The 223,980-nt window shown below is 41.2% G+C and overlaps 1 protein-coding gene across 4 annotated transcripts; it reads right to left on the bottom strand.

The window, feature by feature from the left end:
• Positions 1–29,193: 29,193 nt before the first annotated feature.
• DOCK11 (dedicator of cytokinesis 11) lies at positions 29,194–223,520 on the bottom strand. 4 transcript variants are annotated; one of them, XM_049704672.1, is made up of 54 exons: positions 223,290–223,506; positions 182,693–182,809; positions 182,520–182,609; positions 181,630–181,712; positions 180,550–180,619; positions 179,606–179,701; positions 168,359–168,493; positions 165,895–166,072; positions 165,402–165,481; positions 163,828–163,911; positions 159,159–159,299; positions 157,753–157,965; positions 152,330–152,452; positions 150,742–150,824; positions 147,225–147,347; positions 146,952–147,028; positions 144,148–144,332; positions 143,994–144,059; positions 141,589–141,681; positions 139,448–139,571; positions 128,396–128,517; positions 127,696–127,782; positions 126,245–126,334; positions 119,852–119,970; positions 117,745–117,814; positions 117,538–117,663; positions 116,525–116,596; positions 115,481–115,627; positions 112,060–112,143; positions 108,374–108,485; positions 107,832–107,870; positions 105,995–106,173; positions 101,650–101,766; positions 99,862–99,937; positions 99,180–99,289; positions 97,272–97,383; positions 92,104–92,170; positions 90,699–90,746; positions 89,227–89,369; positions 87,855–87,970; positions 85,532–85,669; positions 74,324–74,506; positions 71,989–72,102; positions 68,961–69,176; positions 68,816–68,873; positions 60,323–60,429; positions 52,490–52,612; positions 48,998–49,111; positions 48,324–48,470; positions 40,665–40,875; positions 40,104–40,294; positions 39,559–39,659; positions 37,936–38,074; positions 29,194–33,446 (listed from the first exon to the last, which is right to left on the bottom strand). In XM_049704672.1, the coding sequence occupies exons 1-54, from the start codon at positions 223,389–223,391 to the stop codon at positions 33,324–33,326; spliced, it is 6,264 nt and encodes a 2,087-aa protein (XP_049560629.1). In that variant the 5' UTR covers positions 223,392–223,506; the 3' UTR covers positions 29,194–33,323. The 4 variants fall into 4 exon arrangements, with proteins under 4 accessions (XP_049560629.1, XP_049560630.1, XP_049560631.1 ...); XM_049704673.1 differs by having other exon boundaries at positions 127,696–127,779; XM_049704674.1 differs by lacking the exon at positions 107,832–107,870 and having other exon boundaries at positions 223,290–223,520.
• Positions 223,521–223,980: the final 460 nt, after the last annotated feature.

Here is a 223,980-nt window from a genome sequence, read left to right as displayed (position 1 = left end):
AGTAAACCCAGGCCTGACCTCACAGGGAGGACTTGGAAGACCAAGGAGGGGACTTGGCGGGAGTGTGCTTTGTCAACGGGACAAAAGGTATATTTGAAAGCTGGTGAGACATAATGTTGAGTCGAAGAAAAAAAGAAAAATTCTAAATATGAGGGACAGTGCCATACTATGTACTTCGATTTTTCAAAGCTCACAAAGAACTTTCTTCATCTTTCTTTTTGATAGATATATATTGAGAGACGGAAGGTGAGCGGGAAGGATACACATTGAATATGTTCAAAGTGGGTGACTATGAAGATTAATGACGCTGAGGGTGGAGGAAAACGGGAACCCTTCAGTTTCCTGTGCCTGCTGTAACAAATTACCACAAATTTAGTGACTTAAAACAACCCAGCTGTATTATATTAGAGTTCTGGAAGTCAGAAGTCTCCCTGGGCTAATATCTAGGTGTAGGCAGAGCTGCGTTCCTTCTGGAGGTTCTAAGGGAGAATCTATTCCTCGCCTTTTCCAGCTTCTAGAGACTGCCTACATTCCCTGGCTCGTTCCTGTACCGCTCAGACCTCTGCTTCCCTCGTCACATACTCTGACCTTCCTGCCTTCCTTTTACATTTATAAAAACCCTATGATTTGATTGGACCTACCAGATATAGAGAAGGAACTAGTGGTTGGAGGGGCCATACAGGGGTGGGGGAGTGGGAGGTACAAACTACTGGGTGTAGATAGGCTATAAGGATGTATTCTACAACACGGGGAGTATAGCCAATATTCTGTAATAGCTGTAAACGGAGTGTAACCTTTTTAAATTGTGTACAAATTTTTAAAAATTGGGGGGTGGGGGATTTCCCTGGTGGTCCGATGGTAAAGAGTCCGCCTTCCAGTGCAGGGGACGCAAGTTCGATCCCTGGTCGGGGAACTAAGATCCCACATGCCTGCGGGGCAACTAAGGCTGCGCGCCACAACTACTGAGTTCAAGCACCTCAACTAGAGAGAAGCCCGCGTGCGTGGCGAAGATCCCTCATGCCGCAACTAAGACCTGATGCAGCGAAAAATAAATTAAAAAAAAATTTTTTTAAGGAAAAAAATAGATTTGGACCTACCAGATAATCCATGATAATCTCCCTATCTCAAAATCCTTGATTAATAACTAATAAGAACCTACTGTATAGCACAGGGAACTCTACTCAATACTCTGTAATGACCTATATGGGAAAAGAATCTTAAAAAGAGTGGATATACGTATATGTATAACTGATTCACTTTGCTGTACACCTGGAACTAACACAACATTGTAAATCAACTGTACTCCAATAAAAATGAATTTTGAAAAATCCTTGATTTAATCATACCTACAACGTCACTTGTGCCATATAAGGTAACAAACATATTCACAGTTGTCTGGGATTAGGTCACGTACACCATTGGGGGGGGATTATTCTGGCACTATCCCCCCAAAAAAGTGTCATGTCTGGATGGATGATGAGACCCACTAACTAGGGTGTATTTGAGTTGAATTAAGCCAATGGACACACCTGAAATCTTTTGCAAAAAATATAGCAATAAAATTGCAGATAATACACCTAGTCTAGACCCTACTCAAAGAGCCTGGGGATGTTTAACCTATCCGAAACAAAGGCCTCACTCTTGGAATTAAGGCCCTCAAGTTCAATAAATATTATTGTCCTTCTAGAAACTGCAGTAGACACTCATTAAAAGCAGGCCCTGCCAACAAAGAGCTGCAGCCAGTGTGAGGGGCGATCATAAGGTCAAGAACAGGGAACTGTGGGCCACAAAGAAGGGACAACCTATGGGAGGGCAGAGGCAGGAGAGGCTTCCAGAGGGCAGGCCTGCCCGAGCTGAATTTTGAGATATTGAGTCTTGCACTCCAAAGTTCAGAATGAATCCTTGCCTGTGTATATTACCGAACAAAATAATGTTTATGAAAACACTGTGTAAACTATTGAATCCAGCAGAACTGAGAGATTACTATTATTTCTAAGTCGCCCCACAAATAGACTAGCCACTCTCTAACCTAAGACCTCCCCTTCCCCATCACCACACACATACACTTGTTGACATTTGCTATAAACATTATATAATAAGTTTATAATGATGTTTCCAAAATGATTATGTCATCTGCCTTTTAAGAAGTCTCCAGTTGGAACAGGAGCCCCTGGGGACTGGCTGAGTGCCATCGTGGGCACCGCCTGGCATAGACTGAGCAAGTCCTTAATGAAATGAACAGTAATGGCTGCAAACGATTAGAAAAATAAGGGTCATGACTTGTCATTAGCCTTCAGAAAAGGCCCTGAAAGTGTGCACATTGTGAGGGAAAAAAACCAAGCGTGGTGGCATGGCCTCGACAGTCCTGGCCTGCTGTCATGGGTAAGACTCTTTTTTTTTTTTTTTTTGTTTTGTTTTGTTTTGTTTTGTTTTTTTGGGTAAGACTCTTATAGTCAGTTCCATTTCCTGTAGACCCTAAACGTCATGCAACATTTGAAAAAAAGAATTTTTTTTGTAGGGCTAGGCGAGGGTTAGGAATGCTGTTTCTTCAACATCAAGCTTTTATTTGTAATCTCTGTGTACTTTTACTCAAAGAACATCTTGATTGAGTTAGACCACTGCCCCCGCATACAAGAAGATGAAGACAGATGCAAGGCTTTCCAGGAACTGCAATAAACAAAGAACTCTCATTTTGGCTTTGTGTAATCAAAGTCCTGATGAGTCAACATCAAGTTTAGGTTTAACCTTTAATCCATTGAGCCCTGATGACTTGGGTGTGAGATTCCCAGTTGCAGTTCTTTTCACTTTGGCTGGTCGTGGCTTGAGTTCTGGGCTGACTGGTGCATCCAGTTGGCTTTCTTGATCTTTACCCTTCTCACTAAGGCTTTCTTCTTTTCTGTAAATGGAGTTAGAAAGGGGCACAAACAAGAAAGTATCTGGGGGGAGAGAATGATGTCCCCCTTTCCAAAGTCAGATCTCCTTCCAGCCAGCGAGAGGCCCCCTGCTGAGTTCATAAAGGACACAGACCCGGGCTTCCCTCATGGTGCAGTGGTTAAGAATCCGCCTGCCAATGCAGGGGACACGGGTTCAAGCCCTGGTCTGGGAAGATCCCACATGCCGCGGAACAACTAAGCCCGTGCGCCACAACTACTGAGCCTGCGCTCTAGAGCCCGCGAGCCACAACTACTGAGCCCACGTGCTACAACTACCGAAGCCCGCATGCCTAGAGCCCGTGCTCCGCAACAAGAGAAGCCACCACAGTGAGAAGCCAGCGCACTGCAATGAAGAGTAGCCCCCGCTCGCCGCAACTAGAGAAAGCCCGTGCGCAGCAATGAAGTCCCAATGCAGCCAAAAATAAATTAAATTAAAAAACAAAAGGACACAGACCCCAACACAGACCAAGGGCTTAGTCAAGAATTCTGGCTCCTTAGGAAAAAATCTCACAAAAGGTCTTCTACCTTTTACTAAGCGAAACCAGAACAGACCCTCAGCGCCACTGCAATGCAAAGAAAAAAGGGAAGTAGCAAACAGGGAATTTCCCTCCTGACACTAGAGATGGTTCCCAAACAGGGGCGATTTTGCCTCTGCGGGGGAAGCAAAGTCTGGAGATATTTTTGGCGATCACAACTTGAGGGATCTAGTGGGTAGAGGCCAAGGATGCTGCAAAACATCCAACAATGCACAGGATGATCCCCCAGAACAGACTTCCCCGGCACAAAATGACAATAATTGAGAAATTCTGAGCTAGCGTACTTTGTTCTCTTTTGTACTTTATCCCTACCCAGCCACTGTCCTCATGCCCACCAAAAATCAGTGAGAGGTTAATGCTAAAACTTATCCTTGACACCTCCCTTCCCTGTATCTAGTGTACATAGTCTGCCCACCCCATCAATTAGCCATGAGGTCACTTAGCCGGGAAAACATCTCTCAGATCTACCCTTTCCCCCTCCTCACCTCCACTTTTCTGTTCAGGTCCTTATCGTCTTGCCCTTATAGATCACAATGGTCTTCAAATCCACCCTCCAGGAGACAGACCTTCCCAGTGTGAAAATCTGACCATTTCACTCCCAGCTTAAGCTTCTTCAGTGACACCCCCTCCCCTCAAATGCCACAAAAGGCAGTCCCAACTCCTTTGCCTGCAGGCTTGTTTCTTCGTGACTGATTCCCCAAACTCTTCCCAGCTTTATGTCCAGCCAGACTCCCCAGGTCACTGGGAGCTCTAGCCCTCCTAGCTGCTGGCCACCTTCAGGCTGAATGTCCCTTGCAGGCAATTTTGTTTGGTTCACAACATGTTTGTATTTATTTAGATGTAGATGCCAGAAATGAAGAAAAAAAATAAACAGGCAATTTTGCATAACACCGCAGATCTTTAGCTTCTCTTAAGAAACCAGAAGTTCTGCTAACACTGGGCCGGCGTTTCACTGTGCCAGCTGTCAGAGGGCGCTAAACAGGGCTGCCACCTCACCAAGAGGGCATGTGCCTCCTTGTCTGCACAGGCCCTAAGCTCCCTGGCCTGGCCTACTCCCCTTACTTACTACTTGTTTGTCACCTCTGGTATTTTCTCACTACAGACCTTTCCTCTTGCTGTTCTGTTGTCCAGAAAGCTTTTCCATTCTTCAAATGTCACTTATTTTTTTAGCTTCTTTAACCCCCAAATGCAAAATACTTTACTCCCTCCTATACGTGTGCCCGTAGCTCTCGACAAATTTCTCTACCATAGCAAATAATACAGAGGTTTGCGTGCAAGTCAATTTCCGTCACTGGATTTACGTTCCTGGAGGCCGGAGACTCTCTCCGGGGTGACTCCAGGATTTCCACCTAGGAGGAGCTTAGGGCCAGCAATCTGACTGGAGGCCATGCGTACAGCATGCAAGCACACTGCTCTGACTTAGGTTATAAGTTTATTTGGGGTGGCTGTAGGGAAGACAGCGCCTGGTACCACAGAGAAGATGAAGATGAATGTAACATGATCAGTCCGGATTTAATTGACTTAAAGGTTCTTGCTCTTCAGCAAGTGGTTTTCTTCTAGAAAAGGGTGCACTCAAGGAAGTGCTGTTTGCACGAGAGGCCTGTGACAGGACTGTGGCCGTTCCTCACACAGGCCAGGCGCACTCCTGCCTCAGGGCCTTTGCCCTGCCTATTTCCACTGCTACTTGCCCCACTCCCTCACCTCATTCAGATAGTGCATGGAGGCCTGCTCTGGCCGCCTCATCAAAAATTGCAAACCCCATCAACACTCCCTATCTCCCTTCCTGGGTCACTCTGTCTCTCTAACACTCGAATGTAAGCTTCAGGAGGGCAGGGAATTTTTTCTGATTTTTTCCCCCAGCTGTGTCCCCAGCACTCAGAACTGTACCTGACACATAGTACATACTCAATAAACATGTCTGAATGAATGAATAAGCGACACTTCGATAGGTGCTATGAGGGATACCAACCAACCGACCAACAAAAGACAACAGTTCTTGCTGTTGCCCTTGGGAAACTTCCAGCCTTAGTATGGAAAGGTCTATAAAACAATTAGAGGAAATGGAACAAACAAACATAAATGGCAAAAATGCTCTTTTGTGGTACAGGTTTCAGAGAAAGGCGAGACAGATCAGTATGGTTGGAATTGCTTTTGAAGGTTTCTTGGAGTAGTTGGGAGTTGAACTAGACCTTGAAGGATGACCAGAACTTAGGGAAAGGGGTGGGGGGAAAGGGAGGGAGGGGGAGGGAGGGGGAGGGAGGGACAGAGAGAGCATAAGCCAACAGCAGTCAAGCTCAAGGCTAGATCTCAGAAGTAATAAGGAGACTTTTACCAGCAAGGCAGCGACATACATAATAAAAGTGGTGTTTAGGAGATCTGGTTGTCTAAGAGGAATTATCAAGACTTCCTTAGTTCTTGCCCAGAGGGAAGAAGGCTAGGGAAAGACTATTTGAGGCTTGGCAGTCAGGGACAGGATCAGCCTCTAGGCAAACTGCGGGCTCCACCATCAGACCCCCGGGGCTGTGAGGCCAGTTCTTCCCTGGGCCAAACAACTTGGGGCGCTGCGTTGCAAAGGACATACGCCTGGGGCCTGGCACCCCTACTCTCTCTCTCCCTCTCTCCCCTTGAGAGCATTCAAGATCCCTTTCAGGGACTCCGAGGCCTCACTCCCTTCAGACCGCAGACCCTCCCTCTACGGAGCTGGCCCCGTTCTGCTTTCCGACACTTTCTGTGCCTTGTCGGGAATCCAGGGCTCCTCCTTTGGCCTCAGGTTGGGGTGCTGTCGTTGGGCCCACTACCCCAGCATCTCAGCCAGGATTCCTGCAACCTTCTCACTGTACCCTCTCCACCCTGGATGTAAGACCCTATTTAGGTCCTGGCCCCTTCCCTGGCCCAGGCAGGACCAATCTTTGCACACTGCCAAGCACAGCCTTCAACAGTCCCATCTGTGCTAGCGCCTCACCACTCAGGACTCATTCAGTTTAAAGATTCAAATGCATCACTTGCATGTTAGTTGCCTGCATCTTTTTGTCCTGAAAAGTCTCCATTGTTTGTCTTGAATGTGTAGGGTAGTTACTATTTACATTTGAACATAGAACCCTCCAGTCTCTCTTGCCTCAATCTACTGTGCCTCCCAGAGGCTAAGGAATCAGTGCTCGAATTTGCACATCCCCAGAGGTCACTTCGCCTATCTGGCTGTTGCACAGTTCCCTCTGAGGGACTGAGGCCTCACTTTTCACTTGGAAAACACCAGGCTTGGGGGAGGGCGGGGGAGCAGCAAAATCCGTTTCAAAGTCTTTTTGACTTGTGGTTTTCTCAGGGTATATGCCCAGTAGTGGGATTGCTGGGTCAGATGGTAGTTCTATTTTTAGTTTTTTAAGGAACCTCCATACTGTTCTCCATAGTGGCTGTATTAATTTACATTCCCACCAACAGGACAAGAGGGTTCCCTTTTCTCCACACCCTCTCCAGCATTTATTGTTTCTAGATTTTTTGATAATGGCCATTCTGACCAGCGTGAGGTGATACTTCATTGTAGTTTTGATTTGAATTTTTCTAATAATTAGTGATGTCGAGCATCTTTTCATGTGCCTCTTGGCCATCTCTATGTCTTCCTTGGTGAAATGTCTATTTCGGTCTTCCACCCATTTTTTAACTGGATTGTTTGTTTTTTTGATATTGAGCTCCATGATCTGTTTGTATATTTTGGAGATTAATCCTTTGTCTATTGTTTCATTTGCAAATATTTTCTCCCATTCTGAGGGTTGTCTTTTTGTCTTGTTTATGGTTTCCTTTGCTGTGCAAAAGCTTTTAAGTTTAAGTCCCATTTTTTTATTTTTGTTTTTATTTCCGTTACTCTAGGAGGTGGGTCCAAAAGGATCTTGCTGTGGTTTATGTCAAAGAGTGTCTCTCCTATGTTTTCCTCTAAGAATTTTATAGTGTCTGGTCTTATATTTAAGTCTTTAATCCATTTGGAGTTTATTTTTTGTATGGTGTTACCTAGTGTTCTAATTTCATTCTTTTACATGTAGCTGCCCAGTTTTCCCAGCACTACTTATTGAAGAGGCTGTCTTTTCTCCACTGTATGTTCTTGCCTCCTTTGTCATAAATTAGGTTCCCATATGTGTGTGGTTTTATCACTGGGTTTTCTATCCTGTTCGACTGATCTATATTTCTATTTTTGTGCCAGTATCCTACTGTCTTGATTACTGTAGCTTTGTGGTAGAGTCTGAAGTCGGGGGGCCTGATTCCTCCAGCTCCATTTTTCTTTCTCAAGATTGCTTTGGCTATTCGGGGTCTTTTGTGTTGCCATACGAACTGTAAAATTTTTTGTTCTAATTCTGTAAAGAATGTCATTGGTAGTTTGATAGGGATTGCATTGAATCTGTAGATTGCTTTGGGTAGTAGAGTCATTTTCACAATGTTGATTCTTCCAATCCAAGAACTTGGTATATCTCTCCATCTATTTGTATCATCTTTAATTTCTTTCATCAGTGTCTTATAATTTTCTGCATACAGGTCTTTTGTCTCCTTAGGTAGGTTTATTCTTAAGTATTTTATTCTTTTTGTTGCAGTGGTAAATGGGAGTGCTTCCTTAATTTCTCTTTCTGATTTTTCGTTGTTGGTGTATACGAATGCCAGAGATTTCTCTGCATTAATTTTGTATCCTGTAACCTTACCAAATTCTTTGATTAGTTCTAGTAGTTTTCTGATGGCATCTTTAGGATTTTCTATGTATAGTATCATGTCATCTGCAAAGAGTGACAGTTTTACTTCCTCCTTTCCAATTTGTATTCCTTTTATTTCTTTTTCTTCTCTGATTGCCGTGGCTAGGACTTCCAAAACTATGTTGAATAAGAGTGGTGATGGGCTTCCCTGGTGGCGCAGTGGTTAAGAATCCGCCTGCCAATGCAGGGGACATGGGTTCAGGCCCTGCTCCAGGAAGATCCCACATGCTGCGGAGCAACTAAGCCCATGCGTCACAACTACTGAGCCTGCATGCTAGAGTCCACGAGCCACAACTACTGAGCCCGAGTGCCACAACTACTGAAGCCTGCACGCCTAGAGCCCATGCTCTGCAACAAGAGAAGCCACCCAATGAGAAGCCTGTGCACCGCAATGAAGAGTAGCCCCCGCCTGCCGCAACTAAAGAAAATCCCACACACAGCAGCAAAGACCGAAAGCAGCCAAAAATAAAAAATAAAAATAAAAAAAAATAAAAGAGTGGCGAGAGTGGACATCCTTGTCTTGTTCCTGATCTTAGTAGAAATGATTTCAGATTTTCACCATTGAGTATGATGCTTGCTGTGTGTTTGTCATATATGGCCTTTATTATGTTGAGGTAGGTTCCCTCTATGCCCATTTTCCGGAGAGTTTTTATCATAAATGGTTGTTGAATTTTGTCAAAAGTTTTTCTGCATCTATTGAGATGATCATATAGTTTTTATTCCTTAATTTGTTAATGTGGTGTATCACATTGATTGATTTGCATATATTGAAGAATCCTTGCATCCCTGGGATAAATCCCACTTGATCATGTTGTATTGTATGATCCTTTTAATGTGCTGTTGGATTCTGTTTGCTAGTATTTTGTTCAGGATTTTTGCATCTATGTTCATCAGTGGTATTGGTCTATCATTTTCTTTTTTTGTGATATCTTTTTCTGGTTTTGGTATCAGGGTGATGGTGGCTTTGTAGAATGAATTTGGGAGTGTTTCTCCCTCTGTAATTTTTTGGAAGAGTTTGAGAAGGACCAGTGTTAGCTCTTCTCTAAATATTTGATAGAATTCGCCTGTGAGGCCATGTGGTCCTGGACTTTTGTTTGTTGGAAGATTTTTAATTTCATTGCTTGTGATAGGTCTGTTTATATTTTCTAATTCTTCCTGGTTCTGCCTTGGAAAATTGTACCTTTCCAAGAATTTGTCCATTTCTTTGTGGTTGTCCATTTTATTGGCATATAATTTTTTGCATGAGTCTCTTGTAATTCTTTGTATTTCTGCAGTGTCAGTTGTGATTTCTCCTTTTTCATTTCTAATTTTATTGATTTGCGTCCTCTCCCTTTCTTTCTTGATGAGTCTGGCTAAGGGTTTATCAGTTTTATCTTCTCAAAGAGCCAGCTTTTAGTTTTATTGATCTTTGCTATTGTTTTCTTCATTTCTATTTCATTTATTTCTGCTCTGATCTTTATGTTTTCTTTCCTTCTACCGACTTTGGATTTTCTTTGTTCTTCTTTCTCTAGGTGTTTTAAGTGTAGGGTTTGATTATTTGATATTTTTCTTGTTTCTTGAGGTGAGATTGAATTGCTATAAACTTCCCTCTTAGAACTGCTTTTGCTGTATCCCATAGGTTTGGGGTCATCATGTTTTCACTGTCATTTGTTTCTTTGTATTTTTTTATTTCTTCTTTGATTTCTTCAGCCATCTCTTGGTTATTTAGTAGTGCACTGTTTAGCCTCCATGTATTTGAGGTTTTTACAGTTTTTTTTCCTGTAATTGATTTCCAATCTCATAGCGTTGTTGTCAGAACATCTTGGGTCACAAATCAAGCCTCAGAAAATTTAAGAAAATTGGAATCATATCAGTCTTGTCTTTTAACTGTACAGTTTAGTTCTAGTATGTTTATACTTATTTCTACCATCTGATTTTGTGCTTTCTGTGTGTCCCTTTTTTTTCTGTTCCTTTTTATCCTCTCCTCTTTTGACTTCTTTTAAATGTTGTGTGTGTATGTGGGGGGTTGTTTTTTCATTGCAAGAGCATGTTTTATTTTTCATAAAATATTCATAATAATACTGCCTGCCACAGGTTTTGTTGTAAGGATTAAATGAGATGAAGAAACTCACATAAAATATTTATCCAGTGCCTAACACATAATAAGCACTACTAAATGGGAACCATTATTAGAAGTTGTAGTACTCTTTCATATTTAGGGTTCCCTTGTCTCTCACGGTTCCGCTTCTGTTGTTCTCCTTTCTGCTGACAATATTCCATTTGTTCTCAGTCCCTTTTCTTTCATTTCTCCTTTCCTGCCATTTGATTTCCTGTTTCTGCTCACCCTTTCATCCCCAAGCCAGCTCCATGTGCAAGCTGCAGTGGTGAAGCCCCTTGGGGAAGAGAGTCAGCGTGGAGGGGCTCTGTGGCGCAGCAGGGGCAGGAGGAGAGACAGTGGTGCCTTGTCCACTGATTCCCGTTTCACAAGGTGAAAAAGGTACTGCCCAACACGCGGCCGAATTTGTGTGTCACTCTTGGCTGACCACGGTGAAACTGGATCAGCTGCGATCATCAGTTTCTGTGAAATGGGTATAAGGCCAGAGAACTCACCAGCTAGGATACAGTTTAATTCCTTTGCACCTGTGCCTAGGGAGGATGGTCGGATCCTCACTGTCTGCTGTCAAGAAGGAGTCCTGCTGTGGGACAGTGGGTGTCACCTCACTAGGAATTTGCATATGTACTAACCACAGCCTGGAAAGAGGAAGCATTTTTACTCAAACACATTGTGGTCAGAGGAAAATTTTGTCACCATTGTTGTGACAGAACTGCAACTAAATTTAGCAAGCTAATTGCTTTGTGTGTGTGTGCGTGTGATGCTTGGAGAAAGCAACACATTATGTTTCCAAATAGCAAAAACTCCCCAGACCAAAAAGAAAGCCCTCTTCTCATCTCGTATTTGATTGTCATGATGATTCCTTACTCCACCTACTTCAGATCTTTACTTTTTCTGTGTCCATGACATTCTTCCAAGAGAGATTATGTCACCAGAGGCACATTGGAACTTGGTTGAGTTTTGGGTAGTTTTTGGTTCTCTGGTGGTTTCTGTACTTGGATTGAAATAAGCAGCGGTGTTGTTCATCCATATTTTGAATGGGCCTCATGGAAATATGAGAGTCGAATCTTTTGACGGCGATTCAGCATATACTTTTATTCTTCACAATAAACTTTAAATAGATGCTGTTGGTATTTTTGGAAATTTCTTTATTACAAAAGTGTAATTTCAACTTACAATGTAAATGAAATGCAGTACACCCCTGTCAGCATACACAATAAGAAAATGCCTCTCTGTGATTCAGAAGGTCTAAAAAAACAAACTATATATAATGTATTGTATTTATCTTCATCAAAGAGAATGCTACTGCCCGCATGGAAACAGGAGCAGTTTAATTTCTTGCAATCCACAGAAAAGGTCTGGAGGAGAAGGTGAGATAAACATATGCTGGAGACAGGGATGCAGAGTGAAACACATCAAGGGGGGTGAGAGAGTTTTAGGATAAAGTGGGAAAAGGAATGAAGGTCAGAGAGAGAGAGAGACAGAGAGAGAGAGAGACAGACAGATTGGAAATGGGAGAGAGAGTCTTCCAATTTTAGTAGTCAGGTAAATATTTGATTGATTGATTCATTGATTTTTTGAATTTAATTTATTTTTTTAATAAGCAGGTTCTTATTAGTTATCAATTTCATACATATTAGTGTATATGTGTCAATTCCAATCTCCCAATTCAACCCACCCCCTGCTTTCCTCTCCTTGGTGTCCACACGTTTGTTCTCTACATCTGTGTCTCTGTTTCTGCCCTGCAAACCGGTTCATCTCTACCATTTTTCCAGATTCCACATATATGCGTTAATATACGATATTTGTTTTTCTCTTTCTGACTTGCTTCACTCTGTACGACAGTCTCTAGGTCCATCCACGTCTCTACAAATGACCCAATTCTGTTCCTTTTTTATGGTTGATATTTGATTTAAAGTGACTCTGAGGGGGTTTTACCTCACTTAGTATGCTCTAGACTGTGGATCTCAAATTTTTTGATCTCAGGACCCCTTTAAACTCTTAAAAATTATCGAGGACCCCTCTCCCACAGCTGTTCATCCCAAGGGCACTCCTTACTTAACAGCCTGTACTCTGAACTGTCTCAGAGTTCACTTCCTGGGGGAACTTAACCTGTGAAAAGTGTCCAGCACAGGACCTACCATATTTATGCTTAAAGTATTGCAGCAATTAGTTTCCTCAGCTACATGTGGGGATTATTCATTTTGTAAAGAGGTTTTTAAAATCTCTTAAGGTATTTCTTGGATAATAGGATTTACGAAAAATACGGTATAATCATTAGGGAAATGCAAATTAAAACCACAGTGAGGTACCACATGACACCCATTAGGATGGCTATTATTAGAAAAAGAAAGAAAAGAAACAAGCTTTGGCAAGGATGTGGAGAAGTTGGAATGCTTGTGCATTGCTGGTAGGAATATAAAATTGTGCAGCTGCTGTGGAAGACTGTGTAGCAGTTCCTCAAAAAGTTAAACATAGAGTTATCATATGATCCAACAATTTTACTTCTAGGTATATATCCAAAAGAACTGAGAGGAGTGACGTGAACAGATTTTTGTACATCCATGTTTATAGCAGCATTATTCACAATAGCTGAAACATGGAAGCAACCCAGATATCCACAGACAGATGAACGGAAGCAAAATATGGTGTGTTCATACGGTAGAATATTATTCAGTCTTAAAAAGGAAGGAAATTCTGAGACATGCTACAACAGTGATGAACATTGAAGACGTCATGCTAAGTGAAATAAGCCAGTAACAAATGAACAAATACTGTATTATTCCTCTTATATGAGGTATCTAGAAGAGTCAGATTGATAGAAAGTACAGTGGTAGTTGCCAGAGGCTGGGGGGAGGGGAGAATGGGGTGCTATTGCTTAATGCATACAGCATTTCAGTTTGGGATGATGAAAAAGTTCTGGAGGTGGATAGTAGTGATGGTGGTACGATAATGTGAATATACTTAATGTCTCTGATTTGTACACTTAAAAATGGTTAAAATGGAAATGTTTATGTTATGAATATTTCACCACAAAAAGTTTTTTAAAAATTAAGTATAAGGGGCTTCCCTGGTGGCGCAGTGGTTGAGAGTCCGCCTGCTGATGCAGGGGACACGGGTTCGTGCCCCGGTCCGGGAAGATCCTGCATGCCGCGGAGTGGCTGGGCCCGTGAGCCATGGCCGCTGAGCCTGCGCGTCCGGAGCCTGTGCTCCGCAACGGGTGAGGCCACAACAGTGAGAGGCCCGCGTACCGCAAAAAATAAAAATAAAAAAATTAAGTATAAGTATGTTTGAAATCTTGCAATACATTGGTTGCATAAAATAGTTAATGAGTCATTCCTTTTTATTGTCAAATAATAGTTCATTGTAGGGATATACCACCTTGAAAACATTATGCTAAGTGAGAGAAGCCAGTCACAGAAGACCACGTATTGTAGGATTCATTTCTGTGAGAGGTCTGGAAGAGGCAAGTCCATAGGGACAGAAACTGGTTTAGTGGCTGCCTCGGGCTAGGAGGAGACATGGGATGAAAAGAGGAAAGGCTGCTAATGGTGTTAATGGACACAGGGTGTTTTGAGGCGGAAAGATGATTATGTTTTAAATTGACTGTGGTGATGGTCATACAACTCAGTGGCTATACTGAAAATCACTAAATTCACTTTAAATGAGTGAGTTATATCTCAATAAAGCTTTCGTTAACAAAAAGGTTAATGAAAACCAAAATGGTAGAAAAGACTCTTGAGGAATATCTTTCCTGATTGACCTAGGAAATTAAACTCTTATGCCTCCGTGTGGAAATGTTCATGGGTTTTCTTGTATTTCCCTTCAGTCATTCAGTAAGTATTTATTGAAATTTTTCTGTGGGAAAATAACACTATTGAAGGTACATATTGATCAACAACAAAAAATATTGTCTTAAACCACGGTGTCTGCCTTTCAGAAGCTTGCTCTCTGATTAAGGAGACAAGCCATACACACATGAAATGAGATTAATTAAGACAATGCCATGTTGGAGTTCAATTATCAACTCATGTCCACTTGCCACACACAACTAACCGAAAGCATTATTATTGTAAAATTAGTGATACTGAAAATAAGATTTCACCATGGTTAAGAGCAAGGGCTCTGGAGTCAGACTGGTCTGAATCCTGGCTCCATCGTTTACTAGCTGTGTGACCTTGTGCAAGTTACTTAACTTCTCTGTGCCTCAGCATCCTCCTGTTGAAAATGGGGATGATTATGATAATAATGGCACCTACTTCAGAGAGTTGTTGTGAGGATTAGATGTGTTAATACACGTAAAGTGCTCAGAACAGATCCTGGCACATAGTAAACACTCAATGAAAGTATCAGTTACTGTTATTTCCAGAAAACTGTGGGTAATCCCTTTGATGAATATTGAATATTTGTCCAGTGAAAAAACTTAAACATACATTTTAAAGACACTTCTTAACAGAGCTGTAACCCTTTTGCTGGAGATTTTGGCAGCACATATAGCAGGAATGTCACAGTCTTATTGGCCCCAGGTATCTAGAATGTCCAGTATCCTGATTGGGCACAAAGTAGGGGCTCAGTAAGTATTAGAATTCGGTGAAAAAGTTTAGATTAAAATGTTAACATTTTTGGATGATACAATTATGTAAGTTTTAAGCCAGTTTCTAATTTTTTTCTCAAAATGACTGGATTACTTTTATTTGTTTATATAATTTTATTGTTAATATTTCAAGCCTACAGAAATGTATAGAGACCCACATGGTGAACACACGTATACCCATTACTTAGCTTTATTAAACTGTAACCCCATGCCCTATTTACCTGAGTTTCCTTTAAGAATTAAAACATTACAGAGTTGACACCCTGTCTCTCCAACACCACCTCTCCCTAGAAGTGTCATTGTCTTGAATATTTTTATACTACTACAATGAGGGTATTCATAAATAATATAGGGGTTTTTGCATATTTTAAAACTCTATACAAATGGTAATCTGTACATGTATCATTCTGAAACAATCTTTTTCATTCAGTACTTTGTGAGACTCATTCATGTCGATACATGTAGCTCTAGTTCATTCATTTTCCTTGTAGAGAGCTCCAGAGTGTGTGTGTTCACTTATCCATTCTCCTGAAAGAGGACATTTATATCGTTTCCATGTTTTCGCTGTTACAAATGGGGTTGCTCTGAAAATTCTTGGGCATATATACAGATTTCTCTAAACGTCCATCTAGAAGTGATATTTGTATCTTCCACTTGACTAGATATTGCCAAATTGCCTTGTAAAGTACTTGTACTCTCACCAGCCATGCCTGGAAGTTTCCATTGCTTCACATCCTCGCCAGAAGTTGTTATTTGTTGTGCTTTTAAAAGTTTTGCCAGTTTGATGGATATGAAATGGTTTCTTATGTAAAGCCTTTAGAATGTTGCCTGGCACATAGTAGGGTCTCAGTAAGGATGAGTTATTATTTTAATTACCATTTCCATAATCAATATGGGTTGGGCACCTTTTCATTTGTTTGCTGGTCATTAAAAGTTTCCTGTTCTGAAAAACAAATACTGTATGCTAACACATATATATGGAATCTAAAAAAAAAAAAAAAAGGTTCTAAAGAACCTAGGGGCAGGACAGGAATAAAGACGCAGACATAGAGAATGAACTTGAGGACATGGGGAGGGGGAAGGGTAAGCTGGGACGAAGCGAGAGAGTGGCATGGACATATATACACTACCAAACATAAAATAGATAGCTAGTGGGAAGCAGCCGCATAGCACAGGGAGATCAGCTCAGTGCTTTGTGACCGCCTGGAGGGGTGGGATCGGGAGGGTGGGAGGGAGATGCAAGAGGGAGGAGATATAGGGATATATGTATACATATAGCTGATTCACTTTGTTATACAGCAGAAACTAACACAACATTGTAAAGCAATTATACTCCCATAAAGATGTTAAAAAAAAAGTTTCCTCTTCTGTGAATTACCTCTTCATGTCCCTTCCCCATTGTTCTTCTACTAGGTTGTCTTTTTCTTATTGATTTATAGAAGTCTTTATATTTTCTTGCACTAATCCTTTGTTGCTTATGTATTCTGTGGCCTGTCTTTAACTTCATTTATGGTGTATTTTGTCATTCAGAATTATATTTTTTTATTTTAATATACTCAGGGCTTCCCTGGTGGCACAGTGGTTGAGAGTCCGCCTGCTGATGCAGGGGACACGGGTTCGTGCCCCAGTCCGGGAAGATCCCACATGCCGCGGAGCGGCTGGGCCCGTGAGCCATGGCCGCTGAGCCTGCGCGTCCGGAGCCTGTGCTCCACAACGGGAGAGGCCACAACAGTGAGAGGCCCGCGTACTGCAAAAATAAATAAATAAATAAAATAATAATAATAATATACTCAGATTTATCATTTCCCCCTTTGGGTTGTGCTTTTTATTGTTTAAAAAATCTTACCCTATTAGTGGTTATGAATTCTCAAAGGAACTCTATTTTTCTGTCCAGAACCCAGGCCTAGGTAGGCAATCTTTCATTTAGTCTCCTCTGCCAGTGGACAGGTTTTTTCCTAATTTGCCATTTCACTGAGGGGATAACTAATTGATGGTCCAACACTAATATAAGGTTCTTGGTTCCAAAGCCTTGGCTCCTCTCTCTGCATGTGCATTGTACTGATTAGTACTAGGTTCAGCTGAGAGCAACAGAGCTCCAAAATAATAGAGGTATAAGTGAGAGAAAAGTTGTCTCATATAACAGTCCAGAGTAAGGCAGGCCACGCCGGCATGGAGTGTTTGTCCCTACCATGTTCTCAGGTACCCAGGCTCTTTCTATATTGTTCTTCCAGTCCATGTGGTCTCTGTATCTCAGGTCACCTCATGGTCCAAGATGGCTGCTCCAGCTCTAGCCTTCGCTTGTACATTCCAGCCAGCAGAAAAGAGTAAGAGGTCAAGAAGAAGGGACATGGCAGCTGTCTTTTAAGGAAGATCCTCAGTAGCTTCCAAATAACATTTTCTTTCATATCCCATTGGTCAGAACTTAGTCATGGTAGTCTTTATTCTGTGTGACTGTGTCCAACTAAAAATTAGGAGTTCTGTTATAGATACAGAGGAGAATGGATATTAGGGGATGACAGTCTTGGCCACAGTGGTCAAATCTCAAGTCATTAGATGACAAGTTACCCATATACCACTATAGTTTTTAGTTCTCTCATCCTTTCTGCCACCTTATTTTCTTGTACTCTCAACTGTGCCTTTCAGACAGTCATTCAATAAATATTTATTGAGCATCTACTATGGAACCAGGAACTGTTTTCAGGAGTTACACCAGTGAACAAGGCAAAAGCCCCGCCCTCATGAAGCTTACATTCTAATTGAAGGAGGCAGACCACAAACAAACCAGAAAATACAATACTATAATGTCAGAGGGTATGAATTGGGATGGAGAAAAGTAAAGCATGTTTACTAAGGGGATGGGGAGTGCTGGGAGTGGAGGGAGCAGTTATTATCTCAGGGAAAACCGACATTTGGGTAGAAACCTAAATGAGATGAGGAAGAAAGCTACGACGTTATTTTGGGTGAGAGCATTTCAGGCAGAGGTAAGAGCCAGTGCAAATGCCCTGAGGTGGAAGTGGACATGGTATGTTCAAGGAAGAGCAAGGAGGCCTGTGTGACTGGAGCATGGCTGGAAAGTGGAGAGAGAGAGAGCAGCAGTACACCAGAGGTCCCAAAGTGCCAGATCAGCCAGAGCTTCGAAGGATTTTGCTTTTATTGGAGTGAGAAGAGAGGCCATTGGAAGGTTGTTTTTCTTTTTTTAATATAATTTAATTTTTAAAAAAATTTTATTCATTCATTTATTTATTTACTGGCTGTGTTGGGTCTTCTTTGCTGTGTGCAGGCTTTCTCTAGATGCGGCGAGCGGGGGCTGCTCTTCGTTGCGGTGCGTGGGCTTCTCATTGCGGTGGCTTCTCTTGTTGTGCAGCATGGGCTCTAGGTGCACAGGCTTCAGTAGTTGTGGCATGCGGGCTCAGTAGTTGTGGCACACGGGCTCAGTAGTTGTGGCACGCGGGCTCTAGAGCGCAGGCTCAGTAGTTGTGGCGCACGGGCTTAGTTGCTCCGCAGCATGTGGGATCTTCCCTAACCAGGCCTCGAACCCGTGTTCCCCGCATTGGCAGGCGGATTCTTAACCACTGCACCACCAGGGAAGCCCAGAACATTCTCTTCTTATTCCTTTTTTTTTCAGTGAAATCAGTAGAAAAATCATTTGCTAACAGTGACACGGTAGAGAGAAAACTGGAGGTTTGAGGAGAGGGGAGACGGTGTGAAAAATCTTTTTTTTAAATACAGTATATTATGCAACATTATGCAAAGTAGGATTATAAGGTAGAATCAAGGAACAGACAGTGAAGATGCTGCTTTATTTTTTTTAAATAAATTTTTATTTGTTTATTTTTGGCTGCGTTGGCTCTTTGCACGCTGGCTTTCTCTAGTTGTGGTGAGCAGGGGCTGCTCTTCATTGTGGTATGTGGGCTTCTCATTGCAGTGGCTTCTCTTTGTTGCGGAGCGCGGGCTCTAGGCGTGCAGGCTCAGTAGTTGTGGTGCACGGGCTTAGTTGCTCCGTGGCATGTGGGATCTTCCCGGACCAGGGCTCAAACCCATGTCCCCTGCACTGGCAGGCAGATTCTTAACCACTGCACCACCAGGGAAGTCCTGAAATATCTACTTGTGATGTTATATTTTGTACAACATTTCTAGGTGTTCGTTGTGGGAGGGATTTTTGCGTCATCCAATGAGCAGTTTGCTGTTGTAGCTCACTTTTATGATGAGGGAAAAAGGTCATTTTAAATTAAAAGACTTGTAGGTACTTACAATCATCCTATCCAAAATAAGCCAAAAGATGCTTTACTTAAGAAACTGACATATTAGACAACATAGAAAAAAGAAACAATCAAAAATCTAAAATGTTTCTTACAGACTCACAGACATAGAGAACAGACTTGTGGTTGCCAAGGGGAAGGGGGGTGGGGGAGGGAAGGACTGGGAGTTTGGGATTAGCAGATGCAAACTATTATATAGAGAATGGATAAACAAGAAGGTCCTACTCTATAGCACAAGGAACTATTTTCAGTATCCTGCAATAAACCATAGTGGAAAAGAATATGAAAAAAAAATGTATGTTAAGTATAACTGAATCACTTTGCTGTACAGCAGAAATTAACCCAACATTGTAAATCAACTCTACTTCAATGAAATTTTTTAAAAAATCTAAAATGTTTCTTAAATTCCAGAAAGTGAATGAAATGAATTCTTGTATGCAAAGCACTTATAACAGTGCCAGGCACATATTTAAGTACTGTCTGAGTTACTATTTATGTCATCATTCCCTTCCACATCCTTTTTTCTCCTTTCCTCATTGTTTACTGTCCTGCAATGATCCCACTTGGATTACTGCCTAGGCTTGAGTTTCCTTTCATGAGTGCTGCGGTTGTTGTGTATTTATTCAATGTGGAACCTCACAGAGGTGAATCCTCACGTGAATCAGTCAATTCCAGGTGTCGGTCACCTTGGTAAGATGCCTGCCTCTCAAACCAAAAACAAACAACCGACTTGTCCTGGGCAGGAGAACTTTCATTGGCATATCTATTGGGACACTGACTCTCCATCTTCCCCAGGAAGATGTCACAGTGTCTAGGAGGGACCTCCCGGGCTGAGAAGTAGGCTGTGGGTGGTGAGAAGCAGGGAGAAAAAGCGAGGACCCCAGGTTAAGATGTCACTGAAGTTGTGCCAGTCTTTTTTAAGGCTAGATGTCTCAGATGTTTACTTCCTTTTTGTTCCTCCTTAGAGTTTAATAAAGATGTCCTTCCTTCCTCCTGTGACTGTCATTGTTTTAATTTACATTTCTTTAATAAGAAAGTTGAACATTTGTTCATATATTTATAAACCATTTGTGTTTTCCCTCCTGAAAATTGCCTATTCATGTTCTTTACCCATTTTCCTATTAGAAAATTCATCTTATTGATTTGTAAGAATGCTTTTTATATTAAGGATGTTTATAATCTATCATAGAGCTGCAAATATTTTACTCAGTTATTTTTCTTTTGACTTTACTTATAATGTTTTTAGTTTAAAATTTTGGGGGGACTTCCCTGGCAGTCCAGCGATTAAGACTCCGCGCTCCACTGCAGGGAGCACGGGTTCGATCCCTGGTTGGGGAAGTGAGATCCCACACACTGTGGCGCGGCCAAAAAAAAATAAAATTAAAGATAAAATAAAAAATAAATACAATTTGGGGGATCGAATTTATCAGTTGCTTATTCTTTTTGACTTCTGAATTCTGAGTCTTCATTGGAAAGACCTTCCCAACCTCAAGACTGTACACATAGCAATACATGTTCAATTCTAGCTCTTTAAGGGTCTTGTTTTTTTAACTTTTAAATCTATGATCAATTTGAAATTGATTTTTTTGTAAATAGTAAGGTAGGGATCCCTTAACTTTTGTGCAGCTACTTAGCTGATTATTACAATACTATTTATTGAATAATCCCAACATGATTTATTGATTTATTTTTTGAAATTAAAGCTTTGTCCTATAGATTTTTACATATATTATTCTGTTACATCCTTCTGCCTGCCTATTTCCATATTAGTAAGTTCCCAGTTTGAAAAAAATTATTGACTTTTTCTTTTGGAGCAGTTTTAGGTTCACAGCAAAATTGAGAGGAAGGTGCAGAGATTTCCCACGTACCCCTTTCCCACAGGTGCGCGGCCTCCCCCATTACCCACAGCCCCCACCAGAGGGGTGCATTTGTTACCAAGCGTGAAGCTACACTGACACATCAGAATCACCCGAAGTCTGTAGTTTACCTTAGGGCTCACTCTTGGTGGTGTACATTCTATGGGTTTGGACAAATCTATAATGATATGTATCCATCATTATAGTATCATACAGAGTATTTTCCCTGCCCTAAAAATCCTCTGTGCTCTGCCTATTCATCTCCCTCCACCCACTTTCCAAACAGCAATCACTGATGTTTTTATTGTCTCCATAGTTTTGCCTTTTTTTTTTAAACAAGGATGTCCACCTTTTTTCCAGAATTTATTTATTTATTTTTGGGCTGCACTTTGCGTCATGCGGGATCCTAGTTCCTCGACCAGGGATTGAACCTGCGCCCCCTGCGTTGGAAGCGCGGGGTCTTAACTACTGGACCGCCAGGGAAGTCTTTCCATAGTTTTGCCTTTTCTAGAATGTCATATAGTTGGAGTCATACAGTATGTAGCGTTTTCAGACTGGCTTCTCTCACTTAGTAATATGCATTTAGGGTTCCTCCATGTCTTTTTAGGGCTTGATAGCTCATTTCTTTTTAGGGCTGAATAATATTCCATTGTCTGGACGTACCTCAGTTTATTTATCCACTCAGCTACCAAGAAGGACATCTTGGTTGCTTCCAAGTTTTGGCAGTGGTGAATAAAACTGCTATAAATATTCCTGTGCAGGTTTTTGTGTGGACATGTTATCATTTCCTTTGGGTAAATAGCTGGATCATATGATAAGAGTATTTCTAGTTTGTAGAAATCTGTCTTCCAAAGTGACTGTACCATTTTGCATCCCCATTAGCAACGAATGGAGTTCCTGCTGCTCCATATCCTTGCCAGCGTTTGGTGTTGTCAGTGTTCTAGATTTTAGCCCAGTCTCATAGATGTGTAGTGGTATCTCATTGTTTTTTGTTTGTTTGTTTGTTTTGTTTTTTTTAAATTAATTTATTTATTTATTTTTGGCTGTGTTGGGTCTTCGTTTCTGTGCGAGGGCTTTCTCTAGTTGTGGCAAGTGGGGGCCAGTCTTCATCGCGGTGCGTGGGCCTCTGACTATCGCGGCCTCTCTTGTTGAGGAGCACAGGCTCCAGACGCGCAGGCCCAGTAGTTGTGGCTCACGGGCCTAGTTGCTCCATGGCATGTGGGATCTTCCCAGACCAGGGCTCGAACCCATGTCCCCAGCATTAGCAGGCAGACTCTCAACCACTGCGCCACCAGGGAAGCCCTCATTGTTGTTTTAATTTGCATTTTCTTGATGAGATATAATGTGGAACATTTTTGTAAATACTTCTTTTTCACAACTATGTTCTCCCAGTTTGTGGCTTGTCTTCTCATTCTCTTGACATTGTCTTTCACAGAGAACAAGTTTTTAATTTTAATGAAGTCCAGCTTATTAATTAGTTGTTTCATGGACCTGTCTTTGGTGTTGTATCTAAAAAGGCATCACTATGCCCAAGGTCATCTAGGTTTTCTGCTATGTTATCTTCTGGGAGCGTTATAGTTTTGCATTTTACATTTAGATCTGTGATCCATTTTCAGTTAATTTTTGTGAAGGGTGTAAGGTCTCTGTCTAGATTTGTTCTTTTGCCTGTGGATGTCCATTTCTTCCAGTACCATGTGTTGAAAAGACTATATTTGCTCCATTGCATTGCCTTTGCTCCTCTGTCAAAGATCAATTGACTATATTTATGGGGGTCTATTTCTGGAGTCTCTATTCTGTCCCATTGATCCCTTTGTCTATTCTCTTGCTAATACCACACTGCCTTGATTATTGTAGCTTCACAGTAAGTCTGGAAGTCAGGTAACTAGTCCTCCCAATTTTGTTCTTCTGTAAATGCCCCGTTTTAATTAGGTATATTCTTCATTTTAAGGTCTGCTAGGGCAAGCCTTTGTTTCTTATTCGTCTATTTGGGGTATTCTCTTCGCTATTTTTTCATCTTTATTCTCTCTGATAAACTTGAGAATCATTTTTTCAAGTTAAAAATATCCTTTAGGGATTTTGATTAGGATGGCATTGAATTTAGATATTTAGCGGAGAAGTCACATCTTTATAATTGTGACAAGGTATGCAACGCCATTGATTCAGGACTTTATTTTTACGTCGTTCAGCAGATAGTCTTCTCGACCTAATGCTTCTTTCTTTCACGGCTAATATCGTAGAAGTCTTGGGTTTTGTTTTATTAGAGGAATTAAACTGCTTTATGGGTGGCAGCAGCAATAGAATTGGAATTGTTTGGCCAAGTTAGCGAGTTGGGAGTGTCACTAGTAGTGAGAAAGACTTCACCAGAAAGTGGAAGGGACAGCTACGGAGGTGGTGAAGCAGACCTTGAGCATCCTCAGGTTCTTGAGCAGAGCCCATCTGCAGACCAAGTGCCGAGTTAGAGATGAAGGTCAGGCGGACCCCTCCTGCCCGTGTATGCAGGCGCGCAAGCAGGCAGATAGTTGCAGCTGAGGGTAAAAAAACGTCATTAGTCGGGAGGAGAGATCTCCCAGTGGACTATTGGTAGGATGGCCAGCAGAAGGGTCCTTGAGGACAAACCAGCTGGTGGAGTAGCCTTCAAGGAGTCCAGTGAGGTAGGCAGCAGTGCAACTTGTGCCCTCCTGACATTAGGGGCCAGGTAGTTTTGTTGTAGGGGGGGCTGCCTGTGCACAGCAGCATTCCTGGTCTCTACGCGCTAGATTCCAGTATCTACCCCACCTTCCAAAACGTATGTCTTTGGCGGGGGCGGCAGGGGGCATCACTCCCAATTAAGAACCACCATTCTGAGATCTAAGGGACCAGAGAGCGAAGGAATAACCAAAGAAGTGAGCACGTGAGGCCAGCCAGCAGGGTGCTGGTGGTGACGTTTAGGGTCTAGGCAATTCAGTCTTGGCCGGTTGGCCTCCTAGAAACGGGAAGTGCAAGATAACCACCCACACTCTGCCACATCCTGGTAGATGGGGTGGGATGGTGCGGGTAGCTGACTTCCTACGGATGCCCCAACAACAGAGCAGGGGGAGGAAGCAGAGTAGGGGCAGGGACTGATTTGCTCACGGCCATCTGAAGGAAGAAATCCTTGCTGGGGAATACCTGGCAGGGAGGGAGAATGATAGTAGAGAGGTATCCATCCATGAGGAAAATTTCAGATTTGGGGTGGAGAGAGGGAAAATATAGCCAGTTCCACCTCAAGACATTTCCTTAATGCAGGTTTGTCCGATCTTGACTAAATGTCAGTTTCTCCAAGCTGCAGTGGCTGCAGAAACTTGCTGAAATGCCCTTAGGTGAGATGAGCTGGAGTTATGGGTCACAGTTGTGGAAGCTGATTCATTCAGACAGTGATCGCTGAGAAGCTAGTGTGAGGAGAGCGCACAGCATAGGAGTGTGGCAAGCTCTTGGATGAAGGAGGAAGAGGACAGGGTCTAGGAGGGGATTGGGAGGGAGGGGCCGGCGCTTCACTGCAATGCACGGGGAAAGTAGGCCTCAACTCCAAGCCCCATCACCTAAAGTGAGGATGAAATGTCTTTAAACAAGATTGGTTGGGCGAATTTGCCCCTAAAGGATTTCTATAGCTACAAAGAAATGGGTAGGAAATGGGAAAGGGAAACTGAAAACTTTTCTGATCTTTTTCATGAGAGCTGGTTATCTGTGAACATTGACAGCAGAAATCCAAATGAGAAATACAAATTAAACTCAGTTGAAGGAGGCTGTGTATTTAGAGACGCTCTATAGAGGGAATACTGAGGGAGTAAATCCCACCAGTTCAATCGCAAATCCAAAACCACTTCTGTGTAATTCTGAGAGCGGAAGGAAGCCAGAGGAGGTAAGCCGAGAGGTCCTAGAGTTCAGGGGCCTAAGGGACAGCTTGTCAATGCTCAGATGTGTGTGGAAGCTATAAAGATAAATAACCGGCTTCTGTTCAGGAAGATAGACACAGGGGCAGGGCTGATATTCATCCAGGATACACCAGTATGGCAGTGTTTGCTGCTAACGGCCAGCATCTGTGCATGTTTGTCGGCGCCCATACCACACAGGAAATAACGTCCCTGCACGGGGCACAGCTCTCCAGCACACGGTGAGATCTAGTGAGGCCAGGGGTGATCTGTGGAATATCAAGTGGTAAAAATGGCCTGACCTTGACCCACCCATTGTCCCTACCCCACTTCCACCTGGAATGGAGAGATGGGTCCAGAGACATACAGGGTGTGGTGGCTGGCAAAATTCTGCTACGCTCTGGGGGAAAGATTACATTTCTTAGCTAACACACATATAGATGTAACAATCAAACAGATGTGCCAGGTATCACTGTCTGGGCTTTACATACCTTACTTCATTGAATTTTCACAATAATCTTAGGAGGTCGGTAAAATAAATACGTCCATTTTACAGATGAGAAAATGAAGGCATAGAGGGATCAAGTAACATGCCCAAGGTCCCACAGCTTGGTAAATGACAGTTGGTTTTCAGAGTCTGTGCACTTAACCACCATATGCTATATAGAAGGAATGCCAAAACTCTCAAAATGAGAGTAATCATTGGAGGGCAGACAAAGCCCCCGGGTAGGCTAGGAGGACCCCTAACTAGTCCACCCCCTGCCAAAGGCTCATCTAGAAGCACAGGGTTATCATGAAACACCCCTGGGGGCCATCACACTGGTGGCAGTTCCAAGAGAAAGAATAATCACAAGATGGTTAAACCAACGGGGACAGAGTTGGAACTTTCCCTCCTGAAGATTCTCCTTCCACGGCTAGAACTTTAAGTTCTGTTTCCGTAACACAGGAGGAGGAAGTGGTGGTAGTGGTGGTGGCGTTACCTTATTTTCTGCGTAAATACCCCCAAATTACTTCCCTGAACATAAATTCTCTTACATGGGACCTGAATCGTCTTCAGCTGACCTTGTACCTACTTGGAGTTGCAGTGGAACAAAGTGCAGCCAAGTTTCCTTCCAGAAGTCTTTCATTTTCACCGTAGTTGTTCTGATAGGGATAACTTTGTCAACTCGGCCCTTTTCCCTCACTCGACCTCTTTCATTTCGTCTGTTTGTGTGTCTAGATTTAGTTTGGGATGTGGAGGGAGGGCATAGTACTATCATCACGATTTACAGTGGTTCTGGAAGCATCTCAAATCCTGACAAAGAAGAATTCTGAAATAATTCACTGCGTGAGCACTATAGGACCTGATCGTCTTTGCATTGAACAGAACTCCACATCAATTTTAGGTCTGCTTTTGCTTCTTAATAGTAAATGTTCAAGTACATCAGTTCCAGGCACTATTATTTATATCCCTCAAAGAGACATAAGATGTTCCTATTCAGGGATACAGAATTCAGAAGACCCAGTCCAGTTACTGACAGAAAAAGACTACCCTTGGAATAACTACTAGATTATAATTATAATCTCTCATCTGTATACCTGCCCACCGAATACTGCCTTGATCATTCATATACCTGGTTCACAATGGGAGATCAAAAAATTGTGGCGAGGGCTTCCCTGGTGGCGCAGTGGTTGGGAGTCCGCCTGCCGATGCAGGGGACGCGGGTTCGTGCCCCGGTCTGGGAGGATCCCACACGCCGCGGGGCGGCTGGGCCCGTGAGCCATGGCCGCTGGGCCTGCGTGTCCGCAGCCTGTGCTCTGCAGCGGGAGAGGCCGCAACAGTGAGAGGCCCGTGTACCGCAAAAAAAAAAAAAAAAAAAAAAAAAAAAAAAAAAAAATGTGGCGAATGGTCTACAATTCACGGATTGCAGCCCTGAACTGCTCACGTGATAGCTTCCATTGGTTTCCTATCAGAGGCACACACTCGGCATGCAGAATGAGGGGTCCAGAGCTTTTTAAGACTCTCAACTAGGAGATCTACTGAAGCAGTGATTATTACAAAATGCTACAATGCACAAAGAACAGACTTGTTGGTCAGAACTTGACTGAGGTAGGCTGAAAAAGTTTTCTAACATGGGAATGAAGCAACTAGAGCATACATTTTCTAGACAAAAAGAAAAGACTGATTTACTCAGTTTGAATCTAAGACAAAAGGATAAGGGAGTCAGAAAAACAAGATAGAGAATGTTACTTGATTTTACATGCACTCTATTATTTTTCCTTTGTATGTCCCTTGTGATACTGATTGGTTTTAATGGTCAGAGTTCACATAATAATTAAAATGAAGTTAATTTTTCAACTTCTTGTTAAAAACCCTGCCTAAGGTACTTCCTTAATGCACACACGCTAGTTCCTACCCATCCTTCAAGGCTGTGCTCCTCCACGAAGCCTTTTTTGTTCTACATCTAGAAAAGCTCTGCCTATTCAAGCACTTGCCATTACCACTGATTTGCTATTATCAGACCTCTTCATACCTTATGTGACTATGTCTTACCTTCTCAACCGCACTGTCTCTGAGGGCTGGGATATTGCCTTGATCATAATAAAAGCCCTGGAAGTATCTGCTTATCTAAACTGGTTTTATTTCCTAGAGACTGCTCAAGTACTTATTCTGTGGCAGGTACTGTTAGATTTCAGGGAAACAGAGGTGAAAAATTAGACACAGACTCTACCTTTACGGAGCTTACCTTCTTAGTAAAAAGGAAGAGAGGAAACTTTTTTGGTCTCTGTAGAAAGCTGCAGGAAGTTGCAGCAGGAGACTATAGGAAATAGTATATAATAGTTGAAAACACTGTGGACTGTGAGTTAGGATGCCTTGGTTTCATCTCTAATTTGATGTGTATCTTGAGTACATTTCTTAACCATTTCTCATCTATTTCCCTATATGTCATACACGGATCATATGATTACCAGGGGAAACTGAATTGGAAAACAGATGCAAGTCATGTTGGAGGGAACTTCCTCAACCTGATAAAAAGCATCTATGAAAAACCCACAGCTAATACCATACTTAAAGGTGAAAGACTGAAAGCTTTCTCCCAAAGATCAGTAATAAGACAAGGACGTCTTGCTCTCACCACTGCTATTTAACATTCTACTGGAAGTTCTAGCCAAGTGCCAAGTAAGAACATGAAATAAAAAGAATCAAGATTGGAAAGGAAGAAGTAAAACTATCTGTATTTTCAGATGACATGATCTTATATAGAAAACACTAAAGAACCCATAAAAAACTATTAAAGCTAATAAATGCATTCAGCAAGGTTTCGGGATACAAGGTCAATATACGAAAGTCAGTTGTATTTCTATAAACTAGCAATGAACAATCGGAAAATGAAATTAAAAAAAAACTCCCTTTACAATAGCATTAAAAAGAATAAAATACTAAGGAATAACTTTAACAAAAGAGCTGTAAGACTTCTAAACTGAAAACCACAAAATACTTTTGAAAGAAATTAAAGACAACCAAAGCAAACAGAAAAACATCCTACGTTCATGCATTGGGACACTTAATATTGTTAAGGTGGCAATATTCCCCAAATTAAGTTACAGATTCACAGCAAATTCTACCAAAATCCCAGCTACTTTTTTTTTTTTTTTTGCAAAAATTGACAATCGGAGTCTACAATTCATATGGAAATGCAAGGGACCCAGAATACCCAAAACAGTCTTGAAAAAGAATGAAGTTGGAGGACCTGCACTTCCCAATTTAAAAACTTACTACAAAGCTACAGTAATCAAGACAATGCAGTACTGGCATAGGGACAGACATATAGATCAGTGGAAAAGAACTGAGAGCCCAGAATGAACCTGTACATTTATGGTCAATAGATTTTTGAAAAGGGTGCCAAGACAATTCAATGGGGGAGAATAGTCTTTTCAACAAATGGTACGAAGACAATTGGATAGCCACATGCAAAAGAATGAATTTGAACCCCTATCTCACACCATATACAAAACCCAGCTTGAAATGGATCAAAGACCTAAAAGTAAGAGTTAAAACTCCCAAACTTGAAGAAAATGTAGGTATAAATCTCCACGACCTTGGATTAGGCAATGTCTTCTTAGGTACAATATCAAAGCACGAGCGACAAAAGAAAACATAGATAAATTGGACTTCATCAAAATTAAAAACTTTTGTTTCAAAGGACACCATTACAAAAGTGAAAAGGCAACCCACAGAAATATATGGAAATCATATATCTGATAAGGAACTTGCATCTAGAACATATAAAGAACTCTTGCAACTCAACAATAAAAAGACAAACCAATGTTTAAAAATGGGTAAAGAATCTGAATAGATTTATCTCCAAAGAACATAAAAACAGTCAACAAACACATGAAAGAATGATCAACTTCATTAGCCATTTGGGAAATGCAAACAAAAACCCCAATGAGATACCACTTCACACCCACCAGGAAGGTGATAATCAAAGAGGCAGATAATAACAAGTGTTGCTGAGAATACTGAGAAATTGGAATCCTTATTTACTGCTGCCGGCACTGTAAAGTGGTGCAGCTGCTGCGGGAAACAGTCTGGCAGTCCTTCAAAAGGCTAAACGTAGAGTTACCATATGACCCAGTAATTCAACTCCTAGGTATATGCCCAAGACAAATGAAAACATATCCACACAAAAACTTGTACGTGAGTGTTCATAGCAACATTATCAATAATAGCCCCAAAGCGAAAATAACCCAAATGTCCATCAACTGATGAACAGATTAAATGTGGTGTATCTATACAAAAGGAATATTATTCAGCCATTAAAAAGGAGTGAAATTCTGATACATGCTACAACATGGATGAGCCTTGAGAATATTATGCTAAATGAAAGAAGCCAGTTCCACAGAAGGCCACATATTGTGTGATTCTATTTATATGAAATGTCCAGAATACAGATCTATAGATACAGAAAGTTGATTACTGATTGTCAGGGGCTGGGGGCTGGTTGGTGGGCAATGGGGAGTGACTGCTAATGTGTATGCGGTTTCTTTTTGGAGTGATGAAAATTTCTAAAATTAATTGTGGTGATGGTTGCACAACTCTGAATATATTAAAAACCCTTGAATTGTGCATTTCAAATGGGTGAATTGTACGGTGTGTGAACCACAGCTCAATAAAGAGGAAAACAGAAGAGAAAAAAGCATGTTGGAAAAAGTTTTAAGATGCCATACACAGAGGCAAAATCTTTGAAGGATTTAGTCACAAGTTCAATCAGGAGTTGGATAAACATACATATACACTTTTCTTCAAGTAACCATTACGTGGTTTGGGACTAGAAAAAAAGCATTATTGTAACCGGAACCAGATGAACAAAGCACTCTTACAGGCCAAATCCCAGGACAGGGGAATAGCCTTGCTACACAAACCCACACTCCCCACCCCTTTTACTCTACTCCTTTCCCCTGTGGTTTTTTTTTCCCCCCTGTGTTTTGATAGCTGAAGTAGTATATACTGTTAGAACAAGACTGAAGGTAGCCCACCATTTTGTGGATCACAAGCCTGAGATATGTGTCTGATTATTAATATTTTCAAGAGTTTGGAAATTTCCTATTATTCCAATACATTGCTCAGGTTCTGCATTTCAGATAAACCAGTATTTATAATCAAAGGCTTGGGTTTTTATTATGCTGACCTATTTAGTTTGTTAATTAACCAGTGAGTCATCTCTAGTTCTATGATACGTTGGTCAAGGTTCCAAGGCTGTTGCTACCACTGCTGCTCTTTGTTTCATTTCTAAAAAGACGTTGACAGTATTTATTATAAGCAGTCAAATCACATGGTAACAATAACAATCCCATCTAGAGACAGGATGCCATTGGTGCACTGGTTACTTGGAAAACCTACATGGAATTGCTTACTTTCTCTACGGGTTATCACTGTAGTGATAAACTAACACTACTAATGGTGACTTTATTCACATTTTACAATATGGTCAAAGACTATCGAAACAAGAGCTTCCAGGGGAAATTGGACTCAAGCTTAACTGCAAAAATAATCAGTAGAGCAGAAACGTACTCTTTGATGTGAATTAATCTGTAGAGGCCAAATCACTTCATGAAATCATTAAACTATATAAACAGTAACACCTAATATATGCAGTGTTTCAAAACACATTTTGCTGGCTTTCTCTAGTCTAGCCCACCTTGTTCTCTGTATATAGCTTTCTGACCTCAGTCTGAAAGTTGGTGAAAAAAAATCTAGTGAAATTGTGCTATGACCCGGAGAACTCACCGGCCACAGAACACAAAATTCTCTTTAACTTTTCCTCTTTTCTCCTTAGCCATCAATAAGTCATGTCCAGTCTTTCCACGGAGTACCTCTTGTACTTGTCCTTTCTTCTCCATTCTTGTTCACATCTATGGGTTTATGGACTCATAACTAAAAATAACATTTAATCAAGTAGTCTCTCTGTTCAAAAACCTGGACTGGCTCCCTCATATTTACTGACTAAAGTCCAAATACTATTAGCCTGGTATTCAAGGCCTTCCAAAATCTAGGTCTGAACTTTCTTTCCACTACTCCCCTGAACAAAACTGGTCTCATCATCCCCTGAACTTCTGCAAATTCTTTTTGCACCTTTGCTTATGATGTTCCTCCTGCCTAGAACACCCTCTCACCTTTGAAAGCCTGTTCAAGGCTTACTTTGCCCATGAAACCATCCCTGAACATTACAACTCACAGTGGCCTCTCATTCCTTGAATGTGATATGAGCTATGGGCAATGTCCTTCATTTGTCAATGTTCATATACAACTTTTCTTGTCTTATATTGTTAATTCTTGTTTTATTTAATTTTGTGTCTATCTTGCCTCCTCAACTAGATTGCAAGTTCCTTGAGGGCAGGGGTCATTTGTTGTACTTTAAAAAATTATCCACAGGGCACAATACTTTGCTGGGGGACATGATAGGGACTAGTTATTGACAAAAGAGCACTGAAGTTTCCCCAAGATGCCTCATTCTCAGAAGGCAGCACTCTCTCTAGGTGACGGTTCTTTACATATACATGCCAAATATAATCACTTTAAAGGTGAAACTAACTCTCCAGTTACCCCAAGATATTAAGGAATTACAAACTGCCTCTGAAATTTCTGAATCCCCTATTAAATACAAAATTAACATTTCATAAATAATTTCATGCTCCCCTGAAAGCTTAAAAATGACATGTAAAGAAAAATGGCCAAGCCAGGCGCATAATCTCTAAGGTTTACTCGATCACAAAGCATTTAAAAAGCCAAGGCTCCATGCGACCCATTTATATATTTCAGTGTCTGTTTTCCCTTTTCTTTTTGGTCTGTAAAATAAGCTAAACTACATAAGAAAAATAAGTCTAGGACTTAAAGTTTACATGAAAGGCAGCCAAAATTATATGGATAATTCAAGCTAAAAAAGTTCTTCGCATCTTGGTTTCTCCTGAATTATTTAGGTAGTCTGAGGCTTCTTCATAGTTAGAGATGTAATCCCTAGCTAGCAGTTGCTAAATCTGTGGTGCTTACGTATACCCACCCAAGAAACGCTGCAACCATCAAGTTCTATCGAAATGCTTGTTAAACTTGTAAACTGATGATCATTGTAAATGATCATTACAAAATCCCTACCCTCAGAATCTGCTGCTAAAGCTTTGGAGTTGCACTGACTGCAAATCTCAGAGATGTTTTGTTTAGCTCTATAGATAGCCTCAGCTGATGAAGCTCTGGCAACGAACGTTGCTTGCTAGGCAAACCTATGCCACAAAGGAATCCCTTGTCTTGTATGTCAGAGAGACCAACTGGAGTACCTAGCATCACTGGATCAAAACTTGAAGGATCGGTAACCCTGGTATTTCTATATATATCCTTTCTGTGTGAAATTTTCCTTTTTAAATAGTGCTTTTGCTTCCCTTAGCCCAGTCTTGACCACTGGTAGGCAAGATTTCAAATCATCTCCCCAATTGGAAGTATCCATGTTTTATGGAAATTTTATCAATTTTTTTCCTCCAAGGATTAGTATGATAATAAATTTAGCTTCCTGCCAAGAAAAATGCTAAGTTCAAAGTATTATTTCCTTCACTTCTAATTACAAATAAGTTTTACCTTTTATTGTGTTCCATTATACAATTTTACACAGTACCATTATTATTTTAAGCAACAGTTGAGCAAATCGAATTAACGTTTTTGAGCTCTACTTCTCAGTATATAGATTTACCTAAAAAAGTACAAACCAAGCACAGTGGTGCAATTTTCCAGGCACTTTCAAGTTGCTTAAATATTTACAAATATGTAAGCACCCTGTTTGAAAGCATGAAAATTTTGGTGTCAGGAAGAAAACACTCCATGTATATCAAATCTTTAAATTTTAACATTTGCACAGCTCAAAATATTCCTGAGAAGGTTCGTTCTTGTTATCACTTTACATCTGCATGTCCTCATATCTCAGCAGCGTATCTTGGGGAACCATAACCTCTGTCACTCGACGTGCCACTAATCGCACAAAATACATGTAATGTGTTGCTCATCCAGGGAGAATGCATTGTGTCTTCTTGTAAGATCTGAAACGAAAGAAATCTGCATGTTTATCATGAGGTAAAGTAGCCGCTGCCCAAGAAGTATGTGTATATGAAATCGCAGGCATGTTTCAATTTATCACTGACACTTAGCTATTTAAAATGACATAAAGCAGAAAGAGCAAAGAAAAACATTACCGACTCAAGTCTTCAAAGCTGTATTACAAAGGCAGCATATCAAAAAAGCAGAAAAGATCTGGTTACTCATTAAGAAACACAGAAGGCTGTAAAATGCAAAATTCAACAGAAAGCGAGAGGTAATACAATCTTTAAAACAATTTTTTTAACCGATGGTCATAACAAGAGCCCTAAACAATGGACTCTTGGATACAAGTTTATAGATCATCTTCTAAGAGTGGTTCTCAGGATCACTGTGGGACTTTTCAAACATGCAGATACCCATGCTCCTTCCCTGGAGACTTGGGAAATAATATTAAGTGAAGAGAAAATAAGTGAACATTTCTAAATACATACTATAATTATATAAGCTAATTAATACAGAAGACTTTTCTTGGAAATAAACTTCATAAGTATAAATTTTATATCCCATAAACATATAAACATACATATTAGTATAGATGTTTTAAAAATTATCCACTTTTTTAAAAGATTTTTTTTTGATATGGACCATTTTTAAAGTCTCCATTGAATTTGTTACAGTGTTGCTTCTGTTTTATGTTTTGTTTTCTTGGCCGCGAGGCATGTGGGATCTTAGCTCCCCGACCAGGGATCAAACCCGCACCCCCTGCGTTGGAAGGTGAAGTCTTAACCCCTGGACCGCCACGGAAGTCCCCCAAATTAACTATTTTGTGTGCTCAAAAGCAACAGAGATCTCATGCGTGGATTAGATAGAAGAAAAGAATAGCGTACACATCACATCCAACCTCTTTACTATACTGTCCCAATTTAGGTCTCAAGCTTTCAATACTGGGTTCTCAAGTTAGCTCTGAAACTTCAGTATTAAGCCTGCAAATTAGTTTACAGTGGCAGCAACGCGTCATATCATTTGTGTTGCTACAAATCATGTCTTATATAAAGTCCGTAATAGAGAAATTTCCACTTACAAAAATCGTAACTCATGACACTAATCTGAAAGCACAGGAGAGGTTTAAGAGATGATTGATTATCCACAACTGTCAGATGTGACGAGAAAATAGAGCATTCATCATGAACAAAACAGACCAAACAGAACTACAATGGCCACCACCAACTCTATCTAATTAAGACCTGCAATTAATAGTTTTAAGGTGATATACATCCCTTTTAAAAAGTCAAAAGCTTGAAGAAGTTTTTAAAAGGACTTTATATTTTAGTATAGTGTAACAGATTACATTGAAAAGGGCCAAGGATATCCAGGCCGTATCTTTTTGTCAAGTAATCATTTATGGAGCTCATAGATAATTTGCAATGCACAGCTATATTTTATCTTATTTTGTATTATTATGTTCTCCTTTGGGAAATAATATGTCTCAAAGTGTATGACTAAAAAAAGGCTCTCTTTTATATGAGAATCTAATAGGAAATACTGACTTACAAAAATTCACTATAAAGTCAACATTTGCCCAAAGTAAGGCACACCTGAATATGAGGCGTTATGACAGTACAGCGTGCATAAATATAAACCAATAGAAACTAAGATTTTTCTTGGTTCGCTATCAATATATAATATCAAAGGTCTAAAATACTGGTCCCTAGAACTAAACAAAATAGCCGTGGTTCATGGAAATTAAATGAGAGAGACAGGTGGGAAATAAGACAGCAGGTTTGTAAAATCCACACTTGACGGTGTTAAAAAAGAGATGAGAGGCCCAAAATGGAGTCACTTGCGCTAAGCCCACGTCACCTGAGACTTAATACCTAACCTAATTGCAGTTTCAGCCTTTTCTAGGCAGGTAATCTTAAGCAGTCAAGAAAGTATGTGCATTACTTTCAGTCTGGAATTACCTGGTTGGCACTGGTGAGGTACTCCACCTGACAGACCCTTGCTGTGCCCCGTAGGAAGATGACCTTGCCTGAAAGAATCAGCTCTTTTCTAGAGTAACTTGCCCTGCCTCGTTCTACCTGTAAAAGTCTTCCATTTTGTAAAACTCTTCGGAGCTCCTTTCTGTCTGCTAGATGGGATGCTGCCCGACTCATGAATCACCGAATAAAGCCAAGATCTTTAAAATTTACTCAGTTGAACTTTTTCTTTTTAAACACAGGAAAAAATAACTTTATAAAACTACTACTCTAAATATCTTGATCACAGTAATAGCAGTGAATTGAACGATTTGCTTGCAAGTTGAATAAATTAGAGCTCAATGCTAGGTCATACGGTTGCATGCAAATTACATAACTGTAATATAATACACATTGGCTTAAAATGATGTAATTGTTTTATATCTTTTGTGAAGGAGGAGTTTTTGCTGTTTTTTTCCTATGGACTATGGAGAACAAAACCCCATAAACTGGACAGATTCTAGGAATAAATTATGTGGTCTTATTTGATTCAAGTATACCCCAGAACAGTGATGGTGAAGTACCCACTGTACTCAGGGGCTGAGCTTGAGATACAGACAATAAAGGAAGTGGAATGATTCCCTATCTTCCTAGCCCTGATCACCTGGCTGCTTTGGGAAGGAGGCCAAAATGGGCCTCTGAAAACTGAGCAGCAAAGGTATGCCTTGGAACAGTTTGCACTCACTCCTAAGTGGGCTAACGGAAGTAAAGATGGCGAAAAGAAGAAACAGATCACTGATTCCAGACTCCTCAGGCCAACAAAATTCCCAGCCATGAGAACGGGAGAGTAGGAGACTGGGGTGACTCGTCTCATTGAACAGATGGGACGATGAACGTCTGGCTGACTGGCTTCTCCATACTGAGAAGATGACCATGGTTAGAAAATTAGACTCCTGGTCACTCAGTGCAACCTTGGGCTAATGGTAACTAAATTTCCCCTAGTCCTTTCTAAGAGAAAGCACACATGCTAAATTCAGAGAGGTAGAGCCTGGAGTCAACTAGCTTTTGTTTTCCTCGAAACATCTCTTCTTTCACCCATCATTACACTGCAGTTCTTTGGGAACTAACCACTATTTGTAAGTCCATTTGTAAGTACACCCTTTGAGTGATGGTCTCACACAGGGGAGTGCCAAGCAATCAATGAAATGCAGATACCAGGACAGATGAGGTTCTCCTTTCTGGGACCAGTGTTAAGAACGGGTTCTCTAAAGGGTTGTAGTTATCCTTGTTTCTTTTAAGGAGCCTTAGTTTCTTAAAAAAATTGAGAGTCTGAAGAGTTTCTGAAGCAAACATTTATCTTATTGGCTGTTTTCCTTAGTAAGGAAATTAAGGAGACTTTATGATAAGCTTAACAGGCTCACGCACTGAGGGACCAGACCATCATGCTGTGACTTTTACAACTGTGTTGAAGATATTAAAATACTTGAGTGACAGTCCACGTCTAGAGTGGTTGTAAACACAGATTTCAGGACCCCAATGTAGGAATGACATTTACCAGGACAATTCAGGAGTACTCTGGTTTTAGGTAAGTAGGGATATGAAAGTCATAACTACTTAATCATGACATAATTTGGCTGTAAGTGGTGAGCAGATCTTTGCCTCTGTATTTTTCAGATTGTGTTCTACTAAGTTAGCTGCAATTGTCATTAACACTCAGTCATAAATTAAAATGCTAGGTTTTATGAAAAGAGAACTGGCTGTATGAGTATTAAGACGATTCCTGAATTTTGGAACTCACTCAGGATCTCACCTAAATGATGGTATAGTTGTCCCTTGGTAACCTTGGAGGATTAGTGCCAGGACCACTGCCCCCTGCACAGATATTAAAATCTGAGGACGCTCAAGCCCCTTACATACAACGGCGCAGTATTTGCATATAACCTATGCACACCCTCCCCGATACCTTAAATCATCTTTAGATTGTTTATAATACCTAATACAAGGTAAATGCTACGTAAATAGTTGCCTATGTGCAGCAAATTCAAGTTCTGCTTTTTGGAACTTTCTGGAATTTTGTTTTTCAAATATTTTCGATCTGCAGTTGGTTGAATCCGTGAATGTGTAACCTGCAGACAGGGAGGGCCACCTGTATCTAGTTTCTTACAGCTAAGACAGGAGTATTCATTTAGGGATTTGGCTACTGAGCCGATCATTTCACTTCTCTAGGACCCTTCTTGAGAGATTCTTATCCATGTTCATAGTAGATCAACTCAGACTCGCTCAGCTACTCGCTTCTAATGGCTCTGTGGCACAAAGAACCAAATGATTTATTATCTGAAGCACCTGCTAAAGCAACTGTCAGTAATTGCTTCCAATTTCATTTGTATTACATCATTTAAATGATTAAAGAAGATATGAGCAAATTCTAAAATAACATACTAATTTCAAGGTAACACATTTCAAACTAATAGATTTGTTAAGTAACTCTTTACGGACCCCGGATCACGTTTTCGTTTTCAACCACCCTAATACTTGCCTGCTCGTGAATAATGTCAGACAATTCTTTTACCATGTCTCTGAAATTTGACTTTAGCCCTTCATGGTACTCGATCTGATCCTCTTTAATTAGCCGCTCGTTTAGTTCCAGTGCAATGCTGCATGCTTGGATGAACTTCCTGTGGATGAAGATCAAAGATAAAGTTTTTTTTGTTTTTTTTTTTTTGCAGTACGCAGGCCTCTCACTGCTGCGGCCTCTCCCGCTGCGGAGCACAGGCTCCGGACGCCCAGGCTCGGCAGCCATGGCTCACGGGCCCAGCCGCTCCGCGGCATGTGGGATCCTCCCGGACCGGGGCACGAACCCGCGTCCCCTGCATCGGCAGGCGGACTCCCAACCACTGCGCCACCAGGGAAGCCCCCAAAGATAAAGTTTTTGTTGTTTATTCCTGGAAAGTCTCACCGACAATTTAATATTTACTTTAACCATGGCTTGCCTACAAGGAAGATTAGAATCCTGTATTTTCACTGTGCTTTTGCTAATGCCATCTCCTAAGTCTGAAATATCTTTTTCTTTCTCTTCCATCTTTCTCTTCTGCTTTCTTACCTCCTTCAAAATCCAGCTCAAAACATATACCCTCTAGGAAGCCTACTTGCTCAGTCATTTACTTGATATGCTATCAGCTCAAGTTGTGCTAACATTAGTTTACATCTGTAGATAATGTCATTCATTCAAAAATATTTTTTTGGTACTAACTATGCACCCAGTACAGTGCTGGGTGCTATAGGCATGAAGTATCTGCCCTGGGCTGGTAAGAGTTGGGACAGAGAGCTGATGAGTTATCATAAAAGCATTTTTCCATGATTTCATGTGTTTATGTTTAATGTCCATAATTAAAAGGTAAGTCTCAGGGGACAAAGTACCTCACTGCCCACTTGTTTTGTATCCCTGTCATAGCAACTAGTAGAATCTTTTCATACATGCCAGGCATTAATAATTATTGAATGAATGACTACTGGTTACTCTGTAACCTGAAACAGCTGATAACAGAGACAGGAAAAGTAAATGTTATAAGTCTGAAGCAAATGAGCGGATAAGCTATCATCTTTCTCCTTAGCCTATTTACTCAGCTGTCTCTCTTATTCTGAATGTAAACTCTTTTTCTATATGAAACAGATTTTTTTTCCAACGCAAGAGCATTCAGACATGCCCTAGCTTAGAGGGATGCTCAGTCCAGACAAGACATCACATGCCCTAGACTGGAAGAATCCAAGTGGAACTAAGGACATGGATAGAAGCAAGCTTATCTAGCCCTTCCTACCCTAAATGGTCTGAAAAGCTGTAACATAAGGTCAGTCGGGCAAAGGAGGACATCACGTAATGAATGTAGGCTTGTGTTTGTGTCACAATCTCCAAAGCAATACAGTAACTTGTCATATTTAATGTCTTGGGTCACTAGGACATTGTTAAAGTTCTGCAGCAAGAAAGAAATCACACATTTCCTTACTACTTAAAGTACCATTAGAAGGTCACTTAAATGTTGTGAAAGAGAACAGAGAATGCCCTTTTTTGGAGGGACATTATTTGGTGAATATTTTGGTTTCTTTTAAGAAGAAAATGGAGTAAAAGAATAGAGGAATAATCTGAAAACTACAAAGCACTTACCTAAACATGTCTTTCAACTCATTTACTTTCTTAGGTGGATACTTGCTAGCTTGACTGTCATTTAAGAAAGCCCTTGCATATGCTAACGGCCCTGCATTTACCTAAATTACAAAAGGAGAAAAATGAGAGAGCTGTTAGAATACAACCAAAACGTAATTTTTACAATTCTCTTTTTAAAGAAAACCAGTATGTTAAAAATCCACATCTGAGAAACATATTTACTATTCTTACTATAAATTTATTTGAAAAAGATTAACTAAAGCAAATCATCTGCAAAGGTAATATTCTAATAAGTTAGTTAATGATTTCTGCTATGTAAATATAGGGCTTGGCTATAGTCAGAGGGATTTATGTTAAAGTTCTCTGACATAACACAAAATTTATGGAAATTGAACATAATTTCTTTATTAACTTAATCAAAAATGTACAGGTTTTGCACTCAGTAAGAGTATAACAGACAATTACAATTAATGCTTGCTCTTTGCCCTTATGAAAGCAAGAGGAACGTCAAGAAACATTTAATACATGTTTAGCAACCAACATACCTGCACTGAAACACAGCCCTGCAATTTAAGTTGGAGCTGAATCATGTCCACGTCAGCAGAAGAGCAAAGCTTCTGCAGCTCTGCAGTTTTATCTTTTATTTCATCAGTAGCAACATCAATTGGCTTTAAATTAATCTGCTGTTCATAGTTTATAGGGATCCTCTTCTTCACATATGGAAACGAGTTTGAAGCTATTAAATGTTAAGGTTGAACAAATGAGTTTTTAAGATAGTAAATCAAACAGGCAAATTAAAGAAAAAAATCTATTGTGCTCAATTCTCCCCATGCTTTGTCTGGAAAATACCTTAGGGACCAGATAGGCGCCTTATTACTTCAGGATTGAGGGAGAAATTCTCTTTATGAGATGACTCAGAGCAATCATGAATTACATACGGGAAACCAATGGTTTATAACGTAGCCATGTTTGTGCAAGCTAGTGACTGAACAGCAGAACAATGAATGATTAAAATTTCAGTTACATTTTCCTGCTGACCAGCTGCTGCTTGTGTGCATCAAAAACTGACCATGTCAAACAAAGAAGTTATGCCAAGTCCCACTTACTAGTCAAGATTGTACGGCGTTTGCACTGTTCTTCTATACAGCCTTGCTTTTTGCCTGATAATGTATAAGGAGCCTCAAAAACAAATCTGTTGATATTATGGTTTCTTTCAAACTCAGTTTTTCTTTCTGTGAGTTCTTTGTCATCAAAGTAGGGCTTCACATAAGTGACTTGGATATGAGCATATTTGGGATCAAGCTCTTTGACATTTACCTGTAAGGTAAGAAAGTTTTGTTTTTTATTCAATATATAGGGAAAGGGGTACAGGTAAGCTACTAACTCCTCTGAAATCAACTGAGGACCACTGTCGCTGAATACACTGTGAGTTGAATACACACCTGGAAGAGGTCTTCGCTCTTTTTTCAAGGATTGTTTCCTTCTGATTATTAAGAAGTTACAGAAACCTATTTGGAGATTACAGAAACGTAGGCAGAAGATAGAAACTGTAATGCTACCACTCAGCAATGACCATTATTCACATTTTCATATATTTCCTTCCAATCTCTTTTCTATGCACATGTATTTACGAACCTGAGATCATGCTGAACATTGTTTTATAATCTGATTTCCTAAAAATATATTAAAGTGGCTTAACTGCACATCTGAATTCCACCTCTATAAAATATATATTACAGAGAGGATTCAGAGAAGATGGCAGAGCACCAGAAATCTATCTTCCTACAGGGACAACAGTTACACTGGCAGAATCTATCTGATGTAAGTATTTTGGAACTCTGGAGTCTATTGAAGACTTGCAACTTCCAGGGGAGGACCTGGACAGGAAATTACCTTAATTTTGATTTTAGTCTATTTTAGCTCTTGGCACAATGGCCGCTATCTGCACCTCACCCCTCAAGTACCATGGCAGGCAGCGGTGCACATGTTCTTGGACAGCTTGCGGGAGTCAGGATGAACAAGAAGGACCCTGTCTTCCAAATACTGGGGATCTGATTGCTGCTTCTGATCACAGGGGGGCAGTCAAAGAGGCTGCAGGCCATTACTGTAGCACCTCTTCCCATTGTTGCAAGGCTCTCCCCCTCTGGCTGAAGTGACTTCCAGGGTATTTAAAGGACCGGTACCTTTTCTCCCCCTCCTCCCTTCATTTTCCTCTCTTTCCCCTCTTGGGAGCCAGACACTGGAGACTAGGGCGTTCCAAAGCAACTGCATATATGAAGGAAACTAGAAAGTCACTGCACATGCTCAGGGGAAGGCACAGGCTAAGGAAAGACCTGATAAGTCCCCAGGTTTACACCTCAGGCTTATCCCTGGCACAGAGACAGCTTACAACCATTAAAAACAAAACCAAAAACCAGCAAACTCTGGGACAGAGAGAGAATCTGATTTCCAGAGTGATCATGTTATTAAATTCAAATGTCCAGTTTTCAACAAAAAAAGAATCACAAGGCATACAAAGAAACAGGAGAGTATGGCCCATTCAAACGAGAAAAATAAACCAATAGAAACTGTCCCTGAAAAAGACCTGGCAGCAGATCTCCTAGAAAAAGACTTTAAAACAACAGTCTTCATGCTAAAAGAACTAAAGGAAGTTATGGAAAAAGTCAAGAAAATGATGTATGAACAAAATGTCAATATCAATAAAGAGGTAGAAAATCTAAAAAGAAACCAAAAATTTTTTTCAGAGCTGAAAAACATAATAACTGAAATGAAAATTCACCAGAGGGATTCAAAGGCAAATTTCAGCAGGCAGAAGTAATAGTCAGTAAACTTGAAGATAGGACAATGGAAATTATCAATCAGAGTAACACAAAGGAAAAAAAAACTGAAGAAGAGCGACAGAGCCTTAAGGAACCTGTGGAACATCATCCAGCAGACGGACATACCCATTGTGGGAGTCCTTGAAGGAGAAAAGACAGAGAAAAGGACAGAGAGACTATCTGAAGAAATAATGGGTGAAAACTTCCCAAATCTGATGAAAGACAGGAAGCTCAACAAACTCCAAGAAGGGTAACTCAAAGAGACCCACACTGAGACATATTAAAATCAGAATGTCAAAAGCCAAAGAGAATTTTGAAAGAAGCAAGAGATGAACGACTTGTCACACACAAGGGATCCTCAATAAGATTATCAGATTTCTCATCAGAAACTTTGGAGGCCAGAAGGCAGTGGACTGATATTCAAAGTGCCAAAGGAAAAAAAAATCTATCAACCAAGAATCCTGTATCTGGCAAAACTGTCCTTAAAAGTGAGGGAGAGGGACGACTTCCCTGGTTGCGCGGTGGTTAAGAATCCACCTGCCAATGCAGGGAACACGGCTTCGAGCCCTGGTCCAAGAAGATCCCACATGCTGTGGAGCAACTAAGCCTGTGCACCACAACTACTGAGCCTGCACTCTACGGCCTGCGTGCCACAACTACTGAAGCCTGTGTGCCCTACAGCCCACATGCCACAAATACTAAGCCCGTGTGCTGCAACTACTGAAGCCCGTGTGCCTAGAGCCCATGCTCCGCAACAAGAGAAGCCACTGCAAGGAAAAGCCCGCACACCGCAACTAGAGAAAAGCCCGTGTACAGCAATGAAGACCCAACGCAGCCAAAAATAAATAAAATTTAGAAAGAGAGAGAGGATGTGATTTAAAAACTAAAACAAAAACCACTGCCAAAAAAATCAACTGAACACAAAAGAAGATAGTAATGCAGGAAATGAGAGACAAAAAAGCTATGAGACACATAGAAAACAGAGCAGAATGACAGCAGTAAAGTCCCTCCTTAATAATTAGTAATTAATTTAAATATAAATGGGTTAACTTCTGTAAACAAAAGACAGAGATTGGGAGAATGGAATAAAAAAAACCAAACATGATCCAACTATATGCTGTCTATAAGAGACTCACTTTAGCTCCAAAGACACACAAAGGCTGAATGTGAAAGAATGGAAAAAGATATCCCATCCAAATAGTAATCAAAAGAGAGCAGGGGTAAAGATACTAATATTGGAAAAAATAGACTTTAAATTTAAAAAGGTTACAAGAGACAAAGGAGGACGTTATATATTGATAAAAGGTTCAATACAGCAAGAAGATAAAACAATTATAAACATCTACGCACCTAATAACAGATCATCAAAATATATGACGCAAAAATCGATAGACCTGAAGGGAGAAATAATAAATAGTTCTGCAATAATAGTTGGAGACGTTAATAGCTCACTCTTATTACTGGATAGAACACCCATGCAGAAGGTAAGTAAGGAAATAGATGACTTGAATAACACAATGATCTACCTAGACCTAACGGACATATATAGAAAACTCTACCCAACAACAGAATACACATTCTTCTCAAGTGCACATGGGACATTTTCCAGGATAGACTATATGTTAAGGCACAAATAAGTCTCGATAGGTTTATAAAGACAGATATCATACAAAGTATCTTCTCTGAACACAATGGGATGAAGTTAGAACTCAGTAACAGAAGTAAAATTGGAAACTTCACAAATTGGTGGAAATTAAACAACATATTCTTTGAAGAAATCAATGGATCGAAGAAGAAATCACAAGGGAAATTAGAAAATACTTAGGTATTAATGAAAATGAAATCACCACATACCCAAACTTATGGGACACAGCAAAAGCAGTGCTACGGGGTGGGAGGGGGAATTTATAGCTCTAACATTTCACATTAAAAAACAGGAAAGGTCTCAAATCAACAACCTAATTTTACAACTTAAGGAACTAGAAAGAGAAGAACAACTAAACTCAAAGCTAGCAGAAGGAAGGAAATAATAAAGACTAGAGCACAGATAAATGAAATAGAGAATAGAAAAATAACACAGAAAATCGATGAAACCAAAAGTTGGCTCTTTGAAAAGATCAACAAGATTGACAACCCTTTAACGAAATAGAACAGAAAAAAAGAGAGAACACTCAAATTACTAAAATCAGAAATGAAAATGAGGACATTACTACCAATCCTACAGAAATAAAAAGGATTATAAGAGACTACTATGAGCGAGTATATGCCAACAAATTAGAAAACCTAGATGAAATGTGAAATGAACAAATTCCTAGAAACACAAAGCCTACCAAGACTAAAGCATGAAGAAATAGGGAAATCTGAACAGATCTTTAGTAAGGAAACTCAATCAGTAATAAAAAATCTCCTGACAGAGAGAAGCTCTGGACTTGGTATCTTCACTGGTGAAGTCTCTCAAATATTTAAAGGAGAACTAACACCAAGTGTTCTCAAAATTTTCCAAAACAGTGAAGAGAAACACTCCCTAACTTATTCTATGAGGTCAGCAATACTCTGATTACCAAAGCCAGACAAAGACAGCACAAGAAGACTACAGACCAATATCCCTTATGAACACTGATGCAAAAGCTCTCAAAAGAATACTAGCAAACTGAATTTAGCAGCATATTAAAAGGACTGTACATGATGACCAAGTGGGATTTATTCCTGGAATGCAAGGATGATTCAACATATGAAAATTGATCAATGTAATATTGATACACTGCATTAACAGAATGAAGGGGGAAAAAAAACCACATGATCATCTCAATCGACGCAGAAAAAGCATTTGACAAAATTCAACACGCTTTCATAATAAAAACACTCAATAAAGTAGGAATAGAAGGAAATGTCTACAATCTGATCAAGGGCCACTGTGAAAAACCTACAGCAAACATCACATTCAATGGTGAAAGGCTGAAAGCTTTTCCTCTAAGATGAGGAACAAGGCAAGGATGCCCATTTCACCACTTCTACCCAACATGGTGTTGGAAGCACCACTGAATCGTACACTTAAAAATGGTTAACATATAAATGTTATGTGTATTTTACCACAATAAAAAAGATAGTTATCACAGTTCTATATTATAGTCATTGGCATGACTTTTAATGGATGGATATGGATAAACATGATTTATTAGATCAGTCCCTCATTAATAGACTCAGGTTGTTTTCCAACATTTTGCTATTATAAATAATGCTCCAATGAACATCCTTGTATTTAAAACTGTGTATATTTGCTTCTGATTTATTCCTTAGGAAAAATTTTTAGATGAGAAGTTGCTTAGTTAAAAGATTTACATGGTTTTGGGAATTTTGATACATACTACCCAACTACCCTACAGAAAAGATGACAATTCGTACATCCACAAGCAGTATTTGACATTGTAAGAGTGGGTACTCTTGATCGCACTAAGCCTATTCTATGGAGGAAGGGGACCACAGGAAAGGAGAATGGTTCTATCTCAGAGATATAAAATTATAATAGTTACAGACCATTTCATAAAGAGTCTAAATTCCATGTTAAGAAGCTATGCTGCAGTGTCTCCATTAACTCCAGCTGATTCCCAGGGCCCTCTTCTTTCAGTGTTCTCCCAACTAAATTTGACTTGTGCCTTGGGTGTTGGTGGCGCTGTCAATATCCTTGCAATTTATCATAGTCAGGCCTTTTTGTGTTTAGCTTAGGAAAAATTGAAACAAACCAAAAAAACAACAAAAACCTCCCAAGAAACAGTCCCTACATCCTTTTTTTTTTCCCTCCACATATACAGGACCATAGACAAGGGAAAGTTTCTTAGCAACTTTTAAAACTTCTCCAAACCCATTCTACTTGTTATTACATAAAAATCTAAAAGCCTAAATCTAGAAATCCTTTCTTTTCTTTCCCATTAAAAAGCTAGATTTCTCCAGAGAAACTCAGGTGAGGTTAATTATCTGGCTAAGACAAGACATAGAAGGAAAATAAAAGAGAGGTCAAGACTGATTTTGACCTTATAAAATAAACTATGTATATGGTAAACATTCAAACAGTACATGAGGGTATATATGAAAAGTAAAAAAAAGTCTTTCTTCCCACATAAGACTCTAGTCTCTCTCCTCAGGGATAACCATGGTTAACAATTTTGTATGTATCATTCCAGAAATTTCCTAAGCATAAACAAGTGAGTATATGTGAATATCAATTTTCACAAATGTAATCATCCTATCCATAATGTTCTGTGCCTCACCTTTTTTCTCTCAATAATATATCTTGATAGGTATATCAATACTCATCAGTTTTTTAATGCTTAGGATACTATATCCATTATATGGGGGTAGTACCACTTCCTTAACCATGGGGATATTAGATTGTTTCCAGGTTTTTGTTATATAAACTTTGCAGCAATAAACACCTTTAAACATACATCTTTATGTGTGTATATCTAGCTACAAGATAAAATGTTAAATGTGAAATTATTGGGTCCAAGGAAAGATACATTTAAAATACTCGAAAATACTGCCCAACTGTTTTTCACATTGTTTGTGCCCTTAAGCAGATTTTGTTCTTTGGCAAGTAAAAGAGTGTTTTTAATTTTCAATTTCACACATTAAGAAAGAAATAAGGATTTTAAAAGTAGCAACTGCTTATTATATCTGTTGCCTATGAAGAATGACTAAAATATTGTGCATAAAAATACTGTCAGGAGTCCAGCTGCCTGATGGTGGTTTGTCATTAGTGCTTGTTGGCCAGGTTTTCGGAGGCAGAAGAAAGTAGGAAACCGCATGTTATTCTGCAAGCCTGGCTTTCTATTAACTTTCCATTTATTGTATCAGTAGTATGGCAGCAAGCCTAAAACTTTCTGGCTATAAGGAGATAAAATTTTCTGTTGCCTTAATTCAATAAAACAACACAAAATAGTGAAACGGATCAGAAGTAGAGAGGTTCTGCCAAATATTCATGAATTTTGAACCTATCAGCACGTCTGTTTTTAAATGTCGAAGGCATATGTGTAAGATAAAATCATCTCCATGAGATATAGGTAAGTTTACAAAGAGAAGAGATCATTTTCATAGTAGAAACTGAAGTGTCTTTACTATTGCCACGGGCTTTTCACTCCGGCAATGCTGCCTGTTAGCTATCGAGTGCTTTGCGTAGCACCATGCACGTCATAGTCACGCAGTAAATGTTTCTGGGGTCTACAGATCCTGCACTGTATAGGTCCTTCCTACCTGAAAAGTCAGCTCTCATCCTGTACATACCCATGGTAACTAAGGACAGTCAGGCATTCCTATTGTGCCTTCCCGCGATTCTGTCTATAGGGAACTATGCACTTCTAGGAAAGAGCCTCTCTTGCTGGAACCTTTCTCATCCGTGCCTTGGCAGGGCTAGTGGGATGGATAATCTTTAGATCAAGGCCCAAGGCATCTCTCCTAAACCTACATCACTGCGAATGTAACTAGTGAACTAAGGATATCTTAGAGTAAAATGTGTGTCCTAAGATGATTTTAATCATAAAGCATGAAATCGACAATCATGATGCCCAACAGCATTCACAATAATAGCTAAACTTTACTGAGCGTGCCAGCTTCTATTATTATTAGTGAATGCTTTTTTACATACCAGGAACTCTAATCACTTTCCATATATTAACTCATTTAATCCGTACAACAACTCCATGAGGAAGGCACTATTATTAACTTCATTTTACTAATGAGAACGAGGCACACAGAGGTTAAGTAACTTCCCCATGGTCACACAGCTAGCAAGTGGCAGAGAATGGAGATTTGAATCCTTCTTTCTGATTCCAAAGCCCCTGTCCTTTCTTTCACGATCTGGAAAGGCTCTATTTCCCATGCCTCTCCTCCACTAGCTAAAAAAGGAAAAAGTCAGAAGCAACGTACCACACCTGGAACCAATAAATATGTTACCTTGTCTGAATCCTGAATTATTTTGACATTCTCTGTACCAAATTTTTCACCATAAAGTTTAACAAGTCTCAGGGAAATCTCCGAGAGGCCGGTGAGCTTTGGCTCTTTATAGATGTACTCCTTCCCATCCTCTTCTTCAAAAAAAGACTATTATAAAGTTAAACATATGACAATTTATAAATAATATGAGCAAACAAAGCACTTAGAGAAAATCTACTAAATAATTAGCAATAATGTATTTGAAATAGATTTTAAATAATAGTACTAAAAGCCACATGCATATATTTTAACTGAAATAAATGAGAATTTTCAAACTCACAGTCATATGAGCATATTATTGGCCTGAAGATTTCCACACTCGATTTTTTCATCGCCTGCATACTTACCTGATTTTTATTGCAAATCTTTCAGTGCTAGATATTAAATATACATTTAAGAAGCTTAACAAAAAATGAAACTGAAGGAAACATTCAAATCTTATATGTTGTTCTCTGACCTAGTGGATTTAGATATGGGAACCAAAGTGAACTTTACACTTACAAACGAGGCTTCCTGCTGTTGTGACAGGTGCTCTATCTAGACAGAATCCTAGAACCAATAACTGCAGCTACAGTAATCATTCAAAGGTGAATGTTTAAAAAGGAAAACAACTTTATGAACTAAAGTATACTTACTTGGCCATAAAAGGCAACTCTGAAGAAAGTGCCTAAAAGTCTTTTCTTTGTGTGCATAACCTCCAAAATTTTTGTGTAAGCTCCATGAAGAGTTCTATAAACTTGAGTAAGTTTCTGAAAAATGAGAATAAACGAAACAGCTTTGTCTTTTGGTTAGTTAGTAAATGTCTAAGATAAATGCACAGGAAGAAAAAAAAGCAACACTATTTCCTTTGCAAAACGGTTTTGGTGGGGTCATTCACACTCCCCTCCCCCATGGTCATTATTAGACAAAACTCCTTAACAACTTTAGGTCATAGGGTAGAGCTTAAAATGGTCAAATAACACTGTATTTCTAAATATCATGTTTCATTTCATTCGTATCTCAATGGTAGTGTATAATTTAAAAATACTGTGTTATTGACTACTGTTTTCTTATGTCTGAATTATTTTAACTGAAAGATGAGCAAAATGCTTTGCTTGAGCTCTTAGGTGGAGAGATGAGAATAAACAATCCATGCGAACAATTTTGGAGAAGAAAATAAAATGCAGACAGAAAAATAATAGTATAAGCCTGAGTGTGGACTCCTTTTATACAAGTTCACAGACATTTTCAAAGAATATATTCTTCTACACATCCAGAAAAAGGGAGCACGCTGTGCTAAGAACATTATCAAGAATGTGAAAAGACAACCTACAGAACAGGAGAAAATATTTGTAAACCACAGATAAGTTTTCATATCCAGAAAATATAAAGAACTCTCACAATTCAACAACAAAAAGACAAAAACCTAATTTAAAAGTGAGCAAAGGACTTGAATAGACATTTCTCCAAAGAATATATATAAACGGCCAACAAGGACATGAAAAGATGTTCAAAATCACTGGTCATTAGGAAATACAAATCAAAACCACAATGTGACCCCACTTCACAGCCACTAGGATGGCTGTAATAAGAAACCAAAAATAAGTGTTGATCAGGATGTGGAATGTGTACCCTGCTGGTGGGAGTGTAAAAGGGAAAACAATCTGGTGGTTACTCAAAAGTTATAAATGGAGTTACCCTATGACCCCGCAATTCCCCTCTTAGGTATATATCCAAGATAAATGAAAACACACCCAGGGCTTCCCTGGTGGCGTAGTGGTTAAGAATCCACCTGCCAATGCAGAGGACACGGGTTCGTGCCCTGGTCCGGGAAGATCCCACATGCCGCGGAGCAACTAAGCCCCTGTGCCACAACTACTGAGCCTGCGCTCTAGAGCCCGCGAGCCACAACTACTGAGCCCACGTGCCACAACTACTGAAGCCCGCAGGCATGGAGCCCATGTTCCACAACAAGAGAAGCCACCGCAGTGAGTAGCCCGCGCACCGCAACAAAGAGTAGCCCCCGCTCGCCGCAACTAGAGAAAGCCCGCGTGCAGCAACAAAGAGCCAATGCAGCCAAAAAATAAATAAATAAAATAAATTTAGATATAAAAAAAGAAAACATACCCATACAGAAACTTATACATAACTGTTTACAACAGCACTATTCATGATAGCCAAAATGTGGAAACAACCCAAATGGATAAACAAATTGTGGTATATCCATACCATGAAATATCATTCAGCCATAAAAAGGAATGAAGTTCTGATACGTGCTACAACCTGGATGAATCTCTAAATATTATGCTAAGTGAAAGAAGCCAGAAACAAAAGGTCACATGTTGTATTAATTTTTTTTATGACACATCCAGATTAGGCAAATCCATAGACGGAAGGCAGGTTAGTGGTTTCCAGAGGGTGGGGCATAGGGTGGAGAGTGATTACTAAAGGATATGGAGTCTTTTTCTGCGGTGATAAAAATGTTTTGAAACTAGAGAGAGGTGGTGAGAGCGTAACGTTAAGAACGCACTAAATGCCACTGAATTGCACACCAGAATATGGTCAATTGTATGTTAGTGAATTTCACTTCAGTAAACAAAGGGGACCACAGAAGCAGACATTCTTTGTCTAAAATTCTTCCTATATTATTTTCTGCAGTTGAGCTCAATTTGAGGGAAGTTTTCCTTACCTTTATGGCTGCCACCTCTGACACTTTTCAGCCCATCCCATAAAGATACACTGAAAAATTACTTCATGTCATGCAGAACACTAAGGGATCTATACAGACCCTTGCACCCCTACAAGGGAATAGGAGTAGTTCCCCTATAGAACATGTTGCTTCCTTTAATGTGTAGGGAAGATCTATTTTTCTTTTTTCCCTATTAGTCAATTGAGTAGCAAAATGTTCCCTGGGTTTCTAATAACCTGATCTTCAACCTAAGAGTAAGAGAGTGGGTATTTTGAAACGTTTACAAAGGTTCTTAGGATGTAATGCTTTGAAAGAAAGCTCAATGCCAATTCTTGTCGTGTCTCATAGGCTATTCTTTGTCATCTGTATGACTTAGATTTAATTATTTAACTCTTGCTTTTTAATACAATCACTTGAACTCCGCTATGATTTTTCAGGCATGCCCCATACACACCAAAAGCACGGCAAAGAGAGAAAGACCCAGAACCTAGGAAGAAAAGGTGAGTTTGATCAGAGCCAGTTTGGAACAGAGATTAGAACACTACACAGATGATATTAAATGTATGTTTTCTCTCTTGGAAACTTCTTCAACAATGAAAGACTACTTGCTATATTTAAGGATAAACTGCTTTGCTTCAAAAAAAAAAATGGCTTGAATCCTAAATCATCCCTTCCCAGCATAGTAAGGGTATAAAATTATGATATGGACTTAGAGACTTGAATATAAAAAATTCCTGGGCTTCCCTGGTGGCGCAGTGGTTGAGAGTCCGCCTGCCGATGCAGGGGACGCGGGTTCGTGCCCCGGTCCGGGAAGATCCCGCATGCCGCGGAGCAGCTGGGCCCGTGAGCCATGGCTGCTGAGCCTGTGCGTGCGGAGCATGTGCTCCGCAACGGGAGAGGCCACAACAGTGAGAGGCCCGCGTACCGCAAAAAAAAAAAAAAAAAATCCTGTTCAGTGCTGGTGGCAACAGCTGCTCATTATACTACTATTCTTTATTAACTACCCTTTATCAACAGCTTTATCTGGCAGACTAAATTGGAAAAACTCCTCACAATAGGGTTATTACTATTACTATTACTATTATCTCCCCTACTGTCATCTGCCAGCACCTTTAGTCTCACCGTCAAATTGCAAAGAATAGAATCATGCCTATCACTCTTCCTGGGCTACATGGAAATCCAATAGCTTTTTTTAGTGAAGGTTTAGTGAAGACAACGTTGATTGTTTTCTGCCATGAGTGGAGGAGGAGAGATTGCTAGATAAAAATGTTTTGCGAACCACTGGTATAATGTAAATTTCAATTTATATCAAATGTTTGGTCCTTAATTTCATTTGGAAAATTTATGTGAATATGAGGTAGGATTGTAATTTTAGGGCCTCCTAGCATTTTTTAAGGATAGTAACTTAAGACCAAAATAAAACATATAGGCCAATGATGCAAATGTTTAAATTACCTACCTCGAATTCTCGACGTTTCTCATAAATTGGAATGATCAACTTGGAAATTTCAGAAATTACTTCATAACGTTCTGCTTTCCATAAGCCATCCACACATTGTTCTAGCAACTCCAGCAAAACTTCCTGCATTGAGAGAAAAATGCAATCAGGAATTTGAGATAGTTTTAGAGCTCTGGGCAAATATATTTTGAACCATTTCAAGTTAAGAGAGAATAGAATGTACTAAAGTTAATGAAATGCACAGAAGGAGTATAGTTGTGTGACTATATTTTTCTAAATCACATACTTGAAGTATCTGAAATGGAAACCATTCTTAAAAGTATGAAATTAATATTGACAATAGTAAACTACTGTTTACTTTGTTTATCACATAATAAAGATGTTAACTGTACTTACAAATGGTAACACATTGAGAAGAAGTATTTTTAAAAGGGGATACATTGTTCCAAACTGAGGATGTTTAAATGTCTAACAGTCTATAAATGTCCACTAAGTCTATAAATGTCCATTATTTTTCCTTTATATTGAAATTATATTTAAACACAATTAATAGAGTCTTAAGATAATTTGGCAGTTTTCAAGCTGTTGCATCAGTGACAAAGGTGTTTATTAAAATGATGTGATTTTGGTCAACAGTGCTTCCTTCCTCACTGTTGGTTCTAAAATGAGTGGGAAGGACAGTATAATACCACCTCAAGATAGAGATCTCTGACCTTGCTATAATAACAGCCGCTATAAAACAACCATCGTGTCATGTTCTCAACAATAAAAAGATGAAGCCAATTACTCATGCTATCCGTAAATCTTAACAGTTTGTTTCTATCTTAAAGAGATGAACTTCAGACCTATAAAACTGACTGCTAAAACGGCTCTTCCTGTATGTCCTCTAGACAATTTTGAATTCCTCTTCTTCCTAAACTAGCTCTTTCACTTGTGTTTCCTACCTAGCCAGGGGTCACACCCTATAAACTCTTAGCTAGAAAACTAAGGGGATTTTTGACTTTACTCCTTTGTTATGGGTTGAACTGTGCTCCTCAGAAAGATAAGTTGAAGCCCTAACTCCCAGTACCTCAGAATGTGACCTTATTTGGAAATAGGGTCATTGCAGATATGATTAGTGGAGGTGAAGTCATACTGGAGTAGGGTGAGCCCTTACTCCAATATGACAGAGATATGCAGGGAGAACACCATGTGACTACAGAGGCAGAGACTGGAGTAACGGAGCCACGAGCCAGGGAACGCCAAAGATCGACAGCTACCGCCAGAAGCTAGGAAGAGGCAAGGAAGGCTTCTACCCAGAGTCTCAGAGGGAACATGGCCCTGCTGACACCTTGATTTCAGACTTCTGGACTCTAGAACTGTGAGACAATAAAATTCTGTTGTTTTAAACCATCCAGTTTCTGTACCTTGTTATGGCAACCCTAGGAAACTAATACACTCTCTTTCTTTACTTATCCTCTAACCAGTCCATCACCAAGTTCTGCCAGTTTTACTTCCTAAATATTTCTCAAGTCTGACCCTTCTTCTCCATTTCTGCTCTCATTGCTAAGGGTCAAGACCTCATTATTGTTTTCTAACTGATCTTCCAGCCTTGGCACTTTCAAATCTATCCTCCACAAATGTGCCATAGGGTTCTGATTAAAATGCAAACCAGACCACATCCTTCTTCCCTTCTTAAAATCTCATGATGGCTCCCATCATTCGCAGAACTAAGGACAAGCTCTTTCATTTGGCACACAAGGCTTGCGGTGATCTGGCTGATACTTTTATAATATCATCATGCATCATGCTCAGCCTGGTACTTGATGCTTAAACGACGATGAGCTACTGGTAGTTCCTCTGAAGCACCATGGTGTTGCCTTAACTTTGTGCCTTTGTCCATTCTGTACCCTCTTGTCCTTTAATCCCTTTCACTTAGTTAACCCTTTAAGAAAGCTTAGGTATCACCTCTGCCAGGATTCTTCTCCTGATTAACAAAGAGTAGCAAGACACAAGACACCTTTTTTTCTTACTCTGATAATTCATTGGGTGGACATTTATCACTATACTTGTCTGTTATCTATGTATCTGACTTTCCAAATAGGCTGTGACTCTTCAAGAGTAGGGACAATGTATTATATTGGTTTCTTCAGTCACTAGTATGGCGGCAGTACATAGTAGATGTTCATTAAACGCTGCTATTTGAAAAAATAATCTATATATTAACATTTAATAGCCAAATTAAAATTTCTATCAACAGTGGGAAGGAGGAACTTTGGGGGAGTTAAAAATCTATTACAAACTAGTAATGTTTGTCCCAGGGATGTAAAGTTGGTTTACAATTAGGAATAAATCCAGTGTAAACAGAATGGACCATGTAAACGGAACAAAAGAGAAAAATGTGATCTCAAGCAATAGATGCAGAAAAAGCATTTGAAAAAACTCAACACCCCTTCATGATGTTAGAAAAGAATTCCCAGGAAACAGGGAATAGAAGAGACCTTTCTCAATCTGATAAAGAGCATCTACTAAAACCCAAAAACCTATAGGCTGAACACTCTTCTCCTAAATTTGGGAACAAGTCAAGAATGTCTGCTCTTACCACTTCTATTCAACATTATGCTGAAGGTCCTAGCCAGTGTAATAAGGCGAGACAGAGACAGAGACAGAGACAGAGACAGAGACAGAGACAGAGAGAGAGAGAGAGCGAGAGCACAGAGATTTGCAAATGTAAAACTGCCTTTCTGTGCAGATGACATGATTGTGTATGTAGAAAACCCTAAGGAATATACAAACTACTAAAACTAATAAGCAGATTTAGCAAGGTTACAGATTATAAGATCAACACACAAAATCACTGTATTTCTATATACTAGCAACAACAAATTGAAAACTAAGATCAAAAAATCAAGCAATACTACTTCCAGTAGCATCAGAACATCCATTATCTAACAATATATACCCAGGAAAAGACTTCTACCCTGAAAAATCACAAAATATTGCTGGGAGAAATTAAAGACAAACTAAATAAGACCTGACTGAAAGACTCAGTATTGTTAAGCTCTCCATTCTCCATATAGTGATATATAAATGTCACAAAATCTCTACAAAGCTTCCAGCAGGCTATTTTGAGGAAATAGAAAAAATGATTCGAAATTCTGCATGGAAATTCAAAGGATACAGAAGAGCCAAAATGACTTTGAAAAAGAATACAGTTGGAGGGCTAACACTACCCGATTCCAAGACTTATAAAGTTATAGTAATCAAGACAGTGTGATATTGTTATCAAGATGGACAAATAGATCAGTGGAACAAAACAGAGTCTAGAAACAGACCACAGACATATAAAGAACTGAAATTTGACTAAGGCGCCAAAGCAATTCAGTGGGGGTAAAAGTTTTATTTTTCCCCAAATGGTGTGGACCATGTAAAATAACTGTTTAGAAAAAAATGAACCTTGGGACTTCCCTGGTGGCTCAGTGGTTAAGAATCCGCCAGCCAATGCAGGGGACACGGGTTCGATCCCTGGTCCGGGAAGATCCCACATGCCGCGGAGCAACTAAGCCCGTGTGCCACAACTACTGAGCCTGTGCTCTAGAGCCCACAAGCCACAACTACTGAGCCCGTGTGCCACAACTACTGAAGCCCACGTGCCTAGAGCCCATGCTCCGCAACAAGAGAAGCCACCGCAGTGAGAAGCCTGCACACTCCAACGAAGAGTAGCCCCCGCTCGCTGCAACCTAGAGAAAGCCCTCGCGCAGCAACAAAGACCCAACACAGCCAAAAATAAATTAATTAATTTAAGAAAAAAAGAAAAAAATGAACCTTGACCTCTATCTCATTCCATGCTCAAAAATGAATTCTAGATAGATTATCAGCCTAAACATAGAACTCAGAAACAAAGTTTATAGAAGAAAATACAAGGCAGTATCTTCAGTCTTGAGGTAAGCAAAGATTTCTCAGACCAAACACACAACACAAAAACAAACGATCAAAAAAACGGTAAATTGAACTTCATCAAAACCAAAACTTTCTGCTCAATAAAAGACTCAATTAAGAAAATAAATAAACAAAGACTGGTAAATAAATCTGCAGCAAATATATTTGACAATGGACTTATATCCAGAATATAGAAAGAACTCCCCTAAGTCAACAAAAAAAATAATGCAATTTCTAAAAATGGGCAAAAGACTTGAACAAACATTCCACAAAAGAAGATACATGAAAGACAAAGGAGCACATAAAAAGTGCTCAACACCATTAGTCATTAGGGAAATACAAGTGAAAAACACAGCGAGGTACCAATTCATGTCTAACAGAATGGTAAAAATATAAAAAAAGGTTAGCAACATCAAATGCTGGTGAGGAAGTGAAGCAGCTGAAACTCTTATTCATTGCTGGTAGGAATATAAAATGGTCCAACCACTTTGAAAAACTCTGGATATTTTTTATGAAGTTAAATATGTAACTTCCCCAGGATCCAGCAGTTTCACTCCTAGGTATTTACCTAAGAAAAATGAAAGCATATGTCCACAAAAGGTCATAGATAAGAATGCTTAAAGCAGCCTTATATTCATAACAATCCCAAACTGGAAACAATCTAAAATCCATCAGCAGGAGAATGGATTTAAAAATCTTACATTGATATAATGGAACATTTAGCAATGAAAAAGAACTTCTGATATACTCAGCAATATGGGTGTATCTCAAAAACATTATGTTAAGCAAAAGTAGGCAGATACAGAAGGGTACATACTGAATGATTCCATTTTATGACACCAAAATATGGCAAAACTAATCTATAATGATAGAAATCAGAGAGTGGGGGTGGGGAGACTAACTGGAAATGGGCACAATGGAACTTTCTGGGGGAATGGACACGTTCTCTTTCTTGTTTCTGGTGGTAATTTATATGGGTGTGTACAACTGTGGAAATTCATCAAGCTGTCCACTTAAGATGTGTGAATTTTACTGTATGCTAATTATATCTTTAAAAACGATTGCAAATCAGAAGTCAGAAATGCAGTTTTCAAAACCAATTAAAGTATTATTGGTTTAACTAACCTATTTAAATAAGGCACTAAATGAACAACAATTTGTATTTTTCGTTTCAATAAAACTTGTAAATCGGTGGCGGTTATTTTCCATTGGCTAGAGCACGAGGAAGAAGCCCTATTACATAAACTGAAACATAAAATGGCACTACGGAGAACATGATTCTATCTGTATACATCAAATGAAAAGCATGTATAAATTATTACTGTAGAACACAAGAGTTCCAACAAATGTGTTTACATAAAAAACTGATTACAGTTCTTGACTAATAAGAAATATGACCGCTCTCCTTGAGAGTATAAAAAAGGGTCAGGTGCAAGGCCATTTTTATGACTAAGTTGAAGCTGCTGTTTGGAAAAAAGGATGTAACTTCAGTTGTGTTAAAACATTTATCTCCCACAAACTCCCGTGAATCTTTCTGCTGCTAGCCCGCACAAACTGGGGGTCTTAGATGAAAATCACTGAAGGCTAACTAAAAACCCAAAAAGTGAATTAACTTACCCAAGGCTTCACAGTCAAGCAATGAACTGGGATTAAAATTCAAGTATCTCGATTCTCTGTTATGATTAATTAATTCCACAAGGATGTTTTAAGTATCTACTCTTCTAGGTTCTGGAGGTAAAAGGAAACCTTACTATCAAGTTGGTCAGTGATAAAGTCTGACATTTATGTAGCACCTAATGACTTATAAAGAGCCTTCACATTTGTTGTGAAGTGACCAGGATAGTATTATCACCTTTATTTTATTGATGAGGAGAGAGACCCATATAGAAGTAGCAGGTAAAGCTTCTAGGCATATATCATTTTAGCTAAATGAACTAGAGCTACCTTGAGATTGCTTATATTTTCTAAAAAACAGGACTTCCCTGGTGGCGCAGTGGTTAAGAATCCACCTGCCAATGCAGGGGACACGGGTTCGAGCCCTGGTCCGGGAAGATCCCACATAACGCAGAGCAACTAAGCCCGTGCGCCACAACTACTGAGCCTGCGCTCTAGAGCCCGCGAGCCACAACTACTGAGCCTGCGTGCCACGACTACTGAAGCTTGCACGCCTAGAGCCCGTGCTCTGCAACAAGAGAAGCCGCTGCAATGAGAAGCCTGCACACTCCAAGGAAGAGTAGCCCCCACTTGCTGCAACTAGAGAAACCCCACACGCAGCGAAGAAGACCCAAAGCAGCCAAAAATAAATAAATTTTAAAAATTAAAATATTTTAAAAAACAAATCATAAAGTATAAAACATGTCTCTGCCACTTTAACCTGGCTGCTTCTTATGTTTCTTAACATAATGTTAAAAAAATTTATTTCTGTGGGGTTGCAACCCCTTAAATCTCTCCACTTTTGTTGTTTCTTTCTTTCTTTGGTCTTCACATTCCTTAATTGTAAACATCAATGTGCTTCAGTCCTTGGTTCTCTGGTCTTCGCTTGCTGTATTATCTCCCATCGTCAGTGTGCTTTGGTTCTCACACAGCTACGACTTCCAGATGTGGCTCTCCAACCCTGATCTCTCTCTTTAGATTCAGTTCTGAATTTCTAATGGCCTGATGTTATTTCCATTTCAATAACCTTCTACTCCAAATTCAACACCCATCAAAAACTGATTTCATCATCTTCCCTGTAAAATCATCCATCCATCATTTTTCTATAATATCCAAACCTGAAATCTTAGCACTACCTTTGACTCTTCTCCCCCAGCCAGCAAGTCTTCCTCTTTTCTTCACAGTGTTTCCTGAACCTGTCACTACCTGGGTTTAGACCTGGCTGCTTCACATCTGGACTCTTAGGGCAGCCCGCCCTCCAGATTCTGCCTCCAGCCCCTATCCATCTACCTCTAATACATTTCCCACATAACCGCCAAATTAACCTTTCCTCTTCCTTGCTTTCATCTTGTCATTATCCTGCTCAAAAACCTTTGACAGCAACTCAACATTCTAATCAATGAAGTCCAGACATTCAAAGTTTCCCAAAACCTGACCTCAACTACTACTCTTCTCTATGTGAACCCAATGGCTTAGCCAAAATGATCCATTCACTGTGCCCCCAAACATACCTTATACTTTCCCACCTCTTAACTTTTGTCCCCGTTATCCTCCCTCTGCTAAAATGCCTTCAGGGTGTCTTCACGCTTCAAACCTCTCTCTAAGCCTAACTGTCCTCTGTTCTACCTCAGCTCAAAGGCATCTCTCACCTTCAACTCTGCATGGAACATACTGTCTGTATTATTCAAATGGCACTGTCTTGCTTTTCTCCATTTCGAGCAGGTGTATTATCTCTTTAGGTAGACGTAAGGTCAGGGATCAGCCATATCTAATTATTTTATAGCTTCTATATCACCAAGTCCAAAGCCTTGCTCATAAGTCAGTGCTCAACAAATATTTGTTGAGTGATTGACAACCGAAGCTGTTTGCTACCCATATGAAGCTTGGAGCAGAAATTTTCCATCTTTAAAATGCTTGTAAGCATCCTCTCCTTAGCTGTTACATCGTTAGCTATATTTTTTACGGAGATTTCTCCAAAGTATGTTGACGGTGATCTGGTTACTGGGAAGGTGATCTGAGGAAGATACATGGTACATTTCTAAAACCAGACAATAAGAACAGTTCCAGAGATAGGGCTCCACATTCCACACAGGGACATCTTTTCCCTGGGCAGTTTTAATGCTTACAGTTCATCAACCCTTCGTTACCTTCTAAATTAAGTTAGCTGTGATAATTTTTTTTTAGCTGTAATAATTTTTTAATGTAAATAAATTTTAAGAAGTTAAATTTATATAACTGGCAATGCAGGCCTTGGAGTCTTACTTCACTATAATGGACGTCCATCATTCCAGCATCTTCTTTCATTGCTCCTTCTTCATCTATATTGGGAGTAATTTTCTTGAAGGCTGAACATCCACTAGGGAATAACTCTGTGTGAATAAAAACCAGTGAAGTAAATTTATTTTTAAAAAGTGTTTTGTAAATAACAGATAGCCTTACAGGGATTAGTTACCCTTAAAAATAAACACATATTTTTGTGAGGATCAAAGTCATACGTGCCATTTTCAGTTACAAAAAAAGAATTTTACAAATTATTTCCACCTACTATACATCCTACCAGTCTTTTTACCAAATGGTGAGCTCAAGTTACTTACAAATAAGTTTCATTCTCTGACTATGCATCATCTTCAATGGCTACTACAGTAAATGTTTTCCTAATGTGATCTAAAAATTGTTATTAACACTTTGATCCTGTGTACGTTTATGGTCTGTCACCTAAACAAAGAGAGCATGTACTTTTCAGGTAAACATCGAATGAGCTTTTGTAGTCATCTCTAGTTCCTCACTTCACTGGAGAATTGGAAAAGTGGGTTGTTAGCCTAGCCTAGGACTTGTAAAGAGAGGCAAGAAATAAAACAGATGCCAGGGACGAAGCATCCTTAGAGAAACAGGATGGGGCGCTGGGAGAACCAGAGCTTTTGGAGTTAGATAGACCCAGCTCTATCATTAATTGTGTGATTTCAGACATGTTTATCTCTCTAGGACTGTAAAAAGTTCCATCATCTGTAAAATAGAAACAGCAGCTACCTTATAAGAATTCAATGAAATGTAAAGTGTTTAGAACAGAAACTAACATATAACAAGTGTGCAATGAATTATTATTACCAAACAAAGCTACCAATAAATAAACTAGCTTTCTCAAGATACAATAATTGCTAGCAGCTCGTATAGTAAGTGACTGCAGCTGGACCCCTGGGAAGTAGGAAGTGAGCTCAAGCTGAGAACAGCTGCTGTAGGATTGTGGACTAAATTGTTACTGTCAAGCAAGAGTATGGGTATAGAAGGCCACGTGGTTGCCCTGCAGACTCTGGACATAGGAACATGTCCAAACACTCCTGCTCTGGCTGTGTTTACCCCTAAGGGCGCTGTCATTTTATAGTTAAGGAAATTTTGGCTTCCTTATAACCGAATCTGCTAGGCAGTGGAAAATGGCTGGTCACAAAGGGGACAGCTTTTGCAATCTATTGTTCTACAACATCTCTAATAGTGATGCTCAGAAATGATGACCTACTCACGACTAAATATTTGGTAAGCTTCCTGCTGTTAGAGGTTGGGGAAGGAAGAAGGAAGGTTTAGGAAAGCCAAACCTCACATTGAGGAGATGTCTCAGCATTCTGATGGAAAAAAGGGTCATGTATCACGGCTTGGATTTTGACAACTCTTCTCGTCTAAGTGAATGCTAACTAGACATACATCTTCTGGTAAGACGCTTGATAGAAAATGAGTTATCAAGTCAGCATCACACTTCTATGAGAGAGAGAGATGGGATTCTGGTAAGGGAAGATGGGGTTATTCTGAAGCACTTTTTCAAAAATGGAGAAACCCATAGGGAGTAGTCAGTGGATTTCTGTTAGAGAAAAAGGAGAGGCAGAAATGAAAATAAGATTTACTTTGACCCAATGGACTTTAGGACCATTTTTGTTCCAAGAAATTAGGTAATAAAAGGCACTGAAGATAGAGCATGGCATGTTTCATTTCTGAGGATAAGCATGCCTAAAATGGTCTGTTATATAAACTGCTAGGGGAATTCTATTCAAAGGGCTGGATCACAACACGATAAGGAGAATGTAAATCAATTAATCACTTCCTTCTTCAACAGTCTTTCTATAAAAAAACAAATTCAGCTGAACTAACCATCATGCTCAGTGCCGTAAGTTGATTTATATTTGGGTTAATATTCCTTATCTTGTCGTGGACCAGTAAGAAACCATTCTCAGACTGGCAGTTGCGTCCATGGGACACTCTGAGTAGCAGTGCATTAGGAGAACTTTTTGAAATTTAGGAGAAAATGTCCCACTTGATTACCTCTATGAAGTCAAGAGCTAGGCAGTTAAGGAAGAGGGCCCCAAAACTTGACTGAAGAGATAGTGTGGTCCTTAACAAAGAAAAGGGTCAATCCCTGAAGGCCTCAGGCAGCCAGGTCCACGACTGGGGGAAAAATCCTGTCTACGCTGAGGATATTATTACTTTAAGTGACTCCCAAATCTAGGGTTTCTCTAGTAGGCCGTGATTTAGGGGAGGACAAAAAGGGGCACACTCCTATGCCTGAGATCAGATGAGACTAAAGCATCTTGGGAAAGAGTCTTCCAGGGTGTACCTTAAGTAGAAGGAGGGTAAATTATGGGTCTTCTTTTGGACTTCATTGTGTGTATCATCTGGTGTAAAGACTACTACTATGGATTTTCAGCGTCAGAGTCCACTATTCTTGCTAAGTGTATTACCTTGAGTCCTATGCCTGATGACGTTACCTCTAGCTAGAAAAGCCTACATATCCCCTTGTTTGCTTAAGTTATCAACACCCACCAAACTATCCAACACCCACCAAACTATCCAATGATAAGAGGACTCTCTTGTTTGTTAGGGTCTTTAAAATGCTTAGGGAAAATTCTGATTCCCTTTAGTCTTGTTTAGTTCAGTCTTGTTTCAGATGAAACAAGTTGCTGAATCTAGGCCAGTGTATATGTCCCAACAGAGGGAGGCACGTGTGTGGGCTCTCCCGCAGCCCTCTGTGGCATTCTATAACATGGTCTTGGAGGCTCTGCTTTGAATCTTTCTGGTATGTGACCTGGATTCCTGATTTTGCCCTTCATAGCTGTAGCTTCTGTATTCCTGATTGCTGTCCAAGGGAAAGCAAGATGCAAACTGTCCAAGTAGAGACCACTATACCTCGAGAACAAATTGTCCCATGAAAAAAGCAGGGAGGAGTTTCGACGATGGGAAAGCAGTTCAACCCTTGATAAAATAAGACTGCTGGTCAGAAGAGGGATAGGAGGTAAAAGCGGAGGGCAAAAAGGGAAAAAGCTGTGATTGGGAAGCAAGTGGGTAAAGAAAAAGCTTTGCAGAACTTAAGCTATCAGAACCTGGGTATAAAGACTTGGCGAAGGGAACATTATCCTATAAGGCATGAAAAGAACAGACTCTATGGGAAATGAAATTCCTTTTCCCGGGGTGCTGGAGGAGCTCTACAGGCCTGAAGCTTTGCTGAACCTCGGATGCTATGTGGTGGTATAAGAATGCAGACTTGATTCTTGTCTTCCCTGGGGGAAAACAGTTGTGCACTCTCTCAGGAAGAGAAGAGGAAGAGGTACCTAAGTCTAGGCTCCAGAGAATGAGATCTAGAACATTTTGAGGTTTTCAGACAAAATAAAAATAAGGAAATTTAGATCTGTTTCTTATTACATATTTTTGGGAGTGGGAGTAACTAACACCTAGTATCACCACTTAGAGATAACTTAGGGAAAGGGAAGAGAATGATGACCCTTAAGATCTCTGGTACAAAGAGCAGGAACTCTGGCTGCCTGAAAGACGTCTGAGGGTGGCGGTGGGACAGGGAGAACTGCACACCTCCTCCCCCTTTCCCTTTCAGTTCAGGGCCTGAAAAATGAAAAAAAGGATCTAGAAATGGGCCCTCACTGGTGTTCTGTGGTCACCTCTGGAGGCCAGGGGCCCATTTCCTTGCTCGCTTAGGCAACCACCCAATGAGACAAACTATTTTTTTTTTCTTAAAAACTCTAAACAGGAAATCATGTGTCTCCAATGCATCAGCTATAGCATTTCATTCCATCCTGATGAAAAAAAAGCTTTATAATGACTTCAAGAGAAATGGCACAGGACTTTGAGAAAACAGAAAAATTCTGGCAATCGATACGTCAAAGATTTTGTCTTCATTAGCAAGGACACTTGATAGAAAACACAGGGCTCTACAACTGCTCAATTATTTTTGTTAAATAAGTGTGTCTTAAGTATAAATAAAACCTTTTTCTTCAGTCCTGCACTCAAACGTACTTCTATTTACTCTGTGAATATCCAGGTCTCATCTAGATCATGGATTTCTCAGACTGAATGACAGGTTAACAGATTAAGTTTTTAACTTCTGTTTTAACATCAGTGGTCTACCTGGGTATAACTATCATAGCTGAATCAGCTAATTAGCAAAATCAGGTGTTTTCGATCATTGGCACCATTGAAGCTAAGGGGGGAAATCCTGAGGATTTTACTACTGCCACCATTTTAGAATACGATTTTCTAGTTTGAGTAGAATTTTCCAGGCTTAAAAATAGATGGCACCTATAAATAAATATGTAAACCTCTCCTATATTTAACATTATTATTATTATTTTTTTTTTTTTTGCGGTACGCAGGCCTCTCACTGTTGTGGCCTCTCCCGTCGCAGAGCACAGGCTCCAGACGCGCAGGCTCAGCGGCCATGGCTCACGGGCCCAGCCGCTCCGCGGCACGTGGGATCTTCCCGGACCGGGGCACGAACCCGCGTCCCCTGCATCGGCAGGCGGACTCCCAACTACTGCGCCACCAGGGAAGCCCTTTAACATTATTTTTTGTTTAAAATGCAAAACATCATTTTTTTCCTACTCAGAGAAGGGCTCTTTGATTTCTGTGAAGGATAAATTCTAAAAAAAACCTTGAAGGTATTATGAAATAAATACTTAAATGACTAGTTAAAAGCACTGTTTCCACTTGTTGAAACATGTCACACTGTTTGATGTTCAGGCTAGCTGCCTCAAGCTACTGTCCAAAAAAAACCTACAGCAATATTTAAGTTGCTATTTTCTCCAATACTATAGTTATAATTCTAAAGCTTAAGAACTGATAATGGAGATTAATAATTCTTGATTTTTGCTTAGTTTTAAGGTCTCTGCACTTGTGAAAAAAATTCTAAGGAAGTACTTTAATACATTTAACTATTTTCAATATATAAAGGGTTTATACTCAGTAGACAAAAAACTCTTATTTCAGATTTCTACTACTGAAAAAGATGAGATTATATTAACCTGATATACCTGAAAGACACACCTAAAACTTTATTTAGTACCATGTTTAGGGCTCTCATATTTGTTAGTTTTTTGCAACTGCAGGTGTGCAATTTCAATATTTGTTTTTACTGCAATTTCTCAGGCATACCGGTGATGTAGGAAAAAAACCCTCAAACAAGGCCTGCTTCTGATAATTAATCCCATTCTCCATTTTGAAACCACTATGTACTAAAAAGAGAATACTAGCGTATACCAATTTCAAAATATGGATTGTTCAAAAGAAATTCAGTATCAAACAGAAAGTGTTAAATTTAAAATGAATCTACATTTTAGTCGTGCTATCTGGGAAGAAAGATACATAGTTAACTGTAGGAATTCTGGAATTAAAAAACAAAACAAAACAAAACATGGTAGTGCTCTCAGAGCCAAAACCGCAGCGATGTGACTCCCACAAGATGGTTTCATTCTGCCCAAATGTCATTCATTTGACTGCATTCAAGGAAATAGCTTGGCAATTATGATAGATAGCGGGAGCTTTCTTTGCAATGTCCATTGCCAATCAATTTTTAAACCTAACTCAACTGTTTTACTATTTAAGTACAACAGTCAACAATACTAATTTTGGAAAGGGACGCTTTCAGGAAGATTCCTGAATTAGACTTGCTGGATCCTGAGCCCTTCAAGACCATGACTCCTTTTTGTGGCCCCCTTCCACCCCTGCAACCAGCCCCAGCTCTATTGAGACATAATTGATATCCCACACTGCGTAAGTTTAAGGTGTATGTGCTGATTCGATACATGTATATATTGTGAAATGATTACCACAGTAGTGTTTATCACCACACATAATTACCATTTTGGGGGGAGTGAGAACATTTCAGATCTATACTCTTCGCAACTTTCAAGTATATACCACAGTACTGTTAACTATAATCACTATGTACATTAGATATCCAGAACTTACTCATCTTTTAAGTGGAAGTTTGTACCCTTTGACCAAAATTACCCCATTTCCGCTACCCCTGGCTACCACCATTCTACTTTCTGTTTCTACAAATTTGGCTTTCTAGGATTCCACGTGTAAGTGAGATCCTACAGCATTTGTCTCTCTCTGACTTATTTCACTTAGCGTAATGCCCTCAAGCTCCATCCATTTTGTCCCAAGTGGCAGGATTTCCTTCTTTCCATTGATTATATGTGCCATGTCTTCTTTATCCATTCATATGGATACATTTCATATGTTTTCATGTTATTAATAAGCATCCTTTCATTTCAGCTTGAAGAACTTTTTTCAGCATTTCTTGGAAGACAGGTCTAGTGGTGATGGACTCCCTCAGCTTTTGCCTGGGAAAGGCTTCATCCGTCCATTTCTGAAGGACAACTTTGCTGGATGGAGTATTCTTGGTTGGCAGTTGTTGTTTTTTTTCTTTCAGCACTTTGAAAATCTCATCCCACTCTCTCCTGGCCTGTAAGGTTTCTGCTGATAGTATCCCATAGATCACATACGCTTTCTTCACTCTTTTTCATTTTTCTTTTTTCTCCTCTGACTGGATAATTTCAAAAGTCCGGTCTTCTAATTCAGATTATTTCTTCTGCTTGATCCATTCTGTTGTTAATACTCTCTACTGCGGTTTTTTCACTTCATTCATTGTATTCTTCAGCTCCAGAATATGTTTGGTCCTTTTTTGTGAGATTTCTATCTCTGTTTAACTTCTCATTTTGTTCGTGTATTTTCCTGATTTTGTTGAATTTTCTGTTTTATTGTGGCTCACTGAGCTTCCTTAGAAGAGCTATTTTGAATTCTTTATTAGATAAATTGCAGATCTCCATGTCTTTGAGTTTGGTTACTACGAGACTACTGTGATCCTTTGGTGGTGTCATGTTTCCTTCATTTCTCATGTTCCTTGAAGTCTTCCATTGCTATCTTCACATTTGAAGTAGCAGTTACCTCCAACCAACTTTACTGACTGATTTTAGGAGAGAACAACTTTCCATCTGTCCTGCTGGGGACTCTGAGGCTTTCACAGCCCTGCTATGGATACACCTGCTCCACGGTTCTCGCTCCCTCTTATGACAGAATTCTTAAGCGTGTATGTCTTTTCTCCATCATGCAATACACCAGGCCAGGTGCTAACAGCCTCCCATTTGATCTCCCAAGGGTGATTCTAAAGTTCAAGCTTGTGGTCTCTCCCTGGCCCACCGATTCTGGCTGGTTTTCTGCACATGCTCACTAGCCATCTGCCTTCAGGAGCACGCACAGAGATCCAGCTACAGTATGTGGTTGAGGCGCGTGGAGCACCAGGGGTGCCTGTGGGCCAGCTGGGTGGGATCCACAGGCTAAATGTCTCCAGCAATTTGTTGGTGGGCTTTTTGATGGAGTCTGTGATGCGGTTAGTAGGATCTGTGTCCCTGTAATGCCCTCTAAGTCCGATGGGCTGCGCTCCCAGCCTCTTCCTGCCCCCCACTCATTCAGTTCATGACTCAGTACTCTCGATGGGGCAGGAGAGAAATGGGCCTCTTTGGCAACATCTGCACTGCTGGGAAAGGCAGTAACCACTCACATGCTCTCACTTTTCCCTGCAGAAGAAATCACGGTGAGAAAGTCTCTCTTGGCACTGAGCTGTGCCACCTTGGGGAAAGGGTGACACGAGTGAAATCAAACTGTTCCTCTTATCCTCTCCAGTGTATTCAAACTTGTATAATTTTTGCTCCGACAGCACGCTAGAACTTCTCCACTGGACTTCTGGACTTCCCCCAAGGCTCCCTCATCTGTGGGTGATTATCTAAAGACAGTGTTCTCCAGGGGATCCCGGACTGCAGCTGACAGGGGCTGGAGCCAGCTCATAGGCCACTGCAGGGTCCACAGACAGGACACAGATCTGTCTGCCTATTACCTGATGCATGGGTGGGTAAAATTCCTCCCAGGTCCCTTGGCATGTGGTGCTGGATCCCACAACTCCCACAAAGGCACTTACGTCCATGTAGGGATGCCAAATTGTTGTTGAGATGGGTATACAAACGAGGGACATCTTATAAGGCCATCTTGCTGATGTGCCAACTCCCTTTTAATACCAAGATATTGTTGCACTAAAGTGGCTGTAGAGATCTAATTTGTGGGCAGTTATTGGTAAAGTTGAGGCAGATAGGGGAAAATAAGTGGTGTGTATTATCCAGGGCCTCTCATAAGCCCTGAGAATTTCATTTGTGGCAGTCTTCCAGGGAGACAGTCTTGGAGAATAAACATTGGGCATCAGGCCTGGCCCTGTACTATTTAGCTTATTCTTGTACTCTTAATGAAAGCAGAAGGCAAATGAACAATCCCGTTTTCTTTTATAACAACTTCTGTTTAACAGTGAATAAGGCTAAAGGTATAAACACATTTTTCAGAGCTCAATCATATCACATTCACAGGTGCAAGCTACAAAGATAAAAAGTCTTGTGCTAACTGAAGTCCTCCCCATCTCTAAGAACAGAAATGCCTTACTTTTTCGATGAAGAAACTCTGCAACCAAACCTGCTACATGGACATAACACATTGCTGCCTGAAAAAGGATGACAAAGAAAGAACTGTCAGATTGCGCTCCAGGGTTTTGCAGGGTTGTGTTTAGAACAAAGCCATAAGTAGTCACCTCTGAAAAATCTCCATTTTTTATATGAATCTTTGCCATGCTATCAAGCCAGGTTTTCCTGAGCTCTGGGGTACTTGCATAGGACTTGGCTAAGCTATACTGGAGATCAATTAGCATTTCGGGGTCTTTCTCATGCTCCTTCATTTGAGCAGTGGCCATAAGAACAGTACGGATTCTCTTGGTCAAGTCTTTAACTTCTGTGGGAAAAGCAGTTGCCTAATATCAAAACAAACAAAAAAGACATGTTTATCAATATTACCAGTGTGCTCTAAGCCTAGGCATCCAATCCTGGGAATAACACACAACTTTTACCCCTTGTTAGAGATCTTGGTATTTGGTTCTTGGTTCTTGGCATGTAGCTTGCCTAAAGAGTTTTAAATTAATTCTTTAAAATATATCTCACTAGCTCAGGCTTCAAAAGCAATGAGTTTGAGGGCAGTATATTCATAATACATAAAAGCACGGACTTCGGAGCCAGTCTACCTGGCTTTGAACCCCAGCTCCTCCACCGTGAATTCTACAGCTATGAGTGTAATCTATATTCACTTTTATTGTGTAATTTTAGTTACAACAGTAACTAAAAATTGACAGCTTACTATGCACCAGGCAGTGGCCTAGGTGCTTTACATGTTTTAAATTTTATAACAACCTTATGAATTAAGTACTATTATAATTCATTTTACCAATGGAAAACCGAGGTACACAGCAGTTTAGTAGTTTGGCCAAAGTCTTGCAGTTGGTAAGTGGTAGAGACAGGATTTACACCCAGGCAGTTTGGCTCCAAAGCTAGTGATCTTAGTCACTCTTCCATACCGACAAGCATACTTATCCCATCTACCAACTACCATATACACTAAGGTGAAAACCATACTGCAAAAATTTCCAATTATGCAAATAAGAGTTTATGAATCACAGAACACTCTGAAGAGTTTAAAGAGATCATTAACTTCTCTCAACGTGTCTGTACCCAAAAACACGAAGTTCGAGTTTCCTCTTTATCTTGGGCACTATTAAGGAAGTCCTATTGCTTCCTATTAACCCCACTGGAGTAATCACAATTATTTGTAGGATTCAGAGAAGATGAGTAAGGGACAGGTACAGGGCTTTGGGAGCCTTTCAATGTGAAGAAAATTATTTTTAAAAGTGCCTTCTTTAAAGATGACTTTTAAAAATAATTATATATGTAATACAATGGAATATTACTCAGCCATAAAAAGAAACGAAATTGAGCTATTTGTAATGAGGTGGATAGACCTAGAGTCTGTCATACAGAGTGAAGTAAGTCAGAAAGAAAAAGACAAATACCGTATGCTAACACATATATATGGAATTTAAGAAAAAAATGTCATGAAGAACCTAGGGGTAAAGCAGGAATAAAGACGCAGACCTCTTAGAGAACGGACTTGAGGTTATGGGGAGGGGGAAGGGTGAGCTGTGACAGGGCGAGAGAGAGTTATGGGCATATACACACTAACAAACGCAGTAAGGTAGATAGCTAGTGGGAAGCAGCCGCATGGCACAGGGCTATTGGCTCGGTGCTTTGTGACAGCCTGGAGGGGTGGGATGGGGAGGGTGGGAGGGAGGGAGACGCAACAGGGAAGACATATGGGAACATATGTTTATGTATGACTGATTCACTTTGTTATAAAGCAGAAACTAACACACCATTGTAAAGCAATTATACCCCAATAAAGATGTTAAAAAAAAAAAAAGTATATATGTAAAGTCTCTTCTTATACATTAATAGAGATTCCATTTACTGGGAGAAAGCTATACTTTGTTGTACTAGAGTTTATTGGTAATGACTTCCCTACCAGGATAAAACTAAGTCATTTCAGAAATGAGTCATGAAAAAGATTTCCTATCAAGGAGGGCTAAAACAGACCCCATTTACTTTGAAAAAGTTGCTAACCCAACTTTTACGTAACATGGAATTAAGGATGGTAAGAACTGGTAAAAATAAACTCTTAGGGTATAAGTAAAAAAATCCTAAATGACATAAGCTTTTTCTGTGCTCATGGGATTAGTTGAAGCATATACTGATCTCCCGAGGAACCAGCACTGGCTGAAAAGCAAACTTTCCCAGCCTGACAATGGCTGGCACTACTCAGTGTTTTTTTCAGTTTCAGCAACATTCCTATGGGAATATTTTTTGGTACAAAGATTCGACACATCCCAAACATTAAGTATGCTGTGACTGTGGGCTTTTTTTTTTTTTTCCAGATTTTACACAAATTGTCAAATTATGCTGAAAGATGACTTTTCCCAAGAATGGGGATGATTCCTCGGGGAGGAAAAGTTCTCTACTGGCAAAGGATTCTTCTTCCCTTGTACGCATGCATCACTGAAGATCAGAACCTGCTCTCCATGCAACAAAACAAAAAATGAATTTTCACAATGTTATAGGTTTTAAGCATATAGCTTGGAAAGAGGAATGGTGGTCAGGGTCTTGGGTTTGGCCTCAGCCAGCTGGTGCCTAAGAATGACAGCCTTGGACTTGGATTTGCCAATAAGTATCTCTGGTAAGCCCCAGTTAACAGATGATTCTTTAAACTCAGAAAAGCATCAAATAATGAATCCCTTCTGTGCCAGTCCTTATCTGCTGGCAAAGGATCAGGCAGCTGTTAGCTACTCTAATAAGTGAGGTTTTGTGAAATTTCAAACTCAATGCTTAATTAACCAATCTTATAAATGGTAACCACTGTTAAGAAAGGACCCATTTCTTTTCTGAGCAAGTTTAAAAATCAAGCCCAGAAAAAAATTGGAATCCTATCATAACTATGTATACACAGTATAGCCATTGATCCATCCATTCAAATAATATTGAATATCCACTGTGTACCAGGCAGTGTTCTAGGTGCTAGAGGTGCAGTGGTGTACAAGACAAAGCTTTGACTTGTGAAGCTCACATTCTATAAACTCTACACTATATAAAAATTGTAAATCCAACACACAGTTTAACTTGAGGAGTGTAAGCTTCCCTGACAGTGAACGTAGTTCTAACTTTTTACTCGAAGTGAGAACATACCTTCATGGGTCTGTCACTATTTGCAAAATTACTGATAATGGATAAAGACTCCTGAAATCTTGATCCTCCGCTTAGTGCTACATCAGCTATCAGCTGGCTTACAGCAATGATAATCTGTGGGAAGAAGCAAACACCATTTTTTCAAATGTCTTTTGCACAAATGCTACTTATTTTCATCATTGTACAAACCTATAAGCACTCATATGAAATTCTTCTTTTGAAGATCCTACATAGTTCCATCAAAATCTATTTTCTTCATACATGAGGGGTTTAAACTCTTCTGTTGAAACAGCAACTTCAGAGGTTCCTAATTACAAATTTTATTGGGACTTTTCTTGGTTAGATGTGAAAAACCTTCCAAACTCATGGCACAGCTAGATCTAAAACTGTTTTCATAATTAGTGAACTAATACAATGGTGGTCAGGTCTCTACTTTCAATATGCCTGCTACGTAGTAGCTATGGCAAAGTTGGGAATAAATGACCTTTTTCTTGATGGTTTCTCATTTCTTTTCACTAGTCTATTTCAGTGTGCTGGACTTCCAACTCCAGCGCCTCAGCTCCCTTCTTTGTTTCTGACTAGGGCCTATCTAGTTTAGATAGCAGTATATGTTATGGCATATACATTACATAATGATAGCAGTATAATATAACATAATGGTGCTTTTTAATTTCTCAGGCTCCTTTGGTTGAATGCTTAAATGATTCAGGCTAAGGTGTTAGTGGCTGGACGCTTTACCCCTGATCTGGAGAAGCAAGATACTGTAGGAGCTGAGTGCAGGCTCTTGAGTGAAACTGCCCTAGATTCAAATCTTGACTTTATCCATTATTCACTGAGTGGGTTTGAGAAAGTTAACTACCCCTCCTGTGCCTCACTTTCCTTATTTGCAATATGGGGATGATAACAATACCTACTTTATAGAGCTGTTATGAGGATTAAAGAGATCATAATCATAATACTACTACTTAACCACTTTATTGACCACTTAGAACCTGGTTCTAAGTCTGTACATTTATTAATTCATTTATATTTGAATAAAGGACTTGAGAAAAATTGATGTTTTAACCCAGAAGAATGGACCCTACTGGGGAATTTTCAGATACACCAGAACACTAATTGCAGAAATGTTTTGGGGGAAGATGGTACTCAAGTGACACCTCTATGAAAGCAAATATTAGACACCCTAACATATAATGCTGGCCCTAGTACCCAAAAGTAACTATATAGAAGATTTTTACAGGAAGCATATACTTCTATCAGATTTTCACATCACTGACGACGTTTCTAAAAAGCTGCTTATGGCTGTTTCCTCATTTATAACCCAGTCTCCAATAAACAACTGCAACGGGCCAGACCAAGGCAGTGAAGACAGAAATATGACCAAGCATTTCCCATATTATGAAGAGGGCTACTGCCAAGAAGTCCCAATTGTTGTTTAATTCAGAGAGTTGTTTCACCAGATAAGCTAAAAAACATGGAGACGCTGAAAAACTGCCACGTACTCAGTGTCTATTATGTGCCAGGCACCATACACACTTTATTTTTAACCCTCATGATAACCCTGCAAGGTGAAACATACTTGGCCTCATTTTACAGATGAGGCAAAGAGTTAAGACAAATTGACTATCTTGCCTAGGGTCACATAAGTAAGTAAGTAGCCGAGCTATGATTTAAGCCCAGGTAGGTCCAATTCCAAAGTCCATGCTTTCTACTAAACCTTGAGACTTCTCTCATTTTTTTTACTAACTGGGCATGCTGGAACATGAAAAGTACAAGTGCTTTGTTTGTTACTTAATCATCTCATTTAATCCTCACCACAACCTTACGAGGTAGGTAGGGATATTTACCACTATTTTACATATGAGGCAACTGAGGCACCGAGAGGCTAAGGAAGCCCTTGCTAAGGTCACAGTGTGTGATAGTCCTGGAATCTGGAATCTATGCTCTTAACACCTGTGCTGTAGAGTAGTGCTGCCCAACAGAAATATGATCTGAGTCACATGTGTAATCTGAAATTGTCCAGTAGCCACATTAAAAAGTAAAAAGACACAAGTGAATTTTAATTTATTTTACTTACCCCAATATATCCAGAATATCATTTCAACATACAGTCAATATAAAACAATTGAGATATTTTACTTCTTTGTACTTAGTCTTCAAAAGCCAATGTGTATTCTATATTTACAGGAGATCTGAATTCAGACTAGCTACATTTCAAGTGCTAAATGGCCACCTGTGGCTAATAGCTATTGTACTGGATTGGGTAGCTCTAGATCTTGACATAGAGGCTAAAGATTGAATAGAAGAAAGAAGAGGAGCTTTGGTTTTCACTGACCTGCAGATGTGTCCTCAAAAAGGTTTTCCTTTTGGTATACTCAAAGTTGTTTCTCATCAGAAGATACAAAAGTGCAGAGGCTTCATTCCTGGTTGAGCTAATCTTTGATGTGCAGCACTTTAAAACCTCATAGCAAAATGCAGCACACATGTTTACCCTTCCTTTGAAAAAGGCTGAGGGAAACTAAAGAACAGGAAAAACATAAGTAAGTATCTGAAAACCCAATCATAAAAGCCAATCAACTACCAAGTGCCTACTATATTCTCACCTACAACTATGCTGGGTGCTTTGAGGATACAAAATCAACATAAGGCTAGGGCTCCGCTCTGGAGAACCCAAACTAGTTAAAAACATAAAGACCAGCATGTACTAATGACAGAACGATGCAAGTCAGTATACAAGTCTCTACAAAAATGTGAGGTACTGACTATAAGTGCTACGGATCTAAGAAAAGCTCATAATGGTCTGGCAAAGAAGATGAGTAGGTTCTCAGTAATATGTATTAAATTAATGAATGACTGAAATGATGAATGATTGATGGGTCTCAATTTGGGCCTTAAAAATGGTTAGGACAATCTGCATTACTTACTCTTTTGCTTTATATTTAAACAGTTCCTTATATTATGAACTTCCAAATGCTGAGAAAATTATACCAGGCATCTATTCAGCAAATAAAGTTGATCTTTAAACAAAATGAGGTATAGATGAAGTGTACACACACAAACATAAACATGTGCATCCTCTATTCATAAACTGTTGATCAAAATACATGTTGGCATAGAAAAAGAGTAAAAAAAGTAACTAATTCTCAAAACACGCAAGTGGCTGCTACCTTGAGAACATATTCACTCTGTTTTGTGGAAAATAAACTATACGTATAACATAGGCTTATTACAATCTTCCATGCTTACATGTCTAGGGAAGCAAGTAGTAAGCTGCCCCAGGGTACACAATGGATGTTTCTCAGGGAGTGTGAAGCTAGAGGGCCACCCTTGCAAAATTATTTCTTGGGAATATTGAATTTAAACCCATATTATAGGAACCTATCTTCGTTTTATCACCGTAACACCAAGTGCAATGCTATGCAGATAATGAAAGTTTAATAAATGTTTTCTAGTTGGCAATTGAAAGATCTCATCAATAGTCTCACCGGATTAAACCAAATCTTGTTGGGCAAGATACTCTAGTATGAAAATAAAGGAAGGGAAAGCATAGCTTTAGTGTAGTTAATCCGCTGTAAGAAGTCTTCTACCGGAACTTCCCTGGTGGTCCAGTGGTAAAGAATCCGCCTTCCAATGCAGGGGACGTGGGTTTGATCCCTGGTCGGGGAACTAGGATTCCATATGCTGCAGGGCAACTAAGCCCACGCACCACAACTACTGAGCTCGCGCGCCTCAACTAGAGAGTCCGCGTGCTGCAACTAAGACCCGACACAACCAAAAATTAACTAACTAACTAACTAAATAATTTTTTTTAAAAAGGAGACTTTAATGTGACATCTCCTGACTTTAAAAAAAAAAAAAGAAGACTTCTACCTACATCACTTCTCTGAGTGGGCAATGACCAAAATCATCAATGACCTTGTAACTGCCAATTCCCAAGGACTCCCTTTCCACCTTATCTTATTAGACCACTCTGTACTGCATAATAATGCTGAGACTCTTTTCTCCTGTGGCTTCCATGATATCCTTCTCTCCTGCCTTTTTTCCTGCTTCTGTGACCGCTCCCTCTCATCTCCTCTATAGATTCCTCTTCCATCCCCTTCTATGTTGTTTTTCTCCCTACATTCCAGCTAAACCGGGCCTTGCAGTTCCCAGAATTTCAAGCTCTATCCCAACTCCAGGCCCTTGCACATGCTTGTGCTTCTCCCTAGAATGTTCTTCCTTACGCTTTTCAAACAGCTGGCGCCTTTTCATATTTCAGGTCTCATTTTAAAAGTGACAAACCTATCTAAAGTAAGGTAACTCCCACAAATCATTATTCTCTATCTCAACACCTTGGTTCCTTCCTAGAATTTGTGACAATTACTGTTTTATTTACTTGTTTATTTTCTGCCCCACCCTCCTTACCCACTGAAAGCTTCATGAAGGCAGAGACTAGGCTTCCAGGCTACTTTTTAAAGAGATTTTCCCCCACCCGCAACAGTTTTCTTAATAAAAATCTAATTATGGTGCTTTCATGCTCCCTGATACCTAAAAGATGAAGTCTAACTCCTAAGATGAGGACATAATCATCTGGTCCCCATCGACCTCTTCAGTCTCATCTCTTGCTGAGTCCATACTAAATCCTAACTCCAGTGCTGCAGAGAAACTTTTGCTAAATTAGTGTTTCCCGTCCTTCTCCTATTCACCCTCAGTTCTCTGTATAGACTTCTTTTAGACTAATGGTATTTGTGGATGTGCATCAATGTGTGTGTGTGTTCCCCTCTCCTGGACAGTAAACCCTCGGACTGTATCCCTGAAACAATATCTGACATCAGTAAGTACCTACCCAGTAACTGTTCGTTAAATGAATTATTTCTGAATCTCTTTCCCTTAGTTTCTCGTAACACGCTTGCACTGAACTCAGTTTTCCATTTATTTCTTTATCCAAAAAACTGTATTACAGAGAGGACTGGAGTTGGCAGTGTGAACGCAGCCTGCAGGGAGTTAGTGCACCACGGCTAGCCGGGAGGGAGTCCGGGTAAAAGTCTGAACCTGCCGAAGAGGCAAGAGACTTTTTCTTCCCTCTTTGTTTCCTGGTGCGCAAGGAGAGCGGATTAAGAGCGCTGCTTAAAGGAGCTCCAGAGACGGGCGCGAGCCGCGGCTAAAAGCACGGACCCCAGAGACCGGCATGAGACGCCAAGGCTGCTGCCGCCGCCAGCAAGAAGCCTGTGTGCGAGCACAGGTCACTACTCACACCTCCCTTCCGGGGAGCCTGTGCAGCCCGCCACTGCCAGGGTCACGGGATCCAGGGACAACTCTCCCGGGAGAACGCATGGCGCGCCTCAGGCTGGTGCAATGTCATGTTGGCCTCTGCTGCCGCAGGCTCGCCCCGCACACCGTGCTCCTCCCTCCCCCCGGCCTGAGTGAGCCAGAGCCCCCGAATCAGCGGCTCCTTTAACCCCGTCCTGTCTGAGCGAAGAATAGACGCACTTCGGCGACCTACACGCAGAGGCGGGGCCAAATCCAAAGCTGAGCCCCTGGGAGCTGTGAGAACAAAGAAGAGAAAGGGAAATCTCTCCCAGCAGCCTCAGGAGCAGCGGATTAAAGCTCCACAATCAACTTGATGTACCTGCATCTGTGGAATACCTGAATAGACAACGAATCATCCCAAATTGAGGAGGTGGACTCTGAGAGGAAGATTTATGATTTTTTCCCCTTTTCCTCTTTCTGTGAGTGTGTATGTGTATGCTTCTGTGTGAGATTTTGTCCGTATAGCTTTGCTTCCACCATTTGTCCTAGGGTTCTAGCCGTCCGTTTTTTTTGTTGTTTTCTTCTTAAAAATTTTTTTTCTTAATAATTATTTTTTATTTTAATAACTTTATTTTATTTTACTTACTTTATCTTCTTTCTTTCTTTCCTTCCTCCCCTCCTCCCTCCCTCCCTCTCATAACTTTATTTTATTTTACTTACTTTATCTTCTTTCTTTCTTTCCTTCCTTCCCTCCTCCCTCCCTCCCTCTCTCTCTCTCTTTCTTTCTACTTTTTCTCCCTTTTATTCTGAGCAGTGTGGATGAAAGGCTCTTGGTGCTGCATCCAGGAGTCAGAGCTGTGCCTCTGAGGTGGGAGAGCCAACTTCAGGACACTGGTCCACAAGAGAGCTCCCAGCTCCACATAGTATCAAATGGCGAAAATCTCCCAGAGATCTCCATCTCAACACCAGCACCCAGCTTCACTCAACGACCAGCAAGCTACAGTGCTGGACACCCTATGCCAAACAACTAGCAAGACAGGAGCACAACTCCATCCATTAGCAGAGAGGCTGCCTAAAATCATAATAAGGCCACAGATACCCCAAAACACAGCACCAGACATGGACCTGCCCACCAGAAAGACAAGATACAGCCTCATCCACCAGAACACAGGCACTAGTCCCCTCCACCAGGAAGCCTACACAACCCACTGAACCGACTTTAGCCACTGGGGACAGACACCAAGAGCAACAGGAACTACGAACCTGCAGCCTGCAAAAAGGAGACCCCAAACACAGTAAGATAAGCAAAATGAGAAGACAGAAAAACACACAGCAGATGAAGGAGCAAGATAAAAACCCACCAGACCTGACAAATGAAGAGGAAATAGGCAGTCTACCTGAAAAAGAACTCAGAATAACGATAGTAAAGATGATCCAAAATCTTGGAAATAGAATAGACAAAATGCAAGAAACATTTAACAAGGACCGAGAAGAACTAAAGATGAAACAAGCAACGATGAACAACACAATAAATGAAATTAAAAATACTCTAGATGGGATCAATAGCAGAATAACTGAGGCAGAAGAACAGATAAGTGACCTGAAGATAAAATAGTGGAAATAACTACTGCAGAGCAGAAGAAAGAAAAAAGAATGAAAAGAACTGAGGACAGTCTCAGAGACCTCTGGGACAACATTAAACGCACCAACATTTGAATTATAGGGGTTCCAGAAGAAGAAGAGAAAAAGAAAGGGACTGAGAAAATATTTGAAGAGATTATAGTTGAAAACTTTGCTAATATGGGAAAGGAAATAGTTAATCAAGTCCAGGAAGCACAGAGAGTCCCATACAGGATAAATCCAAGGAGAAATACGCCAAGACACATATTAATCAAACTGTCAAAAATTAAATACAAAGAAAGCATATTAAAAGCAGCAAGGGAAAAACAACAAATAACACACAAGGGAATCCCCATAAGGTTAACAGCTGATCTTTCAGCAGAGACTGTGCAAGCCAGAAGGGACTGGCAGGACATATTTAAAATGATGAAGGAGAAAAACCTGCAACCAAGATTACTCTACCCAGCAAGGATCTCATTCACATTTGATGGAGAAATTAAAACCTTTACAGACAAGCAAAAGTTGAGAGAGTTCAGCACCACCAAACCAGCTTTACAACAAATGCTAAAGGATCTTCTCTAGGCAAGAAACACAAGAGAAGGAAAAGACCTACAATAATGAACAGAAAACAATTAAGAAAATGGGAATAGGAACATACATATCGATAATTACCTTAAATGTAAATGGACTAAATGTTCCCACCAAAAGACAAAGATTGGCTGAATGGATACAAAAACAAGACCCATATATATGCCGTCTACAAGAGACCCACTTCAGACCTAGAGAAACATACAGATTGAAAGTAAGGGGATGGAAAAAGATATTCCATGCAAATGGAAGCCAAAAGAAAGCTGGAGTAGCAATTCTCATATCAGACAAAATAGACTTTAAAATAAAGACTATTAGAAGAGACAAAGAAGGACACTACATAATGATCAAGTGATTGATCCAAGAAGATATAACAACTGTAAATATTTATGCACCCAACACAGGAGCACCTCAATACATAAGGCAAATACTAACAGCCATAAAAGGGGAAATCGACAGTAACACATTCATAGTAGGGGACTTTAACACCCCACTTTCACCAATGGACAGATCATCCAAAATGAAAATAAATAAGGAAACACAAGCTTTAAATGATACATTAGACAAGATGGACTTAATCGACATTTATAGGACATTCCATCCAAAAACAACAGAATACACATTTTTCTCAAGTGCTCATGGAACATTCTCCAAGATAGATCATATCTTGGGTCACAAATCAAGCCTTGATAAATTTAAGAAAATTGAAATTGTATCAAGTATCTTTTCCGGCCACAACGCTATGAGACTAGACATCAATTACAGGAAAAGATCTGTAAAAAATACAAACACATGGAGGCTAAATAATACACTACTTAATAACGAAGTGATCACTGAAGAAATCAAAGAGGAAATCAAAAAATACCTAGAAACAAATGACAATAGAGACATGATGACCCAAAGCCTATGGGATGCAGAAAAAGCAGTTCTAAGAGGGAAGTTTATAGCAATACAAGCCCACCTTAAGAAACAGGAAACATCTCGAATAAACAACCTAACCTTGCACCTAAAGCAATTAGAGAAAGAAGAACAAAAAAACCCCCAAAGTCAGCAGAAGGAAAGAAATCATAAAAATCAGATCAGAAATAAATGAAAAAGAAATGAAGGAAACGATAGCAAAGATCAATAAAACTAAAAGCTGGTTCTTTGAGAAGATAAACAAAATTGATAAACCATTAAAAAACGGAGAAGACTCAAATCAATAGAATTAGAAATGAAAAAGGAGAAGTAACAACGGACACTGCAGAAATACAAAAGATCATGAGAGATTACTACAAGCAACTCTATGCCAATAAAATGGACAACCTTGAAGAAATGGACAAATTCTTAGAAATGCACAACCTGCCAACACTGAATCAGGAAGAAATAGAAAATATGAACAGACCAATCACAAGCACTGAAATTGAAACTGTGATTAAAAATCTTCCAACAAACAAAAGCCCAGGACCAGATGGCTTCACAGGCGAATTCTATCAAACATTTAGAGAAGAGCTAACACCTATCCTTCTCGAACTCTTCCAAAAATAGCAGAGGGAGGAACACTCCCAAACTCTCCCAAACTCTTTCTACGAGGCCACCATCACCTTGATACCAAAACCAGACAAGGATGTCACAAAGAAAGAAAACTACAGGCCAATATCACTGATGAACAAAGATGCAAAAATCCTCAACAAGATACTAACAAACAGAATCCAACAGCACATTAAAAGGATCATACACCATGATCAAGTGGGGTTTATCCCAGGAATGCAAGGATTCTTCAATATACGCATATCAATCAACGTGATACACCATATTAACAAATTGAAGGAGAAAAACCATATGATCATCTCAATAGATGCAGAGAAAGCTTTCGACAAAATTCAACACTCATTTATGATAAAAACCCTGCAGAAGGTAGGCATAGAGGGAACTTTCCTCAACATAATAAAGGCCATATATGACAAACCCACAGCCAACATCGGCCTCAAAGGTGAAAAACTGAAAGCATTTCCACTAAGATCAGGAACAAGACAAGGCTGCCCACTCTCACCACTCTTATTCAACATAGTTTTGGACGTTTTAGCCACAGCAATCAGAGAAGAACAGGAAATAAAAGGAATCCAAACCAGATAAGAAGTAAAGCTGTCACTGTTTGCGGATGACATGATACTATACGTAGAGAATCCTAAAGATGCTACCAGAAAACTACTAGAGCTAATCAATGAATTTGGTAAAGTAGCAGGATACAAAACTAATGCACAGAAATCTCTGGCATTCCTATACACTAATGATGAAAAATCTGAAAGTGAAATCAAGAAAACACTCCCATTTACCACTGCAACAAAACGAATAAAATATCTAGGAATAAACCTACCTATGGAGACAAAAGACCTGTATGCAGAAAATTATAAGACACTGATGAAAGAAATTAAAGATGATACAAACAGATGGAGAGATATATCATGTTCTTGGATTGGAAGAATCAACATTGTGAAAATGACTCTACCACCCAAAGCAATCTATAGATTCAATGCAATCCCTATCAAACTACCACTGGCATTTTTCATAGAACTAGAACAAAAAATGTCACAATTTGTATGGAAACACAAAAGACCCCGAATAGCCAAAGCAATCCTGAGAACAAAAAATGAAGCTGGAGGAATCAGGCTCCCTGACTTCAGCCTATACTACAAAGTTACAGTACTGAAGACAGTACGGTACTGGCACAAAAACAGAAAGATAGATAAATGGAACAGGAGAGAAAGCCTAGAGATAAACCCACGCACATATGGTCACCTTATCTTTGATAAAGGAGGCAGGAATGCACAGTGGAGAAAGGACAGCCTCTTCAATAAGTGGTCCTGGGAAAACTGGACAGGTACATGTAAAAGTATGAGATTAGATCACTCCCTAATCCATACACAAAAATAAGCTCAAAATGGATTAAAGACCTAAATGTAAGGCCAGAAACTATCAAACTCTTAGAGAAAAACATAGGGAGAACACTCTATGACCTAAATCACAGCAAGATCCTTTTTGACCCACCTCCTAGAGAAATGGAAATTAAAACAAAAATAAACAAATGGGACCTAATGAAACTTCAAAGCTTTTGCACAGCAAAGGAAACCATACATAAGACCGAAAGACAACCCTCAGAATGGGAGAAAATATTTGCAAATGAAGCAACCGACAAAGGATTAATCTCCAAAATTTATAAGCAGCTCATGCAGCTCAATAACAAAAAAACAAACAACCCAATCCAAAAATGGGCTGAAGACCTAAACAGACATTTCTCCAAAGAAGATATACAGACTGCCAACAAACACATGAAAGAATGCTCAACATCATTAATCATTAGAGAAATGCAAATCAAAAGTACAATGAGATATCATCTCACACCAGTCAGAATGACCATCATCAAAAAATCTAGAAACAGTAAATGCTGGAGAGGGTGTGGAGAAAAGGGAACACTCTTGCACTGCTGGTGGGAATGTGAATTGGTACAGCCACTGTGGAGAACGGTATGGAGGTTCCTTAAAAAACTACAAATAGAACTACCATATGACCCAGCAATCCCACTACTGGGCATATACCCTGAGAAAACCATAATTCAAAAAGAGTCATGTACCAAAATGCTCATTGCAGCTCTATTTACAATAGCCCGGAGGTGGAAACAACCTAAGTGTCCATCATCGGATGAATGGATAAAGAAGATGTGGCACATATATACAATGGAATATTACTCAGCCATAAAAAGAAACGAAATTGAGCTATTTGTAATGAGGTGGATGGACCTAGAGTCTGTCATACAGAGTGAAGTAAGTCAGAAAGAGAAAGACAAATACCGTATGCTAACACATATATATGGAATTTAAGAAAAAAAATGTCATGAAGAACCTAGGGCTAAGGCAGGAATAAAGACACAGACCTACTAGAGAATGGACTTGAGGATATGGGGAGGGGGAAGGGTAAGCTGGGACAAAGCGAGAGAGTAGTATGGACATATATATACTACCAAACGTAAAACAGATAGCTAGGGGGCAGCAGCCGCTTAGTACAGGGAGATCAGCTCGGTGCTTTGTGACCACCTAGAGGGGTGGGATAAGGAGGGTGGGAGGGAGGGAGACGCAAGAGGGAAGAGATATGGGAACATATGTATATGTATAACTGATTCACTTTGTTATAAAGCAACAACTAACACACCATTGTAAAGCAATTATACCCCAATAAAGATGCTAAAAAAAAAAAGACAAATGTATAAACTCAGTCCTTAAAAGCCCCTGCAAATAAAGACTTCAGAAAACTCTTCTGAAAAAAAAAAAAAAAAAGAGTCATGTACCAAAATGCTCATTGCAGCTCTATTTACAATAGCCCGGAGATGGAAACAACCTAAGTGTCCATCATCGGATGAATGGATAAAGAAGATGTGGCACATATATACAATGGAATATTACTCAGCCATAAAAAGAAACAAAATTGAGCTATTTGTAATGAGGTGGATGGACCTAGAGTCTGTCATACAGAGTGAAGTAAGTCAGAAAGAGAAAAACAAATACCGTATGCTAACACATATATATGGAATTTAAGGAAAAAAATGTCATGAAGAACCTAGGGCTAAGGCAGGAATAAAGACACAGACCTACTAGAGAATGGACTTGAGGATATGGGGAGGGGGAAGGGTAAGCTGGGACAAAGCGAGAGCGTGGTATGGACATATATACACTACCAAACGTAAAACAGATAGCTAGGGGGCAGCAGCCGCTTAGCACAGGGAGATCAGCTCGGTGCTTTGTGACCACCTAGAGGGGTGGGATAGGGAGGGTGGGAGGGAGGGAGATGCAAGAGGGAAGAGATATGGGAACATATGTATATGTATAACTGATTCACTTTGTTATAAAGCAACAACTAACACACCATTGTCAAGCAATTATACTCCAATAAAGATGTTAAAAAAATTGTATTAAACAGTGGCAATTTAGAGCTTCCCTGGTGGCGTAGCGGTTAATAATCTTCCTCTCAGTGCAGGGGACACGGGTTCAAGCCCTGGTCCGGGAAGATTCCACATGCCGCGGAGCAACTAAGCCCCTGCACAACTACTGAGCCTGCGCTCTAGAGCCTGCGAGTCACAACTACTGAGCCCACGTGCCACAACTACTGAAGCCCGCACACATGGAGCCCATGTTCCGCAACAAGAGAAGCCACCACAATGAGTAGCCCGCGCACCGCAACAAAGAATAGCCCCCGCTCGCCGCAACTAGAGAAAGCCCGCGTGCAGCAACAAAGACCCAACGCAGCCAAAAATTAAAAAATTTAAAAAAAAAAGAACGTCAATTTAAAAATAAACCTTCAAGATCACCTAATTTTTATATCAATTAAACCCTGTAAGTTGCCATACAAATAGTGACAAAAAAGTTTTCCATGCTCAGCTATCCTATTACAAAAATTGGTTAACTGAATTTGTCTTGTTGGAGTTACACATACTAGAGCGGAGGCCTAGACTGTGCCTTTCCCTAATTTTAACTCCATCTTGGTTCCTGATGCTTTTAATTATGTTTAAAAGCTATCAAAACCAGATCAGAAATAAATCTTGCTATCTGTTTCAGTCATATTTATTCCTAAAAGCCTAGTCTGAAGTTTTAGTTTAGATGAGGTAAATGGCCTGAACATTTAGAGCCCACCGATACAATTCGCACTGAAAGGAAGGATTCATTCATCTGAACATGTATTGAGTGCCTACAATTTGCAAGACATCATACAAGGCCCTGGGGTTATAAGACTTGGTCTCTGCTTTCAAAGTCCTTATACACGAGTACCCTCACAGCTTATGTATCTTCAGCGTGACAATACTTTAAAAAGAAGCAAAAGAGAAGAAACACTGGCAGTTGGTAATTTTAAAATGATACTCTTCAGAAAGGAATGACAGGACAAAATAAAAAGCACGTGCTGATTTTAGGGAATGCCTGGTCAGGCTCTCTTTACGCATTTTGCTGTTCTAATATTTACAAAGGTAGGATTTAACGGCTTCCTTATCTGAGGTTTGGAGAGGTCTTCGCAATGATCCCTGTTCCCCTTTCCTTCTTGCTATGAAGCAAGGCCACTCGCAGCCACAAAGCTCTGCTCTTACCTTACTAATGAAAGCTCGCAGTGAGGCAAAGACATGTTTCAGCGACACTTCAGATTGCCCATTTTTAAGAAAAGCAAGATGAATATCAAATACTTTTTTCATTAACGGGTTGTGGCCATCATTATTTAAAAGTTGGCTCTACAAAACATGAAAAAAAAATTTGCAGAAATAGTTTATGCCGCTCCCCCTAGAATGAGAGAACAGGCTTTACCAACAACCTGTTTATCAAACCACTGCTTGAAAAGTAACAATAAAAAGTTTAACATAATCTAAAATCATCTGTGCCATCTTTCAACTTGGAAATCTCAAAATACTATATAAACTACATCTATACTTAATTCCATAATTTGAAATAGATGAAAAAAATCTTTTTCCAGTATAACACAGCAAATACAGAACTAGTATGGGAAGAGTATTTTCTATTAACCTAACCATATTGCTCCTCAATTCAGAAATCAGTAAATTAAAAATGGATACAAGGTAACCAGGCTTTGTATTTCTCTGACAAAGTAATGTAAGAATTAAGGAAAACATCAATTCCATTTTAAAAGTCTATTATCTAATTTGCTTTTAAATGTATGTTTAGTATAAGATATCTTTAGCCACTGGTGACAAATTAAACCCTCTATGAGTGGAGATAATAAGAGGGATCACAATTGAACAGACTACGTAAATTGTTTAAATGTTCCTTGCAAATAGAGATATAAGAGAAACAACAAATTGTAGAGAAATATCTATTGGTTTGTGAAACTTTAAAAAAAAAATGCATTGGTTAACACCTCCAGTCCTGCTCTCCTATCCCTCAAGAAACTAACTACCAGGTTACAACTTGGCCAAAAATAACAACAACGAACCAAAACAATATGCAAACCTGTAACAGATTTAATGGTAACCTTGATAGCCAGAATCCCTGAATGGTGTTTGATATTTCTGTTAGTCTACTTCTAATAAGCATGGGGTAGTGGTTAGAAGCATGGACTCTTGTGACAACTGGCCTAGATCAGAATCCTGATTCTGCTAACTAACCACCTATGTGACATTAACTTCCCTGTGAGCCTCAGTTTCCTCATTTTAAAATGGGAAAAATAACAGTATTTATATCACGAAGCTAGTGTGAGGATTAAAGGTGAGTTCACATTTGTACTTTTAAGTTTATTAAGGTATAATTTACATACCACAAAATTTACCTATTTTAAGTACATGATTCAATTATTTTTGGTAAATTTCCAGGGTTTTGCAACCATTACAACCCAATCATTCCCATCATCTCAAAAAGATCCTTGGTGCCCATTTGCAGTCCTCTTTTCCACCTCCAGACCCACGACAAAAAAGTGGGTTAATATTTCTAAAGCACTTAGGATAGTGCCTGACATCTACCAAGAGATGTATGTTAAACAAATAAGAAGTATTTGGATAGGAGGAAAGAATACAATGCAAACCTTGAGACCAAATGTCTTACTTACTGGCACAATAAAAAATGAATTTGGGTTGCATATGAATCAGAACTTAATACTTCATAAAGGGATTTTGCAGCCTATTTCTTATTAGTATCTAATTCAGTTTTCCCTGATAAGCCTCTTTGAAAAGCACAGGCCAGGTTTCCATAGTAAATCCAGAGGGCTGAAGCAATTAACTGAATTACTTAGAGAAGGGGGGAAGAAAAGAAAAAAAATCTGTATAACTCAGATGAAAAGCCAGCAAGAGTTTTCACTTTTGAGTTCTCCCACTACTGTTACCCTTCATTATAGTTATACAGTCTTTACTTTTCAAAGCACTCTCACATCCATTATCTCATTTTACACCTTCAACAACCCTGCAAGATAATTGCTTTTAATTTCTTCTTCTTCTTCTTCTTATTTTTTAATCCTAGCAATGATGATTTGTATCGAGAGGCAAGCATCTGAGAGAAACCACCAGGCACCTGACGAGGGAAGCCAGCCAGCCGGTCTGCCTGGACATCATCTGGCTTGACAAGATACCTCATCACAACGGGTGTTTGGATAAACTGACTCAATCATAATTTGGGCTAAAAATGACTGGATATTTTCATAGAAGTGTGAAAGAAAACTGTTTTTTAAACAGGAAAATAAAAGAGAAGGGAAATTCAGGGCAAATTAGTCCAATCCTCTCATTTTATGGATGTGGCACACGAGTCTCAGTGATTTCCCAAGGTCACACAGGAGCCAAACCAGGTCTGCCATCCAAGTTTCCTGACTGCTCACTGGGGGCTTTTATACTATACTAAGCTTCGTCTGACTAATTAGTTTTTGCATAATATTTTCTTTGCAATGATACCGACTGAGTTCTAACTCTTCATGTTTACCTTGAAGCACTGGGTGAAAAATGATATGGTATCTAGTACTGTTAGGGAAACTTCAGTAGCAGTATTGCCTTCAAGAAGTGCCTGATGGAAAATGTCTGCTTCAGTTGTTGCAGAACCTGGGATTTAAAAACAAAGAAAATTAAAACTGCCCAACACAGAGATTCACATAACGGTTTTGAATGACTTTCTCCTCCGAAGACTCAGAGAGAGAGACAAACACAAAGAAAGCAGGCTTTCAATACCTGCAGACTTAATGAGTTTCACTGTATTTACTCCTTAATCAAATATGGTCTGGGTTAATCAATTCCACTAATTTTTACTTCAGCTCTGTATCAACAGCTCTGCAACAAATAATTAGGTGCCCCCTTCTTTGGAGACAAGATTTCAGTGATGAACTATGGTGATGTAACCAGGAAATAACGCAGGAGGCATTTTAGGCTGTGCTGTTAATTATGTGTGCAAAAATGAGAAACTCATAGAAATGCAGCTACATTACATACAGTGGCGCCCTATGGCCAGATGTTTTCAATGATGCCAATGGTATGAGACGTTTCTAAATCAGGAGGAAAACAAAGCATCTGGGCCAACTGAAATACATAGGTTCATTATACTGATATTTTTACAAGTGACAAAGAGCAAAGCTGAAGGCTGTAAGACTTGCATTTTTTTAAAGGTCTTGACTCTATTAGCTCAGGTCCATCTGCTCAAGACATTTGCTTTTATTATTAGCCCTATCGCAAAGCCAGTTCTGCTGGCTTCCTTTTATGCAATCCCCAAAGGACTGTGTGGAAATGAACGTTTATCTCACTCTTTGACTTTTTTATTAATATTTGTTTCTCAGAGGATAGCTTCCATTTATATAACCCTGTAGCTTCCTCCTTGTCCTATTCGACTTGTCAGTACTTCAACCTGTGTGAAATACATCTTTGTCAAAATACTATTTACAGTTCTTTGATTTCTGCGGTCAGCTCAGCATGGATAATCCCTTAAGATCACTGAATGAACAATAGTAACTCTAAACAAATATTATACATACTATTATATCAAGATGCCGTTATTTGCATTAAAGTAGGAATAAAGGATATCGAATGTAAAATAATATAAGAACAATAATTCAAAGGGAAAATTAACTTCCTTGATATTGAACTAAGAAAAAAACCCATCATTACCTAAAATTGCTGAAAAATCCATGCATATCTTATCATATATTCACATATGATGAAATGACTGTTCATAAACAGAGATATGCAATTGTATCTATGTATGGGAAATGATTACCAATTGTATTGGAAATTTAAGCCAGTACTTCTTTAAGATTAAATAGTATTAATATCTGTTTCAAATGGGTACCCTACACACATTTTTCACTTACTGTGATTAAGTGTAAATGAACTTTCCAGGCTACTAAGATGCTGAAGCCGGGCCTGCATTATTCCTGATCTGTTTCGAAGAGCTGGCATGGTTTGCGATTTTCGGTCTATTCCGAAGTGTTTTGACATCCAGGCATCATGCACCCTAAAATAAATGTTAAAGTTAGGAAATGGAGCACTCTGAGAATACATCTCAACGTTAGATTTTTTAAACTAATAAATGACGAGGTTTCCACATAAACACTGTGTTATGCTCAGTATTTACTTGGCTTCAATGAGGCATCACTGGAAATTGTATGAAGCTTAATGTATATTATAATAGTTTATACTATACGAATACAAGTAAGGAATTTAGAGGGAGTTTCTTACTTCCCTTCTTCTTCTCAAAAATATCAGAGTGAAGTGGACAACACTCCAGTAAGATCCAGTCTTCTCTCAGGAGGTAAGGAAAGGCAAGAGTCAGAGAAAACAGTGAGAGGGATACTAGGAGTTGACGTAAGGTGGAAGAACTCCTGGCGTTAGATGTTTAAGAATGAGTGCCTATCTAATCTGTTTCTGGACCCAAGTTAAACTTGGAGCAGAAATTTTTACTCTATAAACATGTCTATTTGCACATTTTTCTTTGTTTTCCTTTAATTTTAAGGTTCCATTAAAAAAAATTACAACCGGGTAATACAGGAACTAAGGAAGAAAAGGAGTTTGTCTATCCTCTAATAAACATAGAGGGCGGGTCAGCAGAATCTTAGAGGTTAAGGTTCATGGTGGTAGTTACCATACTAGGTCTAAACCAGTTCCCAGTGCTGGGAAGACAGTGGAAATCATCCCTTGAATTATTAGGATGTTCCAGAGACTCAGCAATAAACCCCATCCAAACAGCCTCTTTAGTTTTTGGAAGTGCCATGGAATTTACTTAGAAAAAGAATTCTATTTGAATTCCTTTAATGACTAACTCTACCCCTGAAATATATCTTATTGAAATAAGTAATCTTTTCCTTACAGTTCCTCAAACATTTCCTTAAGTATTTATTTCACTAAGACTTACACAGCAAAAAGAAGAAATAAATAATATATAGTGCATGTCCCAATTGCTGTCGGGGATTTCTATTCACGTTAGTAACTGAGGTGAGTACTGACAGGTTGTAGATAAAAGTACAGATCTTACAGTTGTCCTCACTTTACGATTTCCTGCCTCCCCCTTGATCTAGCCCTTTCTCACATCCTTCAGAAGAGACAAGCATCTGTTCTAGGATTAGAGCAGAAACTCTGCATATCAGTCTAACGATTACCCTCTGGAAAACTTTAAAAATGTTCACATCAGATTAATTTCAACGTTGAGTTGACACGCATTAACTAAATCATGGGTATCCTAATGTCAACTCAAAATGAATCATCTAGGTTATACATGGCATAATTAAGGCTGCCCTCTGTTGGAAGAGAAGAAAAAAAGTGGAAATTGCAGTGCTATGGGAATTACCTTGCTATGTTTCTTTTCCCCATATATCTAAAGTGAAACAAACATACTCTAGAAAGAAAAACAATAGCATGTTAGTAAGATATTACCATACTTTGCATTTTAACAAGTAATATTTGAAAATTCATGTGTCACAAAGAACGACCCATTTAAAATCATATTACAATAATGTTTCGGTATACAAAAATAAATATGCAAATAACTACTTGCCATATTATATCTTTCTACATTTATCTGCTACAATTACATCAACACCAAAAAGCTCCATGTCTTCATATACAATTCTAATGACGTATTTTTTTTTAAAAACCGTCAATGCAAATCATCCCTTGTACTTTATAGTGTGTACCACACCAAAGGTCTCTAGCACAGTCAGTAACACCTAAAAAGGTTCTTAAGCAATTGGGGCAATTGCTATATTTTTTATAATGGCATTAAAATACTTTCTAGTATGGAAAATCTCAAACACATACAAAAGTAAAGAGGACAGCAAACTAAATCCCACATACCCAGCACCCACCAGCTTCAACAATTATCAGCTCATGGCCATTCTTAACTTATACCCCAAACAGGTCCCATGCTCTCCCTCCACACTCCCTACCGCCTTTATTTTTTTAAAGTAAATCCCCAACATCATATATTTTCATTAGTAAACATTTCAATATAATTAGAGTAGTTTCTTTAATCATAACTTTTATTTGCTGACATTTTCTGCAAAATTTTGAAAGACTTTACTAAGTTTTTATGCATAGATTACCCTCTTTGTGTTTTGGTAGACACACACGGTATCATATATGTGTACTATTTATTTAGAAATTTCTTACATTTCATTCTAATTTTTCTTTTAGCTTTCAATAATGACGTAAAAATAGCTCAGCATACAATATAGGACAATTTCCAACCTCCACCTAGGAAAAAGGCTAGATTTTTTTTCCCTAAGGACCTTGCAATGGAGATATATATATATATATATATGGAAATATATATATATATATGCATTTCTGAAGTGAGTAGAATTACTCAGCTCTACATAAGAGTACAAATTCTAAATTCCAACATTTAAGCTGCTCCATTAAGCCAGCATCTGCTCTAAATGAATGATTTAGGACAGCTGATGCCACTTCCAGTTTTCCAGATCACAGAAAGACTCCTGATGGTCTGCAAGGATGCACTATTATTAGCTAGAGTTTTCTATAATATCACAAGTATTTCATTTCCATGTTTTTCTTCTATCTGTGTGTTAAGAACCTGTACATCAGCCTCTAAACTATCAAAATAGTTTAACATTTCCTACATTATTAACAAATATGCTGTTGAAAACAGAAAGGGGGTAATATTTTATTATGTATAAAAATTAAGCTCCCAAAAATAAGAGGAAATTTTATGAAAATAAGTTAATATAACTTACTCTAGAAGTATAAGGATGTTTATGAGCTCCTGAGGAGATACTTTATTCCAGTAGGTTAAGAGTGTATCTGAAAATGGAATGAATAAAGTGTTACGTCTTGAGATAGCATAGATCTTACAGCAAATAGCGCAGTGAACTCCAAAGTACCAATAACTTAGTTTCAGCAACCATTAACTCACAGCCAATTCTGTCTCATCTATACCCTCTCCTCCTATCTCATCTCACTGCCCAATACCCACACTGTATTCTTTTAAATTAATCCCAAATATACCTTTTAATCTGTAATTATTTCAACTTCAACAATTATTTTTATGTATTTTATAAACGTTCTTTCGGATGGCTTCATCCCCGAAGACAGAGGAAGGGAAGTAGACCTGGGATTTTTAATAAGCTTCCTAAAATTTTATGCAAGATGGTGCGTTTAAGTACACTTTTCGGAAGGTAGGGTCAAGCACCTTCGCCTGCTACTCAAAGGGCTCTGCGAACCAAACAGTCTGAGAACTTTAAACTTTAGAGGAAGAGACTGATAACTTTCTTTTTCCTCTTTGCCTTCGGATTATCAACCTTGAAGTCCTGGCAATATACAAACATACAGACACATTAATGGAACAACTATTTCAGATATAAATGTCCCTTAAACCTATCACATATACTTCTCTTTGGAGCTGTTCCTTTTTTTTTTTTTACTTCAAAAACACTCATGGAGACGTTTTTAAAAAGAAAAATATTGCCCTCACTTAACTTTCCATTCCTTTCTTATCCTGTTCAGATATAACTAATGGTGTCAGCAGGTCCACTTCCAAATTTAAAAACCTGGTAGGGATCGCAAAAGTAGGCAATGACGGGGCTTCCCTGCTGGCGCAGTGGTTGAGGGTCCGCCTGCCGATGCAAGGGACGCGGGCTCGTGTCCCGTTCCAGGAAGATCCCACATGCCACGGAGTGGCTGGGCACGTGAGCCATGGCCGCTGAGCCTGCGCGTCCGGAGCCTGTGCTCCGCAATGGGAGAGACCACAACAGTGAGAGGCCCGCATACCACAAAAAAAAAAAAAAAAAAAAAAAAAAGTAGGCAATGACGTAATGGCCTGCCCCGCGAGAGCCTCTGAAGATAGGGATGGACCACTAGGTAATGTTGGCTAAACGGAGGGGTGACAGGGAGGGAAGAGTGTGTGGGTTTTGACTTTATTTCCCCAATTTACTCAAGACCATGAGTATTGATAGTTTTCAACGTTTATAAAATACTGATCATCAGGAATAAGATGCTAACATAAGGTCAAATTAGATTTGTTTCAAAAATAAAGTGAGCGCTGACTTCCGGTCCACCCCTCCGCCTTCGGGCGCCCTTCCGGCTCAGCGTAGCATGGCTCTCCCAGAAGTCACCGCGTTTCCGGTCTCTCCGGCCTCTCGTTACAGGCCGGCTCGCAGGCCTCGTCTTCTGCGCACTGGCTCTTCCCGCCAAAAGGAGGCTCGGAACTCCTTTCCGCTGCCAAACCGGGCCCTTCTGTCTACCCCCGAGCCATCCTCACACCGGCCTTGTGCTCTGAAGCCTCTTCGCAGGTCTGTAGAAGGGGTGAAACTCTCGTCCCGTCCGCGGCCCAGCTCTAGTCAGCAGCCCTTCCACCATTTGGCCGGCGGCGGTTTGTCTCCACTGTTTCCCAGTCCCAGTCAGGGAGACGAGATGCAGGCGGGCAACGTGGGTGGAGGAGACAAGGAAAGTGGCCAGAGCTCTCCCGCAAGAGGTGAAATGCAGGTTAGCGTCAGTGATTTGTCTTCTGACGCTTTTAAAAAAGCCTGGCTAACACTAAAAGAGGTCCATGACAAGGAGCTACGCCGTCTCCACGGGAAACTAACCAGTCTGAGGAAAGAGCGATTGGCAGACAGAAGGCAGGCGGGCTCCAGAGCCAAAATTAAAGAGTTGCTGGAGCAACAGAATATCCTGAATGTCACCATCAATGACCTGCAACGTAAGTTAAGCTCCAAAGTATGTGACCGCTGTTCAGTGAACGAAATATACAGGAAGACGCTACAGAAAGAATATGACCGTATCCAACAACAAAATATGAAGGTTATTGCTGAGCTCACAAAAGAAAGGAATAAATTGAAAGAAGAAAATAAACGGCTTTATGCGAGACTAAAGCTGAAGGAGCAACAGCTTTATCCTTCTAGTTCTGATAGTGATGACGGCTTCATTTTCCGCACTCAAAAGAAGGGGCTCGCTTTTACAGTCAGGGACCCTCCACCCACATTTCAGTTGCGTCCGCCCTACAGACGGGTAATGCCATCAAATACTGAACAGATGAAATCTGGAGACAAAAAGGAACAGCAACAGAGTTCCGAGCCTCCAATTCCATTTTATAGTAAGGACCCCACTGTGGTGCCAGAGACCCCTCTGGAGAGTTCCTCTAACAGCAGCAGGCCTCCCACAGGAAGGAGTGCCAACCAGAAGTCACCTGCAAGTCTTCCTTTAACATCTGCACCTGGCGCTCAAGGGGGGCATGGATTTCAAGGTGACTTAAGCCGTCCTGAAGACAGGCTTGGCAGTGCACAAAAGAAATCGATCTTCACACAGAAGAGCTCCACACAAAAGCGTAGAGCTCAGAGTCACTTCTCTTGGAGCCCTTCCAGTGTTTCTGCGGGAGAAAACCCACCTACTCCATTAGTACCTGCAACTACAGATGAATATACGCTTGATGATACTAACTCATTTCCTCATTTTACACAGAGAAAGGGAAAGCCCCCTTCATATGTATTTCCTCTTGACTATACATCTCGTGGGAAAAGATCAGCGGCTCGTCTTTCTCAATACAAAACTGGATTTTCGGTGAGACATAGCTGTAACCAGCCACCTTCCAATGAAGAGGTGACTGCGAGGAAGCATACTGCTGAATCTACAGGTGCAGCTGGTGCTGATGAGCCACAAGGTGAGACCCAGATTTCCACTTTGGGGTCTACAATAAAGAGAAAAGCCGGGGTACAGCCAGGAAGAAGGAAGTAGCTTTCCCTCTTCCTTTCTCTTAAGGAGACTGCTTTTCTTTTCCAAGAGAACAGTCTTGCTGTCAATTCAGACTGTGTAATTGATAACCCCTGACTCTGATACACTTCTCAGAATATAATATACAAAGCAATGAGACCTACACAAAAGTTGGGCAAATGACTAAGACTTTGAAACAGTGAATTATTGCCAGTTAATAAATTTCAGCTACAGAGAAGGAAACTCATTCTTCAGAATCCCTGTACTTTGATATGGAAGTGTAGAGTCTACCATCTTTTTGCTGAAATTAAGTTGCTACTGTTTATGACTGTAAGAGTTCAACATTTAAATGCATATAGAGTAACGAAAGTGAAATATTTACTGGACTTGACAAGGTATAACGAAAGTGAAATATTTACTGGACTTGACAAGGTATAACGAAAGTGAAATATTTACTGGACTTGACAAGGTAACTAGAATACATTCATTGAGAAGGACCAAGAAGCAGATATTTTTTGGAATAAAACGAGTATGACTTAACAGATACCATGCAGCATGACTTTACACTTACAAAAGATGAAGAGGAGATGTGACTGTAAGACGAGGGGGAACTATGAAGTTCTCAAGAAACAAAGCATTTATGGTTTTACCCATGACATGAAGAAAGCAGCCAGTGGCTTGTCACTGGTTAACACTGTATGTGGCATGTGGGCATGTGGGGGTGTGTGCACACGTGTACTGGGTGGAGGAGAGGAGAACTAGTCAACGATGCATCTCCCTCTCCTCCTTCCTTCTCTCTCTCCCCCTACCACCCTCCTTCTTACTTTCCCTGGGCTGTGGTGGTATTCAACTACTTTTTTCTTTTTCTCTCCAGTTTTTTGTTTTCCATGTTGCCTCTTGGGCCTTAAAAAAAAAAAAGACAAATTTATTGAGTGAATTCATGTGCCATAAAACTCACCCATTTAAATAGTGCCCAATACAGTAGTTTATGGTACATTTAAAAACTTATAAAACCACCAGTTTTAGAATATTTTCATCACCCTAAAGAAAAAAAACCCATACATATTAGCAGTCACTTTCTATACTCCCCCATTTTTCACCTTGTGGGGAGACAAAAACAGTGAGCTGTGGCTGTAGTTATTAACTGATCCGTTATCTCCTGGAATGAAATACCACCAGAGTTGAAAATGATTTCCCTTTACTGTTTTCTTTCCCCAAACATGGAGGCTTATCACATAGCCTCAATAATCTTTGATGTTTACTCTAAATCGTACATTCTTAGAACTTGAAGATTCTAGTTATTTAAACCTGTTTTATTAATATACTTTAGAATTAACCATTCATATCTAGCTTTTGATTTGTTTCAATGTTTGTAAGTGAGTTAACTATCAACTTATTTTATGTTCTTATGTGCTGCCTTATTACAAAAAAAGATTTAATATTTACTAAAAATGAAATAAAAAAATAGAAAATAAGTAAAATTTAACTACTGTATTATGATGATCAGAACCCAGGTGCTTTTTTTTTTTTTTTTTGAGCAAAAACAGAAAAGGAAGAAAGGGGAGGGAATTGTGTAAACAAATGTGGTATTGGGAGTAAGATTTTACTTCCAGAGGACATGCAGTTTATGAAAATCCTTTGGTTATATTTTATAAGGTAAAGAGGAAATGGTAATACTAGTTAATAATACAATTGTACACCAAGGAAAAAAGAACAGAGCCTGGAAAAGAATGTGACACCATGCAAAACTGTATAATGGTACTGCAAGAGATAACAACGACATTCCTTACCCTCAAAGAACCCTTCCTGTCTTTTTGTTTGCTTCTGATTTTCCAGATCCTGGGTCAAATAAAAGCTAAAGTGTTAACTGGTTATTGTTATTTTTTTCTGTTTACGTTGGTCATTTAATGCATTATATGCTCTGCATGAAAAAAATGTTTAGCACTTCTAAAACTATTGCCTCACTTTAGAAACTAATTTTTAAATCAAAAAAAAAGTTATTGCAAAGAATCAAACTTGTATGACCGAAATGAACCTATTTTAAGTTAAAATATAGGAACATTCTAAGGTCAGAGTCTTCAAAGTTCTGTTTCTAATGTGCATGTGTTCTACATGCAGATGATGGTCAAATATTTGTTGCATGAACTTGTAAACCTGTGAGGGTGGAGTACAGTCCACGATTAATATGCTGGTAACTCACCTTCAGAAATCATTTTTACTATATACAAATAGCACATCAAGAGGCTTCTGATTTCATACTGATCCAATCGGTTATACTGAGATACACTACTCCTTGCAGAACTCTGCCGAGTCTGTAATACAAAGATAGGACTTTTCTGAAACAATATTGGTACTGTAGCTTCCCATAGCCTTTAACTCAATAACTGTTTTAACCATTAGTCCTGTTTGGGAAAATTCTAAGCATAAATCCACATTTTATATCACATTTGGAAGGTAAATGGGCTGACTCTTCTTTGCTACTGTACCTAATAATATCACTGGAAATTACCTTGCAGTCTTCATCAAGATATAGCTATGAATATACTGTGTATGTTTCATTCCCATAGGTCCTGTGTTTTAGTAAGAAAACATTTTGAATAATCATATGTGGCTATTCCAGGAAAAAATAGCTTTTACGTCAAGGAGAAACTTAACTAAGGTACATCGAAGCATAAGAAGCATTTTAAACTCTTTAACTTCAATCTCTCCTTAGAGTTTATTAAAATCCAACGTCTAAATAATAGGTCAGAAAATCTATCTTAAAAAGGCTTAATGACATTACAAGATAATTTTACTAAGGAGGACCCAGTAATACTTCAAAGCAGTGATGTTCCTATTATTTAGTGACTTTTGTTAAAATATCAGTTAAAAATGACAAGATCTGACTTATTTGGGGATTTGTATGAATACAGCAATGACAATCTCCTAACGAATGTACCCTTGTTAGAAACCAATACTTTCAGCTGAGCTAACCTGGGCTGGGGATAGATATTTACTAATCTAGGACTCACCAAGAACGTCTACTTGGAGCAAAACATCTAGGTCCTGAACGCTTGCTAGCTGTGTGGCTACTGGCAAGTCATTTAACCTCTTTGTCCTTTATGTGTCTTACCTATGACAGTGTCTGTTGTCTTAATTCTAAATGGTGTGAAATAAGAACCTTTATGATTAAATTACTAACTATGCAAAGACTCAATGGAGTATATAGTCCAGTGGTTCTCAAGGGGTGGTTCCCAACCAGCAGCATCAGCATCACCTGGGAACTTAGAAATACAAATGAGCAAGCCCCCAGACTGACAGAAACAGAAATTCTGGGGATGAGGCTCAGCTATCCATTTTTATAAAGTTCCCCAGATGCACCCTAAGAATGCCATGATCTAGGAGAAGAAGTGCCGGAATTAGAAAACCTGGGTTCAGGCCTGGCCCTGCCATAGTTGTGTGGTTGTCCTAAGTCACAATCCCAGTTTTAATTTGTAAATTGAGAGTTGGAATTTATTATTTTTATGGACCCTTCTAACTCTAATTTTATTTGATTCTCTGATTTTACGTAGCAGCGTGACAAGGCTTTACTGGTCTAAAGTGAGGTTTCTCTGTCTCAAGGCAGACATATCCCAAACTTCAATGTCAGGCTTGAAATAATTTGATAGAAGAGTTAGAGAATATATTGTGATTAAGTGATTCTGGGATGCTGAGATCATCCATTTGGGGACCTAATTTTTCTTCTCCCATGTTAATGTCATTACTCTATTACAAAAGAATAAAAAGCTGAATCCTGCCAGGGAGTGATTTAAGTGACAAGGTACATTAGGCATTTTAAACTTGAACCTTCCCTCTCTAGAACAGGTTTACAGAGTGCTAGGGTTAAAGGAAGTATTCAAAGTTGGAACTCTTAAAGATGAATGCCTTATCCTCTATAAACAGTTTTAAAATATCCAAGCAGCAGGTGCCAGGATAGGAAGGAACTGCTACAACATCCAAGCATTATGGGATGCTTTTTAAAGATCCAGTACAGACTACAGGAGAGTAGAGAGACCCCTATTTGCATAAAAAGAAAGACTGCTGTAGCTTAACACATCACTAGGGTTATCCTATATACTTAGGTTCTTACATTTTCACCAGTGCTGCCCTGATCTGGAAATCCTGTTGCTCCTTCTGGGATGAGGGAACCTCTCGAATCTTCCCTCTTAATTCCATGTCCATTTTGAAAAGACCCATAAGCTGGAAAAAAGCCAAGTCCTTGTTAGCAACAGGAGGAACTGTCAAAAATAATTTTAAAACTAAGCACTGGGTTAATTTAAGTAAAGACATATTTTAGGAAATAGATCTTGGTCATCTAAAATGTGAAGTTTATATATTACATCAAAACACCATAAGAAGCCAAATAAAGGGTAAGCAATTTTTTTCCCTTGAAACACTTTAACGTGTATGAAACTACAAGAAATTCCTTGCAAGTCATAAATAAAGGCAAACAATTAGATAATTTTATAGATAAGGAAATTTGGCCCAGAAAAAGGAAGTGTCTTGTCCAGGACTGGAGACAGATGATTGGAAACCAGTGTTTTTCTCATTATCCTTTATTTTCTTAGTATACTAAGCTAAATTTTATACAAGCTGAGACAAGGAAACCTAAGCAAAGAAATGTGGCTGCAAGTGTAAGATTTTAATTAAACTTTAGTAGAGATTGTGCTATGTATAGTTTTTATTATGAAATATTTCAAAAATACAGAGAAGTATAGGGTACATTTCTAAACAGCCATGCCACGTATAATCTTTAAAGGACTTTTAATTACCGGTGTCTTTGTCAGTGCTCAGACTCCCTCTACTTGTAGGTGAAGCGAAGCCACATGCAAACTCGTCTCTGGATGCCTGTAACACAGTGTGATACCTCTGTCATTTAAATACATTTGTACACTAGGATAAGAAATCGGAATTAACAATGAGATGGTACCCTAATTTTAAACAAAGCTCACTGTGAAAGTCTAAATCACATATCAGTATTGGTATTTAGGGGACATCTCTTTTAAAAATGGATCCTGGGGGCTTCCCTGGTGGCGCTGGTACCATGAGCCATGGCCGCTGGGCCTGCGCGTCCGGAGCCTGTGCTCCGCAACGGGAGAGGCCACAGCAGTGAGAGGCCTGCGTACCACACACACAAAAAAGAAAATGGATCCTGGTACACTGTTACAACCATGACCTCTGGCAAAGTGACACAACTCTAGGTGGCTGGTAAAAGCTGCAAACTGGTGTGATCTGAACATGATTCCATTCTCCTCCTTGAAGCAAGGGCAATACTAGAAAGAGAGGTGTGACCAGAGGCCCTACATGATCTTGAGTTGCAAAAGAAAGAACAGGTAAGTAAAATATTTCCAAATATCACTGTCAAATGTTGTGGAGTAAGCATAAGCATGAGTAACTGTGTTTGTGAAGAAAGGCTTGCTTGCCACCCAGGTAAGCGATATAGCGTCCACATTTAGCTGATTTACATAATCGGGAGGTACAGGCAATCAAGTGAGGCTTAAAAGCAGCTTTCTCAGGAACCCAGGGTAGGCTTGACAAATCTACGGACATTTATTATGGGGAATTTCCAAAGGAAGCTGTAAAGGACACAGTTTCACCTGCCACCCAACAATGTGACTTGGCTACTGAACATGTGAAGGTGATCTTGGGCCAGACAGAACGTGGAGTGGGCGGGGGGCAGGAGTTATTAGTCGCACTGGACAGACTGTAAAGTATACGCCACATTTTAAAATGGCAATTGGTAAAATGGAGCATGTCCAGAAGACTCCAACCAAGAAATGTAAAGGGTTTGAAACAACAAATGATGAAGTGGAGATATCTGGCCTGAAGAAAAATTGAGAAGGGACATGTGTGAAGGGGTATCACGTGGAGGTAGAAATGGATGTATCACTAGAAGGCAAAACTAGGACCAGTGGGTAGAAAATCTTGTAGATCTAATGTGAGAAGGAAAGTTTTCATTACTACTATGGCAAAATGTTGTTTTGCCAAGTGGAAGACTGATCACCTCCAAAGTTCCTTTCAACTCTAAGATTCTAAGGGGAGAAAAAAGCACAGACCAACTGTGATGAGTTAAAAGCCACTCATCAGCAAGTGCTGTAAGGAGGCTGTCAAAGAGGAGGAGAAGCAAAGGAATACAGTTTAATCCCTGGTGCCTAATATTTTGCAAAGTGAATGTTTTGTTCAGTTTTCCGGTTGAATCAATATATGAAGGCATGTAACAGCAGCAAATATTAAAAAGAAAACACTGAGCACAGAGGATTCTTGGTGTTCTCTTGGACCTCGTTACTCAAAGTATGGTCCTTAGACGAGAAAAAGCCAAGAGCCTGTTTGAAACGCATAATCTCAAGCTCCACCCCAGGGCTACCACATTAGAATCTCTGTCTTCATTCCCCAGGTGATCCATATGCACATTAAGATTTGAGAAGCACTGCTCCAGGAAGAAGTATAAATTTAAAATGCTGTAAAAGGTGCACTATTGAGACCATACAGCGTATGACCCTAATTCTGAATACAGTCAATAAAACAGGATAAAATGCCAATAGAAACACATTACTACTTACAGAATTAGGCATGGCTGCACAAGAATACAAGGTATCTCGACCTGCTAGTCGCTGTATATTTTCCAAAAGCAGTCCAACAAATGGGAGGTACAATTGTGCTATTTTGGCTTGTTGGTTCTGAAAAATAATTATCAAAAGCTTAATAGATATATAATATGCCTGTATTACAAATAAAGTTGGCTCCATCTGTCCGTTTAAACACTAAAAGCAAGCTAATATCCATAACAAATTAGTGAAGCATGAGTCTATTTATATTCATAGTCTCTAACTGCTACACCACTTTGTTGGTATTTGAATTTATATACAATAGAGAGTCGAAGCACATCCCTCAAACATCACTACATAACAGGCAAAAGTTTATTTTTTTTTAATAGCAGATCATATTAGTCCTGCTCTTTAACTCCAGCAAGGGTTGAGTTTGAGGAGAGCAGGGATCCTGTCTGTCTTGTTCACTGCTTCATCCCCAGTGCCTGGGCACATAGTATATGGTCAATATACATTAGCTGAATGAATGAATAGATGGAAGAAGTAAAAAACTCGTGAATTACTGTATTCATTCAAGAAATATGTCTTTGCTTTGAGTAAAGCTGCAATTAAAATAACGTGATCTTGGCCCCCTAAATCAATTATACAACTTGGGAGATTGATATATTTGTAAATATGCAAGTGAAGCTGGCCACTGGTCATCTTAATGAATGTGGTACCTCTTATACAAATTTATTTATTGCTTTTCTCAGCTACAGACATTCCTCACCAGATATGGACATACATTCAAATCAGCCAAACCAGTGGTTGTGATGGCACAAGAGTTGCCCTCCATACTTTAGGACTTTGGGAGGTTTGTCTGTAGACTTAGATAAGGCCTCTAGGGTACAATGGTTAACCTATAGAATACAGATCAATAGTGTCTCATAGTTCCATTTATTCTTGAAATTGAACAATTTTTCATATGTTAATTGTCCATTTGTACTTCCTCTTTTATGAGTTTCAGGAACTCTTAACAGACCTACTTCTAATACACAACCCTAATCAGTAATAGTCTCTATCGCTAGGAGATTCTGGTTCAGTAGGTCTGGGCTGGGTCCCAGGAATCTGCCCCAGATGGTGCTGATGTGCACTGAGGTTTGAGAACCACTGATCTAGTTCAATATCCTGCTCAAGGCAAGAACAGCCCTTACCTGCATCCTTGACAGACGGTTAGTTTTTAAACTTCTTAAACACTCCAGCCCTTTCAGAGGTTCTGTTAGAAAAATCCTTTAGCAGTTAAGTTCTACCTGCTAGTTATAGCCCACTTCCACTTTACATGGCAACCCTTTAAATATTTGGAGACAATTACCACAAATTGTCTTAATTCACTCTTCACAAGGCTAAATAGCTGTTACTACTTTCCTTTATTCTTCACATGGCTTTGATTTCAAGAGTTTCCACCATCATCATCACCCTTTCTCGGCAGTTCTCTAATTTTCCAGGGTCCCACTTAAGATTTGAGAGGCAGTATAGTCTAGTGGTTAAGAGCACAGATTTTGAATTTTAGACACATGAATTCCAGCTCTCCTGTTACTAGTTACTTGATTGTGATCAAGTCACAACCACAGTTTTCTCTCTTTAGTAAGATGGGGATAATAACAGTGACATTAATTCATGTAAGCTAATGTTTAATACAGTGCCTGGCATATAGTGAGTCCTCAATAAATTTTAGCTACTATTATTAATATTATAGCTTCTAGATGGGAATTCATTTTAGTTCTGATAGTGAATGATCACTAGGGAAGGAGATACTACACCTTTCTCAGGTGAACAGGAACACAGGAAAGCATGCAGTCAGGGCAAATACATTAAAAGTTTTGTCTGCACAAAAGACAGAAAACCATCTAAGAATCTATTAACAGAAGACAGTTTAGATAAATAGAATAAGGTATATCCATATGATGGAATACTATGCAGATTTAAAATAAATACAGATCAAGTCTTCAGGCTATATTGTTAAATGACAAAAGAAAAATGCATAATGGTTTCTATTATATATTTATATATATACATATATATATAGCATATTGGCTTGTGCATGCATAAAATAGAAGTTTATATAAGAAACTGATAACAGTAGTTGCTTCTGGAGAGATGAATTGAGGCATGGAGGTAAGGAATGGGAGAGAGGCATTTTGATTCTCTTTTTTAACATGTGTGTAAGATTACCATAAAAAAAAAAAAAGAAAAAAAAAAATCTGCCCACAGTCCAAGCAGAAATTGCAATTCTTAGGAGTCAACATCACTTGCAGTGGTACAGGAACTAACACAGACCCCAGGATAAATGTTAGATGTTGGATATTCTTGTTCTGGGTAGGAAAGATGTCTCATGGTATTAGGAGGGCTCCCAAAGCAGTTTTTGAGTAGCACATAATAGGGACCAGTGACATCTCCATAATTTCATTAGAGGAGAGGCTGAGGAAGGCAACATGGTCGGAATGGGGGGTGGCGGTGACTAGGAGATCTAGTCTCAAAGCAGCCTTTCCACAGGAAGAATTTTTTTCTTGACTGTATTTTTATTTGGGGTCACTTTGGGGGACCCAATGGAAATTATAGAGGCTCAAAGCTCCCCTCTCTGCCCTCACCTTGGCATCATCATTAATGGTGAACATGTTTTAAGTGAATGTATCAATATTTGACAAATGATCTCTTACTCAGGCCACCTGTGAAGTCTTTGGACCATACAGAGAAAGGGAATGAAGCAGGTCCATGAAGCAAAGTTTTACTGGGGAGAATCCTATACACACTTAAAACCTGTCAGAAGATTTTGAACAAAGAAAGGGCTTTAGAAATTACTGAAAGGGTAATGAGGCTGGCATCTCAATCTTTCCCATAGTCTAAAACCTCAAACACTCAAAGAGGCAGAGTGTTATTTACAGATAACAACAGTGATGTGTGTGTGTGCATGTGAGTACATATACTGCTCTCAGAATTTTAAAAAGTAAATAATGTGCAAATATGTGATATAAAATATTTAAAATTCTACCTCTAGGTAAGACACTAGTGAAATCCGATATTCCTTCACTTTCATCTAAGGAGGCAGGGGAAAAATTACAACTTCCTGCTTTAAGAACAGGAACTTCATTTTGTACTTTTCCCACAAATTCTTTGAAATCATGGCTAAAGACATTTTCCTCCGCTACTACTAGGTACAAACAGAGCCCAGTGGTAACTGGCATTTTTAAAGCTTTGACAAAGCTTGGTTGGAATGGATGACTTTAAGATATCTTTTCATTTAGATATATTATGCCAGTTAACTTACGTTAAGTCAATATCAACATTCACACACACACAAAAAGTGGCACATAAGAGAGCAAACCACACAAAATGGGAGTATGTTGTTATAACTATAATGTGGAAAAAAACGATGCAAATTTCAGTAAGTAATAACATCTGAAAGCTAAAGAGTTTAAGTCTACTTTAGGATAGAATTATATGAAGAAAACTAGCAAAATTTGTAAGTAAAACAAATCTTCATAATTAAAGAAATCTAATTGGATGTAGCTGGCAGGCATTTTCTGTTTTTTAAGGACAAATGGGAATACTGTAGAAAAAGAATAAGATCCACCTCCAAGTCAGCCTTCCAAAGTAAATAAATGACATGATAGTTTTATTTAAATTTGAATGTAAAACAAAGGGACAAATTCTTAATTATGAAATAATATGTTACCTTGAGCCAGGTAAGTAAGTTAGGTTATTCTAAATCCATACAGTTTGCCATCTACTATTTGAAGCCCATAGGGTATAATGTTAATAAGATTTGAATATACCCTCCATCCCCATATATTAAGTTAAAGGTGCGGCAAAAAGCAACTGCAGCTGTGGCCTTCACACATCGACAGTGTGTAATGTATGGAAGGTTTACAGCCACACCTACATTTTTTCAGTAAGAAGAAAAACTTCATATTTACATCTTTTATATATTGGACATACTTAATGTGTCACTATTAATCAGTTAATAATCAATAATAGCATTTATTTAGGGAGATATATTTAAGGATATATATTAAGTCGTGTATTTGAAAGAGTGCACATGGCTATAGTCGTGTAAGATTTTTTTAAAAAAATTCTAGTTTATGTAACAAATCATGAAGCAGCTGTGTTCTTTAGACATGATTTGAAAAACCAGTGTTCTTCTTCAACAGTTATCTGAACAGTATTTTTAAAACCTAATCATTTGAAACGGAAACAAAACGTATTTGTAAAAATAACTTCATCAATCCTCCTGTAATGTTCCTTACTGAAAACTTCACCTTGAACATAAAATCTTCTTAGAAACTAACTAATGTGATACTGATGATGATACGAATATCCTTACCTTATGCTGGTATCTAGTGTCAAATGCATGTTTTATCAAAAGATTCTTTATGACAGAGATAGCTGTATATCTGATATCATAATTGTCTTGAAGAGCAATGGAGGTTTCCCTCAGAAGTAGACCAACCAAGAAGTGATGCTTGCAATACTCATCTGATAAACTGTATTCAAGATTTGAATCTGCAGTATAATGAAATTTAAAACCCATTTATAAAAATATTCAAAAATTACTTTAACATTAAAGCACTATATTTATTACTTAGTCATATGTGACCATGTTAGCAAGAACTATATTGTTATTATTAACAAATATGAACAGTTCTTTTATCATACAGAATAAGCATGCAAAATTTTACAAGATACGAGCACTCATCGTTGGGGCTAGATGATAGCCTTAATGATAATTTCAGTCGGTAAGATAGTCCCTAGAATTCTTTGTTTTTCGAGATGCTTTTCCAATCTTAGAAATCTTAGGATAAAATCTAGAATGAAAGAATACCGTATTTGGCAATGTTTTAACACATTTCTTCATATCTGAAGAGATTTAGTTACAACTACAAATTGGAGTAATTCTCTACAGCAATACTTGATTCACTTATCTGTTTGTATTTGTAAAGTAGGAAAAGGAAGAGAAACTAGACAACTGAATCACTGTAACAGTATTAACTATTGACTGTTCTAGTAAATGTTCTGTATCGGCCCCAATACAATGGGGTACAAGAACAATAAGAAAAACAGCCTCATCTCACTCAAATTCATCACGCGAATACAAATCTTTTATTTCATAAAATTACCGCTTCAAACTATTTCTTTCACTTCCTTTTAGATCCTCAGTCCATTTTAAATCCCAGCTGCTAATATCCTGGTTGGGACTTGCCTTATAAACTGATTGGGTCACAATCAGAAGGGACTGTGACCAAGTTTAGTCATTTCTACGGTAAATTTCTACTATCTTTATTTCCTCTCCCGTACCCTTTAATTTTAGTTAGGCCATATAGCTGAAGGATATGTTTTCCATTTCTTTTCTGGCCTCTTCAGCACTTAATATAATGCTATATATTCAGTTAGGACTTAATAAATGCTAAATCAGATTTAATCCTAAATCCTCATCCCTTCTTTTCCCTGAATTCCTCAAGCCATCAATAAATACTGGGGGAAGTATCGGAGCTATACATGCTCAGAATCTAATAAGGGAGCAGTTGAATACGGGTGCTTGGGTTTTTAAATATTTCTTCTCCATTTTCACTGGCTGGCATTCAAGCACTGAAACTGGTGCTCAGCAGCTACCCTCCTAGAGACCGAGGTAGCTGATATCCTTTCTGCCATTGGTCATGCTCTTTTGTGAATCCCAACCACTTTCTATGCACAAGAACCAGTACGGACTAACGCAGGTGGCCTTATCTGGGTCGACTTTACAATGGTAGTAAGGTTTTTTACTTCAGGGGTCTGAATAAATCGAATCAGGTAGTTTCAGCCAACCTCCAAAACTGTGGCCAAGCAGTCATTAAGCAGGGTCAGAGAGAAGGGAGGCAAGCCTGGCAGAGATGAGACACACTTAAAGAACAGCTACCCTCTAGCCCCCATGCTGGCTTGAGCCAAAACTTGTTTTCTGAGGACGGTGTTTTAAAGTTGATTCTTCTAGCAATCAACACTCAAGCTGATTTTAAGAGTGAACAAATACACCACCTCCTAGGTTTTCTGGGTACATTAACTAAAGCCTCTTCTTGGCTAGGGAGGATTTAAAAAGCAACGAAAGCCCCCATCCATCTCAGCCATTCATGAAATCAATTGTTTTTAAAGACAGCAAACTACTTTAGAGTGAACCGAGTTAAACCTACCTACTGAAGTCAAACGGTCCACCGCAAATGAAAAAAAATCTAATTAATATATGAAAAGAAAAGGGACAAATAAAAAACATAGTAACATAAGAATAGTGCTACACAACAAAGCATTCAATAAAACTAGCAATGGAGATAACTGAAGGCATTTCATCAATTTAATACATACATATCACTATTTTACTCTGCCTTTATACTTCTCTTTTGATGTTCCATTCAGCAGAAATGTATTTATATGGTTTTTTCTTAATTCAGTCTCACATAAGAGTCCAAACAGTACTACAGAGAGCAATTTAACTGGTATCTGACATCTGTGTTTAAGCAGCAATCTATGTAACACACCTAATTTCTTCATTCTATGAATACTACCACTGACACTATAAAGGAAATGCCGAGTACCATTAACGAACCTATCTTCACATAGTAACAATTCTGACATTACCTTTAGATTGACTGGTTTAACTAGAAAACGTTATACTATACTAGCGCTAGCCAAAAACAGGAAAACACAATCCCTAATGATGGAAAACATAAATACATACCTTGAACTCGCTGAAGTTTAGGTTTTGCAAATGCCATTGGCAAATTCAGAGGAATGTAATGTTCGTGATTGCAAACTGTTTGCAGAAATTCAAACTTGTATTCAGCCAGGACCTAAACACAAAGAAATTATAACAGAACTCCTATTTAGTAGTCATTTACTATTTTAGTGATTAAATACAGTGCATTAATTTTCAAAACAGAAGTGTTTAGTATTTTAGGCATACCTTAAAATGTGACCTGTGCAGTAAAGAGTTAACATAGCAGGTCTAAGACTGCTCACCTTAAAAAGGCCTGCTTGCACGGTTGGTCATTGGCTGGCATTTGGGAAATTGGATTTTTTTTAATTATGTAAGTTTCAGGTATACAACATTATAATTGGACATCTGTATACACTACAAAGTGATCATCACCACAAGTCTACTTGCCATCCATCGGCATACAGTTTACACCCCCTTCACCATTCTGCCCACCCCCCAACCTCTTCCCCTCTGGTAATCACTAATCTGTTCTCTGTATCTATGAGTTTGTTTGGGGTTTTTTTTTTTCATTTCTCTTTTTACATTCCACATGTGAGCGAAATCATATGGTATTTGTCTTTCCATCTGACTTACTTCACTTAGCATAATACTTTTAAGGTCCATCCACGTTGTAAAATGGCAGGATTTCATTCTTTTTTATGTTTGAGTAGTATTCCATTTTATATATATACACATACAAAGACACACACACACTTACACACATATATACCACATCTTCTTTATCCATTCATCCATCAATGGACATTTAGGTTATTTCCTTATCTTGGCGACTGTAAATGATGCCACAGTGAACATAGGGGTGCATATCATTTTGAATTAGCGCTTTAATGTTCTTTGGATAGATACCCAGAAGTGGAAAAGTTGGGTCATATTATGGTAGTTCTATTCCTAAGTTTTTGAGGAATCTCCATACTGTTTTCCACAGTGGCTACACCAATTCACAGTCCCACAAACAGTGTACGAGGGTTCCCATTTCTCCACATCCTCTCTAACATTTGTTCTTTCTTGTCTTTTCAATAATAGCCATTCTAACAGATTATAAGGTGATGTCTCATTGTGGTTTTGATCTGTGTTTCCCAATTAGTGATGCTGAACATCTTTCCATGTGCTGTTGGCCATCTGTATGTCTTCTTTAGAAAAATGTCTATTCAGATCCTCTGCCCATTTTTAAATCAGATTGTTTTTGTTGTTGTTGAATTGTATTAGTTCATTATATATTTTGGATATTAACCCCTTGATGGATATATGATTTGCAAATATCTTCTCCCATTCAGTAGGCTGCCTTTTCATTTTGATGGTTTCCATCGCTGTGTAAAAGCTTTCTAGTTTGATGCAGTCCCATTTGCTTATTTTTGCTTTTGTTTCCTTTGCCTTTGGAGTCAGATCCACAAAAACATCACTAAGATGGATGTCAATAAGGTTACTGCCTACGTCGTCTTCTAGGAATTTTATGATTTCAGGTCTTACATTCAAGTCTTTACTCCATTTTGAGTTAATTTTTGTGTTATGATGTAAGAGAGCGGTCTAGTTTCATTCTTTTACATGTGGCTGTCTAGTTTTCCCAACACCTTTCATTGAAGAGACTGTCTTTTCTCCACTGTATGTGCTTTGCTCCTTTGTTGTAACTTATTGTTCATATACGTATGGGTTTATTTCTGGGCTCTCAGTTTTGTTCTGCTCATCTGTGTATCTGTTTTTATGCCAGTCCCATACTGTTTTGATTATGATAGCTTTGTAGTATAGTTTGAAATCAGGGCGCATGATACCTCCAATTCTGTTCTTTCTCAGATTGTTTTGGCTATTCAGGATCTTTTGTGGTTTCACACAAAATTTTAGAATTATTCGTTCTAGTTCTGTGAAATATACCACTGGAATTTTGATAGGGAATACACTGAATCTGTAGATTGTTTTGGGTTGTATGAACATTTTAACAATATTAATTCTTCCAATCCATGATTATGGAATATTTCCATTTATTTGTGGCTTCTTCAGTTTCTTTCATCAGTGTCTTATAGTTTTCAGTGTACAGGTCTTTCACCTCCTTGGTTAAATTTATTCCTAGGTATTTTATTCTTTTTGATGCAATTGTAAGTGGGATTGTTTTCTTAATTTCGCTGATAGTTTGTTATTAGTGTATAGAAATACCACAGATTCCTATATGTTGATTTTGTATCATACAACATTACTGAATTCATTTATTAGTTCTAACAGAGTTTTGGTGTAGTCTTTAGGGTTTTCTGTATGTATTATCATGTCATCTGCAAATAGCGACAGTTTTACTTCTTCCTTTCCAATTTGGATGCCTTTTCTTTCTTTTTCTTGCCTAATTTCTGTGGGCATCCTTGTCTTGTTCCTGATCTTTTTTTTTTTTTTGGGCTGCGTTGGATCTTTGTTGCTGCGCGCGGGCTTTCTCTAGTTGCAGCGAGCAGGCGCTACTCTTCGTTGTGGTGCACGGGCTTCTCATTGCTTCTCTTGTTGTGGAGCACGGGCTCTAGGCACACGGGCTTCAGTAGTCGTGGCACGCGGGCTTAGTTGCTCCACGGCATGTGGAATCTTCCTGGACCAGGGATCGGACCCATGTCCCCTGCATTGGCAGGCAGATTCTTAACTACTGTGCCACCAGGGAAGCCCCTTGTTCCTGATCTTAGAGGAAAAGCTTTCAGTTTTTCACTGTTGGGTATGATGTTAGCTATGGGTTTGTCATGTATGGACTTTATTATGTTAAGGTATGTTCCCTCTATACCCACTGTTGAGAGGTTTTATCATAAATGGATGTCATATTTTAGCAAATGCTTCTTCTGCATCTATTGAGATGACCATATGATTTTTATCCTTCATTTTATTAATGTGATGAATCGGGTTGACTGATTTGTGGATGTTGACCCATCCTTGTATCCCTGGAATAAATCCCACTTGATCATGTTGTAGGACACTTTTAATGTACTGTTGAATTCAGTCTGCTAATGTTTTGTTGAGGATTTTTGCGTCTATGTTCATCAAAGATATTGGCCTGTGATTTTCTGTTTTGTGGTGTGGGAAATTAGACCTTGAAACAAACATTTCCTACATGATAAGACTGTGCCTTCTGTGCCAACCTGTTCAGCAGTGTGCAAACCATGTGATTTATGGTGAACATCTGCTTTCCTGTCCTTTCCAAGACTCTGGAAATTTTGACCAGCCCCAAATACATAACTAGCCCCCAACAAAACCCCTAAACCCTGAGTCTCAAATGGGCTTCCCTAAAGAGAAATGTTGCACACATGTGGCTCAATTTTCACTGCTGGAGAGAGGATGTGCTCTATGTGACCCTTCACAGGAGGGAGGGCACTCAGGAAGCCTACACGTAGATTGCCAAGGACTCCACTTGATGTCTTTTCCCCTTATTGATCCAACTGAGCATCCTCTTTGTGTCACTGTAATGAATCTTAGCCATGAGTACGTCCTGTGAGTCATTCTAGTGAACCATCAAACACGGGGTAGTATTGGGGACCCCCAAAACACTATCCATTATTCCCTGCTTTGAGGTATAACTCTAGTCAAAGCACCTAAATGAAAACAGCAGTTCCAAATCCTCCAGAGGAGAATGTCACCATTGTTCTCACACTCTGATGTCTGACACCCACTGCAGTTATGTCCTTATAACTTACCTTAGGATCTTTGGGGCTGAATCCAGATATATAGTCATTTATCAAATTGAAAACAAATCCTCTATCCATTAGTGTCAGACAGCGCTATATGAACCAAATCAAAATGAACAGTTAGTTACATAATTCTAAAGGTCTGTCAAGTTTTTAAAATTCAAAAAATTTTAAATTTTTTCACAATAAGGGGATGACATTCTCACTTTTACAGATAATAGAAAAACTTTCAGAGATTTAGGTGACCTTAAAGAGATAAAGGGGGACTTCCCTGGTGGCACAATGGTTAAGAATCTGCCTGCCAGTGCAGGGGACACGGGTTCGATCCCTGGTCCGGGAAGATCCCCCATGCTGCGGAGCAATTAAGCCCGTGTGCCACAACTACTGAGCCTGCACTCTGAGAGCCCGCAAGTCACAATTACTGAGCCAGCGTGCCACAACTACTGAAGCCTGCACGCCTAGAGCCCGTGCTCCGCAACGAGAAGCCACCGCAATGAGAAGCATGCACACCGCAACTAGAGAGAGCCTGAGCCCAGCAATGAAGACCCAATGCAGCCAAAAATAAATAAATAAAATAAATAAATTTATTTTTTAAAAAAAGAGAGAGATAAAGGGCAAATGACTTATCATTGGAATTGGGACTCAACTGTATAATTTTCAAACTAAGATACAGACACACATATATATACACACACAAATACATGTATACATATATATACACATATATGTATATAAACATATATACGCATATATATTGATATGTAATCTATTAGCTATACTGCCTCATTTTGGTTAACTCTCAAAGCTCAAAGTGAACTGGAGGGTGGTTAGCGGGGCTTGCCTATGTGAACATTTCAGGCCAAAAGTGAAGTTTTTCTCTGGGCCCTGTGAAGTCTTGGCCTACAAAACATTCTTCCTCTGTGACAACCCTACTAGTTGTTCATATTTTCCTGCTATCACTCTCCTGGTTAAGGCTATCATTACCTTGCAACAGCACAACTGCAGTTATCCTCCAAACCTGTCTTCCTGCCACTAATCTTTCCATCCAACTGCTTCCAGATTAATCTCTAAGTCCTAGCCCTCATCATGTCACCTTTCTTCCCCAAAGCTTTCAACAGTTCCCTATTGCCTCTAATATAATTTCAAACTCCTTAGCTTGGCATTCAAGGGCACTCACAATCTTGTCCCAACCTACTTTTCCAGTTTTATCTCCCAATACAGCTCATCTACTTATCACCCACTCAAGATGCACTGTGCATTCCCACCTCTGGGTCTCTGCTCATGCCAAGTCTAGCTAGCAATTCTATCACTGCTTCTACATAATCCTGCCCATTCTTCAATGATGAAGCCCATTTTCATTAACCACCTTGGTCTACAGGGCCCTTTAAACGCTTTATACTAGCTTGTATTTTCCTTATTATTTTCCTGTTTTCACCTAGAGAGGACAATAGGAACGATCTCTTTTTCTTATGTTCTCCATGGTACCTACAGTAACCCTGTGAAATAGAAGGAACTCAATATTTGATTAATCAGCCATTTGTATCTCACTTCTCATCCCTCCTTTCAACTTCCACTGCCTCATCATCTCTCACCTGGATTAATGAGGTAGGCTTATATTTATCTGTTCATCCAAAAACATTTTGAGGATCTACTGTGTTTGAAACAATGCATTACATTCTAGAGAAATACAAAGGTGAATAAGATATGGTCTTTAGTCTTGTCTAATGGTAAAGACAAATAAACAAACAAACAATTAAAATACAGCACAATAAAAAGTTATACAAGTATGTAAAGGACGGGTAAACAACAGAAGGGGTGATCAGCCCTGTGTGGGAAGGTCAGGAAAGAGTTGAGCCTAAAAGATGAATGGACTCTGCCAGGCAGACAGGGGGGAAAGACTGGTCTTCTAACTGGTTGCCTTGACTCTGGCTTTTTCCTCACCTCTTCCAAAATCTCTGGTATATAGACAGCTCCATGGCATATAGCTCCGAATCTAAATCCCTTAGCCTGACATTCAAGGCCTTTCATCATCTGGCATCAGATGGTCTTTCCAGCTCTACCTCCACACATCCTGAACTCTGCACAATGACTTTCTTGCTCCTCCCCGAACAATTCTTGAATGCATGTATCTCATCTTTGCTCATGGATCCTCTACCTGAAACACCCTCAACCCTGTCTTGGGGAACTATTCTTCTAGTCTCTGTTCCTACTACCTGGTCCTAATCCCTCCCTTTCTTGTTTTCCGATTGTATTTTGTTTGTATTTTCAGTACAGCAGTCATCACACTTGATCTTGTACATGTATTGGAATATAATTACAGAGATAGCCTCTCACATCTTTGGATTCTCACATAGAAGACAAATGTTTGTTGACTTGAATGAGGTAAATACTGCTATTAAATCGACTATGTTCTATTCCGTTTACACAGCAAACTTTAAACTCCATGGAAGAAATGGAGATTTTATATTTCAAATAGTCTCATCTTTACTTTAAAAAGATATGTGGATGTTTGGTTTTTAATACACAAAAGGGCTCATGTAATAGTGTTAAAACTTTGTTTTAATTCTGGTAAACAGAGGTCTTACATCAGAAAATCATGCTCTGGAGATCTGAAACCTAGTTGTGAATTTTTAATAAGAAAACAAGGGTATGTGAGATACTAAAACTGCTTGGGTGGATTACTGACTATGAGGTTCTTAAGATAAGGTTGAGACATGATGAAAGGCTGTGAGAAGATGGGGAGTGGAGAGAAGTAAAAACTAAGTGCCTTACAAACCCATGCCCCTTCTCTGCAGCAAATCAAATATTATTATTACCCACTTTCTAGAACAATCGCATTCCAGCACTGCCCTTTACATACGGAGAATAACAAAATACAACAATGAGAAACGTGCTATCTTTCATAAATATAGGAGTTTCTGACATCTCTCAAAATAGTCTCACTGACCAAAATCAACAATTTTCATTTACATGTATTAGCAACAAGTAGATGGTGATTATATTAGCAATGTGTAGACTGTGCCTTTAGTTCAAGAGTTACAAACTCAGAGGCCAACAGGGTCAGAGAAGCTATTTAAATGTATAAAGAGTGTCGGGGTATATTAAGGAGTGGTGGGGTTTGTGGCAACCTAGAAAGTACATGCCCCACCTAAAGGCATTCAAATTAATATTTCTGAGAAACACCATGTAAAACCAGCAAGACGTGCCTTCTGGTTAAGCCACCTATGTGGGACCTCTGATTTAATTAATTAACCATTGCGGGTGGGGGATCAAACATGGCTGTTTAACTGAATTGATGGATTAATTCAGTCAAAAGTTTCTCCAGCAGCCTAGCTGAGTCTCTAGAAAGTAGGTAATTTTTTTCTTTGGCTTCAAAGACCATATTGGTGAAGAATAATTCCTTACCATGTGCTGGCTGCCTTTAACTCACCTTCAGGAAGCTAGCCAAACTATAATTGATGTTTCTGGACTCGTCAGGAATCTCTGCATAGCGAATAGTCACGTGAGGAATTATTGCAAGAAGCAATGAATGTAAGACATGATGATATGCCTCAGAAAATCTCTGGCCTCTGGGAAGCTTAAATTAAATAGGCATAGAAAAAAGAGTTGCAAAAGATCTAAATCAATTGCTGTTTTTATTTTCAGACACATTCTGTATAAAAATGTGTTTTTAACTGGAGTTTTTCTCCCAACTTAAAAATGACATGGCTAGTTCAGTGTATACTTTAGATCATTATAGGAACTATCTGGACATCTAATACCATAACTGACTGAAATCATGAACAAGAGTAGGTCATTCTGACCCAGCTTTGGAATCATGTTCCTGAGATACAGACACATCCGTTTGTTCATTCCATGTTTTTCCTGACACACAAAGTATACATGTATCCATGCATCTCAATTTTAGTAAACCTGCTCCGTGAAGTTTCTGATAAAAATGCTAAGTATGAGGTGAATATTTTTTACTTCACAAATCTTAGCTTTCAAGTCCTATAGCTAAGAAAATTTCTTTGTACTTTCGAAAGAGTTCAAAAACATGACTAAATGTATACAGCACATGCCAGGAGCACATGTATTATTACATAAAGTGTTTTTAACTTTGTACATGCCTTCGACCTTTCTAAGAGAATGGTTCTTTCTTATTTGGTACTTGTTCTTCTTCCAAATGAATGTTCTGACATAGACATTTTAAAACCACAAGACAAAGGGAAAGCTTCAAAGATAATGCATTTAACATGGCAAATACCTCGCAGGAAACTATGTGGAAGAGTCTCTGACGATCAGACTTTGAAAACATATGAACTGTCAGATTTTTGCAATACATCCATTGTTTTTTTGCTTGTTTTAAGCAAAATTGAAAAAGCTAAGGGCTAAGAGTCCTTAAAATATAAAAGAGGATTTGCATGTCACGGCTACCTGTGAATAAGATTAGCCTTCTTTGTCTATGTTAAATATTATTCTTGAGCCTACTTACCTTAATTTTATTCTCTTCCAACAAGTATGTGGCCATAGACTTTGCAATAATTTCAAAGAAAAACCATGAGTACTAAAATAAACAAATAAATACAAATCAATCTTTAATAGTTACCCAAATCCTTGAAGCTTAGCAGAGGTTGACGAATCACTATGGATTTTGTCTCTGAACTTTAGTAACATTTTAAAGTGATCGCAATTGTCCAAGTCCCACAGGATACCTTCAAATTGTGTTGGCAAAAAGGTAGTAGTGTACCTTAGGGCTGGCTGGTGATGTACAAAGGCTGTTTGGTGGGAATGTTTAACTCAGTGGGGAGGGGTGTTTTATCACTGACACTGCTTTGAGTTGCCTACATGTGGTGATAAGAGCAAACCAACTTTTAGTTTACTTTAGTATTGCTTTTAGATTCTCTATAGACAGTGAATTGTATTATGGCCTACACCCAGTGGGGGACCCAACCCTGCCCTTGGTACAACACTGGGGCCAACCCAAGTAGCAGAGGTGTTTGTGTAAGTGTAATTTGAAGGGTACAGAGAAGCCTCAAGCAGATACATCCTAAAATACCCAAAACTGAAATTCTACCATTATTAACAGGAATAGTAAAAACATGACAATAATAAGAGCCACCATTTGAGTGCCTACTATGTGCCAGAAACAACACGTTAAATGTTTTGCTTATATTTTAGAAGTGAGGAAGTGGAGGCTCAGGACTGCTAAGTAACAGGCTCCGGGTCACAGAACTATTATGCAGTGAATAGAGGATTCTAGCCCAGGTCTATCTCCTCCAAAATTCTTCCTATTACACATTCGACTGTGGGCAGGATGGGGTGGGAAGGGTGAAGGGAATGAAGGAGGTTCTGTGGAGAACTTGGGGGAAAAGGATGTGTAGGTAAAGTGGTGAGGAAAAGGAAAGTCACACGAGGAAACGATGAAAGACTAGAAGTGAAATGGGAGGGTATCAAACAAGCATATCTCTGGCTGCTTTTCTTGCCTGCCGTGTCCTGTGCCCTTACCTTTAGCAGTTTGTTTATTGCTAAAAAGTCTGCAGACTGTTTCAATACCGCTATCATCGTAGTAGCCAGAGTTTCATGTATCAGCTGGGCCTGAGGAGTACTGGGTTTTTCAGGTCGGAAGCTATACTACAATCAAAGAAAACGAGCTGTGAGACAAAATTCTCTCAGAAGACAAGCTGCTCAGAAAGAAAGCTTTACTCCACAAACCTTTATGAAGGATCTTAAATAATTATCCAAGCCTTCTTCATGGCACTTTGATACGATATGTAAGAGAACCCTGAAACAACATTCACAAAAGTCAGCATGTCAGGCTACAATTAACCACTACAGTTTGATTGTTCGATAAAACCATCATACTTAACCCTAAAAATACCTAATACTGCCTGAATAATTAAAGGTGAGGTGACCGCATTAAATGTCATCTTAGTTTGGGTCTAACAGAGATTTCAGCATCTAACACACTCAGGGTCTTGTAAAATATGTTTCCTGGTTCAAAAGACGGATATTCTATTTTGGCAACCCAGATATTTCATCTCCTTTCTAAACCACATTTGAAGTATGGTCATAACTACCATATAGTAAAAAAAAAAAAAAAAAAAAAAAAAAAAAAAAAAACCACCTTCAGTAAGGTAAATATTGAAATCCACTCTAGTGAGAATAAAAGGAAAAGAATAGAAAAAAAATGTTAAGCATGACAACAGATTGGGGAAAAGGGAAGGGAGAGACAGAGCAGGTATAATGATATGAACTAAAATTGGAAGTAAACCTAAGATTCATAGAAAGTTTTAAAATTATGAGACCAGCAGTGGTTCTCCAACTTTAGCGTGCCTCAGAAACACCTGGAGGGTACAGTGCTCACCCCTCTCCCAGAGTTTCTGATTTTTTAGGTCTGGGGTGAAGTTTAATGATTAGCATTTTTAATAAGCTCCTAGGTGATATTGATGCTGCTGGTCTGGGAACCACATTTTCAGAACAACTGGGCTAGAATAATGCTTTTTAAATTTGCAACCAGACTATGCCCAGCAGCAGAGAAGAGCAAACAGTATGGAGGTGTGTGGCGCTTCAGCCCTGAGGCTCCAGAGAGGCTCAACAGAAGTGGCAACAGCAGAAGCAGCAAAGCCAGAAAGAGCCAGCACTGAGCTCACAATTTTTTGGAAAACTCCTGTTTTAATTTCAAAATTCAGGTGCATTTTGCATCCTACTCTACAATATATCCTTGTTTGTTTTCATATAAAAAGAACACTCCGGGCTTCCCTGGTGGCGCAGTGGTTGAGAGTCCGCCTGCCGATGCAGGGGATACGGGTTTGTGCCCCGGTCCAGGAAGATCCCACATGCTGCGGAGCGGCTGGGCCCGTGAGCCATGGCTGCTGAGCCTGCGCGTCCGGAGCCTGTGCTCCGCAACAGGAGAGGTCACAGCAGTGAGAGGCCCGCGTAACGCAAAAAAAAAAAACCAAAAAAAAAAAAAAAAGAACACTCCATTATTCTTTCGAGTACAATTTGATGGCCTAGGGCCACTCTGTCCAATGTGAGAGCCACTAGTCACAAGTGGCGATTAAATGAATTAAAATTAACTACGATTAACACTTCAGTTCCTGGGCTTCCCTGGTGGCGCAGTGGTTGAGAGTCCGCATGCCGATGCAGGGGACGCGGGTTCGTGCCCTGGTCCGGGAGGATCCCACATGCCGCGGAGCGGCTGGGCCCTTGAGCCATGGCCGCTGGGCCTGCGCGTCTGGAGCCTGTGCTCCGCAACGGGAGAGGCCACAGCGGTGAGAGGCCCGCGTACCGCAAAGAAAAAAAAAACAAAAAAAAACTTCAGTTCCTCAGTTACACTAGCCACATTTCAAGTGCTCAACAGCTAAATGTGGCTAATGGCCACCATATTGGAAAGCACAGGTATAGAACATTTCCACGACTGGAGAAAGTTCTATTGGACAAGACTGGTCAAGGGCAACGGTTCTCAAACTCCCTTGCATTAGGGAATCATCAGGGAAACTTAAAAAAAAAAATACTGATGCTGAGTTCCACCTTCAGAGATTCTGATTTAATTGGTATGAAGTATCGTCTGGGAACAGACATTTTTAAAAGCTTCTAACATGCAGCAGCTTTAGAACCTCTGGTTGAGGAAGTTTATCCTATGGTTTCTGGTATCACCTGTCCCTGGGGATATAAGTCCCCTGGTCTGAGAAGTATGAAACTAGAGAAAACTGATATTAGATTTCTGACTTTGGGGTTCTCATTTGGAAGATAAATTTATATTTCACATGAAGAAATGCAAAAGGAAACAAAAGTTGCTTCTTGGTATTATGAAACTCACATGGTGCAGTTGATAGGCACGTCATCTTCATGGGTCATATTTGTGAGGACTCGGAAGAGTTGCATAAGAATTACAGGCAGAAACTGTATCATGACTTGGATCTCCATGGCATGCAAACACTAAAATAAGTCATTATTAGTTATGAAAATAAACCAAAATATGATATAACTTGCAAAGGTGAAACAACAAAAAATTAAGTAATGAAAACTACATTCACTAGAATATAAGCTCACTTTAAACACGAGCTTCAGGGGATAGGGGACTTTGTCAGTTACTTTAGCCACATCTCTATTTTGGCACTCAGATTCTGTTAGTTCATTTAATATTAAATGCTCTATTGAAGATAAGTATAACTGGGATCAACAGGTTTTGGAATAAAGACAACAGACTCTTGGTAAACCAACACTCAATCGGGGCGAGGAGCAGGCATGTTTGGAGGTAATGGAGACGGGCCTACCAGCCCCCAAGTTCGTGTGTTTTACAGGGGCAAGTGGGCCATTACTTTGTGGCGAGAAGTTACGTGGGATTCAATAAAGTGTGTTTCTATATATAATTGGCTTTACACTAGCACCATCCACAAGCTGAGGCAGTTCTGCATTCTAACATCTCACAATACATTTCTTCAAAGTGCTAACACTCATCTCTACTGATCAGTATCTTGACATCAAAAAGAAGAAATATGGGGCTTCCCTGGTGGCGCAGTGGTTGAGAGTCCGCCTGCTGATGCAGGGGACGCGGGTTCATGCCCCGGTCCAGGAAGATCCCACATGCCGCGGAGCGGCTGGGCCTGTAAGCCATGGCCGCTGAGCCTGCGCGTCCGGAGCCTGTGCTCCGCAACGGGAGAGGCCACAACAGTGAGAGGCCCGTGTACCAAAAAAAAAAAAAACAAAAAAACAAAAAAACAAACAAAAAAAAGAAGAAATATGTCCGTGTATACATAGAAATGATACAAGCAGCTAAATATGTAAAATGTCTTCCTTCTTACTTCCCTTCTCTCCGCATTCATTTATTCACTCATTCACTCACTCAATCATTTAGTCAACTGGCCAACCAAAAAAACCTCACTGAGCATCTTCTACACCAATTCAATATTTAGTGCCCTGGGAAATACAGACACGGGTAAAACAAGTCTCTGTACTAAGGAACTCAGCATTTACCTTTCATAGCTTCCCTTACTCTTGCTCTATGTTGCCATCCTTACTCTCAGCATCCCTTTTCAGGCTTTTCTCATCTATATTTGAATCATCTCAACAGTGACCTCTGAGATTTCCGGGCAGCCTCTCTTCAATCGGATGCATAAGGCAAGAAACTGAGCTCAGGGAACCCATGGTCTATCCTTCAGGTTTTCCCTTCCTTTTGCCCTCTCTCTTCTATCCTTACAGCCATCGCCCTTTTTCAGAACTCTAACCTATAACCAAAATAGTCTAATAATTTTCTAGTAGGTCTATGTACACTTTCTCCTCACTCCCAATATGTCTCTCATTTCCAAAACTTAATCCTCCTCGAATAGGGGTTACATCAGGCCACCTTGTGCCACCAACAAGATTCTTTTGATGCTTCCCCATGACCTAGGACAGTGGTTCTCAACCAGAGACCATGTGGCACAACCCAACCCCAACGTCCGGTCACAATTGGCGGTGTGTGTGTGTGTGTGTGTGTGTGTGTGTGTGTGTGTGTGCGTGTGTGTGTGCTACTGACATCTAGTGGATAGGCCAGAGATGCTTCTAAACACCCTCCAGTGAACAGGACAGCCCTTTACAACAAAGACTTATCCTGCCCCAAATGTCAATAGTGCCAAGTTTGAGAAACTCTGACCCAGGTATTAAGTCTAAGTTACTTAAGACCCAGCTTACACTCTTAACCTTAACACTCGTCATTCTTCACGAGGCCACACTGGTGTCTCGACTGCTCCTTGAATATATCAATGCACTGCTACCTTTGTTCACACTTTGTAGCCAAATCCTCGCCACCCTTCCCAGTCAAGTTCAAACCCCAGTTCAGTGAAGCCATTCATTCACTCATTCAACAAAGGCATACTGAATGAACTTTCAATTGCCAAGCACATCAAAAAAAAAACATGGTTCCTACCATCAAGAAGTTCACAGACTATGGGGGGAAAACACATGGAACTAAATCACTGCGATACAAACACTAAACAGTAAAACAGCGGTATATACAAGGCGTACAGAGGAAGAAGCAGCCGAGTCTGCCAGTGAGGAGGGAATGTCATATGAGGCTTCAGAAAGGAGGAAGGTTCAAGGATCGTAAGTAGGATCACATCAAGTAGAAAAGAGAGACGGACCTTCCATGCAGAAGTGATCTCCCTGCACCAGTACTGTTCCTCTAGAATTTATTCTCCACACAGCAGCCAGAGGGTTCTTTTGGAAAGGCAAATTCCACAATGTCATTTCCCTCTGTTACAAACAAAACCAACCACCACGAACAAAAGGTTGTGAAGGGCTCCCCGTCCTACATGTACCCTGCCTATCACTCCCCACTCATCTGCGGCCGTCCTCCTGCTTTGCTGCTCAATGTGCTCTAGCTACGTTGTCTTTGCTTTTCTTCTTTCCACACATCCCACTGCAAAGTGTTTACACCTGCTGCAATAGTCTGTCATCCTTTTACACAGCTTTATCACCTATGGCTGTCTTCCTCCCATCAGCTTCTTTTCAGCTTGAAATGGTGTCATCTCCTAGACAGGCCTTCCCTGACAAGTCCATCCTGACTGCACTCCTGGTCATGCTAGAGCCCATTAACCTGTTCTATTTTCTTCACAGCACTCATCCCTATGTAATGTGACTTACTTATTTATAATCTCTCTACCCCAACTAGAGTAGGTATGTTGTCTAACTCGTTCCCATTATAGTCCCAGCATCCAGTACAATATGTGACCCATAGTAGGTGCTCAATAAATATTTGAGGGATGACTGAATAAATGAATAAAGTAAGGAACCAAAGGGATAAAGATGGGAACCCTCTAGTCTCAGTGGTTCCTCAGTTTTGTGAACTCTTAGCATTTATACCCTGTATCACGCATTTGACATTTAACTACCTATTGCTTTGGACTATCACTTGTACTACTGACTTATATTGTCATTTGACTTAAGTGGATCCTGTCTCTCTGACTGGTTGTAAGATCCCTACAGACAATGAGCCTAAGTTATTCTTCTCTGCAAGCCCCACAGCATCTAGGAAAATACTGAACACATAACAAGGGCTCAACATGTAGATGGTTAAATGAAGTGATGAAACACTGTCATTTACAAGGACAACAGGTAGCAAGGTTTGATAGAAAGAAAACAGGACTAGGAGTCAAGAGACACATCAAGAGACAGGCTTGGCTCAGCTCTGCTAGTAACCAGAATGACCACAGGCAAATCACTCTCCTCGGGCCTCAGTTTCCTCATCTGTAAAACAAAATCGCTAAAGATCCCTTTCAGCGCTAACACTCCATACAGGAGCTCTTTCTATAATCACATGGCATTTCATTCACTGCCACTAGAGGGCAAGCATAGGTCACATAAATATCAGAAATTCCACACCCTTAAAAACGCAAATATGAGTACTTTCTTTTTCCTCCATTCTAAGAATACCAGTATAGGAAAACAGTGTTCTGTTCAATTCTGTTAAAACTTTTACAAAGCTTCCCCACTGGAAGAAAAAGCCAATGATCTCAACAGACAATGCACTCATACGTAGAGCGGGAGTTCTAGACATTACCCAAGAAAAGGATTCGAAGTTAGACGACTACTATACTTCTTAATGATAATTAAGAATCGTAGCCACCATTTATCGGCTACCTCCCTGACTCTACCCTTCCAACAATATATTTTCGGTACGGTAGGCAGAATGATACTTTAAAACCAAAGTCACATCATATTAGGAGGCCTGACCTGACCAGCAACCCAGCCACCTTTCCAATGTGAGGGCCTATCATTCTGTGTGCCAGATACACTGGAACTCTGGCTGTTCCTTGAGCACACCAAGCAAGCTCCTCAGGGCCTCTGCCCTTGCTATTCCCAGCTCTCCCCCAGAATTCCACATAGCTGGCACCCTCCTTTCCTTTAGGTCTCTGTCAAACATCACTTTACTGGAGAGCTCTTCTCTGACACTTTATCTAAAAGAGGGACTCCTTATCACTCCTACTCTCCTGCACTATGTTTTGGTTTTCTTTATAGCACTTATCACCACCTGACATGACATACACAGTCGGCCCTCCGTATCCACACGTTCCGCATCTGTGGATACGGAAAGCTGACTGCAAGGGACTTGAGCATCTTTGGACTTTGGTATCTATGGAGGGTCCTGGAACCAATCCCCCGAGGATACAGAGGGACCACTGTGTGTGGGTGTGGGTGTGGGTGTGTGTGCACGCGCGCACGCGTATGCATTTGTTTATGTGTTTATTGTCCATCTGTCTCCACAACAAAGTAAGCTCCTTGAAAACAGGGATATTGTTTGTTTTTTTCATTTATCCTCCCAATGTTTAGAATGAAGCCTGGCCCGTAGGATGCACTCAAGAAAAAAGTGTGGAATGAATGAATACTATAGAGCAGATGCCTTATCTCACTGCGGCCTGTAACCACCCTACAAGTGGGTAGTTCTGTTTTGTTTTTTAACATCTTTATTGGAGCATAATTGCTTTACAATGGTGTGTTAAGTTTCTGCTGTATAACAAAGGGAATCAGCTATACATATACATCTATCCCCATATCTCCTCCCTCTTGCGTCTCCCTCCCACCCTCCCTATCCCACCCCTCTAGGTGGTCACAAAGCACCGAGCTGATCTACCTTTGCTATGCGGTTGCTTCCCACTAGCTAGCTATTTTATATTTGGTAGTGTATATATGTCCATGCCACTCTCTCACTTCGTCCCAGCTTACCCTTCCCCCTCCCCGTGTCCTCAAGTCCATTCTCTAGTAGGTCTGCATCTTTATTCCCGTCTTGCCCCTAGGTTCTTCATGACCATTTTTTCTTTTTTTTTTTTTAGATTCCATATATATGTCTTAGCATACGGTATTTGTTTTTCTCTTTCTGACTTACTTCACTCTGTATGACAGTCTCTAGGTCCATCCACCTCACTACAAATAACACAATTTCGTTTCTTTTATGGCTGAGTAATATTCCACTGTATATATGTGCCACATCTTCTTTATCCATTCATCTGTCGATGGACACTTAGGTTGCTTCCATGTCCTGGCTATTGTAAATAGAGCTGCAATGAACATTGTGGTCCATGACTCTTTTTGAATTATGGTTTTCTCAGGGCATATGCCCAGTAGTGGGACTGCTGGGTTGTACGGTAGTTCTATGTTTAGTTGTTTGAGGAACCTCCATACTGTTCTCCATAGTGGCTGTATCAATTCACATTCCCACCAACAGTGCAAGAGGGTTCCCTTTTCTCCACATCCTCTCCAGCATTTATTGTTTGTAGAGTTTTTGATGATGGCCATTCTGACTGGTGTTAGGTGATACCTCACTGTAGTTTTGATTTGCATTTCTCTCATGACTACAAGTAGGTTTTTATCTTTATGTGAGAGAAGAAGAAACAAAGGCTTGGAGAAGTTAAGTAAGTTGGTCAAGGTCAATCACAGAGCTAATAAGTGACAGACCTGGGACACAAATTCAGTTTGTGATTCCAGAACCCATACGTGTATTACCTCATGTCATAGTACCTCTCTGAAAGAAATGAACCTTTTCATTTCCTGAGAATATCATTCACTATTAACATATGCCTAAAGGGAAATCCTGTAGAGGCTTCATTTAAAATAAAAATGCCTCAGACTGGCCATGGCTGATCTACTGAAAAGAAAAGTCACTGTTAGCTGGGTTCCATGACGTGTGCCCTGTCCCACCCCATTAGGGAATAAATGGAGTCTTGGATTCTCAATACATTTGATAAAATATGGCGTTACTTATGACTCCCTCCTATGCAACATGCAGAAACTAGGTTCTCTTTTTTTAGCTGACCCTTCTGATAATCTTTCACCGATGAACACAGGAATCATTTCACATTTCATTCCAAGCAAAAGTGACTCCATTTCTCCTGGCCCTTTCCCCCAAGCTTTCTCCACCTTTACCTGGCCATCGGCAAGATGAGAAAAGGCCCGGAAAAATCAATTTATGGAACTGAAATAAACATTTTCATGAGATTTTCAAAAATACGTCAACGAATTCTGGCTAAAACATTTTCTTCCTAATGTAGCAATTCTGCGGTCTGCTTCTAAACAGCCCCTTGATGGAAAAGCACATAATAGAAAGTGTTCTCTTGAGGATACACGGCCAAAGGTATTTTTAAAGGGTTCGTTTGATTTTTTTTCCCCCACGTCAAAAAATGTGGCAACCGAACGACATGAAAAACAAACCTTTCACAGAAAGCTACTGTTCATTTACCTTTAAATATTTAATGAGCTCCCCTGGAACTTCTTTTGAGCCTGACTGAATCAGCTGGCAATGATGGAAGAATTTGTGCACATGTAGATCCTGGAAAAGAGATGGACACAGCCATATGAAATTTGATTCATTTTTTATTTTTTAACATCTTTATTGGAGTATAATTGCTCTACAATGGTGTGTTAGTTTCTGCTGTACAACAAAGTGAATCAGCTGTACGTATACATACATCCCCATATCTCCTCCCTCTTGCGTCTCCCTCCCTCCCACCTGCAAAGCACAGGCTCCGCCCCCGCACCACACCCCACCACCCCGGAACCTTGGAAACCTGTTTCCCTGGGTCTTCTAATGGCCAGACTCAGCACCTGCAGCTACCAACATGCATGTTCCTAAATGAGTCCCACAGTCCTCTCGACCGTCACACAAAGCAGCAAAACCAGGCACATTCAGCATGTACCTAAGCACGCCGGGTAGGTCACCATTTATGCCCAAGTAGTCACACATTTGTTTAATCTCTTTTTTGGCTAGTGTAGCCTCTGAAGTTGGGCTGCTTCTATATTTTAATGAAACGAGCAGGAAGAGAGGTCTGAATTGACAGGTGAAGAAAACGTAGCAGCAGGGAGTCACCAGAACAAGTCCCAGGCATTCAGTGCCCAATGTACCCTGGCCCTGCACCGGTCAGCGTCCAGCTGTCCTGTATGGAATCTACAGATATTGAATTTGTGGACGGCATGGACTGTATCAGGAACCAGAATCATGAAATTCGGATTCTGACCTGCTTCCTCTAATTATTACCTGTGTGACCTCGGGTAAATCATCTAACCCGAGCGAGCCTCGGTTTCTTTTCCTCTAAAACGATGAAGTGGGCAGGGGGAATTGAGAGGGACCTTGTAGGCCACACCAAAGAGTGTGGACTTCACCTTCTCCATCCGTGATTTTTCAAACTGTGCTTGAGGCATCTCACAGATACTTGATCCTAATTTCATGGATGCCGAGGCTAAGAGCAAACTGTAGTAGCCAGCCATGATCCACTGACTGCAAATTTCTGTGTTCAACTCTAGTCTAACCATGAGAAAAATGTCAGACAAATCCCAACAGAGGGGCATCCTACAAAATACCAGTAGTCCTGAAAACTGACAAGGTGACCAAAAACAATGAAAGTCTCGGAACTTGTCACCGCCAAGAAGAGCCTAAGGAGATATGACAACTAAATGTAACACGCTATACTGGATAGAATCCTGAAACAGAAAAGGGGCATTAATAGGTAAAAGGATTTGGTAATTTGAGAAGAATTTTTAACTTTGAGCTATTATTAAGAATGATGTTACTACTAATGAGAAAGTCTTTCAGGCCACAACTTCTCTAAGGCTGTAGAATTGAATATAGTCTAATTTTAATCCAGAAATATAGTCAAGTATTAAAACTGACAAAATTCAGGTGATGCAACTTACTTGAGTATAAATGGTAGACTCCAAGTGACTTTTAATCTTCAACAAAGGCTTTGCACCATCTACCCACTTAATATCCACATTAGACTGCTGTGAAGAGAAAATACACACATGAGTTTCTGTACCATAGCAATGGATAGATGAGCAACATATAACGCCTTTATGCATTTCAACATTTTCTTTCAGAAACAAATGTGATCGTTTTGCACATAGGGAATTATTGGAGAAAATAACATGCCTTTAGAATAAATGTATCCTAAACCATTTTGAATTTCCAATCCTTTGCAGGCTGATACTTTTCCAAATGACAATAAAAATTACTAAATAAATGAATTCTTTTCATGACGCACAAAATCGAAGTCCCATTTTAAAAATCGTTATCAGAATCAACAGACGTGAGGTTACTTTGTCAACCTATTATACAAGCTTCTCAACACTCATTTTCTATACTTATCTTCGTCGTGGACCAGCACCGGCCCTCAAACCACACTCTGAGTAGCCATCAACCAGACCAAACTATCGACTATGCCAATGGTATTCTACTTTTTAAACATTTCATCATATACGTATAACTGAATCACTTTGCTGGACAGCAGAAATTAACACGATGCTGTAAATCAACTGTACTTCAATACAGTTTTTTAAAAAGAGGGGGAAAAACACTTCATCATGATTACTTCAACAAATACAGATATTTTCCTACCCTTCTTGATTCGGCATCATTCAGGTTCAAGTAGCCTGGGGGAAGATTAGCGGAAACTGGCAGCTGCTGCTCAAACGTGATGATTCTACCATCCTTCAGCAAAGGTACCCAGGCAAAGCCAACTGCCAAGACAATAAACAACCATGAGAAACGAAATCGCAAATGCACTTAGCTACACCAATGTCTGCTCACTGGGGAGCAGGGCAGGTCTGTATGTGGGAGTCCAGGTGTTGGGCATCCGAGTACTGGGGAAGGAACAACGAGTTTGTATCGCTTCCTAATCCTAGCCTGACCACTAACAGGTTATTCATGCTACCTCCTTGACTATAATGATGGAAACAACAACACACAGCTCTTCTATCAGAGTGACTGAGAGACCAAAGTGAGCTAATATACCAAAACACTTGAAAACTTTTAAAGTGCATCAATTTCATCATCTTGACACAGTGGGGGAGAATTTTTGGTAGACTTATGTTTTAAACGATTCAGATGTCTCTCGTCCATCCTTACAGAGTCTCATATCTGAGACAACAATCACCATTGCTGCTTCCAGCAACCCTAGGGTAAGCAAGGGACTGCAGAAAATTAAGGTCACAAGTCAACGTTACATTCCATACTTATACAAGGCAGTATCTATCTGGGCAGTTTTCCTGATTACAGAAGGAAGAGCGGTAGTAGGAGAATGCAGCCAGGGCACAGTGCTTACAACTGCAATCCACTGAGAGATTTTCCTCCCAGTCTCTACATTTCTTAACAGTTCTACCCCAAAGAGCCTCTTGGCTTCCTATTAGAAAACTCATCATGTTCTAGCTAAAAAAGCCAGAGCCATCTGTGTTGCTCAAGTCAAGCGATGTCAGTATTTCCATTATAGAGATTACTCTGGGCTTCAAGTGTTTATATAACTCAGCTATAAAAAAGCTTGCTCTGGACTGAGCTCTGGCATACGAGAGAGGGTGTTGGCTGGAGAGTACTTTTGAAAGCCATTGCTTTCTGATGTTTTGAAATACTTTGCGTGAGTGCGTGTGTGTGTGTGTGTGTGTGTGCACGCGTGCGTGTGTTTACACTGTGAGCACAGAAGTCAACACAAATCTGGTTAGAATGTTTTCATTCGCGTGTTTAATTTGGCAAATGCTTTAATTCTTAAAGAGATTAATATGTTGCTTTCTCTAAGCAGACTGAAAGGCTCTCTCAGATGCTGAAACATGCCTGAAGGGCATCTGACTAGTACAACTTCAGAAATGCTCTACCCAGAGATCTTCTTTTAGAAAAAGCAGAGGAAAGTAACATGAGCAGAAAAACCATGCAAAAGGACTCTGTCAAAGTAGTTAAACTGAAAATTAGACACATGACAAAAGGTTTCCAGTCCAGAAAGTAGGAAAAGGAAAATATAGTTCTTCTTCTTAGGCAACATTTTTTTTTCCTTATAGAAATTCTTACTGAGATATAATAAAGATGCCATACCATTCATCTACTGAATATTTAAAGTATATAATTCAATGGTTCTTAGTATATTCACAGAGCTGTGCATCTATTGCCACTATCTAATTCCAGAACTTTTTCATCACCCCAAAAAGGAACTCCATAACCCCTTAGAAGTCACACCCTACTTTCCCTTCTTCCAGTCCCGGCCAACCACTGATCTCCTTTCTGTCTCTGTGGAATTGCTTAGGCAACATTTTGCACTGTGAATCAATCAGGGCGTGGCCAAGGGTGTCTTGCAGTCAAAACTCATCTAGCACACTTGGAAGCTATCAAGGTACAATGTCAAGCACAAGCCATCTGGCTCAAAGATGTGAAGCCACTTAAAGGATGGACAGTTAAAAGTGATGGGTGGTGGGGAGGGAGGGATAAATTAGGAGTTTGGGATTAACAGATACACACTACTCTACATAAAATAAACAACTAGGACCTACTGTATAGCACAGGGAACTAACTATATTCAATATCTTGTAATAACCTATAATGGAAAAGAATCTGAAAATGAATATATATAAATAGGTGTATATACTGAATCACTTTGCTGTACACCTGAAACATTGTAAATCAACTATACTTCAAATAATTTTTTAATATATTTTTTAAAAAAGTGATGAGTGGCACATAGAACCACCATCTCACACTCCACGAAGCATCCTGCCCAATCTGTCTAGGATTTGGATAAGGAAATAGTCATTTGTTGCTCAGGAGGTGCACTGTTATAGGTTCTTATCATTCTGCCAGATTTCTTCTCAAACTGCAAGGTCCCTACCCTGAATGAACTGCAATTTCTATGGGGATCTAGAAGAGGACCACCCTATCCACAAAGGGAACTTCCTAATATTCAGTCCTGCTGTGGGCCGGGCATCACTCAGATGTCTCACTAGCACCTCAAACTCAACATCAGTCAAAACCTACCATCCCTACCCACAATTCTGCTACCTGGCAATACCTTCTTTCCAGTTTCGAAACTTTAGTGCTAACTTTGAATTACCTCTCTAGTAGCCAATCACTTGCCAGGTTCAGTATATTCCTCTGCAATTCTCTTTTCCTCCACCCCACCCCCCCACGTTACAGCCATAGTGCGGCCCCCTTTCTCTCCTGGACTTCAGAAATAGCCCCCTAACTGGTGTTTCCTCCTTCCTTCCTTCTTCCTGCTCCAACTCACCTCACCCATTATATTGCTGCCTGATTAGATTTCCTGCAAAACAGCTCTTACTGGTGTTTACAACCCTCCAGTATTTCCTTATTGGTAACAGAATAAAATCAAACCCACAACTTGGCATTCAGGGCTTTCCACCATCTGATGCTTCCTTTCCAACCTGGCGTCCTATGATTCCCTCCCCAGTACCCTGTGCTTTGATCCTGTTGAATTACTTGTGGTTCCCTGTCCAGACCCCTCAATACTCTGCCTCTGTACCAGCTGTTCCTTCATCCTGGAATCCTCTACCTTCCTACCATCACTGCATTATCAAACTCTACCCTGCCCTTTAAGGCCTCACCCAAACACCATGTCCTCCTGGAACCCTTACCTAATTCCCAGCCACTTGGCTCTCCACCAGCTGAAGTAATAACTCGCTCTTCTCTGACATCACATAGCGCCATTTTCTAGGTAACTACTACTTTCTGTCTTGTGTTATAAATGTCTACATAGGTCTCATTTCCCCTACTAGATCATGTGCTCACTGAAGATGAGATCTATGCTTGGTTCTCCACTGTATTCTCCATAGTACCTCCTATAATATCTTGTACATAATACATACGCAGACATATTTGCTGAGTGAACGAACAAACGAACAAATTTAAGATTGGTCCAGGGACTTCCCTGGTGGTGCAATGGTTAAGAATCCGCCTGCCAGTGCAGGGGACATGGGTTCGCTCCCTGGTCCGGGAAGATCCCACATGCCGCGGAGCAACTAAGCCCATGTGCCATAGCTACTGAGCCTGGGCTCTAGAGCCCGTGCTACGCAACAAGAGAAGCCACCGCAGTGAGAAGCCCGTGCACCACAACAGAGTAGCCCCCACTCGCCGCAACTAGACGAAGCCTGCAGGCAACGAAGACCCAATGCAGCCAAAAATAAATAACAGGAGCTTCAAGATGGCGGAAGAGTAAGACGTGGAGATCACCTTCCTCCCCACAGATACATAATACATCTACATGTGCAACAACGCCTACAGAAAACCTACTGAACGCTGGCAGAAGACCCCAAACCTCCCAAAAGGCAAGAAACTCGCCATGTACCTGGGTAGGGCAAAAGAAAAAACAAAGACAATAGGGACGGGACCTGCAACAGGGGGAGGGAGCTGTGAAGGAGGAAAGGTTTCCACACACTAGGAAGCTCCTTCGCTGGCGGAGACTGCAGGTGGCGGAGGTGGGGAGCTTGGGAGCCGCGGAGGAGAGCGCAGCAACAGGGGTGCAGAGGGAAAAACGGAGAGATTCCCGCACAGAGGTCGGTGGAGACCTGCACTTACCAGCCCGAGAGGCTTGCCTGCTCACGTGCCCGCGTGGGTGGGGGCTGGGAGCTGAGGCTCGGGCTTCCGGCGGGGCGCCGGGAGAGGACTGGGGTTGGCGGAGTGAACACAGCCTGAGGGGCGGTAGTGCGCCACGGCTGGCCGGGAGGGAGTCCGGGAAAAGGTCTGGACCTGCCGAAGAGGCAAGAGACTTTTTCTTGCCTCTTTGCTTCCTGCTGCGTGAGGAGAGGAGATTCAGAGCGCCGCTTAAAGTAGCTCCAGAGACAGGGGCGAGCCACAACATCAGCGCGGACCCCAGAGCCGGGCATGAGACGCTAAGGCTGCTACTGCAGCCACCACGAAGCCCGTGTGCGAGCACAGGTCACTCTCCCCACCTCCCCTCCCGGGAGCTTCTGCAGCCCGCCACTGCCAGGGTCCCGGGATCCAGGGACAACTTCCCCGGCAGAACGCACGGCGCGCCTGAGGCTGGTGCAACGTCACGCCGGCCTCTGCCGCCGCAGGCTCCCCCCCCCCCACCCCCACCGCCCCCCCGCACTCTGTGCCCCTCCCTCCCCCCGGCCTCAGTGAACCAGAGCCCCCGAATCAGCGGCTCCTTTAACCCCGTCCTGTCTGGGCGGGAACAGATGCCTCAGGCGACCTACACGCAGAGGCGGGGCCAAATCCAAAACTGAACCCCGGCAGCTGTGCGAACAAAGAAGACAAAGGGAAATCTCTCCCAGCAGTTTCAGGAGCAGCGGATTAAAGCTCCACAATCAACTTGATGCACCCTGCATCTGTGGAATACCTGAATAGACAACGAGTCATCCCAAATTGAGGAGGCGGGCTTTGGGAGCAATGATATATATTTTTTTTCTCTTTTCGTGACTGTGTATGTGTATGATTCTGTGTGTGATTTTGTCTGTATAGCTTTGCTCTTACCATTTGTCCTAGGGTTCTGTCTCTTTTTTTTGTTTTTTTTTAGTATAGTTTTTATCGCTTGCTATCATTGGTGGATTTGTTTTTTGGTTTGGTAACTCTCTTCTTTCTTTTTTTTATTACTTTTTAAAATTTTTTTAATAATTATTTTTTATTTAAAAACTTTTACTTTATCTTCTGCTTGCTTTCTTTCTTTTTTTTCTGCCTTTTACTCTGAGCTGTGTGGATGACAGGCTCTTGGTGCTCCAGCCAGGTGTCAGGTCTGTGCCTCTGAGGTGGGAGAGCCAAGTTCAGGACATTGGTCCACAAGAGACCTCCCAGCTCCACATAATATCAAATGGTGAAAACTAACACACCATTGTAAAGCAATTATACCCCAATAAAGATGTTAAAAAAAAATCAAACAGCAAAAATCACCCAGAGATCTCCATCTCAACACCAGCACCCAGCTCCACTCAATGACCAGCAAGGTACAGTGCAGGCCACCCTATGCCAAACAACTAGAAAGACAGGAACACAACCCCATCCATTAGCACAGAGGCTGCCTAAAATTATAATAAGGCCACAGACACCCCAAAACACACCACCTGATGTGGACCTGCCCACGAGAAAGACAAGATCCAGCCTCATCCACCAGAACACAGGCACTAGTCCCCTCCAGCAGGAAGCCCACACAACCCACTGAACCAACCTTAGCCACTGGGGACAGACACCAAAAACAATGGGAACTATGAACCTGCAGCCTGCGAAAAGGAGAACCCAAACACAGTAAGTTAAGCAAAATGAGAAGACAGAAAAACACACAGCAGATGAAGGAGCAAGATAAAAACCCACCACACCTAACAAATGAAGAGGAAATAGGCAGTCTACCTGAAAAAGAATTCAGAATAATGATAGTAAAGATGACCCCAAATCTTGGAGACAGAAGGGACAAAATACAAGAAACTTTAAACAAGGACCTAGAAGAAGTAAAGAGCAAACAAACACTGATGAACAACACAATAAATGAAAATAAAAATTCTCTGGAAGGGATCAATAACAGAATAACTGAGGCAGAAGAATGGATAAGTGACCTGGAAGGTAAAATAGTGGAAATAATTACTGCAGAGCAGAATAAAGAAAAAAAATGAAAAGAATTGAGGACAGTCTCAGAAACCATTGGGACAACATTAAACGCACCAACATTCGAATTATAGGGGTCCCAGAAGAAGAACAGAAAATGAAAGGGACGGAGAAAATATTTGAAGAGATTACAGTTGAAAACTTCCCTAATATGGGAAAGCAAATAGTTAATCAAGTCCAGGAAGCACAGAGAGTCCCATACAGGATAAATCCAAGGAGAAACACACCAAGACACATATTAATCAAACTATCAAAAATTAAATACAGAGAAAAATATTAAAAGCAGCAAGGGAAAAACAACAAATAACACACAAGGGAATCCCCATCAGGTTAACTGCTGATCTTTCAACAGAAACTCTACAAGCCAGAAGGGACTGGCAGGACATATTTAAAGTGATGAAGGAGAAAAACCTGCAACCAAGATTACTCTACCCAGCAAGGATCTCATTCAGATTTGACAGAGAAATTAAAACCTTTACAGACAAACAAAAGCTAAGAGAATTCAGCACCACCAAACCAGCTCTACAACAAATGAGAAGGAACTTCTCTAGGCAGGAAACACAAGAGAAGGAAAAGACCTACAATAACAAACCCAAAACAATTAAGAAAATGGGAATAGGAACATACATATCGATAATTACCTCAAATGTAAATGGATTAAATGCTCCAACCAAAAGACACAGACTGGCCGAATGGATACAAAAACAAGACCCGTATATATGCTGTCTACAAGAGACCCACTTCAGACCTAGGGACACATACAGACTGAAAGTGAGGGGACAGAAAAAGATATTCCATGAAATGGAAATCAAAAGAAAGCTGGAGTAGCAATTCTCATATCACACAAAATAGACTTTAAAACAAAGAATACTAAAAAGGCAAAGAAGGACACTACATAATGATCAAGGGATCGATCCAAGAAGAAGATATAACAATTGTAAATATTTATGCACCCAACATAGGAGCACCTCGATACACGAGGCAAATACTAACAGCCATAAAAGGGGAAATCGACAGTAACACAACCATAGTAGGGGACTTTAACACCCCACCTTCACCAATGGACAGATCATCCAAAATGAAAATAAATAAGGAAACACAAGCTTTAAATGATACATTAAACAAGATGGACTTAACTGGTATTTATAGGACATTCCATCCAAAAACAACAGAATACACATTCTTCTCAAGTGCTCATGGAACATTCTCCAGGATAGATCATATCTTGGGTCACAAATCAAGCCCTGGTAAATTTAAGAAAACTGAAATCGTATCAAGTATCTTTTCCGACCACAACGCTATGAGACTAAATATCAGGAAAAAATCTGTAAACAATACAAACACATGGAGGCTAAACAATACACTACTTAATAACCAAGAGATCACTGAAGAAATCAAAGAGGAAATCAAAAAATACCTAGAAACAAATGACAATGAAAACACGACAACCCAAAACCTATGGGATGCAGCAAAAGCAGTTCTAAGAGGGAAGTTTATAGCAACAGAATCCTACATCAAGAAACAAGAAACATCTCATATAAACAACCTAACCTTACACCTAAAGCAATTAGAGAAAGAAGAACAAAAGAACCCCAAAGTTAGCAGAAGGAAAGAAATCATAAAGATCAGATCAGAAATAAATGAAATAAATGATCAGAAATAAATGAAAAAGAAATGAAGGAAACGATGGCAAAGATCAATAAAAATAAAAGCTGGTTCTTTGAGAAGATAAACAAAATTGATAAACCACTAGCCAGACTCATCAGGAAAAAAAGGGAGAAGTAACAACTGACACTGCAGAAATACACAGGATCATGAGATCTCTCAGGATCATGAGAGATTACTAAAGCAACTATATGCCAATAAAATGGACAACCTGGAAGAAATGGACAAATTCTTAGAAATGCACAACCTTCCAAGACTGAACCAGGAAGAAACAGAAAATATGAACAGACCAATCACAAGCACTAAAATTGAAACTGTGATTAAAAATCTTCCAGCAAACAAAAGCCCAGGACCACATGGCTTCACAGGCGAATTCTTCCAAACATTTAGAGAAAAGCTAACACCTATCCTTCTCAAACTCTTCCAAAATAGAGCAGAGGGAGGAACACTCCCAAACTCATTCTACAAGGCCACCATCACCCTGATACCAAAACCAGACAAAGATGTCACAAACAAAGAAAACTACAGGCCAATATCGCTGATGAACAAAGATGCAAAAATCCTCAACAAAATACTAGCAAACAGAATCCAACAGCACATTAAAAGGATCATACACCATGATCAAGTGGGGTTTATCCCAGGAATGCAAGGATTCTTCAATATACGCAAATCAATCAATGTGATACACCATATTAACAAACTGAAGAAGAAAAACCATATGATCATCTCAATAGATGCAGAAAAAGCTTTCGACAAAATTCAACACCCATTTATGATAAAAACCCTCCAGAAAGCAGGCAGAGAGGGAACCTACCTCGACATAATAAAGGCCATATATCACAAACCCACAGCCAACATTGTTCTCAATGGTGAAAAACTGAAACCATTGCCTATAAGATCAGGAACAAGACAAGGTTGTCCACTCTCACCACTATTATTCAACATAGTTCTGGAAGTTTTAGCCACAGCAATCAGAGAAGAAAAAAAGAAATAAAAGGAATCCAAATCGGAAAAGAAGAAGCAAAGCTGTCACTGTTTGCAGATGACATGGTACTATACACAGAGAATCCTAAACATGCCACCAGAAAACTACTAGAGCTAATCAATGAATTTGGTAAAGTAGCAGGATACAAAATTAATGCACAGAACTCTCTGGCATTCTTATACACTAATGATGAGAAATCTGAAAGAGAAATTAAGAAAACACTCCCATTTACCACTGCAACAAAAAGAATAAAATATCTAGGAATAAACCTACCTATGGAGACAAAAGACCTGTATGCAGAAAACTATAAGAACTGATGAAAGAAATTAAAAATGATACAAACAGATGGAGAGATATACCATGTTCCTGGATTGGAAGAATCAACACTGTGAAAATGACTCTACTACCCAAAGCAATCTATAGATTCAATGCAATCCCTATCAAACTACCACTGGCATTTTTCATAGAACTAGAACCAAAAATGTCACAATTTGTATGGAAACACAAAAGACCCCGAATAGCCAAAGCAATCTTGAGAACGAAAAACGGAGCTGGAGGAAGCAGGCTCCCTGACTTGAGACTATACTAGAAAGCTACAGTAGTCAAGACAGTATGGTACTGCCACAAAAACAGAAATATAGATCAATGGAACAGGATAGAAAGCCCAGAGATAAACCCACGCACATATGGTCACCTTATCTTTGATAAAGGAGGCAGGAATGTACTGTGGAGAAAAGACAGCCTCTTCAATAAGTGGTCCTGGGAAAACTGGACAGGTACATGTAAAAGAATGAAATTAGAACACTCCCTAACACCATACACTAAAATAAACTCAAAACGGATTAAAGACCTAAATGTAAGGCCAGAAACTATCAAACTCTTAGAGGAAACCATAGGCAGAACACTCTATGACCTAAATCACAGCAAGATCCTTTTTGACCCACCTCCTAGAGAAATGGAAGTAAAAACAAAAATAAACAAATGGGACCTAACGAAACTTAAAAGCTTTTGCACAGCAAAGGAAACCATAAACACGGCCAAAAGACAACCCTCAGAATGGGAGAAATTATTTGCAAATGAAGCAACTGCCAAAGGATTAATCTCCAAAATTTACAAGCAGCTCATGCAGCTCAATATCAAAAAAGCAAACAACCCAATCCAAAAATGCGCAGAAGACCTAAATAGACATTTCTCCAAAGAAGATATACAGATAGCCAACAAACACATGAAAGAATGCTCAACATCATTAATCATTAGAGAAATGCAAATCAAAACTACAATGAGATATCATCTCACCCCGGCCAGAATGGCTATCATCAAAACACCTGCAAACAATAAATGCTGGAGAGGGTGTGGAGAAAAGGGAACCCTCTTGCACTGTTGGTGGGAATGTAAATTGATACAGCCACTAGGGAGAACACTATGGAGGTTCCTCAAAAAACTAAAAATAGAACTACCATATGACCCAGCAGTCCCACTACTGGGATTACATATACCCTGAGAAAACCATAATTCAAAAAGAGTCATGTACCACAATGTTCATTGCAGCTCTATTTACAATAGCCAGAACATGGAAGCAACCTAAGTGTCCATCAACAGATGAATGGGTAAAGAAGATGTGGCACATATATACAATGGAATATTACTCAGCCATAAAAAGAGGGAAGAGATATGGGGATATATGTATATGTATAACTGAGTCACTTTGTTATAAAGCAGAAACTAACACACCATTGTAAAGCAATTATACTGCAATAAAGATGTTAAAAAAATAAAAAATAAAAATAATTAATTAAATAAATAAAATAAAGATTGGTCCAGGCTAGCTTGGATCTGAATCCCAGGGCGTGCTGATACTGATATAGTGGGAGTGGCACAGGCCATGTTCTTAGGGCCTCCTATGTTCTCCCAAGGATGCTTCCCATCGGCCTATCGAAAGCCTTGCTGAATGAGACCATGACTGGAGCTTTACTACGAAAGCTTATTCAAGTTCCTTAAACCTGTCCTCCTCTCACTAGAACCCCAATCTCCCTCAGGTTCAAAAACGCCCATGGCTCTGGGCTCATGTCCCTCTTCTCAGTGAGCAGAACTGGAAAATTCTGGTTGCTGGGCTATTCTACGTGAAAGAAATGACAAAAACACTGCATCATAATATGGGTTTCTCTCTGAGAGGGGCAATATTACTTTACGTTGCCTATGGTAGCCTAAGTACACTGGCAAGCATTTGGACATGACGTTGGGTAGAAATAATGATAAAACGAACATATAATTCATCTTTCACCAATGAACTTTTAACTCAGAAATGTACTTTTTGGTGAGGGGAAGTGGTCTGTACCTCGATGAAAAGAGGTTATATATAGCCAAGACAACTCCATTTCAAATAGCTCTAGAGAGAGACATTTAAAGAGCACACGTACCTGGAGTTTCAACTGTATCCTGCTTTTTGGTTGTTCCCTTTGTGTTAATTTCACAGCTTACATGATAAAAAGTGAATAGCAAATGATGTTTTTGATGCAGGTGAATGGGAAGCTCAATTTTAATCTGAAATGAAAGCAAAATTACACATAGCGTTTTGTTTTCATTGTCAAGCTGGACTGTCAGACCTTTAGCTCTGTTTCATCATACTTTTCCAATGACATACTTTTCTAAATCACAAGCCAAGTGGTCAAATAATAGATATGATTTAAATATATTCCAAATGCTTTTCTGGTCAGTTTCACAGTTTGACAACAATATTCTCTTGGGTTGTGAGGGCTGATTTATTACTTTTGCTGAAGAGTCCAGTGGATTCTCCTGGATTCAACTTTGCAGCAGGTTTTCTGAAACACTGGATCAAAACCACATCCTTACAGCCCAGGGATACTCTGTAACTCAATGTAAGTCAGTGAATGCAATCCATCTACAATGTGCATTGAATTTGAAAGGCTGCTTTTTTCGAAATCACTGCCCTCCTCTGCATGAAGAAAAAATTAAGCCTTTACAAATAAACATGCAAAAAGTCACTGTGGTATTACGGGATCCACAAATTACAGTTTATATAAATTTCTTTAGAAGAAGAACACAACCTTACTCTTGAATAAATAAAAAGTATCGTCCTGACACACGAATTTAATACTAAAAATTAATACTTTAAAACAAGCATTGCAAGTACTTTTCCAGTCAGAACCCAACTGCCTGTTTGTAATGCCTCCTGGGAAGTATATGGGAGAGAGATTACAGATTTAATTGATTTAACACACATACGTGGACTTGCACAGGAACACACGCAAACACACACACGCTCACACTCACTTTCCTGGTTAATATATAGTGAATGCTTGAAAAGTCCATTTCCTAAAGATAATGTGGACTGCTTACTTACATGAACAAGTTTTCTCTAGTGACTGACATTGGTTATAGAGAGGGATGTATTAAACAGCTTGGTGATGGGACATCTGGCCTAATTATCATTCACACAAGGCATGGTTTTGGTGTTATAACTAATTTCTGTTGTAGGTATATTTCACCACAGAATATGCCTATTCACAGCATCCAGACCATCTGGGTATCTAATGCTCTGCTGCACATCAATATGGACATACTCCCTCCCTGGGTGGCGAAAATGCAAAGTCCCACTACCCTCCTCTCCATCCCCGGAGAAAGTAGGGGCACTGGACTGAGAAGGAATGAGTGAGCCTCGGGCTGGGGTTTAAGGCCTCCATACAACAGCAGCTGGGCCTGGGGAAATCAGGAGAGCAGGGGGGATGGTTTCAGACCAAGCCAGGGATGGAGACGTGGAACCTGAGAAGCAGAAACAGCAGAGCTTCTGGCCTGGGATACGCATCCGGGTTCCATGGAGACACGTAGCCCTCAAAAGCAGTCTGCGGATTTGGATAAGCCAACTACACATAGACGAGAAGAGGCTGTGACAGAGACACTAAGAGAGACACTGGAAAGGACACAGAGACATAGAGCTAGAGAAGTGGGAAGAAGGAAAGAGGTAGGGACAGGGTCAGAAAGGCAGACTGAGCAAGGGCGCTCGGAGGCCGGGAGACCGCGCCAGCCCCCTCTGTCTACATTGCGCTGAGGCATTCAGTGCAGCCAATGGGATTCTGGGGACCCAGCCATGCCACTGTGTCTCTCGGAGCATTTCACTTACAGAGAGGCTGCACCCTCCCACGCAGGACCACAGGAAGAAAGAGCTAAAAGGGCCTGCAGAAAATCCCTTCTAAATTTCTTATTTTAAAGCTTTGGAAATGGAGACTCAGAAAGAGGAAGTGACTTGCTCAAGGTCACGGAGCCAGTTGTTGTCAAAGTAAGGGCTAGAGTCCCCGTTCCAGTGTGGTGTCTGTTTCCTACGTTATCTCAGGCCAGAGCCCCTTCAATTTGTGGGCCAATCTTCCACTGTCACCAAAGGGCACCAAGCAGGCAGTGGCCCCTCGTTCTGATGTGACATTTTCTATTTTCATGGGACAAAACATTCAGCGAGTGAAAGTGCAGACACAATATTGGAAATGAGTCAAAGAGAAAAAGAAGAGCCACCACTGGGTTTTGTAAACGTCCAAATAACGCGCTTTACCTCATCATAGAACTCTGGATTTTGGTTGTGATGCGAGACAACAGCGTAAGCGTTTGCGGTAAAAACAGGCCCCGCAGGTTTTCCATAAATACACTGCAAAACAAGGAAACAGCGTCACCACCCTCGATGTCACTCTTTAAACACGATGCTAGGGAACCACAAACAGTTAGAGGCATCTGTGAGCCCAGGGTCACGGCCAAGCCCACCCAGCTCTCACCATGAACCTGTAAATTCCAAATCATTTACAGTCACTCCAGACACCACCCCAGACATCGCCTTACTTGGCTGCGTGAATGCTTCTGAATTTCCGGCCATCTGAGAAATATAATTCCAACCTAGCTGACAGTAAGAGGCTGAACACTTCTCATCATTTGGAAGGGAAACACTCTCCAGCCAGGCCTGGAAAGCTGACTTCTCTCGTGCTATTTGCACTTCGTAGTACGAGAAGCTCCCCCTCAGTCGGCCAGCAACATTTGCTGAATGCTCGCTGTGCAGTGGGGTAAGGCGAGGAGTTAACAAAATAGAACCAACAGCAGATCCCTTCCTAGCCTCGAGGAATTAGAAGCTGAATGTCCATTAAGCTACAGACTAGCTTACTGTTCTCTCACCTTATGAGCCACAGTTTAAGAGTCACCAGCTTGCTGTTACACCAATAAAATTAATGGAAGGCTTTCTATGGTTCCAGGGAAAGATCCGATTTCATTTCTAGTGTGAGCTTTTCAGTTCCATAGGCCTAATAAGTTCAAGGATGAAAATATGGAGTCACTGTGCCAAGGTCCTAACTGCCTCACTCGGGTACTTCGGAGCTGGCCTCCGGGCCAGCTGAGAAATGAAAGTGACACTCCACGTGAGTGCAACGCCAGCTCTCCTTAAATATGGTCATGGAGGCAATTTGCAGGCACTGCGGAGAGGTAACCTAAGAATCTTTAAGTATACAAAAAGGATATCGGATGAATGGCTAAAGAAGACGTGGCCCATATATACGATGGAATATTACTCAGCCATAAAAAGAAACGAAATTGAGTTATTTGTAGTGAGGTGGATGGACCTAGAGTCTGTCATACAGAGTGAAGTAAGTCAGAAAGAGAAAGACAAATACCGTATGCTAACACATATATATGGAATCTAAGAAAAAAAAATGTCATGAAGAGCCTAGGGGTAAGACGGGAATAAAGACACAGACCTACTGGAGAATGGACTTGAGGACACGGGAAGGGGCAAGGGTCAGCTGGGACAAAGTGAGTGGCATGGACATATATACACTACCAAACGTAAAATAGATAGCTAGTGGGAAGTAGCCGCATAGCACAGGGAGATCAGCTCGGTGCTTTGTGACCACCTAGAGGGGTGGGATAGGGAGGGTGGGAGGGAGGGAGACGCAAGAGGGAAGAGATATGGGGATATATGTATAAGTATAGCTGATTCACTCTGTTATAAAGCAGAAACTAACACACCATTGTAAAGCAATTATACTCCAATAAAGATGTTAAAAAAAAAAGGATACCGCATGGGGGCGAAGAAAATGTTATTCTCATCTCCACTGAAGGAAGAATCAGAGAACATACACCTCATTTGAGCCAGCTAATTCTTAATTTAACCTAGCTTTCTCTGTGAAAAAACTCTCTTTTCAAGGGTCAGAGCTATTAACCATTCAATGACTTAACTGGGGCTATTCCAGCCTCTTTCCCAAGGTGGTTTAAGTGGAAGATTTGCCATCCATCTGTCTGATTTAGGCTCAAGCTAGAGAAGTTGGGAAGCCAGATAAACACTCTGTGATGGCTAGACGGTCTGACTTCTCTCTCAGGCCTCTGATTAATGGGCTATGGGCTAAAGGGCCAAAAGTAAAAAGCGGCTATAAAGAGTGAAAATGTGAGGGCACTGTGAAGTGACAGGTATTTAAGGCTTGCGGTAGCAGAGAATGCTGAGATGCTTTTCGTGGATCACTAATTCAAGTTTGGAGGTACCATTTGGCCAGCCACAGACTAGAAGTCATATCTCAGATCAAAGCAGTTATGCTGTGCTTCTGTCAGCTCGAAGCCCGTTCAGGTTTCAAGGAGAAAGGAGTTTAAACTCCCCTGATGGTACCGTTATAAGCTGTCAGGTCACGAGAAAACGACCTTGTGACTGGGCATTGGAGCAATGCAAAATCAAAGTGGGGCAAAGGCAAAAATCTGGCATATGAAGCTTGCCCATTTTTAAAGTTATATATGCTCCTAACTCAGTTTGTTATTTCTTAGTATTTAACGCATTCTTAACGTGTAAGAGTAGAGAAGACGATATAACATTTGTCGCATTAGTACATTTTCTTCGACATTTAAACACATTAAACTTAGCATACAGAACTACCGAGAACCAAAATCTCTATCTCTACTAAAAATGCATGCTTAACAATATCACAAACAAACCTTTACAGCGCTAGCATCACTTTCATCCGAATCCCGGAATTCCACACAGACCGCGATGTTCCTTGCCTAAAATGATTCATCATTCAAAATGAGTGACAAAACAAAATTATAAATAACATTTTACACCCCAAAATGTATAGTTTACACTGTGTACCTTGGCAAATGTTTTCTGGCTATCGTATTTTAACTGCAAGGGATATACATATAGATGGTTTTTGTAAACGGTAAATGGATAACAATATTTTGTCATGTCTGGAACAAACTCTTCAACTTCCACAGTAATATTTTGACAATTCTTTTCAAAAGGCTTCAGGGGCACATATGAAGACGTAATACAGTCTGTAGCGGAAAAAAGAACAGGCAAAGAGGTGACAATCATTAACACATTCCTGCATTTATAAAAATATACATGATTTGTGTTCTCAAAGAGCAGTTTAACAAATAGAATTCTTAGTGACTGACAAAAAGTTATACAAGCACTTTAAGGACCCAGAAGAACAAGTAGGAGTAAGTAGCCTGATGCTGGTTTTAGTGAAACCCTTCAAACCAGACGTGGATTGCTATTTCATTCTCAACGTAGAGTGATTTGCCAAAGATAACACATCATAATTTTGACAAATTTAAACTCTGCAAAGAAATCCATTACATTTTTCCTCCTGTGACTGCAATTTAGCTTTCACTGCAAATTTCTATTGGTATCAGGGAAGTAACAGTAAATTTATGCCAATTAGCTCATGGCTAGTCACTCTTAAAAAGTTAACTTGGTGCAGGTGCAAATTTTCACTTAAGAAATAATGGCAGCCTTTTGAAACTACAAATCTTATGATGTGTTACCAATAATAAATTCAATCCTCCCGAAAGTGGAAAACACAAAGCCTCAGAGAGGTGTAGCAGCAGCACATGTTATTGAGGTAGCCCCTTGTAGTAAAGGTTATTCATACACTTAAGGGGCTCTAAGACTGCTGGTCCTTGCTGCAGAGCAATACTGATGGAGGAGGAAGACCCCGGAGAGTCAGACCTGAGGACACAATATTTTTCGTTGGGTTTGGCTTTCTATTATAGCGATACTTACAACAGAATATCTGGAGGTATAGAGTAAAGGTACAAAGAAACAAGTGATCATTTCACTACCCAGAGATAACTACTACTAATATTTTGGCATTATTTTCTTCTAGTCTTCTTCCTATGCATGTTTTATATAACAACACAAAAATCCCACTGTATACAGAACTTTATCCTGTTTTTTTTTTTTTGGCGTTTTATCTGATGTCTTATTTCATGAATTCTTTGTAAACGTCATTTTTCATAGCTGCATAAAGTTTCATGGTACCTGGATACCATAACTGCCTTAACCACACTGACAGTGTTGGGCTCTGGTTGTTTCCAAATCCCCCCACCCCACATAAACAACACTGCAAAGAACACCTTTATGCATAAACTCCTGTCTACACTTCAAATTATTTCTTTAGGAAAAAAATAAGCCATTGTACTCTTAGATGTCTTAAAATGTCAATTGCCACTCTCCTACTTCAATCTTTTCGTGACTTCTCATGGTACCTGGAATGAAATTCAGTCTTTTAAGGAGTTACCATGGTCTTTACAATTCTCTACATGACGTGATTTTTCCTACTTCTCCTACTTCATCTCCTACTCTCCCTCGTGCCCGTCACACACTACACTAGAGCCACATTGGCTCCGTTTCTGTCCATACAAACCAAGCTAGCTCCCACCTCAAGGTCTTTACATATGGGACACCCTCAGAGCAGAATGTACAGTCACAATCACCACATGCTGGCGGGGTCACATGGTGAGCCTTCACTGGCCACCCTTTTTAAAGCAGCCTGCCCAACCACAGACTGAAATTATTCATTTATTCGTTTTCTTGTTTAATGTCTGTCATTCATTCTAGACTGTAATCTCCATACTTTCAAAGCATCTGGTAAGTATTCAATAAAGTTTACTCAATAAATGCTTATTCGGTGAATAAATGGCTAGACAGAATCTCAGAAATGGAATGCCTTAGTTACGGACATTCATGGATATCTACTGCCAAATTGTATTCCTACTCGTGATGGGGGACGGTGCCTGGCCAAAACCTAGCCAGCATTCGACAGTTCCACTTCATTTTTGTAAATCTGACAGATGAACAAAAACATCCCAATGCTTAAATGTTTACCTTTGTGTTAGTGGCATAATTACTGAGATTGGACATTTTAAAAAGATTCACAAGTCATTTTATTTCCTGCAAATTGTCTTTTGTGTCTCCTGAGATCATAGATTCTTTAGACAAGAAAAGAGATTCTCCTCCTTTTGGATCCCTTCGTTGATGAAACTTATCCAAGGCAAAAGGAGCAGCAACTCACTGGAGCACACTCACAACATCATATATAATACATGAAACAGCACCTGATAAAATCAACTCAATTCACTTCCTAGTCTGTAACTATTTACCATGTGTCCTGGGTTGAACAGTGTCCCACCCAAATTCATGTCCACTAGAAGCTCAGAATGTGACCTTATTTGGAAATAGGGTCTTGGCAGATGTAATTAGCTAGGAGGATGAGATCATAATGGATTAAGGTGGGCCCTAAACCCAATGACTGGTGTTCTTAATAGAAGGCCATGTGAGGACAGAGGCAGAGATTGGAGTGATGCAACTACAAGCAAAGGATGCCAAGGAGAGCCAGCAGCCACTAGAAGCTAGAAGAGGCGAGGAATGCTTCTTCCTTAGAGCATTCAGAGGGAGCACGGCCCTGCTGACATCTTGATTTTGACCTCTAGCCTCTAGAACCACAGAACAAATTTGCGTTTTAAGCCACCCAGTTTGTAATACTTTCTTCCAGCAGCCCTAGGAAACTAATACACCATGTAAACCTCAAGAAAAACACTGAGAAGATAAAAACCTGAGATTCAAGCATAATAGCTCTGCAGGCTTATTTGCAATATGTAAGTTCTTACTTGATAAATCCACAGGAGCACATTCTACTGTGATGTTTAGCTGCCCAGGAATAATCTGCAATTTGGTCTTCTCTGGCCTAGATGTAAAATAAGAATATTTGATACTTAAAAATATGATTAAGAAGTGCATTGGTTACACTTTATCCAAACGCTTCCAAAATCCAAATGCTCCGAAGCATTTGATTTTTCCCATATATGACTCGCGTGCAGAATTTGAAGGAATTATAATTCATCTATTATACTGATCTACTGCAGTAACTCCCAAACACTTACTTCTTGTATTCTGAGAGCAACTTGAGAATGTCTTCGTTTGAAAGCTTGCTACTGTCTTGTTTATACAAAGGAGAAAATCTCCCATCCAGGTCCAGAGAACCTTGAATATCTTTGAAAATGGGTCTAAAACAGGAACAGAAGGGGTTTTTTAACTCCAAAGTATTGATAAATTAAGATAAAATAGTGGTGGTGGGAGTAGAAAAGGGTGAAACTATCTTGGAACATAATTCGGCAGCTTCTCCCGAAGTTAAGCATACACCTACCCTCTGATCCTGCAATTCCACTCCTAGGCATATTTCCACATGGTACTTGACCGTTCACAGCAGATTTATTTGTTATAGCCCCAAACTGGCAACCACCCAGATATTCATCAACAGGTGAATAAACAAATCGTGGTATATTCTTACAATGGAATACTACTCAAAATGAACAACTGATACAACATTATGGATGAAACTCAAAAACAGATTGAGCACAAGAAACCAAATGCCGGGGCTTCCCTGGTGGCACAGTGGTTGAGAGTCCGCCTGCCGATGCAGGGGACACGGGTTCGTGCCCCGGTCCGGGAGGATCCCACATGCCGCGGAGCGGCTGGGCCCGTGGGCCATGGCCGCTGGGCCTGCGTTGTCCGGAGCCTGTGCTCCGCAACGGGAGAGGCCACAACAGTGAGAGGCCCGTGTAGCGCAAAAAAAAAAAACAAATGCAAGGGACTTCTCTGGTGGTCCAGTGGTTAACACTTCTCCTTCCAATACAGGGAGTGCGGGTTCCATCCCTGGTTGGGGAGCTAAGATCCCACATGCCTCGTGGCCAAAAAACCAAAACATGAAACAGAAGCAATATTGTAACAAATTCCATAAAGACTTTAAAAATGGTCCACATCCAAAAAAAAGTCTTAAAAAAAAAAACCAAATGCAAGAGTACATACTGCATGATTCCACTTATATGACAGTCTAGAATAGGTAAACGTCATCTAAGGTCGGTGGTTGCCTGGGTGTGGGTGGGATGGCTGACTGGACAGGAATATGAGGAAACTCTCTGGAGTGACAGACATGTTCTATATCTTGGTTGGGGTGGTAGTTTTATGACTGTAAATATCTGTGAAAATTCATCAAGTTGGACATATAAAATGTGAATTTTAACCAAAGGTAAATTATCTCTCAATAAAGTTGATAAAAATTGAATTAGATATTTAAGATCAATTTATAGAGTCTACAATATAAATGTAAAGTTTCCAATATGAATTGGAATTATTCCCTCCCCCTCCCCTTCTTCCATTTTTCAAGCAGCTCTTTTACTGCTAAATCGGGAAGTAATGTACAAGCACCCAACACACTGGAAGCAGCTACGGCCAGAAGCACAATTCCCCCGGCAGAACCACTGAAAATGTGGTTATAGGCATTAACTATTGTTCCTACTTCTAAGCATACCTCCTTTATTTTCAGTAAACAGGGGTTTATCACACATCTTTTAAATACCCCAGCCAAGCCTTTAGAGTGAGTTCCTGCTACTGCTGACAACCAAAATAATTCAGGCAGAAAGAAACAGCATAATTCCACATCAGAACTGAGGATCACAGCGTCTAACTTTGAAGATTTTAAAATTTATTTTTCTACTGGCAAATCAGCATCAAGCAGCTACTGCTATGGCCTGAAGGGGGGCGGGGGGGCAGTGTGCCACAGGTGTCCAGCGTGGGCTCTGAACTCAGATGCCATGAGCGCTGAGCCCTACTCACACACATGCCATGGGAACTTGGGCAAGGATTTTTTTTTTTATTTCAGTGACTCAATTTCCTCATCTCTAAGATGGGGGAGAATACTACCCACCTCTTTTTTTGAGGGGGGTATGTATGTATGTGTGTATGTATGTATTTATTTGTTTGTTTGTTTGGCTGTGCCGGGTCTTAGTTGTGGCATGCAGGATCTTCGCTGCCGCGTGCAGGATCTTTAGTTGCGGCATGCGGGATCTAGTTCCCTGACCAGGGATCGAACCCGGGACCCCTGCATTGGGAGCGCAGAGTCTTACCCACTGGAGCACCAGGGAAGTCCCAATACCCACCTCTTAAGGAAGTATACATTAAACACTCAGATCTCTGCCTTATACACTGAGCACTTAATCCCTATAAATAATAACAGCAGCAGCAGCTGGAGCATCACTAAGTACGCTTATATTTACAGGCCGTATTTCACCTTCTATAATGCCTAAATATACCACCCTCCACTACTCTTTGCCCTTGACCTATCCTTGGCTATCATTCTTACCAGTCTGCAAAACAAGGACAAGGTGCCTTTTCATCTACCAACATACAATGCATTTTGAGACCTTCCCCCAAATGAAATGATTATAAATAGTGACAGAAGACTTAATTAACTTAGAATCTCCTGTCCTTATGCTACTCCTCAGCACCCACTGAACATAACTGATTGAATTATTCAGAACATGGTGCCCTTTCCCCAGAAGTTCCAGTGAGCTGTACAGGCTGTACCACAAACAAGCCAGTGAACTTGTACTTCAAAGGGGGAATAAGCAAGAAGCACGTTTTAAGTCATCACTGTAGGTAGACTTGCAAGATCTGGAGAAAAAACATGTAACCCACCATCAGATATGTGGTATGGATAATACACTTCCTAATAGACTACCCCTGAAGGGGTTGCCAAATTTGTCATCAGAAAGCAAGAAAATCTATTAAGTAATTACACACTTGCACTTAACAGCATTCTTTGCCTTCTCATTTTTAGTATGTTTTTCAGAATTACTCTATGATGGCTTTTCAAAGCATAAACCCAGCCAACTCTGAAACAGTGGGCACACTGTACATAATTCACTACAATTTCTGGTTTTCTGGGGAAAAATTCCATCACTTTAGCAAATAAGCTCTGCTTTAAAATGCAATAAAATTAAGTGGTGTCAGTCAGATCAGTAACCCAAGCCAAAGAAAATTTCCCTGAAGCAAGACATTTGAAAAAGTGAAAGGTCTTTGAGGCACAGCAAATTCTAAGAGAAAGAATTCTTATATCCTGTTACAGACTGAATGTTTGTATCGTTCCCCCCACCCAGCCCCATGCCGCCAAAGTTCATTTGTTGAAATCTAATCCCCAAGGTGATACTTGGAGGTAGGGCCTTTGGGAGGTGATTCGGTCATGAGGATGGAGACCTCATAAATGGGATTAGTGCCCTTATAAGAGGCCAGAGAGCTAGCCCGCCCTCGTTCCACCATGTGAGGATACAAGGAGAAGTTGGTTATCTAAAACCTGGAAGACAGTCCTCACCAGAACCCAACCATGCTGGCACCCTGATCTCGGAATTCTAACCTCTGGGTATGAAATAAATGTCTGTTGTTTAAGCCATCCAGACTATAATAATTCATTATAGCAGTCCGAATGAACGAGACACATCCCAAGTGTCCCAAGATGTAACTGGCTTGTCAGAAACAGACTTCCAAATGCTACTGGGGAAGACGACAGCCCTCAACTTTACATGTGAGCGTGAATAGATGGGTCAGGATTATATATGTACAAACCTGGCAGCCCAAGCAAAGGGCATTCTGTATTGTCCAAGGCGGCTACACACTTGCTTAGCTGTCCTGTGCACCTTCTGGGCTGTCTAAGGGCAGAAATAAGAAGACAAGATCATATTTGTTCAAACTACCAGGGACTCACCCAGAAAAATAATTGCCCCAACTCACTGATATAAAACATCAAAATCTAGGAAAACAATATATAGAAATAGCTACAGGTAAAACACAACACACATCAGTCACCCACTTTCCAAGATGAAAGTATTTCCTAAAGGTTCTGTGTTTTCTCATCAACAAAGCCCTCATCGAGATATCAGAAGACAGACAAAATAGATGTAGGGCATGTTTTGCACCAAAGACCACTACTGGGAAAATTTAAGCAGTTGTAATGTGTATTTCCTTTCACAACGTGAGCAGGCAGACACTCATCATTCTTGGGAGAAGTTTGTTCTAGGTACTGCTGACCTTTTTACTCCCAAGATAAAAGCCAAATGACCAAGAATCAATGCAATTAGTTTAGCGTGGGCAGGAATTGCTGTTTGCACAGGCACTGGGAGATGGCAAAGGAGATGAACTGCCTATAGAGTCTAAACAGGCTGTGAAAATGCTGGCTGTATGCTCACCCCTAGGGATACAGAATGCTAGAGGCTTTTATCTATACTGTTCAGAGTTTCTTTTCCCACACATTAGTCACAGGTCTCCTCAGCATCTCCCACTTAATAAACACTATTTGGACACACAGCTAAATGCTACAAATAGCAGATCGACTCTTACAAATACTCAGCAGCTGGAGTGCCGCTAGTGAACTGTGCCACAAATGCTTTCCCTCTCTGGGCCTCACTTTTCTCATTTATAAAATGAGACGAGAGAATTAGATCAATAATTTCCAAAGGTTTGGAATTCATGATCCAGAAATTGGGATGAGTCTATGGCTCGCCGACTTTGAAGGCTGCCATTTAAAGCCCTTGGATGGTAAAAAAAAAAACAATCCCCGCCATTTCATACGCCAGCGTTTCAGGAAAGACAGACAGGTGTAATGTCTAAAAGGTAGGAAGGGCAAAAGTCTCAGAATAAAGGACAGCCCTTCGAATAAAATACATTGAAGTTTCATGAATGGCTCACTATCTTGTCTTTCTTTTCTCATTTCATCACAGATAGGAGTAAATTTGAGTACAGACTGGCATTTGGAAACTGCAGGACTGGGTCATTTTTATCCTCCCAGCTCTGACATTCTAAGCCCGTATTGCAGGGCTGGGAGTAAAGAAAGGGTAGCTATTGCCAAGGATACGGTATCAATGAACAGGTGTTGCCTAAAAGCCTTTAGCTCTTACTTCGATAAACAAGCAAAAATCAGATCGTCGTGTAAAAAGGACATAAAGGAAAAGGGGGAAAAGTCACGTTCAAGCCTTAGCATGCACACTCACATAGTGAACAACGTTTTCAGAAAATACTGCATGCTGCGAGAACGTTGCGGGATTTTTTTGTTTTTTGTTTTCTTTTGGGAGGAATCATTGATGATACCATTTAAAATACCAATAAAAGGCAAATTCTACAACAGGCTGAAATGCTCACAAATGATCTTTATAAATACCTTTGCCGGGTCGGAATTTTTGACGTAGGGTTCCGCACAGTGCGTGATGTTTCCCTGGAGCACCTTTTCAATTCTCGCGACCAGGAAAATTTCAGGATGTGGATTCGTCACTGAGAAAATTCCCTGGAAAAAATTCCTCCCGTTAGACTTTTCTTGAATGTAACCTCATATATACAGTTGTTTGGTTAGTGATTCCTAGTGGTGTGTTTAGCACAGAATGTTGATATTCAACATAGGATCATGTCCAGGGCCCTGGCAATAGATAGCATTTCCTTTCATACAGCTTCATACAGTCTCCCAGGCTCCCAATGCTCCTTTCAAAATGGATTTTCTATTTTGTCACCAATTTCACGTGTATTATTGGTCCACAAAGCACAGGTGTCACCCTGGCTGCTTAGCCTCTTGTGTTCGGCGGTGTTTGCGAGGTGCGTCCTTAGGCCTTATCAGTACGGCGTGTATTGTTTGGCTTAAGCGGCATGTGCAAAAATAGCGTGCATTTCTGAAGTGGAACCGGATATGCATTTTTAAACGTAACTGCCTGCAACTCCAGGGCAATTCACTCACACTTAACTACTACTGATGGTAGCTAAGAAGGAAGAAAATACTTTATTGCTCTGTATAACATAAAAACTGAATCATCCTATAGAAACCATTCCTTTGTTGCAGTTAAAGAGCGCTGGTGCTCTCAACGTAAAGGTAGAGGACAGAGGATCCGAAACTCCTTTTGTTCCCAAACACTTTATCTCAGGTACTAATGTAGATGCAACCCAAGTTCCATGAGTTTTCTTTGAGGGCATGTGGAACAAGCATATCATCTCCTGTTCCAGTTCAGCTCCTTCCAAATATAATGTCTTCCAAATGGCCTGTTAGTTGGTTATGTCCGTTGCTTAAAGAAGCACCACACAAATGAATTCAAGTGTAAAAATCCATCACTGGGACTCCACCAAGTTTTATTTTTCTGCTTGGTATATTACCAACTGTGTTAAGATAGTGTGTTCCAGTTTTCAAAGCATTTCAGACACGGTAGCTCCTCTGTTCCAGAAAGAACCCTCTGAGGTAGACAGGAAAGGAGAGAAAACCAAGGGTAGGACGCTAAGTAATTCCCCCAAATCCAGCAGCTTCTAAGGGTCCCGGATTATGGCTGATTTAGCTTTGAATTCCCAAGCAGCAAGCATGGAAGAAAGTGGTTAAAAACTGTTCGGGGAGTCAAATCTCCTGGGTTCAAATGCTGACCCCACCATTTATGGGTTTAGGCAAGTCGTATCCTCTCTACATCTCAGATTGCCCATCTATGAAATGGGGGATGATGAGAGTAAGAGCGCTTTCGTAATCTTCTTGAGTGGATTAAATGAAGTAATGCACATTAGGTACCTGGTTATTGCCAGAGTAACCCAAAGCATCCCAAGATCACAGAACTTGATTTTTGGTTCTGCCAGGAGCGTTCTGCCCGAGCTGTGACATGCAGCTGGCAGACTGCTAGAGCGGCTCCTGCAGAAGGTATGCTGAGCAGTGCACCCTGAGTGCAATCTCATGCTTTCTGATTGTCACATGACTGTGCTAGAGAGTTTTCGTGCACCATCTCCCTCAGTCTTCATAAAAACCCTTGAACGCAAGCACTACGATATACACATTTTACAGATTAAGAAACTGAGGCTTAGAGACGTTCACGCAGTAAGTGGGTGAAGATTGCAGCCAGGGCTTCCAGACGATACACAGCCTCTCAGCCTCTTGACCTAGGCTTCCAACATCTCACGCGATACAGCTTGACGAGAACAGTAACACCAATTACTGCCATGGCTAACATTCACTGAGCGCCTATTGTTCCCCATGCCCAGTACTCCAGCTGTTCCCCCACACAGCCATTTCCCCACACTGATGCGAGCAACGAATATTATCATTTAAAAGGATTTGACAACTGATAAGAGGAAGCTGCTTTCACTCGTTTATCTGTTATCACTGTTACTACTGCTCTTAATAGCAGCCACGTCTTACTGAGCCAACTCGGCGGGCCTGGTACAGGGCCGAGTGCTTTCTAGGGACAGCACACGTTGTCTGAGCCTCACAGTCACCCTGGATGCAGGTACTATGGTTACCTCCAGTTTACAGATGAGGATGCCGAGGCACAGAGATGCTCACTGTTCAAGCGACCAGGATTCCGGTCCAGGGGGAGACTCTCTGCAGCTGCGTCGCCTTTTGTCCCACCAGCTTCGAGCTCGCCCCCGTCCCCGGAACACAGAAGGGTAACCAGAGAGCACCCAGGAATCCTGTGTGGGCTGGGAGTCCGGCTCTTTAGGACAAGGCCTCTGGCCCTTCCCTCCTGTCCCACCAAGGAGGCATGGATGGGCCTGCCCCCGCCGGAGGGTGACTCTCACCCACTCCACTGCCCCCTCCCTCTAAAGAATGGGCCAGGTCCCCCCAGCCCAGTCCGCAGCACTTAGCCCCCAGAGCACGGCAGGGCATGTGACGGCAGAGTGCCCCCTTTTCACTAGTGCCCAACACCTGCTGCCCCCCAGCGGGGAGCCCACAAGCCACAGGTCAGTCTGGGGGACACGGGGGACTGAGCTGGGTCAGGGCATCTGGGAAGGAACTGCCAGGCAGCTGAGAGTGAAGTAACTGGTCACAGTGGCAGGAAGGCAAAACTACTCAACGGACCCAGCTTCCTCCTTTTCCTGTGGTCACCTTGTTGCTCCAAGGAGCAGATGGGGAGGGCCTAGAACGGCCCGCAAGCCCCCACTGTCCACCAAGCCCTGGAGTGGCCTCTTTCTACAGATCATGCCACCCCTCGAACAGCCTTGGTGGAGGTGACGGGGTTGCCAGACAGCCCTTTCCAGGAATGCTGGGGAACCAGGCTGTTTCCCCGTCTCTAGGGTGACAGGGAAGCAGTGCAGTAGAGGGGGGAATGCTCCTCATCTCAGTAGCTCTGTGACCTTGAGTAAGCCACCTGACTGCTCTGTGCCTCAGTTTCCTCATCTATAAAATGGGAATAGGAATAGGACCTACCTACTTTACTGGGGGTGTGGTAAGAATTAAATGACTTTATACAGATAAAGTACCTAGAGAAATACGGGGAAAAAAACTGCTGAAAAAAATCTGATGAGCTGAGATTAGCGTTCAGACCTGCTAACATCCAGTCTCTCCCTACACAGTACTGCATCCCAGTCCTAAATGGGAGGAAGATGAAGAAAAAGCCTTCTTCAAAAGAAAATGTCCAAATATTGGAGCAAATGGCCGCTTCCTGGTATCTTTAGTTGATCTGGAACAAGGGTGCAAAATGATAAAGCCATCTGAGGCCGCTGCCGATTCCTCTGAAGCCTCTCTCACGTCCCACATCTTCTATGCAGTCTTCTAAGGCAACTCCTGACCCTTGACCCCTCCTCACATTCCAAACTCCTCCACTCCCATTGTGTGATACAAGTCAGCACTTAATTACATACTGCCTAATGTTGTTGACTGAGGTCTTTCAAACAGACCTAGGCTCAAATCCCACCTTCACCACTACCAGCCATGTCATGACGGGGAGCTTACTTAGCCTCCCTGATCAGCAGTTTCCTCATCTGCAAAACAGCAATAATTATCCTATTTCACAAGACAATGGTGTTTACGTGAGACACCAATGGAAAATTCTGGCACACAAGAGACATGCAAAAAATGCTGATTTTCTTCCTGACCTAGGTTATAGGTGGGATGACCCTGAAACCACAATTTAAACTTCTTGTATTGAACAGACAGCTGAGCACACTGAACTAATGCAGCAAATACATCATTGGCTTAGAAGGACTTATTTGACACTGTGTGGAAAATTTTAAACATATAATTCAATAGCAGGTTCTCAAATACTTGTAATACTGTCTTGCTCAATCTCTCTTTTAGAAGCATAGGCCGTCACAGTGGAACGTTCAAGTATGTGACAACCACAGTCTGAGTAACAAACTAAGAGGATGTAAGGGAATGAGGAGCAACATGGGGAAAAACGACCACAGGTCCACAGCCCAGAGGCAAGTGACAGCACATGTCAAGTCCCCTACCATTGGGCAATCTGTATCAATGAGCATAATCTTTGACCCTGAAAACCCCAATGCTTGAAATTTATTCTAAGGAGATAATTCAACAAGTGAGCGAACACGTAAGCACAAGGATGTAATAATGCAGTGTTCTTTATGATATCCCCAAATTAGAAATATCCTAATGAGCTAAATCAGTGGAATAACAGATTAGCCTTTAATAAGAATGTGACTGATCCAGATAGTGATACAGGGTGATAAACATGATGCTGAATAAATACAGTAGGTATAAACCAGCACGACTATGATACAGTCTGTATAAGAGTATACATAATGTGTATGTGTTTATATATACACAACAGAGACATCCAGAAAGATGTTTGCCAAAATGTTAATAGTTATCGTCTATAGGTGCTGATTTTTACTTTCTTCTTTATTACTTTTTCTATTGTTCGAATTTTCTACATGATAATGTATTTATTTTTACAATCAGAAGAAAAAGGAACATTTTTATTTAGGGTAAAAGAAATCTCATTACAATGCGAGCTGCTTTGTTCTGCTTCTTCCCACTTTAATTCTCTGCCACACTCTAGTTTCCTTTCAGTTGCAAAAGTCTAGAAGGCAGACCATCAATTCTGCTCTGCCTAACCTCTTATGGCGTCCAGTCTGGTCAGAGGTCAAAATGCCAGGGAACTGTTAGGCTCCTTCCAAAGGGCATTCTTTGCCTCAGATAGGATAGGGGAGCGTAGCATTACAGCTGTGACACAAGAACTCCTTGAATAAAGAGAGTTTATGCTCCATTAAAACTACCTACTCAGGGGCTTCCTTGGTGGCGCAGTGGTTGAGAGTCCGCCTGCCGATGCAGGGGACACAGGTTCGTGCCCCGGTCCGGGAAGATCCCACATGCCGCAGAGCGGCTGGGCCCGTGAGCCATGGCCGCTGAGCCTGCGCGTCCAGAGCCTGTGCTCCGCAACGGGAGAGGCCACAACAGTGAGAGGCCCGCGTACCACAAAAAAAAAACAACAGAAAACTACCTACTCAGAATGGGAATGGGAGTTAAGAGGGGAAGGTTATTGTAGGGTCAACTTTTTCTTCAAAGAAACGAGTCTTACAGGTACTTATTGCCTTGCTCAAAAGTATGCACAGGGGTACAGGGGTGTGTCTGTGTCATCTGCATTCCATCTCACAAAATACTTCCTTTGAGATTCACATCACGGTCTCACTTCACCAGTGTATTATTAGCATATTTGCTGGTTTCCTTTTTTTCCCCTCCAACTTCAGTCACCAGAAAAACATCTATACACAGATCCTACAAGAGATGGAATGCCCATGAAAACACTGACCTGAAACTATGAAGGAACCCAAGGGTGTTTCTGTTTCTTATTCTGAATGGGCTACCAAGGCTAAAAGATCATTCCTTACCTGCCTTATGTAGCGTAACTGAGATTCAGCAATTCCATGAATGAAAGACTCCGGTGAAGAACCTCTTGAGTTTCCATCACTAGCCAGTTGGGTTGAAGGGCTCCACAGCATTTCACGGACAGATGCGGGATTCAGGTCTACGTGGAAGTCAGCTGAAATCTTACAATTGTTCTTCACATCAAATAAGGCAAGATTTATAAAAAAGGGTTCAACCTGGGAATGAAAACCATTACGTTTTTAAACTATGACTTTCATTTTAGGTGGGGTGAGGGGAGGGACACAAATTACAAAATAATTTTTTTTAATTCCTCTGAGTTCAACATTTAGCTAAAATTGCATTGTGGCTCATTTGCATATAAGAAAGAGCATTCTAAATAACAGACTATCAAGTTTTAACTTCTGTCAGGTATAATTTCACAAGCTATAAATTTTTTAAAATGATGTGTAGAAATCAGAAGCCACATTTAAAGAACTTCAACTGTTCTATGAATAAATTTTAATTCTCCATAGGCTTATTGAAATTACCCCAAAATAATGCCGGTATTACAGAGCAGAAATAAATCTTCCCTTTTGCTATGTTACAGCTTATTGGATTATACATTTAATAAGAGCTAATATCAGTGAACATCCAATTACTTGACAAAAGCTTTGCTCCATCAGCAATTTTGGAAGACATGATTCCTCTCCACAGATGGCATTTGAAAGCTGGTCACAAAGAGAAATTTCATGCCAGATGGCATAAAGATTAACCCTTTACACACCGAAAGTCTGCTAGTGCATCTCAGCTACTTTGTTAGAGAATAAATCATCACTGTGGATATTTCTCAAAGACAAAGTAGAACCCTCAAAAAGATGAACATAAAATGCAGTCTCTTTGGCGATTTTACATTCATAGTTTCAAGTATTCCTAAGCAGCTCAAATGATGCGTGACAGCTAATAATTAGAATTTGCTGTGAAGAACAGAATGAATTTACCCTATGAGAATAGTGAGTGAGGTGGAGCTGACTGCACAGCATCTGTGTTCCTCCATGGCTTTGGTGTTCCTTACTCATGGCTGTGAGTCAATTTCACAGAAGTCATATTCTCTAGTAGAATTTACAAATTTGAGGGCTTTCCACGCTCTGCAGACAAGTCCCTCTTGAATGTAAAGAGCCTACCTACTCTACCTGCTATTTTGAATAGGTAAGACTTTCATGAATCCTCTCAAGATGAAAACACATTCCTATTCTGGCAAAATAAAGACATGTATGGAATTCTTCCATGTCAAATGTATCGTAACATGTAGCAATGGAATTTGCATGCAGTAAATTAGTTCTCAGAACAAAATTGAAAATCTTAAAAAAATAAGGAAGAAGTTTCCTTAATGCACTGGTTTAATGGAGGTAGAAGGAAAATTCATACATACGTTTGTGGGTGGTCCTTTTGCATTGTCTCCAACTTGACCCAAGATATTGAACGTTAAATCATGGCAATTTACCAGGAAACGTTTATTGCACTTTTCCTCAAATGGCTTTATATCAGGTTCAATTCCGGAAAAGTCCAACCTCTACAAAATATATAATATGAATCAATTCTCCCCCAAAATAGATATTATATGAATATAGATCTATGCGTAAAAATTGCAAAATCCAACAGTTCTCTGTCCATTCTTCATTTGAACTCTTATTTTTTTATTCAACAAGGCTTTGTAGAGCTCTTATAGTAAGGTTCAAACACAGATAGAGAGAAATCCCGACCTCACCCTCCACCCCACTCCTCTGACTTCATCTCCTATCCTCCCCCCGACCTCTGTTCAGCCCCACTGGCCTCCTTGGTTATTTCTCCAGCACACCAAGTATACTCCCACCTCAGGACCTTTGCACTTGGTGTTCTGTAAGGAACCCTCTTCCCCCAAGATAACTGCAAGGCTTATTTACCAGGGTGAGCCTCACCAGGGTGAGGCTTCATTTCATTCAAGTGTCTAATCAATTGGCATTTCCACAGAAAGACCTTCCTTAATTCCCTATATAAAACTACATACTGGGCTTCCCTGGTGGCGCAGTGGTTGAGAGTCCGTCTGCCGATGCAGGGGACACGGGTTCGTGCCCTGGTCCGGGAAGATCCCACATGCCGCAGAGCGGCTGGGCCCGTGAGCCATGGCCGCTGAGCCTGGGCGTCTGGAGCCTGTGCTCCACAACGGGAGAGGCCACAACAGTGAGAGACCCACGTACCGCAAAAGAACAAAAAACAAAACAAAAACTATATACTCTCTGAAAGTCTCTACTCCCTTTCTTTAATTTCGTTTTCTAACATTATTTTTGATATTTATTTGGTTGTTTATTGTTTGTCTTCCCCACAAAATATTATGTTCCAGGATGGTAGGAATTTTGTTTCTTTCATGAGCTGTGCAGGAGACAAATTTGACATGAATGGATATGGAAAGCAAGAATAACACAATGGCCTCTAACTTGGAAGATTCAGTAGACTGTGATGTTACAAACTTAGATGGGAAATAAAAATGAATAGCAGGTATGGGGGGGTGAACAGAGGTGATGAGTTCAGCTTGGGATGTGTTGAGTTTGAGGTGATGCAAGTAAGTGGTTGGAAAAATAGGAGAGGTGTGGGTTGGAGATCTGGATTTGGGCATCAGTGGTAACCAGGGTGAGGAGGACAAGGCCGGACCTCTGGGGACCACCTACATTGAAATGATGAGCAGAGGGAAAGGCATGTGCTCCTGAGCTCAGCTTCTAACAGAGCTGGGAGATGAACCCTGGCTGCCACAGAGATATATTTTTGAAAATTATTGTTATCTCAAAATAAAGTTTAAAAAAAGATACTGGGGGCTTCCCTGGTGGTGCAGTGGTTGAGAGTCCGCCTGCCGATGCAGGGGACACAGGTTCGTGCCCCGGTACGGGAAGATCCCACATGCCGCGGAGCGGCTGGGCCCATGAGCCACGGCCGCTGAGCCTGCGCGTCCGGAGTCTGTGCTCCGCAACGGCAGAGGCCACAACAGTGAGAGGCCCGCGTACCGCAAAAAAAAAATAAATAAATAAAATTTTTTAAAAAATAAAAAAGGATATTGGGAGTCAAAGAATTCCTCTCACAGAATCCTCCTCCTTAGCTCACACGGCTCAGGAGATCCTGAGTTCATCTGTTCATTCTAATGGTCTGAACAGACTCACATTCTGTGCACAAATGGGAGGAAAAGTATATACTGTGGGACAACTTACTATACTTTCGATAAGACCAGAGACAGGGTAGATGGGAAATGACTGGATGAATCCGAGCAGAATATACTGCCAGTATGGAAAACTCAAGCCAAGAAACATAAGAATTTTTCTCAATTGCCTGAGTATTTCAAGCCAAAACAGGTATTGTGACTGAAGAGTCTTGGATAATTATAGCTGTCCTGACCTTGCCTACATCACTGACAAAATTCTCCTTAAAAGGGCCTAAAATATAATACTCGTACCTGAAAGCACGATTTTCCCCCCAGAGTCTATTTATCTACAAATGTGTGGGACTAGACAGCTCCCTCTTGAACACTTATCTATCTGTGGAGCCAGCGGAGGCAAGTCATTGCCATGGAGATCAATTCTAATTTCCGCCCATTTATCTGCTCTCCTTTCTAGCTTACTCAGACGGTGGAATGTGAAGAGAAGCTGGACTAAACGCCCCCAGCCCCCAAATCCTTTCCCTTCTGAGGCCTAAGAGTGCAAATGTTGGGACATATGGCCATCCTCAGTAGTTCAAAGTTGGAGCCACCCCCTTCAGTCAGTGTTTCTTTTCTTTTGTGTTTTTTAAAATTTTTTGTCTGCCTCTTCTTTGGGGGATGCTTATTAGGCGTGTACATTTTTAATTTTTTTGGCCGTGCCACTTGGAATGTAGGATCTTAGTTCCCCAATGAGGGATCGAACCCGTGCCCCCTGCATTGGAAACACAGAGTCTTAACCACTGGACCGCCAGGGAATTCCCCAGTGCTTCTTTATTCTCTACGGTCAGTGGAAGAAAACACATCGCTAAACACTGAACTCTGGCCAAAAGTGACAGCCGATATTATAGGATGACACTGCCTACCTAGAAAAGTACTCGACACACACAACCTATATTTCTCTGTAGTGAAACTGCCTTCCATAACCAACACTGAAGTCAATTTTCTGTCAAACTTTCATTGCAACAGTGAATTTTTCTCTCACTGTGTAGCTCACTGATAAACAACTCAAACATAAAATCAGTTCAGTTCCATGACCACAAAAACACTACACCACAGATTTTTTAAAGACACTAGATTGAGTTTCAACCACAGTCAATTGGCTTCTTTGTATACAATCAAAGAGTCTGACATGTTCAATTAGAGCCCAATCATGATGATGAGGGGTGGGATCAAAGGCTCAGACATGCTTGGAATGAGTAAATTTCTGAATGAATATCTTAGAACTAACATTCCCAAGGCCTGCTATACCCCTTTTTGTTTTAATTCATACAACTTACACAAATAATATAGTAGTGCTATGGAGAAAAAGGGAGAGAACATTTAAAACAAATTTTCCCCAGATAATTTTATTTTCTCATGTGGTATTTTATTAAGGAAAAACTTTTGCATTATTTATAGACTATATACTTTTTCCATTTCAGACTAAAAACTTTTAGTTAGAAAACTGTATGAAGTGGGGGCTTCCCTGGCGGCGGAGTGGTTAAGAATCCGCCTGCCAGTGCAGGGGACACGGGTTCGAGCCCTGGTCCAGGAAGATCCCACATGCCGCGGAGCAACTAAGCCTGTGGCACACAACTACCGAGCCTGCGCTCTAGAGCCCGCAAGCCACAACTACTGAGACCACGTGCCACAACTACTGAAGCCCATGCGCCTAGAGCCCGTGCTCCGCAACAAGAGAAGCCACCGCAATGAGAAGCCCGTGCACCACAACAAAGAGTAGCCCCAGCTCACTGCAACCAGAGAAAGCCCTTGCGCAGCAACGAAGACCCAATGCAGCCAAAAATAAATAAATAAATTTATTAAAATAAATCAGAGGAGGCTCCTCTTTAAAAAAAAAAAAGAAAGAAAACTGTATGAAGCAAAAAGAAATGAAAACAAAATCAGTCTTCCCCAAATTATTTTATATTGTATTGACATATTTTCACTGAGGAAAAAACTGTAATGCTTATATAATGCGTACTTTTCTATTGAAAAAATCCCACAGATTTTAATTAGAAATCTCATGTAGAAAAATTGAAAAGAAAACCAAAATATTCGTCTTCCCTCAAATAATTTCATTTTCTTGTGAAATAGTTTCCATTAGGAAAAATATTTGTAACATTTATACACAGCAGAATTTTTCCATTTTAAAAAATCAGCAATTTAATTAGAAAACATGATGGAATTACCTAAATGGAAAAAGAATATGAAAAAGGATACATGTATATGTATAACTGAATCACTGTGCTATACACCTGAAACTAACACAACATTATTAATCAATTATATGCCAATATAAAATAAAAAATTTTTAAAGAGGTAAAATAAGAAAATATCATGGAATTAAATATTAACTACCTATATATCTTAGTACAAAAAGTGCCTCACTCTCATGAAAGAGATTAAAATACACATGTGCACATAAACCTGTACTTCCCTGCACCGCTTTCCAGTTTAAGTGAGATACATGAAAATTATCCCAGTTCTACAGGCCTACATCAAAAGTGGAAAATAAACACGTCTCATATGGCTTGGTGTTCCTTACACTGCAGATATTCACTGCTACCGGATCACAATTGTATTTAATGGGTTAAAAGCACTGAAACCATTGTTAAGGACTCTTTAATTTATCCATTTTGAGGAGTGAGATGAAGTGAAAAGAATATAAAGAACTGAGAGAAAAAAAAAAATATATATATATATGTTGTCCCAAACTATTTGTATATACGCTAGCCCTCTTAGTGAAGTTAGCTGTTAAGCTACTTGTTCGAAGTAAGCAAGACAAGTATAAAGCAATAGATATGCCCAGTAGTGCAAAAATCAGTGATTTCAACATTTCAGACACTGTTTATCTGAATAAGCAACTATTCTAGGATTATTTAAAGAAATGTATCATTAATACCTGAACTTCCGAGTCAAAAGAAAAGAGGTTCTGTCTTCCATCTCCTCTACTGAGTTTGTTCAGCTGTTCAGTTTCTCTTCCATACTAAAATTAAAACAAACATATATATATACACACACACACACAAACACGAAACATTACTTCATTTCCGTCAAAACAGTATTAAATGCCATTTAATTATCTAGTTTATGTGAAACTAGCAATCTGCCACAGCTTCAAAAAATATACTATTCTTGGGCTTCCCTGGTGGCGCAGTGGTTGAGAGTCCGCCTGCCGAGGCAGGGGACGTGGGTTCGTGCCCCGGCCCGGGAAGATCCCACATGCCGCGGAGCGACTGGGCCCGTGAGCCATGGCCGCTGAGCCTGCGCGTCCGGAGCCTGTGCTCCGCAACGGGAGAGGCCACAACAGTGAGAGGCCTGCGTACCGCAAAAAAAATATATATATATATATATATTCTCCATTTCCAATCACTTAAGGTGGATAAAGAATGCTTGCTGGGCAGAGAATCACAGTCACCATGACCCATAAATAAGCTATAGATCAGCTTCTTATACTTTCTATATGCCTTTTATAATACCAAGAATACTGTTCAACCCATAGTACAAAAAAGAAATACAAGAGACTTTGGATGTAAAAGAGAATAAACGAGAGAAAACACTATCTTTTATATATCCATGGTGCTAGCCATGGAATATTATACACAATTCTGATTCCATCACTTTAGGAAAAACATAATGGGCTCTACGGTCTGGAATGACAAAGACTCAGAGGGGATACATTAAAAGCTACAGGGGATCATGAGTGTGTTCCTAAATTTTGGAAGACAGCTTTGAAGCTTAAGAGAACGCTAAATTTCAAATAGAAAAAAGTAACATCTAAACCTGTGTAACTTAATAGTTCAGGAAGAGGAATAAAGTAAAAATATAAATAGGTTTGGTAAGGATTTAAATGAAGAAATGGGTCATAACCTCCTAATCTATTATAGTAGAGAGTCCACAGAGTAATATATGTAACCTACTAAGATAGGTATGATAATCACCTCTACACTTTCAAAACTGGCTCACTTCAAACACCAAAGAGCAGAGTAACTAACACAAACGCTGTCTGTTAACCAAAATCTTTATCTGATGAAATTATTCATATACATATACATAGGCAGCCACATATAGAAAGACTATGATTTTCATACCAAATTAACATATACAAATCATTAGATTGAATATCATGTTCAATCTTCATCAAGAGCCCCTTGAATGAAGCATAGTTAGTGTATGAATGGCATACAGTAACTGAACTGAATAAGAAGTAGCAGATAAAATCAATAAAGTCACTAAAGTCTAGAAGTACTTCTTGGCATCTAGGAAAAACAAATAACATTTTCCAAACTGTTAGTTGGCACTTACAGGTCCAGCTTTAGGAGTGTAACTTTTCTTTTACCATCTCTACCTGTTTCACTCATTTGTTGTGGTTTTTAACTTAGAAATGACATTGCCACACGGAATCCAGCATTCAAACTTTAATAGCTAATCCTGCATTGTCTCAGTTGAAGGCAAGTTGCCATCAGAAAGATGTACCTTCATCAGTTCCGGATGCATGCTCCGTTCCAAGCTGGCCATGATGTTCTCGGCTTTTCCTTGGCTGCTAGTTTCATCATCTGCGAATTCATTAAAAGCAGATGTTCTAAACCATGCAGACCATTACTAATCACCTAAGCGGAATATCCTAACTATCTCCCTCTCCCACCCCAACCTCTCCTACTAGATTTATTGCAAAGAATTTTGATTATGAAAGCACAGGGAAAACTCTAATGGGCTTTTGAAAATCTGCCATGAATTCCCTATCTGTTTCAGTCTGGTTATATTTCATATGTCAGAGCCCATGTAGCATATCAACTCTTAAAAAAAAGAAAGAAAGAAAAGAAAACCCTATCAACCTCCATAGTCACTTTTAATGAAGAAGTAGGTCACCTTCAAGATTAAGAGTTCTATATTCACTCTACACAAAGGACATTCCATGGATTAAAGACAAGGGCTTTACCTCAATAATGAATCATTTAAAAATTCTGACCTTGTGCGGCCTCTACCGTCTCCTTTTTCTCTTGCACTAAACTGTCGGTATTGATCTGAATAATCTTTTTCAAAGTTATCAACCATTCCTCCATTTCCTGCTCAGTTTCAGCAGCCAGATAATGGCTATACTTATCTAACATCTTGAGTTCGAAAGCATGACGGCGCATTTTGGGGCACTGGAGGGGGGAAAAAAAAAGACGTGTTCAGTTAGTTTAGTTGCCCTTTTAATATTAGATTTCATTAGTTTATTTACTTTTACCTCAGCTCAGCACATATGTACGTCAATACCTCCATGAAAGAACTGCTTCTTTCAACAAGGAATAGAAATTCCAAGACGACGAATGACCATGTCAAGCATCTTATTTATCCCCCTCAGTACTGAGCACAGCAGTATATGCACAAAGTTGGCATAAAATACTACACGTTGAGTGAGTATTATCATTTAAGGCCTTCTGACATCCTCCACGTTTGGATAATCAAACTACCACCATAAAAATAAGCAAATGTTTTACTATTTCCACCCTGCTTTAAGTTTTCCTGGCATATTCACAGATTTTCAAAATCAGCCCTTAAAAACAAGCTTAAATGTGACCTGAAATAAACCTGGTACTTGCTTTATATCACACCATAAAATGCAATATCACTATCTGATTCACTCTGCCATGCAGAATATGAAATGCATCACAGTAGCATAAAAGAAGACTGTAGTTGGTTCATATTAGATTGTGGCTCTCCATAAAAATGATGGAAATGGCCCAGGCTGAATGCTAGCATACAAGGAAAATAGAAGCCTCTTCCTTTCCTCAAACATGATGACACCTCTTTTATATTACCACCTTCTCTGTCATGACAAAAGAAATGACACACTCTCCCCCGCTCCCAAATACCTCAGCATTAATTTCAAGAAAGGCTCATGAATCAGTAATTTTCCAGTGCCTGGTCATCATTCAAGAAGGAACCAAGGAAAGTTCCTCCTCATCTTCAAAGCATAGTAAAGAATGAAATGAAACTGCTGTAGCAAGTCATAAAGATTTATATATTTGAAAATATTCGGGAGAAGGGAATCGTAAATAGAGGAGCACCAGAAAAGGAGGTCAGTCCGGACTAGAGCTAATTGAGAAAATCTGGGAATTGTATGTGCCTTCTTTCAGTAGATAAGAAAGCTGTCACATTTATATATATATAAAAGAAGGCAACTTCTATTCACATAGATCTTTATATCTCTTATATTTTATGTTTTAAAGTGTGTCTTCACTTGCTCCTCATGACAATCTCATTTGATAAAGCGAGTAGATATTATTAATCCCACTTTACAGTTCTGAAAACTAAGATTCAGGTAGGCTGAGGGTGTTGAAGCAACATCTCCTGCCTTCCACTCAATGCAGTGCTCCTTCTTGTCGACCAGGCCACCCCGGCTCTGTAGTAATGGCTCCTATCACACGGTCAATCAACTTCCTATTTAATCATCTCTCTGCCCTCTGCTTCCCACCCCATCCACGCTAACCCTAATGTCCCTGCCTCCTCAAGTAACTCAAATCAGCAAACATTTGGTAAGCCCCTACTGTATGTGCAACTCTGCTAATCACTATAAGGGACCCAGACATGAATATGACATGGTCGCTGTCACCCAAAAAGGAACGCACAGAGCTAAGTACAGTGGTAGCTCAGGGGAGGTGGAGCTCAATTCCATGAGGGTGAAGAAGAACACAAAAAATGTTTCATGCCACAAGTCCCATTTGAGCCAAGTCTTAACAGATAAGATTCAAACAGGAACAGAAGGGGAAGTATATGCCAAGCAGAGAAGCAAATGTAAGAAAGGCACACAGGCGTGAAACTCAGTGGAGTGCTTAGCCTGGCGTGACTAGAGCACAGAATGTGTATGGGGATGCAGGGGGATGGGGTTAGTAAGGTCAAATCGCTGCGGGCCTGCAATGCCCTGGTAAGAGATTTCGAGCTCACTCTGCAAGACAATAAATCAACAGCCAAAAGGGTTTTTGTTTTTGTTTTTTTAACATCTTTACTGGAGTATAATTGCTTTACAATGGTGTGTTAGTTTCTGCTTTATAACAAAGTGAATCAGTTATACATATACATATGTTTCCATATCTCTTCCCTCTTGCGTCTCCCTCCCACCCACCCTACCTATCCCAGTGAAGGACCCCATCTACGTCTTAGGAAGCCGGATGACACATCAGAAGGCAGGAAGGTGAGACTCTAGGCAAGACAAGATAAAAGGGGGAACCAGAGGAAGACAGTGAGAATGGAAAGAAGGTAAGAGATTCAAGAGGCACCCTGGAGAAGACTCCAAAGGACTGGGTAAACACTTGAATAGTGGCACAGAGGGAGAGTGGGAACTCTGAAGAGGATTCTGAATTGCTAGTATGAATGTTTTGGTGGATGCAGATGTCATTAACCAAGGCAGAAAAATACTGAGGTTCTTAAAAGTTGATCGATAACCCTACCTGGACAACATCAATGCAGGCGTCCAAGTAGATGCAACCTTTAGATTCTTTTGAATTTTTCTCATCTTTATAGGAATTGAGAATATACGAACCATCGGGAAGCTGAGTTAAGTAAAAATACCGTCTCTTGAACACCTATGGGAGAAAAAACAGCAGTGACACATTTGTTATGTATACATTGCATTTGAACAAGAAACCTTGAAGGGCTTGCCACACACATTATATCTGGACAATCTTCAGACAACTTGGGGAAGTCATTAGGAATTACCATTATCTTGATTTTGTTTTAAGATGGAGAGCTTGAAGTCAAGTGGTTTACTCTCAGTCAAGTATCTGGAGAAGTTTTAACACTTTAAAGTTCATAAAGCAGTTTTGTATCTGAATCACTACATTTCGCTACAGCATACTTCTGTTTAATTGCAAACCATGACTGGATTCTTATAATTTCGTTCACCTCATCACAAATCTAAGGGTGTACACACACACACACACACACACACACCCTCTATCATATAGTTACTTATCACCTGCACATCTTATTGCACTCACCTATGCTGCTCCAGTGTCCCCACTGCCGAGAGTCCAGCTTATAACACACTCACAGGGAAATACTGAGAGCAGTGAGATGCCACCAGTTGCTGTTCAGCACCCTGTATGCTGAGATTTGAGTCAAAAGGCCCAATGTGATTGGGCCACGCGTTTGAAATTAGGGATTCACAACAGTTAAGGAGTAGCCTGTTGCTACAACTCACAGCGAAGCCCACAGCAATGGGGAAAAGGAGGAAAAGACAGCCTGATTCATTTATTCTGCCCCTCTACTCTCCCTTAAAAGACTCTTGGACCTGATGAAGGAAGTGGAAAAAGGGTTAGGGTTAGGATTCAGAGCTCTCTGATGAATCTATGCTTCTTTCAGTAAGCCACAGACTGCAAGCCGTGTTCAGCATTTGTTATAGTAAAATTCCCCTGGTTAAGAGATCTAAAATCATTTCAGGACGGGAATGGGAAGACAGACTAGGAAACAGCCTCTTGGTGATCATATTGAAGAAACGCATTCCTATGCATCTTGTCTTACTCACAGAAGTCAGCTTTAAGACCTAAGCTGGCCATTTTCAATCACCCATCTGATAATCCAGTACGATCTCTGACTATTTTAAGAACTTTAATTATGGAAAGAGTATTATTTGGCAAGATTATTCTTGAAAACTACTTAACTCCTGGCAAAGTATCTAAGATATCAACAATTCATTTCTCCATGGCATGAGAGTAAGCAAAATATAGAAATAGGTTAAGGGGCATTTCTTTTAAGGAAAACCAGTAAAAAGAAATCATACGCTTGTAGTTAGTTTTGACTTGTTCAAATATCACTGATCTTAGAATGAATGACAAAAATATACCAGTGTGAGGAACACCCTAACAGGTTAGACTGGTAAATGCTTACTGCTTCTGTTTCAGGGAGGGGCCCTGTGGGCTATATGGCATCAACAGAAAGAAGTCCAAGTAGAAAATACCACTTTGTTTTTCAATGCCAATCAGGTAATCATTACTGCATCAGTATACAAAGGCACAGAAAGTGTGTGTGTGTGTGTGTGTGTGTGTGTGATCTCATTTTACCCACATTTAAGTTTACTGCAACTATAATGAAGAAATCTAGATTCATATATAAGGAAAATGTTAATCATAACGGTGATCATATATATATGTGTATATATATATATATTTATGTTTGCTTATTTTCATGACAGTGGTTCATAGCTGTTATTAAATTGATGGAACCAGAAGACTAAAATGACATAATGAGCTGATTTCAAATGAACAAAACACCACTTTTTAGAAGTTATCACAATACTTATGTATGACAAAAATTAAAATACATTTTCCAGGCAAAAGTTAACATAAAAAAAATTACAACCAGATTAGAATCTGAACCATGATCAAATCTAAAACTCAAAGTACATAGATTCAGTGGTACAGTCCGTAGACTCCATTGGCACAGTCCTTAGCCAGCAACAGAGGAAGGGAAAACACAGAGCAAAACATCTGTGGCACAGAGTCAAATTATAGCCTGCAACATTTTTTTTATGTACAGCTCCCTCACCAAGCAAAGATGTTTTGTGGCAGCCGCCACTGCCAATATTAGCAAAGCACGATCATCACAATAGAGATGGAAAGGGATCTGAAATTACAGTAAATCACTTCCTGTAACACTGCAATTATGTCTAAATGTGACACTGAGGTAAGGCAGCTCGTGAATCTGGGGAGAGAGCAGATGCCTGAAAGTCATACGATCTTGATTCTCACCCAGCATTCCTGCTCCCCAGCAGCGAAACCGTCCTCAAGACTCGGCTTCTCTCCTTCCTCACTTGTAAAATGATGGGATCAGATCAAATGATCTGTAAGATCCTCTTTTTTTTTCATGATCTACAAATAATTTTATTGAAAATGAACAAATAACACAGCAGCCTTCCCAGCTGGGGGCCACACTCCCCAAGCGATTTCCTACAGGCTTAAAGCACTCAGTTTTCACAGTAAGGACATTTTTTAAAAAATCATTTCTAGAGACAGCAGACTCTGCCCCAACGACAGATCTGTAAGATCTCGAAGACGTCTTCTCATTCTAATATTCTATGATATATGTTGGGTTTCCACTTCCGGGAAGCTTTTAAGGTACTTTTCAGAGAAGAAAGGGGTATCCTAAATCTCATATGGAACCAAAAAGGGAAGTCAGAAACAGGGCTTTTTTTTAATGTTGCTATTTAGGGTACCGGTCTACGTTGTTTTTTTCCATTTCGAAAAGAAGACAACTGTTAAAATGATGACTATATAGAACAGTGGTAATTACCCTATATCACACCTTTCATCTGAAGGCCTCAAGTCCTTTGTAACCAAGAGCTAATTCTTTTAATGTCACTTGATGATAAGCATTATTATCCACATTTTACCTAACAGCAAACTGAGGGACCAAGACCTCACTCAAGTTCACACATACAAGTCGATGGCAGAACTGGAATCAGAATCACAGGACAATGACAAAGAGAATCTTGCCCAAACCTTCCAATGGCTTCCCATCAAGGTTAGAATAAGACCCCAAATCCTTCCCCCATAGCCTGGGATGATGTGCTGGCTCTGGCCTTGGATTATCTCTTGGATTTTATTTCTAATTATGCTGCTCCAGCTGTACTGGCTCACCTGCTGTTCCTCAAACAAAAAACCTTCTTCAGGCCTTTGCACGTCATGTCCCCTTGGCCTGGAAGCCTCTTGCCCCACATATCCACAGCTTCTTTCAGGCCTTCACTTGAATTTTACCTCCTCCGAGAGGCCTTCTATGACTACCTGCCCTCATGGCGGCACCTTATTTTAGCTTTTTCATAGAACGATCACTATTCAAATATATCTTATTCATCTATCTATTTATTTGCTGTCTGCCTCTTTTAAACTGTTAAGGTCCAAGTCTCATCCACTGCTGTAGCCCCAGTACCTGTAACAGCGCCTGGAAAGCAATAAAATTTTGCAAATGAACGAGGAATGAATGAATAATTCATTCTCCAGTACAGATTCTCCAGCGGTTTCATCGAATAGAAGGGTGTTTCTCTGTAACGCCCATATTTTTTCCTCCTCCGCACCTTTATTATTTTTCCTAGATGGTGAACACAGCTGAAAATTCCCCACCGTACTCAGTGAGAGGCATGGTTCCTAATGAGTGGCCCACTCAGACCACCCAGAAGAATAAAATAGAGAGTTAGCCAAAGGAGATAATTCTCTGGGAACAGGTCCTGCCAAGTCTCCTGAAGGCCCTGAGCTGTCTGGATGACAACCTTTTGAACACTTACCATATGACCCTTTCTGGAGCAGGAACAAAGGCCTTTTGTCACTCGGTTGAATCAAAGATGGAAGGCCAGAAAGTTCGAGCACCTAGCATCCTCAAAATGAGGACAGCCTTTTATCATTTTATATAACAAATCTCAAAGGTGTTTACCTACGTGTGTTCCCTAGAGGGTAATTATTTACTGCTAAATTCTATGAACCAGGAGCCCTGAGAAAGGATGGTCTGAAGGCTTTGGCCAAGTAGGTGGGCCAGGAGCAATGTAGAAATGGGGCAGGGGAAACTTACTTGACTCATGTCTCTGATGGAACAGGAAAAAAGAGGCAGCGAGGAAAAGGAGAAAGCCGGAGACACACTGGGTCTCAGAGCTGTTCGAAGCGAAGATGAAAGAAACAGTGGGGAAGAAAACCCCACGACTTATCAGACAATTGAACTGCAGTTAATTATACCAGAATGTCAGCAACGTCATCCTGCCGAATACCCCTACCAGTAGGTTGGCAACCTGATATATCACTCATCGCTCTCCACTGTATCATATTACAGTCCTACCAAGTTTTAATATATTATATAGGTCTACTGTCTGGGAGACTGGTTAAAACTCAAATAGCTTTTCTTTGATAATTCTACCATATCTAGGCACTGGAGATGTTTTAACTATTTAGTTTGAAGCAAAGTCTAAAAGGAGGGGTCTACAATCCACCCTTCTCATTAGAGACTAATTATCTTTCTTAGAGCATGGCATGGCCCTGCTCAAATTTTCAATGACCCTCAGTTACCCACGTGGTAAGGCTCCCGTGCCTGATCTGGTATTCAAGGTGCTCTCACGGTCCTACTAATAATACAAAATAATAACAATCTGTGACATGTGGGGAGTGCCTACTACATTACAGTTTCTGGCTAAGTGCTTTTCTCATATTACATCAGTGAATCCTCATAATGGCCTCGTGTGGTAATTACTGTTATCATCTCCATGTTACAGAGGAGAAACTGAGGCACAGGGTAATACCAAAGGACCAAATCGACTCCATCTCCCAAGACTACCCAACTTCACCTAACACACTTGTCCTGTACACACTGCCTGCCACACTCACCTTCTTTCTGATTCCCTTCCTTGGAGGCCCCACCTCCTTCAAGAAGCCTTCTCTGACCCCAGATCACAGATCTGGACTCATATAGCACTGGGTCTCTGTACCACCTTGAAACAATACATTATTATTGTGTGTCTCATCTCCCCAAACAGGTTTAAACTCTACGTGTTACACCTCTCTCTCTCTCTGCCCTCCACAGTGCCAACACCTTGTACTAATAAGGTATTCAAGATATACTTGGTGATGATGAACTCATTGATTCCTAATACTGTCTGACACATAAGAAGCCCCTAATAAATGGTTTTAAACAGTCACCAACGAATGAGGGAAAGGTAAACAAAAAAAAAAACAAATTAGGGCTTCCCTGGTGGCGCAGTGGTTGAGAGTCCGCCTGCCGATGCAGGGGACACGGGTTCGTGCCCCGGTCCGGGAAGATCCCACATGCCGCGGAGCGGCTGGGACCATGAGCCATGGCCGCTGAGCCTGCGCGTCCGGAGCCTGTGCTCCGCAGCGGGAGAGGCCACCACAGTGAGAGGCCCGCGTACCGCAAAAAAAAAAAAAAAAAAAAAAAAACAAATTAGTGAGAAATCCCTTATCCGGTAAAATGAGTGTAATCCGTTTGTTAGCTGTGAGAGACTGACTAGCAGACTTGAGTGTACAGTGTATTAATATATCAAAAATAAAAGATTTCCTCTTCTCTTTGTTCCAGTAAACATAGTGACCTTGGCCTCCCAGCAATTATTTTAACATCAGCTGTGTTTTCTTAGGTAAAATCCTCTTTTGATTTGTTGTTCTCCCACTGCAGAAGGCCAAAAACCCTCCCGTAACAGTCAAAGAATAAGTGAGAACTTTTAGACTCTGGATATATAACAAATGGCTCTGTTTTGTGCAAAGAAGAAAAAAGAAAGAAAGAGAGAGAAAGAAAGAGAAAAGAAGGAAAGAAAGAAAGGAAGGAGGGAAGGGAAGGGAGGGAGGGAGGGAGGGAGGGAGGGAAGGAGGGCACCAGAAGTGAGTCACACATCAAGCAGTTGAACTTGCAACCCTGATAACATACCCAGACACTTCAATGTTTACTTGCTACGAACGGGGAGGAGGGAGCTTGAGAAATGTGACCAAATTGAGCCAAGAAGATGCATAAAGGTGGGTGTCCCAATGGGTTGGCCAAGAATCTATAGCAGATTTTTTTAAAATGAAAAACCACCGTCAAGATCAGATTCTTCCTTATTCCATACATCATTATACCCCTTAGGAAAAACAGTTCTAAATACCATGCATGGGAAGGTCACGTCCAATATCAGAGCTATCTAGTCCACACTAAATTCCTTCACGGATATGGAGAGAAGCTGAGAAAAGCAGATGTCTCTAGCAGCTACTTGGGAAAGAGAGCATGGAGGTTTCTGTTAGGACTGCAGTTTCTGCCTGAGAGATCGTTTATTCTCTATGCTATCTAAAACTTCTCTCCAAAACTTTCCCAGGAGCTGAAGAGAGGCAGTGGGGCGTGTTCTCATTATCTAGAAGGTACAAATTGGGGAAATTAATCACCTATGACAAGGCCTGTCTTGTTTCAACATGAACACCGGGAACAAAGCAATTATGAGCTGAGCAAGGTGGTCACCGTGCCCAGACAACCAACAGAGCTTCTGCGAGAGCTGCGTGTGGCCAACAGCCGCCTCCGTGAAAGGACATGCTCGGGCACTGAGAACTGTGACTTGGAGAGTGACACACATCATTAGCAGCTCTCCTGTAGCCTGGGTTCCTCACGGCTAGTTCTCAGCCAATAATGGGGAAGCTCAGCAAGCACTTCTGGGAAAATAATGACAACTGCAGAAAATAGTGCAGACTATATCTAAACTGACCTAGCTGGTGGAAAGGTGTATACTGGGGAAAATACAAAGGTTTATTCCATAAATACGGGGTCTTCCAATCTTCCAATATGAAGAACTCAGCTTAGTTTCTTCACCAGCCCCTTCTCCCTAGAGCCCGTCACCATCGACTTGAATGTTCTTGCAAAACTGTCTGGCAGCTAGTTAGGGAGGCTGAACTTTCTAAAGCGGCCCATATACAAATTACTTTGGCTACATTATTCACGTCGCATCACAGGTCATGCGGTTGCTTTCTCAAAAGAACTTATAAAGTAGGAGTCTTCTGATTTCCTTTTATCTCCTGGACGTTGTGGAGTCTTTTCTAACCCTCTTTCCTCCGTTTTTTTTCTTTCTAACCTCTCATGATTCTCTCTCTTTCTTCCGGGCTATTAGATTGCCTTATTTCTGAGAGTCAAAAGGGCCAGGAAAAGGACTCGGACTTGTTGATAAGAAAACAGTGTAAAGTGGTCATGCATGATTTCAAACTTTCCAAAGGACTGATTCTACATAGTCTTTAATATCCAGAAATTTTTAAGTGAATAAAGATCTGTAAGCTTACACCTCACTCTAAAAGACACCAAGCTGCCCTGCTTTAATCCTGTCATCCCCAGAAGGATCTGCAGGCCGGTGTCTAACCACAGCGCATCCAAGAAGTGCAGATAAAATAGGAGGGAAGACGCACGGCTCCTGTAGGCTGTTACTTGCCAATGAGTCATGATTAATACCCAGATCCTTCTGCTGTAGCTTCCCGGTTAGTCTGCTGTGTAGTTGCAGGGGCTGTCAACACTTGAATTTCCTAATAGAAACGGTTCTTTGCTCTCAACTCTGCGAGCTCTAGCCCTGTGGTGCTCATCGCTGAAGCCAGCAAAGCTTGTCATCAGTGTGGGCTGGAGTTCCTTGCAGGCAGGGGACTCTGGATACACCAAAGGTAAAACTGCCACACGATCAGGAAAGTGACTCAGCCAACAGCATACGTGAATCACCTTCCCATTTGCTCAGGAGAGGCATTAATACGCTTCACTTCAAAGATGTACACGTCAGAAACAGATAGGCAGAATTTTTCCTTTCAGAATGTCTCCTGAACTTTGCAGCCCTTTACTGCAGTTCTTCTGTCTATGCCTGAGCCAATCCAGGCCTGAAGCAGGAAGAATGTGTACGATCCCCCATCCTGCACAGGGCACCCAGGGATACAAGCCTGAGGCCTCCAGTGCACCTCAGCTCATGGGCCTGGATTTCTGCTTTGGCCCTCGCTCCAACCTCCAGCCTGACAACGACGAAACTGCCACCCATGCCCAATCCTCTCCCTGCCCTGCTCCATACTCACACGCCCTCTGTTTACATAGGGAGAGAGGGCACAGTAAACACTGCAAGTGTCCGCGAATTTCAACGATGCTAAACTAAATAAGAGTTCAAACACAGTTCTTATAGGAAAAAAAATATCTTGGCAAAATCCCTGACGCCTTTAACTGAATCTGGCTGGACCTTCTGGAGGTGAAACCAGAAGAACACGGGGTGTATTTCCAGCTCCCAGAAATCCAAAATGGAGAGCCACAATCCAGAATAAAGAATAGCTGGGATAAATGAGCTCCATAACCAGAGACAATTCCCAAAGCTCATTAACGGCCTTTATATCTCAAATTATTCCTCACACATTTTTTTTTAAAGAACTGTGTAGCACAGACGACCGAATTGGCTTACCCTTCTTCTCCTTCCTCTGCCTACCGTTTGGTAGAGGTTTTAAAAGAAATAAGTGTTTTTATGTTATGTGAATTATATGTCACATAAAAAAAAGAAGAAGAAAGAAGTGGCCAAAATATGAACAGCTGGGGATAGAAAAGAGGAAAAGCAAAGAGCCTAGCTCAGCAGCAGCAGAGCAACAATTAGCTGGAAACAAGCAGCAGCTGTCCCCTTCAGCCGGGCCACGTGGTCACCAGGTTGCCTCGGACACCCCCCACTCCCCCCCCCCACCCCAGCCCTGCTTCATGAATTTATGGTTCCTGCCTGGCCTTTGTAAGCAGTGGAGTTTGCAATCTCAGGGGTAGACAATACAAAAGCTAAACAATCAATCTTTGACCAACTGATTGAATTGCTTTTCTATTTCTGTTGTAACAAATTACCACAAACTTAGAGGCTGAAAACAACATAAATGTATTAGCTTACAGCTCCGGAGGTTAGAAGTCTGACATGGATCTCACTGGGCTAAAATCAAGGTTAGAGCAGAGCTGTGCTCCTTCCCGGAGGCTCTAGGGGAGAATCCACTTCCTTGCCTTTTCCAGCTTCCATTTCTTGGCCTTTTCTCCAGCTTCAAAGCCAGTAACACAGCATCTCTCTCTGACCCTGCTTCTGCCCTCACATCTCCTTCCCCAACTCTCCTCTGCTGCTTCCGTCTTCCAGTTTAAAAGGACCATGATGGGCTTCCCTGGTGGCGCAGTGGTTGAGAGTCCGCCTGCCGATGCAGGGGACACGGGTTCGTGCCCCGGTCCGGGAAGATCCCACATGCCGCGGAGCGGCTGGGCCCGTGAGCCATGGCCGCTGAGCCTGCGCGTCCGGAGCCTGTGCTCCGCAGCGGGAGAGGCCGCAACAGTGAGAGACCCGCGTACCGCAAAAAAAAAAAAAAAAAAAAAAAAGGACCATGATGATTACATTGGATAATCCAGGCTAACCTCCCTACCAGCTGATTAGTGATTTTAACTCCCCTTTGCCATGTAAGGGAACATTTACAGATTCCAGGGATTAGGAATGGACACCTTTGCATGGGGGTCTTTATTCTGCCTACTATATTAACCAATCTGTAGTTCACAAATTATGAAAGAAAATTTAAAGCATGCACTTTTTACAGACAACTGTATTTTGATTTACAATATATGGACTCCTAAAAAAGTTATATGTAAAGCAAATTATAATTTAAAGTCATTAGAATAACTCGCTATTGAAAGGAATCCTGTGAATTGTTTTGTAAAGATATTAACTTCCTAATGTCTTGTTTTAGAAATCCAGATTTCCATACATTATATTTACTTAATGCTGAACTAAAACTTAAGTACGGGTAAAGCATTTTAATATTTTGAGAAGGTGAGGGGAAGGGAGTGCAGTCAAAAACCACAGAAGCATTTTCTAACAAACTGCCCAGAATTTTCACCTTCACACATGCACTTCGGAACCCGGTAACTCTGATAGGTAATACGATAAACACTTGAGTCTCGCTCACTCAGCTAGGAAGCACCAACAGTGTGCTGATTAAGATCAGAGGCTCAGGCATCAGCCTTCCTCGGTTCAAATCCCACCTCTGAAAACTCGAAGCTATACGACCTTGGGTTAATCACTGAATTTCTTTGTGCCTCACTTTCCACATTTGTCAACCAAGAATAATAATAATACCTGTGTCTTACGGCTGCCATGAGGATTAAAAGAGATACAGAATATGAAACATTCAGCACGGTGCCTGGCACATATTAAGTCATCAGTAAGTGGATTTTCTTATCCTCACCACGTGCCAAGGCCCAGGCTTAGGTGCAAGAGACACACAGGAAGCATCCTACCGCTTGGATTCATTATTTTCAGGGCTTGAAAATGAAAGTGAGAACAGGACATGACCACTAAATGGAAAGCAGCAGGCAAAATATTAAATTAAGATAAAATTTGAGTCTCCCTTTGGTAGACAACCATGGTTTCTGCTTGCAGGCTGTGTGAAAGATAGAATGACCTTTAATACTTAATGGAAGTGTGAATCATCCTCGGCAAACCACATGATGTTCTATTGAGTATCTGGAAGGACAGTTATATTTGGTACCAGAGAATAATTCGGTTTTCCGCTCAGAATCTTCAAGTAGCTTGTTAGTTTTACCTTCGGATTTTAATGGTTCTCCACAGCCTCCCGAACAAAAGCCAACCTCATGTCCGAGGCACTCAAGGCCACGCACAAACCCCGTACACAAACTCACTGTTCTGGCCAGACTACAGAAGTCCCTAGTTCTGACAGCACTAAGGTCCCGCTTGGTATAGTAGTTAATTTGGTATGTTTCTTATCTAGTCTGGAGGCTTTTGGAGGCCAGGGATCCCATCTTAGCGAGCCATATGTTCCCCACAGTGAACAGCGTATAATAAGCACCTAATTAATATCTGCTAAAGAAACAGAGTACCCTATTTGTCTACTCATTTACATTCATTTTCACACAGGAACCTTTGATGCCTTTTTTGTTTCAAAGCTATTTTCTTCATTCAACTGACAGCTTCCTTTTTAAACATCCTGATTCAGAAGGTAATAATTACATTTCTTTAAAAAGGTGTACTTCTAAACTCATCCTGAGGGTCAGAGTTCTTAAATTCCATACATTTGTGAGAATCCTCTCACTAAAGATTTTTTTTTTTTTGGCTAGGGCTCCTTGTAAGAAAGTTTGAAAAAGAAATATTGTTTCCAGACAGGCTAGTCACGGCAATATCCTTAAAATGATGAAATAATATAATAACTACTTCTTACCTTCATGGTAACCGTGATGGTGCTATTTACATTGGCTTTATGCAACCAGCCTTGTTTTATCACACCGCCCTTCTGAGAACATAAAGATGAGGAATCCTGAAATAGAGCGAAAACCATCAGTAAAAACAGCAGCTGGCTTGGCATCTAATCAAACAGTCGGGGGGCACGAACTAGGCCCTGCCTCACTTTCCAAAGCATAAAGTTCCCCCTACCCCCACCCCCCCACCGTGAAGATGCCTGATGAAACTTGAAATTGTTAACTACAGGATGAAAGGCTCTGTGCCATGCACACAGTAGGCACTCGGTATTTACTGGATCGTATGGACTGTCTTCTGGGAAAGTTTTCTGCATTACATAAACAGTCAAACTGCACCTCAAAATGTCACAGATATCCGGGCCATCTGTCCCAAGAGGGATCTATCAGGCAGGACAGGCCAGATGAATCACCATGCCACATGCCCAGTGCGGGAAAAGCAACTCTACAAGCGCGTCCCACAGGTGGGAAAACATGTTTTATACACACATCACAGCCCATTTCACTTGAGTTTTCCTAAGCTCCATTTGGAAATGCAACATTTAAAAAAAAATTTTTTTTTTTTTTTGCGGTACGCGGGCCTCTCACTGCTGTGGCCCCTCCCGTTGCGGAGCACAGGCTCCGGACGCGCAGGCTCAGTGGCCATGGCTCACGGGCCCAGCCGCTCCGCGGCATGTGGGATCTTCCCGGACGGGGGCATGAACCCGCGTCCCCTGCATCGGCAGGCGGACTCTCAACCACTGCGCCACCAGGGAAGCCCCCTAAAAAAAAAAATTTTTTTAAAGACACTCGTCAGCTTGAAAGCTGGCCCCAGATCATTCAAAAACAATTCTTTCCCTCATCTTTTCTCAGGGAAATCTCTCAGCAGAAGTGATCTTGAAGAAACCAGCGCAGTTGCCCCCATCTTTACCTCATCCTTCTCACAGTCCTCATCAATCTCAAATACATGATTGGGAATCTTTTCTGGTCGCAGAGATTTGCTGAAAATACAAGAGAGTTGTCTTAGACACTAAGCAGAACAGACAAAAAAAAAAAGGCAAGATGAGTAGACTTCTCTCTTTCACAACCAAGGAAACGCCAAGACATAAGAAGGAGAAATTGTTTTCTCCTTTCCGAAGTCAGATTCTCCCCTCTGACTAAACTTGCATTACCTTTTGTAAAAGGACTCCCACATGTGCAGCCAGCAGCGAAGACGTAACTAAGCCCAAATGGCAGAAATTGCAAGGAATGTGTGCCAGAGCTGTCACTGGTGGTGGGACCTTATCCTTCCCAGGCCTAAAAGCAACATCAGGTCATTCTGGCTCTTCCGTCTGTTTGCTGTATGACCCTGGACTGATCATCTTAGGACTCAGCTTTACAGGACATCTTTAAGACTCAGTTTTCTCGTCTGGGAAAGTGCCTTGAAAACTACAAAAGGCTACACCAAGTCTTATTTCTCCAAAACATCTCCCGTATGATATCCTGTGAGGTTAATAGTATTATGGATGAGAAAGGGGAGAAAAGCGAGGGCTCAAGTGACTGAGTGACTAGCCCAAGGTCATCCAGCTAGGAAGTGGTAGAAATAAGATTTGAACCCTGACAGTCTGGATCTTGGGCCGGGGCGCTCACGGCTGCCCTTCAACGCAACTCAAAGAGATGTACTTTTGTCGAGAGATGTCTGGGGCCATCAAACTGAGCCAAATGTCTTCTAGCTTCTTCACTGACAGCACTAGAAAATGCTCACTACATTATCCAGAATCAAAGAAAGATGATCTTATGGTCAATATAGATGTACCAAAGCCAAAAAGTGAACTCGTCCATCTTGGAAAAAATTTCAATGAGCAAAGTTAAAATATATCCAATTACCCAAAATACATTTACCAAACATGCTGGGTGTTTGAGGTTTTGCTTTATTATATGTTATAATTGAGAAGCTTCACAAATGGTTTGAAAAAAGGTAAAATGTCTAATAACTGTCCTCTTGAAAGTTTCCCTTAAATTCTAAACTTACCATGGCAACATTCGAAAGTCCCCAGAGAAGTCTTCATACTTGTAGTTTACCACATGCCAATCTGTGCTATAAGTTTTAATACACTGAAAGAAAATAAGAATCTTTAATTTGAAATGTAGGAAAAGTACATGTATATCTGCTTTTTTTACGTCTGGTAATAGGCTGACAGACTTTTAAAAATCATTTGGGGAATGCTGGTACTGGGCTCTTCCTTTGGGGATTAACCGTGTCTTCCTAAACCAGCTGGTGGCAATAAATACCAATTCACATGTTCTCTTGGACACTCTGACTCCAAGTCCAAAGAGTATTCAAATAAAAAAAAAAAGACTAAGAGGACTTCCCTGGTGGTCCAGTGGTTAAGACTTCGCGCTCCCAATGCAGGGGGCCTGGGTTCGATCCCTGGTCAGGGAACTAGATCCCACATGCCGCAACTAAGAGCGCGCATGCTGCAACCACAGATCCCGCATGCCGCAAGAAAGATCCTGCATGCCAGCAACTAAGACCCGGCGCAGCCACATAAATAAATCAATAAGTAAAAGTAAACAACGTCCTTTGCCTTCTAAAAAAAAAAAGACTACGAATACAAGCTACTTGTGAAAGTATTTAAATTGTATCCTCTATATCACATCATATAGACTTGTTATGTAGGTCAGTTAAGTTCTAGTAATTTTATTTTCCATTTACACTAAAGAAAGAGTATTTTATTTTTTAATTTTTAAATTAATTTTTACTGGAGTAGGGTTGCTTTACAATGTTGTGTTAGCCGCCACTGCACAACAAAATGAATCAGCCATACACATACAGATATCCCCAGGAAAGAGTATTTTAAATACAGTATATTTAAAATGAATGAATGATGAATTTTCTTCTGTGGCCTTTGAGCCTCTTACCTCTTTGACAAACAAACTCTGGGCCCTCTTCTCACCATCTTCTGGTACAGTGGACTGCACCGTTCTGCGTTGACGACTTATCACCGAGATCTAGAAGACAAAGAACATCCTCGCTCTACGAACGGCCTTGAAAAATGCAGTTTTGTTCTTTAAAGAAGTGCTTGTGAACTCACAGATATATCTTCCATTGGAAACATAAGCAGATCTCGGAGGGGGTCGCTGTAAATCTGGGTTTTTCTTTGGGTGATAACATTCTCATAGTCCAAGGGCTCAACAACTTTGGTCTTTTCCTTAATGAGAGACGAAAAGAAAGTTAATACTGTCAAACTCACGAGAGAGTAGTTCCTCCTCATCATGTGTCAAAGATACATTATTTCACCAAAGAAGGGATTATTGATACTCAGCAATTAAAGGAGACACTTTTATGAGGGAAATATTCTCCATAATTAGACCCACACACCAAATGCATACGTACAAACACAGATCTCTCTGCTAAACACAAGAGTTCAGGAGAGACAGCCCTGTACTCTGCTTATCTGTGTGCCACCCAACAATTTATTGAATTTAAGGCAAAACAAAAAGTGGCATATATGGAAGCCTGTCAGTTGATATTTACTGAGTATGCACTATTCACTGGGTAACTAAAGGGGAGAAAAGTAGCAACATTCCTGTGCCTACTTGGTACCAGGCACGCTGTCCAAAGGACATCTCAAGTTTCCAAAGAGCTGGGGCAGGCATGGGTACTGGAGGTGCTTGATCCAATGGGCAGGGCATGAAAGGATGAGGTTCCAGGTGGCAAAGTCAGGGGATCCCTATGGGACTTCCAGGTGACCCGGCCATTGATAGTAGGGCCACAGCCCGAGGCCAAGGTTACAAGGAGCAGGGTTAGTGACCCTGAGAAATCCAGGATGTGACTGATTTAATAAGAGTGATAACAGCATCTACTGAGCCTTTTCTAGATACCAGGCACCGTGCCAAGTGCTTTCTCTACATTTTTTCACATAAGACTCATAATAACCCTATGAAATAGATTAAATCTTTGTTCCCATTTTACGGATGAAGAAATCCTGGACTCAGAACAGGTTACGTAACTTGCCCACCTTCAGAGCTGGAATTCAAACCTGATTCTGTGACTCCAAAGCTCTGTTCTTTCCACCTCATATAGCCTTTCCTCCCCTGAGAAATACAGCAAGATACTAAAGTTCAAGGTACTGAACTTGGAATAGGATCCCATCACCTACCTTCCTATCATCTATTCCTTCACTGAATTTACCCTGATCTGATACACTGTCTATTTTACGGCTCTGCCTGTTTAAGGGCAGGGATTTCCCTTCATCTGTTCACCACTATAACCCTAGCACCTAGAACAGTACCTGGCACTCAGTAGACAACCAGTCATTAGTGTTGAATGAACTTGGAGATATTCAGATTCTACCAGAGCCATGTCTCAACACACTACTGTAAACCCAGGCGGGTCTATATTATTGATTTCTAGTAATAACGTTTTACTTAAATTATTTTTCTTAATAATTTTATAATGAAAACTGTATAAAGAAAACTTGAATTTAAGATATATTAAAACTTAACAGCAAAATGGAATAGGGGTTATATTTGTATTTGTGTACATAGTATTTGAGGCAGTCTCCAGTATACTGTATCCAAACCATCCTTTGAGAACCGTTTTTATACATGGTCACAGCTATATCGCAGTTCCATATCTGAAGGGCGTCACAGAGTTTCCTCTGTAAGATTAGTTAGTGAGAGTAAACCACTCTAACGAATGAGAATCAGTGTTCAACAAGTCTAAAAGATCCTAACAAAAACAGTATAGAGGTGCCTCAAGAAGTTAAAAATAGAACTACCATATGATCCAGCAATCCCACTTCTGGGTACATACCTGAAGGAAAAGAAATCATTATCTCTAAGAGATATCTGCACTCCCATGTTCACTGCAGCATTATTTACCATAGCCAAAACATGGAAACAGCCTAGGTATCCATCAAGAGAGGAATGGATTTTTAAAACGTAACGTGTACATATATACAATGAAATACTGTCCAGTCATAGAGAAGAAGGAATTCCACTGCTTGCGACAACACGAATAAATCTTGAAGGCATTACGTTAAGTGAAATAAGCCAGACAAAGACAGATACAGTATGGTATCACTTATACGTAGAATCCAAAAAAAAGGTGGAATGGTGGTTGCCAAGGGCAGCGGGGTGAGGGAAAACGGGGAGACGTTGGTCAAAGGGTACAAACTTTCAGTTATAAGTTGAGTGAGTTCTGAGGATCTAATGTACAGCACGGTGACTATGGCTAACAATACTGTATTACATACTTGAAATTTGCTAAGAGAGTATATCTTAAGCATTCTCACACACACAAAAAAGGTAACCATGTGAGGTGACAGATGTGTTAATTAATTCCGATTGTGGTAATCAGTTCCCAAGGTATACGTATATTAAATCGCTGTACATTCTAAATATATACTTTTATTTTTCAATTATATCTCAATAAATCTGGGGGAAAAAGATCCTAACAAAGATATATTTCATTTCAAGTCTTAAATTTGGATCTATTGACCCATGAGATCAAATGAAGTAGATCATTCCTATCATGTCTACGGATACCCGCACAAAACAAGCTGAAATAAAAGAAAAACAACTCCTATTTTGTGAACTCAGAGATTTTTCTGATAGGAACATTTGACCCCCTTGTCCCATATCTACCATGTTTCGTGGACCCAAGTGAAAGGACACTGTGAGTGAAGCTTGAGCCCTAACACTTAGAGTCTGTGATCAATTTCTCAGAGAAGTTACGTGAATAAAATCCCATCTAAGAAGGCAAGCCTGGGAGATTGGGACTGACATATACACACTACTACGCATAAAACAGATAACTAATGAGAACCTGCTGTATAGCACAGGGAACTCTACTTCACTTTGCTGTACAGTAGAAACTAACAACACTGTAAAACAACTACCCCGATTAAAAAAAAAAAAAAGGCAAGCCTTAGAAACTGAATTTCAAAGTTTTGCTTTCGGTGCCAACTATCTTCCCAATACAGATTGCAAAAACAGTCCTCCAATTTCATTGTTTAACCTGTTGAATTAGCATCTGCTAATCTTCTCTGCACAATAATTTCACAGGCACCTGCTCCAAGTAACTTTGAAAAAGAAAATCCTCCTTCAGCTTTCTAACCTAGTTGTCAAATTACTATGCTAAAGGATACGTCAAAATGAATCACTTGTTGAAATGTACAGTATATGCCTTCTAAAAATGAAACTTCCAGCTCTCCCTGTGTTTCAAAGGCCACATATCCATGTTACAGAAAACGAGGTTTCACTTTTCATAGAAAACTGATTCAACTAAGCATTCTCGGTCTTCACTCCTACTCCTTTGTCAGGGGTAGCTCAACTGCAGAAGAAGCTGGGGTGGCTATTCTGGGTCCCACAAATCTTCCCCTAGAAGAAGATCTAGGCCCGTGAATCAGGCTTCATTTTTACAAAAAGAAAAAGAGAAGGATTAAGGGCCCCCTCCCATCCCCCAGCTACCTCCAATCCCCATTTGTTTCTCCAGCCCTCTCCCCGGAATTAAAAGCACAATTCGAGCTGTCAGTAGGATTCAGCTGTAACTCTGTTGGCATCAGAGACAAGGAAAACCTTTGACTTTTAGAATTACCTACCATGACTTAATGGCAGCTCTGCCCGGCGGTCTAGAACATAACCCTTATCTAACTTTCCTATTCGGCTTTATGATTTGATTATCAGACTTACAGGGTTACCCGAAATAAACCTTCCATCACACACAAAAAGGGTCTTTCTCTCAGGTTTGGGTACTGCCTTCCTGCCAGTTCGTGCACTGATTGGCCTGAAAAGGTGCTTTTTCCTAACGCAAGAAAACTGTGTTATAATAATCAGTAGTTTAGGGCTTCCCTGGTGGCACAGTGGTTAAGAATCCGCCTGGCAATACAGGAGACACGGGTTCGAGCCCTGGTGCGGGAAGATCCCACATGCCACGGAACAACTAAGCCCATGAGCCACAGCTACTGAGCCTGCGCTCTAGAGCCCGCGAGCCACAACTACTGAGCCCACGTGCCTAGAGCCCATGCTCCGCAACAAGAGAAGCCACCGCGATGAGAAGCACGCGCACCGCAACGAAGAGTAGGCCCCGCTCGCCGCAACTAGAGAAAGCCCATGCACAGCAACAAAGACCCAATGCAGCCAAAAATAAATAAATTTATTTTAAATAATAATCAGTAGTTCATAAACACCCAAATAATAGCAAGGTCCCACTGCGTCCTTCTATAAGTTCTGTAGCAGTGTTAAGTAAAAGGCAAAAGCATTTATATAATCTGAAGAGAAGCGAGCATATGTTTCAGTCTTCTCTTCCTAAGTAGTGACAGGAAAACCGTCAGCCTAAATTTGGAACCTACTCAGTTTTCACCATGCAGGGGAAAAAAAAAAAAGGTTTGCATTTGAAAGTTCTCATTCACTGATTCCTGAGCTCTCTTGAAATAACTTGCTGCTCATATTATTAGGGTTTTGGTGGTTGTTTCACTCCAAGATGACTCTGCAGTCTTTAAGAAAACACTTTCAATATATATTCTACCTGTTTCTTAACCAAAACGCATCAAATAGACAAGGAAAATACTATCATTTCAACTTCGTACATGAAGAAACTGGCTCGGAGCTTAGGATCAGCTATCCACATCTAGCGGTAGAATCGGGATTCAAATCCAAGTCTTCCAACTACTGAGCCTTTTTCTGTTCTTAAGTGTCTCCCAAACTCGACTTACTCATGGTACAATCTTCAAGATTTCTGCCACAACTTCTGCACTATCATATACTTCATATTTTTCTTCAAATCAAATCTCTCTTTCATTGAAATACATTTATTGAAACAGTAAGATTTATATTAGTCCCCCAAAGGAAAATAAGTCAATATTTTCCTAATTCCCAAAAAATAAAGTTTTAAATGTCAACCTTTGTGCCATGGTTCAGGACACAGTACACTCTTCCAGACTCAGGCCACTCGGACCAAATCTAAATAGACTTCCACGTGTAAACCCTCAAATTGTGAAGAAATGCACAATTGCGCAAATGGAGATAACTTTCTGATGTCTAACATAGAGTGAAAGGACAGAGACTGAAAAAGGGAACTCATCAGTACAGATTCGGTTACAGTCTGCTTCTTGGTACAAAGAGAGGATGCAATGGATTCTTACTGGGAGTCCCTAACAGCATCAAACACTTTAAGACTTTATGATTTTGTGGTGGTCCCTGTACATACACTGTACAGGATGACTGATCTTTCATCATCTTAACTATGTATGTATAAATGTAAAACCAAGCTTGCGACCCTAAAATGATATGTAAATATGTATATGCAGGTATACAGTCAACCCTCCAACCACTCATGTATTTACAAGCGCACATTACTAGTAAGCCGGTTTATGCTCTCATTAGAAACTTAACCGTATCATTTCAATTGCATTTTTAAAAAGCAATCATAATCGCGTAATATTTCCGTGTCAACAGTGCAAAATCAGCCTGGGTTACTTTTTTTTTTTAAGGAATTTTGCCTTTTTTAAAATTTAATTAATTAATTTATTTATTTATGGCTGTGTTGGCTCTTTGTTTCTGTGCGAGGGCTTTCTCTAGTTGCGGCGAGGTGTGCGGGCCTCTCACTATCGCCGCGGCTTCTCTTCTTGCGGAGCACAGGCTCCAGACGCGCAGGCTCAGTAATTGTGGCTCACGGGGCTAGTTGCTCCGCGGCACGTGGGATCTTCCCAGACCAGGGCTCGAACCCGTGTCCCCTGCATTGGCAGGCAGACTCTCAACCACTGCGCCACCAGGGAGGCCCCAGCCTGGGTTACTTTTGCTTAGATATTACACCAAAGGTCACTCGTTTGCTGGTAAATTTTCGACTTTTAGAAACTAGTTCTTAAGAATTCTAAGAATGTCTCTTCTGCAAGTCTGAAGTGAACACTGGCTTCACAGAATCCCTTCTGTATCACACTGGGAGGGAGAGCAGAGCAGGCAGAAGGCTTAGCAGTGGGGCACGGAGCCAGTTCAAAAATCTCCCACTGCCACCCGCTTCTCCACATTAAGTTTTGGTGCCAGACGGAGCACGGCAATGACTGGTTTGTGAAGGAGAATGATTTAGCCCAAAAGTTAGAAGCTGATTTTTGCAGTATTGTGATCAGACTGTTTCAGTGGCATCTGAACATAATCTTATTGAAAATGACAACCATCTTAGAAAAGAAGGAACAGACTCAAAAAGAGGGGGTTACTCCGCAAGTCTCTCCTTCCCATCCTTCCCCCACCTCCCTCCCTTGGGAATGTCTCCAGACCCCCTAAGGGATTTAGCTCCCCTTTTGTTTCAGACATTTGGAGCAGGGTTTGGAGCGCTTTCTCCAGAGATCTCAAAATAACACTTTGCGCTCAAAATGGCCACTGGGGACATGCTGCTTCCGGCAACGCAGAAAGGAAAGTGGGTTTGGTGGTAGAGCACACTTATCAAGTCCCTGCTAAGGTCCAGGCTGTGTGCTAGCCCTTGAGAAGCTCACGGTCTAGAGCGGGAGGCGGATGAACCCAAGACGTTTAAGTTGATCACAGAGGCTGTTATAACCTGAAGCACCACTTGGCTTCCATGCATCTGTCAGACCCTCTGATACCACATCTTCTTCCAACAAAGCGACTGCACAAGTGTTCTTGCACATTAAAGTGTGCAAGCCCATCTAGTCACATTTATATCAGAAGAATTTCCCTGTATGGGTATATGTGGTCTCGGATCATTTCATCTTGTCTTCTACTTTAGTTGATAAATTCTGTAAGAAATGAGAAACGTCACCACTGCAGACTAGAGATTTCTAGAGGGGGACCCTACACAGCATGGCAACAAAGGAACCATAACTGTAAGGAACTTTTTCATAAGTTTCATGTCAAGAGTATTTGACTTTGTTATGACCTTGTCTTTCCTCAATCGTATGATTACCTTTCACCAGCTCATTTCTTTCCCTCTTTCCCAAAAGGAACTCAAGTACCGAAGAAGCTTTGAATTAATATAATCTGATGATGATGCTAGGGGAGGGAAGGCCATCTTTTCAGTTAGTATAACCGACTTGGCAAAATAGACACGAACATATTTTATTTTATAAATTTATTTATTTTTATTTTTGGCTGTGTTGGGCCTTCGTTGCTGCTTGCAGGCTTTCTTTAGTTGCGGCGAGCGGGGGCTACTCTTCGTTGCGGTGCGCAGGCTTCTCATCGCGGTGGCTTCTCTTGTTGCGGAGCATGGGCTCTAGGTGCACGGGCTCAGTAGCTGTGGCTTGCAGGCTCTAGAGCACAGGCTCAGTAGTTGTGGCACACGGGCTTAGTTGCTCCACGGCATGTGGGATCTTCCCAGACCAGGGCTCGAACCTGTGTCCCCTGCGTTGGCAGGAGGTTCTTAACCACTGCGCCACCAGGGAAGCTCGACACAAACACATTTTAATAAAGGTTGTTTTTCAGGACAAATGTTGGCACAAAAACCCACATACAAATCACATTCAAGACACTGACCTTTCTTAAAGCTAAGAGCTAAAGGGAAAATCATACTTTTCATGAGACCACGGGGTCATGCTTATTCCTAATTTACACCTTGGCTCTCACATCATTCCTGTGACAGCCCAACCTCCAACCTCTCTCACTCACAGCTCATAATGTCCTTCCCAACCACTGCGGCATTTTCTCACATATAGCTGTAATTGCATTGTGGGTACTTCGCATATTCGTCTCCTTAGCGGGATTGTAAACACCTGGAGGGGGAAACAGTGCCTTGTACATTCGCTGACCTTTACACTGAGTATTAATATACACCAAGCTAAGCATTTTCTATTATCTCACTTAATTCCTTCAAAAACCCTGCAAGGGAGGCTCTTTTACTGTGCCCATTTTCAGACGAGGAAACTGAGGCTCAGGCAGGTCCAATGTCACACATTAGTGGAGCTGGGATTCAAATCTATATCTGATGGACTCCAGAGCCAGTACCCCTAACCATAATACACATAAACAAAAACAAAACACTTCCCCACCCTCACTCCTACCATGTTTAATTTCCTTGGATGGACTTGACATTTTAGGATTTGCTAGCGCTTACTTGAACTACACCATCATTTTTACCAAAGTCAGATCTTGCCTTCTCATCGCCCTGATGACGCTGAGCATGAGTGGCTTACAGAGCTTGTAATGTAATTGGATAAGGAGTTTTACATTTCTTAGCTGCTGCTTCCAATTTAGCATTTGCCGTCAATGAGTAGGGATTAGCACCTTAGGTCTTTTACTTTGGGGAAAGGAGCTGGCAGATTTGACTTCAAGTGGGTAAGAATCAGATTACCAAAAAACAACAGTAAGATACTGTCAAGGGACCGTGTCTAATTCACCTCGGTATCCTCCACAGAGAGAACCTAGAAGACAGCCGTGAGAACTACAAAGCCAGAAGCTTTTGTGGTGCATGAGGGATAACCGGCTGAATAATAACAGAGAGACTGATCCTACATGTATGTATGCCTTCCAAGCTAAAACGGCAGCATACAAGGAGAGAGGGACAAGTCATTGATTAGCTAAGGCTTTCAGAATTCATTTTCAGATCCCAGCTTGAATTTAATTTCTGATTCCAAGAAATCAGCAAAATGAGGTTCTAAAGGTATTTAAATCTAACTGAGGAAAAAGAAAACTCATTTTTTTCCCTGTTTAGAGTTTTCACATAGGGAGGAATTCTTTTTAAATGCCAAATTACTTCCCTTTTCTAAGTCTATTCGGCTATTTATATAAACTCAAGAACTATTTTTAAAAACCTACAAAGAATTTATATTATTTTTTTAAATCACAAAATAAACAAGTCTCATATGTACTATATGATTAAATCAAAATCGGTTAACAAGTGTTTTTCATTACAGCCAACTCAAATATTACGCAAATAATCTAGATTATCTACAAATGAATAAATAGAATTTCCATGAACTCCATACCCCCAAACTTCACTTTAACTGATAATCATGTTTACTCAATATGCTGGCTGACAGGTAGGAAAATTGATTTGAATTCAATCACTCCTTACGTTTTGTGTCCACTTTCTGCTAGTATTTAAATGACTCAAAGATAAGACAAGGGTTTCCCTGGTGGCGCAGTGGTTGAGAGTCCGCCTGCCAATGCAGGGGACACGGGTTCGTGCCCCGGTCCGGGAGGATCCCACATGCCGTGGAGCGGCTGAGCCCTGCGCGTCCGGAGCCTGTGCTCCGCAACGGGAGAGGCCACAACAGGAGAGGCCACAACAGTGAGAGGCCCGTGTACCGCAAAACAAAAAATAACAAAAAAAAATGATAAGACAAAAAGAGGTAAAAATGAAAAGAAAGGATTGAATAAATTGAGAGAATGGCAAAGTAGCTTTTTGAAACTAGAAGAACACTCTTTCTATTCTTTAGCAAGCCATTATTGACAGAAAGAAAGAAAATGCACCTTGGTTACACATAATGGCTTTCTTTCTAACAAATTAAAGAATTTAACAAGTTCACATAGACCTACAAAATTATTACAGACAATTCGTTCAAGCAAGGAGAAATTAGACTGTGTGCCCATCAACTAATTTATAACCTGCCTTGGATCTTTGTTCCCACTCCAGTAATGACAGAAAAGAAATCTTGTTGACTTTTTCCTGAGTGTGACAAACAGAACCATAACATACCTTGCATTCTTAAGCAGAACAAAATGTAAAGTGCACTGATGTTCTATAGGTATGTGGATTTAGCCAGCTAGATTACTTACATTCCATGAAAACATAAAAACCCAAAGGTCCTGTTTGTGTCATCTGAAAACAGCAGGACAAGCCTATTTCGTTACAAAAGCTCCGTAATCTATAAATCAGCCAGCCACACATCATTTTCCACACTGGATCCAACCACTGGTCTATCCATCCCATTAATCTGCTCCTGACAATGGAGTAAAGAAAATCGATGGGCCCCATTTTGAAAACCAACCTTGACGGGGGCAAAAACGCACTTTTCTACAAATATTTTCATTTTCCATAACTAGTCATATTGGATCTATCCATTAATTGAAATTCGCTCTGCCTTTTTTGAACCTTACCAGTATTTTCAGTGTATACCACTTCATGAGATAATACATTCTAAAAGCTATTTGAAATAAATAGAGAGGTCCTTTGATTTTTCTTAAGTTTACCTCTTTAAAATATCAGGAGATGCCCTATGTCTTGGTATAATATTCCAGTATATGGTGACCTGAGCCATGTTTATCCTATCTACCCACTTGTGATTAAACAGGCAGACCTTCCAGTAGGCTCTGCCTTTTGGTGACTTGAGGCAGGAATCTACAGATGATCTTCCTGGTCATGCTGCATGTTTTACTGTCCTTCCAGCCCTAACGCATCCTGGGCAGACGGTTCTCAGTGTTCAGTCTACAATCACTCCCATGTTGCTCTAGCATAGCATAATCAAGCTCAAAACCTACTCTCCTAGTAATAAGTTTCAATTATCTCCCCAGCTCTTGTCCATCCAGAAACTCATCTCTCACTTTCCTGTCCACGTTATCCAGCCTCATGGGGTCTCACTGGGGTACAGCTCCTACAGCTTGGCCTCTCTCAACTCTTAGGAAAGGGTGTTAAATCAGACCAGCATCCCTTGCTTAACCATCCCTCGGCTATTCAGCTTTTCTACACAACTTCTCCTTTAAAAAATGCCTGTATATCACCTTTGTTTCCTTCTTTAAGCCAATTCCCTCCCTATGACAAACCTGTATCATCAGAGATACCACTTGATAGGAGAGTCTTAGGGGTTGACCCCTGTGAAAGGTTCTTTGAAGTTCTTAAGTTAATATCCTTGAGGTGATTAAAATGTTATAAAATCGATGTGATGGTTGCACATATCTGTGACTATATTAAAAACCACTGACACAGACACTTTAAATGGGTGCGTTGTATGGTATGCAAATTACATCTCAACAAAGCTACTAAGAAAGCTAGGGAAAAAAAATAACCTATCCAGTTTCACTTCCTTATACCTAAAAAACCCCTCCCCTATTTAGGAAGAAGAGTTCCCCGTACAGCAACCACCAGGCCCCTCAGTAGAATGGTTAGGTGTCAATGTGTGGGGATCCTACACTGTAGCTAGGCTGTAGCCAGAGATTCCACTGGCAGGCCTGGAACAAAAGTGAGGCTTGCTGCCCTGTAGCTCCCTGAGGGCTCTTCTGGAGCTCTTACACACAGAAACACAAAACACACAGCTTAGTTCTGACTGTCACTGAGCATCAACCATGTGCCAGAGGCAGTGGGCTACAAAGCTGAGAAGACAAACGTGGGCAAGATGTGGGTGCTGCCCTTCAGGAACTCATGAGCTTGAAGGGAAGACAGACGCCCTCAACAGAGAGTTAAAATACGATGGGATAGGGACTTCCCTGGTGGTCCAGTGATTAAAGCTCCGAGCTTCCACTGCAGGGGGCGCGGTTCCATCTCTGGTCGGGGAACTAAGATGCCATGCGGCGCAGCCAAAAAAAAATACACGATGGGATAAAAATACACGATGGAATACGAGCTGGGACAGGGGACACAGAGACTGCTGTGGGGAGGCAGATTAATTCCACGGGCGAAGGAAGCTCAGAGAGGAGGTAGCATGTGCGCTGAGCCTTGAAGGACTGAATAAAAACGCCCATGGCAGGCAAGGTGAAGAAAGGCATTGCAGGCAAAGATGAGAGCGGAAGTGATAGACGAGGATGAAACGCATGTGTTCAAGGAGTCTGGGGATGCACAGAACAAGGAGAAATGGCCGGGAAGAGCTGGAAAGGCACGTTTACAGAGGACCACAGATGCCAAGGCCATGAGATTGGACTGTTTCCTAGTGTAGGCGATGGGCAGCCAGCAGAGAGGTTTTTAAGCAGGGGAATGACATGAACAGATGTTTTACTCATATTTATGCACTGCAAGCCAGAAGGTCAGCGCTAATGGAAATTAATCCATAAAATGACAGCATAGGCTGAAAATTTGCCCCATTGTCTACATTTTCCAGGAGCAATACACTGAATTATGGAAAACTACTCATTAGAGTTGCATACGAAACTATTGAGGAAAATAAAGTGAGGGCTCTGTTTCTGTGAAGAGCTTTTCTTTAACAGAGAAATAAAGAGAGAAATACTTGCTTGCATCTTCCTTGTGACAGAGATTAAATTCGCCTGAACATTTCATTTTGAAAAGATCAACTGCCAATCTGCACTTAATTTGTTTCCAACACCTTTTCAATGGCTCATTTGATTCAGAATGGTTAAGTTTTCGATGAAACATAAGTTGGATCACAGTATTCCTTTGTTTAAACCCCTTTAATGGTTCAACATAGCCTGCAGAGTTGGTGATCTGTGAGGCAGAGAAAAATGTTGGGGTAAAAATGGGAAAGTCACTACGTTCTCCTGGAGAATGCATAATATACTAATATAATAATAAATGTTCTTAATTAAAATTAAAAACATAGCCTGCAGAAAAAAGCTTGAACCGTTTAGCAAGGCTTATAAGATCTGGCCTCCACCCCCAGCCTCCAGCCCAGGCGCTCCAACCCCCGTGGGCAGATCTCCTAATGGGCCCTGTTACCCCGCCTTTGCTGCTCCTCTGCCAGTTCTTCCCCCAGCCTCACTGCAAGACTCCGTGAAGCTGCCCATCTTTCTAGGTGCAAATGGCCACTCCCTCCTACCCACTGCTACCCACCTCCTCAAACCCACAGCTAGTGCCTGAACTTCCTTCCCCATCCTAGTCCCATGATGAAGAGCTGAGGTGCCCATTTCCTTTTCTGCCTCTCCCCTGACTAGAATGAAAGCTCTGTGATTCAAGAGCCTTTGTCTTATTCACGGCTCTATCCCCAGCACCCCCAAATTTTATGTTGAATGACTGAATGAGCAAACTATGAATCCACTGTCATTATCTTTCTTTCTTTCTTCTTTTCTTTTCTTTTCTCTTCTTTCTTTCTCTTTCTTTCACATCTTTATTGGAGTATAATTGCTTTACAATGTTGTGTTGGTTGCTGCTGTATAACAAAGTGAAGCAGCTATACATATACATACATCCTCATATCCCCTCCCTCTTGCGTCTCCCTCCCACCCTCCCTATCCCACCCCTCTAGGTGGTCACAAAGCACCGAGCTGATCTCCCTGTGCTGTCATTATCTTTCTAACCCTCAACATTAAGATTTCCTGCCTCTTCCAATTTTTCAAGATGATCACCAACTACAAAACGCTCACTGAAATACACACATTTGGGTAGCTGTCCAAAGGAGCCAGGCTACTGAACACTTTAATAATGTGAATCATCACTCATTCATTTCTCTTTTGGTAAATTCACAACATCATATATGAAGTTTTCATAGAACCAGGCACACCTATATGAAGAAATGTAAAGTGTCAGGAGGTAGAAAATCGTGTTGGTTGGGCATTTGAATTAAACTTGAGAGAAAGTTGATGACTCCAGCAAAACTCATTTTGTGCTGGTAACAGTTCTCCCATTGCCAAACTTCCTCCTGAACAACCTCTCTCTCCCCATCCCTCCCTTCCCTTGAGCTCACATTTACTGTGTGCTGAATGTGCCCAGGGTATGTTTTCTGGCTTCCTTCCCTAAAAGTTATCCAAAATGCATCCCGCCACACATGCGCAGAAACTCTAGCGAGAAGCGCTCCCCACACCCTTATCTAAGCATCCCCGTTTTGCAACGTTCCTCATCCGGTGCAATGCCACTGCAAGACCTCAGACTTAGAACAACGCTGCCTCTACAAGCCTCTACCTATATCATGTGGCTGAACCACTGTCATAATGGCAAAACTATGCCTTTCCCAGAAAAGAATCTCCACTCCTTCTCCCCAAGACAATCTCCAACTAGGCTAACATCACCCTTGCCCATTCTCTCCATGTTACAGCGCATTCCTGTCTTGTGTACATTTTCATTTCAACCTGGACCCCGTAGCCGATAGCCCTGTCACTAGTCCCTTGTCATTCAGAACCACATCCATGGCCACTCCCCAGCCCTAGATCAAGCCCCCTGCTTGCCCGTCTTTGCTGCTGCAGAAGAGCCTGACTGAGTGCTCAAGGCCTTCATTTACGGGGATACAAATCCTAGGCTCAGTTGGGCTCTCAGTCCCACCCTCAAGGCTTTTACTTACTCCTTGTCAGCTCCCCATGACCTGAAAGAGAACAGGACACTTGAGGTTTCACGGATGGAAAATCCCCTCTCTTACAATGGCGTCCTGGTTGACCTGCAGAGCTTGCTGCAAGGGCTGTTCTACTGAATCCGATGTCCCCACGCTGACAGTAACAAATTTCATAAAACCCTGTATCCTGCCACATTTATTTGGCAGTCAACTCCTTTCTGGGTGCCACTTTCTCCATTCCTAATTTGGTTCCTAATCTGGGGTCCTAAGTGATCCTTGGATGGGCTACGTGGGATCTGTGAAAGTCTGAAATTATTTGGAAAATGTTCTATGTACACCTTTACGGGAAAAGGATCCAGAGCTTTCCAGAACCTCAAAGGAGTGTGTGACCCAAGAAAGGCTAAGATCTACTGCCTTACTAACTTCATACAAACACACTGCATTATTTTTATATAAGACTTACTGGTTTTGTGTCGTTATAAAGCAATACATGTTCACTGAAGAATCTTTAATCTAAAAATGTAAAAAAGAAAATGAAAGTTCCTTAGAATCTCATCACCCAGAGAGGATCACTGTTAGTGGCCATTTTGATGCTTCTCGATCTCTTTTCAGTTTTTGTCTCCTTCTAAATTGGATTCATACTGTTGATTTTTGATAGTTACAGGGTTCGAGAAACTTCAGAGTACAAAGAATTTGGGACCAGTGTTCACAACTGCCTTTGATTTCCAAGCCCATCTACCAACAAATATTTCTTGAGCACCTGCTGTGTGTATGACACACCACTCCAAAAATCAAGAGTAAATCCTTATCCAAGTTCTCACACAAGGTGTTTAAAAATTCTAGGGATTTCAATAGGCTGTGCGAAGTTCCAGCCTAAGAAAGAGCACATTTTAGCTTAAAATGACTGGACCTATATCAACCAGAAAAAAAAAGGGGGTCAGGTGGCAACAATGACGTAATTATAGACTTGGAGGAACACAATTAAACCACTAGAAGTCAGATTTTTTTTTTAAATGACGGTTCTCCTTTATTACCAAAATGCGGACTATCACCTAATGATATATTAAAAAAAGGTGATAAAACAAAATACACGAGATGCGACTATATAGTAAAGGCCTGCATCATCTCACACGACTCATAAACTCATTCTGAGGGAAATTCCCTGTGTTTTGAGCAATGACATTAGGGAATAATTGTGTAGCCTCCTGTGGTGGTGACTGTTCAAAGGACAGCGCTTGTTTGCTTGTGGAATTCCGCCGTGTTTAAGGAGTGTACTTATTTCACAAGATAATTCTGGACAAACAGAATCATTGCTTCTTTGCTTTAAATATATATAGGCAGAGGATGAGCCAACTGCAAGATTTCTTACCATTTCAAGTCCACTCCCTCCACTGCACTTTTCATCCCGTATTTAAACACTATCCCATTTCCAAGCAGGAAAGCAAATAAGTCTCTTGCAAGAATTCAAGGCCAAGCCCAGTGAAATGCTTCAGAGCTTTCTCTATCAGCCATCCCGTCCCTCGCTAAACCACTGAGGCTTTTCCTCCTTCCTCTGACCGTTGGAGGCCCCTCTGAGGGAGCAATCCAGGCCTGACCCTGCAAGAGTTTCCTGGAACATACTGGCATCGACTGGAGAAGCCACAGCCTCTGGCCAGGTCAAAGGCCCGGCCCTGTTTTCTTGTCAACACCTCAACCTGACAGTAGCCACCTGCAGGCTGTAGTGAAGTGGCCATCGGGCAAGCAGGCCGAGGTGGGCCCGTAGCTGTGCCTCGGCATCTTTCTCTCCCTCCGGGCTGTGACCAGAGCTCCTTTCGGAAGGCCTTGAGGCAGCCAGTGGACTGCAAGAGTTAAGAGCCCTCACCTTCTCTTAAAGCAAGAGCCACACTCTGTCTAAGAGGGACTTGAATTCGTGGCTAGACGTGATGCTGCTCCAGGGCTCAGTGTGTAGCATGAGAAAGACCAGAGACCTTAAAGCCCTTTCATACACTTTCCATAGAACTGCAGCTGGAAGCCAGACCTGCTGACCCTATTCAGTCCCCATGATGTGCTCAACAGCTTTGAGAAACGACGCCTGCCACGGCGGCTCCTTCTTTCACTACTATTTCTTTTCTGTTTGGGGATTGTTTAAGGCACCAAAATTTCACGGGGGAATAAGTAGGCGCTACTGTACTACCTACACAGGAAGTGGTAGAAAGTGAGCGTCATTTTACTGACAAGAGGAGAGTAGTTAAAAGTAAATATGGTCCAATGAAAACATTAAAGATTTCTGTATTCTGAGTGATGGGATTATAGGTGATTTTTTTCCTTCTTTTTCTGCTTTTCCCCCCATTTTTCTAGCACAAACCTGTATTGCTATTATAATCCAAAAACATAAAATCAATTTTATTAGCTTTTTTTAATTACAGTAAAATATACATAACATGAAATTCACCATTTTATCCTTTTTTTGTTTGTTTTTTTTTTGCGGTACGCGGGCCTCTCACTGTTGTGGCCTATTCCGTTGCGGAGCACAGGCTCCGGACGCGCAGGCTCAGCGGCCATGGCTCACGGGCCCAGCCGCTCCGCGTCGTGTGGGATCTTCCCGGAACGGGGCACGAACCCGTGTCCCCTGCATCGGCAGGCGGACTCTCAACCACTGCGCCACCAGGGAAGCCCCATTTTATCCATTTTTAAGTGTACACTTCAGTGGCATTAAGTACATTTATATTGTTCTGCAACACCACCATTACCCATGTCCAAATTTTTTCAGCATCCCAAACAGAAACTCTGTACTCATTAAACCCTAACTCCCCCTTCTCCCCAACCTCCAGGAACCTCTAATCTACTTTCTGACTCTGAATTTGCCTATTGCAGGTACCTCATATAAGCAGAATCATACAATAATTGTCCTTTTGTGTCTGGCTGATCTCACTTAGCATGGTATTTTCAAGGTTCATCCATGTGGCAGTTCATGTCAGAATTTCATTCCTTTCAAAGGCTGAATATGATTCCACTGTACATATGTACTATGTTTTGTTTATCTGTTGATGGACATTTGGGTTGTTTCCACCTTCTGACTATCGTGAATAATATGATACAAACACTGATAGGATGCGTTGATAGGAACACTGTGTACAAGTATTTGTATGAGCCCCTGCTTTCAGTTCTTTTGGGTTTGTAACCTAGAAGTGGGATTGCTGGATCGTATGGTGATTCTGTATTTAGCTTTCTGAGGAACTGCCAAGCGGTTTTCCACAGAGGCTGCACCATTTTGCATTCCCACCAGTAATGCACAAGGGTTCCAATTTCTCCTCATCTTCTGCAACATTTGTTATTTTCCACTTTTTTGATAACAGCCATCCTGACAGGTGTGAAGAGGTATCTCATTGTGGTTTTGATTTGCATTTCCCTAAAGATTAGCGATGTTGAGCATCTTTTCATGTGCTTATTGGCCATTTGTTTATCTCCTTTGGAGAAATGTCTACTCAAGTCCTTGGCCCATTTTTAAATCGAGTTGTTTGTTTTTTCGTTGTTGAGTCATAGGAGTTCTCCATATATTCTGGATATTAATCCTTTATCAGGTATACGCTATGCAAATATCTTCTCCCATTCTGTGGGTTGCCTTTTCATTCTCTTGATAGTGCCCTCTGATGCACAAAAGTTCTTAATCAACTTTATTTTTTAAAGAAAGTACAGGTAAAATTTTTAGGGCATAGGCAGACAGCCTAAAGTATAGATGGGGGGCTTCCCTGGTGGGTCAGTGGTTAAGAATCCGCCTGCCAATGCAGGGGACATGGGTTTGAGCCCTGGTCCGGGAAGATCCCACATGCCGCAGAGCAACTAAGCCCGGGCGCCACAACTACTGAAGCCTGTGCGCCTAGAGCCCGTGCTCCACAACAAGAGAAGCCGCCGCAATGATAAGCCGGTCGACACAACTAGGGAAAGCCCGCGCGCAGCAACGAAGACCCAACGCAGCCAAAAATAAATAAAATTTAAAAAAATTTTTAATTAAAAATCTTTAAAAATAAAGTATAGACAGGGACGGGAATCCTCATACCTCTCTGTAGACTTCAAGGGAAAAGGAACAAGAATTGAGGTCTCTATGAGGTAACAACTCATAACTCCTCCCCCCAACTTGGCTCCTTCCTAGGCAACTAGTGCTGTAGGACACTTGTATGCTAGCGAGAGTTCCTGAACAGGAACTCAAGCTGGGTGTGGTAGGTGAGCCCAATGGGGATGGTCAGGATGGTGGGGACATCGGATCCTGTAAGACTTTTAAGGTTCCCCAGTTCCACCAGGCAGACGTTTCACCCTAACCCGTTCTCTGGCTGGTTCTTGACTATACACACTCAAACTTCCAAACTTCTCACATGCAAGATCAACATGCAGATGTGTTAGTGCTGAATGGAATGGACTGTTTAAGTCGTTACTTTGAAAAGTGACACCCAAGTTCAGTTCCCTCTTGAAGACTCAAACTCCCAGGAAGTGACTCCCTCTGTTTGTAAACTTCAGACATTGCCTTTTGTATGCCTCTGCCCTTCATTTCTTTTCTCCTCCCTCCTCCCTCTCTGCCTCCCTACTCCTATCGGCAAAATGGGGCTTTCTAAACAACTTTGTCACGTCGGAATTTATTTTCCAAGTATTTTTGAAGTCTAATCGGTTTCTACAGGCAATCAGAAGAAGCACCACATACGCATTTTCTTCTAGGGATGACTGTGGAACCACACTCAAATCCCCTGGAATGTGAATAAATTAAGTCTAAATTTCAGGACCATTGTGAGGCTAAACTGTTGAATATCTCTAAGACTAAAGGTTAGAAACCCACTGCAGGTCCTGTATATTGATATTTCCTGCTCTACGAAGTAAGCATTTGTTATCAAAGGTATTCTCAATTATAGATCACTGATCCACCAAACCATTTTTTCATAAGGAGACTATCTGAAACTTTTCCCTTAACTAGATATCTCATACCCCAGGGTGTGAATTGAGTACTGTACATGCATTCATTTAGCAAAGAATCAAATTAGAAGGATATCTGTAGGAAGGCCTCCACCTAGACATTCCAAAACAACTGTCTCAGAAATTTCATCTTTACTCTTAGGAAATCCTTTTTTGTACTTAAATCGTTAGGAAAAAAAAAAAACCCTCAACTCCTTTAGCCTATGCTCACATGCTCTACCTTCAAAGCCATCACATTATGGGATGGCTGGGGTGAGAGAAAAGGTACGAGGGGAGGAAGAGAAGTAGCTCTTCTCTACCATTCTAACATTTATTGAAAGCTTGCTAAGCAGCAGGTGCTGTGCTAAACGCATTACACGTGTTATTTCATTTGCGCAATTAACCTGTGAGGTAGAAAATACTATCATTGCTCACACTTTATCAATGGGAAAACTGAGACTAAGGGAGGTTGGGCAGGGATGGTAGGCAGAATTCTATGATGCCCCCTAAGAGGTCTGCCCCCAGTCTACTCACCCTGTATAATTCCCTCCCCTTGATTATAAGCCAGACCTGTGAATATTATGAGATATCACTCCCCTGACCAGGTTAGTAATAAACTGACTCCAAGGTCATCAAAGGGGAGATTATCCTGGGTGGGCCTGGCCTAATCGGGTGAACCCTGGGAGAGGAACTGGGCCCCTCCTGGAGAGGGAGATTCACCCACTGGTCTTAAAGGAGACAGAAGTGTTATGAGAGGTCCACGGGGCTAGACCTGAGGCTGTCCTCTAGGAACTGACAGCCACCCCCAGCTGCCAGCCAGCAAGAAAACGGGTCCAATCAGTCCTACAACCACAAGGAACTGAACTGTGCCAACCTGAAGGAGCTTGGAATAGGCCCCTGGGCTTCCAGATGAGATCACAGTCCTGCCAACACCTGTGAAACCCTGAGTAGAGACTCCAGCTGCGCCCTGCCCATACTTCTGACCCAGAGAAACTGAAATAAGAAGTGTGTGTTATTTTAAGCGGCTGAGTTTGTGGTCATTTGCTATGCAGCAATAGAAAACTCATTCATTCAGGATTCAAAGCCAGGGCTGTTTAACTCTGGCATGAATGCTCTTAACCACTACAGTAGTTTCAGTAGCAGTTTCACAAATTCCTAACCATGTTTAATTCTTCAAAATGAGTAGAGACACCAATTTCTACTTAACAGTTATGGGTATGACCTTTTCCTCTTCTGATGCAGTGTGCAAGTTTTAAAAATGTTTTGACCACATTCTAGTATAGAAACACACATATTGATTTGAGATCTGGGAGAAGAATACACATTCAATAGAAAACTGCTCGAATGCAACATGATAACAGGTAAGCTGTGAAAAAATAAGTAGACCGGAAATCGTAAGATTTTATTTACCAACGGCACCTTGTTGAAGCAGGCTGGGCTTTTTACAAGGACTCCAGGCTGTGCTACTTGTGAATACTTTCCTTCTGATCGTTGCGTAATCTGCAAGATCTGTCATCCTGTGCCTCTGAAGAGATGACAACCCATTATCTCTTTTCAGACAGCCCAACTCCAAATTCACTGACTAGGAGAGGCCGGCGAATTCTCTGCTGGAGTGAGATCAAGTTAAAGAGAAACTCACAGAAGCATACACTGGAGTTGCTTCTTGGAGGGCATCAGTCAACAACACATGTTTCATGTTCTTTCACACACGAACACACCCAAACTACACATGGGGACAAAGCAGATGAATAATAATAGCTAACACTCATGTAGCCGATGCCAAGCGTTTACCATGAATTGTGTCATTTAGGCCTCCGGCTCACCTCATGAAGTAGGTATTATTATCACTGTCACTCCCATTTTATAGACCAAGAAACTGAGACTTATTTAGAAAGTTAAGTAACTTTCTCAACACTCTCCAACCAGAGTGGCGTTTCAACTCAGACGCTGACACCAGAGCTCACATTCTCAGTCAGACTGCTGTATCACCCGTACTTCTACTGCTCTTCAACTAGTTATTTCTTCCACCCTTCACAGGACCTAGCAACGAGCCTTCACATAGGAATGCTCCATAGATGTCTGCTGATAACGATAAAGAATGAGGCCAGCGCCGGAGGGACTAGGTAAGGCTTCCAGACCATTCATCACTGAGAGAAGATGGGTACCAGTCTCACAGTAAGTGAACAGGATCACACTACTTAGAACTCCAAATATATGTTGACTCACCCTCTACGGGAAGATTTGATTCTGGCGCTAAGAGCATAAAAAGAAAAAAGAAAACCAACGCAGTTTTCCAGAGTTTAGTTCTCCCTTTTGGAAAAGTTTCTGTGACACATCTGGAAGTGATTTTCTAACACACTAGTTCCAATGAGTCATCTACAATATTAAGCAATGATTCCATAGGGTGAACCCTGATCATATCTTTCCATTAAGCAGCACCACTGAGGTCATTGCAAGGCAATGGCTGGCCCAGACTTGGACAATCTCACCCTCCACAGCCCCAATTTACATTGTCAAGAACATGGGTTTTAAGAGGTACGGGAACGCAATCTATCTCCCAGCACTAACACAAGACTTGTTCTAATACACTTAGTTTCCTTTCACTGGTCATGTGCAGAAGAAGGATCCAAAGGCTGCTTGAGGGGGAAGTAACCCTAAGTAAAGCTGGCAGAAGGAACGTTACGGAGCCATGTATAAACATGGGGCAGTCAGAAACGCAGGCGATCAAGGTGGGCTCCCTGGGCAAAAGAATAAGACAACCCATGGTATATCGAATTCAGCTAGCGCACAAGACTCTTAATGCCGCAAGAATTTCCCAAGGAATATTCTAGAAAGGACTCTCAATCCACCCCTTGCCCTTTCAGCCACATCCTAATATAGTGGCTCCAGCCATCAACTTTTAACCCATATCATATTGGTTTCCTAACATTTAAAACCCCTAGTATCGATGTTTAGAAGTATAACTTAAGTCCATTTCCCAGTGTCTTCTGACACTTGGATTTCTTTCAGGTTACAATGAAGGAATGAGTCATGTTCTTTCAGAGACTAAGGAGCCACTTACAGAGGCTATTTTAAATCTTTCAGGTGACACGGGTATTATTTAGTTCCCAGAAACAATAATTTACTGAATGGTTTCCTCAGGGCTGAAGGAGTTAATGCAAGTTCCCAGAGCAATTCTTCTCTGGGGGCACCAAAACAATCTGATTTTAAATGGCACAGGAATTGTATAAGCTTAAAGCATTAAATCCTACCTTACAAAAGACATAAATTAGCGGGTGTCCATTTGCATTACAAAAGGATTCTTTGCTTTGCCAAAGGGTTCCAATCAAATTTATTCAAAAATCAGATTCCCCTAATGTATGCTGAATGATTGGATTTGCACATGGGCTTCATTGAGCGAACACAGCTGTACCAAAGGCTGAATTTAATTACAGGTACCTCTTCACCATGACTTCAGTGGTTCTTATACCCATTTCATTGCCTCCAACGTCGTACAGTGAGGAGTTGACCTTACAATTTCTGACTCACAATTCCCCCACTCTAACAATAAAATCGCTTTGCTTTTTACCTAGTACTCTTGACCCAAAGTCTTCAAAGTATTCAATCCACATTTGTTAGTCCTCATAATTATGCCAAACAAGTTGGCAAGAAAGCTGGGAATGCCACCTTCCAAACTACCAGGCATGGGAAAAAAAAAATAGCACCATTAACAGGCAAAACAAGTAAAGGTCCACATAAGCACAAAAGAACTATGTTTAAGTTTATTTTTTTCCAAACATGAAATATTTCATGCATAGTATTTTTTTAAAATAGACTGTAATTTTTCAATCAGTTTTAGGTTCACAGCCAAATTCAAAGTACAGAGAGGGCTTCCCTGGTGGCGCAGTGGTTAAGAACCCACCTGCCAATGCAGGGGACATGGGTTCAAGCCCTGGTCCGGGCAGATCCCACATGCTGCAGAGCAACTAAGCCTGTGCACCACAACTACTGAGGCTGCACTCTAGAGCCCATCAGCCACAACTACTGAAGCCCGTGCTCTCCAACAAGAGAAGCCACCGCAATGAGAAGCCCTCGCACCGCAACGAAGAGTAGCCCCCGCTCACCGCAACTAGAGAAAGCCCACCTGCAGCAACGAAGACCCAATACAGCCAAAAATTAATTAATTTTAAAAAATAAAAAAGAAAGTACAGAGAGTTGTTCCCATGTACCCCCGCCCACGTGCACAGCACAGCCTCCCCCATATCAACATCCCCCATCACAGAGATACATTTGTTACAAGCGATGAACCATCACTGACCCTCTTAATCACCCGAAGTCCAGAGCTTACACTAGGGTTCACTCTTGGTGTTGTACCTTCTATGGATTTTGACAAATATATAATAACACGTATCTCCCATCAGAGTATCATACAGAATAGTTTCACTGCTTTAAAATTCCTCTGTGTTCGCCCTATTCATGCCTCCCTCTCTGCTGCTTTTTAAGTTACGAAGAGAAAATATTCAAAACTCAGTTTAGGGCTTCCCTGGTGGCGCAGTGGTTGAGAGTCCGCCTGCTGATGCAGGGGACACGGGTTCGTGCCCCGGTCCAGGAGGATCCCACGTGCCGCGGAGCGGCTGGGCCCGTGAGCCATGGTCGCTGAGCCTGCACGTCCGGAGCCTGTGCTCCGCAACGGGAGAAGCCACAACAGTGAGAGGCCTGCGTACCGCAAAAACAAACAAACAAAAAAAACCCTCAGTTTAAATACAACAGATCAATTTTCATATATCAGTTTTATATTATGATGAGAGTGGGTGCTGGAGAGAAAACGGAGGAAGAAATGTGGTGGGGAAAAGACAAGCCAGAAGGACAAAGGCAACGAAAAAGAAATGAACTCAAGGATGTACATGCTGATGGGGAAAAAAAAGGGCACACAGTACAGAGGGGAAAAGAGACCCTGCTTACCAAGATCTGCAGCATCATCTAATTATCTGAAATGTCAGAGGCAAGACCTTCCATTTCATCCATAATTCCTAATTCATCCATAATTCTCCCATCCATTTGTTTTAAACCCACAAAAAATCTAAGATTATTTTTAAATAAAAGAACAAAGATAAGCAATTTCGAACTCAGGAAAATGGCAACCAGAAATCCTTGCAATATCGATGCATATCACCTATTAATTAGCTATACTTGAAATTTAAGTCCCTCTTGTGATTGATCATATTAATGGCAGCAAAGGATGACTACAGTATCGACAACTAAGACACGTGCAAGAAAGATGAGACCAATTTTAATTTACATTTCAGAAACTTCAGGGTAGGCATTTCCACCTCTCAAAAACTGTGAAGATAATATGAAACATTACATAGATGTAGACATACAGGTACATATACTGTGTGTGAGTGTATATATATATATATATATATATATACATAAACCCTTTGAAACTTCACTTTATAGAGAACCCATTATGATCAAAATTGGAGGAATACTTCAGCAGATAGGAATGAAAAGCAAATGGGAATTGAAGTCTCTAATTTCTAGGCCATCCTCATTTTATTGATTCAAGACACAGAGAATGTGAGACATGCAAAGCAACGGGCAAGGAGCTGCAGGATTATAGGAGAAATTATTTTAATAATAACAGCACCAGGCTAATTACTGTACAGATACTATATGTCACATACATATGCATTCATATATATCAGAGAAATATAGCAAGCCTGAAAAGTAAGTGTGGCGCTTTTTCTGATTACAGAAATAATACATTTTAAAAACGGAAAATGTAAAGCAAGAATAAAATGTACTCATAATCCCACCACCCAGAGACACGCACTGTTAATATTCTATACACTCACATATATTATAAACACAGGCATTCCCTTTGAGAATGTTTTCTTTGAATATAACAATAATACTAACAGCTAACATTTATTCAGCACTTCCTATGTTCCAGGCATTATTCTAAGTGTATTACTGTATTACTTTACTCAGTCCTTACATCAACCTTGTGAAGTCGGTACTATCTATCGTCATCTCCATTTTACAGATGGGAAAACTGAGGCAGAGAGTAGTTAAGTAACTAAAGTCACATATATCACATAAGCATTATTTTACAAAAACACGATCATACTTTGCACGGTGTTTCATAACCTAAACTTTTTCCCATGTCAATAGTTAATACAGATGTCATTTTAATGACTGCATGGTTTTCTGGTGTAGGGATGTACATTTTTCCCAATCCCTTACTTTTGAACATTCAGGTTGTTTGAGCTTGGGGAGGGGGGCGGTTGTTGTTTCGCTATTATAAACCACTTGGCAAGGCCCACTGAGGTTGATATTAGCTCCATTTTACAGATGAGCACAAGGAGGTTCCACAAAGTTAAATAGCCTGTCCAAGGTGACAGAGAGGGTCAGTGGAATCACTGGGCCTTTCTGGCACTCTGATGCCTACGCATTAGCTCCTTCTACTCTCCTGCCCACTCCTTAAGGCATTTACATGCTAATGGATGAGAGAAGTTGTCAACCATAGTTCTGAGGCAGAATGAAATCAATCCTCTGTAAAACTGGAGAACTGGAATGGTAGGCTGAAAAATGCCCCCTGCCAAGGTATGTCCCCATCCTAATGCCTGGAACCTGCAAATGATACCTTATGGCAAAAGGGTCTTTAACATGGGATCGAGTTCATAAGGGTCTCAAGATGAAGAGATCATCCTGGATTATCGAGGTGGGCCCTAAATGCCATCACATATGTCCTTATAAGAAAAAGGCAGAGGGAGATTTGACACGACCAAATAGCGGGCCATGCGACTCACAGAGGCAGAGACTAGAGTGATGCAGCCACAAGCCAGGGAATGCTGGCAGCGACCAGAGCTGAGAGAGGCAAGGAACGGAACTTGCCCTAAATTCTCCAGAGGGAATGTAGCCCACTGATACTGATTTTGGACTTCCGGCCTCCAGAACTATAAGAGAATCAATTCGTGGCTTTTAAGCCACCGAGTTGGTAGTCATTTTTTATGATAGTCACAGGAAAGCAATACAAGTAGCAGGAGGCTATGGGCCTATAGAAGGAGCAACTTGCTCCAAATGTGGGGGGCGGGGAGGGATGGCCATTTGACCTAAGCCCTGCAGGACAGATAGGGTTCCCTTTAGCAGGGAAGGGGCTGGAAGGGCTTTCTAGGAAGAGGAGTCAGCACGTGCGAAGGCATGGAGATGAGAAAGTTTAGAGTGTGTTTGGGGAGCAGTAATGGTCCAGCACAGCTAGAGTACAGGTGACAGGAAGGAATGTGGTGGGAGAAGAGAATTCAAAAATGGGATGGGCCTTCCTGGTGGACAGGAAGGAACAGGAAGGCCTGCTAGGAAATCTGGGTGCTCATTTCCAGTAATGTGGAGCCAGTGCAGATAGAATTGGTATTTTTATGGGTTTGGGGATTTTGTGATTTTCCCTCATCCTTTCCTGAGAGGCAGCAGAATGGTGCGTCAGTTCCTAGCTATTTCAAGACAATAACTGCTTTGCTTACTGTCAAGATGGTCCACTCTGATATGTCATACCCCTAGGGACATGTGGACAAGACTGTGCCTAAATGATTTCTCCAGGGTGGGGCAAGAACCGTGACAGTGAGGTAGATCTATTCCATTCCACCTGGTGTCAACTGGGAGGCCGCTCGTGCCCCCCAGGAGACCCTCTGAAATGTCCCTGGTTGCTCTGAAATGTGCACGGCCTCTGCCAACTCATCACCCCAAGAAAGCAAAATCCTCCATTAAATTGAGCCGCAGGAACTTTGCTTGTCTCTCATGAGGAAGGTTTCACTTTTGAAAGGTCTACTAAGCCAAAGGCCACTCTTTCCCAATAAAACCCAGCAAAGACACACACACACACACACACACACACACAGTGATGTATACTGGGCTCTGGAGTGGTAATTATATCATTTCTTAAACTCTTCATTCTTATTCCATACTTCCGCAGACAGAATCTCCGCTTCTCTTAGTTGGAACTAAATACAAAGCCAGGACATTTTAGGGGACAACCTTGCCAGATGTGTAGCTCCACAACATTCCCTTAGCATCCAGGCCATTGGATTTCCAGAAAAGGCACCCAGCCATCACTAGCTCAGGCCTCTGGAATTTTCCATCCTTGTCTAAAGAAAAGGTTAAAAACAATAAACACAGTGACGGCCCTGTCCCCCAGAGAACACTTTATGACCAAACACAGAGGAGAGAGGGAAGGAAGAGGTGAGAAAAAGATGAGAAGGGGTGAGTGAGAGAGTGCCCACCGTGGAAGGAAGTTTCCAGAGCACAAATATGTAGAAGCTTTTCCTGGAAGGTCACAGTGCAGAGAGGTGAGGGCCGCCAGGGGCAGCAGTTGAAAGATCAGAATGAGGGGAGAACAGTCAGGGGTCAGTGGAAGGTGGAAAGAGAAAGAAAGAAATTTGGTCGGGAGAGCGCAAAGTCAGCTAAAGGAACCCTGCCCCAGTGGGCGCCTCGCTCAGAGCAGGTCTCAAGGCCTCGGAGGGGCAGCCTCCACGGCCCCCATTCCTGTCTAGCAGGGTTTGCTGCCTTGAGAAATACGGATCTGGAATAGGTGTGAACTGTTGCCCTTCTTCTACCGGAAGATGGAGGAAGTGAGGGCCAGCCAACCCTTGACTCCCAAAAGGAATCTGGCCTCTACAGGTTTCCGGTGGTCCCAAGTCTTAAACCCCCAAGTTGGAGAATTAGGTTCCAACTAACACATACGGTGGAGAACTACATAGAAGTGTCCTCCACATTCCTTAACTAATTAATTTGGGGTCTTGAATTACGCGAGTTGACAGGGTGCACCACCCCACACAAAACTGTTCCACTTACCTGGCACAATTTCTACAGGGGTGGATTTCTTCCTGTCTGAATCTAAAACTATACTGCTCCCCTCATTAAATATTGTTAATATTTTCATCTCTGGTCTCTTGGTCTATTATAATGAGGGGGAAAAAATCCCTTCCTTCCATCTTAACTTATTTTTATCCTTTAGTTTCCTCAGATTAAGTCCTTGTCTTCCCTTCCCCCACCCCACCCCCATCCTTGCCCTAAGTAGAGCCCATGTATTAAAATCAGTAGAAATAGATTCTCTGCTTCAATTCAAGCAACAGTTCTAAAAGCATTTCCCTTGGGATTTTAGCATGACCAGAAGGAACGTATTTCTCTTTTCCTTCAGCTAAGACAGCTTGCTATCTCCCTCCCATATCTCTCTATCTCTCTCTCTCTCTCTCTCTCTCTCTCTCTCTCTCTCTCTCTCTCTCTCTCTCTCTCTCTCTCCCCCCCCTCCCTCCCTCCCTCCCTCCCTCTCTCTCTCTCTCTCTCTTCTAGCTCACTCTCAAACACATTTGCTTTCTAGTTTCTTCTGGTACACACCACACTCCCAGATGTTCCAGAGTCCTGAGGCATCAACTGTGTCACGAAGGTCACTGATCCAATGCCTACTATCCCTACGCCATGAAGTTCAGATGAGGGCCAGTGAAAAAGGAAAAACCTCAAACCAGAAAGCAGTAACTCAGTAAAATAATATGAAATAAACTATAACAAAATAAGCCAGGTTGAAGGGCAAGAGCCTATAACATAAAGAAAATGAACATCACTTTCTAAAGAAGATTTAAATAGGATTACAGTTAATACCTTTTCACATCCTAGAGATTAGTAGTATCTAAATACATTAGAAAAAATTTGAAGATAATTCCACTGCAAACATCTGAATTTTTTAACTGAGTTGGCTTATAAGGAGAATTGGAACTATTTTCCTATTGAGGAGAAAAGAAAGGAAGACTGGAACAGGAGACAGTGAAGATGGTTAATGTATATTTTGTCGGTACAGATTTTTAAACAAAATCTGGGGGTTTCCCAACCTTTTACAAAATGTTTTTCAGTACATTTCAGCCAATTATCCAAAGGTCTGGAAAAAGATACGCCTGGCCTCGGAGAAATATAGCCATGGCCAATTAGAAGTGATGTAAAAATAGAAAATGCAACCCACATCGATGATAGAGTGCTTCTTCAGGGCAGTAGGCTCTGTGCCATCAGCTTATCATGGATATTGTCATGGCCAGCGTGAGGAGGGCTGGTGCAAATGTGATCAGCCAGCAAGCTTTTGTGGTGTGTGTCTCTAAGATGGCAGTGACTGGACTTGGTGAATGAGAAAGGAAGTTTCAATTTCTCTCTCAATTGAAAACATCGTGAAGACTGAAGGAATCAGAGAGCTTTTCCAGTCCTTCTCTCTGCTTCTTGAATCATGTGTTTTAGAAACCCATTTCTGGGAAAGGGTCTGCCAATTACCTTGAAAATGCAGGAGGGCCATGCCCAGTCTAACCTGACCTTCAGGATGGGTGAAGTGTCTCTCACACAGGACACATGAGAGGTGTCTTGGGGCTTGTCAGCCAAAGAGTTATCCTCCCTGATGTGAAACCATCCTTTTCTCTTTTCAATACACACACCCACCCCCTTACCTCTTTACTCTTTAGCTGAGGGTGGAAAATTCCATAGGCCTGAACTGGCTAAGTGCCTGCCAAGTGTCTGGCCAGCTTGTATCTTGAAACACCTCAAGTCTGAAAGCAGTGCCCACTTACAAGAACTCCAGACTGAGGGACTTTTGTGTGGGAAAAATTTTTTTTAATCATGAAGAATTTAAGAAAACATCCAAATTGAAATTGCAGACTGCAAACCTATATTGCTTTCTTTCAGCCAAAATTCTCAAAAGGGTTTGTGCTTTCTCATTCTTATTCTGTGAAGGCTTTTGCACCTGGCTCACAGTTTGCCCGTCTATCAGCCCCGTGTTCCTCCTCCACCACAAGGTCAGTATCCATGCTGGAAACCCATGTGACCCTAGAATTCCACCATTCCTCAACCTCCAGCAATGGTTTCCCAAAGCTGTCCGCTTCTTAATCCCTGGAATTTGTGACTACGTTATATTACATAGCAAAGGGATTTTGCAGATGTAATCAAGTTAAGGATTTTGAGATGGAGAGATTATCCTAACTAATTATCCTGGTGGGACCAAGGTAATCAATCATAAGAGTCCTTCTAAGTGAGGGAGGGAGGAAGGAAAGAAGGCAGGCAGAAGAGTCAGAATCAGAGAAGGAGATGTGATGACATAAGCAGTATCAGTATGATACGATGTGAGAAAGACTTGACCAGACATTGCTGGCTTGAAGATGGAGGAAGGGGCCACAAGCCAAGGAATGCAGGCAGCCTCTAGAAGCTGTAAAATGCACGGTAACAGATTCTCCCCTAGAGCTTCTGGGAGGGAGTGAGGACTTACAGACACCTTGGCGTTAGCCCACTTAAAACCGTTTCAGACTTCCAACCTCCAGAACTGTGAGTTTAGTAAATCTGTATTGTTTTGAGACACTAAGTTTGCGGCAATGTGTTGTAGCGGCCATAGGAAACTAACAGGCCATGCATCTAGTGCAACTCTCAGCAGGGTCACTGCTGGGACTCCTCATCTCAAGTACTCTGCCTTTTCTGAGTTCTCTAAGCAGACACCCAGCGTGCTAAGCTCAAGCTATTGTGCAGTCATGGTGAGTGTAGGACAGTCCTCCTCGGGACCGGCAACAAGACGAGAACTCTCCTAGAGGGGCTGCGCAATTGGCCGGCAAACCAAGGCAGAGGGTTAGATATGGGGTAGGGGGTGGGGACGAGAAAGAAGATAAAACCCAGTGACCGGAAATGGATTTTACAGACCGGGCAGAACCAGTAGCCTAGGGGACTTAAGGCCCAGATCCGCAGCTCTGAATACGAGTCTTCTGATGCCCCCTTGCTTAGGCCCTGACTAGTCTCTGGGCCTGGGGCGGTGCCGGGCTGGCAGGGGACATCCGAGTCCACTCCACGCAGAGGAAGCAGGGGGAGGGAGCTGGGCCTCCATCGCAGAACTGAGGCGACAACAAAGCCCTATGGAATTCTCCTCCGGCTCTCCCGGTGAGAATTCTGCCAGACCCCGTTTCACTTCGTTTGGAAGGCGAAGACAGAGGCAGAGCTCCTCTGTAAGCAGTCACACAGGTCACTAGCAGTGGAGGAGCGATCCTCCCTTGGGGTCAGGTTAGCAGGGAGAACCTTCTTTGCTCCACAAGCAATAGAGCATGATCTAAACACTCTTCTGGCCAGAAGGAGAGCTGCGGGCACCTATGAGCTTTCAAATAACCATTTTGTTCAATTTTCGCCAACAGTTCATTGAGAGCCCTCCCGGATTTAAGTGCTTTCTTGGTGGTAAGTTAGGCAACTCAGAATGTGGTATTCCCTCCTCCTGGTCTCTAGGAAACCATTTAATGGGCCGAAGCCTTCGGAACTTGTTAACCTATGAAAATAAACTGGTTTTGCCAACCACACTGTTCCACTCACGCCATGAACATTGACAACAGGCTCTGTAAGACATAAAGTTGGCAGTTTCTCAAGTGGGAAAGCTACACGGCTAATATAAAAGGCATGGAGAGAAATATATATGTTGTTATTTTTGGACGGCACTAACCTGCTTGAAAAAAAATCATAAAAACAGTTCCCTGAAAATGATCCCAGGTACCTTGGCACAGCCAGTGTCCTGGAGAATTTTTTCCCCCATATAGCTAGTCAAATAGCAAAGAAAGGAAGGACGGCCAATTGCAAACAGTTCTCAAAGTCCTTAGGCTGACTTTGGCAAGGAAAAATCTATACGGATCTTGCCCACATTTCTCAATAACAACCCCACCCCTCTTCATTTTTTTTTTTCTGTCCTCACCTCCTACTTTCCCACTACAGAGACCTAAGCTTGTTCAGAAATAAACACTGTTTCCCAACAGGAGGAGATCATCACCAAAACCACACAAAGAGAGCTTCCTCCACCCTTTCTATTGTGGAATCTGGCCCAGGAGCTAGTGCTTCTCTACCTGATTATGCCAAAGAAATTGAGACACCCGGAGTTCATTACCTGTTCTGTCATTTAGCAAAACTGGGTGGCCTACAGCCTTGCCTCACTTGAAACCATGCCTCTGTTTCCCCACTGAAGGGAGACAGGTGATGACAATGCAGGATGTGTTTCACAGTGACCTGGAAGAACATGCGAGGTCAGAGGCATAACAGCATTTTTGACTCATCATAAGATCGGGGCTATAAAAATACAAGGTCTAATACATCAACTATTTCGTACAAAGGCATTCCCCAGCCTCCTGACACACTTCGCTGAAGCACTTCAAATAAAGATGTTCTGTCTCAGAGGCTTAGAAGAACATTTGACTTCTTAGTTAAATCTCACCCAGTCAAATCTTTTAGTCACTACGGAAAGCAACGGGAGGGGAGAGCTGAAGTATCAGAATACCTTCAAACATTTCTCTGCAGCTTGAAACATATACAGTCCAACGTTAAGCTGTCGAGAAAGGCCAAAATACAACTTCCTGTCAACGACAAACTCGATGAGCAATAAAAATAAGGTGGTAAAGAATGGCAGGAAATCATTAATAGCAAATTTTGGCGTGATTGTGCGACGCTGTGCGTAGATAGTAGGTCAACCTCATGTCCCTGGAACAGTTGGCGTATTTTCCACGGTATTGACTACGCTGGAAACCTGCACGTACTATTCCTAATTGGACTCATCCTGCTACCACAAAACCAGGATAGCTGGGCAGAAAAGTATATTGATTTCTTAGAAGACCTGTAAGCTTAAAATGTTCCCACTAAAATACATGTTTCCAAAATACATCTTTAAAAGGGCACTTGAATGTCAACGGTCATTTGATTCTTTTTAAAGTAAGGATTAATGAGTAAAAGGCATGTCAATAAAGTTTTGAGAGGGAAAGGAAAGAGCGTTCAAGTTCTAGTCTTCCATACAGAGCCCAATGGTCCTCTATCCATGCTTTTGGAGAAACCGCGCTGAACAGACTGTCGTAAGTTCCCCAGACCAGAGGACCTCCTCCCGGGCACAGGATGGGGTGTTCCTCCCCACTAGACGACCAGTCTTCCCACCCACTCATCTGACTAGTCTGAAGGCAAGAACTGCCAAAGACCCAGAGCCCTAGCTCACATCCACTGGGCTCTTCGATATGATCCGGTCCGCCTGGGAATGGCTGCTCCCAGGACCTCATGGGCAGCCAGCTTAGTCTGCCAAGAAGGGTATGATTCTCGGCTCAGCCATGTATGGGGCTCACCCTTTGGGGCATGATCTGCAGCAGGGAAATAAAAAAGCAAGGGTACCTGCTTCCCTTCTACCCGTCTACTTTTGTTGGTTGATGTGTCACACATACACAAAAGACTTCTGCACACCATCAAGCCCGGGAATAAGCGTGCGAGCCAACAGTTGTCCAGTGCCTTCCACGTGCCAAGCCCCGGTCCCCAGTGCTTTGCATGCAACTCATGGAAGCCTTTCCGCAAACCCAAACCCACCAGAGGGTTATCGAGGCACAGAAGGTGAAATAACTGGCCCAAGGTCACCCAAGTTAGTAAGCAGCTGAGCTGGACTTTGAACCCGGGCAGTGAGTTTCCAGAGCCTAGTGTGCCCTACTAAGCACGAGTCACAGACAACGGAGCTGAATGAGACTGTCCCTTTGCCCCAGTTCCTGCTCTGGGAGCCTCCAGGGTGTGGCCCTGCAAGAATCGGAAAGGCATCTGGCTCTGGGTTGATATAAGCGACAGGTCAACGTTACCCATGAACCCCTCTGCACTCCTGACAAAAGCGAAAAGAAACTAAGATATCTAAATCCCAAACAGAGATGTATCATAAAACTACCATTAGGATTTACAGAAAAGGGGAAACAGCTCTCGTGCTTTCTCCCGCCTGTGGTTTCTGGCCTTCCCTCTGTGTTTTAAAAAAAAAAAAAAAAAAAAAGGAAGAAAAGAAAACAAACAAAAAAACTAATAATTTTTCAACATGCCTACTGATCATTTTATGTCTCAGAAGAAAGCAAAAGCAGGGAGGTGAATGACTCCTCTGAACGGAATTCCCGCAAACAAGCCTGGGGGGCGGGGCGGCTCCCGAGGTGGGGTCTGGGAAGGCAGCAAGCGCTCCGCTCCGGCAGCCCACAGACGTCAGGTCAAGGAATGTCAAGGGGAGTTACACATGTACACTGGATGTGAATTTCTCAGTGTCAGGCGCTGCCATTTACTTTCCCCATTCCCATAAAAAAAAAAAAAAAAAAAAAAAAAGGTCTCTGTAGCCCAGTAAATGAGGGAAATGCCAAAGGCCTCACTTAACATTGTTGAACCCAGAAAGGACCAACGTCTTGAAAAAACGTTAAGGACCACAAAAAAGACCATGAGGGGGCGGCGGCCGGGCAGAAATGATGTAACTAACTGAAGATAGAAGCAGCACCAATCACTAGACTCCTGCCGCTTCCATCGTCTCTATTTCACTCATCTGCATGCATCCCATCTCCCTTCCAGGCTTGTGAGTCCCTCAAGGGCAGGAAACACGCTAGCCAGCCTCTTCAGGCACCTGGGGAAGGAGGCTGGTCAGGCTGAACCCTGGGACGGGAAGCTGCCCAGGGGGTGACCTAACTTCCCATGAAGCCTGCCTGGGGAGGCCGTTCCTCAGCCCCCCCGCCCCACCCTGCCTCCCACTTCCCTAACAACCCCCAAAGGTGCAAAGCTCTTCAATCAGCTAATCTCGCCTCCCCTGCCCGGCTGCTCAGCCCTGGCTCTTCCGCCCCTTCCTGATCCCATCTGGAACACTTTCTTCTCTGCCCTCGAGAACCCTAGTCTTTTGCCAAAACACAACACTAGAGGCTCAGCCTTTCCCCAGGATGTTCTCTCCACCGCCTGAACTGTAAAATGGCTTTGCCCTGACGACCCTCTCTAGAAGAGGCCGCTCATTTGCTTCTCCCTTCCCCTCTCGTGGAACACACTCACCCTCCTGGTCACCTGGGCTGACAACCTCAATCATCTTGACTCCACCTACCCCCCCCCTTCCTCCCACTTCTTCCTTCCCCCCTCTACTCCCCCTTCAAGGATCACTAAATCCTGCTGCTTTTATCACTTCTCCTACTTCTTCCACCTTATCTCCATTGTCACTGCCTCAGCTAAGCCACTGCTGTCCCTCTCCAGAGCCATGCAGCTATATTTTACCCAGTTACCTGGTCTCCAGGCACCCAACACCTGGTCCATCCTATATATTGTTTCCATGTGTTTCCCGCTGTGAGAGGCACTGGGAATAGACAGGAACACACAGCCCCTGCCTTCTTGGTTCATATTCAGAATGGGTATGAAATATTGCCCCCTTCTTCACTGTAATCTGTGATAGACCCTTCTAGAATGCTTTTTTTTTTTACTAGATCTCTCCTAAACTTTTATGAATCACTTATACATCAGACGCTTTCCAAATATTACCTTCTTCGACCCCCACGAGAACTCCACAAGGTCAGTACAACTATTTATTATCCCCATTTCACAGATGAGGAAAACAAGATCTCGCTACTCGCTTCGGTTCACAATGCAAGCCGGGGACAGAGGGCAGAGTCAAGCCCAGGCCTGACTCTTGAGCCTGGGCTCTGGCTCCCACATTTTAAGGAGGACACTGAAAGCTTGGAAAGGAGCCCAAACAAGATGATCGTGATGGTGAAGCATCTCGAAACCAAGTCACATGAGGAAGGAAGGAAAGAAATGAAGGCTCTTTGGCTTTGGGAAGAGTGCATTTTAAAATGCCATGGTGGCTGTCTCCAAATATTTGAAGGGTTGCCATGTGAAAGAGGAAGCAAACATCTTCTGTGCGGCTCCAAATGGCAGAGTGAGGCCTAGCCTAGTGGTGGAACTTACAGAGAGCAAATTTCAGCGCAAGAGCCGTTTCTAACCCAGCCCTCTAACGGGCGGACAGCGTTTAAGGAGAAGCTAGGCAACGTTTGCCAGGGCCGGTACGGGGGACATTCCTGCCTTGAGTAGGCAAGTGGTCTAGATCTGCGTTTCTGTGCACATCAAAGTCACCTTGGGTTGTTTTTAAAAATACACATGCCTGGCCCCAGCCCAGACTTATCGAAACAGAATCTTAGGGGTAGAGACGGTTAGTGTGAGAATTACAAACCAGGAAATAAGTCTGTACGAAGGTTCACTCAAATCCTCAAAAGAAGATATACAGATGGCTAATCAACATATGCCAACCTGGTCAACTTCAAGACTAATGAGAGGAATGCAAATTAGAACGGTGATATGCCGTTTACTGCCTACCAGATTGCAAAGGTTAAAAAATACTAATTACCGGTGTTGCCATGGGAGGGGGCAAAAGGAACACTCACACTTTCTGGTGACGGAAGGGCAAATGTCAATAACTTTCTGCAGAGCAATTTAACAGCAGGTTTAAAGGAAATGTTAATGCTAAAAATGTGTCTAATGTTTGAGCAAAGCAATTCCAATGCTAGAAATTTATCCTAGAGGGACAATCTAGCATATTTGAAAATGCCTGCTCAAAGATGTTCATTCAAATTCATGTTTATACCGGAGCTGTCCTGAAGAACTTCCTGCAGTGGTGGAAATGCTGTCTCTGGGCTGTCCTATGCGGGCCAGCCACTAGCACACGTGGTTCTTGAGCATTTGTGGCAAGGGCAATTTAGGAGCTGATTTTTAAAGTTTTTAAACTAATTTTAGTTTTTTAATGAATTCAAACGTAAATAGCCACAGGTGGCTAGTAGCTACTGTACTGGAGACCTCATGTTTGTAACTCCTCAGAATTAGAACTTCTCAAGACATCAAACAGTAAAGGATGATTAACCTACGGTCCACCCACAGCGGAACTTCTGGCAGTCGTTAAACACGATTATGTAGATTTGTATCGCTGATGTGAAGAAATGTTCATAAGATACGGGTAAGTGACATAATTATTTACAGGTTTGTATGATAAATTTGTTTAACGTGCTCGGCTTGGAAAACAAATTCTATCCAGTACTACTTCGTGCTTCAAAGAGGGTTGGGCAAGGAGGCCTCTCCGGCTTCACAGCAACCTCTGTACTGGGCTGGCTGACAGATCCTTCCTTCTCCAAACCTGGAGGAGCCAACGGGAGCAGTAAGACCATTTCATGCTTACTCGCCCACACTCTGGGTCAGTGCATGCAGAGCCCAGCTAAGTCTCTGAACTGCAGACTCGCGGGCAAAGCCCGTTGCAACTGGCTTTATTCTACCGTGTAAGTTGTTTTGTCCTCGATTAAGTACTTTCCACACATTCCCCTGGGAAGAGGGAGCAGGGGAGCTGATTCATTTTCAGGCCTTCCCTAAATGCAAACCTAAGGAACACTCCTTGCAGAGGTGGTAGTGTTGGGGGGGGGGGTGTCAACAGCTGCAGACCCTTTTCAGCCATTCTCAGCTCTTGGAGAGCTTTCCTCCACTGGCTTTGTTATATGCCATCTGGCCAGGCGCCAGCCAGGGCACCGTGCACGCATCGCCCTGCCTCAAGGGGCTACAACCCGTAATATCTAGCAACTCTTTCCTGATCCTTTGGCGCACAAGGAATTGAAAGTAAATTCAGCAGAGCAAGTCAACAGTATTTAAACACCTACTAGGCGACCCTCCCAGGCAGACACAAGGACTCCTCCCGAGGGCAGCCAGAATACAACAGGTTTCTCAAATGCCTTTGTTCCCCCAGAGGCACAAAGAGCTACATCCTGAACTATAACAAAAACAGTGCTGAAACGCTGCATTTTAAAATGTGTATATATGTAAACACTTCTCAGTTAATCACAGACGCTCTCAGGTTATAATATTCCTCCCCAAGTCTCTCTTGAGAAATCTCTGCCAGTGGTTAATTCTGTAATTATCCCTTTGCCTGGGTTAAAACTGTCTTTCATTTAAAAAAAAAAAAATGCAGCAACAAAACGGTCTCTCTTTCTCTATCTGCTTCATTATATAGTTAATAGATTTGAGGAAGTACTGATAACTGAATGAAGGTTTGAATACACAACTACATGCTATATATAGCCCAGGCCTTCTGAATTTTTCAAACAGTGAACAAAACTGAATGATGTTAGCAACATGCCAAAAAGGGTATAACTGTTAAAAAAGAAACCACCTAAACAGGAAATTCTGTATATTTGTTCAGCTTGGTGGGTTTTCCAAGTTCTAGTGAAAGATACACCACAGGAAAGCTTGCTCTGCGGCAGGAATGACTCCATATTGAAATCTAATGAAAATGCGACTCCATATTGAAGCCCTAACTTGAATGTCGTGGGTTGACAGCAGCAAGTGTAAATCCTACCTCAGCTGTCCCTAATAAACATTTTGGGTCTTAAATCAGAAAAGAATCAGACGTTGTGATGGCAGCTGCAATGTGGTCCACTCGCTCTCCAGCCACCCATGGCTTTGCTAACTTTGGTTAACGAGCTCTTGGTGTCAGAAAAGCAGGGGCCAAGAAAGAGAGCCATTTAGGAGAGTACACTCCATTTAAGACTCTTTCCTTATCTCTTAATTGACTGAACTGCTTCAAAACAGCATTCACTAAGGTGCTATGAATAAGCTGAAACTGATTTATGTACATAATCTGGGTGTCCTCTTGACAAACACATACACACAGACCCAACCCCGGCTGGAACTAACAGAAACAAATGAAGATAAAGTCATCACACTCATTCATAATTTTAGGGCATCTAGGATTGTGCCTTGCACGTTGCAGGGGCTCAACAGATATAGATTTAGATTCCTAGAATCGGTTCTCCCCACCTCCCAAAATCTCAGTGTGGACCACATACCAGAGTAGTAAATAAATATCATTCCTGTGCCTTGCCCGGTAAAAAAATCTGTGGCCTTGGTCCCAAGTAAGCTAGGTTGGCGGTATCTCTCAGAAGAGTCTCCTCCCACTAACAGTTTTTGTGCCAGAGTCAATGGTTAGGAAGGCACCTGTGTTACCCCCAATTCTTTTTCAAACCCAAAACCCTGGACAAGAATGCTACTGTCAACTTTACGTTGCTGGGGGTGGCAGGTCAAACGCCGGTCAAATCCCAGCGGAGGTTTGCTGAGTCCCATTTATTCTCTTGAGACCATCTGTCCAATTCACAGGCTCCCTTCACACGATGTGGTAGAGGGCCAGCCAGCCCTGCTTAAGCGAGGTTTTCTTTCTTCCTGAATTTAGGAAAGCGTTTCCTATGCTAGGGAGACTGAATCACTTGTTAACAATCACCCGAGATGAGAGCCCTGGTATAAATTCCCTACCCACAGCTTGCCTTCCTCTCTTAACTGGCTGTGATGACAATCGAGGTTCCAATCTAACCCCAACAGGACCTCATTCTAAAATCAGTGAGACACACAATAGGCCAAGTCCATTAAAACAACATTAAAGGTCTGGCTTTTTAGCTCTGCTAAACAGCAGGATTAAACTTCCAAGGGTCCAGCTACGATAGAGAGATTTCTTTAAAGTCATTTGGCTTTGCACAGTGGTAGCTATTAGGGATCAGATCTTTATCTCAAAGGTACATATTTTTACCTTTGATCCTCCTCCAGAACTCCCACTAATGTCAACTTTCTCCACTGTTGGGATCAGGCCCCTGGCCTCCCTTTAATGTTGGTTTTATCGCAGATTCTACAAGATCAACAGAAAAATTACAAGGAAAAGCTGTGAAGTTCCCTTCCGATGATAAGTTGTTTTAACAAAAAGAGCTCACTCTTAATGGTGAAATTTAAACACAGCAAACGACTCGCTGTAAGGTAGAGAGCATGGAGAGAGACAAAAACGAACAAACAAAAAACCAAAGCAAAACAAATGCTAATTAACCAGTCTGATTGCTTATTTAGGTTTTGACTACTGGTCCAGGAAATTGGCAACGAGTGTCTTGAAAACAGGAGAAGGGGAAAGTGCTCGTTAGTACCCTCCGCTGCGCTCCAGAGTCAGACAATCCGAATGAGGCTGAGGGTGCGATGGAAAGGCTCCCAGGAGGTCAGCGCGCTTTCCAATGCCCATCCCCCAGCCGTGAGCGGTGGGGCTCTGAGCCCAGGTCCTCCATCCCTGGACTGGCGCACACCGTCTTCACCCAAACCCCCATGGCCCCATCTCCTGCCTCCGGAGCGCTCTCGGGTCGCAGGGGACACCCTGGCCCTGCGGCTGCAGACCCCGCGCCCACACGCCCCGGAAACCCGTTGTCTCCAACCCCCTCCCTCCGCAGCAGCAGCGGCGGCAGCAGCGGCGGCGGCGGCGGCAGCAGCACCCCTTCTTACACCCATCACCACCCTCTCCCCAGTAGCAGGAGGAAGTCGCTGTGCTTCCTCTGTTCTCACCGCCCGCCGGAGCTTGGGCGCCCGGGGCTTTTTGGGTGGGGTTCTTTTTTTGTGTACACGGTGTGTGTGTGTGTGTGTGTGCGCGGGCGAGTGCGTGTATGTGCAAAACGGACATCGCATCCTTCCGCCTAGACTGCCTCAGGTGCGGGCAGTATGGACTCTGTATCTCGTCGCGCCCGGGTCGCCGGCTCTTTGTGCCGGGTCTAGGGCAGCGCGGGGTCCGTTCTCGAATTCACACCCCCGGCCGGGGCCCCAGTTCCGAGCCCCCGACGGCCCGTCGGCGTCCAGCCCGTGCGGGGCAGCCGGGCAGCCGCGGCGCTGTCAGCGGGCGCCTGGGACTCGGACCCCGGCGAGCGGCGGCCGGGGCGAAAACTTACTGAAACGGAGAAAGAGCGCGGAGCGCACCGGCCGGCCGCCGCCGCCGCCGTCCCCGTCCCGGCCCCACGCGCGCGCGCGCGCGCGCGCGGGAAGCCACCCGGTTGCTCTCGCCCGGAGCGCGTTCCCCAGGACGCCCCGTCCCCCGGCCACTCACCAGCACTACGGAGCCCCGCACGGCCTCCGACACGCTCTGTCGGAGCTCGGCCGCCGTGCCGGGCTTGCTGAGCCGCTTGGTGAATTTGCGCACTTCGGCCATGGCAGCGGCGGGAAGGTCTCGGCTGGCTTGCTCACTGCCCCGGGCCGGGGCGGCCGCGGCCGCTGCTGCTCCAAGTGTTTACACGCCGGCCGGCCACATCGCAGCTTGGCGGCGGCGCGTCTCCCGCTGCTCCTCCCTCCCGCCCTCCGCTGCCCCTCCCTCTTTCCCTCCTTCCCTTCCTCGCTCGCTCACCGTCCGGCCCCACGGCGGCGGCCGCTCCCTCCCCCAGAGAGCCCGTGCTCCGTGCGCGAGCAGCCCGAGGAGGAGGGTGTGTCTGGCGAGGAAGGGCGTGTGGAGGGGGAGGGAGCATTGGAGGGGGAACGAGGGTCACGAGGGAAGAGGGGGGAAGTGGCAACCGCTCGGGCTCCGCCCGCAGCTGGTATTGCTGGTGCAGCCGCCTCCGGGAGGGGAGGTCTGGTTGCTTCATTTTCGTTTGTGTATATTTTGGGGCGGGGAGGGGGGAACGACACGAAATGTCTCCAAGTGTGCGGCGCGCTCTACCCCAGCGCTCCTTTCCCGCCCCGGAGGCTGCAGTGCCCGCAGGAGGGCTGGGGAACTCTCGCGCCCCGCCACCCCGCAAGCCCCCGGG

Source organism: Orcinus orca, chromosome X (genome assembly GCF_937001465.1).
Source record: "Orcinus orca chromosome X, mOrcOrc1.1, whole genome shotgun sequence".
NCBI lineage: Eukaryota > Metazoa > Chordata > Mammalia > Artiodactyla > Delphinidae > Orcinus > Orcinus orca.
This window is presented reverse-complemented; position numbering and strand designations above follow the sequence as displayed.

Bases quoted from the DNA above. Each gene is read 5' to 3' on its own strand.
- DOCK11 (XM_049704672.1), bottom strand. From the start codon at position 223,391: ATGGCCGAAGTGCGCAAATTCACCAAGCGGCTCAGCAAGCCCGGCACG. The intron at 107,871-108,373 runs GTATGTATTTAT...TATATTAATTAG, and splicing joins TAAACTTCAGCGAGTTCAAG to ATTTTTTTTCATTTGCGGTG. The intron at 74,507-85,531 runs GTAAGAGCAGAG...CCTGTTCTTTAG, and splicing joins TGCGAGCTTTCATTAGTAAG to TTTCCCTCAGCCTTTTTCAA.